The 264,327-nt window shown below is 45.8% G+C and overlaps 1 protein-coding gene across 4 annotated transcripts; it reads left to right on the top strand.

Annotated features, from left to right (window-relative positions):
• The first annotated feature begins 22,144 nt into the window (after window positions 1-22,144).
• Window positions 22,145-221,272, top strand: KCMF1 (potassium channel modulatory factor 1). Of its 4 annotated transcripts, none has more exons than XM_030194541.1 (7): window positions 22,145-22,214; window positions 150,678-150,845; window positions 179,645-179,784; window positions 188,009-188,110; window positions 196,668-196,845; window positions 210,239-210,521; window positions 218,538-221,272. In XM_030194541.1, the coding sequence occupies exons 1-7, from the start codon at window positions 22,199-22,201 to the stop codon at window positions 218,797-218,799; spliced, it is 1,149 nt and encodes a 382-aa protein (XP_030050401.1). In that variant the 5' UTR covers window positions 22,145-22,198; the 3' UTR covers window positions 218,800-221,272. The 4 variants fall into 4 exon arrangements, with proteins under 4 accessions (XP_030050401.1, XP_030050400.1, XP_030050398.1 ...); XM_030194540.1 differs by lacking the exon at window positions 22,145-22,214 and adding an exon at window positions 22,765-22,824; XM_030194538.1 differs by lacking the exon at window positions 22,145-22,214 and adding an exon at window positions 95,099-95,207.
• Window positions 221,273-264,327: the final 43,055 nt, after the last annotated feature.

Here is a 264,327-nt window from a genome sequence, read left to right as displayed (position 1 = left end):
CCCCCCCCCCCAAAACCCACTACCACAAATGTACAACACTACCATAGCTCTTAGGGGTGAAGGGGGCACCTACATGTGGGTACAGTGGGTTTTGGAGACCTCCCATTTACCAGCACAAGTGTTACAGGTGGGGGGGGGGGAGGGATGGGCCTGGGGCCACCTGGCTGAAGTGCACTGCGGTACCCACTAAAAGTGCTCCAGGGACCTGCATACACGCAGGCCTCTAGGACTGGTTGCTGCTATATAACATTGGCCCCCAGTTGACACCTGAAGACTAATCTCTCCGAAAACGTCCTTTATTGGAATAACCGCCTTTACTCACAGTTAACTGCAGATCAGAGGTTGTGCCCCACTGGCAACGAGTCTCCCTGGTACTGAGATGAGCAGTAGGTCAGAGCTGGCAGAATGCTGTACAATGCCCTCTTTCAGCCACATTCAAGGGAAGAACTAAGTTGTCAAACGTGGCTAACACAGGAAAGGGAACTAAAACAGGCTTACAAAAATGGCCACTACCGCATGGACTACAACAGGAAACACAACAGGGCACACTCTGACCCAGTAGGCAGGGGGAAAAGCACCATGGGAGAAGAGCCTACCAACTACCAACATCGTGAGACTGTAACACAAGCTAATGAAATCACGGAGCCCAATACCCTACACCCACCACAATGCAATGCTGATGTGACCCTGTAGTGCACCCGAGAGCCACATCTGACCCAGGGAAAGGCTGTGAGAGGATCGAACACATTCTGCTGTCATGGAGGTGGGTACGGCATTTGAGGCTGGCATAGAGGCTGGAAAAAAGTTTTTAAAGTGGGGTTTTTTTGGTGGGGGGGGTTAGTGACCACTGGGGGAGTCCGGAGAGGTCATCCCTGATTCCCTTCAGTGGTCATCTGGGCAGTTGGAGCACTTTTTTGGGACTTGTTCATGAAAAAAAAGGGTCCAAAAAAAGTGACCCAAAATCGCGGTAAAAACGCCTTTTTTTTTCCGATTATCAGCTAAAGACGCCCATCTCTCCCTGGCTGATAACCACGCCCCAGTTCTGCCTCCACCACGCCCCCGTCAACTTTATTCGTTTCCGCGACGGAGGGCAGTTGGAAACGCCCAAAATCGGCTTTCGATTATACCGATTTGGGCGCCTTTGCGAGACAAACGTCTATCTCCCGATTTAGGTCGCACTATAAGCGTTTTCTCTTTCGAAAATAAGCTGGATAGAATACTAGCGTAGACCTGGTATCAGAGCATTACATATAGGTGCCCCCATTTACACCTGCCATAGAACTGCCATAAATTAACCCTTCTACTCCGTGAAGAATATTGGTTACCCATTAACCATCGGAACCTTTAAGGTCCTTTGCATGGTTCACAAAGCGCATTATTTGGGAATGCCACTTTACCTTGCAAATGTTAATCACTCCCTATATCCCCTCTAGGTCCCTGCATTCATCTGAGAGTATCCGTTTGGTGGTACCCTCCTATTACATTTGATACGATTCGATCAAGGCTATTTAATGCTACTGGTCCCATATTATGGAATAGCCTGCCACTGTCACTTTGCAGGGAACGCTCCTAAGAGATGCTCAAGAAAAAACTGAAAACTTTTTTTATTTCAGCGTGCCTTTAGTTTATGATTCTTTTGGCCCTAGGAATACCCTCCTTTTATGGATCCAAACTGATCGTCAAAGAACTGCATGATTCCCAACCACTTTATTTTATTTTTTGTCCCCTCTTTCCTATTAATGAATGGAGTTCCTTTCATCTTTTAGCTTACGTTTTATATTATAGTTTTTATGTACACTGCCCAGAAAGCCGTCTCACTGGGCAGTATATCAAAGACTAAATAAAATGTGAAACTTGAAATAGAGATGCTTAATGTAGCAGGCACATGGGCACCTTACAGTATTCTGTATGTTACCTGCCTAAATGTCAGCCTTGCCTATGGCCTGCCCATGTGAATGTCCTCCTAATAAATACATGCTGTGCCATTTGAGTGTGTATTTGTAAAATACTGGTTAGGCACTCTACTGGCATGTTCATGGGTAAGAGTTCACTTAGATGTACAAATGTCAGTATTCTATATATTTAAGTGCGCAATTGACATAGAAATGTAAGCAACTTGTTATACAATTGCCCTTTAGAAGTGCAGATTTTTCTATGTAAAAGCCTTACTAAAATTCAAAAATACCAGGCCTTCATCCTATAGCTCCTTATTACCTAATCTATTTATTATTCCACTTGTTCCTCCTCATGAGCTGTGTTCCCCTGGTAAGTTGCCAAATCTCAGCTTTGTGCCTTCCATCTTGTTCTATCAAATGCCTGGAATAGCTTCTCTACTACTACTTAACATTTCTAGAGCGCTACTAGGGTTACGCAGCGCTGTACAATTTAACAAAGAGAGACAGTCCCCTTTGACATCACTTTCAGTTCCTAATTTGCCTCTCCCCATCACAGTTTATATGTGGCACAGTCAGGAAGAGGGCTTGCCAGAAGGAAGGGCCCCTTCTGTTTGTGCTAGTGCTACAATGGTATTTATCTTCAGTAATGGTAAGAAAAATATTCATTGCCTTCCCCAAGAGCAGCTCTGTTAATCCATTTCCTCTCTAACAAAAGTTTCTAATACAGATTTCACTGTAACCAGCTATTTGGCATTGGAGAAAGTGAATGAAAGGGAGAAAATGGCATGCTAGCCTAACATCCTGACTTTGGGGGCTAATTAGATTTGCCGTACCTCAGGTAGAGAGCGGTCAAAGAGGGAAGGTACAAAATGGTAAGTTAGCACTCTAGGATTAGATGGATCATAAGCTTCCCTCCTACAGATCCGAAATTCACACAAGCCCAAAATAAACATTGAAAGAATAGGGCACAAGGTTTAGATATTATAAGAAAATAGAAACGCTGTTTTATTAAATATATTGTACTGGCAGCAGTAATGCAAATCAGAGACAATGTACTTATGCAGAATTACTAAAAAATGATGGTAAAGTACTGATTTTAAGTACCTGCAAAGGCAGGGTAGAGAATACACACACAACCTAGTCCTGAATTATTAGGACACCAGACTCCCTAAGGCACTATGAAAAGAAAGAAAAGTTCAACCTGACAGATAGGGAAGGCTCTCCCACACTCATGAACTCTGGATCTGGAGACGGTCAGGAACTTGTTGAACCTCTTTGGATAGAGCAGGCAACATAGCTGGGATGGCAGATGGTCTCTCTCTGGTCAGGTAGCAAAAGGTGGTCAGCAGCAGTAAGAAATGCTAGGCTGAGGGGTGGGGGGGGGGGGGGGGGGGGGAGAAGCCTGACTATGGGAGTGGAGAGCAGAGTCCAAATGTATGTGTGACATACCTAATGTGTGTGATTTGGCATGTCTGAATTGAGCTCCAGGCTTTAGTGACTTATATGTCTCATACAATGTTTTACAGCAATAGGGCAGTTCTATGCACTCATCCAAGTTCCTTCCTAAGGATGTTCAGAGTTCCATATTAATTAATTGTTCCGCCAATGTTTTTCCCACAGCCTCATGCCTACAAAGCTGAAAATGCCTTTGGCCACTTTGTATTGAAAATGAACCTTAGCCTTCTATTTGGAGTGGACTAAAGTCCTTAGAAAGTCCAACCAACATTTTGTTTCCTTTGACTCTAACAAACCAGTGGCTGCTGTTACCAACACACTCTATCCAATTACCTGGCAGACTGCATGTCCTTTGTTTACCCCTCCTGCAGGTATTACTCTTGAGGGTCATAATGTCAGAGCTGTGGCTGCATCAATAAACTGTTTGAGGTTAAGCTCCATAGAAGAAATTTCCAAGGCTGCAGAATGGACTTCTCTCCATATATTCACATAAGAACATAATTGTTGTCCTACTGGGTCAGACCAAGGGTCCATCTAGCTCAGTATCCTGTTTCCAACAGTGGCCAGTCCAGGTCACAATTATCTGGCAGAGTCCCAAAATAGCAAGATTCCATGCTTCTTATAGTTCATAATTTTTATTAATTTTATATACTTATTACAGAAATTATCATACTGCAAAAGTGTAATACAGCCATTAAATAATATACAGGAAAATTATAATTGACCAAAACGGCCTAAATTAGACAAAGTTTGGCTTCCTTAGACCTCAATAATAGGGGGGTAGGAATTAGTGAAGATAACACAATCATCAAACATATAAATGGCAAGTGACCGACTCACCTGCAAATGCGCAGTAGAGACTTCCCTCTCTGTCCCGCCCCCACGTCAAGACGTGATGACGGAACAGAGAGGGAAACTCTGCGCTGAGGAGGAGTGCAGTCACTGCCACATGGACGTCGACGCTGCCGCTAATGGTACCGCTCCCCCCCCGGAGGCCGCCGCTGCCGCGCCCCCCCTGCAGGTCGCCGCTGCCGCCCCCCCCCCAAGGTCGCAGCCAACCCCCTCCACCAGGCCAGGCCCTCTCTTCTACATTTAACTTACAGCGCCGAAACCGCAGGCAGATCAGCTCCCGTCGGCCTTCCTTCCCAGCCTGTGTGCCCCGCCCTCGCTGACGTTACGTCACACGAGGGCGGGACACAGGCAGAGAAGGAAGGCCGACGGAGCTGATCTGCCTGCGGTTTCGGTGCTGCAAGTTAAATGTAGAACAGAGGGCCCGGGTGGAGGGGGCCGGTGGCGATCTCGGGGGGGGGGGGGGGGACGGTAGTGGCGACCTCGGGGGGGAGGGGCGACAGCAGCGACCTCGGGGGGGAGGGGAAGGCAGGAGAAATGCTCAGAAGAGGAGGGGGGCCTTGCAGCTGGCTGGGAGGGACGGAGGGGGGTGCCCTTGGAGCTGGGAGGGAATCGGGCCTTGGAGCTGGGAGGGAGGGCCCGGGTGGAGGGGGCCGGTGGCGACCTCGGGGGGGGGGGAGCGGTAGCGGCGACAACAGCGACCTCGGGGGGGGGGGGGAAGGCAGGAGAAATGCTCAGAAGGAGGAGGGGGGCCTTGGAGCTGCGAGGGAGGGGAGGGACGGAGGGGGCCTTGGAGCTGGCTTGGACGGGGGGCCTTGGAGCTGGGAGGGGAGGGAATGGGGCCTTGGAGCTAGGAGGGAGGGAGAGACTGGGGGCCTTGAAGCTGGCAGGGAAGGAGGGAGGATGCTGGACATGGGAGGTCAGAAGTAGGGGGGCCTTGGAGCTGGGAGGGATGTACAGAGGGGGGCCTTGCAGCTGGCTGGGAGGGATGGAGGGGGGCCCTTGGAGCTGAGAGGGAATCGGGCCTTGGAGCTGGGAGGGAGGGGCCGTGGCGACCTCGGGGGGGGGGAGCGGTAGCGGCGACAGCAGCGACCTCGGGGGGGGGGGGAAGGCAGGATAAATGCTCAGAAGGAGGAGGGGGGCCTTGGAGCTGGGAGGGGAGGGAATGGGGCCTTGGAGAGGAGGGAGGGAAGACTGGGGGCCTTGAAGCTGGCAGGGAAGGAGGGAGGATGCTGGACATGGGAGGTCAGAAGTAGGGGGGCCTTGGAGCTGGGAGGGATGTACAGAGGGGGGCCTTGCAGCTGGCTGGGAGGACGGAGGGGGGGCCCTTGGAGCTGGGAGGGAGGGAAGGAGAAGGGCGGGGAGCTGAGGGTAGGGAGGGAGGGAGTTATACATCAAAATACAGCATACCAATACTTGCCCGTTTTAACGGTTTAACGGCTAGTAATATATAAATAAAAATTAATATGGTTCCCATATATCTCTCAACTCTATCGTTGTTTATTGTCTAGGAAGGTCTGAAGCTGATCAGGCATATATATATATATTTAACTTGATTTAACCTGATGACACATTTACAAGGATAAGCCAGGAGGAAAGAACCTCCCAATTCCAAAACTTTTGACCTCATAGACAGAAACTGTTTACGTTTTTCTTGTGTAAACTTAGTCACATCCGGATAAAGCCAGATCTTCTGGCCGGCGAACACCGGTTAGTTGATTTAAAGTAAAACGCATTACTGCATTTAAATCCTGTTGAAATACAAAAGAAATTATCAACGTCCCCCTTTCAGATGGTTCTTCAATTGTTTGCTCCAAAATGGCTGTGACATTTTGTAGATCTATTGAATTCTCTGTCCCAACTTTTTTCATCGTGCTTGGTATGTAATAAATCTTGTTCAAAGGAGGAATACTTCTTGGGGAAAATTTAAGTTTTCTTTTAAATATCTCTGGAACATATCTTTTGGGGGTACTCCCAATATTCTAGGAAAATTCAATATTCGAAGATTTAATCTCCTATTAAAGTTCTCTACTTGTTCCAATTTTCTTCTAATTTCCATATTATCTTTTATCACTGCCATTTTAAAATCATCAGTTTGCTTTGTCTCTCTCTGTAAGGCATCAATCTTAGAAGAAAAATCTTGTTTTGCCATATCTAAGGAGTTTTTCACTTCCTGCACATTCAAACTCAGTCTTTACCTCGTCCGAAGATTGTCTAAGGGTTTTTTTCTATTTCCAGTAACTTCAGCCAGATCTTACCCAGGCTCACCTCCGTCTCTCCTGCAGCTGCTGATATCTGTACAGAGTTGGACTCCCCTCTGAGCTCCTCGGAATCACCCTTTCCGGGTTCCGAGAGAAACCCCGTCCCGCTCAAGGCAGTTGCAGGGCAAGGAGGCGTCGTAGAGAAGGCGGGAGAGAGATATTTCTGTTTCCTGCGGGGGGATCGCTTCACCGGTCCCTCCCGCTAAGGACTCCGCTCCGCTTCTTCGGGACAATGCGGGGAAGAAGCGCTCCAAACCTCCACTTGCCGGTGTGGACGTCGCGGGGTGAAGGGGAACCCCCGAATCGTCCCCTTACATTTAGTATGCGGCATATCTCAAAGCAGGTAATTAAATCAAATTTCAGCAGTTAGTAGGCAGGAGCTCGCTTCCAACACCACCGCTCAGGGCGCCATCTTCTCCATGCTTCTTAACCTCAAACCTTTTTAAACCCCGCTTTTACCACTTGCTCCAGCAATGAGATCCAGACTTGAACTACTTATTGAGTTAAAAAAATATTTTCTCTTACTTGTTTTAAATGTGCTATGTAACTTCATGAAATGTCCCCTAGTCTTTGAACTTTTGAAAACCCGTAAACAATTGATTTATGTTTACTCATTCCACTCCTTTCAGGATTTTATACCTCTATCACACCTCCCGTCAGCTGTCTCTTCTCCAAGCTGAAGAGCCCTAACCTCTTTAGCCTTTCCTCATAAGTCTGTTCTATCCTCTTAATCATTTTGGTCACCCTTCTCTGTACCTTTTTCAGTTCCGTGACAACTTTTTTGAGAGGCAGCAACCAAAACTTTAATTATAAAATCCAAACATCTTAAATGGCCATGTTTTGAAATTTCTTCACCATGGTTGTAACTAGCACCACTCAGGACACTCCAAATATAAAACTTGCTATTCCATGAACTGTGCTGCAAAAATCAGCACCAACTGCTGCCAGACAGGTCACAAGTGGAACTGGTGTTGATTTTTGCAGCACAGTTCACTGACAAATTTCATATTTGGAATGCCCTTCTAAGAGGTGGTAATTACACCCCTGATGAAGAATTGTCAAAACCAGTCATGTAGGTGTTTGGATTTTTTTTTTAATATCTTTATTCGGGTTTTCCATAGTACAAAACCAATTAACAGAACTAAACATACAGCAGAGGCTACAGAAATTTCATGTATACATCTACATATACAACTAACAGTACTCCTCAGTACTATAGCCTACTAACTGAGCAAAGTCATATCTTGTAGGCCCTGGAGTAAAAGGAATAATCCAACAACTTAAGAAAAGCCCCCATACATTTTTCCCATTTTTGTGGATGTATCCCCCCCAGACCATCTAAGGAACCCCTCTCCCCTCCACCACTTCTGGGGCTACCTGTCTCCTCTACTATGAAACCCACCTCCTTCCCACCACTGCTCAATCCCACCAAGCCACGCCACTCCCGCACCTCATGTTCTCACCCATTGAGTAACAAGCTTCGCTCCCTGTGAGGTAATACAGCCCAATATGACTCCCATATGCTCTGAAAAGGCTTCCATTTATTTTCCTCACAATTACCCACTACCTGGCGCTCAAAATGTGCCAAAATAAAGTTTGTAAACTATCCATCTGGTTAATCCTTTTGTAGGGGATCTGCTTTTAAGATGCACGGTTTGGTGTGGAACCTTTGCCTCTCTGCTGCTAGTAGGTTTGGTCAGTCCATTCTCCAGATACAACTCCATCCCCACTAGGCCCATTAATTTCCAGGATAAATAAATAAAAAATTTAAACATTTTGAAAAGGCTTGGTGCCACCAAAAAATATCCTAGTGTCTACAGGTTGCAGCACCTTTCATGTTTATTTTTCTGTTGAAGGCAGCCTGTAGCTAGGAAGTATCATGATGTGAGGACTTGTTATCCAAGGGGCCCTTTTACTAAGCTGCAAGTTCCTATGTGTGCCCAACGTGTGTCAATTTGGAATTACCGCGTGGCCTGGGCGGTAATTTCATTTTTTTAATGCACGTCCACTACGCACGCCAGAAAATAATTTTTATTTTCTGGTGCGTGGCGCTAACTGGGCAGTAAAAGGCATTCTACATGCGTAGACCATTACTGCTCAGTTAATGCATGAGACCTTGCTGCTAAGTCAATGGGTGGCGGTAATGTCTGAGACCCAAAACGGATGCGCGCCAATTTTCATTTTGCTGCATGTCCGTTTTCGGTCAAAATTTAAAAAGGGCATTTTTTTACAGGTGTGCTGAAAAATGGATCTGTGTGCATCAAAAAACACGCTCTTACACTAGCACAGGCCATTTTTCAGCACAACTTAGTAAAAGACCCCCGAGTGACTTACCTGTAGCAGATGTTCTCCATGGACTGCAGGATATAGGTCCTCAGATACCATTTTCCACCCCCAAGGAATTGTATTCTACTTTGAGGATTAATAAAGATTGAAGAAGTTCCCATTGGACAGCAGCAGGTGGGAAAAGATGTGCTTGCATAGTAGGCTTTTCAAAAGCTGAGTCAAAATTGAAGAAGCTTTCCTGTGCCAGACTCCACCAGTGATGTCACCCACGGTTTGAGAGCTTACATCCTGCTGTCCATGAAGAACACGTAGTACAGGCAAGTACGTTGGTTTTACACCAGTGGCGTAGCCAAGGGTGAGCTTGGGTGGGCCCATGCCCACCCACTTTGGGTTCAGGCCCACCCAGTAGCAGCATACCTATGATGTATGATGTGGCTGGCAGGGATCCCAAAGCTCCACCAGCCGAAAACTCCCAACAAGTGTCCCTCCTGCATACCTTGTAAGTAGCAGATCTTTGCCTGCAGTGAGCAGTGACATACATACTGCTCGCACTGGCCCCACAGCCTTCCCTCTGATGTATTTCTGCCTAGGCGGAAACAGGAAGTTGCATCAGAGGGAAGGAGGGTGTGGGGCCAACATGAGCAGTGTGTATTAGTTTGCTGCTGGTGAAAATCTGCTATTTAAAAGGTATACGGGAGAGGGGGGATATGGCATGCAGATGAGAGGAGACACCAAATCACCTGTGTATTAACCCCAGTCCCCCTGGAGAACGACCTATGCAATATGGTCATACATTGGCCAGTATGGGAGATGACCTCGCGTTTGTTTCAGAGGGACTTCGTTCCTTACGCAAGTCCCTGTCAACACAACCGCGCCCTGATATCCCGGACACTGTTGCATCTGTTGCACCAAAATCCGAATTACCCCAACAACATGATGTATTTTCTCATCATACCAGACAGCGCCACCCTCGAAGTTATCTTACTAATGAGGGATCCAGCCGCTGCCTTGCAGTCATTGGCAGTCCCCGTCACCCTACAGGTCTGAATATTAGTGCAGAACCTATCTTATCTAGTCCGCCTAGCACACCTGTCCAATATGTCGCCTTACATGAGAACTCATGGCATTATGTCCAGCCATGGATTGATAACCTTGCAGGATGGTCTGAGGCTCTCCAGCCCCAGTCTGCCCTCTTCCCACGTGAAGGATCCTTGCGGTCTGACAAGCTCTCGCTGGTGCGAGATCTTATTTATGACCACCCTGACCCCCATTGGGATCAGCAAACAACCCTTTACCTAATCCAGGGTCTTCAGGTTTGGAAAAAGTATGAGAATCAATTTCCTCCAACTGTCACTACCGGACTTGTCACTCAGCCCAATGTTAAACTTTTTCCCTTGTTAAATAAAATGTCAGGTGGTGTCCCTCATACAGAGTACACCCCACTTTCGGCTGTTGAATTAAATAGCCTAATACTACAACTCCCAGATATTGCAATGGGAGGCAACCGATGGTTAAAGAAATTACAGGACAGTACACTGGGTACCACCCTGTCAGTTGGTGACATGAAAGCGCTTTTGGGCAGAACCCCACACCCAGTGTCACTGACATATTTACTCAATCAGGCTATGCCAGGAAATCCGGACCATGTATCCGGCTCTTAAAGATTTTTCAGTTATCACTTCCCAAAGATGGGAAATGGATTCAGAGCCTATTGAGGCTTACTTGCTCAGACTCCAAGATCTCTTTAAAGAAGAGACGGAGGAAAAATTTGACTCTGATAATGCCCTTCCAGTGTTCTACCATTTACTTAAGGGAACCTTACCTGCAGAGATTAAAAATAAATTGGAGAACACAGTTGGCCTCCAATTGGAAAAATGGCCAAAGATTCGTGAACACATCCTTCATCATTGCAGACGGCTTATTAAAAGCAAACAAGATGAAGCTCAACATCGTAAGACAGTACGCACTAACTTAGAAGTGCTACAAACTGAAGATCTCAAAGAGAAAAGAGCCTCCAAGAGCCCTGACGCAGATCCCAATACCCCCGAGACCTCTCCCCCTGTTGTTGTTATGTATGCTGATCAACCCCATGACAATAACACCCGCAATCAGGGTCGACGTCCCTACCGCCCAGATCAGAGCATAGACTACCCTGAAGAGCGAGGCCGCCGCTCTCAACCTCGGAGAGGTCCCCTACGGGGCCCTCCAGATGATAACAGACGACCCAGAGACTACCGTTCCCGGCCTAGTCCTGATCGCTTTCCCGATGTCATGTGCTACCGCTGTCAGCAATACGGTCATTATGCACGCGATTGTGCACGACCACCACACTGTATACCCAGAAGTCAGCTCCGCCAAAACCCTCCAGAACGACAGTCATTCCCATTATGGAACCCGGATCAACGCCGCCCACAGTGACTAGGCATGGTCCACACTACAGCAGGATTGGACGATCCTATGATCACCTTGCTAATCTGTGATGTTCCCGTTCCCTTTTTAATTGACACAGGCGCTTCTCGCTCTGTGCTTGCCCATGTTCCGCACAAACTACAGAAGTTTCTCAAAGTTTCTCCAAACAACATCACCACCACAGGATTTGATGGTGTCCCAACGGACACACCACTGCTTGAACCCCTGCCCACTAAATATGCAGATCTACAACTTTCGGCTCCTTTTTTGTATGCTCCACTATGTCCTCTCAATTTACTTGGAAGAGATCTGTTAACATTGTTTCACTTTGAAATTCATTTTGATCCTTCCCCTAATGAAAGCACTTCACTCATGATGGCTGTCACTTCTATGGTTGAGAAACAAATAGAGGTAGCGCTGAATTATTTGCCGGGTTTCCTTTGGGCCACACCTGATAAGCCCTATGGTCAAGTTACAGGTCCTCCCCATCGTATCCAGCTCTTACCTGGCTGTAAAGGCCCCAAAATCGCCCAGTATCCGCTAAAACCTGAAGTTATTGCTGGAGCTCAGGAACAAATTGATTCCTTGTTACAGCAGGGTATTATTGAAAAGTGTAATTCACCATACAACACTCCATTGTTCCCTGTCCCAAAGAAGGATCCTGGAACCTTCCGTATAGTGCAGGACTTACGAGCACTAAATGACCTCACGTACGCTACTTTCCCAAATGTGGAGAACCCGACTACACTCCTCAATAGCATCTCCTTGCAGACCTACCATTCCACTATTGATTTATCCAACGCCTTCTTTTCCATCACTCTTGACCCTGTAAGCCGACCGCTTACAGCTTTCCAATTCAATAACACAACATATCAGTGGACTCGTCTTCCCCAGGGATTCACAGACAGTCCTACCATCTTTTCCCAAACTCTAGCAGAACACATACAGGAATTTAAACGTGATAGGTATGTTCTCCCACCACATACTTCTATTGTTCAGTATGTGGATGACATGCTTATCACATGCCCTGACTTTGACACTTGTGTTCAAGTCACCTGTGACTTTCTAGGCTTCCTTGCTACGAAAGGCTACAAAGTTAACAGAAAGAAATTAAAAGTTGCTCAGACACATGTTACCTTCCTTGGCCATCACATTGGCCCCCGTCAGAAGGGCCTGGGTCCCGATACCCTGCAACACGTTTCTTCTTTGCGTATGCCCACAACTGTTTCTGATCTCAGAGGTGTCCTTGGCATGCTAAACTTCTGTCGCCTTTGGATACCCAATTATTCCGCCCGGACTCAGCCATTTTACATGAAACTACAAGGTAAACAGAAAGTGAAACATGAACCCTTACACTTTACAGCTCAGGAAACAGCTGATCTTATGGCCCTTGTGAAAGATGTTATGCTTTCCTCACCGTTGGCAACTATTGATGTTTCTCAGGATGTGCACCTTTGGGTTGTACATACTGAGGATACTTGGTCTTGCCTAATCACACAAGAACGATGATCTTGCATGTGGTTACCTTTCAGGAACTTTTTCACCCGTTGAAAGAGCATTTGCAACTTGTGAGAACGGTCTTGTTGCCGCCAGTACTGCTGTTACCAAACTATACAGCTACATTCCTCACCTTCCGGTGATTCTCCACACGTCCCATGATGTTAAATATCTATTAGACAAACAGATTAGTCACATGACTGTCTGCCGTTTGCAAAAGTATCAAGTACTTTTGTTTAGTGTAGTGCACTCTATTCACCCATTAACCTTAACTGACCTTCAACGTCTGGATCCACTGCTCACTGTAACAGAGACAGCACAGAATGCTATCTTTCCCCATGAGTGCACTACCCAATTATCTGTACCCGAATCTCTCCATGTACATTCTGAAATCTTGCAGAGTGGCGAGGTTTGGTTTACAGATGGTTCTCAGCAAAACGGGGTAGCTGGTTTTGCCGCCCTACGCTACACACCCGAAGAACATATACTCGACCCTGTACAATTTAGACTGCCAGAGGCATTCACAGCCCAAACTGCAGAACTTGCTGCTGTTTTGTACGTTCTGCTATTCAAAGCACTACACTCAGATTTGAGCATTGTCACTGACTCAGACTATGTTTTTGCTTCCTTGCACTCCCATGTTCGCAAATGGAACCAGAGGGGTATGATTTCCTCAACTGGACAACCCCTAAGTCACTTACCATTGTGGACTGCTCTTTTTGACGCGCTGGAGCTGCGTCATCAAAAAGGCCTCCGCACCAGTATCTCCTGGATAAAGGCACATCAGGAGACAGTCTTTTCTTTCGCCATCAACGGCAACCATGCTGCTGATGAACTAGCCCGTGAGGTCACTTCCTTTTCCAGTCCTCCTTCCGGTACCGCTGCCGATGCGGCACTTCCGGTCATTGTGTCTGAGGCACCACTTCTTGACACGCCTCCTTCAACTCCTTCCGATTCCACACAATCTGATTCCTCCTCTCCAAGTACCCCTCCCCTTTTTCATACTCCTCCCATCATTACACCTCCCTTATCTCCTGTACCGCAGTGTCCTCGGAACGAGCCTACTCCTCCTGTAACCTCTGAATCCCTAACTTCTGACTTCTCTTCTACCCTCACGTCCTCACTTACACAAGCAGAAATCACCTTGTGGAAGCAAGCAGGCTGTTTTCTTAATCCTAATGGTATTTGGACCCATCCCAACGGTCAATTATGTGTTTCACAGCATGTTTTCTCTCTCCTCCTGCATGCCCTCCATTACCCTTTGCATTTGAATGCTAATACATTGTATGATCAACTGTCTTCCAAATTATGGGCTCCCCAAATGATGCCCATGTGTCACACTGTGGTTCATAATTGTTACAAATGTTTTCTGTATACACCTAAATGAGGACCTGTCATTCCTTCAGGTCATTTACCTGTTGTCCAGGGACCTGGCCAACATTGGTATATGATTTCACAGATATGCTGACACCTGTTCGTGGTAAACGGTATCTGCTTGTCTGCGTGGACGCTTTCTCTAGGTGGGTGGAAGCTTTCCCTTGCTCTAGAGAAACCGCACAAACTATGGCACAATCACTGTGCAATGAAATTATTCCTCGATTTGGTATTCCTGGCAAAATAACCACAGATAATGGTACACACTTTGTAAATGAACTGCTGCAGAATCTCCTTCCAGCACTTGGCATTACTCACAGAACTGTCTGTGTCTACAAACCCACCAGTAATGGTTTGTAGAAAGATACAATGGATTGCTGAAAACCAAAATGCGTCAGCTTATGGCAAATGGGATAAAGAATTGGCTTGATGCCCTCCCACTGGCACTCTTATCACTTCGTGCCACTCCATCCTCTTCCCTTAAACTGACGCCTTTCCAATTATGTACAGGTCGCCCAATGCGACTTCTACCTGGCAATCCAGACACTCAAGTGCCCGATCAATACTCAGTATATTGGGATATCTTGCAGACTATTGTAAGTTCTCTGTCCTCAATTCCACAGGCCATTTCGGACAGAAGAGGGGATTGTGATGCCAATAGACCCCCCCCTTACCAAGTGGGCGATCTAGTGCATCGGCGTTATTACACGCACAAAACCTGGCGAGATCACATCTACGTTGGCCCCTTCAAGATAGAAGCTCTGTCAGCTACAGCTGCTAAGCTTGAGGACCACACATCCTGGGTCCATCTGAAAGATATACGAGTCTACCCGAATACCGAATCAGGCCTCCTGGATGTTTCCATTGATGTTTCCAGCACAGCAGCCACTGGAGAGACCTGTCCCGCCACAAACTCCATCTCCACCGCCACTGAGCCCAAGACCACCGACCCCACATCCAACACTCTTAAACCATCTTGATCAACTCGACCAACGACTTAGCCACTTAATCAACTTAGACCATCCATCTCCTGAATCACACCTCCTTGATCTGGCTGACATCGTCATCCAAACCATCGCTGAATCTCCAGAGTCACCATCTGAACAACCACCTGTATTTGAACCAGCTTTTGAGTTGCCATCCTCACCTCCACCTCCCACTGTTCCAGCCTTCCCACTTCCCTACGTTGATCTTCACATCCGTCTCATCCGAATCCGTAACCTTGCAGAAGATCTCACCCAAATCCGCAACTTAGCAGGAGAGTTGAATCTGGAAGAACAAGAGTCTGTTGCGTTTTCAACAGTACAGAATTTGCACAGCAACATCAGTGAGCTGCTCGACATTCTACATTTGTACTTCCCGAATCAAGCCAGATAAATGCCACAGCAAGTTCCGCCGCTGTTCACTCCAGAAGAGCTCATTCCCTTGCAGACTATTTCTCTACATAAAGTTCCTATTCCAATACCACCTTTCCCAACCACTCCTGTGAAAGTTTTAATACCACCACCCTCCCCCACTGGTAAAGTTCTCCGCAGGGAACCAACTGCTGAGAACCTTGCTGCCCTTGACGATATCAAGGAACCAGATCCACCAGACCTACAGAACACTGGACTTTACCCTGTTGATAAGTGTGACTCTGAGCAGTTATCTGAAACCAATTCCCATTGGTCCAACGACTTTGACCGCACTTATTTGGAAGACGACACCATTCCTGACGACACGGACGGAACCAGCACCCGTCCAAGTGTTGTCTCAGCAGCAGTAACGGTGTTACATCAGTACACCCTCTTCTTCTGCTTCCCATCTGCTCGATTGTTTGCTGTTGGACTTGTGTGCATGATCCTACTTTGTATAGGTTTGGTTTTGTTTTTCACTACCCTGTTTACCTATACTGCTGACAGTAACCTCTTAGATCTTTGGATCTCACTCACTGCCTTTCCCACTGGCAACGTTACTTTGCCCGTTGGAAACGCCACGGTACTTGCAACTACCCCAGCGGTACTTGCGACTACTTCGGTACTTGCAACTACCCCAGCAGTACTTGCAACTACTTCTGTACTTGCAACTGCTCCTGCTTCTCCACCTACTACAGCAGCCTACACAGAACCCCAACAGTACACCACATTCACACGCTTGTTCGGACACACATCCCTCCAAACGATCAAAAAGATCAGTCCCCTTGCCACCAGTATTCCCACCCCCTGGGCAGACACATCTGCCACAACAGACTTTTCAACTGGCAATCCTACAGTGCCTATTGAAAACGCTGCGACTATTCCTGTCCTTACTGATTCTCCTGTTTTGCATTCTACAAGTGTTTCCGATACTAACAGTAGCTCGGACAATATTGTCCCCACTATTACAAATACTTTGAGGATAATATTACCTTGTTTGAATTGCGAACCTCCCTCCTCCTTATCCTGTGGTTCCTACTAGTGACGTTCCTCCTCCCACGAATACTACCTTAGCCACTTCGAGTACCAAAGTCCCCGCTACTCGTCCTCCCAGATAGCTCACCATCCCAAAGTAGCTATCAATATATGTCCCAGAATAGACCAGATAACCAGCCTTCTCCACCTGATTCTCCCCCACCGTCGCCTTTAAATTTAAGTGAACAGTTAATCCCTGAACCCCCAGAGTACCTTTTTGATCCAAGAGAATTAATACATCCCCATTGGGACCAGCTCCAGAGACGATCCCAATGGGACCCCTTCACCACGATATCAAACATTGTGTGAACCCTTATTTGAGAGTTGGACACTAGGTCCTAGTCGAACGGTCACACACACTCTGGTACTGTTTGGAGGAACCTTAGGTTTACAAGTTGAACAAACCGACGACCTCCTAATAAGACCAGAAACTGGTGACGTTGTAGATTTTTGGTTAATCACATACGCCGTACTGGGCACTGACTGGATACCCTTCCTGTTCATTAGAGAGGTTGGATTGGGACCTTTGGAAGTATATAGCCTTTTCGAAATCCCCGACCCTACTGAAAGAGGAGCTATTAGAATTTACCCACCCTACCCAAATTCTTCCTAATGATATATCAAGCATTGGTATACGTAGGAATATTAATTATAGCAATTGCAGTTCTGGTTAAGACCCTAGGATTAATTTTGTTACTCATTTTCATTAACCGCCAATTGTCTTTGGTACAGTCCAGATCTTACATTTAACCATGAAAACTACCAACATGAAGTGCCTAGCCCTTCTGTTGTGTGTGCTCACCATGCCTATGGTACAAGGAACAAAGCATCTAGAAAGTTTTCTGCAACAGTTTATTACCACCCCTGAAATAACATTACCCACAACTGAGAACACGACCACAATCACCCTTGATGTGTGTGCTTACACAATGTGTGGGGAACATCCTGTACAGCAATATTTGTCAGCCTTTGAGGTATACCTGTGTCCCTTCTCCAATTGCGGAAGTTGGGCACAAGTATGGTGGTACACAGGTTCATGGATTCCCTACTCAGGTAGCGAAATTCCAGATCTCAAAAAGAGCATTTCTATTATGAAATTGCGAGTGACTGGCCTCTGTTCAATGACCAAATGTAATCAAGTGGCTATCACTTTCAGAGGAGTAACGGCTGTTACATACAGAACTTATTCCTTAGGAATTGATGCCTCAGGTAGAGACCCTGTGGAAAATTTAAGATTGTTCCACCCCCAACCCAACCAGAAAATAATCCTTTGATGCCAACAAAAATCCCAGAAGTAAAGATTCCTTACCAGATTGTGCCAATTAATAATTCTAAAGATTAGTGGCACTAGAAACAGGATTGGAGAGACAAACCTGTGGCTCGAATGGGCGCATTATACTACAAAGAGTTTGAATGTCTCTAATTGTTATTTTTGTGCCCATGCAAGAGCAGAACCAACTGTAGTTCCCTTTCCTTTAGATCTGAACAATGATCCAGATGGTTTTTGGTGTATGTTAGAGTTATTACAAATGAAAGATGATATCAACCAGACTTGTCAACATCTTAACGAGCACCACCCCTACTACCCCCTCGGCTGAGGGTTCCACCCGCATTCAGGATTCCAGATCCTGCTACCAGATATCATACATGTCTGGAACGATATGGGGTGAAAAATACACGGTTTATAGGAAATTTGACCAATTGTAATACAACCCTAGAAAAAGGGACTCTACGAAATCTAAATCTCACAGACTTTTCACAAGCTAGAGCAGACATATGGTGGTACTGTGGAACCCACACTATCTACCATACACTCCACAGGAGTTGGACAGGCAGATGTGCCTTAGTCAAATTGGTAATTCCAATTATAATAGCATCTTTGCTCCCTCCTCATAGCAGCTCTTCCTCACGAGTGAAGAGAAATGCAATGCCTGGATCTTTTGATGATCGGGTATATATAGATGCAATTGGAGTTCCAAGAGGGGTTCCTGATGAGTTCAAAGCCAGAAACCAAATAGCTGCAGGATTCGAATCAGCTTTCTTTTGGTGGGCTACTATAAATAAGAATTTAGACTGGATCAACTATATATATTACAACCAACAGAGATTTGTGAATTATACCAGAGATGCAGTTCAAGGAATTGCAGCGCAATTAGACGCCACCAGCAGGATGACGTTAGAAAACAGATTAGTGCTTGACCAGATTCTGGCAGCAGAGGGCGGAGTGTGCCGGAAGATAGGTACACAGTGTTGCACCTTTATCCCCAACAATACTGCTCCAGATGGATCAATCACCAGAGCTTTGGAAGGCTTAACCTCACTGTCACAAGAGTTGGCAGAGAACTCTGGCGTTTGACACATCCTGGACTGGTTGGATGGATAGAGCTTTGGTAAATGGAAGACATTTATCATTTCAGCAGCCACTACTATAATTATAGTGGTAGCAATTTTTGTATTAGTAGGATGTTGCATAATCCCTTGTGCTAGAGGTTTAGTAGAACGCTTAATTGAAACTGCAATAATGAAAAAAGACAACAGCAGGACAATATGTCCTGTACGAAAATCTCCTTCCCAACACCACAGGAGATAACACATTGGACTATCTCCCTCTGAGAAGGACCAATCGCTATGCAAATGCTAGAGACACTAGAGAGATGTCTGCAACCGTATAATCAGGTAATAGCACACAGGGATACAATATAACCATATAAAGCTTTATAAGATGATGTGATACATGAGCAAAATGTCTACATAACCTATGCAAATCTATGCAAATGTATACTCAAGAAATAATCAGTATATAACCAAAGAATCATGATTGATAACAATATATACTCACATAGGTAAGAATAAGTTAGAACCTGCATATTAAAGGGTTGAATGAAAAATATTATTATAGTAATTATAAGTTTTTGTATAACTATAGACATAGAGAAGTAAGATTGAATAAATGAAGTGGTGCCAAGATGGTAATCTAAAACAAAAAAAAAAACAAATTTGACTGTACCAGTTAACCGTAAGACTCAGAAAATTTGATGGCCTGATAGGATACTTTCTGGAATGGATGGTACCATGGTGTATTAACCCTGGTGTCACCCTATGGGATAGGGTGAAGAGGGGAATGTTAATATGTGGCCAGGCTTCAGACCTACCACTGGAATAGTGGTGGGCTAAGCTACACAGCCTAAAGCAACTGAAAAGTACTGAGTAGGCCAAATAACAAGCTAATGATGTCATATTTGAGAATCTGCAAAAGCAGGTTTGAACAATGGGTCTTAACACAACCAGGTACAAACTTCTAATTGAATATAGCACCTATAATGAAAGAATAATGGATAAAAGGAATAAAATGAGGTTTTTTAAAGTGGGACTTATTTTCCATCAGATGGCACACAGATCATAAGATGTTATGAAAGGTATTACAAAAGGAAGATGTGAACTGATAAAGATATTTTGGTAAACGACAAAAACAAAATGTTCCAAAACCTGTTTACTTTGACGGATATGGGGCAATCTCTTGAAATAGCTAGAACGGAAAGACAGATGGTACAGATGCGCATCTGGCCGGATACGAAAGTATGACCTAAGAAATTGAGAAATATTAGAAAAAAAGGTACCTCACAATAGACTTGTATTGAGACTTGGGGCTATAAAAGAGATAAGATTTTGAGAGAGAATTGGAGTCCTCCCAACGCTTTCTCGGACAGCAGAGCCCTATGCGATTGAAACCAGAATCTGTTTGATGTCTGTACTTAATTGAACAACTTGGTAAGAATAAAGCCTTCTCTCTGAAATCTATCTCTGTCTTTATTTTCAAGCATTCTTCACCTTTCATTGATACTACAAACTAAGCCACACACACAACTAACACTCAATGTCTATATAAATTACTGTTGCATTTTAATAGAAAACATGTAGTTATATAGATGACCAAGGATTCACTTAGATCCTGATAGACAGAAGGCCATGGTCATGGACACTATCCTAGACTTACGCCTTCTGATATCTACACAATAGAGATATCACTGGGATGGAATATCAAAGGATTTAGCAGGCAGCACCACATATATTGGAGGCGCAGACCCTTCGTCCCTGGAGAAGGGAATTCCTGGGGCGCTAAGAGGGCCTTTAAAATTTACAGACAGGGCAAGTTCTTCTGGCCCACACCATCTTGGGCCCAGGCCCACCCAAAAATTGGTTGTCTGGCTACGCCCACACGTCCTCCCCATCAGGTTCCTTATGTAGTTGACGTATAAGGACTAGAAGCATGGGGTAGTTTTTAAAGTAGAAAAACAGGCAATAGGTAATTATTAATAATCGAAGAATTATACAGGATATGTGCCTCTTAGTTTCGCTTTTCTCATTAGATTCCTTGCAAATATAGACGCAGAAACCCTCACAAAATAATATTGCTGCAACACCTGTTAATTTAGAAAAATCCGGGGAGGGGGGAGTTCGGCCAATCAGATTCCTACCATTGGCTTTCACGCCCGTAACTCGGAAGCTAGTACCAGTCTGCCGCTGCGCCTGCCTGCGTCATCCACACTGTGCAAGCGGAACGGCAGTTGGACAGTTCCACATTAGGGTTGTGGGGGGCTCGTTTTATATTAACAAAATCCAACAACGGTATATTTATTATAAAACGTAACAAATTAAATAGTATTTGCTGCTGACTGTGGGTCTTCTCGTTTCACACCATCACTAAGCAGATCTGCGTTTGGGCATAACTGCTCTCACGCCTAAAGACACGTGGCGATGGCCTGGACAAACGAGGCACACTTCCCGCCTCATCTGTCTATCCATCGCCTTATTATACAGCTTATATTTAATCATTTGTTAGCATTATAAAAGTAAACATTTTTTTATTTTTAAGTTGTGTGAAAAAAAAAGGCTATACATTCCAAGTTTTAAAGAGCTACTGCAGGTGCTCTCTTTCATGTACAGCGTTTTGTCTTTGGAAAAGACAAATCTTTGGCTGATTCCAATTCCCAGCCCCTCGCTCTTATCTCCGTGAATATGAATGAAAGAAAAAAAAAAAAAAATATATTATATATAATACCACATATATAATGTAGACACAAACGTATTTTCTTATCTGTTTCCTAATGTGCAGGGAGTGTACAACGGTCAGGGTCGCTTTAGAGGGCAGCGCGTCGGCCCCCAGGGCTGCGGAGTGTGTGTTGTGGGCAGTGGGAGCGGCTCCCTCTCGGTTGCGGGGGCGGGCAGGGTTAAACTGCGCTTCCCTTTTCCTACGCTGCTGTCTGGGAGGGAGCGGTGGCGGCATCGGGGCGCTGCGTGCGCGCCTCTGCCACGCGGAGGGAGGGCGGGGGGACGACAGGGGGCAGGGCCTCGCTGGTGAAGCGCACGGAGCAGCAGCGGCGCTGCCGGGGCCTGACGGAGGTCTGGAGGTAGGAAATAGGAGTCAGAGAGGCGCGGGTTCGGCCCTGAGTGTTCTGAGGCCTCCGCCGCAGCAGTCGCTTCCTCTCCATTCCCTCGGTGTGTGCCACGGGAGAAAAAAAAAAAAGGAGAAGAGGAGGGCCGCCGCTACCCACCACCGCCTTCTGGATGAGCACGGAGGGCCGGCGTTGAGCCTGAGCCGCCGCCGCCGCTTCGCGCGCCCCCCACTGTCACCGGAGCTGGAGAACAGCGGCCTTTTTTCCACGGAGCTTTCGGGCTGTGTCCGCCCTGAGGAGGAGGAGAGCCGCCGCCGCCAGGGCCGAGTGCCAGCGCCTGACCGACTAGGATGTCCCGACATGAAGGTGAGCGAAGCTGCCGCCCTGCATGGTGGTATTGGGGGAGCCGGGGGATCGTTATTCTCCTGTCTTTACTCCCCCCCCCGGTTACGCGTAGCCGGGTCCTAGGAGGGAGGGAGGTCTTCCGTCGGCCTGGGGCGGGGTGTCGGCGGCCGAAGTGCTGTTTGCAGTGTCATGGAGTTTAAGGGGAGTCGTGGGACAGGGCCCGTCTGTACTGGTGTCGCCTTTTAATCCGTTCTGGCTGGCGCTTTCCTGCTCCCTGATGCCGACGGGGCTTGGTATGGACCGGCCGCGGCCTAGTGTTGCTGTCACAAGCCTGGGCGCCTGAGTCACTGCCGCCTGCCCGCTCTCCCGGCACCGGGGAGCTGGCTGAATTACTGTTTTTTTTTTTTTGTCTCTTCCCTCCCCAACCCTTTGCTTCTCATTCAACTCCCTGCGGCCATTAGGAGTGTCGCTGTCATTTCTGGCGCCCTGTTCCCCGGCTCCTGTCCGAACTCGGGCCTACTTTACATTCCGCCACCTTCACAGGGAACTCCTTATCCTGTATCGCTCGTCTTTCTCTCACATTCCCCAAGAGCCCGGTGGGTGTACATGGCAGAGAGCCGGGTTTGGAGAGGTGGCTGGCTGGTTGCTTCCTGTCAGGCCTGGTCGCCTACTTTTTCTAACTTCACCTTGTCCTGGAGAGGCCCTCAAGCAGTGCTGCCAGACCTGGCTCAGGGAGCCCGAGTTATTTCTATTTCGGACATGGGTTTCCCCGATTCAGCGTAGCTGTGTGTAGATATGCGTAGATGCATTGGATCTTAAGGGAGTATTCTAATATTTTCCAAAGTTTGTAGACAGTGATCACAAAGTATATATATATATATATATATATATATATATCATATATATATATATAGTTTTTGCATAAGTTAGTTCCATGATAAATATCGCAACTGTATTAATTACTTTTGTTAAAGGTGGTGTTCTGTTGGATTCTCTTCAGTTTTCGACTGTTGTATGGACCGGGTGAATGTATACCGTTTTTGCTTGCCGTTGTGTTCAGATTTTGGTTGCAGATATTGAAGTGTCATTGAGGCTATTTTCAAAGCACTTAGCCAACCTTACAAAGTTCATAGTAAGCTATGGAACTTTGTAAGTTGGCTAAGTGCGTTGAAAATGAGCCTCATTGTATTCTAGAGACTCAGTGGAAAAAAGTTGTCGCTTTTTAAAACAAGATCTGGAAGTAGTTTAGGTGTTTCCTATGCATATTTTCCGTGTTATTCTTGCCGGTCTTGTTGCTTTTTACTTTATTTTTTTTTTTTTAATATAACAGCAGTAAACATTCTGCTTGTATATGTAATATACTTGGGTTTCTGGCCTTGCTCTGATGACATTGTACCTAGGAGATAGATGCGTGGCTACAAACTGCAAACATTTAAGAGATTCATTGGTATCTAAAAAGGTTTATATGTATATATAACTGAAAAGGTTTACGTGTGTGTGTATATATAAGTATATATAAAACTTGCTAGTAATAGGATATGAACTGATTGAGCTTACTGCGGTTTTACTGAATCATAAGGAGTGAGCTGCACAGTGGTTAGTGCAAGCTGTTTAATTGTAAAAACGAGGATTCATATCCCTCTTTTGATAGATCCCCAGACCTTTGGCAATTCACTTACTTTCCATTGCTTATGGTACAGACTTACCACTACATTTGGAAGAGTGTTCTAAGGCGGTTGTATACACTACTGATAAATAGGTTTCACTGCATAAATATTATCTATGGTGAATAAACAGTATATTTTTAAAACTAGGCTTTTATGATATTTTTTTCTAAACAAAAATAATCCATAGGCACTGAATCTATAGGCTGCAGCATAAGCAGTGGCTTGACGTAGAGGGCTAATGCTGTTTTTGCACTCCCATCTATAAAAATTACTTCCGTCGCCCCATGCTAATATTATGGGTAGATATTCAAAGCAGTTTAGATCTATGGCCAAAACGGCCTCTGACGTTTATGTGCAGGGCTAACTAGGCATATTCAGCTGTATTTAACTGGACAGTGCCGCTGAAAATGCCTGGTTAGTGACTAAACTGGAACCAGCTATTTTGAGGGTATACTTGGGGTAGAGTTGACACTTTTAGCCAGTTTAAATGCTGATATTCTGTGCTGATATTCAGCACTTAAGTGGTTAGAATAACTGTATAAAACACAGTTTTTATGCAGTTAACAATAACCATTTTAAGTGGTGAATAATGCACTTGGCCGGCTATGTTTTTTGCCAACCTGTGAACACCTGAAAATTCAGTGCTTGAGCCTGGACATGACCTGTCATTGAATTTCCAGGGGCAATACTGACGGCAGTCAGCAAAATGCTGAGCTCCACTGGCTGAATATACTACCCTTACCCTTCTCCCTCTTTCTGGTTCTGATTTACAAAGTTAAAATAGTTGATGTTAAATTATGCCTGTTTTCATATTTTATTTCTTTGATATTTGTATTTACCTTACACCTTTTCACCACTCATTCCCTTGCTTTAAGGCCATTTCTATTGCAGCTGGAAAATGGCTGATTTTTCCATTTTCTGAATTAAAGGATTTATGTGCTAATGTTGCCATTAGCATGGGGCGATTAACAAAATTAGCATGTGAGCGCATGAGCCCTTACCGTCAGCGATTTTGTAGACGGTACGGATGGATGCGCTAATCCCTGTGGTCATTAGTGCACAGCAATGTTGAAATGCTAAGTGATTAGCACAGATATACACCTTGGCCAAAAAAAGGTTGTAAAAATATTTTTTTAGTGGGTGGGTAGAATATGCACATTGACACTTACGTGGAATACCTCAGTGTGCCTCATGGTACGCCTTTTAAGCTGCGGTATGTTGGTACTTACGCAGCTTAGTGATCAGGACCCCTAAGTTAGCAGTAATGAGATTAGTAGTTTCTGGGAATGTACATTTGTTAGTGGCACCTTAAATTTAGTGTATGCTGAATCGAACTAATATGTGCCCAATTTGGGGTCTGTTCATTAAGCTGTGCTAGTTGCTTTCTCACGGCATTGCCACCACAGCCCATTCAAAGTGAATGGGCAGTGTCGGTACTAGCGCACAGCCAGCTGCACTAGCGGCTTAGTAAACCCCAGCGTTGATTTGCAGGGCTTACATTTTTTTTAAAAAATTAAAATAAATGTGTGAAGTTAACAAAGTCTGAACATCAAGGAAAAGTCAAAAGGTCCAAAAATATATATAACAAAATTTGCCTGTGCACATTCCTAATGATTTCCTCCCTCATTAGTTTCCAAGCTCAACTGGAACTGGCCTCTGTGAGGCTACAGTGTTGTGGCTTAATTCACACCTACTTGGTTTTTCTCCTTTTTTTTTTAATATCCACTCTGTATCCCATTTAACCCAGTCATTGCAGTGAAAATTCTAAGATGGTGACAAGTACCAGGGCTTCTTCCAGAAACTTGTGTTTGTGGGCCCCAACTTCAGCCTCTAGGTCTTATTGTTGTAGAATGACTGGGATGCCTTCCTGGGTGAGTGTTGATTTGGGTGGTGGTGGTGGGGGGGTGGATTCTGTGTCTTATGTTTGGATTTTAGTGGGTGTTCAGCTTGGGGTTGTCCCATCAGTACAGTGACAGACTGGATTATTGTTTGGGGAGACAGAGAAACTGTCATTTGCTGAGAAAACCAATAGACCAATGAATTGACACAGCTGAAACATACAGGAAAAAAACTGGGTATCTACAAATTAGAGTAAAAACTTTTTTCCTTTTTGCACTCTCCCACAGATTACTAAACACTGTCCGGATTAACACTGTTTCCTGAGTGTAGGCACATTTTAATACTCATTAAATTGTCAAGGTATTAAACTTCTGGCTGGTTTCTCATCTTAGTTTTGATGGTATTCATTAAGCGGAATACTCTATGCAGTCACAATTTGAAGCTTGAAAAGTTCCACAAACATCCTATAGAGGATACAGCTCAGTAAACTATTCCTGTTGTCGTGTGAATGTTAGTATATCCTCAATCATTTTTACTAGCTCACTTTTCATTTTCTTAGATGTAACTTAACTTAAATTCTGAATACTGTTGAGAGAATTCCTGTCCCACAAGGTTAATCTTTGGCTAGCTGGTACTGCACTTTGATGATCAAAGGTATAGATATCTCTGTTGGATGGAGTAGTGAGTCTTTTATCAACCAGAGACCATTCTTGAAATTCATGGTCTAGAAATATTTTTCTATATGATTGCATGTCTGCTTAATAAACTGAAGAAATGAAGCTGTGTTAACAGAAGAACTGAAAGATGATAGCAATTCTAATACAGTTTCACTGAAATGAATCTTCTTTCCAAGATACTCTGACTTTAGCTTCCTGATTTTTGCTTTTGCAAACCAAAATTGATTCCACTGTTATCAAGGAACTTATTTGAAGAGTTTTGAAACATTTAGAACATAATTAAGGATAACCAATGTTACGATACTCTGCTTTATGTATTTGTCAAGGCAATATTTATGCTCTGGGTCATTGTCTTCATCAGCTTATTCTCTGCAGTAATCTATCAATATGTCATACTGAAGGACTTAAAGGACTAACAACAAAATGCCTAGATAACTGTCTGATTTCATTCAGAAGTTTAGCTTCACTTTTCTGCCGCCTTAGTAATTTAATTCAACTTCACCTCTCACACTAGATCTGTAAAAAAACTAAAAATAAAACAAAATGTGTAGAAAGCATTAAATAATTTCTATATCCCTCATAAATGTAATCTGTTTCCAAGCATCATCACCACACCTTGAGGGATGGATTGATGCAAAGTTGCTTCCACAGTTATTTCTTCCATGCATCACTGGTTTATTCATCTGATGTAAACATCACCATTCTCTTAATATCAAAATCATTTTGCAATGAAATTATTTATTTTCCAAAACTACTTCACCACTGTCACAAACTGCTAACTTAATTCCAGCAAACATACCCCCCCCCTCCTGTTACTAAGCTGCAGCAATTCTGACACAGCCCATTCAAAGTGGACTGGTTTTGTCGGCATTAATGCACGGCAACTGCTAGCGCGGCTTAGTAAATGGGGGATAGTGGCATGTGTAGGATCACAAGATCTCTTAAATTTAATGTACAAAATCAATGTTTTGGGAACAGACGTATCTGTACTTTTGTCAGCTATGAGTGTGTGGGAAACTTATTGCCAAATTGCATTGAATAATCACACTTAATAATATGCCTTCAATGAATTCAAATGTAGCTTGTTTACTTCTCCAACTGTATGGAATTTTTTTTTGTATCTTTAGTGATTATGGATTTTCTGTAGGGAGAACATGGATGAATTTAGCTTGATAATTAGAAGGGCATTATCAAATAAAATATTTACCTCATCATCAGTTAATTATTCTGTTGTATAAATTATTTCCTGGTCCAGTTGGTCAGCTGATACCTAGTCGAGCCTAATGGGTATCTGCATTTGAGGAGTGATATCTGGTGGTGCCAGATTCTGTGTGTGTTCCCATGGAGGTTTGCCCTACCACTGGTCTCCTGTCCACTCTTTTTTTTTTTCTTTCTTGGAACCTGTGCAGTAGCTTAAAAAATATATATCATTCAGTCAGATAAATAAAGAATGAAAAGAGAGCCGGTCAGCACTCAATAGAGAATCCAGTGCAGACCTCGATGAAGTGCCCCAGTGGTGGAAGAGGGGTGGTGTGTCCCTGCTCAGAAAGGAGAGAGGGGGCTAAGGGCAGATTGCATCAGTAAGTGTATCTCCTACCTCAGAACTGGGGTCCAGGCTGTGTGAGTTCAGCACAGGGGAGACAGTTGTTGGACCTTGGTGCTGGCAAAACCCAAAAACCGTTCAGTACATCTTTGTAGCTCTGGCGGAAGGGGTCAAGTGTTGCTCCTGTTGTGGAAGCCGTCGAACGTCCTTGTGCTGCTGCATGGTATGCAGGCCGGCGAACCTGAGAGTCGCAGTGGAGTCGGAAGCAGAAGCATCAGGAAAGAATGTTCAGCAGCATGTGGTGTTGGCTGCGTCAGGCTCCCATACAACAGCCGTGCAGTTCCCCTCAGGATGAGGTGGGAACAGCAGCCACATTGTCATGTTTGGCAGGCAGTGCAGCGCTGGGACAGGATATTCTTGCGCAGGGCATGGACTTTGTGTTTAGGCATCGGGATTCGAGACAGTTTCAGGGGATAGCATTTTCCTCAGAGTTTGTGTTGCTACTCCACCAGGCTTATTTGCTCAAGCAGGGGGCTCCGCAGCCAACTACTGGTTGGTGTCTGGCATCAACTTCAGCCCCTAAGAGGTCCCGTTTGGATTTACTGGAGGGGAATGAGGAGATTTTATCTAGTGCTTCTCCTTTATCGGAGGTAGCCTTGCTGTGTTCAGAGGGACCCTCACTGAGGGAGCCTTTGGAAGAGGGCAAGCTCCCTCCTGAAGAAGGGGATGACCCGAAAGTTCTTTGGTTGTTTCATAGAGAGGAACTGAGCTCGCTAACTTAGGCTCTGGTGGCTCTCCCGATTGAGGAGCCCCCACTGGTGCAATCTGGGAGTCAGTAATCGGCTATTATGGGGAGCTGTTTAAGGCATTTCCTATGCATCCGGACATTCAGGAGTTGATTACAGTGGAATGGGTCACTTCAGACATGAGCCTTAGGGTGGGGAGGGCCATGGCACGCCTGTATCCCCTAGTGCCTAAGGAAAAAGACAAATTGAACCTGCCTAAGGTGGATTACTTGGTGACGGCAGTGACCAAGAAGACTACCCTCCCAGTTAAAGGGGGCATTGCATTGAAGGATCTGCAGGAAGGAAACTTGAACATGTCTGGAAGTAGGGGTTTGAGGTAGCGTCCCTAGGGCTCCATGTGTCCATTTGTTTCTCCTTTGTGGCGAGAGCCTGTCTGCAGTGGCATCAACAGCTCGGGTTGCAGGAAACTGCCCATGCCACATAGCAGGAGGCTGGTCTGGCTTTTCTGCTGGATGCCACGTATGATGTTGCGGATGTTAGCCAAGGACATGTCTTTGGCGGTCACCCTGTGTCAACAACTGTGGTTGAGGAACTGGGCAGCTGAAACGGCTTCTAAGGCTTGCCTGATGAAGTTGCCTTTTTAGGGGCAAGTAGCTCTTTGGAGAGGATCTTGGCAATTTGGTTAAGGAAGTCGGTGAAACGCAGCTGCAGCGGTTGTCTGAGGATGAGCTTCAGCCTTTGGCTTACTCTGCATGGCTCATGTGGGCGAGGTTTTGGGACAGCAAGATATGCATACCTGGCTGACATATGGCCAGAGTCCACTTTCAGTCACATCAAGTCTTCCTTTCATGGTGACAGGAAGTCTGCCTCGCAGGCAGTGGGGACGCCTAACACCTCCAGACAGTCTCAATGATGCCAGGCCAGTCCTCTTTTCCTTTCCAGTTGAAGGGTATCTTCAGGTGTTTCAGAGGGAGTGGGTCAATATAACCACAGACCAGTGGGTACTGGATATTCTGCGGGACAGTTACAAATTGGAATTCTCCCGCTCGGTTGCTCCTCTCTTCTTACAGTCCCCGTGTCGAGGGCCAGAGCGGCCCAGGTTCTAGGTTCAGTGGTTTCCTTGTTGGAGCTTCGGGCTGTCATGCCCATCCTTCCCTCAGAACGAGGGCAGGGATGATACTCTTATCTACTTTGTAGTTCTGAAGAAGGAAGGCACTGTGTGACCGGTTTTGGACCGCCAAAAGCCTGAACTGTTATCTGTCTCACTTTTGCATAAACTCTCGATCAGTCATTGCCTTGGGTCAAGTGGGGGAGTTCATCATCCCTTTCGACCTCAAGGAAGCATATTTTCATATTTCCATTTGGCCCCCACATCACCAGTTTTGCACTTTGCAGTGTTGGGCCATTACTTCCAATTCTGGGCCATGCCCTTTGTGTTGGCCATGGTGTCAAGGATGTTTTCCAAAGTCGTGGTAGTGGCCTTTCTACAGCACCAGGGAATTGGAGTCCACCCTTACCTGGATGTCTGGCTGATTTGCACGTCATCCTATCAGGACAGCGTGGAGGCAACATCAAAGATCATTCAGCTTCTTCAGTCATTGGGCTGGGTGATCCAACTTTGAAAAGAGCAGGCTCATTCTGTGGCAAACGTTGGAGTGTCTCGGGTCCTATTCGACATACAGAAGGAGTGAGTTTTTCTCATGGAGCTCAGGCGCACAAAGGTCTGGGACTATGTGCAATTGCTGGGTTCCATGACAGCCATGGAAGTGGTGCTCTGGCAGTGGGCGCATACACGTCCACTGCAGGAATCCCTTTCTCAGTTGCTGGTCCCAGAATTCCTTCATTCACCTGCCGTGGACAGCCAGGCAGAGTATGTGGTGATGATGGTTGCCCCGAGGAATCTCTCCCTCTGAGTTCCGTCCCCTATCACTCAGTGGGAGGTAGTGACCATGGATGCCAGCCTCTCTGATGGGGGGGGGGGGGGGGGGGGTGCCCATTGCGGTATTCACCTGGCACTTGGAAACTTGGATGATGGAGACTCATTGGCCTATCACTCGGAGCTGCAGGCAGTTTGCAGAGCACTGATTGCTTTTGGTTCAGTGTTAAGTGGATCCCTGGTGTGGGTGTTCTTTGAAATTGCGACAACAGTGGCCTACATTAGTGATCAACGGGGGACGCGCAGCAAGCAGCTGACTTTGAAAGCTGTTTTTCTCATAGACCGGGCAGAGAAGAATCTTCTTTGCTTGTCAGCAGTTCACATTGTGGGGTCTCTGAATGTGGAAGCTGATTTCCTCACAATAACTTTCTTAACCCAGGGGAGTGGGAGTTGTCCAGTGAAGCCTTTCAGCTTGTGGTAGGTCTTTGGAGTGCCCCGTCTCGGGATTTGAAGGCAACGGGGGTGAATGCCAGAGTGCTGAGGTTTTTCAGTTGTTGAAAAGAGCTGGGCTCCCTATTCGTAGATGCATGTCTGGACACAGGACTGCTCTATCTTCCCTTTGTGGCCGATAGTCGGCAGGCTGTTAAGGAGGGTGGCGTAGCATTGGGGCCGGGTAATCTTGTTGACCTCCAGATTATATAAGTATTGCTATACTGGGACAGATTGAAGGTCCATCAAGCCCAGCATCCTGTTTCCAACAGTGGCCAATCGATGTCACAAGTACCTGGCAATATCCCAGAAAAGTACAATACATTGTATTCAGCTTATCCTAGAAATAAGCAGTGGATTTCCCCCAAGTCCATTTTAATAATGGTCTATGGACTTTTCCTTTAGGACGCCATCCAAACCTTTTTTTTTAAACCCCGCTAAGCAAACTGCTTTTACTACACTCTCTGGCAGTGAATTACAGAGTTTAATTAAATGTTGAGTGAGGAAAAAATTTCTCCGATTTGTTTAAAATTTACTACTTCGTAGCTTCATTGCATGCCCCCTATTCCTATTATTTTTGGAAAGAGTGAACAAGCGATTTGGTCTACCAGTTCTACTCCACCCAATATTTTATAAACCTCTATCATATTTCCCCTCAGCCGTCTTTTCTCCAAGCTGAAGAACCCTAGCCGCTTTAGCCTTTTCTCATAGGGAAGTCATTTCATCCCCTTTATCATTTTCGTCACCCTACTCTACTTTTTCTAATTCCGTTATATCTTTTTAGAGATGTGGTGGCTAGAATTGAACACAGTATTTGAGGGGCGGTCGTATCATGGAGTGATACAAAGGCATTATAACACCCTCATTTTTGTTTTCCATTCCTTTCCTAATAATACCTAACATTCTATTTGCTTTCTTGGCTGCCGCTGCACACTGTACAGAGGGTTTCAACCTATCATCAACAATGACACCTATATCCCTTTCCTGGTTGGTGACTCTTAATGTGGAACCTTGCATTACGTAGCTATAATTTGGGTTCCTCTTTCTCACATGCATCACTTTGTACTTGCTCACATTAAACGTCATCTGGCATTTAGATGCCCAGTCTCCCAATCTCTTGTAATTCTTCACAATCCTCTTGCTATTTAACAACTTTGAATAACGTTGTGTCGTCAGCAAATTTAATTACTTCACTAGTTACTCCCATCTCTAGATCATTTGTAAATATGTTAGAAAGTAGCGGTCCCAACACAGACCCCTGGGGAACCCCACTATCTACCCTTCTCCATTGAAAATACTGACCATTTAACCCTACTCTCTGTTTTCTATTTTTCAACCAGTTTTTAATCCATAATAGGACACTACCTCTGGAGTTTTTGATGAGGAAGGCCTTGGGACTCGGATCTGGTACAAAGGCTTGGTGTTGGGTTCCTTGAAGGTGTAGGTGGCAGCCTTGGCTTGTTTCAGAGGACGTCCTTAGAAGTAAATGGTGTCGCATCTGGACGTGGCCCATTTAAGAGGGGCTGGCCATCTTCACCCATCCTTCTGTTCACCTTGTCCAGATTGGAATCTCAACCTGGCACTGTGGGCTCTCCAAAAGCCTCTCTTTGAACTGCTCTGGAAGGCTACCTTGAAAGATCTGGTGGTGAAGACTGTGTTCCTAGTGGCAATAGCCTCGGCATGTTGGGTTTCAGAACTCTAGGCTCTATCATGTTGGGGTCTCTTCCTCCCCTTTACGGAGACTGGGGTCTCGATTAGGACAATTCCTTCCTTTCTACCTGAAGTGGTATCGGCATTATCAATCTGTGGAGCAGCTGGCATTTTGCAGAGAAAGGGGGGGAGGCTCAGTTCTCTAAAGCTCCTGGATGTTTGCAGGGTGAAGTGCAATGGGTAGATGTTTACTCTTTCCAAAATATGTAAGGACTAGGGGGCATGCAATGAAGGTACAAAAGTAGTAAATTTTAAACAAATCAGAGAAAATATTTCTTCACGCAACATGTAATTAAACTCTGGAATTTGTTGCCAGAGAATGTAGTAAAAGCAGTTAGCTTAGTAGGTTTTGAAATAGGTTTGGATAACTTCTTAAAAGAAAAGTCCATAAGCCATTATTAAGATAGACTTTGGAAAATCCACTGCTAATTTCTAGAATAAGCAGCTTAAAATCTGTTTTTGAGATCTTGCTAGGTACTTGTGGCCTGGATTGGCCACTGTTGGAAATGGGATACTGGGCCTTCAGTCTGTTCCGCTATGGCATTGCTTAGGTTCTTAAGGTCCTGTTGTGATATCTCGAGGTCACAAATGAGTTTCGGAAATCGGATAGGCTTTTTGTCCTTTTTGGCAAACCAAAATTGGGCCCGATGGCATCTGAGCTTACCATTGCCAGGTGACTGAAGGAGGCCATTGACTCGGCCTGTACAGTGGAGGGAAAGCAACCCCATAGGTGTTGAAGGCTCATTCTACGAGGTGTAATGTGACATCTTGGTTAGAGTCCACTTTATCCCCAGCAGAAATCTGCAGGGCAATGACATGGTCTACATTGCATATGTTTGCAAAGCACTGTTGGGTGGATATTGTGGCCTGTTTGAAGGCTATGTTTGAGATCTCCAGTTCTGTGGGCAGCAGCGCCGGGGTCCCACTCTGTTTAGGAATTGCTTTTGAATGTCCCACAGGGCCTGGAAGATTGGGAAGAAACGTAGTGGGTGGAGAAATTAGGTCTTAACTGATAAGTTTCTTTCTATTAGTTCACACTATTCTAGGAAATCCACCCGTGGCTCTGAGAGTCTGGTCAGACGGTGAGACATTAGTCAGTGCCTGTGGGTTTTTGATTGAGCGGCTTTGCAGGGTTTTGGAGGTCTGCACCATGGGTGTTTTGTTTGTTTGCATTGATTAAAGTTGTTGTAAAGGCACCATACCGTCTTCTAACTGCTTGTCTATGTAACTACTGAGAAACTGGGCTGGCTGGCTGGCAATGTATGGCACAGCTCAGTACTGGGTTCTCTATCTCCACCTGCTGGTTGATGGACATGACTATTCCCACAAATCCTAGAATAATGTGAAGAACTAATGGAAAGAAAATTATCAGATAAGACCTAATTTCTCCATATGTTGGCCTTCTGGATGTAAACCTGGTGGTGCCAAGTCCCTCTCCCCTTTCTTGTGGTGTGCTCCTGGCCTTTTCTTGGGGCTTCATTTGAACTTCTGGGGCAATTCCTTCTCCCTCCCCCTTTAGCACCTTTCCCCTCCATGGCTTCTTCTGAATTTTACTGTAGTGCTTTGTGCCTTGGAACCAGAAATCACCTGTTTCTTCACTGTGGTGAGTTATTCAGATTTTACTTATGGTTGCAGAGTTAGTTAAATGCTGTTCCTGGTGTGGGAGCTGGTGAGCAACTTCAGGGCAGTGCCCAATGTCTGTTCCTCTGAAAGTGCATATTTAGTGTTCCCATCTTCTCGCATACCTTTCATTTAGAGGGCTTGAGTCCCCTTAGTTTTTTTGATAGAGGGCAGTTACTTAAAAAAAAAAAACCCCCATAAAGTTTCCCTCATTTCATTTGTGGAAATTTCTTTTTGTTATTAGAACTCTATATTGGCAACACAGGTACTCCTTTTTTCAGCACCTTTACAAAGGAATTTAGTATAGTCAAGCTTAGTGTGCTGTTGGGTGTGTTTCTGTGAAAAGTTTTACAACTCGAGTTTTCAGAGGCTAGTGCACTGTTCCCATGTCTTTCCTGGTCTCCATGGTAACTATGGAAGAGTGGGAACCTTGGTGCTGCCATGGTGGGATTTTCTCCAGGTGCAGTGTTAAAGTGCGTTGAGAGGCAGAATAGGTTATTCTGGAAGGTGGCTGGCTTCCAGCCTGAAGGTCACAGGTTCAAGGCTGGTTTGGGCCTCAAAAGCCTTCAATGTCCCAAGGTCTAGGACTCTGTCCAGTTTCTGGGTATATGGCATCTACCTTGGATGTTCTTATATAAGCCAGATTCCACATTGGACCAGCGGTCCCTTCTTAGCTCTTAGTCTCCATCTTTCATGGACCCTCTGAGCCAAACTCATCCTCAACTGGTGGATTCATCCTTCACATCTTCAGTGCAGCCTTCCTCTGACAAATTAGAATTGATTTGTAGTTAATACAAATTGCAGCTTATTGGGCTATAGAGCCCTTGGGCTTCAGTCAGCCCAAGGCTCATGGTCTCCAATCGAAGCCTCTCTGTAAATCAACCGTCTATAGCTCAGCCATTTGAAAAGCCTTGCTTTCCTTTGCTCATCATCATGGGAAGCCAGTGAGGTTTTTCTCAAACAACACAACAGCAGTTTCTTATGAGGCAGTGTGGATCCAAGAGTATTCATCTAGCCAGAGAAGCAGAGATTCTTTTCTTCTGGGTCAAGGTCCACATTCCTCTAACTTAAACAGCTCATATTGCAGGAAGTCTGATTATGCAAACAGACTTTCTCTGAATCTGGAGAGTGACAGTTTTTGACAAAAGCATTCCATCTCATCACGCCATGCTGGGGAGTCCTGGGAATAGATCTAATGGCAACCAGGAGGAATTCTCAAGTCCATATTGGAAGGACCCCAAATGTGGAGGGTCTGGATGCTTTCTACAACAGTGGTAAACAGACCACCTATGCTTTTTTTCCCCCTCTGTGGCCAATGTTAAGCACAATTCTTCTTTGCATTGTTAGTCATCTAGGGAAAATGATCTTTGTAGCTGTGGATTGGTGAAGATGTATTTGGTATGCAGATCTGATGTGGTTGAAGATTGCTTGTCCACTTTTTCTACTGGTTATGGATTTCTGATTCGGGGTCTAATTGCAAAGGATGATCCCTTCCCGTTTGGTCTTATGACACAGCTCTTGAAAGGTCACGCCTAAGGAAGAAATGTTATTTAGAAGAAGTCATTACTATTTTGCATGCCCGAAAAAGATCTACTACATATGCTTGGCTATGTAGAACCTTTGAAACTTGGTGTTCAGAAAGAAGCCTTCTCACCTAAAGCATCGCTGCCACAAATTCTAGCACTGCTTCAAGAAGGGCTTAAATGTCTTTCCTTCAAGTCCCTCAAAATTCAGGTAGCGGCTCTGTCTTGTTTATGTGGTCATATTCAACAGTCTTCTTTAGCAGCACATCCAGTTATTCGTTGTTTTGAGGGTTGTCAATCATCTTAGGCCTCCATCTAGGCAGGTCTGTCCTGAATTGAACCTTTAATCTCATTCTTAACGCCCTTCAAAAAGCCCTCCCCTCTCGTTTTTTAACCCCTACATAAAGCTACTGTTAAGAATCTTACTTTAAATACAGTTTTCTTAGTAGCTATGTGTTCAGCCAGAAGTATCTCGGCGCTTCGAGCCTTACCTTGAAGAGACCCCTTTCTGTATTTTATTGAAGCTGGGGTGTCTATTTGTACAGTCCCTTCCTTTTTACCAAAGGTGGTTTCTGCTTTTCATGTTAAACTCTTTACTTACACTCCTTTTCTGAAGAGGATTCTGGATCAGAGTTTCCTTCCTTAAGTTTCCTTGATAAAGAGTTCTTTTGCACTTTCAGAAGTCAGTAATGATTTTAGGCACTCATCATCTTTTCTTTCTTCTCTTGGGACACAAAAAGGGTTTGTGTTCTTCTAAAGTGACTGTACCTCATTGGTTAAAGGATCTCTTCAGCCTATTTGTTAGCAGGGAAAAGAACTCCCTTGCATTTTAAAGCTCTTTCTACAAGGGCGCTGTATACTTTCTTTGCGGAAGCCTATACTGTTTCTGTAGGTGAAATTTTTAGGGCCGCCACATGGTCCACATTTCATAGATTTTCTAAGCATTATCATCTAGATGTAGCAGCTAGGGTGGAGGCTTCCTTTGGAGCTTCTTTTCTTGCAGGAGGGTTACTGTGTTCCCTCCCAACTTGAGAACTGCTTTTATACATCCCACAAGCATGGACTAATAATTTTGGAGACTGCAAAGGAAGGAAAATTACTTCCTATTTTCTTTCCTTTCGTCCCACCTTTCTCTTCTGCTTCTGTTTTGTTGAGTTATTGTTGATTTTCTTATTTATTAGGCACAAGGTTAGGTTCTTCAAAGTTTATAAAAAATGTATTAGATGGGCAGGAGTTCTACTTATTTCCATTAACTTCTTACTGCTTGGTTATCCAAATACTGAATAGAACCTAGTGCATAGGAGCCTTATATGGCAAGTTTCTAATGTACTCTCATATCTCTGACTGCTAGTAGATGGGCACAACCCACAAGTATGGTCTAATCCTTTGGGACTAAAGGAGAGAAAATTATCAAGTAAGATTCCTTTCTTCATGAACAATTTAGTGTTCTTACAAAGAGAAATACGTAACCTTCATTCTCCGAGGACAAGCAGGCTGCTTGTTCTCACTGATGGGTGACGTCCACGGCAGCCCCTCCAATCGGAAACTTCACTAGCAAAGTCCTTTGCTAGCCCTCGCGCGCCCGCGCGCACCGCGCATGCGCGGCCGTCTTCCCGCCCGAAACCGGCTCGAGCCGGCCAGTCTTCTTTTGTCCGCACTCGGTACGGTCGTGTTTTCGCCGTGTCGAGCCCCGGAAAGTCGACCTCGCGCGTCCAATTTGTTTTGAACGTGTTTTTTTCCTTCGGGAAAGCTTTGTCCTAGTCGGGAAGTGCTCCGGAAACCCCCCGCCGGGTTTCGTGTAAATCCTCCCCGTACTTCCAGCTTTTTTGCCCCGGTAAGTTTTCTTTCGTCGTCGGGGTAGGCCTCTTTTCGGCCTCGGTCGAGATTTTTTCTCCCTCTAAATTTGGTGCTTCAAATTTCGCCATTTCGGCTTTTGATTTCGCCGGCGTGATTTTTCCGCCCATGACATCGAAGCCTTCCAGCGGCTTCAAGAAGTGCACCCAGTGCGCCCGGGTTATCTCGCTCACTGATCGACACTCGTCGTGTCTTCAGTGTCTGGGGGCCGAGCACCGCCCTCAGAACTGCAGTCTGTGTTCCCTGCTTCAAAGGCGGACTCAGGTAGCGAGACTAGCCCAGTGGAACGTGTTGTTCTCGGGCTCTTCGTCGGCATCGGCACCGGGATCTTCGAGTGCATCGACGTCGTCAGCGTCCAGACCATCTTCCTCGGCCGCCCCTGCATCGAGTGCATCGAGGCATCGGGCCTCTGCATCGGCGCCGAGACATCGGATAGCTGCATCGACGTCGGTGGTACCAGGACCTCGTCTGCTGATGTCGTCGGACGGTGGTGCATCGGGTGGAGTGCAGGTGAGGGCTGTCCATTCCCCTGCTGGTGGCGGTGAGCCCTCGGGTGGGTCTCCGCCTACCCTGAGGGCTCCTGCGGTACAGCCCCCCCGAGATCGACCTTCTTCAGTCTCGGCCCCGAGGAAGCGACGGATGGATTCGACGTCCTCCTCGTCGGTGCCGGGGAGCTCCGGTGACATGCTTCGGAAGAAATCGAAGAAGCATCGACACCGGTCTCCTCCCCGTGTCGGCACCGAGAGCTCTGGGTCGCCGAGGGATTCGGCACCCAGCAGGCATCGGCACCGAGAGGACCGCTCACCCTCTGTTCAGGAGGTGTCGATGCGCTCCGCTCTGGACAGCCCGGAACAGCCTCCACGCCCGGAACAGGTACTGACGTCGACGCCTGCATCGACCTCTCAGCCTTTCTCTGCAGCCGCTCTAAACGAGAGCCTCCGGGCCGTTCTCCCAGAGATTCTGGGAGAGCTGTTGCGCCCTACCCCTCCGGTACCGGCGGTGCTTGCGCCACCGGTACCGTCGAGCGTGGCGCCGGCTGGCCCATCGCCCAGGTTGAGGTCCCCGACGTCGGTACCGCGTGCGGTACCGACCGCGGCCACCTCCCAGGAAGGCTCCCCGACTACGTCGGCGGAGGGAGCTTCGCCGATGCGGGCGAGGGAGTCTACCTCTCGACGCCCCCATCGTGGACGGGGTTCCACGGAGTCGAGCAGGGCGAGGTTGCAGACACAGGTCCGTGAACTTGTGTCTGACACCGAGGGTGAGGCCTCGTGGGAGGAAGAGGAAGATCCCAGATATTTCTCTGACGAGGAGTCTGAGGGTCTTCCGTCTGATCCCACTCCCTCTCCTGAGAGACAGCTTTCTCCTCCCGAGAGTCTGTCTTTTGCCTCCTTTGTCCGGGAGATGTCTACGGCCATCCCCTTCCCGGTGGTTGTGGAGGACGAGCCCAGGGCTGAAATGTTTGAGCTCCTGGACTATCCTTCTCCACCTAAGGAAGCGTCCACTGTTCCCTTGCACCATGTCCTGAAGAAGACATTGCTTGCGAACTGGACCAAGCCATTAACTAATCCCCACATTCCCAAGAAGATCGAGTCCCAGTACCGGATCCATGGGGACCCAGAGCTGATGCGCACTCAGTTGCCTCATGACTCTGGAGTTGTGGATTTGGCCCTAAAGAAGGCTAAGAGTTCTAGGGAACATGCTTCGGCGCCCCCGGGCAAGGACGCTAGAACCTTAGACTCCTTTGGGAGGAAGGCCTACCATTCCTCTATGCTCGTGTCCAAGATCCAGTCTTACCAGCTCTACACGAGCATACACATGCGGAATTATGTGCGGCAGTTGGCGGGCTTGGTTGATGCTCTTCCCCCTGAGCAAGCCAAGCCTTTTCAGGAGGTGGTCAGGCAGCTGAAGGCGTGCAGAAAATTCCTGGCCAGAGGAGTTTATGACACTTTTGATGTTGCGTCCAGGGCCGCTGCTCAAGGTGTGGTGATGCGCAGGCTCTCATGGCTGCGTGCCGCCGACCTGGAGAATAGAATCCAGCAGCGGATTGCGGACTTGCCTTGCCGTGCGGATAACATTTTTGGCGAAAAAGTCGAGCAGGTGGTAGAGTCTCTCCACCAGCGGGACACCGCATTCGACAAGTTCGCCCGCCGGCAGCCTTCAGCTTCTACCTCTACAGGTAGACGATTTTTCGGGGGAAGGAAGACTGTTCCCTATACTTCTGGCAAGCGTAGGTACAATCCTCCTTCCCGACAGCCTGCGGCCCAGGCTAAGCCCCAGCGCGCTCGCTCTCGTCAGCAGCGTGCGAATCAGCAAGGCCCCGCGGCTCCCCAGCAAAAGCAAGGGGCGAGCTTTTGACTGGCTCCAGCAGAGCATAGCCGACATCCAAGTGTCAGTGCCGGGCGACCTGCCTGTCGGAGGGAGGTTGAAAGCTTTTCACCAAAGGTGGCCTCTCATAACCTCCGATCAGTGGGTTCTCCAAATAGTCCGGCAAGGATACACCCTCAATTTGGCCTCTCAACCTCCAAATTGTCCACCGGGAGCTCAGTCCTACAGCTTCCAGCACAAGCAGGTACTTGCAGAGGAACTCTCCGCCCTTCTCAGCGCCAATGCGGTCGAGCCCGTGCCATCCGGGCAAGAAGGGCTGGGGTTCTATTCCAGGTACTTCCTTGTGGAAAAGAAAACAGGGGGGATGCGTCCCATCCTAGACCTAAGGGCCCTGAACAAATATCTCGTAAAAGAAAAGTTCAGGATGCTTTCCCTGGGCACCCTTCTCCCCATGATTCAGCAAAACGATTGGCTATGCTCTCTGGACTTGAAGGATGCCTACACACACATCCCGATACTGCCAGCTCACAGACAGTATCTGCGATTTCAGCTGGGCGCACGCCACTTCCAGTACTGTGTGCTACCCTTTGGGCTCGCCTCTGCGCCCAGGGTGTTCACAAAGTGCCTAGCTGTGGTAGCAGCGGCGCTTCGCAGGCTGGGAGTGCACGTGTTCCCATATCTCGACGATTGGCTGGTGAAGAACACATCCGAGGCAGGAGCCCTGCAGTCCATGCAGATGACTATTCGCCTCCTGGAGCTACTGGGGTTTGTGATAAATTACCCAAAGTCCCATCTTCTCCCAGTGCAGAAACTCGAATTCATCGGAGCCCTGCTGGATTCTCGGACGGCTCGCGCCTATCTCCCAGAGGCGAGGGCCAACAACTTGTTGTCCCTCGTCTCGCGGGTGCGAGCGTCCCAGCAGATCACAGCTCGGCAGATGTTGAGATTGCTGGGCCACATGGCTTCCACAGTTCATGTGACTCCCATGGCCCGCCTTCACATGAGATCTGCTCAATGGACCCTAGCCTCCCAGTGGTATCAGGCCGCCGGGGGTCTAGAGGACGTGATCCACCTGTCCACGAGTTTTCTCGAATCCCTGTATTGGTGGACGATTTGCTCCAATTTGACTCTGGGACGTCCCTTCCAAATTCCTCAGCCTCAAAAAGTGCTGACCACGGATGCGTCTCTCCTGGGATGGGGAGCTCATGTCGATGGGCTTCACACCCAAGGAAGGTGGTCCCTCCAAGAAAGCGATCTACAGATCAATCTTCTGGAGTTGCGAGCGATCTGGAACGCTCTGAAGGCTTTCAGAGATCGGCTGTCCCACCAAATTGTCCAAATTCAGACAGACAATCAGGTTGCCATGTACTATGTCAACAAGCAGGGGGGCACCGGATCTCGCCCCCTGTGTCAGGAAGCCGTCAGCATGTGGCTCTGGGCTCGCCGTCAAGGCATGGTGCTCCAAGCCACATATCTGGCAGGCGTAAACAACAGTCTGGCCGACAGGTTGAGCAGGATTATGCAACCTCACGAGTGGTCGCTCAATTCCCGTGTGGTGCGACAGATCTTCCAGGCGTGGGGCACCCCCCTGGTGGATCTCTTCGCATCTCAAGTGAACCACAAGGTCCCTCAGTTCTGTTCCAGGCTTCAGGCCCACGGCAGACTGGCGTCGGATGCCTTCCTCCTGGATTGGGGGGAAGGTCTGCTGTATGCTTATCCTCCCATTCCTCTGGTGGGGAAGACTTTGTTGAAACTCAAGCAAGACCGAGGCACCATGATTCTGATTGCTCCCTTTTGGCCGCGTCAGATCTGGTTCCCTCTTCTTCTGGAGTTATCCTCCGAAGAACCGTGGAGATTGGAGTGTTTTCCGACCCTCATCACGCAGGACGAAGGGGCTCTTCTGCATCCCAACCTCCAGTCCCTGGCTCTCACGGCCTGGATGTTGAGGGCGTAGACTTTGCCTCTTTGGGTCTGCCAGAGGGTGTCTCCCGCATCTTGCTTGCTTCCAGGAAAGACTCCACTAAGAGAAGTTACTTCTTTCATTGGAGGAGGTTTGCCGTCTGGTGTGACAGCAAGGCCCTAGATCCTCGCTCTTGTCCTACACAGACCCTGCTTGAATACCTTCTCCACTTGTCTGAGTCTGGTCTGAAGACCAACTCCGTAAGGGTTCACCTTAGTGCAATCAGTGCATACCATTACCAAGTGGAAGGTAAGCCGATCTCAGGACAGCCTTTAGTTGTTCGCTTCATGAGAGGTTTGCTTTTGTCAAAGCCCCCTGTCAAGCCTCCTACAGTGTCATGGGATCTCAATGTCGTTCTCACCCAGCTGATGAAACCTCCTTTCGAGCCACTGAATTCCTGCCATCCGAAGTACTTGACCTGGAAGGTCATTTTCTTGGTGGCAGTTACCTCGGCTCGTAGAGTCAGTGAGCTTCAGGCCCTGGTAGCCCAGGCCCCTTACACCAAATTTCATCACAACAGAGTAGTCCTCCGCACTCACCCTAAGTTTCTGCCAAAGGTTGTGTCGGAGTTCCATCTGAACCAGTCAATTGTCTTGCCAACATTCTTTCCCCGTCCTCATTCCTGCCCTGCTGAACGTCAGCTGCACACATTGGACTGCAAGAGAGCATTGGCCTTCTATCTGGAGCGGACACAGCCCCACAGACAGTCCGCCCAATTGTTTGTTTCTTTTGATCCCAACAAGAGGGGAGTGGCTGTAGGGAAACGCACCATATCCAATTGGCTAGCAGATTGCATTTCCTTCACTTACGCCCAGGCTGGGCTGGCTCTTGAGGGTCATGTCACGGCTCATAATGTTAGAGCCATGGCAGCGTCGGTAGCCCACTTGAAGTCAGCCACCATGGAGGAAATTTGCAAAGCTGCGACGTGGTCATCTGTCCACACATTCACATCTCATTACTGCCTGCAGCAGGATACCCGACGTGACAGTCGGTTCGGGCAGTCAGTTCTTCAGAACCTATTTGGGCTTTAGGATCCAACTCCACCCCCCGAGGGCCCTGTTTGTTCTGTTCCAGGCTACACTCTCAGTTAGTTGGTAAATTTTTTAGGTCAATCTCAGTTATGTCCTCGCCGTTGCGAGGCCCAATTGACCAATGTTGTTGTTTTGAGTGAGCCTGGGGGCTAGGGATACCCCATCAGTGAGAACAAGCAGCCTGCTTGTCCTCGGAGAAAGCGAATGCTACATACCTGTAGAAGGTATTCTCCGAGGACAGCAGGCTGATTGTTCTCACAAACCCGCCCGCCTCCCCTTTGGAGTTGTGTCTTCCCTTGAAGTGTATTGTCTTGCTACATACTGGACTGGCCGGCTCGAGCCGGTTTCGGGCGGGAAGACGGCCGCGCATGCGCGGTGCGCGCGGGCGCGCGAGGGCTAGCAAAGGACTTTGCTAGTGAAGTTTCCGATTGGAGGGGCTGCCGTGGACGTCACCCATCAGTGAGAACAATCAGCCTGCTGTCCTCGGAGAATACCTTCTACAGGTATGTAGCATTCGCTTCATCAAGTTTGTGTTTGAACGTTTTTAGTGGTAACCCCTTGCATTAAGTCAAATGGGAGCTTGTCAAATGATCTGGAAGTTTAAAATCAGTTGTGTGGGTTTTCTGATCTCCAAGTCCACACCCCCCCTGAGCCTTGCTGGAGCAGTGGTGGTGTCTGAACTGTTCTGTATGCTGCAGAAAAATGACATGCACTGTGCTATTTGGCAGCACGTGTGTAACTTAAAGGGAACTATGCTCAGAAATATGTTCATTGTGTAAAATGATTTCACACACAGATCAATGATGTGAGAGACAACTGCTTAATTTTATTATTATTTTTTTTTAACAGCTTCTGCTTCTCAGCTATTTGAATGAGTTACATTTCCCAATATTTGCAGAAATTGTCACAATGGATCTGTTGTGTGTAGAGATCTGCATAACTTTATAGCTTTTTTTGTGGCGGGCCACCCTTTTAAAGTCGCAATATTTAGACAAGTTGATTTCTGAGTAGTCTAGCTATATCTGAGCTTTTATTTCCTACGTGGCTGTTATTTTTAGATACCTATGTTGTCTAAACTTTTCTCTACTAATTTCTAGTGTATACCTGGATAGATAAAAATAAAAATGTACAAAATGTTTTATTTAGAAAATTGTTTATTTCGAAAACACGTTTAGGCAAAGTATGCATTTAATGCAAGGAGTACCCAGACTCAAATATATAATATGTTAAAACTTGATCAATATTCTTAATTTGTGAGTTTTGATCAAAAATGTTTGAATTGTTTTGACATGTGCAGCTTACAAGTGTGTGGGAGTTTTGGGTTAGGTTACTGAACTGCTTCTCCTTGGGTTAACAGTGCATCTTGGGAAGAATAGGCTCTTAGTGGATTCCTAAAAGAACTGTGGTTCATGCCACTCATGCCATCTCACCAACAAGTTGAAGGACTTGTTGATGAGATGGCTGGACTAGATTAACGGGGAAAAAGCTTTGCATTTTCTTTGAATATAGGTTCATGTTACCATATCGGTTCTTTTTTTTTAAATTTTTTTATTTATGCATTTATATTTATATAGTTACAAGTTAAATCACTTGATAAGAAAATAATGCTAATACAATTAGTATCTCATAGGAAATTTAACGCATATAAGTTTTAAAGTTCCTTATTAGCATCATAAAAGTCCACAACATAGGAGTCCAATGATCCAACTATGGAGAACAAAAAGAAAAAACAATCTATACACTTAAATCGAGACGTAAATGTTTACAAGCTTGTTATATTTATACCCTTAAGAGGCTTTTTTTGATGTTATAAATAGGGTCAGTTGCCAAGGATCAAAATATACATATTTTACAGATTGATATGAAACCAAACACTTGCAGGGATATTTTAAGTAGAAAGTTGCTCCAATCTGTAATGTTTCCTGTTTCAGTTGTAAAAATTCCTGTCTACATTTTTGCGTCTCTCGTGCCAGGTCTGGAAATACCCGAACAAATAATCCTTTAAACAATTTTTCTCTTACTTGAAAATATTTTTTTAGTATCCAGACCTACCATATCGGTTCTAGTGATTTAGATATTAATGAGCTGGAAGCTCACAGGGGCACAAAGAACTTGCTGTACCAAAAATACATTTCCCAAAACCTTTGGGTTCAAGGATAGTTTGCCATATGAAAAATGAGAAGAAAACACAATTCTTTTTTTTTTTTTTTTTTTTAATTTTGTGGGTGGCTTGTCAGTTGTGAGTGATGGACAGACATTAAAGGCAATGAGGGTTGACTTTGCATAAAATGCTCTCTTAGCACCTGCAGCAGATGAATCCAGAGATGTGTGGGTTGTGACCATCTACCAGCAGGTGGAGGTAGAGAGCACTGAACTCCTATAGGATCGTATGTTTCTTGGTTAGTCAGTATATCTCTATTTCCAGGAGGCGGTGGATGGTCTGTTGTGAGATCCTGGTTTCATCTGTGTGTGGCTCCTATTTTGGATTTCCCATTTCAGTAGAGACCGAGGGTGCTTAGGCTAAGCGGTGCCGGCTTTAGGGGGTACACCTGGTGGTGCCAGGTCCCTCCCCACTCCACTCCTATCCAGCTATTTTCTCCACCTTCCTTCCTCACAAGAGTTAAAAAAAAAAAAGTTTACAGTAGCTTTTCCTGCTTATGTCGCTACTTGGATGTTGGATGGGGTTGCCTCTGGGCCAGAGTGGTGAATCAGAACGTGTTCCTGGAGATTTGCCAAGTGTTCCTTTACATTTGTCTCCCTCTTTGGGCTTACTCGCGTTTTCACTTTTTCCTTACAATGGCTGCAGAGCCTTGTCAGTTCTTCTCTCGATAAGCTAAGCAGAGAGCAGTGTTGGGGAAATGGGATATTCTGATGGCATTTCAGTGCAACAGCCTTTTTTGGCGGGTGAACCATTGTCTTCCCATACTGTGCAATTGCTGCCTCTCTCTCCTCAGTTGAAGTTCTCCTATGTGGTTTTTCAGGCTCCCACGGTCATTTTAAATTGGCATAATTGACTCCTGCATCTGCAGGATCAATGCTGCCTCTTCAAGTTCGGCATATTTCTGGACCTTATACATGTGCTGGTTAAGTTTCTGACTGTATTGCAACTCCTGGGCCTTTGGTGCCATATTTGGTGCCTTATTTTCCCAATGTTTGTTCTTTCAGTGCATCAAGCCTATATTCTGCAAAGGTCTCCTCAGCATTCACAGACCACAGTCTTCTGCCTATGTAAGCTGCAGTTGAAGGTTTCTGGATACTTGCAGGCTTCTCAGCCTCTGCAATTGAATTCTGTGAGTGAAGGAAGATGTTTTGAACCTGTCTCTGAGGCAGATTCTTTCGCTCCTCCATCTTCCCCTCAGTGTGCATCAGGCTTGGTAACAGCTTCACTACCTTGTATTTTTCTGTGGGAGTCGAGAAGGGTAAGATTCTTGCTGATGAGGAGGCTGTTCTATATTATGTTAACATTTATTTTCCCCCAAGGTGGGCTTAATCTCCTTTCTGGCTATGGCTCTGAATGTTTATTTCTCAGTCACACAACCCCTCAGTCTCTACTCCTGAGATGGTTAACGCACTGGAAGCCTCCTAAAACATTCCTTTACATGAGGCTATGTGCATGCTCATTTTGACTCTGTGGACCACCTCAAGATTCCAGTCTCAGAGCGGACTGGGCCACAACTCGCCTATTGCATAGAAATTAGTAGCTAGGTGATATTTAATGATACAATATAAAACAATTTTTCTAATATCCACTGCCATTTTCTGCATTATCTGTCATTTTTTCAAATAGAATAAATGACAGATAATGCAGAAAATGGCAGTGATCTGTCATTTATTTTATTTGAAAAAAATGACAGTGCAGAAAATGGCAGTGGATATTACCATTTACCAAGCTGTGGTAAGCACTAACATGTGCTTACCATACCTTAAAACGGTGTACCGTGGTACTTTTGACGTGTGTGTGTGTGTTAAAAAAAATTAGAAATGCATTTTTTAGTGAGGGGGTGTGTCTGGAGTGGAGAGTGGGCATGTCTGCACTAAGTACAGCCAGATTGCTGCACACTAATTATTTATTAGGATTTACTTAGCGTGTGATTTAATGCAAGAGCCCTTACAGCTTACAAAATAGGTGGTGGTAAGGGCTCACACTCTAATTGTTAATGGCCGTGCCCAAATGACAAAGAGAAAGGGGATGGGATTTGATATACTGCCTTTCTGTGGTTACTTTCAAAGTGGTAACCACAGAAAGGTGGGTTATGTGACTTGCTCAGGGTCACAAGGAGCGGCAGGGGGAATGGAACCCAGGTTCTCAGGCCACTGCACTAACCCTTAAGCTTAGCACATGGCCATTAAATTGGAAAATGGAAAATTGGCCATTTTCCAGCTGCCTGAAAAAGTGGCCTTGGCATGGGGAAAAGACCTGCCTAAGGGCACACTAAGGCCACTTTTTGCTGCATCTTTGTAAGAGGGCCCCTTAGTCTTTTACTATGTACAGAAAAAAAGTGCAAAGAGATTTGTTTTGTGTTAAAATACAAATAAACACAAATGCTAATTATTCTACACCTGTGAGAAATTTCTACTGTGCAACTAGCTATTTGGCAAATATGTGAAAAGTATACTGAACATCTGATAGTAAACTTTCTTGTTTTTATTTTTACAGGTTAGTTGAACTCGTATGCGACAAATTCAACAGCATGCAAAAGAAAACATTTTTTTCATTGTTTAAATGTGTAGAGTTGGTCCATTCTAGGTAGAAAATAAATGTAATGAATCTAGTATACAGATTTCAGTTGTAAATAATGTTTTAATGGTTACTTCTACCAGTAAGTATGCATCATAAAAAAGAAAAAAAAGTACAAAGTAGAAAACTTTGGAGGGAATTCATTGAAGTGCAGTAAAAGGTGATCTTTTACTGCACCTCAATTCACTGCTTTATTCAGCAACCTGTGGGATCTCAGTTGCTATTTTAAAGAAAAAATGCTGATTGTGAGCCATCTTTCAAACAGCGTTATTTTCATGGCCCGGGAGCATGGAGCTGTAAAGCTGTGGCTCCGATTCTCCCAGGCTGTCAAAGTAGGGTCCCCCCACATGGACTGCCTTTGAAAGCATCGATGGTCTGGAAGATATGGGGGGGGGGGGGGGGGGGAGGTTCTTCAGGCAGGAGTGAGGCACAGTTGCTCCTGCCCAGTCTGGTGCTTTCAGTAAAATGGCACCCCCATGACTCCTAGTGTTAGTGCATGAGACTACTGCTAGAGGCGCCTTTTTACTGAAGGCACCGGATGGCAGGAACAACTGGGCCTCACTCCTGCTTAAAGGACCCCCCCCCCCCCCCCAACTTCCAGACCATCAGTGCTTTCAAAGGCAGCCCATGTGGGAAGAGCTTCAAAAGGGTGGCGGTTGGGGACCCTGCTTTGCTAGCCTGGGAACATCAGGCCATGGCTTTGTGGTCCAGTGCTCCAAGGCGGTGAAATAACCCCAGCAAAAAGCTGAAGTTGTTTTACTATGATTTTAGGATGAAACTTGTTGTGTTTCACCACAAGTCATGTTAGGGTATTATTACTATGTAATTACAACAACTTAAATATTGTGGCAGACGGGCCATTGTCATATTATTGGGTCCTTAACGTAACTTAAAGACCCTAACACAGCTGGATGAATTCCTCCCTTAGTTTCAAATATTGAATGAAATAGCGGAATTAAATCATTTTTTTATTTGAATTAGTCAACATTTTATATTTCTTTGTAGTGAAAACTTTTAAAAAAGGTGATGTATGTTTTTTTTTTTTTACTAGTTCAAGTTAGAATAACACCTCAACCAGTGTGTTGCAAGCATCTGGGAGGTGTCACAGGGCTGGCACATAGCAGCAGGGATTTGACATAACTGACAGTCTCTTCTCTCCCCTCTTCTTCCGCCCCCCCCCCCCCCCCCCCCCGTGAACCAGCACCGCTCTCTATTCTTTTCTCAAACTCGCCCCCCTCCCCGAGTCCAGCACTGTTTTCTCTTCTCCCTCCCCTTCCTCCCGGTTCATAAAACCTGCTTCTGTAGTGGCCCTTGCAGAAATAACAGGCTGCTTGAGCCGGTGCCAGATCCTTTTCTGTGCTGCGCAGCTCCCCCCCACCCCCCGACACAACTTCCTGTATATGTGAGGGTGGGACGCAGTAGAGGGAAGGATCCGGCGCTGGCTCAGGTAGCTTGTTATTGCTACAGGGGCCACTACAGAAGTAGGTTTGACAGACCTGGAGAAGGGGAGGGAGAAGAGAAAGTGGTGAAGGGAGGAGGGTTGAAGGAAAAAGAGGAAGCAGTGCTGGACTTAAGGGAGGGCTGGGAAAAAGAATGGTATTGGACTCATGGGACAAGGTCTGAGAGAAAAAGAGAAATTAGTGCTGGACTAACAGTGGGGGGCTAAGAGAAAAAGTGGGAGTGGTGCTAGATTCAGGAGGTGGCTGAGGGATAAGGAGAAAGTGGACTCATGGTGGGGCTGAGGGAAGAAAAAAGTTGCTGGACTTATATTGGGTGGGCTGAGGGAAGAAAAAAGTTGCTGGACTTATATTGGGTGGGCTGAGGGAACAAGAGGGAAGAGTTGCTGGATTCATGGTGGGGCTGAGGAAAGAAGAGTTGCTGGACTTAGATGGGGGCTGAGGGAACGAGAGGGAGAGTTGCTGGACTTTATATGGGACCTGAGGGAACGAGAGGGAGAGTTGCTGGACTCGGGGGGGGGGGATGAGGGAACGAGAGAGTTGTAGGACTCGGGGGGGGGGGGGCTGAGGAAACGAGAGAGAGAGAGAGTTGTTGGACTCACGGAGGACTGAGGGAGAGAGAAGGGGGAGGGGAGAGAGAAATACTGGACCATAATGGTAGAGGAGAGATGGGGTGGACAGGGAGGTGTTATGCTACAAGGGTATTAGAAGGGAGAGGGTGGGGAGATTCTTGGCCTGTTGGAACCAAGTGAGAGAGACCATGGGGGTTCTCAAGGAGATGAGTGAGAGGAGAATGGTAAATACAGAGGGTAGAATTGTACTGATGGGGAGTGGGTGAAAGAGAAATGAATAGGAGACCAGGGAAAGAGTGAGAAAGGAGATGTAGGAGTGAGGGGAGGAAATAAATAGTTGATAGGTACTGAAAGTGGAATATAGGTGGAGGACTGAAGAGTGAGAAGGTGAAATTTGAAGGAGAGACAGGAAAGAGAGAAAGATATAGCGAGGAAATAGCAGAAGATAAGAGGAAAGTGGAGAAAGGACAAATGGACCACACTTGCTGGAAAGAGTGCAGAAGGCGGGCAGGAAAACAGAAAAGAAGAAACTAGGGCCAACCTGCTTGGAATAATAAGTACTTGAACCACAAAGATAGAAAAACAGTGTCTTATTTTGAATTTATTTGGTGGAATGTTAGCTTTGGGAAATGTGTATCATGGATGTCTTTGTAAATTTTTTTCTTTTATTATAAGAGGAAATGCATTTCTGTTTTTATTCTATGTTGTCCACACCTAGTTTGACTTCTTGGGTTTTCTAGTTCAATTTATATCTTTATATTTCTAATTTGTGATCCCTTTTTCCGTATTTGGAGTGTGACCGAGGTGTAGTATTCTGTTGGCAACTAGTTTCTGTTAAGAACTCTGTAGCAGTTCCACTTGTTCTGTTTTATTAGTAGTAGGTGCATTCGTCTTCTAGGGCCCCAACTGTAGTGCTGCTTGCCCTTAAGTAAGGCTCTTGTTTAAATCATAGGAATTAGTGCTACTGTTCTATGGTAGATTTGCTACATGGGTGGTGGTAGGATTTTTTCAGGTTTTGTGTTATTTTCACAGTGTGCCTGGTGGTGGAGAGATGTATTTAGCCGTTACAGAGAGATCGTGAGAATCAGATTTTTTTTTTTTTTTTTTTAATGGTAACATCCATGGAGAAACTGGGGGTCATGTATACAGTGTTGCAAGCATTGTCCATCAAGTGTGTCCTGACTGAAAAATGGTTGAGAACCATTGGGTTAGAGCAGTGTTTCCCAAGTCAGTCCTGGAGTTACCCCCTTGCCATTAAGGTTTTCAGGACATCCACAATGAGTATGCATGAAATAGATTTGCATACAATGGAGGCAGTGTATGCAAATCAGTCTTCTATAGCGTCCCACAGATCAATCCAGAGACTTGTGGGTTGTGTCCCTCTACCAGCAGGTGCAGATAGAGAACCTCCGAGGTTTGCTATATGTGGACCTATGCAGCCAAGTAAACCTCAGCATTCTCTCTATCTAGCAGGTGGAGGTAAATCTCTGTGCAGCTCTGGTTTGATCTGGCTATTGGTGTCCTTTGGGCCTAGTTTAGCACAGTCAGGGGTTGAGTGGCTGTTTGTAGCTTCTGGTGTACACCTGGTGGTGCCAGGTCCCTCCCGGTCTCCCCCTTCCTTTCCTCTGTCGCCCGGGGCTGTGGGCCCGATCGGGTGTTGCCTTTCTCTCCTGAGTAAAAAGAAAAAAGGTAAGCGTCTCTTTAAGAGACTTTGTTTTTGTTTAATTATATGGAGGATCTAGACGGGCTGCCGAGTCTGTTTGAGGGGCAGGCATTTGTGGAGCATGTCAGTGCCTTCTGAGGCGGCTAAGTGCTGCTCCCGGTGTGGGGGCCGGGGTGCAGCGTCAGGGGAGTGTGAGTCATGCCGCCGTCAGCCCACAGCGGTTGTTCAGCGTGAGGGGGGGGGTCCCCTCAGGCATCCGGTGAGTCGGAAGCGCAGGGGATAGCTTTGGCGGTTTCCTCGGGGCAGTTAGTGCAGCGCGCGTCAGCGGGTGCCATTTTTTCCTCTCAGGCATGACCAGCTCTGCACCTGGCGGTTGACAGACAGGAGGCACAACGCGCTTTCTGTGGCACAGGCTCCGATGGAGGAAAGCAATTTAGAGGGAGCAGGGGAGTCCCTTTCAGTTCCTTTTTCCCCAGATTTTGTTTTATTAATGCACAATGTCTTTCTTCTGAAGAAGTCAGGAGCTTCTCTTCAGACAGCCCCGTCTCAGCAAACTTCGGTTGCTGCAGCCTCTCAATCTTTCCTACCAAAATGTCCCCGGGTGGAGATTTTGGATCCTGAGGAGCTATCTGACACAGATGGGCCCGGTTTTGTCTCTGGGCTCTCCCTGAGAATCATTGGATTTGGCAGATGAGGTCACCCTGCCTTCTGAGGAGGGGGATGACCGGACGGCTGCCCACCTTTTTCTCAGAGAAGAGCTTCCCTCCCTAATTATTAGGGCTTTTGAGGTTTTGGCCATATCACCCCCTGTATCGTCAGGGGGAACAGGTCTGGTACCCTCTATTATGTCTGGCACCAAATGCCCACCTTGTTCCTTCCACGTGCATGAGGCCATGAAAATCCTTATTTCGGCACATTGGGATACGCCGGACAGTGGGCTTAAGGTTGCTAGAGCTGCCTGCTGCTGACTTAGACTTGCTGAAGGTTCCTACGGTGGATTCATTAATCACAGCGGTCACTAAGAAAACCACTCTCCCTGTGGAGGGTGGCATGGTGCTTAAGGACCCTCAGGATCGTAAGTTGGAGACTTGCTTGAAGCTGTCCTTTGAAGTAGCAGCCCTTTCCCTGCAAGCTTCAGTTTGTGGCTCCTATGTGGCGCGGGCATGCTTATCATGGGTACAGAAAGCCTCCGGAGGACCTCGTGGCTGTTTTGCTGGCCTTAAGAATCCGGTTTAGCCGTCCTTGCGGATCTTTTTTGTGATCTTTTGAGGGCTTCGGTGAAAGAGGTTTCCCTAGCGGTCACCGTGCGTCGCTGGCTGTGGTTGCGACATTGGGCTGCAAATGTCGCCTCTAAGTCACGGCTGGCAAGGCTTCCTTTTAGGGGAACACTTTTGTTTGGGACAGACCTAGAACAAATTGTGAAGGACCTCAGTGACTCTAAGGGCCAGTGCCTCTCGGAGGACAGGTCCAAATTTGTGCGACCGGCGGAACCTAGACCTGCGTTTTGCGGTGATGGGAAAACATTTCCAGTTTTGGGCCTTGCCTTTTGGCCTCGCCACAGCTCCTCGAACCTTTTCCAAGGTAATGGTGGTAGTAGCTGCTTTTCTCAGGCGAGAGGGTATCCGGGTTCACCCGTACTCAGATTTCTCCGAGGACAAGCAGGCTGCTTGTTCTCACGACTGGGTTGACGTCCATGGCAGCCCCCACCAACCGGAACAAAACTTTGCGGGCGGTCCCGCACGCAGGGCACGCCCACCGCGCATGCGCGGCCGTCTTCCCGCCTGTGCGCGACCGTTCCCGCTCAGTCTTTTCTTTTCCGCGCTGGAGAGAGCCGCGTTCGTCTCTCTCTCTGTCAGCCCCGGAAACCGGATCGTGCTTTCGCCGCGAATTTTCTCTTTTTTCGTTGTTCTCCGTTTTATATTTGTTTCTTTAAAAAAAAAACCCGCTGAACTTTGTTTTCCCTCGTCTCTTAGCGGGGGCGTCACGTTGTGGCCTTGTGGCCGCGCGGTCGATTTATTTTCGAGGTGTGATTTTTACTGCCACCATCGACGACTTTGACTTCGCCGACGCGATTTTTCCGTCGATATCCTCGAAGGTCCCGAGTGGATTTAAAAAGTGTGGTCGGTGCGGCCGGCATATCTCGCAGACCGACACTCAAGCTTGGTGCCTCCAGTGCCTCGGGCCGGAGCACGATACCAAGACGTGTACCTTGTGTCTCGGTCTCCGGAAACGGACACAGGTAGCGAGGCAAGTTCTTCGGGACCGTCTTTTTGGAACTTGCGCCGGCCCCTTGACGTCGACTTCGACGGCATCGGTATCGACGGCCGGTTCTTCGGTACTGGTATCGATGTCCACGAAATCGGCACCGACGGCATCGACCCCAGGAGCACAGGTCCCGTTGGCCCGCCGGTCCTCCGGAGACGGCAGGGGTGAGAGGCCGCGTGGGCAATCGGCCCCGGTCACTCCCTCTACCCAGGGTCCTCGGGACCGAACCCTGTCGGACCCGATCCCTCGAGGCCGAGGGGGATCTACTTCCTCCTCGTCGGTTCCACCGAGCGCTGATGACGGGCACCGCAAAAAAGCGAAGAAGCACCGTCATCGGTCGCCCACGACGCATTCGGCTCCAGGAATGAGTCGACGCCGAGGAAGCGGCAGCGTCGAGAGGAGAGGTCCCCCTCTGTAGTAGAGGTACCGCCATGTCAGGGTGCCAGCACTTCGGTGCAGTCTCCTGGACCCGAACAGCTTCCGGCACCGACACATCTACCGGCCCCCTCGCCTTTCCCGACAGCGGGCCTGGACGAGTGCCTCCGAGCCATCCTCCCGGGGATCCTGGAAGGGCTGATGCGCCAGACTGTGCCGGTGCCGGGGGTGCTTGCGCCCTCGGCGCCGTTGACTGTGGCGCCGGCGTGCTCTAGCCCGGTGCCGAGGCCTTCAACGCCGCTTGCGGCGCCGGTCTCGACCGCCACGCAGGTGGAGTCCCCGTCGATGGAGGGAGCTTCATCCCCGCCGGCGCGGGAATCCACCGCTCGACGACGCCACCGAGGCCTCGGTGCCTCGACGTCGAGCCGGGCCCGGTTGAGGACTGAGCTGCAGGAGCTCATGTCCGACACCGAGGAAGAGGCCTCGTGGGGGGGAGGAGGTGGACCCCAGATATTTCTCCTCAGAGGAGTCTGTGGGCCTTCCCTCCGACCCCACTCCTTCACCAGAGAGAAAGCTCTCGCCACCTGAGAGCCTCTCCTTTGCCTCCTTCGTCATGGACATGTCTATTTCCATTCCCTTTCCTGTGGTTTCTGTGGATGAGCCGAGGGCTGAGATGCTTGAGGTCCTCGACTATCCATCACCACCTAGAGAGTCCTCCACGGTGCCGTTGCATAATGTCCTCAAAGAGACACTGCTTCGGAACTGGTTGAGACCATTATCTAATCCCACCATCCCCAAGAAAGCAGAGTCCCAATACAGAATCCACTCGGACCCAGAGTTAATGCGGCCCCAACTGCCTCATGACTCGGCGGTCGTGGACTCTGCTCTCAAGAGAGCACGGAGTTCGAGGGATACCGCTTCGGCGCCCCCGGGGTGGGAGTCTCGCACTCTGGACTCGTTTGGGAGGAAAGCCTACCAATCTTCCATGCTCGTGACCCGCATCCAGTCTTACCAGCTCTACACGAGCATCCACATGCGGAATAATGTCAAGCAACTGGCGGACCTGGTTGACAAGCTCCCGCCGGAGCAGTCCAGGCCTTTTCAGGAGGTGGTCAGGCAGCTGAAGGCGTGCAGAAAGTTCCTGTCCAGGGGTATATATGACACCTGTGACGTGGCATCTCGTGCTGCGGCCCAAGGTATAGTGATGCGCAGGCTCTCATGACTGCGTGCCTCTGACCTGGACAACCGCACCCAGCAGAGACGGCCGACGTCCCTTGCCGGGGGGATAATATTTTTGGTGAGAAGGTCGAGCAGCTGGTGGACCAACTGCATCAGCGGGAAACCGCCCTCAACAAGCTCTCCCACCGGGCGCCTTCAGCATCCACCTCAGCAGGTGGACGTTTTTCCCGGGCCAGGCAGGCTGCGCCCCACGCCTTTAACAATCGTAGGTACACCCAGCCGGCCCGAAGGCCTCATCAGGCACAGGGACAGTCCCAGCGCGCTCGTTCCCGTCAACAGCGTGCGCCTAAGCAGCCCCCTGCGCCTCCACAGGAAAAGCCGGGGACGGGCTTTTGACTGGATCCATGGGAACATAGCCGCCATCAAAGTGTCTGTACCGGACGATCTGCCAGTCGGGGGGAGGTTAAAATTTTTTCACCAAAGGTGGCCTCTCATAACCTCTGACCAGTGGGTTCTCCAAATAGTGCGGTGTGGATACGCCCTGAATTTGGCCTCCCTTCCACCAAATTGTCCTCCGGGAGCTCAATCCTTCAGCTCCCATCACAAGCAGGTACTTGCAGAGGAACTCTCCGCCCTTCTCAGCGCCAATGCGGTCGAGCCCGTACCACCCGGGCAGGAAGGGCAGGGATTCTATTCCAGGTACTTCCTTGTGGAAAAGAAAACAGGGGGGGGATGCGTCCCATCCTAGACCTGAGAGGCCTGAACAAATTCCTGGTCAAAGAAAAGTTCAGGATGCTTTCCTTGGGCACCCTTCTGCCAATGATTCAGAAAAACGATTGGCTATGTTCCCTGGATTTAAAGGACGCATACACTCACATCCCGATACTGCCAGCTCACAGACAGTATCTCAGATTCCGCCTGGGCACACGGCACTTTCAGTATTGTGTGCTGCTCTTTGGGCTCGCCTCTGCCCCACGGGTGTTCACGAAGTGCCTCGTGGTGGTCGCGGCGTATCTACGCAAGCTGGGAGTGCACGTGTTCCTATATCTCGACGATTGGCTGGTCAAGAACACCTCGGAGGCGGGAGCTCTCCGGTCCATGCAGTGCACTATTCGCCTACTGGAGCTGCTGGGGTTTGTGATAAATTACCCAAAGTCCCATCTCCAGTCTGCCCAATCTCTGGAATTCATAGGAGCTCTGCTGAATACTCAGACGGCTCAGGCCTTCCTTCCAGAAGCGAGGGCCAACAACCTCCTGTCCCTGGCTTACCAGACCAGAGCGTCTCAGCAGATCACAGCTCGGCAGATGTTGAGACTCCTGGGTCATATGGCCTCTACAGTTCATGTGACTCCCATGGCCCGTCTTCACATGAGATCTGCTTAATGGACCCTAGCTTCCCAGTGGTATCAAGCCTCCGGGAATCTAGAAGATGTCATCCGCCTTTCCACCAGCTGCCGCAATTCACTGCACTGGTGGACCATTCGGACCAATTTGACTTTGGGACGCACATTCCAAATTCCACAGCCCACGAAAGTGCTAACGACGGATGCGTCTCTCCTGGGCTGGGGGGCTCATGTCGATGGGCTTCACACCCAAGGACTGTGGTCCCTCCAGGAAAAGGATCTTCAGATCAACCTCCTGGAGCTCCGAGCGGTCTGGAACGCACTGAAGGCTTTCAGAGATCGGCTGTCCTGTCAAATTATCCAAATTCGGACAGACAATCAGGTTGCAATGTATTACATCAACAAGCAGGGGGGCACCGGATCTCGCCCCCTGTGTCAGGAAGCCGTCGGGATGTGGCGTTGGGCCTGCCAGTTCGGCATGCTCCTCCAAGCCACATACCTGGCAGGCGTAAACAACAGTCTGGCCGACAGATTGAGCAGAGTCATGCAACCGCACGAGTGGTCGCTCCATTCCAGAGTGGTATGCAAGATCTTCAGAGAGTGGGGCACCCCCTCGGTGGACCTTTTCGCCTCTCAGACCAACCACAAGCTGCCTCTGTTCTGTTCCAGACTACAGGCACACGGCAGACTAGCGTCGGATGCCTTTCTCCTCCATTGGGGGACCGGCCTCCTGTACGCTTATCCTCCCATACCTTTGGTGGGGAAGACCTTACTGAAGCTCAAGCAAGACCACGGCACCATGATTCTGATAGCGCCTTTTTGGGCCCGTCAGATCTGGTTCCCTCTTCTTCTGGAGTTGTCCTCCGAAGAACCGTGGAGATTGGAGTGTTTTCCGACTCTCATTTCGCAGAACGACGGAGCGTTGCTGCACCCCAACCTTCAGTCTCTGGCTCTCACAGCCTGGATGTTGAGGGCATAGACTTCGCTTCGTTGGGTCTGTCTGAGGGTGTCTTCCGTGTCTTGCTTGCCTCTAGGAAGGATTCCACTAAAAAGAGTTACTTTTTCAAGTGGAGGAGGTTTGTCGTTTGGTGTGAGAGCAAGGCCCTAGAACCTCGTTCTTGTCCTGCACAGAACCTGCTTGAATACCTTCTGCACTTATCAGAGTCTGGCCTCAAGACCAACTCAGTAAGGAATCACCTTAGTGCGATTAGTGCTTACCATTATCGTGTAGAAGGTAAAGCCATCTCTGGAGAGCCTTTAGTCGTTCGATTCATGAGAGGCTTGCTTTTGTCAAAGCCCCCTGTCAAGCCTCCTGCAGTGTCATGGGATCTCAACGTCGTCCTCACCCAGCTGATGAAACCTCCTTTTGAGCCACTGAATTCCTGCCATCTGAAGTACTTGACCTGGAAGGTCATTTTCTTGGTGGCAGTTACTTCAGCTCATAGGGTCAGTGAGCTTCAAGCCCTGGTAGCTCATGCTCCGTATACTAAATTTCATCATAACAGAGTAGTGCTCCGCACTCACCCTAAGTTCCTGCCGAAGGTGGTGTCGGAGTTCCATCTTAACCAGTCAATTGTCTTGCCAACATTCTTTCCCAGACCGCATACCCGCCCTGCTGAACGTCAGTTGCACACATTGGACTGCAAGAGAGCATTGGCCTTCTATTTGGAGCGGACACAGCCCCACAGACAGTCCGCCCAATTGTTTGTTTCTTTCGACCCTAACAGGATAGGGGTCGCTGTCGGGAAACGCACCATCTCCAATTGGCTAGCAGATTGCATTTCCTTCACTTATGCCCAGGCTGGGCTGACTCTTGAGGGTCATGTCACGGCTCATAGTGTCAGAGCCATGGCAGCGTCGGTGGCTCACTTGAAGTCAGCCACTATTGAAGAGATTTGCAAGGCTGCAACGTGGTCATCTGTCCACACATTCACATCACATTACTGCCTCCAGCAGGATACCCGACGCGACAGTCGGTTCGGGCAGTCGGTGCTGCAGAATCTGTTTGGGGTGTAAATCCAACTCCACCCTCCAGGACCCGAATTTGTTCTGGTCAGGCTGCACTCTCACTTGTTCTTCGTAGGTCAATTTCTGTTATACCCTCGCCGTTGCGAGGTTTAATTGACCTGGGTTTTTGTTTTGAGTGAGCCTGAGAGCTAGGGATACCCCAGTCGTGAGAACAAGGAGCCTGCTTGTCCTCGGAGAAAGCGAATGATACATACCTGTAGCAGGTGTTCTCCGAGGACAGCAGGCTGATTGTTCTCACCTACCCTCCCTCCTCCCCTTTGGAGTTGCGTTTCATAATTTTTGCTTGTCATTCAACTGAGCGGGAACGGTCGCGCACGGGCGGGAAGACGGCCGCGCATGCGCGGTGGGCGTGCCCTGCGTGCGGGACCGCCCGCTAAGTTTTGTTCCGGTTGGTGGGGGCTGCCGTGGACGTCAACCCAGTCGTGAGAACAATCAGCCTGCTGTCCTCGGAGAACACCTGCTACAGGTATGTATCATTCGCTGACTGGCTCATCAGAGCAGACTGTGCAGAAGAGAGTCATCAGGTTACAGCCAGAGTGGTCTCAGTACTGCAATCTCTGGGTTGGGTCGTCAATATAACCCAAAGTCACCTGACCCCCCTCAATCTCTAGAATATTTGGGGGTCCAGTTCGACACAGCCTTGGGGATTTTTTTGTTATTGTTACATTTGTACCCCGCGCTTTCCCACTCATGGCAGGCTCAATGCGGCTTACGTGGGGCAATGGAGGGTTAAGTGACTTGCCCAGAGTCACAAGGAGCTGCCTGTGCCTGAAGTGGGAATCGAACTCAGTTTCTCAGTTCCCCAGGACCAAAGTCCACCACCCTAACCACTAGGCCACTCATCCACTCCTACCCGAGCAAAGGCTGTACAAGCTTCAGAACCAGGTCCGTCTGCTCCTGAGGATGCCTCGCCCACGAGCTTGGGACATAGTCCAGCTGTTGGGGGTCGATGACGGCCACTTTGGAAGTGGTGCCTTGGGCGAGAGCGCACCTGAGACCTCTGCAGTGCTCCCTGCTTCAATGGTGGTCTCCAATATCTCAGGATTATCAATGCAGACTCACGTGGCTCCCTGTGGCCTGGCTCAATATGGAGTGGTGGCTCTCAGACAGCATGCTGCGGCGAGGAATGCAGCTAGCGCTCCCCGATTGGTGCCTGGTGGTAACAGATGCCAGCCTGAAGGGCTGGGGTGCACATTGCCAGGGAAGGCATGCCCAGGGTCTTTGGACACCCGAGGAGTCGGAGTGGTCCATCAATCGCTTGGAGTTGAAAGCGGTGTTCCAGGTGTTTCTGGCCTTTCAATTGACCCTGGAAGGATTGGCTGTCAGAGTGATGTCGGACAACACGACAGCAGTGGCCTACATAAATCGCCAAGGAGGCACTCAGTGCATAGCACTAGCAGCGCAGGCCGCGCAGATTTGCCACTGGGCCAAGCTTCATCTGTAGTTTCTGTCAGCAGCTCATATTGCAGGTCAGAGGAACGTGCAAGCTGTTTATCTGAGCAGGAATCAAATCGACCCAGCAGAATGGGAACTTGCAGACAAAGTATTCCTGCAGATTTGTGCCAAATGGGGAAAGCCCGTAATGGATCTTATGGCGTCAAGCACAAATGCCAAAGTCCCATGCTTCTACATCAGACAGAGAGATCCTTGCTCGGCAGGGTTGGATGCCTTGGCTCAACCCTGGCCTCAGGGCCTCCTGTATGTGTTCCCTCCGTGGCCCTTGATAGGGCGAGTACTCCTGTGGATTCGGCACCACAAAGGAGAGGTGGTTCTCATTGCCCCAGATTGGCCCAGGAGGCCGTGGTATGCGGACCTCCGGCGGATGCTGGTAGAGGATCCCCTGCCATTACCTCTGGTACCGAACCAGTCACAGGGCCCGGTGACCATGGAGGACGCCTGCCGCTTTGGTCTTACGGCATGGCTATTGAGAGGGCGCAATTGAGAGACAAGGGATATTCCAGTAAAGTCATTTCCACTCTCCTACAGGCCCACAAGCGTTCCACTTCCGTGGCTTATGCCAGAATTTGGCGCCAATTTGAGGCTTGGTGTGCTTCTAAAGTGTTCACACCCATGCGGGCTTCTGTCTCGCCGATACTTGACTTTTTGCAGGATGGTTTACAAAAAGGCTTGGCCTATAATTCCCTGCATGTTCAAGTGGCAGCCTTAGCATGTTTTCGAGGGAAGGTCGCTGGCCTCTCTCTGGCTTCTTGCCCGGATGTGACTCTGTTTCTTAGAGGGGTGCTTCGGCTCCGTCCTTCCATGCGGGCTCCATGTCTGGCTTGGAACCTGGGGTTAGTTTTAAAGGCCCTTCAGTGTTCGCCCTTCGAGCCGCTTAGGAGAAGGATGTGACCTTAAAGACGGTCTTTTTGGTGGCCGTGACATCGGCGAGACGGGTATCTGAGCTCCAGGCGCTGTCCTGTCGAGACCCATTTCTGCAATTCTCAGAGTCCGGAGTAATAGTACGTACGGTGGCTTCCTTCATGCTTAAGGTGGTTTCAGCGTTTCACCTAAACCAGCCTATTTTCCTGCCCTCCTTTTCTAAAGAGGAGTTTCCAGAAGCCTATGGGCAGTTGCACCTTCTGGATGTGCAAAGGGTTCTGTTGCAATATCTGCGCATGCCAAATGCCTTCAGGACCTCTGACCATCTTTTTGTTCTTTTGTCGGGTCTGCGCAGAGGGTCTCCAGCGTCTAAGGCCACTATAGCCTGTTGGCTCAAAGAAGCTATCTTTTCAGCATATCTACTGTCTGGCCGGCCTCCGCCTGAAGCCTTTAAGGCACATTCCACAAGAGCGATTTCCTCTTCTTGGGCTGAAACTAGAGCACTCTCTCTTCAAGAGATATGTAGTGCAGCTACTTGGGCTTCTAAGCTCTCGTTTGCCTGACATTACAGGCTGGATGTGGCTGCCAGGAGGGACGCGCATTTTGGAGCACAAGTGTTGGCGCGTGGTGTGGCTTGTTTCCACTCTATCTAGGGATTGCTTTGATACATCCCACTCATAATGGATTCATCTGCTTGATGACAAGGAAGGGAAAATTAGGTTCTTACCTTGGTAATTTTCTTTCCTTTAGTCATAGCAGATGAATCCATGAGCCCTCCCTCAGTGGTTCATTATGCGATTCATGTTACTTTTATGCTCAGTTTTTCCTGTAGATATGTTCCCTCATTGGGAGAAGTTGGAAAACAGTCTTCAGGATTTCTGTTCCGTTACAGGAGGATGAATTCATTCCCTCCAGGAGGATGAGTCCATTCCCTCCTTTGACTTATAGCTCCAGTTTTGGGGCGTTCATCCGCTGTGAGGAAAGTTCATGTTATTATGCTTTGCAGTGTAACACTGCTTTGGAAGCTTCAAATACTGAAGAGGCAGATGGAGCTAGCTGGCCATGAGGCACTATGGTTTTTCAGTGACCTCTATCTCCCCCTGCTGGTTGATGGACACAACCCACCCGTATTGGATTCATCTGCTATGACTAAAGGAAAGAAAATTACCAAGGTAAGAACCTAATTTTCCCCTAGTTACCACCATTGTAAAAGTTAGTGACTGGATTTAGAGCCTATAACTTTTGCATACCTTTTTTTTTTTTTTTTTTCCTTCGTAGTTTTCAAATTTTTTCTCATTTTATCTAGAGCTGTACTGAATAGAGCATTTTACTATTCGCCAAATACAAATAATGAGCATTGAGCTTTAACATAATAAATAATAAAAGAAACCATGTGAAATCGGAGATCACATGTTTATTTCAGTAGGATTTAGCACAGTAGAGCCCTGAATTATTATTTGAATTTAAATCACTTTGGCCAAATACGAATATTCGGTACCTCCCTAATTTTATCTGCCCTTTCTGTGGTATGTTTTCATATCTGCAAACAGGTACAGTTCGCCTTCTAAGCCTTTCGTAATGCCACTGACACTGAATATAACTGGATCTAGCACTAATCCTTGAAGCAGTTGGCTTGTAACTCTCCCGTCTTCTATCCTAGGGGCTGCTCCTACAACGTTCTCTTTTATGCATAATGAAAGAAATGTAGACCTGAGTGGGAAATCAAACCCTGGCACCTCTGTAATAATGCAGTCCTTTTTTTTTTTAGTCTTTTAAATTTATACAGTCCATTTAGCTGGCAAGTCCAAAGCGGCTCATGTCATAAACAAATAATAAAATATAAAGTTTCTGGCTGTTGCTTTTTGTTTCTAACTTATCATCCAGTCCCCTCAGCTAGACCATTAATAAAACAAAGTGGTCTTGCATATTAAGAAGAAAATGTTTTTAAACCCTTCCTAATAGAAACCAGTTTTGCCATTTCCTGTAACTCTACAGTCAATTCTAATAACTGGAACATATCACACTAATGGGCTGATGATCAGAAGCAAATGCAGGTGCTAGAGGCTGTTAGTGCCATATTAGTGCCCACCCCATGATCAGAGCCCGCGAGCATGTGAAACAGCATGCTTGTGGGCTCTGACTGCAAGTGGCATGCAAATGCATGCTAAACAGAGCATTAACTATTCCTCCCCAATGCTCAGCAGGCAATGCACCAAACGGTATGCCAGCTCAGAGCTGACGTTAGGGTTTGTGGAGTATTGGGGAGGAATGGGGAGCCCTGTCCAGTATGCATTGTATGCTTACAGGTCCATCCGTCCCCCCAGAATGCCCTCTGAGACGTTTCCTTAGTGGCCTAATTGCCTTCTCCCTCCCCATTCCCCACCCGTGGATAAGGGGCAGGAGGTCTGGTGAACCTGTAGCCCCCCAACACCAAAAAAGCTGTCCCTGGTGGCCCAGTGGGCAACCCCACCTGCCCTGGTGGTCTAGTGCCCCCAGATTTTCTACATGTCAACTGGCATCCCTGTATCCAGAGCCAAGCGAGATGGTTTACTTCCAACCAATCCACAACCAGTTCTTACCTTGGTAATTTTCTTTCCTTTAGTCATAGCAGATGAAGCCATGAGCCCTCCTTGTATGATTGTCTGTATGATGTGAATCTGTTTCAGGTTCTGTTCTTGTTTCCTGAAGTTCCTTCCTTGGGAGAAAGTTGGAAAACAGTCTTCAGGATTCATGTTCACTTATAGGAGGATGAGTTCATTCCCTCCAGTTCATGTGTAGGAGGTTGAGTTCATTCCCTCCAGGAGGATGTGTGTATTCCCTACATAAATACAAAGGAGTACGAGTTTATTCCCTCCAGGAGGATGTGTTCATTCCCTCCTTTTGAGTTCATGCCCTTGTTATGGGGCCATCGTTCACTGTGAGGAAAATCCATGTTATTCCCTTTGCGGTTTGTTATACTGCTTTGGAAGCTTCAAATACTGAAGAGGCAGTGGAGCTAGCTGACCATGTGGCACTGTGAAATTTGAGTGCTCTCTATCTCCCCCTGCTGGTTGATGGACACAACCCATACGTAATGGCTTCATCTGCTATGACTAAAGGAAAGAAAATTACCAAGGTAAGAACCTAATTTTCCCTTACCACCTTCAACACCAAATACTGGTCAGAGTCCACATAAACTATAAGCTGGATGTCTACAAACATGATATATAAGCCTATAATAGAATATGATCTGAATCAAAGGGCTCATATAGACATTAATAAAAGCGATTAAAGTTGAGCCCTGTGATAATCGGAGGAAAGCTTCAGAACACACATTTTTCCTATCTACACTTCAAATTCTTCCTAATAAAACAAACAAACGCATCCAGTTTAATGTCTGACCTTGGACTTCCACCTCTGTCGCACACTGCAGCAACAAGGAGTGATCTGTTGTATGAAAAGCTGTTGAAAGGTCTAAGAACACTAACAAGGTGCCCCTAGTCTCATTGGCTGCTGTACAAATATAAGTCAAGGGCAAAAAAAAAAAAAAAAAAGTTTCAGTAATGCAAGCTCTGTGAAATCTGGACTGAACTCCCATCTAGTCTCTGGAACACCACTTTTTCATTCAACTTGCCCACAAAGTGCAAGTTGGAAACTAAGTAAAAGAGCTGAGACAATTTTTATCCATATAAGTCTCCTGTGGCGATGGATACACTGTCAGTATGGAGAAACAGAGAACAGAAAAAGATTTATCCACCGTTCCCATTAGTACCTGCCTACTCTGCTGTCACACATCTGACTTGGGCCCAGATGCACTAAACGTTTTTCATCGTTAAATGAGCCCTTAAGGAAGAATTTCCTATCCTTTCCATGCACTAAAGCCTATTTTTCGACGACAGTAGCAGCTAACGAAACTGGAATGCAAATGAGAAACTACCATTGAAATGTAGACAATTCAGAATGCACTAACCATACCGACAATAGCAACGATTCACTTACCGCCAGAAATTTAACTTCAGCTCAGACCTGCCATTAAAGCCTGAGCTGCCATCTCCCCACTGCCCCCTGCACGATGAAAAACCAAATTGCTGGCATGTTTTAAAAGAAAAGTGGCTCCCTGCTTCCCTGTGCCTAAAATAAAAAAGGAAACTAAATTAAAAAAGGATCGGGAGGGGGCAAAGGCGCTCATCAGCAGCGTCCTGTATGGACGGCCTTGCCTTGCTTCCCCCCCACCCCCCCCCCCCCGAAGTCCTCACTGCTCCCCGCTGCTCCGTTTGTGAAATAAAAGCTTTTAAAAATGAAACCTTTGCAAATGCTGGGCTCCCCCTCCCTTCCTGTCTCTCTCTTCTTCAGTCGGCAATGCTCCGCCTCCTGCCCTACTCCACCTCCGTGCCCCGCCCCCCCGACCGGACCCCCCCTCCACCATAATGGCTGGTGCAGCGCCTCTCACCTATGTTTGAAGGCGCTGCACAGGATGGATCAGCTGTTTTTGAGCTCTTCTGTCTCCTCCGATGTCTCCTTCTTCTTCCTGGTTCCGCCCTCCTCTGACGTCAGTTATCTACGTAGATAGCTGACGTCAGAGGAGGGCGGACACAGGAAGAAGAAGGAGACATCGGAGGAGACAGAAGAGCTCAAGAACAGCTGATCCATCCTGTGCAGCGCCTTCAAACATAGGTGAGAGGCGCTGCACCGGCCATTATGGTGGAGGGGGGGTCCGGTCGGGGGGGCGGGGCACGGAGGTGGAGGAGGGCAGGAGGCGGAGCATTGCCGACTGAAGAAGAGAGAGACAGGAAGGGAGGGGGAGCCCAGCAACTGCAAAGGTTTCATTTTTAAAAGCTTTTATTTCACAAACGGAGCAGCGGGGATTTCGGGGGGGGGGGGGGCAAGGCAAGGCCGTCCATACAGGACGCTGCTGATGAGCGCCTTTGCCCCCTCCCGATCCTTTAATGTTTGTGGAGACATGCAGGGGAAAGTGGGGAGCCACGTGTTTGTGTTTTCTTTTTTTTCTTACGTTTCTGGCATGCGCAGAGCAGCCAGCATAACGCTTGGCTGCTCTGCGCATGCTTTATGAGCCGATTACCGACGGGGATTAGTGCATCGTTCTTTACAATACCGCACCGAACTTGTTCGACTTGTTTTTTTGGAGCATTGGTCGTTTTTAAAATTCGGTAATGGCTTTAACGATTTTGCTTTTTTTACGTTTGGTTGATGCATCTGGGCCTCGATCCATTATCATGTTTCCTCCCTTTGGCAGATTTCTTACATATGCTTGAGTTCTGCTACTATTTTGCCACTTTCAGTTTCTATAAATTCAGCTGGTTGTTGTTGCAGGTGTCCACCAAGTCCTCTGTGAAAATTTTCTCTTATTGATTTTGAGGCACCTTTCAAATTGATTCACAGGATAACCCCATGTCCCTTGAGCTAAGAATACGTCGACTAGATTACAAGTGCCACAAAAAAGGGATGTCTAGACGTGCAAAATACAAATATTGTAGCTCCTCTTTTCTTTTTAGAGAGTTAATCTTTAGTTCCTTCAGTCAGTATATGGCTTATTGTTAAGGGCCTCCTGGTCTCCCATGATGCAGGAAAGATAGTAAAATCTGACCCGTCCTGTAGCATTTTCTGGCTCCCATGGAATTGCTTAAGGAGACTGGAGGAACTGGGCTGGGTTGTGGTGGTGTCAGTCCATTTTGTGGTCCTTCCCATTTCTCATCTGCTATTTTGAAGATTTTGCAGTAGCAGGAGGAGGAGAGCAGCAGTTAGGCTGTATTTTCTTCCTTTGCTTCAAAATGTGCGGCAAATTGTAGCTACATATTTCAAAATAGGGGTGCTCTGGTCAAAACTTTGTTTCATGTAGTTTACTGTGTTTATATTACAAATTATTTTTGTTTGGGGGCAGTGTTGTAAATAGTTTGCGCTATCCACGGCAAAGGAAAAATACCTGAAATTTTGGGTTTCTTTCTGTTTGAGATTAAAAACTATGTGAAATGACATGGGAAGTATTATTTCAATCAAATGTATGTCCCCACGTCAAACTAAGTGTTCACCTGGGGCACCAGAGGAGGAGGACAACACGTCTCGGCATGCTTCGTTGTGCTTCTCCTGCCATAAAATCAGTATTTGGTGTGGAGTGTGAATTGGGTGCTGGATGCCTTGCACAAAAGATCATATTGGGTTGTGATAAAGAGGTTAGAGTTGTATGCGTAGAGGGGATGGGGTATGTGAAAGAGGAAATTTGGGGTTCAGGATGTATATGAAAGAGAGCTAGGGGAAGTTAGGTGGGTGGTGGCAGTGTATGTGTATCTGGTTACTTGTGATGGGGTCAGAAAGAGGACTAAGAATGAAGAGAAGAAAGAAGGAAGCTTGGAGTAGGAAAGGGGGAGGGCGATGATAGTGGTAAGAGGGTGACCAGGGCCACAGACAGGGGAGGGTCACCTCCCTTTCCTCTCCCTTGATCCAACCTCCTCAGTATTCCAGAACCTTGCACCCCTTTTGTGTGATCCTCAACTTCCCTCTTCCTCGTTAATTCTCCTTCCCTATCTCTTCTTTTCTACATTGGTTCCTGAAAATTTTCACCCATTAAATTCCCAGAAGAACAACATTAAAAGAAAATATATTCAGACACAAAACAAGTTAAAATACTACTATATTTTGAATATGCAATAACTTAAATTATGTATAATGTGCAGTGCAGCAAGCAAACAATACAAAAAAAAGCAAAGTGGCATACCTTCACTCTAATGTGCAGCATAGCAAATATGTGCAACGTTTGATTTTGTTGATCAGTGTCTGAGATTAATATCTCTGGGTACCATTCTGCAGTGGTTTGCATCCTTTCTACATGATTTATCTTTTTCTGTTTTTTTTTCTCCTCTTCAGTATCTCCTGGTCATCAGCTGTCCTGTGATGTCCCTTTGGTTTTGGTGCTGGCTCTGTTTTATTTAAGATCTTCACTCCCTTAAAACCCCTTACACTGGAATTTATCAGCACATTTTATTATATATACCCTAGAGGAAAGGAGGGATGGAATGATATGATACAGACATTTAAATATTTGAAAAGCATTAATATATAAACAAAACCTATTCCAGAGACAGGAAAGTGGTACAACTAGATGACATGAATTGAGGTTGCAGGAGTGTTGGCTTAAGAGTAACATCAAGAAGTTCTTTTTCACGGAGAATGTGGTAGATGCCTGGAATGACCTCCCTTTGGAGTTGGAGAAGATCAAAACAGTAACAGAATTCAAAAATACATAGGATAAACACAAAGGATTCCTATATGGCGAGAGAATGGAAGCAAAACAAACTTAGTGGTACTTAAACTGCAACACCAGGAATAGGGAAATAAGATCAAATTTCTATGGTTTGTGCCCTGATTATGGCTAGATAGATCTGGATGGACTGGAGTGGGCTTCGACGGCAGCTCCAGTAATCGGGGAGTAAGCCAGTGCCGGACAGACTTCTGTGCCCCAAAATTGACAAGGACAGATCAAAACCAAGTTATGCATATGTTATATTGCATCATATTATATGCTGGCTTTATCTTGTTGGGCAGACTGGATGAACTGTTCAGGTTGTCATCTGCCGTCGTGTACTATGTTATGCTGTTGACATTTTGTTGGTTATAATTCCTTGTCCCCAGGGCTAATTCACCTTCAGATTGTGGTGCACCTCCTCTCCCCCCCCCCCCCCCCCCGTGGTCAGGTTGTGAGGATTCGGAGAGTTCTGGCAGGCCTTCGTGGTCTGAGGGGCCAGAGTCAGGTGCAGAATTACCACAGGATCTGGATGATCCCTCCGGGGTGAGGATTTTCCACCGTGATGAGCTGCCAGCGCTTATTTCAGATGCCCTACAGGTCCTTTCTATTGATGAGCCTGACAGTGGCATGGCCTCCTCTGTGAATCCTAGGATGGCTAGTACCAAAAAGCCTGCTCGAGCCTTTCCTTTGCATGACTCCACCCAAGAGCTTATTTCTGCTCAGTGGGCTGACCCCGAGGGACCTTTGAAAGTTTCCAGGGCTATGGGACAATTATACCCTCTGCGTGAGGAGCATTTGGCTCGCTTTGCAGTGCCTAAAATAGATGCCCTAGTCACTGCGGTGACAAAGAGAACTACCCTCCCTGTGGAAGGAGGAGTTGCCCTGAAGGATATACAAGATCGTAGGCTGGAAGCAGCACTTAAACGGTCCTTTGAAATTGCAGGTCTTACTGTTTGGGCGTCTGCATGCAGTTGTTATGCTGATAGAGCCTGCCTGGCGTGGTTGCAACAGGCAGTGGAACAGCCCGGAGATGGAGCGGAGCCCTTCTCGGATGTGGCTCCGCGGCTGGAGTCGGCCTTGTCCTTTTTGGCTGATGCCCTTTATGATATTGTCAGAGCTTCGGCTAAACAAATGGCAGTAGCAGTGGCAGCTCGCCATCTTATTTGGCTACGACATTGGGCAGCGGACATGGCCTCTAAGCAAAGGTTGGTGAAGTTGCCCTTTCAAGGCCTTCTCCTATTTGGTGAGGAGTTGAAAAAAATTTTTTTTGTTAAAGGCCTGGGAGATCCTAAACCCCAGCGCTTGCCCGAAGATAGGCCGAGGCCTTCATCCAAGGGCCAGGCGGTCCACTCCTCTTATAGACCTCGCTTCCGTGAAGCTAGAAGGTACCGCCCGGGGCGTTCTGCTGGGTTCACTTCTCGTGCCCGTTTTTCAGCAGAGGAACTCCTTTCGCTCGGACAAACGTTCCGCAGCCACCGGCTCTAGGCCTGGAGTTCAGGGGCGACCCTCTCAATGATGGTGTGCCGGACTCCTCCTCGCTTCCTGTCATCGGAGGACATCTTTCCCTCTTTGCCGAGGAGTGGGCCAATATGGTTCTGGACCTGATCAGAGATGGCTACAGAATAGAATTCAACGCCCCAGTAAGAGACGTGTTTGTGGAGTCCCGATGCGGTTCTGCCGCCAAACGGGCGGCGGTAGAGGAGACTTTGCAAGGTCTGATTCAGTTAGGAGCCGTGTCCCCGGTACCTCCCGCCGAACACGGCTATGGCCGATACTCCATCTACTTTGTGGTGCTGCGAAAAGGTGGGTCTTTTCGCCCTATTCTGGACTTAAAAGAATTAAACAAGTCCCTGAGAGTGCGGCATTTCCACGTGGAAACCCTGCGCTCCGTCATTGCTGCGGTACAGCCAGGAGAGTTTCTCACGTCTCTAGACCTGAAAGAAGCTTATTTGCACATACCAATTTGGCCCCCGCACCAGAAGTTTCTGAGGTTTGCGGTGTTGGGAAAACATTTCCAGTTCCGGGCCTTGCCTTTTGGCCTCGCCACAGCTCCCCGAACCTTTTCGAACGTAATGGTGGTAGTAGCTGCTTTGCTCCGGCGAGAAGGAATCAGGGTTCACCCGTACCTAGACGACTAGCTCATCAGAGCAGACTCTGTAACAGAGAGCTATCAAGCTACAGCCAGAGTGGTCTCAGTACTTCAATCTTTAGGCTGGGTCGTCAATATGGCCAAAAGTCACCTGACCCCCTCGCAATCTCTAGAATATTTGGGGGCCAGGTTCGACACAGACTCGGGCTATGTATACCTACCCGAGCTAAGGCAGTGCAAGCTTCAGAATCAGGCCCGTCTGCTCCTGAGGATGCCCCGCCCGCGAGCTTGGGACATTGTCCAGCTGCTGGGATCGATGACAGCCACGATGGAAGTGGTGCCCTGGGCGAGAGCGCACCTGAGACCTCTACAGTATTCCCTACTTCAAAGATGGTCTCCAGTTTCTCAGGATTATCAATACAGACTTTCTTGGCTCCCTGCGGCCCGACTCAGCATGGAGTGGTGGCTCTCAGACAGCATGCTGCGGCGAGGAATGCCGCTGGCACTCCCCGATTGGTGCCTAGTAGTGCCAGCCTGAAGGGCTGGGGCGCACATTGCCAGGGAAAGCATGCCCAGGGTCTATGGACACCCGAGGAGTCGGAGTGGTCTATAAACCGCCTGGAGTTGAAAGCGGTGTTTCAGGCGCTTCTGGCCTTTCAAGTGACCCTGGAAGGATTGGCTGTCAGAGTGATGTTGGACAACACGACAACGGTGGCCTACATAAATCGACAAGGTGGCACTCAGTGCAGAGCACTGGCCGCGCAGGCCAAACAGATTTGCCACTGGGCCGAGCTGTATCTTCAGTTTCTGTTGGCAGCTCACATTGCAGGTCAGAGCAACGTGCAAGCCGATTATCTAAGCAGGCATCAGATCGATCCAGCAGAATGGGAACTAGCAGACGAAGTATTCCTGCAGATATGTGCCAAATGGGGCAAGCCCGTGATGGATCTTATGGCGACAAGTTCAAATGCCAAAGTCCCGTGCTTCTTCAGCAGACGGAGAGATCCTCGCTCGGCAGGGTTGGATGCCTTGACTCAGCCCTGGCTTCCGGGCCTACTATATGTGTTCCCTCCATGGCCCTTGATAGGGCGCGTGCTCCTGCGGATTCGGCTGCACCCAGGAGAAGTGGTCCTCATCGCCCTGGATTGGCCCAGGAGGCCTTGGTTTGCGGACCTCCGACAGATGCTAGTGGAGGCTCCCCTTCCTTTACCTCTGGTACCGAACCTGTTGTCACAGGGCCTGTTAGCCATGGAGGATGCCTGCCGCTTTGGTCATATGGCATGGCGATTGAGAGGGCGCAATTGAGGGACAAAGGCTATTCAAGCACAGTCATTTCCACTCTCCTGCAGGCCCGCAAGCGTTCCACTTTCATGGCTTATGCCAGGATTTGGTGCCAGTTTGAGTCTTGGTGTGCTTCAAAAGCGATCACACCCATGCGGGCTCCTGTCTAGCCGATTCTGGACTTTTTGCAGGATGGTGTACAAACAGGCTTGGCCTATAATTCCCTGCGGGTGCAAGTGGCAGTGTTGGCCTCCCTTCGTGGTAAGGTTGAAGGCGTGTCTTTAGCTGCTCATCCAGATGTGGCATGGTTTCTTAGTGGGGTGCTTCGGCTCTGGCCTTCCGTGCGAGCACCTTGTCCAGCTTGGAACCTGGGGCTAGTTTTGAAGGCCCTGCAGGCTTCTCCTTTTGAGCCGCTTTGGTGAGCATCGGAGAAAGATTTGACACTAAAGGCCGTTTTTCTGGTGGCCATTACTTCGGCGAGACGGGTGTCAGAGTTCCAGGCGCTGTCCTGTAGAGACCCATTTCTGCAATTCTCAGAGTCCGGGGTCACGGTTCGTACCGTGCCTTCCTTCATGCCTAAGGTGGTTTCAGCGTTTCACCTAAACTAGCCTACTTTCTTGCCCTCCTTTGATAAGGAGTTTCCAGAATCTTTTGGGCAGTTGCACCTGTTGGATGTGCGCAGGACTCTGCTGCAGTATCTGCGAGTTACTATCTCTTTCAGGATCTATGATCATCTGTTTGTTTTGCTATCAGGTCCTCGCAGAGGGTCTCCAGCGTCTAAAGCCACTATTGCCCACTGGCTCAAAGAAGCTATCTTTTCAGCTTATCTGCTTGCCGGCCGGTCTCCACCTGTAGCCTTTAAGGCGCATTCTACCAGAGCGATTTCTTCCTCTTGGGCTGAAACTAGAGCACTCTCTCGTCAAGAGATATGCAGTGCAGCAACATGGGCTTCTAAGCTCTCTCTTGCCCGACATTACAGGCTGGATGTGGCTGCTAGGAGGGATGCGCGTTTTGGAGCACAAGTGCTGGCGCGTGGTGTGACCTGTTCTAACCCTATATAGGAATTGCTTTGTTACATCCCATACGTAATGGCTTCATCTGCTTGATGACAAGGAAGGGAAAATTAGGTTCTTACCTTGGTAATTTTCTTTCCTTTACTCATAGCAGATGAAGCCATGAGCCCTCCCTGTATGATTGTCTGTATGCTGTGAATCTGTTTCAGGTTCTGTTCTTGTTTCCTGAAGTTACTTCCTTGGGAGAAAGTTGGAAAACAGTCTTCAGGATTCATGTTCACTTATAGGAGGATGAGTCCATTTCCTCCAGTTTATGTTTTGGAGGATGAGTTTATTCCCTCCAAGAGGTTGCGTGTATCCCCTCCAGTTATACAATAAGGAGGATGAGTTTATTCCCTCCAGGAGGATGTGTTCATTCCCTCCTTTTAAGGGGCCATCGTTCGCTGTGAGGAAAGTTCATGTTATTCCCATTGCGGTTTGCCATACTGCTTTGGAAGCTTCAAATACTGAAGAGGCAGCGGAGCTAGCTGGCCATGAGGCACTGTGAAAGTTTGAGTGCTCTCTATTTCCCCCTGCTGGTTGATGGACACAACCCATACGTAATGGCTTCATCTGCTATGATTAAAGGAAAGAAAATTACCAAGGTAAGAACCTAATTTTCCCATTTATTCAAAACATTATTAGGCTCGTCACCGAATCCAAAAAATTCTATCAGATAACTCCTCTTCTAAGGCGTGCTTTCTGGCTTCCTATTTCCCATAGAATTACTTTCAAGATATTATTTCTTCATAAAATTCACTATATTGGACAGCCATTGTTCCTGTTGTGACTACTTATTCCATATCAACCTAACTGTTGTCTTAGATCATCTCATTCAAACAAATTAGTTGTTTCTACATATCATGTTATTGGTTCATAGCATATAAGGAATACCATCTTTAATGTGGTCATCCCGATGCTCTGGAATGCCCTTCCACCATTCTTGTGCTGAGAGCAATCCTTGCAAAAGTTCAAGGAAGGTCTCAAACCCTACCTTTTTGACTGATGCCTTTGATTAAACATATTGACCTCCTTCTGTCATCAGATATTCATGAAAGAAGTGATGTCCTAGTCTGTAAGAACATGTTTATTTTTTTCTTTAAGAATATTGTAAACATTTGTTCTTTTTCTCTGTTCTTGTTCCTATCTTTTATCTCAGATAAATTTTTGTTAGATTGTAAGCTCCTTAGAATCATTTTGTAATGAGCATGATATCAAGAAATCTGTAAACCTGGAAGTCTGATCTTGCTGTGATCCATATCATCTCTTTGGAAGATTCTGCCTCCTCCTCCAGACAGTTCTTTCGTTTCTGTTGTAGGTGAATCAGGAGGCATCTTTGCCTCCCTTTCTTGAACAAGGTTTATGGGTGCAGTTAAAAAAAAAAACCAACTCCACAGATTGGTCTCCTGGAGTATTATGTTTTGTTACCTGCAGAAAACAAATTCCCCTACCTCTCAAATCATTTGTTGTGCTTTTCCATAGCCCATGGAATGGCCTTCCAGCCTCCAAATCTTCCATTGCTCGTTGGATCAATGTGGCTGTTGAGGCAGCTTATGTTTGTCAGAACAACCAGGTGCTGAGAGGATTGCAGGCTCACGATTCGGGTACAAGCGATCTCTTGGGTGGAAGAAGGGGTGGTCTAGCCTGAGAATATCTGCAGGGTTGCAACTTGGTATTCACTACATTCTTTTGTGAAACATTACAGATTTGATGTCCTTGCCAGAAGACTGCTGGCCTTTTTGGCAGATCAGTTATTTAGAAGGCCTGGTTTTCCCCCTCCCATACAATTGTGCTTGTGTATATTCCTCTTGTTCAGTGAAATTGTCATACCTGTTAATTTCCTTTCTTAAGTGCCGCTTTACAAATCTGGGACCTGCCTCAAAAGACTTTGGTTTTAAAAGACTCATTCTGCTCTTTGCTTTCTCTGTCTAGTGGTGTATGTAGATATGTATTAAAATTCTCCACAGACAAGACATGGAAATGTAGGCACAGTGCATTTGACATAAGTTGATGGAGCCTGTGTATTGGTATTCTCTTAGCTCAGAGAGATCTGAAGTAGACCTGAGGGCTCCCATGTTGCTCTGAAGTTGCCCCTTCTCCTTCAATCTTAGGACACACCTCTTCTAAGCAGCACAAGTCCAATGACAGTACTATGCCCATACTTACTCCAGCGGCTATCACCATGTCTTCTCTCCCCATTACAGACCCTGAAAGCTTTGCTCTTTTACAACTTCTGAAAAAGTTTGTTCAAGATAATCCTTTAATAGTGAAAACAACTAAGCTTTTGTCAGTTCCCTAGCAGCTCCCTGCCAGTAGAGTCCATAAAAATCCAGGCACAACTCCTCTAGTTCTTCACAACTTGCTTGGTTTCCTGGAATCTCCACTGGCTCCTGAACAAGTTGATTCTTCCTGTAGTTCATCTCATTCACACCAATAGAACCTTATTCCGGTAGATGTGGTCACTCTTGTACCACACTGAACTCCGCCTTCAGAAAAACAGGGTGACTATTCTCTGAAGAATTTCCATATCCCATGTTTATCTAAAAACTTTCAAAAATCTTCCTGGTGACTATGCCTCAAACACTGGGCATCCATTATTTTGTTCTTCAGTCTTGTTCTGCTGCAAAGGAGCTGATAGCTCTACCCATTCATAAACTCCTTCAAGAGCTCCAATTATGTATATGGGAAAACTCCCCTCCTCTATACCTCCTTGTTCTAGACATCTGGAGCTCCGCTATAGGGTCCTACCAATATCAGGACATGACCACAACCAATGTTCTTGTTAGTCGGTTGTCTTAAAAGCATTCTTAAGAATAAAATTTCTAAGGCACAGATTTAAGGACTCTTTTAAAAAAAAAAAAAAAACTTCAGATGCTGTAGGGGGAAAGCATATCAAAGTGCTATGCTGACCCTAAATTTTGTAACTCACTAGCTGCAGGTACTCCATTACCAACACACTATTTAGTGGAACTTGAAGATTATTATGCTGCTTCTTTCTCTCTCCCCCCCCCCCCCCCCGCAATACCGAGTTACTAATGGTCATATGCGTCTTCAGGAATTCACATTAGAGAATGACATGGGGGCAAAGTTTGTCCCCATCCCCACAGGCTCTAATCCTCATCTGCCCAAGCTTTGGACTCTTATGATTTTATGTGTAAATCTTTTTATTAAAGTATAAAAAAAGAACAATATTCTGTACAACTGTTTAGAAATCACAAATAGAAAACAAGAATAACAACAAGCATTGAAATACCCCCCCCCCCCAACACTCTTCCAACCCCAAGAATAGTTTACTTCTGCTACCCCAAGGAACCCTTATTCACACTGTTAAAATGTCTAGGAGTACAAAATACAACTTGCTCTGTATTCTCTAGCAGGGGAGAAATATGCCCTATGAAGCACTGTTATGATTTTTTAATCTGTGGATGAATAATAAGTCATCAACAATCTCAGGATTCAATCTAGCTCTCCTTTCTTCCACAGTCATAGGCGCCCCGTATAAGAGGCTTGGGGAGGCTAAGCCTCCCTAGCCCAACCGTGACCTTCCCCTGCGCCCTCCTTCCCCCCCGACTCAGCGCCCCGACCGGCAGCGCCCTCCCAGTACATCTACCCGACCGGCAGCTCGGCTCCCCGACCGACCCCCCCCCCCCCCCCCCCCCCCCCCCCCCCCCGTGCGCACGTGTGTTTTACTTTCCGTTGCAGCAACATCAATGAGGAAGAAGGAAGGCTCTGTGGGCTCGCCTCCGGCTTCTCCCTTCCCTCTTCACACAGTGTTCCGCCTTCTGCGATGATGCATTTCCTGTTTCCGCGAGAAGCTGGAGGCGAGCCTGCATTGACGACTTCTTTACTGACGGAAGAGAACATACCTGGAAACGGTAAGGGAAGTGACATGAGAACGCTGGAGGAGAGAGAGAGAAAGTGGAAAAGTGCAGGAGAGAGCCAGGGACATGCAAAAGAGCAGGGGAGAGCCAGAGAGAGATGGGGAGAGAAAGAGGGAACATAGAAAAGAGCAGGGGAGAGCCAGGGATATGGAAAAGAGCAAGGGCGAGTCAGAGAGAGATGGGGAGAGAAAGAGGGGACATGGAAAAGAGCAGGGGAAAGCCAGGGACATGGAAAAGAGCAAGGGAGAGCCAGGGATGTGGAAAAGAGCAGGGGAGAGTCAGAGAGAGATGGGGAGAGAAAGAGGGGATATGGAAAAGAGCAGGGAAGAGCCAGAGAGAGATGGGGAGAGAAAGAGGGGCCATGGAAGAGAGCAGGGGAGAGCCAGGGACATGGAAAAGAACCAGAGAGAGATGGGGAGAGAGAGGGGCCATGGGAGAGCCAGGAACATGGAAAAGAGCAGGGGAGAACCAGAAAGAAGATTCTGGATGGAAGAGGGGTACAGAGAGAGAAAGATGAGTGGAAAGATGGGGAGAGAAAGGGGGGACATGGGCAGGAGAGAGAGAAGCAGCTGGGGAGAAACTGGGGGAGACCCTAGCTGTCAGACGGAGAAATGCTGAATGAAAGGAGGGAGAAAGAGGGAAATGCTGGAAGGAGGGGGCAGAAAGAGGGAAGACACTGGACGGAAGGGTAGGGAGGGGAAGAGGAAAGACACTGGAAGGATGGGGAGAGAGAGGACATGCCATTGCTGAATGGAAAAGGGTCGAGAGAGAGAACTCTCTAGAAGGAAGGGGAGATAGAGGGAGACAGTAGATGGAAGGAGAGGGAGATGGAAAGATTGGTAGACGGTAATGGGTTGAAGGATGGAGAGACAAAGAAAGATGACTGGATGGAAGGGTAGGAGAGAAAGAGGGAAGGTGCTGGACATGAATGGATGGAGGGGAGGGAAGACTGGAAGGAGATGCACATGGATGGAGGGGAGGGAAGAGGAGAAATCTGGACATGGATGGAGTGGAGGGCAGGGAAGAGAGGAGAAATATTGGACAAGGATGGAGGGAAGGAAAGACAAAGGAAGGAGATGCACACGGATGGAGTGGAAGGGAGAGAGGAGAAATGCTGGACATGGATGGAGAGGAGGGAAGACAGAGGAAGTACATGCACATGGATGGAAGGGAGGGGCGTGAGGAGAAATGCTGGATATGGATGGAGGGCAAATTGCTGAATTTAAGGGCTGGATCAGAACACTTTGAGGGCAGATGTTGAAACTGGAGAAAGGATAGGGACAGGGCTACAGATGGTAGACAGGACGCATAAGGACATATCAAATGGAAAGAAGACACTGCATAAAACAGAAGACACTGGGACCAAAGCGAATAGAAAACTAAATGATCAGACAACAAAGGTAGAAAAAGTATTTTATTCAGAATTTATTAACTGGAATATGTCCGCTTTCGGACATGTAACGCTGAGCTTCAGATATGCCTTTGGAAGATCCGCTAAAAAGATATAGGAGACAACCGTGATACAGCACTTGTCACGAAACATGGAACCATGTCAGCTAAATTATAAGCTGAATTGTTATGTTGTTGAAAAATTTAGAAAAATAGAAAAATAGGATTAGAAGATCGATGAGGATTACGTCACTACCTCCAAGACATGCTTGGCTCATTCTAGCCATAATAGAGGTAGATGCGCGGATCTGATGATCTAATTAAAAGTTTCTTATCTACCAGACCAATGAGATGAACTTTAAAAGGCATATCTGAAGCTGAGCATTATATGTTACTAGTAAAAGAGGCCCGTTTCAGAGCAAATGAAACGGGCGCTAGCAAGGTTTTCGTCGTCACCCCTCCCTCCCTGGCCAACCCCTTCGTTGTTCTGCCATTGCTCCGCCCCCAACATCATGACGTTTGACGCGAGGGCGGGGCCCGGAGTGATTTCCACCCCGCCTCCCTGCCAACCCTTTTCGTTGTTCTGCCATTGCTCTGCCCTCGAGGGCGGGGCCCGGAGCGATTTTGGTGGCTTCACCACCACGAACCTACGAACCTTTTTGAAGGAAGTCAGGGCTTGGCTTCACTGACGTCAGTGCCCTCAGAACGTTGAGGGTGAGTTTTATTATAGTAGATTAATTTCTTGCTCCCTTCATCTATAAAAGAAACTTTGCCAAAGGAATAAGCTTTTGGAAATGTGCATCTGTGATATTTTGCATGTAAGTTTCAATCTTTCTAGTATTGCTGCATGCTGAGCCACACTTCTTGAGGTAACTTTCCAGTTCAGTATTTTGCCTTCATATCTGTTGTCATGTGTTTTTCATGTGTGATCAAGATGCAGTATTCTGCTAGCATGTAGTATTTGCAGCCTTTTTTTTTTTTTTGTTTCACTAGGTTGTGTACTGGTGTTTTAGAGCCCGGTGTAATTATAGGGCTGCCTTTCCACGCATAAGGTTGTAGCTTGTCCTGTCCTTGGAATTAGTGCTGTTATGGTTTGGTAAGGTTATGAGTGTGTTTTTGCACAAGTTTGTGTATAGTGTTTTGCAGTGGAGAGATTGTGTATTGGCCTTACTGAGGTGGCACCAAAACACCAGAAAGGGTTTTTGAGCCTAAATCATGACACACTACCTCTTGAAGGATCTACATATAGTCGTTCATAAAAGGAGCTCATTGTGAACACTTTCCACCCTAAAAGGGTGTTTTGTGGCTCTACATGAGAATTGTGATATTATGATCCCTTGTTTCATATTGTTGACGGTCTGCATTTTCTGTATGGGTGGTATATTGGTGTATTAGAGTCTGCCCAGTGTTATGGTACAGTAAGGTTCTGAGTGTGTTTTTGCACAAATTTGTGCATAGTGTTTTGCGGTTGAGCAGTTGTGGTTAGTATATGCTTTGAGCAACCACTTTATTCTTTGACATATGATACATATCTAATATCTAAATTTATTAAAAGGTATTAATTGTGACTTTTATTTTTACTTATTTTTTTTCTGTGTGTTGTCAGACAATTATGGATATAAGCTCCATCCCTGGCTCCACCCTAACCCCGCCCCCTTTAGCCTCCCCAAACAGTTGGGCCACCGACCGCCTATGTTCACAGTCCTTCCTGCAATAGAAAATGGCCTCTCAGAAGACGTGCTGATAGGAATGCATAGGATCTCCCTTGCAAGTTTGTCCCCGTGGTTAACCGCTTGTCCCCCGTGTCATTCTCTAGTCCACAACATTTGATCTACTTACAACACTTATGATGTGGCATCCAGAATGGCTGCAGCGGCATTCTTAGTTCATTATATGCTTTAGAGAATACTTTCATGACAAATTAATGGATGTGCCTTGCTTGGGAGATGGCCTTTTTGGTGAAAGGATGCTCGGTCTTAAGTAAAAGACAATTCTTTGACTATTAGATACACAGTTCCAACTGCAGCATTCACCTTCCATTTTAAGCACATATAAGCCACCTGAAAGTGTGTGGCAAATAGTTCCCTTTAAGCAGTAGGCTATCAGCACATACCAGGATTCAATACAGGCTCACAGTCAGCTCTAGTCTGGGCTCTTTATCCAGTGCACAATAAACAGTAATTCAATTCCAAATAGAAGCAGTTCTTTTAGTTCACCATCACAGTTAAATCACAAAGCAGCAGTTTCTACCTTCTACTCTCTTTACCTTCAGTAGAGTTCAATACTTTAGGGACTCCTTATACCCAAGGGATTTCACCCTGCATCAGCTTCACTTGTAAATTCAATACTTTAGGACCTCCCTTACCCAAGGATTTTCAGCCTGCAAATACTTTTGGGACTTCCTCACACCGAAGGGATTTCAGCCTGCTTCAGTACTTTAGGGACCTCTCTTACCCAAGGGTTTTCAGCCTGCAACTGCTTCTCTCTTCCCTGGGACTCCTTCCCACCTGCCTAATCAATCCCTGGCTTCTGCTCTCACAACCAATCATTCTCCTTCCACTAGCTTCCCCCACACCCATACCAGCTGAGTTAAGCATTAGACTAATGAGGAGCTCCTGCACACAGGGTTTCCTATCTCTCTTTCCCCCTAGTGGCTGCCACTCTACACATCCAGCCAACTTACACCCATGTCTTCCCCAATTGCAGCTAGGAGTTCAGTCCGGCCTCTTCATCTCACCCTCTGGCTCCTTGCCTGCAATGCCTTCTGGGACTTGTATTTCAAACTGAAACTGCCTTAACCCAACTATCCTGGATGTGACTTTATCACAGTATTTCTAAATATAAGTGAGATAAAACAACGTACAATGGCAGCGTGAATGCAGCAGCTGATAGTTTGCTTTGGACATACTAAGGTGGCAGCTGCTGGGGGAATGGACTTCAGCTTTTTGATGTCATGCTGTCTTCTGACATTAAACCTCTGTGGGATTTAAGGCTGATGGCCGAATAAGTGCTGTCCAGAAGTCTCCTCTGGGTAGGGGAGACAGGCAGGCCAAGGGTGGGCTCTTGAGGTCCAAGAAAACCCAGTGATCAGGGTTCCTCCAGGGTGACAGATGTTACTAGAGGAGCACAATCAGGATATGTTGGGCCCTTTGTTGGTCTGTCCCTGTTTCAGCATGATTGTGCCAGTGCCACTCTGGCCAGTGGGCATTAAAAGTGATCAGGCAAGGCTACACCTTAGATTTGTTATGACTGGTTCCAGATGCTTTTATGATCTCTCCCTGGAGCTCACTTGCAAAACACGACAGTGGTTGACACAGTGCTACATCTGCTTCACCTGGGGATGGTGGAGTCTGTGCACGTCACAGAATAGGGCCAGGGCTGCTAATCTGTTTTGTGGTGCTAAAGAAGGAAGGTTCTTAGACCCATCCTGGACCTCAACATGTTGCTCTAGGTGCTGTGGTTCAGGATGGAGACACTGTGTTCGGTCATCACCTTTCTGTGCTTGGGTGAGTTCTTAGGCCTCCGTCAAATCCAAGGAGGTATCTCCACATTCCTATTAGCAACACAGTTACATAGTAAATGTTGTCAGATAAAGGACCTGTATGGTAGTACATCCAATCTGCCCAACAAGGTGACCAGAGTTGAATCTAGCACTCTGCACAGGTTCCACTTCTTTACTAGGGTGGATCACAAGTGCTATTTATGCTTCCGTATTCTGGGGAATCATTTTCAGTTCTGTGCTCTTCCGTTCAAAAATGTGTGTGGAACTGTTGTCAGACTGAAGGTGATGGTGGCAGCAGCCCAGCTATGTCCCTGGCATATTTGGCTTGATTGGTCAGACCCAATTCAGAAGAGGGTGTGCAGTGTGATCACCTTTTGGGCAATTTGGATCCTGGATAGCTTGGGCTGGGTGGTGAATTGGGCCAAAAGTTACTTGGGTCACTCTCTGCGCTTGGAGTACCTGGGGGTCTTGTTTGATGTGACACGGGATTGTTCCTCACCAAGGAATGGGTGCTCAAGCTACAGTCTCAGCTGTGCAGTTTGTATGCACAGCAGACCCACCATGTCCTGAGCTTCATGGCAGCAATTCTGAAGGTAGTCCTGTGGGGGAGCACACACATGAGGCCTCTTCAGGCAGCTCTCTTGTTGCGCTGGTTTGAAAAAATCTTATTCTGTGTTATTTCAGAAATTCCAAGCAGATTTCTTTAGCCAGTCCACCCTGGATCCCGTGGAGTGAGAGCCAGGTCTGATGGCCTTTCAGCTCTTGAAGAACAGGTGGGGTTGGCCATTATTTTTGATCTGATGGCCTCAAGCTACTGTGTTAAGGCAACTAAATTCCCTGGCAGATGCTGGCGTGGCCTCATCCACTTTTTGTGTTTCCTCTGTAGCCCTTAATTGGGAGAGTGCTGTGCAAGGCAGCTTGGCACCCTCCCCTCCCGATTGTTCTAGTGTCCCTGGATTGGCCCAGGAGACCCTGGTGCACAGACTTGGTACACCTTCTAGTAGACCTCCTTGCCCCTGCCCAGGTGCCGGGGCTGGTGGAGCTGGAGGATCTGGATGCCTTATGGTTTACAGTATGACCCTTGAAAGGTAGCGCCTTGCAAAGCTTCCCTTAGTAGGAGCCTCAGGAAAAATTAATTTCATTACCTGTGAGTATTGCAGCATATTGTCTGGTTTATGCTGATTAAGCTGGATGGGCAGATTTTGAACAGTGAGGCTTAGTGAGACCTTAGATTTATTGAGAATAGTGGTCTCTATGCCAAGCTCTGGCTTGGATGTGGAACCCAGAGCTGGGACACCAAACTTGGGGAAACTGCAGTAGAGGCCAACCAAAACTGGGATTTCAGTTTGTCAAAACCAAGCCTGCAGCTGAAACTCATTGCCTGGTTTCTGCTAAAGCTGAAAGCAGAAACTCGAGTGATTGTGTGAATGTGAACTAATGAGACCGATTGGGGACTGTCAGTTGGCAGCCCTCTGCTAAACCTACTGGAGATTACCACCCTCCAGTCCCAGGAACTGCAAGCACAGACTGACCACTGGGAGAGCCATTTTAAGAAGTCTGGCATGTTTGTGTTCCCAGGTCAATGCAGATGTAGTTAAATATCCTCTGAGACAGGAACTTTGAGAATGTATTAAAAAAAAAAAATCATGATTACAAGGTTTTTATGCTTACCCATACAGTGCTCAAGTAACGAGAGAAAGTAGCACTGACATGTTTCATATTTCGTATTCAGTTATAAAACTGATTAAGGTCAAGCATGATATAGATTCTGACTAAAATGGAGTAAAGGAGTCTAGACACTGATCTACACTATAGACATTATACCAGCCTGATGCACAATTCAGAATAAAAAAAAAACGCATTGATGTTACTGAATGCGAGGATAATATGCTCTGAAAAATTACAATAGAGTAGTACACTTCTCAATTATTTTCTAATATATAAACTTCATTTCACTGTAATAGCATTTCCCTACTAACCCTATAAGCTGACCAGCATTTGTGCTTGAAAACAATCACTGCAGTTTCCTTTCTCATAGAATCTAACTTCTGCATGCCACAAGTTTGATTAAAATACTGCATCTTCATCATACCCAACAGAGCCTTTAGAATTATCCAAATAATATCCAAGCCAGAATATATATAATAATTTAAATAATGAAAGACCATATTTTACTGTCAAGCAAAATAGTCTCTGCTAATGAAAGCTGAAACTAAATGCCACAATGCTTTTACAGTGGCTGACTTAGCACCACTTTTGGAGTGGCAGCTGATGTCATTTCCACAGAGAAGCTAATTTCTAAGGAACTTATCCCAAATTTACAGACTTAAATTCCTGCTTAACTTTTGTATCAAAAGCATCTATTTGGAGCACTCCATTTACCGATAAACTCCTATGCAAGATCATAACTGCATTACTTGCAAAGAGTAGCTCCCTCTCTCCCTCCCCCCATCAACTACCTAACAATCCCTTGTGGTCTAGTGGTATGGTCAGGAAAGGAGTGATGCACAGTCGCTCTTGTCCATGTCAGCTCTGCCCTCAAAATGACTGCTGTGTGACCTCTTACAGCAGTCTTGGCAAGATTGCCATTAGAGGTAATGGCAGCTATTTTGAGAGCAGAACCAGCATGGGCAGGAGTGCCTAGGAATTACTCTTGCCTTGATTATACCTCTAGACTGTCGGGGATTGTATGATAGGCCTGAGGGAGGCACCTACAGGTGGGCAGGGCAGAAAGATAACTCCTGTTTGGAGGTGAGGGGGAGGGAGGGAGACAAATAGGATAAAGCACAAATTTTCTGCTTCCACTGAAAAGATACGATCAGTTTTAGCCAAAGCTGAACCTATGGCTGTAGCCTTTTGGCCGAAATCAAAACTGGACAGAAAACGGATTTTGGGCCAGTTTAGGCACCGAAACTGAATTTGGTCGGCATCTGAACTGCAGCATTTTGGTCTACATTGAGCATGAACCTTGCAAGGTAGCACAGGGGTAGGTCTTAATAGGTCCCTTCTGCTGCCCCATGGCCACAGGGAGCCTTAAACTACCTGCACTGTGCTGAAGCTCAGCAATCTCATACCTGTTTGGTGGCAATCTTGGATCCTTACCTCGGTGTTTTACATTTATGAAGTTCAGGTTTCTGAATATTGGTGATATTACTTTGTAGTTGCTGCCCAGATATTGACAAACAATTTTGAAACCCTTTGATAACAAACAGTGTTTATAACATATTTTGGTGCAAAAATGGTATGTATACAAAACTGCTTGCCACTGTTACTTCTAAATAAAAAAAATGGTGTAGCTGGCTGAACTAAAAAAAAAAATGTTGACATATAAGTGTTGGAGGTTCAGGGCTAAATGAAAAACAGCTTTGCATAAAAACATGTTATTATAGGCTGCAGTCTTTGTATTCTGGTATTTTTAACTTGAAGAGTGGAGGAGTGGCCTAGTGGTTAGGGTGTTGGACTCTGGTCCTGGGGAACTGAGGAACTGAGTTTGATTCCCACTTCAGGCACAGCTCCTTGTGACTCTGGGCAAGTCACTTAACCCTCCACTGCCCCAGGTACAAATAAGTACCTGTATATGTAAGCCGCATTGGGCCTGCCATGAGTGGGAAAGTGCGGGGTACAAATGTAACAAAAAAAACCCAAAAACCTCTCCATCCAGAAATGTCTTCTGGGGCAGTGTTTTCAGATTTTCTTTTTGAAATATGTACGGTCCTAATGGGTTATTCCCACTTACTTTACTGATCACCCAAAAGAGTCATCGAAAATGTTTTTCAACTGTTCATATATATTAACCACATGCATATTATTACTAATAAAAATGTAAAAGCTGATGATCCTGTTCTAAAATATGTACTCCTCATACAAAAAAAACTACACATCATCATCATCATTTTTGCCATACAAATAATAAATAAAAAAGACCTTGTGAAAATGGCAAAGTTCATTTAAAACAGCCTGCTCACTGCTCATGGCCACTTAATTTATCTAAGGCAGTTTGTTCATCCTCGCTTCACTCTAAAGTATTGAATATCAAAGTGAAATTACCCACAAACAAAAAAAAGTGTTAATATGCTCTTATTTAAAAATGCCCATACACTTATTATCTTGCATGCATGAGTTAATTTAACTATAATGGATCATATCATTGATCTATTGTTTACAACTTGTTTAGAACACAGCTATTAAACTGATTCACTGTGCTCCATATTTTGACCACACAACAACCCTTCTGAAGTCCTCACATTGGTTGCCACTCTCTCTTCGTATTCTTTACAAAATCTTGCTCTTGGTGTTTAAAATTAGGTCCACTGGGGATCCTGCCTTTCTTGCCTGCTTGTTGTCTCCTTATATCCCTACTCATCTCCTCCATTTGTTGAGACAGCAATGTTTGACCACAATCAGAGATGTCACTCATGCTAGAATTTGGCACTGTATTTTTTCAGTACAAGGCCCTGTACTCTGGAACCAGCTCTCAGAACATCTCAGATCTCAGTTATCTCTTGACCATTTTACGGTGCGAGGGCCGCTTGATAACAGTGATCATAATATGATCAGTTTTGATATTGGCATTGAAGTAAGTGAACTTAGGAAATCAAATACACTAGCGTTTAACTTTAGAAAAGGTGATTATGACAAAATTAGAAAAACGGTGAAAAAAAGACTAAAAGGTGCAGCTCGCAGGGTAAAAAAACTTGCATCAGGCATGGATGCTGTTTAAAAACGCCATCCTGGAGGTACAGGACAAATATATTCCACGTATTAGCAAAAAGGGAAAAAAGACCAAACGTCAGCCGGCGTGGCTAAACAGTAAGGTAAAGGAAGTCATTAGAACCAAAAAACAAGCATTCAGAAAGTGGAGAAGAGAACTGACTGAAAGTAACAACATAAAACATAAGGAATGCCAAGCCAAATGCAAAGCGGAGATAAGGAGGGCAAAAAAGGACTTTGAAAAAAAGTTAGCGTTAGAAGCAAAAATACTAGTAAAAATTTTACTAGATACATTAAAAGCAGGAAGCCAGCTAAAGAATCGGTTGGGCCGCTGGACGAAAATGGTGTTAAAGGGGTGATCAGGGATGACTGAGCCGTAGCGAAGAAATTAAATGAATTCTTTGCTTCGGTCTTCACCGGGGAGGATTTGGGAGGGACACCGGTGCCGGAAAGTGTATTTGAAGCAGGCGAGTCGGAGAAACTAAACGAATTCTCTGTAAACTTGGAGGATGTAATGGGCCAGTTCTGCAAACTGAAGAGTAGTAAATCACCAGGACCTGATGGTATTCATCCCAGAGTATTAATAGAACTGAAAAATGAACTTGTAGAGTTACTGTTAGTAATATGCAATCTATCCCTCAAATCGAGTGTGGTACCGGAAGACTGGAGGGTAGCCAATGTTACGCTGATTTTTAAAAAGGTTCCAGAGGAGATCCGGGAAATTATAGACCGGTGAGTCTGACTTCGGTACCGGGCAAAATGGTAGAGGCTATTATCAAGAATAAAATTACAGAGCACATACAAAACATGGGCTGATGAGACAAAGTCAGCACGGATTTAGTGAAGGGAAGGCAAATCTACTGCATTTTTTTGAGGGGGTGAACAAACATGTGGACAGTGGGGAGCCGGTGGATATTGTGTATCTGGATTTTCAAAAGGCGTTTGACAAAGTGCCTCATGAAAGACTCCTGAGGAAACTGGAGAGTCATGGAATCGGAGGTAGGGTATTACTATGGATTAAGAGCTGGTTGAAAGATAGGAAGTGAAGAGTAGGGTTGAATGGTCAGTATTCTCAGTGGAGAAGGGTAGTTAGTGGGGTCCTGCAGGAGTCTCTGTTGGTACCGCTGCTTTTTAACATATTTATAAATGACCTAGAGATGGGAGTAACTAGTGAGGTAATTAAATTTGCAGATGACACAAAATTATTCAGGGTCGTCAAGTCGCAGGAGGAGTGTGAAAGATTACAGGAGGACCTCGCGATTCTGGGGGATTGGGCGTGCAAGTGGCAGATGAAGTTCAATGTTGACAAGTGCAAAGTGATGCATGTGGGTACGAGGAACCCGAATTACAGCTGTCATGCAAGGTTCCGCGTTAGGAGTTACGGACTTAGAAAGGGATCTGGGAGTAATCGTTGATAAGACGTTAAAAACATCTGCCTAGTGTGCCACAGTGGCTAAGAAAGTGCACAGAATGTTGAGTATTATTAGGAAAGGGATGGAAAACAAACACGAGGATGTTATAATGCCGTTGTATCGCTCCATGGTGCGACCACACCTCGAGTATTGTGTCCAATTCTGGTCGCTGCATCTCAAAAAATATATAAAGGAATTAGAAAAGGTGCAGAGAAGGGCGACGAAAATGATAAAGGGAATGGAACGACTTCCCTATGAGGAAAGGCTGAGAAGGTTAGGGCTCTTCAGCTTGGAGAAAAGGCGGCTGAGGAGTGATATGATAATGAGCCGAGTAGAGCGGACAGATGTGAAGCAATTGTTTACACTTCCAAACAACAACAAAACCAGCTAGAAAATGGTAGATTTAAAACAAATAGAAGATTTTCTTTACTCAGCGTGTAGTTACTCTGGAACTCGTTGCGGGAGAATGTAGTGACAGCAGCTGGCCTTATGGAATTTAAAGGGGGTTTGGACAGATTCCTGAGGGAAAAGTCCATTGAACATTATAAATTTTTTTTTTTTTGGGGGGGGGGGGGGGGGTTGCCGGGTTTTTGAAGCCTGGATTGGCCGCTGTCGGAGAAGGGATGCTGGGCTTGATGGACCCTTCATCTTTCCCAGTATGGCGGTGCTTATCTACTTATGTAACTTACCTTTTTCTGGAGTAATTTCACCGACACTAGACACAGGTGCCACAGAGCTCTGGGCATGTTCCCCTTCCTGATGTGCATTCCTTGCCCCCTGCTTTCCTATCATGATTATTGTAGTTCTCCTCCCTTACCCATCTATGCTGTTTGTCTTTTTTCTGCTGCCTCCTTCTTCTCTATTATTGTATAGTCTGTAAGCCACCTACTGGCATTGCTGATAGGCAGGATAGTAAGTTCTTAATAAACTTGAAACTTGACAATCAAAGCAGTTATAATTTATCTCTAGTGGGCTCACAATCTAAGTAACTCCATATCCAAAGTTTCACTTCTCTCCGATTGTGTCTGAAAGACGTTTTACTCTGTTTGGCAATTAAAATTCAATGCAAAGTGATGCACTTAGGGAGTAGAAATCCACGGGAGACGTATGTGTTAGGCGGTGAGAATCTGATAGGTACGGACAGGGAGAGGGATCTTGGGGTGATAGTATCTGAGGACCTAAAGGCGATGAAACAGTGTGACAAGGCGGTGGCCGTAGCTAGAAGATTGCTAGGCTGTATAGAGAGAGGTGTGACCAGCAGAAGAAAAGAGGTTTTAATACCCCTGTATAAGATGTTGGTGAGGTCCCACCTGGAGTATTGTGTTCAATTTTGGAGGCCTATCTTGCGAAGGATGTTAAAAAAAATGGAAGCGGTGCAAAGAAAAGCTACGAGAATGGTCTGGGATTTGCGCTGCAAGACGTATGAGGATAGACTTGTTGACCTGAACATGTATACCCTGGAGGAAAGGAGAAACAGGGGTGATGTGATACAGACGTTCAAATATTTGAAAGGTATTAATCCGCAAACGAACCTTTTCCGGAGATGGGAAGGCGGTAGAACTAGAGGACATGAAATGAGATTGAAGGGGAGCAGACTCAAGAAAAATGTCAGGAAGTATTTTTTCACGGAGAGAGTGGTGGATGCTTGGAATGCCCTCCCACGGGAGGTGGTGGAGAGGAAAACGGTAACGGAGTTCAAACATGCATGGGATAAACATAAAAGAATCCTCCTCAGAAGGAAGGGATCCCCAGAAGCTTAGCCGGTGGTGGGAGGCAGGGCTGGTGGTTGGGAGGTGGGGATAGTGCTGGACAGACTTATACGGTCTGTGCCAGAGCTGGTGGTGGGAGGCGGGGCTGGTGGTTGGGAGGCGGGGATAGTGCTGGGCAGACTTATATGGTGTGTGCCAGAGCCGGTGGTTGGGGGGGCGGGGATAGTGCTGGGCAGACTTATACAGTCTGTGCCCTGAAAAAGACAGGTAGAAATCAAGGTAAGGTATACACAAAAAATGGAACATGTGAGTTTATCTTGTTGGGCAGACTGGATGGACCGTGCAGGTCTTTTTCTGCCATCATCTACTATGTTACTATGTTACTCTTACTCCTCTCCAAATCTCTATATCCCACCCTGGCCATTGGTTTCTCCCATTTAATGGGCTTCTATAGGGAAACTAATAACTTCTAGTGCTGACCTCCAGCAAAACTCAATCAAAACAACAGTCAAATTGTACTTTTTTGTTTGTAGGTGACTTCACTTTGATATTCGTAAATAATTAGAGTAAAGAGAAGTTGATAAAAGCCACCTTAGTTCATTTAAGTGGCCATAAGCAGTGGCTCAAGAATAGCAGGCTGTTTTAAAATGAGCTTCACTCTTTTCAAAAGTCTATCTATCTATTTATTTATTTGTTGATTGATTAATTTTATTGATGGTATAAGGAGTACATATTTTTGACCAAAGGGTAATCAGTTTTACAAGTTTGTTGGTAATAATATGCAACACGTATAATACATATAAATGAGTAGTTGAACAAATTTAACTTGTGTTTTAATAAAATAAGTGGAAGTAAAAGAGTATTGGTTTAAACCTCTTTGTAGTTTTTTGTATTGTTTTTGTATTATTGAGATTGTAGTTTAGTGTATATGTTTTTGTTGGTTACTGGACTAATGGAACTGATCTTGATCCTTTGTTTGCATGTTGATATTTGAAAAGGACCTACAATGTAAAGTTATTAGGCAGTGAACTTTTGTGTTACCCCAGAAATGCCTTATGAATTCCCTAGCATCATCTCCACTATTGTGCACAAGTGGGTGTTTACCTGTCCTATCAGCAGATGGAGGTAGAGAAGAAAAAAATGAGTTTTACCAGTGACTTCACTGGTATTAGCTGGTGCTCCCTGGATAGACCAGTATTTTCTCTACTTCAGTAAGATGGTAGGTTGTGCTGTCTGGTGCCCTTGTCCCTGGCCTAGTTTCCCTCTGTGTGCTGGCCGCAGCTACACAGCTTGGTTGAGCCTAAGAGCCACTCTCAGATTATTCTGTCCTTGGACCAGACCTGATCGAGTACGGAGTTTGGCTCTGCTGCCCCCAGTCACATTTCTTAGTGTCCACTGGGTGAGGCTTCTGGCTTGGTCCTGTGGGACCCTGCCTAAGGGTGCTGGTCCCCATCCCCCCACCCTTCCTTGCCCTGTTTGGGTGTAATTCCCCCCCCCCCCCCCCCCCCCGGGATTCCCTCAGCTCCCAAGCATTTTTAAAATATTGTAATTGGTTTTCCTGTCTTAGCTTTATTCCTGAGTGTAGGGAATAAATATTTTGTTGACAAAGCAAACAAACAAAAGAGTGCACCTGAGAGCAGTGTTTGCAAGAGCCGGCAGATCAGCCAACAGATCAGAAATGGCCACAGGAGATGGGTCGCTGGAGTCACCTTTTTTTTCCTCCTTGTTCCAAGGCATTGTGACCTGTGGTCCTGATGACCTCAGTGGGAACGGAACGGCAGTCATCTTGTCCCAGATTCTGTTTTCTTGACTCAAATGGTCAAGACAAGCCTTGCAGGAGGAGGCTGGCCCCTTGGACAGCAGTGGGGTCCCTAGGTGCTTGGATGCTCCCAACTGGTGCCCCCTTATGGGAGATCAGGTGGCTATGGCTATGGATATCCTATCAGCTTTGAGGCATCGAGGGAGGACCTGAGGTTCTTTCTGACCCCCAATCTCATTCAGATGTAAACAACATTTCCCCCATGGAAGGAAGAGGAGCGGTTTTATGTGATTGGCTTTTCCATCATGAGGAACGTTCGTGCCTCTGAGGTTACAGAGACTCTCGAGATGCTCATTGCCCGCTGTGGGCCTTATGGGGCCTTAGAAGCACTTTCCACTTTATAAGGTGCTTACTCATGTGATGCTGGATTTGACAGGTGGCCAGTCAGAATCAAGGATCTGCCCAAGCGATGCTCACTCTTCACTGTCCTCTTTGATGTCACCAGATGTGACATATCCTTAGGTGGATGCTTTCGTTACAGCAAGGCAACCACTGTCCCTGTTCCAGTGTATTCAACTTATATTGCCAATCTATAGAACATTTTTAGATGGACATATGGAGGTGGCACATGCTACTATGTTTAGATTATAAAATCATCTTTAGGCAAACACGCAGTGTTGGACATTATTACAGCTGTTGTAAGGTTGATTTCTGGTAAAAAAAAACTTTAGTGAGGACTTTACCTGGTTTGTATGTATGATAAGAGTTAATGTTCAATAAATACAACAAAGATTATTGTTGATATTTTTGAATGTACTAATGTAGAATTTGTATTGAAGTTAACATTAGTCAAATAATATGGAAAGGAAATATGGATAGCCTTTTTGGTAGGCGCATCCAAGCTGCCATATTTGATGGCTATATGACTTTTGTCATGCTGTGCTGGCTGCAGCAGATCCTGGAGTCTGTGGATGCTTCCCACCTAGAGTCTGAAGCAGCGCCTCTTGGTGGATGTCCTGTATGATCTGATCCTTCTAGCCACTTGGTCAATGTGCTTAGCTGTGGTGGGCTGTTTCTAGTTGTCTTTGCCACTGGGTGCCAGATGTGGCTTTCAAGAAGCTGCTTAGCTGCCCTTTTGAGAGCATTTGCTATTTGGGGAGGACCTAGAGAAGCTGGTAAAGGATATTGGGAAGCTATATCCCTTTGTCTCCCTGAGCTGAAGCCAAAGGGTTTTCATCTGTCGTTCGTTTCCAGAGGTCACTCCGGGGAGGGGGGGTGGCACTGTTTCTGGCCAGACTGACATGCTTCGACCCAGGTCTCCACTTCAGGGAGGCCCTTTTGGTTGACCTTTTTTGGGGGGGCCCTTGGAAAGCCAGTCCTTCAGCCCCTACATAATATAGCTCCCTTGCTGTGTTATTGATATATGGAGTTGGCTAATACTACCCTGAAAAGCCAAAACACAGTAACAGTTGAGAATGTAAATATGAGAAGTCTAAAAAAACTGATTTCTTTGAATAAATCTCCATGATGTAATTCTTGACAAACTAATACATTACTGTGTTCTGGCTTTACATATCTCAGAGATACTGTGTTTTGGACTTCTGCTAGAGGTTCATCCAAATGTTAAATGGCTTTCATATTAAGAAATGCACAGTAACTACAGGACATCTGGTGAGTTAGCTTAGTTTTGACAAAACTTTGTGTGTTCTGGCTTTTCAGGGCAGTATACTGAGGTGCTAATGGGGTTGTACTATATTACCCTATAATTTTGTTCTGTACTATTGATTTTAGGCTTGCTTTTTTGAAGTAGGCTGTGAAAATGGTAAGCCTGTTTATAGGTATTCTGCATGCTGTTCTAGATTCTTTAATTTGCAATTTTTCAATTTGTATTTCTTACCTTTTCATTACTTTTTATTCAAATTTTGTAGGGCACCATTCCAATTAAAATTTGTAATTGCAATTAATTTCACAATTAAAGGTTAAGTTGTGTCTCCCTGCCCCCCCCCCCCCCCCCCCCCCCACTACAGCTCCTTGTGTGACTCTGGGCAATAGAGGGTTATGTGACATGCCAGAGTCAGAAGGAGCTGGGGGGGGGCAGGGAATTTTTAATTGCACAATTTATTGCGATTGAAATTTTAATCGAAATGCAGCCCTTGTTGATTTGTAATGTACTATAAGTTTGGCTCATACAGTTGTTTAAATTTTGCAGATCTGCTTTGGCAATTAGTATACTGTCAAATTTCAAAGCTGCATAACATCTTAAACTGGTGATGACATCACTGATTGGTCAGTGTTGAATTCCTCCATCTACTGGTTTGGGGACATAGACCAGTCCAGATGAGTAGGCTATCAGGATTCGAGGAAAGGAAGGTGCCAGTGATCGGGCATCCACTCCATCACACATATGAAATCAGTTATTTGTTTTCTCTGCCTCAGCTGCTTTGAATTTGTATATGGTCAATGAAATTAGAAAAGCATCTTTCCAATTGAGAAATATAATTTTCAGCAATATTGCTAGCAAAATGTTCACTGGTTCCTTTTGCTTGTTTGGCAACTGGCGTAACATTTTGGCAAACTGTACTGGAAAGTGCATACATTTCTGTACTCCCTTAAAATTTGTCCTGGGGTAAAGGGCATATTAGAATTGAAGAGGGTTGCTTGATGTCCATTGATTGACACTGAAGAGGCAGTGAAAGAAACAGTCAAAAGAAATACCACCTGGAGTGGTATGTAGACATTTAGGTCTGTGATCTTCTTATGAAGCAGGTATATTTAGTTTTCATAGGGCCAGATGTGTGAACCATTTTTTTTCCATAATCAACAAATGAGGGGAAACTAGTACATCTCACCCATGGTGAGAGGCAGTTTATTCTGCTTTAATTCATTCATTTATTCATTCTTTCCATTTGATTTCATCCTTTAATGTGAATTTTTATCCTGCCAGACTAGTCCAGACAAGTTGGTTGTATTCCCCAGCCATCAGATGGAGGCAGAGGAAACTGATTTCCAGTGTTGTCATCACCAGTATAAGGAGTGGTGTAGCCCTGGAATTCGCCAGTATTTTCTGCCTGCAGCTGCTTGGGCTAGTGTTGCAGAATTTTATAGTTGGGCCTAGCTTCTTGGGACACGATTTATGGCCCCTTGAGGTTGAGTTCCAGTGCCTTGGTTTTGGTTTTTAGGAATTGGTGTGCAGATCTTTACCGTAATGGAGATAAGAGGGAGTTCTTTTTCCAAGACTGACCTGTAGGTCCCAGTATTGATGGGCAGTTTTTCTTCACAGTGGATCAGACCCACTTAACTTGGCCCTACTCTTTCCCTCCACACTTGGTCGTTTAGTCCCCATTTTCCTTTTAACTCCCAACACCTGCTCAGTCAGTCTCTACTCTTCCTTTACCTAAGCCAGTGGTTCCCAAACCAGATCCTGGAGACACCCCAGCCAGAAGTTTTCAGGATATCTACAATGAATATTCATATAAGAGATTTGCATGAACTGTCTCCACTGCATACAAATCTCTCACGAGTATTTATTGTGGCTATTCTGAAAACTTGACTGGCTGGGGTGCCTCCAGGATGAGGTTTGGAAGCCACTGTCCTAAGTCCTCTGCTTGCTATATTGGGATATTCCCACCACCTGCTTTTTCTGCCTATTCCTTAACATCCATCCATCCTCTCTGTCTTGTTCTTTTTTTTTTTTTTTTTCCTTACAACTGTCAACCTGGCTATTTTCCCAGAATCTGCTCTCTCACCTCACCCCAGCATTTATCCCTCTTTCTATTTCTCCGTCTTCTTTCTCTTCCTTCCCCAGCTTTTGCTCTCTACTTCTCTCTTTCCTTCTACCAGTACTACCCATTCCCTGCCTTTTTCTCCCTCCCCCATCTCCCAATCTGCTTTCTTCCCCACTAACCCCTGGTGGTAGTGAGAAGTCGTTTTTTCTGCTCTTCATTTCATTATTTCTTACTGTGGTACCTGAAACGGCATGTGTGTCAATTTTATAGGTGAGACAACCGAAGATGTAAAAGGTTCTCTTCTCAGAATAATTTTAAATCTTTTTGCTTCTCATATTAACAGGTGAACCTTTGTTGTTCCACAGTTTTTAATGTCAAAAGGCTCCTGATAACCACTATCTGATATACTTCTATAGAATGATCTGGTCACCCTCAAGTTCCACTTTCTTCCAAGAACAGCCTGATTTAGGTATGCTGTTTTTTTTAAAAACTCTTAGGCATAAGTGAGTCTTGCAGCATCCTTCCTCCTTTTGTAAATATTATTTTGAAATTACTTTTTGCAAGACTTTTAAAGGCCTTAAAGGTAGCATTAATATTTGGTTAGTAGTTGTGTGTGTGTGTCGGTGTTTTGCAAAGCTATAATATAATCATTTCCTTGTCATCAAGCAGATGAAGCCATTACGTATGGGTTATGTCCATCAACCAGCAGGGGAGATAGAGAGCACTCAAACTTTCACAGTGCCCTCTTGGCCAGCTAGCTCCACTGCCTCTTCAGTATTCTCTATCTCCCCTAGCAGGGTGGCTGCAGCTTGTTCGAGCTCCAGAAAAATCTGCCGGGAGGTGATTCCTGGCTTGCCAGTTGTTAACCGGGGTGTTGGAGGCTATAGCAGCCTCCCTTTAAAGGCACATAGGTTAGCCCTTTCCCTGCCTTACCCATACCTCTGTCAATGTGGACATATTGCCTTGCTTTCCCTGTCCTTACCCACCAACAGTGGATGCAAGCATATAGGTTCGCCCTTTCCCTGCCTTTCCCACTCATCTGAGCATCCGGAGTCTTCAATACCTCTGCTTTCCTCACAGCTTAAAAAAAAAAAAAAAAAAAAAAAAAAAAAAAGTCGCGTCGCGTTTTTAAACGCAGAGACGCTGGAACAGAGGTTTTTGACCTGATTTTCAGCAGGATCGTAGTTGTACACTAGATCCTTTGAGGTAAGAGTGTTTTCCAACTCCTCCAGGGTGGGCCCGCGATTGGGGCGATTTTGGCGCGAAACCGCCATTTTGGATTTTACCGCCGTTTTTTGGCGATGGCTGCGGACAATGTAAAGCGCTGTTCCACTTGTGGCAAGCGCAAATCAGCAGCAGGGCTCTGTAAATCGTGCTGTTCTGGCGTAGGAGCCGGCCCGAGCATGGCGAGCGATGTTTCTTCACGCTCTGAGCTGGCAGCGGGCGCCATTTTGCTTACACCGCATGGCACGGCCTCCATGGATACGGAGAGACCTGAGCCGGGTGGGGCTTCACCCAACGTGTAATTAGATTCTGGAATTCGTTGCCGGAGAACGTGGTACGGGCGGTTAGCTTGACGGAGTTTAAAAAGGGGTTAGATAGATTCCTAAAGGACAAGTCCATAGACCGCTATTAAATGGACTTGGAAAAATTCCGCATTTTTAGGTATAACTTGTCTGGAATGTTTTTACGTTTGGGGAGTGTGCCAGGTGCCCTTGACCTGGATTGGCCACTGTCGGTGACAGGATGCTGGGCTAGATGGACCTTTGGTCTTTCCCAGTATGGCACTACTTATGTACTTATGAGATGAGGTTATTTCAGGAGTGGCTAGCACCGGACAGGATTTGGGTGCCCAGGGTGAGATTTTCTCCCCGGATTTTGTGCTTTTGCTGCATAAAGCATACATGATGAAAAGAGCCCTTCCTCAAGGGTCGCCTGAGGCTTCTCTGATTGCCCCCCCCCCCCGATGGATTCTGGCCTGGGACTGCCCAGTGAGGCCTTTTTCCCGGATGCTTGGCCTAAAGATAAGCGCAGAAGGGTTAATCCCCCTTCAGATTGTGGTGCACCTTTTTTCCCCCCGTGGTCGGGGTGTGAGGATTCGGAGAACTCTGACAGACGTTCTTGGTCTGAGGAACCAGAGTCAGGTGCGGATTTACCACAGGATCTGGATGATCCCTCCGCGGTGAGGATTTTCCACCGTGATGAGCTGCCAGCGCTTATTTCAGATACCCTGCAGGCCCTCTCGATTGAAGATCCTGACAGTGGCATGGCCTCCTCTGGTAATCCCAGGATGGCTAGTACCAAGAAAGCTGCTCGGGCCTTCCCTTTGCATGACTCCATCCTAGAGCTTATTTTGGCTCAATGGGCTGACCCCGAGGGACCTTTGAGAGTTTCCAGGGCTATGGGGCAGTTATACCCTCTGCGTGAGGGACATATGGCTCGTTTTCAAATGCCTACAGTGGATGCCCTAGTCACTGCGGTGACAAAGAGAACTACCCTCCCTGTTGAAGGAGGTGTTGCCCTGAAGGATGTTCAAGACCGTAGGCTGGAAACAGCATTGAAACGGTCCTTTGAAATTGCAGGTCTCACTGTTCGGGCGTCTGCATGCAGCTGTTATGCTGTTAGAGCCTGCCTAGCTTGGCTGCAACAGGCGGTGGCTCAGCCCGGTGATGGAGCGGAGCCCTTCTTGGATGTGGCTCCGCGGATGGAGGTGGCCTTGTCCTTTCTGGCTGATGCCCTTTCTGACCTTGTCAGAGCTTCGGCTAAACAAATGGCAGTAGCAGTGGCGGCTCGCCGTCGTCTGTGGCTACGACACTGGGCAGCGGACATGGCCTCTAAGCAAAGGTTGGTGAAGTTGCCTTTTCAAGGACTTCTCCTATTTGGTGAGGAGTTGGAGAAAATTGTGAAAGGCCTGGGTGATCCAAAACCCCAGCGCTTGCCCGAAGATAGGCAGAGGCCTTCCTCTAAGGGCCAGGCGGTCCACTCCTTGTACAGACCTCGCTTCCGTGAAGCTAGAAGGTACTGCCCGGGGCGTTCTGCTGGGTTCACTTCACGTGCCCGTGGTCAGCAGAGGAACTCCTTTCGCTCGGACAAGCGTTCCGCAGCCAGTGGCTCAAGACCAGGAGTTCAGGGGCGACCCTCTCAATGATGGTGCGCCGGCCCTCTCCTCGATACCTGTCATCGGAGGACGGCTTTCCCTCTTTGTCGAGGAGTGGGCCAAGATTTCCTCAGATCAGTGGGTTCTGGACCTGATCAGAGATGGATACAGAATAGAATTCAACGCCCCAGTAAGAGACGTGTTTGTGGAGTCCCGATGCAGTTCTGCTGTCAAGCGGGCGGCGGTGGAGGAGACTTTACAAGGTCTGTTCAGTTAGGGGCAGTGACCCCGGTGCCTCCCGCCGAGCAAGGCTGCGGCCGATACTCCATCTACTTTGTGGTGCCGCGAAAAGGTGGGTCCTTTCGCCCTATTCTGGACTTAAAAGAAGTGAACAAGTCCCTGAGAGTGCGGCATTTTCACATGGAATCCCTGCGCTCCGTCATTGCGGCGGTACAGCCAGGAGAGTTTCTCACGTCTCTAGACCTGAAAGAAGCTTACTTGCACATACCGATTTGGCCCCCGCACCAGAAGTTTCTGAGGTTTGCGGTGTTGGGAAAACATTTCCAATTCAGGGCCTTGCCTTTTGGCCTCGCCACAGCTCCCCGAACCTTTTCGAAGGTAATGATGGTAGTAGCTGCTTTTCTCAGGCGAGAAGGTATCAGGGTTCACCCGTACCTAGACGACTGGCTCATCAGAGCAGACTCTGCAACAGAGAGCTTACAAGCTACAGCCAGAGTGGTCTCAGTACTGCAATCTCTAGGCTGGGTCGTCAATATGGCCAAAAGTCACCTGACCCCTTCACAATCTCTAGAATGTTTTTGGGCCAGGTTCGACACAGTCTCGGGCTATGTGTTCCTACCCGAGCTAAGGCGGTGCAAGCTTCAGAATCAGGTCCGTCTGCTCCTGAGGATGCCCCGCCCGCGAGCTTGGGACATTGTCCAGCTGCTAGGATCGATGACAGCCACGATGGAAGTGGTGCCCTGGGCGAGAGCGCACCTGAGACCTCTACAGTATTCCCTACTCCGGAGATGGTCTCCTATTTCTCAGGTTTACCAATGCAGACTTACTTGGCTCCCTGCGGCCCGACTCAGCATGGAGTGGTGGCTCTTGGACAGCATGCTGCGGCGAGGAATGCCGCTGACGCTTCCCGTTTGGTGCCTAGTGGTAACGGATGCCAGCCTGAAGGGCTGGGGCGCACTTTGCAAGGGGAAGCATGCCCAGGGTCTATGGACACCTGAGGAGTCGGAGTGGTCCATCAGCCGCCTAGAGTTGAAAGCGGTGTTTCAGGCGCTTCTGGCCTTTCAAGTGACCCTGGAAGGATTGGCTGTCAGAGTGATGTCGGACAACACGACAATGGTGGCCTATATAAATGGACAAGGCGGAACAAGGTGCAGAGCACTAGCCGCGCAGGCCGAACTGATTTGCCACTGGGCCGAGCTGCATCTTCAGTGTCTGTCGGCAGCTCATATTGCAGGTCAGAGCAATGTGCAGGCCGATTATCTGAGCAGGCATCAGATCGATCCAGCAGAATGGAATTTGGCAGACGAAGTATTCCTGCAGATCTGTGCCAAATGGGGCAAGCCCGTGATGGATCTAATGGCGACAAGTGCCAATACCAAAGTCCTGTGCTTCTTCAGCAGACGGAGAGATCCTCGCTCGGTGGGGTTGGATGCCTTGGCTCAACCCTGGCCTTCAGGTCTTCTTTATGTGTTTCCCCCATGGCCCTTGATAGGGCGCCTGCTCTTGCGGATTCGGCTGCACCCAGGAGAAGTGGTCCTCATCGCCCCGGATTGGCCAAGGAGACCTTGGTATGCAGACCTCCGACAGATGCTCCTGGAGGCTCCTCTGCCGTTACCTCTGGTACCGAACCTGTTGACTCAGGGACTGGTAGCCATTGAGGACGCCGGCCACTTTGGTCTTACGGCATGGCTATTGAGAGGGCGCAATTGAGGGATAAAGGTTATTCCAATAAAGTTATTTCCACTCTCCTGCAAGCCCACAAGCGGTCCACTTCCGTGGCTTATACCAGGATTTGGTGCCTGTTTGAGTCTTGGTGTGCTTCCAGAGCCATTGCTCCAATGCGGGCTCCTGTCTCGCCGATTCTGGACTTTTTGCAGGAAGGTGTACAAAAAGGCTTGGCCTATAATTCCCTGCGGGTGCAGGTGGCAGCGTTGACCTCCCTTCGTGGTAAGGTGGAAGGCGTGTCTTTGGCTGCTCACCCAGATGTGGCACGGTTTCTTAGAGGGGTGCTTTGGCTCCGACCTCCAGTGCGAGCACCCTGTCCAGCTTGGAACCTGGGGCTAGTTTTGAAAACCCTGCAGGCATCTCCTTTTGAGCCGCTTCGGCGAGCATCAGAGAAAGATTTGACACTGAAGGCCGTTTTTCTGGTGGCCATTACCTCGGCGAGACGGGTGTCAGAGCTCCAGGCGCTGTCCTGTAGAGACCCATTTCTGCAATTTTCAGAGTCCGGAGTCACGGTTCGGACCGTGCCTTCCTTTATGCCTAAGGTGGTTTCAGCCTTTCACCTAAACCAGCCTATTTTCCTGCCCTCTTTTTCAGAGGAAGAGTTTCCAGAATCTTTTGGGCAGCTGCACCTTTTGGATGTGTGCAGGACTCTGCTGCAGTATCTACGAGTTACTAACTCTTTCAGGACTTCTGATCATCTGTTTGTTTTTCTATCCGGTTCTCGCAGATGGTCTCCAGCGTCTAAAGCCACTATTGCCCGCTGGCTCAAAGAAACTATCTTTTCAGCTTATCTGCTGGCCGGCAGGGTTCCGCCTGTAGCCTTTAAGGCGCATTCTACTAGAGCGATTTCTTCCTCTTGGGCTGAAACTGGAGCACTCTCTCTTCAAGAGATATGCAGTGCAGCAACATGGGCTTCTAAGCTCTCCTTTGCCAGATATTACAGGCTGGATGTGGCTGCCAGGAGGGATGCGCATTTTGGTGCACAAGTGCTAGCGCGTGGTGTGGCTTGTTACCATCCTATCTAGTACATAAGTACATAAGTACATAAGTAGTGCCATACTGGGAAAGACCAAAGGTCCATCTAGCCCAGCATCCTGTCACCGACAGTGGCCAATCCAGGTCAAGGGCACCTGGCACGCTCCCCAAACGTAAAAACATTCCAGACAAGTTATACCTAAAAATGCGGAATTTTTCCAAGTCCATTTAATAGCGGTCTATGGACTTGTCCTTTAGGAATCTATCTAACCCCTTTTTAAACTCCGTCAAGCTAACCGCCCGTACCACGTTCTCCGGCAACGAATTCCAGAGTCTAATTACACGTTGGGTGAAGAAAAATTTTCTCCGATTCGTTTTAAATTTACCACACTGTAGCTTCAACTCATGCCCTCTAGTCCTATTATTTTTGGATAGCGTGAACAGTCGCTTCACATCCACCCGATCCATTCCACTCATTATTTTATACACTTCTATCATATCTCCCCTCAGCCGTCTCTTCTCCAAGCTGAAAAGCCCTAGCCTTCTCAGCCTCTCTTCATAGGAAAGTCGTCCCATCCCCACTATCATTTTCGTCGCCCTTCGCTGTACCTTTTCCAATTCTACTATATCTTTTTTGAGATACGGAGACCAGTACTGAACACAATACTCCAGGTGCGGTCGCACCATGGAGCGATACAACGGCATTATAACATCCGCACACCTGAACTCCATACCCTTCCTAATAACACCCAACATTCTATTTGCTTTCCTAGCCGCAGCAGCACACTGAGCAGAAGGTTTCAGCGTATCATCGACGACGACACCCAGATCCCTTTCTTGATCCGTAACTCCTAACGCGGAACCTTGCAAGACGTAGCTATAATTCGGGTTCCTCTTACCCACATGCATCACTTTGCACTTGTCAACATTGAACTTCATCTGCCACTTGCACGCCCATTCTCCCAGTCTCGCAAGGTCCTCCTGTAATCGTTCACATTCCTCCTGCGACTTGACGACCCTGAATAATTTTGTGTCATCTAGGGATTGCTTTGTTACATCCCATACGTAATGGCTTCATCTGCTCGATGACAAGGAAGGGAAAATTAGGTTCTTACCTTGGTAATTTTCTTTCCTTTGGTCATAGCAGATGAAGCCATGAGCCCCCCCTGTATGATTGTCTGTATGCTGTGAATCTGTTTTTTCAGGTTCTGTTCTAATTTCCTGAAGTTCCTTCCTTGGGAGAAAGTTGGAAAACAATCTTCAGGATTCATGTTAAGTTTAAATTTAGGAGGATGTGTTCATTCCCTCCAGCATGTTTTTTTTTGGAGGATGTGTTGATTCTCTCCAGGAGGCGCGTGTGTTCCCCTCCAGTTCTATAAATAGGAGGATGAGTTCATTCCCTCCAGTGTGTTGGGAGGATGTGTGATTTCCTCCAGGAGGCGCATGTGTTCCCCTCCACTTATACAATAAGGAGGATGAGTTTATTCCCTCCAGGAGGATGTGCATTCCCTCCTTTATGAGTTCATGCCCTTGTGATGGGCCATCGTTCGCTGTGAGGAAAGCTCTTGTGATTCCCATTGCGGTTTGCCATACTGCTTTGGAAGCTTCAAATACTGAAGAGGCAGTGGAGCTAGCTGGCCAAGAGGGCACTGTGAAAGTTTGAGTGCTCTCTCTCCCCTGCTGGTTGATGGAAATAACCCATACATAATGGCTTCATCTGCTATGACTAAAGGAAAGAAAATTACCAAGGTAAGAACCTAATTTTCCCTTATTTGATGATCTCAGGATATGTCCTTTTGGCAATTTCTGACAGTGCTGCTTTTTCCATTGGTGGATTATTGATCAAGATTACGCTGTCTCCATATATCTTTTATATAGAGCCATGGTGAGTGTTAGCAGTACATTTGAGAGATTGAGATCATATTCCACATACCCATTACTGTCATGGTATGTGCAAAACTCATTTGGAGACATTGCCCCTGAGAGAAATGTGTCGTCATATCAGACTACTACTACTACTACTATTTAGCATTTCTATAGCGCTACTAGGATATTATGTCTGAATGCTCAGATGGATTCTATGAGATTTCTAAGTAAGATCCAGGAAATGGAAGCCTGACCTAGCCAATATTGTCAATGAACTGGCTCCAACTAGGACACTCAAAATATGGAATAAAATTTCTCCCCATGATACAATGAGGAATTAAAGGAATTGAAACTTTTGGACCAAAGATGGAAAGAGGTAGAGACTTTTTAGAGAGAAAAAGAGTTGATTCAAATATCTATCAGAGATTTAGGGTAGTGTGTTTAGAAGCAATTCTTTATTTCAAAATGAGTTCTTATTCAAAAAGATTATGCTAGCTAAAAACTATTAGTCCAAAGATAAGAGAAAACTAAAAAAAAACTTCCATATAAAAATGTAAGCAAACCAAACCAAGAGTGGAAAATGACAAAAGTCAAAATGACCAAATGTTGCAAAAACAATTCCTTTAATGGATAAAGAGCATGTAGATACAAGTCCCAGACAGAGAAACTCAACACAAAATATGTTTCAGCTGGACAACCTTCATCAGAAGAATCTGTTGAGACTCCACAAAACAGAATTTAATCTGACCAAAAATATCAAACACTGCATTAATTAAACTGTAAGGGTGCATATGATCTGCATAAAATGTCTAATCTGCAGTGGAATAAACCTGCATTTACATGAACCTACTGCATACCAGCAGTTCAAACTGGAATATCCACATCGGTACACCAACTGACAAAAAGATTATGCTAGCTGAGAACTATTATCCATTATTTGCAATTGTTAAGCATCTTCCAGAATGCCTTACAGTACACAGATCATACCCCTTTTCTGTTATTGCCTATTTCTTTAGAGAAAAGGTAGAAACCTCTTTTTTATTGCCTTTGGTAACTCGCTGGTCTCCCAGGAACTTGAGATATTATACTTTTTCGGTTTTAACTTGGAAATCATTTCTAGCAGATGGTTCTAGCGGAGTGGGAAGCCCCGGATATGGTGCTCAAGGATTCCAAGGTTATGTGTAAGGTTTCCTCAGGAAAATATGAACAAGATCTTGGTATTTTTCTGAGGTGGACACTTTAATGTTAATGGTAACCAGACCACATCATTAAAAAGGGGGAGGGGGTGGCATTAAAGGAGTCTCATGACAGAAAGGTGGAACAGCTGCTTTAGCAGGCCTTTGGTGGTTCTGTGTTAGAAGTGGCAGTGTGTGGAAATTAGGTGATGATAGCTCTTCTGCGTTGGGTTCAGCAGCTGCCAGCTTCTTCTGAAGTTATAAGGCTCGACTCTGGTGTGGCCTTTTTAGCAGACATTCTCTGACCTCTGACTTGATGACAGGTTGGGGCTGTAGAATTGGTCTGCAGATGTAATGTTTGTCTGATCTCAGGAAACTCCCCTTTAGGGGCTGCTCTTGTTTTAAGAGGACTTTGAGAAGAGTGGAGGAGTGGCCTAGTGGTTAGGGTGGTGGACTTTGGTCCTGGGGAACTGAGGACCTGAGTTCGATTCCCACTTCAGGCACAGGCAGCTCCTTGTGACTCTGGGCAAGTCACTTCCATTGCCCCATGTAAGCCGCATTGAGCCTGCCATGAGTGGGAAAAAAGCGGGGTACAAATGTAACAAAAAAAAAGATGGTCAAGGATTTGGGAGAATCCAAACTTCAGTGTCTCTCTGGGACAAGGCTTGGCTATCTTAAGTCATTGGATTATAGATTGCATTCCAGAATTGGATCATGTACCATGGATGTTGGGGCCAATCTGAAGGAGTGGAGGAGTGGCCTAGTGGTTAGGGTGGTGGACTTTGGTCCTGGGGAACTGAGGAACTGAGTTCAATTCCCACTTAGGCACAGGCAGCTCCTTGTGACTCTGGGCAAGTCACTTAACCCTCCATTGCCCCATGTAAGCCACATTGAGCCTGCCATGAGTGGGAAAGCGCGGGGTAAAAATATAACAAAAATAAGCCACCAGAATTACAATGGGTGTTTTTCCACCTTTCAGAGAACCTGATCGATCAGGAACCATGGAGGAAACACAGGGGTTCTTGTAATGGCTGGAGAAGGACAGTGATCCCTGCCAAGTCACTGCTTCTTCCTGTGACTGAAGAAATGCGGATGTTTTGTGTTTCAGCACAGTGTCATAAGATTAGTCCACCAGAAGCCAAAAGGCTGAGGGTCTTGATGGCCACTGTTCTGGATCCAGAGCATGTCTGTTGAGAGAGTCTGCTTACATATTATCTGCTTCTGCAATGTGGGCCACAGAGACTACCTCTAGATGACGCTCTGCCCAACTAAAAAATTGAGCCGACTTCTGTGCCATGGCTGTATTTCTGGTCCAACCTTGTTTGTTGAGGTACGCCACCACCGTTGCATTGTTTGACAGTACCTTTACTGCCTTCCCCTGCAGAAGTGGTCAGAAATGCTGACGAGCTAAGGAAATGACCCTCCTCTTCAGGAGATAGATATTTCAGGATGCTTCTTTCTAAAGGGACCAATGCCCTTGTACAACCTGTCCCAGACAGTGGGCTCCCCAGCCCCCCAGGCTCTCATCTGTGGTGAGCACCACCCATCCAGGAGGATCTTCTCGATGGGATGGAGAATTTCACCATGACAGATGGTTGTCAACTTTGCTGAGTAGGGTACTGACCTCGAATTCCTGAGATCGGGGGGAAGGGTGGGAGGATATTCTCGATGGGATGGAGAATTCCACCATGACAGATGGTTCAGTCAGCTTTGCTGAGTTAGGGTACTGACCTCGAATTCCTGAGATCGGGGGGAAGGGTGGGAGGGATACTCATGGAACAGTAATGCCCACTGCAGCAGTCTCATATGGGTTTTTGGCCACAGAACCACCTCCTGCATTGTTGCCATAGACCTGAGGAGCTGTAGGTAATACCAAGCTTGGGGAACGAACCTTCATCACACAGATGATCTTCCTCTGGGCCTGCAGCATGTTCATCCATTATTGGATTAAGAACAGCATACCACATTCGATATTGAAAAGACCTCCTAGGTAATCCAATTGTTATGAAGGACCAGATAACTCTTGGTATTCACCACCCATCTTAGCTGTTCTAATAGATAAACTACCCCTTTTATTGTTTCAATAATTTTTTATTAAAGTTATCTGAATTACATGGTGACCCACAGCAAAACATTTTCCAACTTCCATACCAGATATTTCCTTGTCATCAAGCAGATGAAGCCATTACGTATGGGTTGTGTCCATCAACCAGCAGGGGGAGATAGAGAGCACTCAAATTTCACAGTGCCTCATGGCCAGCTAGCTCCACTGCCTCTTCAGTATTCTCTATCTCCCCAAGCAGGGTGGTTGCAGCTTGATCAAGCTCCTTAAAAAATCTTCCTGGGGGTGGCTCCTGGCTTGCCAGTTGTTAGCTGGGGTGTTAGAGGCTATAGCAGCTTCACTTTAAAGGCACATAGGTTAGCCCTTTCCCTGCCTTACCCATCCCCCCAGTGGATGTGAGCACATTAGTTTCACTTTTCCCTGCTCTTTCCCACTCTATACTTGGTGGATGCAGGCACATTGGTTCACCTTTCCCTGCCTTTCCCACTGTTCTGTACCTCCGGAGTTCATTTGATTGCCTCTTTTGCTGTTTTCTCTACTTTCCTCACAGCATTAAAAAAAAAAAAAAAAAAGCAAGAGGTTTTCTTCAGTTTCTACAGCGTGACCGGAGCTTGTATACTCGGTCCAGTGAGGTAAGAGTGTTTTCTGCCTCCTCCGGGGAGGGCCCGCGATCGGGACGTTTTTGGTGCGAAGCCGCCATTTTGAATTTTCCGCCGTTTTTCCAGCGATGGCTGCAGAGAGTGTTAAGCGCTGTTCCAAGTGTGGCAAGCGCAGATAAGCAGCGGGGCTCTGTAAAACGTGCTGTTCAGGCGTAAGAGCCGGCCCGAGCATGGCGAGCGATGATTCTTCCTGCTCGGTGGAGCTGGCAGCGGGCACCATTTTGAAAGCACCACATGGCGCAACCCCCGCTGAGGCGGAGGGTCTGGAGACCGGAGGGGGCCCTCGAATTGAGGCTGGCCAAAGAGCTACTAGCCCCGGACTGGAACCGGGTGCCCAGGGCGAGTTTTTCTCCCCTGACTTTGTATTATTGCTTCACTAGTAAAAAAAAGCCCCGTTTCTGATGCAAATGAAACGGGGCTAGCAATGTTTTCTTCTGTGTGCATGTGGGAGTGTGTGTGTCCCTGCCCTCTCTCCCCTCCCCCCCTCTGAGTCCTACACTGTTACAGAGCCAGCGATTTGATTTCGTGCTCTGCTGTTTTTCTTCACTGTCTGTTTGTGTTACAGAGAGGGCGGGGCAGACACTCATGGGGAAACTGGATATCTCTCCCCCTTCACACTTCCGTCTGGAGGCTTCATAGAACGTTGGTGTTGCCTTTTATATAGAGAGATAATGCATATATGCTTAAAAGAGCTCAGCCACAGGGGTTTTCTACGGCCCCCCTTACTGCCCCTCTGGTGGATGCAGGCTTGGGATTGCCTTCTGAGGCGTTCTTCCCTGATAGCTGGCCGCAAGAGAAGCGCAGAAGGGTAAATTCCCCTTCAGAGAGTGGCGCAACCCCCCCCCCCCCCCCCCCCCCTGGTTGGGATGTGGTGACTCTGAGGGGTCTGGCAGGCCCTCGTGGCCAGAGGAACCAGAGGAAGGTGCAGAAGGGCCACTGGATCCAGATGATCCGTCCGCGGTGAGGATTTTCCACCGCGAGGAGCTGCCAGGGCTTATTTCAGATTGTCTTACAGGTCCTCTCTATTGAAGATCCTGGGAGTGGTATGGCCTCCTCTGGAAATCCGAGGATGGCAAGTACCAAAATGCCTGCTCGAGCCTTTCCTTTGCATGACTCCATCCAAGAGCTTATTTCAGCTCAATGGGCTGACCCCGAAGGACCTTTGAAAGTTTCCAGGGCTATGGGGCAATTATTCCCTCTGAGTGAGGAGCATTTGGCTCACTTTGCAATGCCTAAGGTGGATGCCCTAGTCACAGCTGTGACAAAGAGAACTACCCTCCCGGTTGAAGGAGGTGTTGCCCTGAAGGACATGCAAGACCGTAGACTGGAATCAGCACTTAAAACAGTCCTTGGAAATTGCTGGTCTTACTATTCGGGCGTCTGCATGCAGGTGTTATGCTGCTGGAGCCTACCTGGCATGGTTGCAACAGGCAGTGGAACAGCCCGGTGATGGAGCGGAGCCCTTGTACGAAGTGGCTCCGCGAATGGAGTCGGCCTTGTCCTTTTTGGCTGACGCCCTTTCTGATATTGTCAGAGCTTCGGCTAAACAGATGGCTGTAGCAGTGGCGGCTCGCCGTCTTCTGTGGCTACGGCATTGGGTGGTGGACATGGCTCTAAGCAAAGGTTGGTGAAGGTGCCCTTTCAAGGCCTTCTCCTGTTGGGTGAGGAGTTGGAGAAAATTGTGAAGGGCCTAGGAGATGCTAAACCCCAGCGCTTTCCGAAGGATAGGCCGCGGCCTCCCTCCAAGGGTCAGGCGGTTCACTCCTCTCATAGACCTCGCTTCCGTGAAGCTAGAAAGTACCGCCCGGGGCATTCTGCTGGGTCCGCTTCTTGTGGCCGGTTTTCAGCAGAGAAACTCCTTTCGCTCGGATAAATGTTCTGCAGCAGCAGGCTCAAGACCTGGAGTTCAAGGGTGACCCTCTCAATGAGGGTGCGCCGGCCCCCTCCTCGATTCCTGTTATAGGAGGACGTCTTTCCTTCTTTCTCGAGGAGTTGGCCAAGATTAATTCAGATCAGTGGGTCTTGGACCTGATCAGAGAAGGATACCGAATAGAATTCGATGCCCCGATAAGAGACGTGTTTGTGGAGTCCCGATGCGGTTCTGCCACCAAACGGGCGGCGGTAGAGGAGACCTTACAAGGCTTGATTCACATTGGGGCGGTTTCCCCCGGTTCTTCTGCTGATTTCGGCTGCGGCCGCTACTCCATTTACTTTGTGGTGCCGCGAAAAGGTGGGTTTTTTCGCCCTATTCTGGACTTAAAAGAATTAAACAAGTCCTTAAGAGTGCGGCATTTTCACATGGAAACCCTGCACTCCGTCAGTGTGGCGGTACAGCCAGGAGAGTTTCTCATGTCTCTGGACTTGAAAGAAGCTTACTTGCACATTCCAATTTGGCCCCCGCACCAGAAGTTTCTGAGGTTTGCGGTGATGGGAAAACATTTCCAGTTCAGGGCCTTGCCTTTTGGCCTCGCCACAGCTCCCTGAACCTTTTCCAAGGTAATGGTGGTAGTAGCTGCTTTTCTCAGGCGAGAAGGTATCTGGGTTCACCCGTACCTAGACGACTGGCTCATCAGAGCGGACTCCGCAACAGAGAGCCATCAAGCTACAGCCAGAGTGGTCTCAGTACTGCAATCTCTGGGCTGGGTCGTCAATGTAGCCAAAGTCACCTAACCCCCTCGCAATCTCTACAATATTTGGGGGCACGGTTCGACACAGACTCGGGATATGTATTCCTACTCGAGCAAAGGCGGTGCAAGCTTCAGAATCAGGTCCGTCTGCTCCTGAGGATGGCCCTCCCGCGAGCTTGGGATATTGTCCAGCTGTTGGGATTGATGACGGCCACCTTGGATTTGGTGCCCTGGGCGAGAGCGTACCTGAGACCTCTGCAGTATTCCCTGCTTCAACGATGGTCTCCAGTATCTCAGGATTATCAATGCAGACTCTCTTGGCTCCCTGCGGCCCGACTCAACATGGAGTGGTGGTTCTCAGACAGCATGCTGCGGCGAGGAATGCCGCTGGTGCTCCCCGATTGGTGCCTAGTGGTGACAGATGCCAGCCTGAAGGGCTGGGGCGCACATTGCAAGGGGAAGCATGCCCAGGGTCTTTGGACACCCGACAAGTCGGAGTGGTCCATCAGTCGCCTAGAGTTGAAAGCGGTGTTTCAGGCGCTTCTGGCCTTTCAAGTGACCCTGGAAGGATTGGCTGTCAGAGTGATGTCGGACAACACGACAACAGTGGCCTACGTAAACCGACAAGGCGGCACTCAGGGCAGAGCGCTGGCCGCGCAGGCCGAACGGATTTGCCACTGGGCCGAGCTGCATCTACAGTTTCTGTCGGCAGCTCACATTGCAGGTCAGAGCAACGTGCAAGCCAATTATCTAAGCAGGCATCAAATCGATCCAGCGGAATGGGAACTGGCAGACGAAGTATTCCTGCAGATATGTGCCAAATGGGGCAAGCCCGTAATGGATCTTATGGCGACAAGCTCAACTGCCAAAGTCCCGTGCTTTTCTGCAGACGGAGAGATCCTCGCTCAGCCGGATTGTGTATGCCTTGGCTCAACCCTGGCCTTTGGTATGTGTTCCTTCCGTGGCCCTTGATAGGGCGAGTGCTCCTGCGGATTCGGCTTCATCCAGTAGAAGTGGTTCTCATCGCCCCGGATTGGCTTAGGGGGCCTTGGTATGCGGACTTCCGACATATGCTAGTGGAGGCTTCCCTTCCTTTACCTCTGGTACCAAACCTGTTGTCACAGGGACCGGTGGCCTTGGAGGACGCCTGCCATTTTGGTCTTACGGCATGACTATTGAGAGGGCGCAATTGAGAGGCAAAGGCTATTCCAATAATGTTATTTCCACTTTCCTGCAGGCCCGCAAGCGGTCCACTTCCGTGGCTTATGCCAGGATCTGGCGCCAGTTTGAGGCTTGGTGTGTTTCAAAAGCGATCACACCCATGCGGGCTCCTGTCTCGCCGATTCTGGACTTTTTGCAGGATGGTGTACAAAAAGGCTTGGCCTATAATTCCCTGTGGGTGCAAGTGGCAGCATTGGCCTCCCTTCACGGTAAGGTTGCAGGCGTGTCTTTAGCTGCTCATCCAGATGTGGCACGGTTTCTTAGAGGGGGTTCTTCGGCTCCGTCCTCCCGTGCGGGCACCTTGTTCAGCTTGGAACCTGGGGCTAGTTTTGAAGGCTTTGCAGGGTTCTCCTTTTGAGCCGCTACGGCGAGCTTCCAAGAAAGATTTGACACTAAAGGCCGTTTTTCTGGTGGCCATTACTGCGGCGAGACGGGTGTCAGAACTCCAGGCGCTGTCCTGTTGAGACCCATTTCTGCAATTTTCAGAGTCCGGGGTCACGGTTTGTACCGTGCCTTCCTTCATGCCTAAGGTGGTTTAGCGTTTCACCTAAAGCAGCCTATTTTTCTACCCTTTTTTGTTAAGGAGGAGTTTCCAGAATCCTTTGGGCAGTTGCACCTGTTGGATGTGTGCAGGAGTCTGTTGCAGTATCTGCGAGTTACTAATTCTTTCAGGACCTCTGATCATTTGTTTGTTTTTACTATCAGGTTCTCGCAGAGGGTCTCCAGCGTCTAAAGCCACTATTGCCCGCTGGCTCAAAGAAGCTATCTTTTCAGCTTATCTGCTTGCTGGCTGGCCTCCGCCTGTAGCCTTTAAGGCACATTCTACAAGAGCGATTTCTTCCTCTTGGGCTGAAACTGGAGCACACTCTCTTCATGAGATTTGCAGTGCAGCAACATGGGCTTCGAAGCTCTCATTTGCCCGACATTACAGGCTGGATGTGGCTGCTAGGAGGGATGCGCGTTTTGGAGCACAAGTGCTAGCCTGTGGTGTGACTTGTTCCCACCCTATATAGGCAATGCTTTGATACATCCCATACGTAATGGCTTCATCTGCTTGATGACAAGGAAGGGAAAATTAGGTTCTTACCTTGGTAATTTTCTTTCCTTTAGTCATAGCAGATGAAGCCATGAGCCCTCCCTGTATGATTGTCTGTATGCTGTGAATCTGTTTCAGGTTCTGTTCTTGTTTTCTGAAGTTCTAATCCTTCCTTGGGAGAAAGTTGGAAAACAGTCTTCAGGATTCTTGTTCACTTATAGGAGGATGAGTTCATTCCCTCCAGTTCATGTGTAGGAGGTTGAGTTCTTTCCCTCCAGGAGGATGTGTGTATTCCCTCCATAAATTCAAAGAGGAGGACAAGTTTATTCCCTCCAGGAGGATGTGTTCATTCCCTCCTTTTGAGTTCATGCCCTTGTTATGAGGCCATCGTTCGCTATGAGGAAAGTTCATGTTATTCCCATTGTGGTTTGTTATACTGCTTTGGAAGCTTCAAATACTGAAGAGGCAGTGGAGCTAGCTGACCATGTGGCACTGTGAAATTTGAGTGCTCTCTATCTTCCCCTGCTGGTTGACGGACACAACCCATACGTAATGGCTTCATCTGCTATGACTAAAGGAAAGAAAATTACCAAGGTAAGAACCTAATTTTCCCTTCTCACCATATAAGCATCCCATAACAACAAGTCATCTAGTTACCCATATGTAATCCCCAACCCCCCGTTATCCATTATTTCCCCATTCCAAACATCAAGCCCATAACCCCAACAAGAATACATGTAAACCCCAACAACTGGACCCCATCACCCTGGCAAGGTACATACCCCTATACCCTACCCCACAAAAATTCTCCTCTACCTATTACCCTCTCCCATTACTCCACTCCCCCCCATTCCCCCCCTTCCCCCTTGTTTTACCCCCCCAACCCCCCTTTATCATCTAAACCAGAGTTGATAGCTTTCCCTTCAACATTTCCCACCCTCTCCGATGATGCCAATAACAATCCCGTCTCACAGCTGTGTGTCGCTCCATTTGAAATAAATAATTCACCCTCTTCCGCCACATTTCAATAGAAGGTGGGATAGGAGACTTCCACGAGGCCGCAATCAAACACTTCATTGCCGCTAGGCCCCACTGGAACAACTTCTCCTGCCACCATTGTAACAGAACCTGGCAAAGCCCCAATAAACTTGAGGAGACAGAGGTAACGTTTCCTGAATCATTTCTGAAATCACCCCACCCACAGACTCCCACACAGACAATAACTCCGCACACTCCCACCACACATGCAACAATGTTCCTCATACCTTCCCACATCTCCAACACATATCAGACACCAAAGGAAACATTTTATGAAGCCTTTCCGGCGTATAATACCACCTAGTGAGTATTTTATAAGCATTCTCCTGAACAAGCACACACACTGAACTCGCTCACACTCCCCCACAAATCCTGTCCCATTCCTCATCCGTGAAAGTTATCTGCAAATCTCTTTCCCAAGCCTGTATATACTTATGTTTCACCTACTTCCAACCCCTCATAAACTTATATAAGAGTGATAGGGGTCTTGGATTTTTCTGCACCAACAACCAGAGATTTTCCAAACACTTCCCTTTATAATAGGATCTCCCTTTAGCCAACCCTGCTGCATGGCAAAATGCCGAATTTGCATATAAGCAAAAAAATCTCCTTCCGGAAGACCATATCGCTCCCGAAGACAATCAAAAGAAGCCCATTTCCCCCCCTGAAAGCCATCCCTAAATCTAGTTAAGCCCATTCGAGCCCACCGAAAAAAAAACGTTCTATCCAGTTGTCCCACTCTAAAAGTAGACTCCCCATTGATAGCTGCCAAAGTAGACACCCGAACCCCCCTCCCCACCACTTCCTAGCCACCTTCCAAATTTTTTGCAAATGACTCAAGAAAGGATTATCCTTCCCTCCCACCCCCTCCCTCCCCCCTGCGAATCCCAAGGGCTGCGACCCAGAAAGTTCCTGCTCCATTAGTACCCTCGCCTTATCTTTTGCCACATCCCAATCTAAATTTATCCTCAATTGCGCAGCCAGATAGTACCACTCTAAATTAGGCACCGCCCTACCTCCCTGCTCCGGAGCTCCCCATAAGACCTCTCGACTTATATGGGGCCTTCTTCCCCCCCCATATAAAACTATAAATCATACCTTGAATTCTACTCAACATATTCTTTGGAATAGTCACTGGCAAAGTCTGAAACAAAAACAAAAGCCTCGGTAAAATGTTCATTTTCACCACTGCAAAACTACCCCTTTTAATCTGCTTCAGAGAGAGCCTGAATGAGTCAGTGGTCCTAGTATGGATGAATCCAAATGCCTGCTTGTGCAGGAATGCTGGTACGTCCTTTATAACCTTATAAATGGTTGTTGGGGCTGTTGCTAGTGTGACAGGTAAATCCCCAAACTAAAAATGTTGACCTAGCACACAGAAGCGCTGGAAGCACTTGTGCTTAGCTCTGATGGTGATGTGAAGTAAGCTTCCGAGAGATCCAGAGATGTAAGAATAACCCTAGCCTAACAATTGAAATCATCAACCTTAAGTTCTCTCTGAAAAATTGGTCTAGAGGATGGAAAGAGCTCATTTATTACCACACTAGTAAAAAAGGCCCGTTTCTGGATGAAATGAAACGGGCACTAGCATGGTTTCCCCCCTTCCCCGGTCTCTCCCTGTGTCCCCTCCGAGTTGCATGCGGTCCTCCATGCCCTCTGTTTGTTGTACACAGGAGTGGACGTAAGGCTAGGTAGTGTAGGAAAGGAAGGGAATCGCGTTAATCTCAGTTTCCCCAGCCCTGTGTAGCCGTCATTTCCATACACTCAAAGAAAAGCAAACCTCAGAGGTGCTGCATCGACGACGTCCCTCCGACGTTCACTGTATCTGGCTGGCTGGCTCCCCCCAGAAGCGGTTTTGTCGCGTAGTTGTACGGGCGTTTGGGGGGCCTTGTTGGTGTCGTCGGCACTGTGGGAGCGGATTGTGAGGCACAGCGTGTTTCCGTGTTAATCTCAATTTTCCCTGCCCCGTGTAGCCGTCATCTCCATACACTCAAAGAAAATCAAACCTCAGAGGTACTGCATCGACGTTGTCCCTCCGACGTTCACTGTGTGTAGCCAGCTGCCTCCCCCCCCCCCCCCCCAGAAGCGGTTTTGTCGCATAGTTGAACGGGCGTTTGGGGGGCCTTGTTGGTGTCGTCGGCGCCGTGGGATCTAATTGGGAGGCACAGCGTATTTCCCTCCTCCCTTCGCATTGCGTGACGTGCATCCCTTTCGTTCACTCCTCCCTTCCCGTCGCGTCCGTTTTGTTCATGGTGTCGACGTCATCGCGAGGGCGTGTCAGAGAGAGATGGACAGATGGTCAGTCGGGAGGCTTCACCACCACGAATTTATGAACCCTTCACGGAAGTGGGTGGAGCTTGAGTGGCTTCATTCGAACGTTGGGGTTGCGAATTATGTCCGGAAGGGGCATGGATGAGGGTGGGTGTATGAGTGAGAGTGAATGGTGCTGACAGGCTACAACACTACAGGGCTTCACTGTTTCCCTGCCACACTGTGAGCTTCAGTGAGCTTCAGAATCGGAGGTGAGAATTATTTATATTAGATTCTGCCATCTGCCTCAACCAGTTTCTAATGCAGTCCACCACATTTGGTTTCCCTCTCTGGAATGCTGAATTTGTTTATAGTTAGGGTCTCTATTCTTAGGTGTTTATAAGTTTTATAAATTTAGATGTTCATTTTCTAACCGATTAGGGAATCTTTGAGGGTGCAAAATAATTTATGGTAATCTGTGTTTTTGCACCACAAGTACTTTTGCAGGGTACATTTCCCAGAAGACGTAAATATGCAATGTTTGTATCACTTGGGAGGAGGCACAAAAATTGAGTGGAGGATATGAGACAATCCAGGAGAAGTGTTATTAGTGTTTATTGATTAAATCTAAAATCAGGGCATTCTATTAGTGTTTATTGATTAAACCTAAAATCAGAAGCCCTGGCATCAAAAGCTCTTCTTAAATCCAGCTACAATACTTTGATGGTGTTAGAAGGACCTGACAAAGATTACATTTGTTCTTTATAGTGCGGATTAGAGAGTTGCATGGGGACAAAAATCCAACCCATCACCCGCCTGTCCCTGCCAGAATCTAACCAGTCCCTGTCCATCCCTACTGCAAGTAATCTCTATCCCAGCTCACAGCCCGCCAAGCCCTTGCCGTGCCGCAGACACCTTGACCTCCCCCCCCCCCCCCAAGAAAGCCAGATTATATAAGCAGTTAAAATACTAGTAAAAATAACAAATCATTTTATTACGTACTCTGCTAAGACAGCAGATGTACAGATCAGCACAGGACCCAAAGCAGTCCAAATTCTAAAACAAGTAAGTTCAGAAACAACAGTTTATACCTAATTGTTCATCCATCCTTAGGATTCACCTTTGGGATTAAAAAGCAAAACCATATGCATGTAAGGACTAGATAAATGAATTAAAACAAAAGTTTAACACAGATGCTCTTAATATGTAATACTTGGTAGCAATAATGAAACTGTGATGGAATATTCATGTAGCAAGCAGCCTGAGGCAACAGATTTATTTTCTACTGAACATAACTTTGTATGAACTTGGTGGCTAGTGTGCTGAACTAGACAATAATGGCACATTCGTTGTCATCTATACCAGACCAGTTCAGACTAATGGGTTGTGTCCATCTACCAGTGGAAGGAGACAGAGAAAATAGTTCCAAGTAAACCGCCCCTTAAGGGCATCGTGCAGCCTGGGATCAGTGTTGCCAGGTGGGCGGTTTTACCGCCCAATTGGGCGGTTTTCCGCTACCCGCCGCAGGAAATTCTTGCCCGCAGCGGGTTGCGGTCTTTTGGGCTGTTTTTTGGGCTTTTTTTTTCGGCCGCGGGGGGTGGGGTTAGTGACGTTTTGGGCGGGGTTAGTGACATTTTGGGCGGGGCCGATGACGGGGGAGGCGGGGCCGATGACGGCGGGGGTGATGACGCGAGGGTGGGGTGTCAGGGGCGGGGTTTGGGCTGGATTTAGGCTGGTTTGGGTGGGAAAAAAATTTTCCACCTGGCAACCCTGCCTGGAATGTTCAGTATTTTCTGTCTCTCCTAGTGGATGGTGGACGGATCGTGCAGCTGCTCTGGATTGCTGGCTGGTAGCTCCTGTCCCAGATTCCTCTGGTGACAGTAGAGCCAGGGGTGTGCTGGTAGCCGTGTTGGGGCTAGTTTTAGATGATACTCAGTGGTCCTGAGTTCCTCATCTGCCAGCTAGGGTGATATCCAGTGACCCTGGTTCCCTAATCTCCCCTCTCCTACCTCCCCTGGCTGTCTTTCTAGTGGGGTAAGGTTGATTGTGGCATGGAGTACCTTGTCTCCCCTGTGGAGTTCTTCTCTTCTGTGGTGGTAGGTATATCTGAATTTCTGCCTCTGAGGTAAACCTTTCTTAATTCCTGTCACTAGCGAAGAAGGTTGTTTAAAAAAAAAAAAGAAGAAACTTTGTTTTTCCTTCTTTCTCTTGCCTGCTACCTGATTTATTTTCCTGCCTTTGGCAATGTATTCTAGGGGGCCACTTACGAAATTTCGCTGCCAGCGTCTGATTCTGATCTTGGATCCTTCTGAGCTGGTACCAGTTGCTTTGAGATTTTTTGTGAGGCATGGCTCGTGTCTGAATCAAGAAACTCAGTTGTTTTTCTCCTCTTCATGGTCTTAGACGGCGGCTGGTTCAGAGGGCGGCCCCGTTGCTGGAACTTGTACCTTTGCGGTTCGGAGGTCTTAGTCTTCCATTTCCAAAGTGGGAGAAGTCTTTCGCTGGCTCCGTTTGGCTGCAGGCTCAGCCTTTTTAGTCAGGGCTATTTTTTCATTCCTGTCAGCCTTACGCGGCTGTTGGTCAGTTATTTTTCAGACCGTCTGGTCTCTGCTGCTTCTGGCATCTTGCTTGAGACGCCCCTGCTATTTGATTCTTGTTTTGGCAGCAGTTTTTCCTCCCTTCCTTAGGGAGGTTATGGTTCTCTCATCCCCGTGGATCCCTCCTGTATGCTCTGGTTTGTCTGCAGGGTACTTTCCTTCTGGTGGGGGTCCAAGTTGCCCTTGGTGTTCGATTGCTAGCTCAAATCCCTCTTCTGAGTACCCTCGGGAGCGCCATTCTTGCCAGTCTTTTGCTTGGACTCAGTTCAGTGTCTCTTTATGGGAATGTGCCTTTTTAGGACTAGTTTGCCACAGCTTTTCCTTGCTTTGGGGAGGGATTTTTAGCCTGGCACAGGCGGATTTTGCGTTTTCTAATTTCAGGCGCCTCTCTCCTGGCACATTTGGCACTCTTTCCTTTTTCTGTAAGGGACGCAGTTCTTTCCTGCTGAGCAGATCTATTGCTGTGCATCTGGATTATTGCCTCTTAGCTCTGCGCTTTTCTCTACTTTTCTGCAGGGAAGTGGCTCTGTTCTAGGTCTGTAGTTTGACTCTCCCTTAGCTGGTTTTTCCTCAGTTTGATGTTAGTGGCCAGCTTCCTCTTTGTTCCTGGCCTGGTGAGAGTTGTTTCTTCCTCACTACCTTACGGCTGCATTTTGCTCCCTATGGTCTGAGGATTCCTGCTCCGTGATGCTTACCTCCCTCTTGGCGGGAGTTCTTTCTCGACGTTGACTGCTGCTCCGTATCGGTTGCCTAGGAGGGCAGTCATTGTGGCTCAGAGACCACTTGAGGGCCGAGAGTGTCTTTTGGGGCACGGGGATTTCTCTTCTTGTAGTTTTAGTACCTCTGAGTCAGGGGAGTGCAGCACCAGGTCTGCATTTCCACAAGTTGTGCTCCTTTCTTGTTGGCCTCCTGGCAGCACCTTCTTCTCTGGCTGTTCCCTGGGACTCCATCTATGCATTTTGCTTGTTGAGCACAGCTCCATCGCTGCATGTTGAGCGCAGCTTCATTATTCCATGCAGTTCCACCGTTCCATGGCTCCATCTCTGCATACTGGGCACGGTTCCACAGTTCCAGGTTGGCTTTAGCTCCATCGCTGTATGTTGAGGACAGCTCTGTCATGGCATGTTGAGTGAAGTTCCTTGGCTGCTTTTTCTGCAACCTTTCATCTCTACATGTTGAACACAGCTCCATTGTCACATGTTGAGTGTAGTTCTTTTTCTGCAGGTCTCAGCGTGGGGCACAGTCCTGTGTCTGCGTGTAGAACACAGCTCTGTGTCTGCCTGTGGAACGCATCTCCTTGTCTGTCTGTGGCATGCAGCTCTCTTTGTGTATGAAACGTAGCTCTCTGTCTGCGTGCAGCGCGCAGCTCCATCGCCTGTTGAGTGTAGCTGCATCTCTATATGTTTAGCACAACTCTTCTTTGCAAATTGAGTGAAGTGGAGCACAACTTTGTGACTGCAGGTGCTACACAGCTTCATGTCTGCGTAGGAAGCACAGCTCCTTGCCGGCGTCTGGCGCGCTGCTCCTTGCTTGTGTTTTATACACAGTTCCATTGCTACCGCAGCTTCAGTTCTGCAGGTACCTCTAATATCCAGCTCTTTCAGTGGGGCACTGCTTATCCTCTGCCTGTTACTCTCAGCTTCTTCTCTGCTTGTTCAGTGCATTTCTATCTTTGCCAGAGGTGTGCAACTCTTTCTCTGCCCGTGGTGTGTGGCTCAGTTTGTGTGCTTTGAGTGCAAATCCATTTGTTCTCGTTGAGTACGGATCCTATTCTGCCTGATGAGCGTAGCTTCTTTTCTGTCCCTTGAGCACAGTTCAGTCTCTGACTGTGGATCATATTTTCACCTTTGCCTGTTGGGCACTGTTTCACCTTGTCAGTCAACCCCAGCATTTTTCTGCAGGTCGGATACAGTAACTTCTTGGCAGCTGTGGCATACCGCAGTTTAGACTGCTAGATAAGGCTGTCTTGTTGCCTGTTAGCTACCATTCCTGTGGCACCTTTTCTTGCTGTAGCCTCTTGGTGGCTGGCGAGAAGCTTCTCCATTGCTAGAGTTTGAATTAGTCTCTGCTCCTTTTGTGGCTACTTAGCACCTTGGGGGTCTTTTCTCCACAGTGTGGCTCTCGACTCCCTTTCTTTTTGTCTCCTTTTGTTCTCTTGGCTCTGTTCTTTCATCCCTAAGTCCAGAGCGAGCTGGTTGAGGAGTACTCTTTCTACGGTTGTACCCTGGTGTGCTGCTGCCCTTTTCTTCATGGTTCTCCTGGAGAGACTAGCGCACCAGATAGTTGGTTCTCTCTACTCTGCAGTCTCTTCTTGTTCTGTGGAGTTTGATTCTCTCACTAGGCGCGGGTCTGGGTGGTTCCTGGGCCTTGCTTCCTTTCTTGTATGAAGTGTGGTGCACTGTTTGGGGTTGCGTACTCCTAGGACTTGTTAGGATCGCGTCATCAAACCATCTTGAACTCAAGGTAGACCGGCAGGGTTGGGAGCTAGTCTTTGTCCTGCCAGGGTTCGGAGAAGTGGATCCTGGTCTAGGAGAGACAGTTCTTCTCCTTGTTGCTTGGATACGACTGTTGCCTTCCTTCCAAGGGGGGTCCTTTGGCATGAGTATCTGTTGCTGCTGCTTTTACTACTCTCGGGACAGGGGTACGTAATTTTTCTTTTGCTCAGGACGTTTGTTTTACGTCCTACGGCTTCAGTTCCTTTTCTAGTGTCTAACTCTGTTCCATTTTGGTAGCCTGGTGGTTCGGATATTCGAATCCTTTTCTGCTGATCAGTTTTTTGCTGTGTGTATAGCTTTGTTGATTTTTCAACTTTCTGCATTCTTCTTTTCTCCCCCCCCTCTCGCCCCCCTCCTTTTTGGGAAACTGCTTTGCTACATCCCATTAGTGTGGACTGGTCTGGTATAGATGACAAGGAAGGAAAAATTACGTTCTTACCTGATAATTTTCTTTCCTTTAATTATACCAGACCAGTCCAGATGCCCTCCCTGGCTAAAGTCTGTCAGAGTGTTGTTTCCTTTAGGTATCCCTGGCTGTTCCACGATGCTTCAATACGGTGGGATGTCCTACAGCACTGCCTACTTCATCTTCTCTATTCAATCTCCTGCCACTTGTTGTTGTGCCAGCTCTGTATGACTCCTGTTACTTGGCATCACAGAGTTCTTTCTTCAGATTCAGGGGTAGATCTCTATGTGCTTGAGCAAGCTCAGAATGGACCATTCCCTCCCGCTTACTTTACTGTGAGGGGAGGTTGCAGTTGCCTTTGGCCAAGCAGGAACAGTGAGGTTCTGCATATTGGCTCCAAGAGTTTGCCTGTTTGGTATTAACTGTATTTTCTTCTAGACTTCAGAGCACCATTGCTTGGCTATTCAAAATACTGAACATTCCAGGTTGCACGATACCCTTAAGGGGCGGTTTACTTGGAACTATTTTCTCTGTCTCCTTCCGCTGGTAGATGGACACAACCCATTAGTCTGGACTGGTCTGGTATGATTAAAGGAAAGAAAATGATCAGTTAAGAACATAATTTTTCCTTTAGACTGATGCTGGACAAAACGTCTGCATGAAGGAAGCCCTTCCCTAATTATTCAATACCTTTCTGTGAAAAAGTAGTAATAGAAAAGGCAAGTGCATTTTTATAATATACAACTGCAATTCACAAAACAAAAGGAGGAAGTTCCCATGCCATCTTTTCCTTTTGATGTAGGCATAGGGGGGAAAAAAAGATTTTAAATGCTCCCAAGTTTCAACCTAATTCATGTTTAATGTGGGATATAAATGTCATAAATGAGTAAATAGAAACTCTGACTGTTGAACGTCTGATTCTCATAACTTGTCTGTTTTAGTGTTCCTTTACCAGGAGAAAATACTCTGCATGAATATCAGTGCTAGGTGTCTCTTTAACCAGACCCTCCAAATAACAGACTGATTAAGATTTATAACAATTTACTACTCTACCTATGAAAAGTTATTCCGTCATTATACTGCCTCTGTGTACATCCGTATGCTGCACAAGCCGGCATGTTTGAAAATATAAGGGAAATCAAATGAAAATGCCACCAACAATAAAGAAAGACAACATGGATGCAGCAGCTCATAGGTTTGCTCAGTTTGTTTTGAGTGTACAGCGATGACGGCGGCGTGAGGAAGTGGAAACAGATTCACCCTTTTTACCACCTCGATTCCCGAATCTCAACTCCATCCATCCACCTTCCCTCTGACCCTGGGTGCCCTCCCGGCACATAACTTGAAGCACCCTGGTGGTCTAGTGGCCTCTTCAGAGCATGAAAGATCCTCACTCTTTCCTGATCCTCTGCCGTGGTGCTGATCCTCGCCTCTGTGCTTTTTTTAAATGGCCGCTGCTGGACGTCTTGGCAGCCAATTTAAAAGAGCAGAGAGGAGAGGATCAGCGCCACTGCAGAGGACAGGAAAGAATGGGGATCTTTCCTGCCCTGAAGAAGCCACTAGGGTACCTCAAGGTATGTACCAGAAGGGCACCCTGTGCTTGGGGAAGTGAAGGCATTTCCGTAGGGATCCTGCAGGACCTGGGTCCATCCTCATGGGATCCCCGCAGACATCGAGGGGATGCCTGCAGGAACCCTGCTATCCCTGCTCCCGTGCAGCTCTCTAATGCGGATGTACAGTGGGGTGACCATTCTCTGCTATTGGTCCTCAATCATTAGCCCATGGACATCCTCAGCAAACAGCAAAGAACATAACTATGGATCAATAGAACTAAAACATTAGTTTTAACTTGTGTGTCACTTGGACATCTGCAGAGTTCCCTTTGTAGAATTTTTATAGTGAAAATATAAAGTGTGGTAATAACCAGAAAATTGGTTCTGTGTTGCAGGGCCAACACAAACACAGCAGTGGTATGGAGCCAAGAAATCAAGCCCAGCTGCATTAGTTACCAGTGGATGCTAGAGTCCAGTTTAAAGTTTGACTTTTGATTTTTAAAATTGTATGTGGTATATCACCAGCACATATGTTGCTTTGCACGACTGTTTTGTCCCACTAGTTGGATTTGCCTTTGAAATTCAATGTATTCACAATTTTCTTCTGTTAGTGTGAAATCCCATAGTCATCTATACATTACATTATAAGATTTATAGTCCTCAATTATCTATTGAGTTCTATGCGGATTACAAGAATTTCCTAACCATCTAGGACAATACTTAAACATATGATCCAGCTTTAGCTACATATATGATCAAAAATCATTTAACACAAATTAACGTAAAAGGCTTTTGCAGTAATAAATTGTTGAAATAGAAACATTTTCAGATTTTTCCTGAATAGTGTCTGGCTTCCTTTTCTATCAGGACTTTTGAATGCTATACATTGGCAGTAAGGATGCAGAAGAATTATTTTATTTTCAGAAACAGTTAGGCCTCCTTTGAGGTCCACTTGTCTGGAATGGAATCTAAATTTGGTACTTAAAGCCCTTATGTCAATCACTCTTTGATCCTTTAAGAAACACTAATGTCAATGATCTCAATTTAAAGTGGACTTCTTGCTTTCTCTTTGACTTGCAGAGTTTTGGGGTTGCATGCTTTGTGTAAGGATCCATTTCTTTGCTTTTCTAAGGCAAAGGTTATGATTCTTGTGGATTTGTCTTTTCTAAGGTAGTCTCGCCATTTCATTTAAATCATAATCTCAATATTCTTTCGTTTTTTCTAGGGAAGAATTTGGGTCAGACTATAAAATTTTGCATCCCATCCTCATGAGTTATCTAGAGGTTTCAAATGATTTTTAAGAATCTGACAGATTTTGTCCTGTTTGCAGTCCTAGAAAGGACTGAGCCCTGCAAATAGTGATTTTAGAAGCTGCACAAGAATATTTTGTTTTGCTTTATATTTTGGCAAGCAAGCAGATTCCTCAAGGGTTAAGGCACATTCATTTCTTGACTAGAAATCTACAGTGTTTCTAGAGGAGATTTGCAAAGTGGCCACTTGATCCATGTTGCATACTTTTAAAAAACATTACAAAACTGATGTGACTGCACAATCTGATTCAACATTTAGAGCTGAAGTACTCTGAGGGGGGTCTGACAGAGCCCACCCATCTTGAATATTTCTTTGTTACATCCCACTGGTTCTGAACTGATCTTGTGAAAATAAGGAAGGAGAAATAAGTCTTACCTGCTAATTTCCTTATTTTGAGACTCACCAGACCAGTTCAGTTTCCTTGCTTTGTCTAGTCTGTTAGGCTTTTGACTTCACAGTGCACAGTCATTTCTTAATTCATGAAAGGGCTGCTTATGTAAGACATAATTTCACCTTCCTTAGCATCTGCCACACCGTTCTGAACAAGTGGGATGTACCCAGGCAGATTTCTGTTTCAGCTGGATCACTTGGGACTTTGTCTATTCATATTCCACCTTGCCGATGTGTTTGATTTTGTTTTAGGGCAAAATTATATCTTCAGTGATTAAGTACTATTTTTCTGAAATGTTTGTATGTTTTTAATATACAGTTGCCTTTTATATACTAAGGGCAAAGAAAAAAAAATGTTTACAGTATATACTGCTGTCAACTTTTATGTGCTGCTTTAATCTGCATTTCTGTTGCAGCATCAAAACATCAGGATTGGATTGTGCTGAGCCAGTTTGCTGATGAGCAGACTAGAGTCAGCTTTCTAAAACAGTAGCACAGCAAACCATTCTTTTTCCATTTTTTTTTTTTACGGTCCCAACAATGTTGCTTAACCTGCAGTATTCATAGTTATTTATTTATTGTTCATATTTGGGCAGATTGAATGGACCATACAGGTCTTTTTCTGCCGTCACCTACTACGTTACTATGTTATGTTACTATAGTAACATAGTATAATGATTATTTTGGGGGAAAACTTGTGGCCTGAGGATATTTTGTAAGTACAAGTAAATTCTGAAGAAATGAAAAGAAGTCAAAAGTTGGTGGCAGAGCAGATTGGGGAGTCATGCTTGAAAACCTTTTTCAGTAGAATCACTGAGGCAGCAGCACATATGGGCTTGGTTGCAATCATATAGTCCTGTGTAATGGAAATCAAAGTTGGAATCAGACTGGATTTTAGATGTAAGTAATTACTTGCCTTTTCCAACTTCAGCACAGATCAAGTTAACAATCCGTGGCATTTATTTCCCTGTCATAAGTAGGCTTACAATATAAGTTGTTCCTGAGGCAATAGAAGGTTAAGGAGCCCTTTAACTAAGGTGCGCTAAAACCCTTACGCAGGCTTAAGGAACCTTTTACTAAAGCGCAGTAGGCCTACAGTTTGCTAAAAGAGAAATACTGTGGGGTGTGCTGAGGTGTCCCAGTGGTACTGTTCTGCTTAGCATGTACTAATCCTGGTCTGGAAAATTTTCTATTTTCCAGCATGGGAGGCGTGTCCGGGGACAGAGAGTAGTAGGCATGCCTGTTCTAATTGGGTAACGTGGGCACATTACTGCACACTACATGATTAGCATAAGAGTAGTGTGGGAGCCATTACTGCCTCCTAAATCAGTGGTAGTAAGGGCTTCCACGGCAGTGGTCACATACTAATTTTCCCATTGGTGCATGGCCATTACAAAAAAAACCCCCCAAAACCCTCCAAACGCGGCAATTTTATTGCTGTGCTAAAAGTGACTACAGCACATGGGAAAACTCACGTGCTGACAGCAACACCGGCCACTGTTTAGTGTGGCTTAGGAGAAGGACCCCTTAGTGCGCCAAAAAAGACTTACCACTGGATGCTTTTGCGGCAATTTCCTTGTTTGTGCATGCTAATCATGTGTTGGGTTTTTTTTATTATTATTTTTTGTGGTTGTGTGGCATGGGTGGGAAATGGGTGTGGAAGTGCTAACCAGCCACATGCACATTAACTGGTAAGTATGGGATTAACTTGGGAGCACTTATTGTCTCCTAAACAGGAGGCTGTATGTGCTCCTGTGTTATTTGAGGTTGCTGTGTACTTATGATAGTGCATGACGAGCAAATAATAAAATAGAAAAATGTCTGTTTTACTCCTGCAGTAAAAATGGGCTTATCATACAGGAAAGTCCCATGTTAGGACATACAAAGCCCAGATTTTGCTGCAGTTTAGTAAAAGGGCCCCTGAGTGACTGACTTAATCAAGGTCACTGGGTTTATCAGTGGGTGAAACGCAAGATTTCAACCCCATCTTCCTTGATTGTTAGTCTCGAGGCCTGCAGACACACCTGACCATCTGTGATCTCGGTTATGTAACTGTCCTGGAGAGGAATACTCCCTATAATGATACCACTCACTAAAAGTTTTTATGATATGAACACAGGCAGAGTGGGCCATATTTTGACAATTGCCTTTTGGGATCCATGCAGTAAGCATACATGGTATAATCTCAGAGAAGAATAATGTAAAATTGTACTTCCATTTCTTTAAAGAGATAATAGTGAGGGCCCTTAGTCTCCTGTGATGACTCAAAAATCACCTCAGATAACCAAAATTCTTGTAAGCATACTCAAAAAGTGACACTGTTCTTAGGGTCCCTTTACCATTTAACTCACCTTTAGAGACAACCTAGATTGTGTACAACTGCAGGGAATGATAAGCTAGTTCTAAATGTTATCAGTGCTAGATGTCAATTTGTGTTCTTTGAGTATAGTAGTATGTAAACTTTGTGTTGTGAAATCACACTTATCAACCTCACTTTCCTCTTATTCCTTGTACCTATATAGTCCATTTGAATGGCCTTTTCCACAGTTATTTCCACAGCTTACACAGCTTTCCAAAGCTTACACAGCTCTGTGTTTGTTTTTATTTTTTTTGTGTGTGTCTCTTGCCTGTCTTGCCATTAAATGATATGTATATTGGGTATACAGATGATTGTTTAAAAGTGAAAGTGCATGGTTTTGTGCATTTTATTTATTTGCAGTTTTGGATAATATATGGGGATGAGAACTATTTTCCAGTCAAAATTGGAGGGGGCGGCATTTGGAGAGAGATTTGAGTTGGAGGGGTACACCCCAGATATTTGCAGTTGACCTCTAGGAGAGCATGTAGTAGTTGTGAAGTATTGAGGCAGCTAATATATTTACATGCTAGTGTTAATTTTTTTTTCCATATCATCATGCTGATCAATCCATAGACTGGTGGGTTGTGTCCATCTACCAGCAGGTGGAGATAGAGAGCAAACTTTTGCCTCCCTATATGTGGTCATGTGCTGCCGGAAACTCCTTAGTATGTTCTCTATCTCAGCAGGTGGTGGTCACACAAAGCAGCAGCTCTGGCTAGGCCTCCAAGCCTAATTTTTAGGTTTTGTTGAGTGCCTGGGGTTGAGGGCTCTTCTTGAGCAAGTGCAAACCTGGTGGCGCCAGGTCCCTCCTTTTCTCCCCCCTCCCGCTGGCTCCGTTAAAAAAAAAAAAAAAACATTTTGGACGTCCTTAAAGGCGTTTATTTCGACGTTTATTTAAAAGTTTATTGCAGCTACTCACTGGGACACCAGGTCGTTACAGCTCGGAGCGGAAAGCAGGTAATTTTTACCTTTTTATAGCGGGCAGGGGGTTCCCCGATTGATCTCCACGTGGCCTATGGCGTCGGAGGGCGAGGGCGCAAAGAGTCGCTCCCCGGATCGCTTGGGCGCTTCTAGAGGGGATGCGGGGGTCTTAAAGTCTGATTCGCCCTTGTTGGGTGACAGTTTCGTGACCGATGAGTGTCCCGGTCCTTCCTCCGGTGTGGCGGTTTTTCCCGCCATAAACGCCCATCCCCCGCTGCTCGCCTCCGCCATCTTGGCCGGCCACGCGGCTCGGACGGCTTCTTCTTGGGCCGCCCTTGAGGTAGGAGACATTAATGCCATGAACGCCCTTAATTTGGGCAACGGCACAAAAGCGGCTAAAGTTAAGCGCCATTCTTCCCGCGCGGCTCCTTCGCGGAGTGTCGCGCCGGACGCCATCTTGGATGCGCAGCATGTCTCTCCCCCGCTCTTGCGAGCGCCGGTTGAGGGATGCGTCTAGGGCTGTAGCCCAGGCTGCGGAAGTGCACAGTCTGGGGAGTTTCTCCCCCGAGTTTGTTTTGCTGCTGCATCAGGCCTTCCTTATGCAAAACGCTGCCCCTGCCCCCTCGTCTGGTAAAGAGGTTGAGGCCCCCGGAGGTAAACGCCCTCGGGTTGATTCCCAGGCCTTGGAGGAATTTGTCTCCTCCGATGTAGATGAGGGCAGCGTGTCTGAGATCTCCCAACGGTCCTTTGCGGATTCCATGGAGGAGACGGATCCCCGCTCGGATGGAGCGGATGACCCCTCTGCAGCGCGGCTCTTTAGCTCAGAGGATTTGCCCAACCTGTTAGTGCAGGCCATGGGCATTTTGAAGATTTCCTCTCCGGATGACGTCTCTCCCTCAGCCCCTGTTGGCTCTGCCATTATGCTGGGGACGAAGCGCCCGCCTAGAACATTCCACGTGCATGATGCCATGCACACCGTAATTTCGGCTCAATGGGATGTCCCGGAAGCGAGCCATAAAGTGGCTAGGGCTATGTCCCGCCTCTATCCTTTGCCTGAAAGTGAACGTGAGGCCTATCTGTGGCCTACCGTGGATTCTTTAATCACTGCGGTGACTAAGAAAACGGCGTTGCCGGTGGAAGGTGGCACGGCCCTAAAGGACGCCCAAGACAGAAGATTGGAGGCGGCCTTAAGGTCGTCCTTTGAGGCGGCTGCCTTAAGTTTGCAGGCCTCAGTTTGCGGCTCCTATGTGGCCAGGGCGTGCCTGACTATGGTGCAGCGGGCTTCCCCCTCGGATCATTCCTTGAGGGCTGATTGGCCGGCCCTGGAATCGGGCTTAGCCTATTTGGCAGACTTGCTGTATGATGTCTTGAGGGCCTCAGCTAAAGGCATGGCTCAGACAATCTCTGCGCGGCGGTGGCTTTGGCTGAAGCATTGGTCTGCTGACCACGCCTCTAAGTCCCGCCTGGCTAGATTGCCTTTTAAAGGCAAGCTGCTCTTTGGGGTCGAGCTGGACAAAATCGTGACCGATCTCGGCACGTCTAAGGGCAAGAAGTTACCAGAGGTCAGGGCTCGGGCTAGTACTCGCCCCGGTACTTCCAGAGGACGGTTTCAGGAAGCCCGTCGGTACCGCCCGGGCAGGTCGGGCTCCTCTGCCCCCTCTTCCTTCAAGAGGAACTTCTCCCCCAAGCAGCATTCCTTTCGCAGAGACCGCCGTCCCGGAGGTGCTCCCTCCGGTCCTCCCCCAGGGTCTCGTACCCAATGACGGGGCCTTGGTCCACGCCCCAGTGCAGATTGGAGGACGGCTGTCCTCGTTTCTGGGCGAGTGGACCACAATAACTTCAGACGCTTGGGTGCTGGAAGTCATCAGAGACGGCTACAAGCTAGAGTTCTGCCGACCCTTAAGAGACGGGTTTGTACTCCCTCCCTGCAAGTCTCCGGTCAAAGCTGTGGCAGTGCAGCAGACTTTGGACAATCTGATCCGCCTGGGTGCGGTCGTTCCGGTGCCAGAAAATCAGCTTGGCAAGGGGCGTTACTCCATTTACTTTGTGGTACCAAAGAAAGGAGGTTCTGTATGGCCTGTCCTCGACCTCAAAGGGGTCAATCGGGCCTTGAAAGTTCGGCACTTTCGCATGGAGACTCTCCGCTCTGTTATAGCGGCAGTGAAGGCAGGGGAGTACCTGGCATCCTTGGACATCAAGGAAGCGTACTTGCATATTCCCATCTGGCCTCCTCATCAACGCTTTCTGCGTTTTGCAGTCCTGGGCCGACACTTCCAGTTCAGAGCCCTCCCATTCGGGTTGGCTACTGCTCCGCGGACCTTCTCCAAAGTAATGGTCATCGCGGCCTTCCTGAGGAAGGAAGGAGTACAAGTCCATCCTTATCTGGACGACTGGTTGATCCGAGCCCCCTCTTATGCAGAGTGCGGCAAAGCTGTGAACCGGGTGGTTGCTCTTTTGAGCTCCCTGGGGTGGATCATCAACTGGGAGAAAAACCAGCTGCGCCCAACTCAGTCCCTGGAGTATCTGGGAGTTCGATTCGACACCCAAGTGGGCAGAGTGTTCCTGCCAGACAATCGGATTGTCAAGCTTCAGGCTCAGGTGGACCAGTTCCTACTAGCCTCTCCTCTTCGGGCTTGGGACTATGTGCAGCTGTTGGGCTCTATGACGGCCACGATGGAAGTAGTGCCCTGGGCCAGGGCTCATATGAGACCACTACAACACTCTCTGCTGCAGCGCTGGACTCCGATGTCGGAGGATTATGCTGTGCGCCTTCCCTTGGACCCAGCAGTGCGCAAGACGCTGAGCTGGTGGACGCAGACAGACAAGTTGTCTGCAGGAATGCCTCTGGTGACCCCGGAGTGGATTGTCGTCACGACGGACGCCTCTTTGTCGGGCTGGGGAGCCCACTGCTTGGGAAGGACAGCGCAGGGGCTCTGGTCTCCTGCAGAGGCAGAGTGGTCTATCAACCTCCTGGAACTCAGAGCCATTCGGTTGGCGCTTTTGGAGTTCATCCCGGTACTGGCGTTGAAGCCAGTACGGGTCCTGTCGGACAATGCCACGGCTGTGGCCTATGTCAACCGCCAGGGAGGTACCAAGAGCGCCCCTCTAGCCAAGGAGGCCATGAATCTATGCCAGTGGGCGGAAGCGAACCTGGAACAGCTGTCAGCGGCCCACATTGCCGGAGTCATGAATGTCAAGGCGGACTTTCTCAGTCGCCATACCTTGGAGCCCGGAGAGTGGCAGCTATCTGCTCAGGCGTTCTTGGACATCACGAAGCGCTGGGGCCAGCCGAGCCTAGATCTGATGGCGTCATCGGCCAAGTGCCGCGCTTTTTCAGCAGAGGACGGGACCCTCGATCCCTGGGAGTAGATGCTCTTCTCCAACAGTGGCCGACACAAGAGCTTCTCTATGTGTTCCCGCCCTGGCCCATGTTGGGCAGGGTGCTAGACCGGGTGGCAAAGCATCCAGGCCGGATAGTCCTGGTGGGTCCGGATTGGCCCAGACGTCCCTGGTATGCGGACTTGATCAGGCTCTCAGTCGACGATCCTCTGCGGCTGCCAGTGGAGCAGGGCCTGTTACATCAGGGTCCCGTGGTGATGGAGGATCCCTCCCCCTTTGGTCTTACGGCCTGGCTATTGAGCGGCAGCGTCTGAGAAAGAAGGGCTTCTCAGACAAGGTCATCGCCACTATGCTGAGAGCGAGGAAGCGCTCTACTTCTACGGCTTACGCCAGGGTTTGGCGTACCTTTGCAGCGTGGTGTGAAGCGGGCGCACTTTCTCCCTTCACTGCTCCAATTTCTTCAGTGTTGGCGTTCCTGCAAGAAGGTCTGGAGAAAGGCCTGTCGCTCAGTTCCCTTAGAGTCCAGGTAGCGGCTCTGGCTTGCTTCAGGGGCCGCCTGAAGGGTGCTTCCCTGGCTTCGCAGCCAGATGTGGTGCGCTTTCTCAAGGGAGTTAATCACCTGCGCCCTCCTCTGCACTCGGTGGTGCCTGCGTGGAATCTCAACCTGGTACTAAGAGCCTTGCAGAAGCCGCCTTTTGAACCCTTGTCGAGGGCATCTCTGAAAGACCTGACGTTGAAAGCAGTCTTTTTGGTGGCTATCACTTCAGCCAGAAGAGTTTCCGAGCTCCAGGCACTCTCATGTCAAGAGCCTTTTCTGCAGTTCACTGAGGCAGGAGTGACTATTCGCACAGTGCCTTCCTTCCTGCCCAAGATTGTTTCTCGCTTCCATGTGAATCAGCAGCTCTGTCTCCCTTCCTTTCGTAGGGAGGACTACCCAGAGGAATTCTCTGCTCTCAAATATCTGGATGTGAGACGAGTTATCATCAGATACTTGGAAGTGACCAATGATTTCCGGAAATCGGATCATCTGTTTGTCCTGTTTGCAGGTCCTCGTAAGGGTCTGCAGGCTGCTAAGCCTACAGTAGCAAGATGGGTCAAGGAAGCCATTGCAGCGGCTTATGTGGCCGCGGGGAAGGTGCCGCCTATCCAGCTGAAGGCTCACTCCACTAGAGCTCAGGCAGCCTCGATGGCAGAGGCCGGGTCCGTCTCCTTGGCAGAGATATGCAAGGCGGCAACTTGGGCATCGGCCCATACATTCTCCAAGCATTACCGCTTGACTGTGGCTGCTCGGGCGGAGGCCCGGTTTGGAGCTTCAGTGTTGAGGTCAGGGATTTCAATGTCCCGCCCTGGGTGAGTACTGCTTCGGTACATCCCACCAGTCTATGGATTGATCTGCATGATGATATGGAAGGTAAAATTATGTGTCTTACCTGATAATTTTCTTTCCATTAATCATAGCTGATCAATCCATAGCCCCTCCCAGATATCTGTACTGTTTATATTCTGGTTGAATTTTAGGTTCAAGTTTAGTCTTCAGTTACTTCAGGAGGACTTCGTGTTCAAGTTTTTTCACTTGGATTCTTCAAGAGTTGAGACGAGTTTGTGTTACAGTGAGCTGCTGCATTCCTCTCCCCTCCGTTTTACGGGGCTGGATTGAGACTTAAATTCTGCCGGCACTCCCTCCCGCTTCATGCGGCTGTAGGGCAGCTTTGTACCCCTCCCGCTTCGGCGGTGTTAGGGTCAGTCAGCTCCTCCCGCGGTTGCAGGATAAGCCAGATCCCCCCGCATCGGCGGGGTGGTGTCCCTCCCCCGCTCCGCGGGGATGAGCTGGACGGATTCCCCTCCCCCACTTGTGTGGGGATGAGCTGGGTTAATTCCCCTCCCCCGTTTCGGCGGTGGTGAGCTGGGCAGAGTGTCCCTTTGTGGGTGTAATTCTCTAAGTGCTGAGTCCTGCGGACGGAGCTTTGATATCGACATACTGAGGAGTTTCCGGCAGCACATGACCACATATAGGGAGGCAAAAGTTTGCTCTCTATCTCCACCTGCTGGTAGATGGACACAACCCACCAGTCTATGGATTGATCAGCTATGATTAATGGAAAGAAAATTATCAGGTATGATACATAATTTTACCTTCCAGCTCATTCTTTTGGTTTCTAAGTGGAGCAGTTGGCCCCATTTCATGTATATGCAATAAATTAGCCTTTTCAGGAGGGAGCCCAGGCAGCTGAAGTGTGCGGTTATTACACAGCCTTAATAGAAAGGGAATAGAATTGATACTGCTTACAGATAAGCAGTCTTGACTTCATCTTTCTGTGCCAGAGCAAAGACCCCAGTGCTGGCAGAAGGCTACCTGTCTGGATCACAGCTAGTACAAGAGGTAAGGAGGAAGGACTGCAAGGATGGGAGAGGGAGAGACGCATGACTAGTGCGGAGAGATGAGAAAGGGAGAGAGAAACCATATTCGGGCAAAATGTAAAAATAAAACTGGTATAGCATACTTGCACATATAACGTGCAGGGGAATCACTCAGATTATAAAAATGCATATAACGAGTGTGTTATATGTGTGAAAATGCGGTAGTTTTTCCTAACCCACATACCCATAAAGGGGAAAGCATACTATACACTTTGGACTGCAAGAGAACCTTGGCCTTCCTTCTATCTGGAGTGCAGACTCTATAGAAAGTCTACGTGGTTTTTTTGTTTGTTTTGCCCCCCAAAAAGGATCAGGGTTGCCATAGGTAAACGCACACTTTCCAGTTGGGTAGCAAATTGCATTTCCTTTACTTATGCCCAGGCTAGGCGGATTCTAGATGGTCATGTCATGGCTAAGAATGTTAGAAATATGGCTGCTTCTGTAGCCCACAAGATCATCCTTTATAGAGGAAATTTTGCAGAGCTGTGTTACGTCCATGCACACATCCCACTGAACAGGATTTCCAACACGGCAGTAGGTTTGTTCAGAGCAGAGAGTCCCCCCAAATCTGTTTGGGGTGTAGGTTCCAACAGCCCTTCTCTCTCCTCGCTCTTTTTTTTTTTTTTTTTGGGGGGGGGGGGGGGACAGCAGCCTGTAACTGAAAGAGAACTGACAAAAAGTTTGTTGCCACCAAAATATTGACATCTACCTGTTGCAGCACCACTTGTATTAATTCCCCTTTTGAAGTATTAGGTGGTGTGTAGACATGTATCTTTGAGGGCGATAGCGCAGCTTCTCTGTTTTCAGATCTTTCTAAGGACATTTTGGAATGATTTATGTTTTCATACCTACAATATTTGTGTGACAGTAAAGTGGATTTCTGAGAATTTATCAGATCTGCTTTAATGTTTACCCCTGTATATAAGCAGGAATGGTTAACTAGAAATAATATAAAAATATTGCTTTTAATATTATGTTTAGATGAAATTAGAACCTGTAATGGCAACATGAAGGTGTTCTTGGATTTAGCTCATGCTTTTTTTTTTCTCATTAATAGCTCAAGCTGAGTTGGGTAGTTTCATGTCTCCAGAGGGCTTACAATTGAAGTTTTGTAACTCAAGCAACAGAGGGTTCGTTTTGATTGGCTATTGAATTAAAGCCCTGCTCAGTATTTTCTGCTGTGTCACAAACTTGACTGGATCTGGTGCTGGGATAACTGTTTTAGAATAGCTTTTGGCACCCTCTGCTGGCTACTGGGGCTTGCTATTCTGCTGGGGAGAAGCCTGTTACACCTATTCTCCTTTAGAACATGTCAGTGGTTTTGTTTTTTTTAATATTGCCATCCTGGAGCTGTGGTTACTGGCCCATTTTAATACCATGCTTTGCTAGAGAATAAGCTTTGCAGATTGTTGATCTTTAGCAAATAAATTCTTGTTGAGTCATGTTTCAATGGAGTGTGCCTAAGAATGTAGTGCCAGTTTGGTCACATGATTTAGCTCACATTATAGGCTCTCTGGCTTTTCAGGATCTGGGTTCTCCAGGGCCCTGTGGCACTGTACTTAAAATACATTGTAATACTTCTTTACCAGGACAATAAGGGGATACTGGAATCCTCCAGGCAGACAGAACACATTTCTTGGTATCACTGCAAAGAGGAGACAAAACAATTTTCTAAACATAATATTCAGCAACCCTAGTGATTTCATCACCCCCCTCCCCTTACTGATTTAGATGAAGGAAGGGCAGGGCCTTTCATACAACAGAGGGTGCTGTTAACAGAACTACTGCAACTTATTCAGGGTTCCCTAGCAGGATAGTTGACAGGAGAACCTGTATGCTCAAGTTAGATGCATAGGTCTATCTTCAGAATACAGGGGCAAACCACATTTCATTCTCTAGGAAAAGACAGAACACTCATCCCTGTACACCCTATGTATAGACAGGGTTTGAAAGAAGTCTAGACAATGTTGTTTTTAAAAGCCATTGCAAATGTTGTTCTTTTTGCTTTTATTTGAAAGTTAAAGAGGTTGGTGTTTGGGTATTTTTTTTTCCCCTTGCTATATCTGTTTTTTATATTCTTTTTTTTTTTTTTTTTTGCTATGTGACATTTTTTGAATATTTGTCCTTTGCATTTTTAAATTTATTTCTTTTTAATCTTTTTTTGTCCCCCTTTCTAAAGCTGTTTTCTGTACAATCAGAGAAGCTCCATGCTGCAATTGTAAAGTGCTGCGTACGACTGGTAGCACTATAGAAGTGATTTATAGTAGTAGTGGATCTGCCTGGGCTAGCCATAGTGCCTTTCTTCAGGCCTGGTCAAGTGACAGGTGCCAGGCAACCAGATCCTGGAAAGTTTCCACTAGTGGTATGCAGACAAAAAAAATGTTTAGTTTCTTTTTATTTACAGGGTTTGTCACTTTTATTTGGGTTAAAAGTTTTGTTTCCAGTTTATGGGCAATGTTAGTGCATGCTACAAATGCACTTCCCTATTTTCCACCCCTAATGCTGAAGATTGTAAGGAAGAGCTCAGGTTGTACCAGATAGGAGGGGTTCCTTCTCTAACTTGCCTTCAAAGCTCATCAGTCTTCCTAAGTTGGACTATGGAGCACAGCCTCTGTGGTAAACAGTTCTGTTTCAGATTTAAGTATACGGCTGTTCTGGTCAAGGACTAAGCCTCGTTGAGGGATGTTCTGGACAGGAAGATGGATAGTTCTTAAACTACTACTACTACTATTTAGCATTTCTATAGCGCTACAAGGCGTACGCAGCGCTGCACAAACATAGAAGAAAGACAGTCCCTGCTCAAAGAGCTTACAATCTAATAGACAAAAAATAAATAAAGTAAGCAAATCAAATCAATTAATGTGAACGGGAAGGAAGAGAGGAGGGTAGGTGGAGGCGAGTGGTTACGAGTCAAAAGCAATGTTAAAGTGGTGGGCTTTTAGTCTAGATTTAAAGGTGGGCAAGGATGGGGCAAGACGTAGGGGCTCAGGAAGTTTATTCCAGGCGTAGGGTGCAGCGAGACAGAAGGCGCGAAGTCTGGAGTTGGCAGTAGTGGAGAAGGGAACAGATAAGAAGGATTTATCCATGGAGCGGAGTGCTTACAGCCTGGATGTTGCTTTTAGATGACTGTATTCCTAGCCTCTCTATCCAGAGTTAAGTTAAAGTGAATCTAGCAGGTGGAAGTGAAAGTGCAGTTTCTGTATAAGAGCTCCAAGCCCTTTCTAGTCTGGTGTAATCTAGCTACAAAATTCCATAAGACTGTAGTAGCAGAGTCTTAGGCAATGGGAAGTTGATTTTAATTCCAGTGCTGGTCTCTTTGGGCTCTCATTTGAGTGTGTTGAGCTCTTTGGGTAAAACTGGACAAACCAATGACAGTAGGTGCTGAACACCCCCAATATTGAGCAAGCCTCCTTCATTTTATTCAGAAGTGGGTCATTTGTGTTTAGCACTCCCAGTCATTTTGAAATACTGGTTCCTATGCAATGACAAATTATACAGAATTAGAAAAAGACATTTTCATCCTTGACAAAATAGGACCCAGCTCATAGGGAGTTCATAAAGCTATAATATAAGTTTTGGAGAGCATTCAGAAACCAAGGTTTTTCTTACTTCCCATAAGTAAGCAGGGACGAAACGTCAACAACAGCAGGCCAAAACTTTGCAGAGCTCCTGATTCAAAGAGGTGTTTTTGTGTGTTTCTTGATTTAGACTTTGTGCTACCTACTAGTTTGGCTATAGTTTGGTTTAGTATTTGTGGATCCTGGGTGTCATTTGGAATGAATACAGCACAGAATTGCATTTCCAGGGCCAGGTTCTTTGGGATATGACATGCAAAGGACTTGGTAATGAGAATCAAGTTGCTTGAGATGGGCCAGTATTTGAGGCACATTAGTGCAGTTCTTTAGATGGAGCAATATGGATTGTTCACTACAACTGTATTATGAAGAAATCTGTTTCTTTTGCCCTGTCCTGGAAGCTCAACAGATTTTCATGTAGAAAGCCTTCCAGATGGATCTCTTGCTCCACAGTCTTGAGTAGATGAATGTATGAGTTTCTGTAAACAGCTGAAGCTCTCTTAGAATTTGGCCTCTCCTGCGGTAGACCTATGGAAGTATTTTTGTATACTTACTGCAGGCAGAGATGTTGTAGGTAGGCCCCAGGCAGCAAATGTACACGTTGAGAATGTGAAAAAACAGTTTTTAGAGAACTGGGGGCACATTTTAAAGCCCGGTTTCATGGATTTATCCTTATGTTTATCAGCCATAATGAAGATTAGCCTAGCAAGATCAAATTTTGAGAGTTGAAGTAACAGGATTTCCTGTTAATTCTTTGCATCTAGACTTCCTTTGTGCTTGTAACTCCTTTGTCGGTGTATACCTAAGCAGTTGCCTAAGTAAGCCCAGTGAAATAAGGGCCACAGGCACAAAATCTGGATTTGTTGGTTTAGAGACCAGAGCTGGGGCTAGGATACACTAGGAAGGCCAAATAAGCAGTCCAGCCTTTTTATGGAAACCTTCACTCAAATAACTCGGTCAACTCCCATATCTTTATCTATCCAGAACTTTACTGAAACTCTCAAAGTTCACAGCAACAATTGATGCAACATTTATCACAACAAGATTTCTTATAACTGGGGTTTAACTTTATACACGGTCTCTTTTTCTTTCCTTTAGGTCAAAGATAATACACTTTATTCCTTCAGTCCTTCTTATGCTTTTTCTATTCAGTGCAAGTAACAGTACACTTATAAGATGATTATCAGTGCTGTTATCACTTTTTCATCAGGCAGCACTGGTAGACATGAGGGCAGCAATTCCTAGGCTGTTCAACAAATCTCTTTAGATGTGCCTAAGAGACTTCTGGTTGTTAACTGCAAAAGTCCTTCAGCCTTAGTGTTTCTTCTCTTGTATGCAGGACGGCAGCCAGGATGTCTGAGATGTTTGCAAACCAAAACCAGAGTAGTTTTCCCGTATATATCTCCTTATCTTCTCCAGAAGTAGAAGAGATTTGGAGGCCGATGCACAAAGGTTCATGGTAGTGTCTTCTCTCTACTGCAAATTTAGGCCTCAATGCTCAAAAGTCGCCAATAACTACCGAGTGCATCTGTAACCACAGTTGAAATTACCGAATTTGAAACAGTGATTAATGTTCAAAGAAAATCACATGCAAATGAGATGCATGGAAATTCTGCAAGCGGCTCAGTAGGGAGAGTGCCTAGCACATGCGTAGAACAGTTTCGGGAAAGCACTGATGTTCTACGCATGCCCAGGATAAAAAGATGACAACCACTCCATAGGCGTGTGTCCAGTGATGTCACATGGAGTTTCCTTTTTTTTTTTTCCTCCTACACCACAACAACGTTTTAGCACTACTGTTATATGAGGGACACACACATATACATGCACATGGTACACATATTATACGTGCAGATACTATTAAAAAAATGTTGCACAACTTTGACATTACTGCTACATGTGAGACACACATGCATATAATACACGCACATGGCACATTTTATACACACATGCCGATACATCTAATTGTATTTGTTCCCTACCGGACTTGGCGATTGCCTTTACGGTACTATGTAAGCCACATTGAGCCTGCAAATAGGTGGGAAAATGTGGGATACAAAAGTAACAAATAATAATAATTTTGAAATGGTTGTGTGTGTGTGTGTGTGTGTGAGTGAGAGAGAGAGCAGAGAATCTGTCTGGATGCTGTCAGACTTGTGAATTCTTGTACCAAGTAGAGCGCTGCTGAGCCCTGTACTCGGACCAGGTTCTGCTTGGCGGCCGGACAACCCCAGGTTTCATCTGCGCTGACCGCCGTTCCCCAGAGGTTGAGCCCCTAGGTGCGGGCGGCCTGCAGGACTTACGAGACGGAGCAGTGAGCGGGGTGGTGAACGTAACGGCCAGACAAGCAGCAGGCAAGAGAGTGATCCAGGTAAGGCAAAGTCAGGCAGCAGGCAAGGGAATAATCCAGGAACAGGCAATGTCAACAGGCAGGCAGCAGGCAGGGGAGTGATCAAGGTATAGGCAATGTCAATAGGCAAACAGGCAAGAGAGTAATCCAGGCACAGTTAAGGTCAGTAGGCAGGCAGCAGGTCAGGAGAGTAATCCAGGTACAGGCAAAGTTAGTAGGCAGGCAGCAGGCAGGAGAGTAATCCAGGTACAGGCAAAGTCAGTAAGCAGGCAGCAGGTCAAAAGAGTAATCCAGGTACAGGCAAAGTCAGCAACGAGGGACAAAGTAGAGAAGGAGCACACTACTGAGCAAGTAACACCTACCAAAGTAGAAGCCGAAGCATGGAGTCTAGGAAGAGCTCAGCTGATAAAGTGCTGACGTCTGACATCAGCAGCGACCAGCAGTGAAAGGGAGCACAGCCATAGGACAAGAGCAGGGGAAGGAGGAACCGGAAGACCAATAGGAGAGAAGCAAGGGAAGCCAGGCAGAGAGAGAGAGCAGATTCAGGTGCGTGGAACCAAAGCAATCAAGGAGCCTGCAGCCAGAAAAGAACTACACACACATGGCTCAGGGCTGTGTCAGTCAAGTGTGCGTGTCGACGGGACCCCACGCAGCCCGATGACGCCGCTTGCGTTAAGGTAGGGGACATGACAGATGCTGAGGTAAATGAAAGACTGGCGATCAGGTTGGCTAAAGAGAAGCAATTGCCACCTGCGTTCTTGTAGAGCAAATCCGAACACACTCTGTCAGTGTGACATCAACTGTGTGTGACTGCATTATCTGGCATGAGAGAGTTAGGGATTTGTTTTCCTAATGATACTTTTGGAAGAACTATAAGGAGATTCACACTATGTAGCTCTCATATTTCTACCAGAAGTCTCATCTGTTTTACATTTCTCAGTTTTTTTGTTTTGGCAGAAAATGTTTGTTGTATCTCACTCTCTTAACGTTCCCCTTTTGCCAGCTGTCATTCTAAAATCACTAAATTACTTTCTGCTTTTGCTTCAAACGTTGATTATCATGCAACACAATTCTAATTTGGTATTCTGCTAGGGAATTTATAAATTTTGAATTGGACATAACTTAATACATTTCTTGATTAGCTTTCGAAGGTTGCCCTTCTTCGTCAGATCGGAAATAAGCAAATGTGCTAGCTGACAGTATATATAAGTGAAAACATTCAAGCATTACTATGACAGTCTGACAGGATGGGGGTGGAGGTATGCATGGGGACATCAAAGCATATCATTAATATTCTAACAGGATGGGTGTGGATAGGTGAGGGGTGGGGTGATCAACAGAGAAGTACAGCTTTATGGTTTATAATGGGCTATGAACCCCAGATCCTTGTTAAGTCCTTTCTGTTGGGTGTTAAAATATTCAGTCATTCTGACTTCAAAGGCCTTACGTTCTTGTATGGTTTTAAAGTTACCTTTGAGGATTCTCACTGTGAAGTCACTGGTACAGTGTCCTGGTCCTGTAAAATGCTGACCAACAGGAGTGGGAGCCCTACTGGCACCAGTATTGTTCATGTGATGTCTATGTAAATTGAATCTTGTCTTAAGCATCTGGTCTGTTTCTCCAATATAGCATCCTTCGTTACATTTTTTACACTGAATGATATATACCACATTGGAAGATGAGCAAGTGAAAGATTCCTTTATGTTGAATATCTTTCCTTTGTGGATGACTGAGGGGGCCTGTGAAATATTTTGGCATAGTTTGCAACTGGATAAATTACAGGGAAGTGTGCCCTTCTGTTCCTTTTCAGTCTGTGATGGAAGTTTACTTCTGATTAGCTTGTTACTACAGTCAGGCCTTTTTTTCAGCCCATTTGGGAGGGGGCTAGGGGAGACAGATGGTCTCTGCATAGCGGCCCAGGGGCTATTGGGATGTTGGCGAAGATCTGATGGCAGAGCCAGATCAGGAGATGCCCTCTTTGGAGGGGTGAGGGCAATTTTTTAGGACCAGGTCTCTCTTCTGAGGATTGTGATCTGGTAGTACCAGGTGCAGAGATTTTTGCTCCCAGGTGAGGACTCTGCAGTAGTTAGAACTTTTGAAATGGAACAGGTGGCCACTGCTTTACATTTAAAGAAGAAGAGTCCATAGCTGTGGAGTGCCGTGAGGCAGATCTTCTGGTGTACGACATAGGAAGTCCAGGTAAGACCTTCCCTTTGTACCAGGATATCAGGATATCTTTCAGGTGCAGGGGGATGTACCGGATTCCTTCTTTGGTCCTGCCAAGTCTATAGTTCGGCTCTATCTGGTTCCGAATTCAGACAGATTTCTTCTTCAACTTCCTGTAGTGGTTGTGATCTTCGCGTTTTTTTTTTGTTACATTTGTACCCCGCGCTTTCCCACTCATGGCAGGCTCAATGCGGTGGGCAATGGAGAGTTAAGTGACTTGCCCAGAGTCACAAGGAGCTGCCTGTGCCGGGAGTCGAACTCAGTTCCTCAGTTCCCCAGGACCAAAGTCCACCACCCTAACCACTAGGCCAGGTTTTGAGGTGTATAGTTCCTGTGGATGGGGGACCAGCTCTTAAGGATGTTCAGGATTGCTGGCTAGAGGCTTTGCTGAAGAGTGGTTTTGATGTCTCTGCTTTGGCAGTCCAGGCAGCTATCTCTGGTTCCTTAGTAGCTAGGCTTTGTTTCTGTTGGTCAAGAGGGTCCTAGATGGAGCTTCGGATAACCTCACCTTGATAGACACTGAAGGGGTGAAGCTTGAGATAGGCTCAGCCTTTTTGGTGGATGCTTTGTACAGTTTGCTGAGGGCCTCATCTTATTCTATGGCCTTAGATGTGTCTGTAAGGCGTTCTCTTTGGTTGCAAGGTTGGCCAGCGGATTTGCGGCTTTTAGTCTAAACTGAGTAGACTCTCTTGGTTTAGAGAGGAATTAGATAAGCTAGTCTGCAGTCTAGGAGATGCTACGGTGCCTAGTCTTCCTGAAGACTGGCCTAGGGTGTCGAACCGCAGCCTCTTTTCGGGTTGCTGTTTGGGATACGATTTTCGCCGGTATAGACCTGGTGCAATACCTCTGGTACAGCGGTCCCGGTTCATTCAGAGAAATTGGTCCTTTCGAGGAGTTTGAAGAGGAGGCAGGGTCGCAGGAGCTTTTTTTCAGGTAACTGTCCATCCTGCTGAATTAAGGTTTCAAGGTCAAGCCCTCTGATTCCATGGGAACACGTTTAGCACAATTCTATTGGAAGTGAGCCCAGATTGCCTCTGTTCACTGGGTGCTAGAGGTTATTCGAGACAGATATGCCTTAGATTTTGCATGCCATCTTTCAGACACCTTCCTGGAGTCTCCTTGTCAGTCTAGCCTCAAGGTGGGCGCTATCAGGGATGCTCTGGAAAGGGCTGTCAACCTGCAGGCTGTACAGTTCCCTCTTCAGTGCTCAGTCAGTGGCACTATTCCATTTATTTTGTTGTTCTCCAAAAAGAAGGATTTTTTTGACCAATACAGGACTTCAAAGTGGTTAAGCAGAGTAACCAGTTTTTCATATGGAGACTCATTGCTTGGTCATAGTAGCTGTTCGGGGATTTTTTGACCGCGTTGGTTTTAACATAGGCCTATCTGCATTTTCCAAGTTGGCCCATTCATCGATGTTTTCTTCACTTTGCAGTGTTGGGCAAGCATTTTCAGTTTTGGGCTTTGCCCTTCAATCGGGCTACAGTTCCTCGCATGTTTACAAAGGTCATGGTGGTAGTTGCTACGGCTCTCGGAATGGATATTGTTCTAGTTCATCCTTACCTGGACGATTGCCGTTTTAGGACAATCTTGTATCAGGAGACTCTACAAGTCACAACTCGTGGTCCAGTTCCTACAGTCCCTTGGTTGAGTGGTCAACTCTCGAAAGAGTCACCTAATGCGGTCTCCTTGGCTCTTGGGGCTTCTGTATGCATTTCCTCTTTGGCTCCTTCTGGGACACCTAAGTTAAAGGATTGAAGCGAACAGGAGTCTTGTAATCTTAGTAGCACTGGATTGGCCTCGCAGGCCTTTGTCTGCTGATCTCATGCACCTTCTCGTCGGCCTTTCACTCAAATATGCTGGAATTTCATGGTCTCCCTTCCCAATGGTTTTTCACAACCTTTGTCTTACGGCTTATCTATTGAACGGGCTCGGTTGACCAAGAGGGGTTACTCCGCCAATGTGATTACCACAATGTTTTAGTTGTTTTGTCCAACTTCTCTGAGTTATATCAGGACTTGTTGGGTTTTTGAGGCTTTGTGTTCAGATTGGGACATTCTCTGTTTCACGCTTCAGTGGCGGAGGTTTTGGATTTTTTACAATGAGGTTTTGATGAAGGACTAGTGATAAGTCCAAATTGTGGTGCTGTCTTGTTTTCAGAGGTGCATGCAGGAAAAGACCTTAGCTAGTCATCCGGATATATCTCGGTCCCTTTTGTGGAGCAGGTTTCATTATTTCTCCTTCTGAGGCCATCTTACGGATTGGGTCCTTACTTTCATTCTCTTGATTTTTACTAGGTCTCTCGTTGGGTCCATAGTGTCCTGTTCACTATAGGATTTGCATTCAAGCTGGTGTTTTTGGTATCCATTGCTTTGGCAAGGAGAGTTATAGGAGTTGTAGGCGTTTTCCTGTCGGTCTTCATGTTTTGGAATTTCTAAGGAGAGGGTGGTTTTATACCCAGTCCCTTCCTTTCACTCTATGGTCTTGCCGCAGTTTCATAGTTTTGCTTGTATTAGGTTCTGCCTTTGGTTTGGAGGAGTGGCAACATTTGTGGAAGCTAGACGTCTGGACAGTTCTGAAGTACTATTGGAAAGTTATAGGAGACTTTAGACGGATGGATCATCTGTTCTTGCTGATTGGAGGTTCCCGTAAAGGTTTAGTGGCATCTAAACCCAGTATTAATAGGTGGCGTATAGAGATGATGGCTTCTGCTTACCTTCTATCCAGGAAACCTCTTCCAGAAGGAGTGAAAGCCCATTGTACCAGAGGGTAAGGTGCGTCATGAGCTGAACGCTTCTTGGTACCGCTTTTTACAATTTTGTAAGGCAGCAATATGGTCATCCTTGCATTCATTTTCTAGATATTACAGCTTGGATGTGCAGTGTCATCAGGAGCCAGTTTTTAGAGAAAATGTTCTCATGGCAGGGTTTCTAGGGTCCCTTTCATAAAGATACTGCTTTGTTACTTCCCATCAGTCACATTCTGGGCTGGGCCGAAGGGACGCTAAGGAAGGAGAAATTAGTTCTTACCTGCTAATTTGCTTTCCTTTAGTCCCTCCGGACCGACCCATATCCCTCCCTGTAATTTTTGAGGAGAAGTGATGAAATTCGGTTTGTATTTGGTTAGTGGTGTTTTGATGGAGCTGCTTTGTGCGTTTGCACTTCCTTTGTTGTTACCAAAAAAAAAAAAAGAGCAGCAAGTATATTTGCTTTTCTAACAGGTGCATTACGCAAGAGGCACATGCTCATTGATAGCATGTTGTTGGTGGCTGCTCAGGTTTCCCGGTTGCAGGGAATAGGGTTTCCTCTTTTCTTTTCTTCTGCTTTGTTATGATAATACTGAATCTATCTCTAGTTAGCCAGGGCTCTTATTGGCTCTAGAGTCAGAGTTCTCAGTCTCCACCTTCTGGAAGACATGCACAACCCATCAGTCACATTCTGGGCTGGTCCGGAGGGACTAAAGGAAAGCAAATTAGAAGGTAAGAATGAATTTCTCTTGTTTTACCAGTTGGTAGAATTGATCTGTGGGGTGGTTTAATGTCTTAATGGCAGTGCTGTGCATGGCTGTGCAGAGAACCTCAGACATTTTTGACTCGTATTTTTCCCCAACATTCATTGAATTAGACCAGTGATTTTCTACCGTTGTGCCACAGCACATTGGTGTTCCACAGGAGTTTGGGGAGGGTCATTTAAAAGCTGCAGCGGGTCGCAACAGAGACAGCACTGAAAGCTGTGCCTCTGGCTGGTGGGCTCTTTCCTCTGCTGCTTTTCACTGCTCTAATGCATCTGTCTGTGGGTGTGATGCAGCAGAAGAAAGGCCCTGCCAGCCAGAGAGTCAGCTTTCAGTGCTGTCTCTGCTGTGATCCGCTGCAGCCTTTGGAAGACCCAGCAGGCATATGCGGAGCTTGGGGGGGGGGGGGGGGGGGGGGGGGGGGGGGGGGGGGGGGGAATGCTAGACCTAGATGCAGTCGTGTAAGGGGGGGGGGGGGGGGGGGGACAGGGGCTGCCACCTCAGTTTTCCTGGCCTGTTAAGCTGTAAACATGTGTTGTTCGAGCTATGAACTGCAAAGCTAAGTGCTCGTTCAGCTATAAAGTCATAAATCTAAGTGCTGTTCATAATTTGTTAAGCCAGGTGTTATTCTATAAGAATGTTATATGCTGTTGGCTGCAGAGTTAAGTTTTACATAGCGCTATAGAGCTCAGTGGTATTTATGAATCCTGAAAACAAGCGTTACCATACAAACTGCAGTACCAAGTATTTTTGGGAATAAGTTCCATAGCTACACGTGCTCCACTTGCTGAATTTTCAATTTCAGAGCTGAGCTATACATTTTAAATACATTACAAATAATTTTAAAATGGATAAGACTTAATTATTAGAATGGAATTTAATTTAAAGTAGCATTAGGTTTTTCTGATCTACGAAAGAGAAATTGATCCATACAGGAGCAGTCTGTGGAGATTTAGCTCTGGACCTCTGAGGTCTTTTTCTCCTGAGCAATGTTATTAGGGATCACCACTGAAATGTATTACCTTTCTATTTAGATACTTTTGGTGTGAGCTCATTTATCAGTAGGGCGATTGGGGGAGTTTAAAGGAGGGCAGAACCAGTGTCATTCTTCAGTCAGCAGCTGTACGGGTCAAATGTGTTATTCTGCGTAAACTTGTGCTAATGCAAAAACTGATGGTGTGCCTTGACAATTTTAGCACCTTGTCAGTGTGCCATGAGATGAAGAAGGTTGCAAATCACTGACTTGGACTAATAAAATAGACAAGTTCTAGTTATTTCTATTCTGTCCTACAGTTGTGGCTCCATTTGACTTCTGCTGTATGTCTTTCAGTGGTCTGGGTTGTATTGCTCTATCCTCTTTATGGTTTCTCTCCACAGTTCCTGGTCCTGCCTGTCATTCTGTCATGTCTTCCCTTGCATATTGCAGGGCCTCCTGAGGGGGAAGGTGTTCAAATTTAGAGAATATGTGTTTTAAATTAACTATCCATTTAATTTTCATAGATTTGACTTGTTTCCTGATTAAATTTAATTGTGTGACAGGCTAAGCAGTAACGAAACCCAAATTAAATTAATGGAAGTGTGTTTCCAGTGTAGGTATGTGATTAGCTCATTGTTTTCCATATCATTTTAAAATAGTAGTTAGCTGAAAGGTTTGAAAGTTAAATATTTCCTTAAGCCAGCCTCTGTCCTCTCACAAGAATCACCATTTAGAAAAGCTATTATAAAAAAAAAAAAACAACAACTAAGATTCCATTATGTATTTTCCCACTACTCCAGTACGTGTGGGAATAGTCATATCCATCAACCAGCAGGTGGAGATAGCGAACTCAGAGCTGAGCAATAGCCTATATACCCAGATTCCTAGACGTGACTTTTCTGTCTCTAGTCCTGAGGCCTTGTCCCCTGGGTCTGAGCAGAGGTTGGTTCCCAGTTTGGTGTGGGTGGTGCTGGGTCTCATGGGTCTCCGATTTTGAAGCTGGCCTCTGTTTTATGAGGGGTCTTCCCTGCGGGAACCAGAGGGTAAGCTTCCCTAAGGGGAGGGGGATGACCCATGGATCCTATGTTTGTTTCATTGGGAGGAGTTGGGTTCCCTCATTTTGGAGTGACAGGCGGTTCTCTCTAGGAGCCATCGGTGACGCCAGCTGGCAGGCAATTGTCGGCAGTCATGCGCAGCCTTCGGGCCCCTCCCAAGGCCTTCCTGATATACCTGGACATTCAGGACCTTATCTTTGCCAAATGGAACATGCCTGACACACAAATTATTGTCCTTTTGTACCCACTAGTGGTGGAGGAGAAGGATAATCTCTGCCTTTCGAAAGTGGATTCCTTGGTTGCGGCAGTAACCAAGAAGACTACCTTACTTGTGTGTGTGTAGAGGGGGAGGGGGTATTGCCCTGAAGGATCTCCAGGATAGGAAGTTCGAGCGGGCCTTGAAGCAGGTCTTTGAGGTGGCGATGCTAGGGCTCCAGGCCTCTGTGTGGGCCTGTCTGCAATAGCATCTGCAGGCTGGCGTGGGTGAGTCATCCCAGTACACCCGTCTGGAAGCGGGGTTGGCTTATTTGGTAGATGGGATCTATGACATACTGAAGGCATCTGATGAGGGCATGTCATTGATGTTGGCTGCGAATTGTCAACTGTGGTGGTGCAACTGGGTGGCGGACACGGCTTCAATGCGCGTCTGGTTAAGTTGCCCTTTTAGGACAAATGGCTGTTCAGTGAGGACCTCAGCAATTTGGTTAAGGAGCTGGGAGAAGTAAAGCTTCAGCAGTTTCCGGAAGACAAGCCTTAACTGGAGACTCGCGTTCTGGGCTAGACCTGTCAGAAGTTCCAGGACAGCTGAAAGTATAGACCTCAGAGGTTGCATTTTGGATAGAGGGTGCGCTTTTCAGCTCATCAACCTTACTTTCGGGGTGACAAGAATTCAGGTGGCAAGGTGGGGGGTGGTGGTCATCAGCCGCATCCAGGCTGGCCCTCTGTCCTGTTCCAAATGGAGGATGTCTCTTGGTATTTCGGAGAGAGTAGGCCCAGAATACGTCAGATCAGTGGGTCCTCAACATCCTGCAAGTCAGCTACATGTTGGAGTTTTCCCGCTCTGTCGCTCCTCTCTTCTTACAGGTTTAGGGCACCATAGGCACATTGTTGGCCCTCTGGGTCATTGTGCCCGTGCTTCCTGCCAATAGAGAACTGGGTCGCTATTCCATCTACTTCATGGTGCCAAAAAAGTAGGGCTCGGTGCACCTGCTGTTGGACTACAAAGGGCTCAATCACTGCTTAAAACTATCTCATTTTCAGATGTTGACCCTTTGGTTTGACATTGCCTCCGTTTGGGCGAGAGAGTTTCTCAGCATTCTTGATCTCAAGGAAGCGTACCTTCATATTCCCTTCTGGCCCCTGCATCAGCAGTTCCTGCGATTTGTGTTGTTGGTCTGTCACTTTCAATTCATGGCCATGCTTTTCGACCTGGCCACAGCGCCAGAAACGTTTTCCAAAGTTCTGGTCCTGGTGGTGGCTTTTCTGTGATGGCAGGATGTGCGGGTTCATCTGTATCTGGACGACTGGCTAATCATAGCATTGTCCTACCACGAGAGTGTGTCGCCCTTTTTCAGTTGTTGGGCTGGGTAATCAATTTAGACAAGAGTCGGCTAGTCCTGTCACAGCGGTTGGAGTACCTTGGGGTGCTGTTCAATTCCCAGCAGGAGCGAGTGTTTCTGACAGACACCAGGCAGCAGAATCTGGTGCACCAGTTTCGGTCACTACTCACATGTGGTCAGCCGCGTGCCTGGGACTATGTTCAGGTGCTGGGATCCATGATGGCAGCCATTGAGGTGGTGCCCTGGATGTGAGCTTGGTTGCGCCTGCTGCAACAGTCATTGCTTGATCAGTGGTCCCCAGTGTCCCAGGATGGCAGCAGCTAGGAGGAGCATGGCCTGGTGGTTGGTACCACAAGATCTTACTTGGGGGAGTTCAATTTCTGATCTCCCACTTGGAAGTGGTGATGACAGATGCCAGCCTTTCGGGCTGGGGGGTGCATTTCAGCCCACGATTGGCCCAAGGGACCTGGTCCTCGGAGGAGCCTAGGTGGCTGATCAATCGTTTGGAGCTTCGTGCGGTACACAAGGTACTGGTCAAGTTTGCACCTCTGTTGACAGGGTTGCTATTGTGAGTGTTCTCTGACAATGCCACAGCTGTGGCATACATCAAGAAGAAAGAGGGCGCACTCAGGAAGCAGCTGGCTTTAGAGTCCAGTTGGTTGATGGCTGGGCAGAAAGCCATCTCCTCTGCTTGTTGACGGCGAACATGGTGAGGTCACTGAATGTGGAAGATGATTTTCTCAGCTGGTATGTGCCCGTTCTGGGGGAGTGAGAATTGTCCAATAAGGTGTTTCTTCTGGTCCGGTGGCATTGGGGAACGTTGGTTCCGGACCTTATGACTACGAGGGCAAACTCCAGGTTCCCATGGTTTTTCAGCCATCTGCAGGAGCCAGGATCTCTGGGCCTGGATACTCTGCTTCAGCTTTTGCCTGAGGGCTTGGTATGTCTTTCCACCGTGGCCAGTGATAGGCAGGCTTTTAAGATGGGTAGCGAGCACTGGGGCCGGGTGGTCTTGATGGCTCTGGACTGGCCATGGTATGTCGACCCTGCTAGACGAGGAACTGCTGTGATTTCAGCAGGAGAGGGGGGCTCCATCAGGGGCAGGTCCTCAGGGAAGATCCCTCCCCCTTTGGTCTTATGGCTTGGCCATTGAAAGGGTTAGCATGAGGAGGAAGGGATACTCGGATTCTGGCATTGAGGTTCTGCTGCAGGCTCTGAAGTGGTCAACATGTGCGGCGTATATGTGGGGGTGTGCATGTTTAAAAGTTGGTGTGTGGAGCAGGGTGTGTACCCTTTTTTTTTTTTGCTTCGGTTGGGCACATTTTAGCCTTCAGGCGAGAGTGCACAAGGGGTTGGCCTTGAACTCTTTGAAAGTGCAGGTGGCGGCGCTGGCCTGTTTTCGTGGTGGTTGTGGCATTCATATTTGGTGCATCCAGATGTGGTGTGCTTCCTGAAAAGGAGGGGGGGGGGGGGGGGGTAGGTCGGCTTTGTCCTCACTTTCTGGCCACCTGCCCAAAATGGAATCTTAACCTCAGGGCATTGCAGAACCCAATGTTTGAGCTGCTTTGTAAGACATCGTTAAAGGATCTCACATTGAAGACTGTGTTTCTGGTGGCAATTGCTTTGGCGCGGCGGAAATTCAGGCTGTCATGCCAGGACCTGTTTCTCTGCTTTACGGAATCGGGAGCGTCAGTCAGAATGGTGCCTTTGTTCTTACTGAAGATAGTGTCTGTTTTCCACATTAATCAGTCTGTGGAGCCTTCTGGAAGGAGGATGAGGGAGTGCAGTTTGCTGCCTTGTGGCTTTTGGACATTCACAGCGTTCTCCTGTGGTATCTGGAGGTCACAAATGACTTCAGGAGGTCGGACAGATTGTTCTGTTTGGCAAGCAGAAATAGGGGCTTATAGTGTCTAAGGCCTCGGTAGTGCATTGGCTTAAGGAAACAGCGGAAGTGGCATATTTGCTGGTGGGCAAGCAGCCTCCGCGGGTGTTGCAGCTCATTTGCAGAGTGGCGACGTGTCTGTGTTGCCTACTTTCACAAAACACTATTGGGTGGATGTGGCTGTGTGGGAGGAAGCCGCCTTTGGTGCTGCGGTTCTGAGAGCGGCAGGGTTGGAGTCCCACCCGGGTTAGGGATTGCTTTAGGACATCTCACAAATCCTGGAATAGTGGGAAGATATGTAATGGAAGGAGAAATTAGATATTACCTGATAATTTTCTTTCCATTACCTCTTCATACTGTTCCAGGAGCCCGTGCTGCGAGTCTGGTGTGCCATGAGGGAGGTATGGTTGCTGAGCAGCGTTGTCTGTTTGCAGCATCCTCGTTTCTGGTCTACTTTCCGGAGGGCAGTGTTTTCAGCAGGCTTTCTTGTTGTTTGGCTTGTGATCTGGACTGCCTGTGGAGAATTAATATGAAGCTTCGGTTGTTCAGTAGGCTTCATGTCTGGGGTTCTACTGCTTGGGTAGTAATTAGTGAGGAGCTGAGCTAGGGGTCTGGGTATATAGGCTATAGCTCAGCTCTGAGTTCTCTATCTTCACCTGCTGGTTGATGGACATGACTATTCCAATACGCCCTAGAATAATGTGAAGAACTAATGGAAAGAAAATTATCAGGTAAGACCTAATTTCTTTAACTTGCTTTCTTGTGACTGGGCTGCGTGTTTTAAATTAGCAAGTAAACTAGTGACACACAGCTGACAACTTGAGTTTTTTTCATGGCATACTTGTGGTGGAAAATTAAAAACTTTGGGAATACTTACAGTTTGACTTTATACTAGTTGTCCTCTTTAAGTAAGTAGATCTTGTTTTTTGGTTAAATTAAATGTTCAATTTGTGCTTATTTTAAGCATGTGCCTCTGTGATTAGGGATCCTGCAGTTAGGCAAATAGTATCTGCTGTTCATCAACCAAACCATTTTCTCTGTTGCAGGTGTTAGCTGTGATGCATGTTTAAAAGGAAATTTCCGAGGTCGCAGATACAAGTGTTTAATTTGCTACGATTACGATCTGTGTGCATCATGTTATGAGAGTGGTACAACGACAACAAGGCACACAACTGACCATCCAATGCAGTGCATATTAACCAGAGTAGATTTTGGTAAGTGCTGTGTACTCTCTTAGCAGGAACGTGGCTGATGTAGTTTTCAGGAATATGCACTAGAATCAGTTAAAATTGCTATATAGGATTTCTTTTTTTTTTTTTTTTTTTTTTTTTTTTTGCTCAGATAAGAAACTTGATAACCATGAAAAAATGCAATTGACTCATTTTGTTGAGCTCCTTAGTTGCGTTTTTCTTTTGCTGTCTTGCTTAGTTTCTTTGGTTACAATAATTAAGTCATTTGCAAAAAGCCATTGCCTTTGACCTGCCTTGCTTGTTTATTCCTTGTATTGAATCATAATTAACTACCTAAGTGCTGAAATGCCCAGTAGGTGTTTTGTGTGTGTTTTTCCTCCCCTATTTTAACTGGATATGTAGCGGTTGCAGCTGCTTAGATTTTTTTTTCTCTATTTTTAGAGCAACTATAGTAGCTTGAGCTGGAAAACTAAGTGTTTCTCCATGCAGATTTGGTTATTTCATACAGCTTATAGATTTAATGTTTAAAATGATCAGTTCAGTGAATTACTGTAATAATAGACATCAGGACTTTTTTTTTATTTAGCTGACACAGGTCCAAAAGGTGCATATGAACAAAATTTTTTTTTTTTTTTTTTTTTTGTGTTGTTCTACCAGTAGAAGGAGACACAATCTGAAATGTTTCCGTGGTATCAACAATATAGGAGTGGTGCATTCTGGAATTTGTCAGTATTTTTCTGCCTGCAGCAGATGGTGCAGGTGGAATGGTGCTGCAGGTATGTATTTATTTGGTGTAGGTCTTCCTCCCCAGGGTGCAGGCCACAGTCGGCAGCCCTTAATGTTGAGCCTTGACTTGGGTCTCGCTTCCAGAGATTGATCCATAGAATTTTCCTGGCCCCAAGCTCCAGCCCACAGGCTCAGCTTGTGAGGCTAGCTGGCAGGGGTGAGTTCCCCCCTCCCCTCGAAGACTGTCAGGGGAAAAGAAAACAAAAGGACATTCCAAAATGGTGGACTCCTGTTAGGATGCTGCAGAGCATTTCCTCTTTTGACATGATATTGCAGTTTTTTCTTTTTCAATATGGGAAAGCCTATAGGTTGGGCAAAGTTTAGCCAGAGGGCTAAACTCCCTCCAAGCCCCTGTTAAGCCCCCAGCAGGTCCCATTAACGCCTTTGTAGCCTGTGGTGAAGAGCACTTTCAGATCGGTCCGCAGCAGAGTCTGCAGGGACTGAGCCTCATAGGAGAAGGGCTGGAGCGATCTGATGGGCTGGCTGTTTCATTGAGTCTGGACCCAAGAGCACCTCCCTTGCAACCTTGTGCAGCAAGTTCCCCAAACCTCAGGGAACAAAGCCAACGGGAGGAGAATTTTGGTGGCTGTTGTGGAGGATGGGAGGGAGTTGGGGGAAGAATTACTGCAAACAGTAGAGGTTGTAGAACAACTTTGAAGAGCTGGGCAGCCCCTCTCCCCACCCCCCCACCCCAAATCCAGAGTGGTGTGCTCTTGGTGCCAAAGAAGAGGTCGAGGTAGGAACTAAGAAATTTGTCAACCTATGATTTGCCATGCTTACTTACAAAAAGACCTTCTGATATATGATTAGACACTATTTGGCTTGTGATATCTGATTTGGGAAAAATGCTTCTACCAATTGTTTATCAATTTCATCTCAAGATTTCACTCATGGATTCAAAGTCAGGCATCAGAAAGGAGAGTTTGCTGAATTTAAATCTTTGTTTGAAGGGTTGAAAAATCTGGAACGGACTATCTAAAATGCAAATAGTCCAAACAACTTTAGCAACAGATGTGATTATGATTACATTTAAATCAGAAAATATGGATAATCATAGGAGTACAAATTTGAGACTATTGCATTTTCCTAGGGAAGTACATGTTTCAGCTACAGTTATCATGAGAATTATTTTATGGAAACATTTCTGTTGTCTGAGGATATGCTACCAGTTATTACCTGTGCTGCTTATTTCCCTGGGAGAAAATGTGAACTAAGTGTACCAGATGGAGATATTTCAGTGGACTCGTTGAACATATCAAGAGATATACCTGGATCTAGTGATAGGTCTTATTTCGACCTTGTTGGTTTCTTTGGTTAACAGCTCTGAGGGAGGCAGTTTCCCAAGTCTTTTAAGAACAGATAATTTATGAGAAGAAAGGTTTTGATTTTTCCTGATATATTCCATAAGACCCAAAAGAGGAGGAGAGATTTTTTTTTGCTACTCTGCTCTGGTGTTCAGTTGCCTTGTATTTGACGTTTCTCTGTTCATTCTGAGAAATATATTTTTTGGGATCCCCCTTCTTTTGACTACTTTTTGGACTACTAAGGTTGTAGTTGGACAGTCCTCTTTGGAGGGTGTACCTGGCAGGGCATGTGGAGGCAGATGCCTTAGTAATGCTGCACCCATCTTTTGCTGCCTTGATTGGACTGGAGGGGAGGGGATGGGGACTTATTATTAGAATTTGAGTGCCTTGGCAGTGTTACCAGAGCTGGGGGGGGGGGGGGGTGTTAATGGGTCTAACTCTCCCCCCCCCCCCCCCCACAGCCTCCCAACAGTTTTTCCATCTGCCTTGGTAGATCTGGATTGGTGGAAGCGGCAGCTATTTTGTTGACATTACCAAAACTCTATGTAGCCCAAGGAACTTAAGGGGCTGGCTAGTCTGGGGACTTCTGTGCTGCTTTCTCCCCCAGCAGAGAAGGGAGAACCTGGGGAGGGGTTGTAGTGTATTCCTCCGGGGACCTGGGACCCCAGGTGGTGATAGCTCTTTATGGACTTTTCAGGAGGACATGGGAAGATTTCTCGTGTTGAGTTCCATCGGAACTGCACAGTGGTTGTGGGGCCCACTGTCTGGCCCGAGTCCCAGCCCATGTATCTAAGAGAGCCAGAGTACTCAGTGGTGGCTCAGATCCTAAGCGGGCCCTAATCCTGCTCTGCCCTCAGAAGATGTTTGTGGCGAGGAGAATATGGACAAAGGGGGCTTCCTCCTTGGGGCTCCATTCCAGGAAGGAGGATACCTCTCTCTGGAGGAAGAGGAAAATTTGCCAGCAGTTGCACTGTTTTGCAGGGAGGAGCTTTCTTTGTTGATCACTTCTTCTTTCCTCACTCTGGAAATACATAGAGCTGAAAAGTGCCCATAGATGGAGATCCCATATTGGAGCTTCTGCATAGACCCTCCAAGGCCTTGCTGTTTCATTGGGCCCTCTCATAGATAGTGCTAGCTGAATGGGAGGTGCTGGATGATGCCCTATGGGAATCAAGCTCACAGGCAGGTTCTGCCCCCCACTCCGTCAAGAGGACTTGGAAAGGTTTTTGCACCATCTCAGGGTGGATGCTTTAGTAGCTGAAGTCACTGAGAAGACTTTACCCTTAAGGATGTGTGTGACTAGAAGGTGGAGTTTTTCCTCAAGTGCTTCAGCCCTTGGTGTCCAGGTGTCTGTTTGCAATGGTATGTTATGAGGGCCCTCCTGTGGTGAATGTAGCAGATGCCCACATCGCTGGTAGTGTAGTTAGTCTGGAGCCTCCTGGCCAGGGCACTGTATGTTCTTGTGAGTATGTGTTCCCGCATAGTGGGCAACATAATGGTGGTTTGTAGGTGGCTGTGGCTCCAGCATCGGTCAGCAGACTCAACTTCCAAGTCTTTTAGTAGGCTTCACTTTCACTGATGGCGGTGATTCATAAATCCTGTTTAAGGGGGAGGCAAGATCACAGCATGTCTGCAGGTTCAGGTGCCAGGTCTGGAGCTAAAATGTGGACCCAGTATGGACAGAAGAAGAGGTCTGTAGCTGGATTTTTAGCATCTCGTGGACAGAAGGGGCAGCCCTTTCGTGGAACCAGGAGATTGAAAAATGCCCTATCCTCGGCCATCACTACTGCCAGTGAGTATTTTGCAGGCCCTTCTGGGATGGTTCCAGTTGGGAGGGGGGGGGGGTCACTTCTTCCTGTTCCACTAGCAGTTGGCCCTTATCACCTCAGACCAGTGGGTCCTGGAGGTTGTTCAGCAGGGGGTACACCTTGGAGTTTGGTAAACCCATCTTGGATGTCTTTAGAAGAGACCTGCAGATGACACCATGAAGGCGACAGCGGTAAAAGCCACTTGCAGCAGTTGTTGCTATTGGGAGCAGAGGAGTCTGTGCCATATCAGGAGACAGGAAGGTTATCTATTCATTCCCAAGAAAGGGGTCTCCTTTTGACCAACCCTGGACCTGAAGGGAGTCAGTGGCTCTTCCGAATTGAGACCTTGCGATTGATCATTTCGGCAGTCAGGCCAGGGGGTTCCTTACATCTGTAGGTTTCTCCAAGGCCTATTTCCATATAGAAATTGGAGCCAAGCACATACAGTAGTCACAAGGGCTCTAGGGGGCGTGTCGCACAGGGCAGGAATCTTGCTTGTGACATTCCTGCTTAGATGACAGGCTGATTCAGAGGAGGGTTTGGACAGGAAGCTTCCAGGTGACTCTCTATCGTTGGATTGCCTGGGTTGGGTAGTAAACTATGCCAAGAGTCATCTGATGCCTTGGAGAAGTTGGAGTAACATGGAATTCTTTTCACCAGCTGTGGGATGATCTATTCAACCAGGAACAGATGACCAAGCTTGTAGCCCAAAGGAAGATGTTCTGTGTGCAGAAGGCTCCCTTGGTGGAGCCACCTAGAGCTTCTTGGATCTATGGCAACAATGCTAGAGGTGGTTCTATGAGCAAGAGCCTGCGTGAGACCTCTACAATGGGCGTTGCTGTCCTGGTCTCCCTATCTCAAGAATTTGAGATCAGAATTCTGCTAGCTGTGTTAGGATTTTTTTTTTCTCAAAGTTCTCTTGGATCCCATACCAGTGCAAGTTTTCTTTTTTTTTTTGGGGGGGGGGGGGGGGGGGGGCTCGCTGTCTGTCACAGCTCATAAAGTGGCATTAGTCCCCGTGGGAAGCGGCTTGGAGCACCAATTTCTGAACGCAAGGACCATCTGTTTAGTTGTTCAGCATTTCCATCTGCTTCTGCAGGGGAAAGCTGTGTGAGTGCTGTTTGACAATTCCACAATGGTGGGTACTTCCAGAAGCCCAAGGCCACCTGCTTTCGCAGTTAGGCGGAATGTTGTTTGGTGATGATCTTGGCAGCACATGATGAGGGAGCTGACAATGTGCAGGTGTGCTATCTGATTGGGCAGACATTGGATCCAGGAGAGGAAAGTTAAGCTCCGCAGCCTTTTAAATTCTAGTGGATTGGTGGGGGGCCCCTGCTTTTTGACCTGATGATATCGAGCTGAAATGTGAAGTAAACACATCTTTTCAGTTGCAAGACGGACTTCACATGGATCAATACCCTGCCCATCCATGACCAGATCAGCCCTAGGGCATGTTTTCCAGAAGTACATAACATAAGTACATAAGTAATGCCACACTGGGAAAAGACCAAGGGTCCATCGAGCCCAGCATCCTGTCCACGACAGCGGCCAATCCAGGCCAAGGGCACCTGGCAAGCTTCCCAAACATACAAACATTCTATACATGTTATTCCTGGAATTGTGGATTTTTCCCCAGTCCATTTAGTAGCGGTTTATGGACTTGTCCTTTAGGAAACCGTCCAACCCCTTTTTAAACTCTGCTAAGCTAACCGCCTTCACCACTTTCTCTGGCAACGAATTCCAGATTTAATTATATGTTGGGTGAAGAAAAATTTTCTACGATTTGTTTTAAATTTATTACACTGTAGTTTCATCGCATGCCCCCTAGTCCTAGTATTTTTGGAAAGCGCGAACAGACGCTTCACATCCACCTGTTCCACTCCACTCATTATTTTATATACCTCTATCATGTCTCCCCTCAGCCGTCTCTTCTCCAAGCTGAATAGCCCTAGCCTCCTTAATCTTTCTTCATAGGGAAGTCGTCCCATCCCCGCTGTCATTTTAGTTGCCCTTCGCTGCACCTTTTCCAATTCTACTATATCTTTCTTGAGATGCGGCGACCAGAATTGAACACAATACTCAAGGTGCGCTCGCACCATGGAGCGATACAACAGCAGGTGGTGAAACATCTCTTTCTGATGATCCTGACCTTGATACTTAGATTGTAAGTTTTTTTGAGCAGGGACTGTCTCTTTGTATCAGGTGTTCAGCGCTGCGTGCATCTGGTAGCGCTATACAAATGCTAATAATAATAATAATAATAATAATATTGGAGGTACAAGGATTTGATTCACCAGTTGCTGAGAGGGCCTGGATTCCTGAGGCAGGAGACAGTCCTAATAGAAGATTTGGATCCCTTCTGGTTTGGCTCTTGAGAGGTGGCATTTGATTTGGCCTCTGTTATTGCAGCGTTGCTCTGAACCTCCAGAGCATATATTTGGCATATATTTGCATTCAGAGAAATACCCTGCTGCTCATACCAGTGTTCAAAGACCCACATCTTTGAGCTGTGGTATGAGGAGCAGGCTATCTCTTAGTGGCATGCTGACCTTTCCTCAATTTATGGTATTCTTGTAACGAGATCTCGATCAAGGCTAAGCCCTAAATTCCATTAAGGTGCTGGTAGCAGCTATCTTGTGCTTCTGAGTCTGGATTAATGAACTTGCCCGCAATGGCGGGCAGATCTGTTTTATCCACCTGAGCCGCTAGGGAATGATTCCTCCATGGGACTGAACTTGGTCCTGTGGGTCTTTCAGAGGGTGTCTCCCGAGTCTTGCTTGCTGCCAGAAAAGATTCCACGAAGAGGTGTTACTCTTTCAAATGGAGGAAGTTTGCCGTCTGGTGTGACAGCAAGGCTCTAGATACTCCTTTTTGTCCTACACAGACCCTGCTTGAATACCTTCTACACTTGTCAGAGTCTGGTCTCAAGACCGTAAGAGTTCACCTTGGTGCAATTAGTGCTTATCATCGCCATGTAGAGGGTAAGCCTTATCTCTGGACAGCCTTTAGTTGTTCGCTTCATGAGGTTTGCTTTTGTCAAAGCCCCCAGTCAAACCTCCACCAGTGTCATGGGATCTCAACGTTGTTCTCACTCAGCTGATGAAAGCTCCTTTTGAGCCACTGAATTCCTGCCATCTGAAATACTTGACCTGGAAGGTCGTTTTTTTGGTGGCTGTTACTTCAGCTCGTCGGGTCAGTGAGCTTCAGGGCTTGGTAGTGTATGCACCTTAAATCAAGTTTCATCACAATAGAGTAGGCCTCCGCACGCACCGTAAGTTCCTGCCAAAGGTGGTGTCTTGAGTTCCATCTGAACCAGTCAATTGTCTTGCCAACATTTTTTCCCTGTCCTCATACCCGCCCTGGTGAAAGCAGTTTGCATACCTTGGACTGCAAGAGAGCATTGGCCAAGTAAAAGGCAAAGCCCTTCAGACAGCCTGCCCAATTGTTTGTTTCTTTCAACCCCAACAGGAGGGGAGTCACCATCAGAAAACGCACAATCTCTAATTGGCTAGCAGATTGCATTTCCTTCACTAACGCCCAAACTGGGCTGACTCACAATGTTAGAGCCATGGCTGCGTCAGTGGCTCAGAAGTCAGCCTCCATTGATGAGGAGATTTGCAAGGCTGCAACGTGGTCATCAGTCCACACATTCACATCTCACTACTGCCTTCAGCAGGATACCCGACGCGATAGTCGATTAGGGCAGTCAGTCCTGCAGAATCTGTTCGGGGTTTAGAATCCAACTCCACCCCCCCTAGACCCATTTTTGTTCTGTTCCAGGCTGCACTGTCAGTTAGTTCTTTATGTTTTCAGGTCAATCTATGTTATGTCCTCGCTGTTGCGAGGCCCAATTGACCAATGTTCATTGTTTTGAGTGAGCTTGGATGCTAGGGATACCCTACTTGTGAGAACAAGCAGCCTGCTTGTCCTCGGAGAAGGCGAAGATACTAACCTGTAGCTGGTATTCTCTGAAGACAGCAGGCTGATTGTTCTCACAATCCCGCCCACCTTCCCTTTGGAGTTGTTTTCTTATTTATATGCTTTATGATTTAACTGAGGAGGCACACTCGCGACGGGCGGGAAGTCGTCCGCACATGTGCAGTGCGCGCTGCTCGCGCACCAGAAGACTCTGGCAAAGTTTTATATTTTTGCTGGAAAACTTTTGCCGCTTCCTGGGCCGACGCGGACATCGACCCACTTGTGAGAAGAATCAGCCTGCTGTCCTTGGAGAATACCAGCTACAGGTTAGTATCTTCGCTTTATCAACATTACATGTTATTATCCCAGATTCCAGCTGACAAGGGTGTACCATGTTGTTCAGTCTTAGATTCCCAAATCATTTTGTCTCCTAGTTCACATAGCATCTTGATACTTTTGAGAAGATTGCATGAAAACTGAGCAAGTCTGCATCTTATGACTGATTATCCCTTATGACTGATTATGCAGCTTACTTGCTGTATTTCCTGCTTGATAGGCCCAATCTTTCAAAGTGATTTGGTCCACTGCATAGCCAACTTGTTTTCCCATCTGCTGAACAGTATTCTTTCATTGCCTCAGACTTACCTACGTGCTGCAGATTTGGTTGGACTTCTCTGCAGTTGTTTGTTGCATTAACACTGTCAGCCTGTAGTTCTCAGTTGCAAGTCAATGAGTTTTGAAGTGTGACAATGACTATATTCAACTATGGCTTCCTAGTTTGTCTCCTAAATTTACTTAAGCTCTATATAGCGTTTCACGTGCTTTCCTTTTCTATCATAACTTCATTGTAAACTAGTAAGCTCCCTCGTTTGCCAGATTTTCTCCCAACAGTGGCCAATCCAGGTCACAAGTACCTGTCAGAAACGCAAATAGTGGCAACATTCCAGGCTACCAATTCCCAGGGCAAGCAATAGCTTCCCCATGTCTGTCTCAATGGCAGACTAGGGACTTTTCCTCCAGGAACTTGTCCAAACCTTTTTAAAACCTATATACGCTAACCGCTGTTACATTCTCCGGCAAAGAGTTCCAGAGCTTAACTATCGTTGAGTGAAAAAATATTACTTCCTATTTGTTTTAAAAGTATTTCCATGTAGGCAAGATGGCGTTTTGAGCGGTCATGCATCTCTGAGCTCCTGATCCTCTACCACTCTGCCTGCCGTATTGGAGCTTCTCCCCATGTTACACATGGGGAAAAGAAAAGGTAAAACCAGGGGTCAGCCCTCCAAACCTGGAAAACACCAGACTCTGGAGAGGTTTGGCGTCCAGACGCTGGAAATGCCGGCACCCACCTCAGTTGGATCCGCGATGCTGTCGGCAGATCACAGCATAGAGGGAGCTTCGTTAAGCCCTCCTCCAGCGCAGCTCCCCCACTACCTGGAAGCAGTTTGGTGTCTGCTGAGGAACAGCGTTGTGAGACACCTGGTGAGGAGTTGATCTCCCAAGCTGCTGGAGGAGGTCCCGCCGCTACCTCGACCCCAGAAGTTTTAACAACAAGGGGTATGCGGGCAAGTAAGCCTTCTTTCTCCTGTGATCTGGGAGCTGCCTCCATTGGTGTCGGGGGATATAGAAAACCAGCTGTGGTGACTATGGAAGCCCTGTGGGATGCCATACAGGGATTGAACTCTTCCCTTCTTCAGATAACACCTTTAGGGGAGAAGTTTCTGATTTAAAACAATAACATCAAATTTTGTTTGGGAAAATAAATCTACAAGAAGAAAAAACTGATTTGCAGAGCTTTGCAACGACAGTCATTAAGGAGAGAGATATTCTAGCTAGGAAGCTTGAATATTTAGGTAATCATGGGAGGAGGAATAACCTGATATTTCTAAACTTCCCTAAATCACCATTAATCCCTGCTATAGAAATGTTGAAAAGATATTTTGGAGAAATATTGGGAATTCCCGCTGAGGGTTTTCCACCCATAGTCAGAGCCCAATATATAAGTGGAATCAGAACTCCAACCGTGAATCCTCAACCTGGGTTAAATATGACTGAATTTTGGAGAGTTCTCTGGAAGTAGTTACTGAACGAACAACTCTTCTAATAAATAACATATTTCAATTATATTTCAGACACATGGATACATTGTTCTTTGGGGCCAAGGTTCAGCTTTTTCCTGACTTAGCTAAAGACACGCAAAAAAGAAAGCGAGAATTCTTGGGTTTAAAACAAAGAATACTTGCTTTAGGTGGAACATTTGTACTAAAATTTGCTTGTAGATGCTTGGTGTCTTTTAATTTGATAAATTATGTGTTTTTTGACCCAAAGAAATTACAGGAATAATATCCAAGGAAGGTGTAATAGGTGCTTCCCTGAATGCTCCCACATGTTAATTATATGCTGGGTAAATTGGCTGCGAGTGTTGGTATTCCCCTGCCCTAATTGATTTGATCTATAAGTTCCTCATCTTTCATTTTCAATTTTTCCTTGTATCTTGTCTAACTTTTGTGGACTAAGTTTGAAGGCAATTTTTTGTTTACCTTAATTAAGGGTTAAAAAATTATTTCCTATTTTTGTTATATTGCTGATATTTCAAATGCATTTATGTTATATGAATGTAATATTAAAACTTATTATATATATATATATATATATATATATTTTTTTTTTTTTTTCCATGTAACTTCCCTGAGTGCCCCCTAGTCTTTGTATTTTTGGAAGTAGTAAAAAAAATAGATTCACTTCTTTTCGTTTTACACCACTCATGATTTTGTAAACCTCAATCATGTCTCCCCTCATCCATGTCTTTTCCAAGCTGAAGAGCCCTAACCTCTTTAACCGTTCCTCATTTGAGAGGAATTCTATCCCCTTTATCATTTTGGACGCTGTTCTTTGAACCTTTTCTAATTCTACTATATCTTTATTTGAGGTACGGCGATCAGAACTGAATGCAATACTTAAGGTGCGGTCGCATCATGGAGCGATAGAGGCATTATAGTATTTTCGGTCTTATTTACCTTCCCTTTCTTAATTACTAGTTTCCTGTTTGTGTTTGTAGCCGCCACTGCACACTGAGCAGAAGATTTCAGTATTTTAAATGGTCAAGTGCTAACAGCAACATTAGTACATGGCCATTAATACAAAAAATAGTGTGACCTTACATGGGTCTTTCCCACATGTTAACACCATATTTACCACAGTAATAAAATGGCTGCTTTTCTAAGATCACTTTTTTCCACAGCTTTAGTATAAAAGGACCCCAAAGTTAGTTATCCTGAAGTCTAGGAACCTTGCCTTTGAATGATCCATAACCACCTTTGCTCTACAGATGCATATCATCCAGTGATTACTATATATCCCAGATGATCACGCACTTCACATCAGAAATAGTCTCTCCATTTATAAACACCAGGGCCAGTTTCACTCTCTCGTGGGCTCATTCTGATACCAATTGGTGGAACACAACTCTCCTTGTAGAGAATCCGCGATCTCTCTGCCTTCTAGCTGACATTGCAGCCAGGATGTCCCAAATAACATCCATACCAAACAAACAAAAAAGTCCAAAAATGAAAAAAATCACCAGAAGTATAAATACACAAAAATAATTCAAAACAATTGTGATCCAGAATTCAAAATTGTTTCAATAAAGTTCTATTAATAAAAATTATACTAAGTTTTTATCATGTTTATAAACAGAAGAATATATTCTAAGAAATGAAAAAAGAAAAAGTTTGGAAAACATTTGTTTTTTTCAAATGCAGGCAACTAACAAAAAGAATTAAACATTTGAATCTTTTAGTGATCAGTATTTAAAGGCACTGGTCTGGTTAGCAGGTACTGCTGAATGGATACGTGCCAGTGACAGGGATTTTCAGTGCCACTAACTGGATATTGCCACTTCAGGAATATTCTGCAAGGCTTTCCCATCTCTGGGAAACTTCTTTCACTTCAAACCTCTTTGACTAGAATCTCTGTATGAATCCCGAACCTCATGCTGGGTTGTATCACTGTTAATATTCTGGAAGGAGAGTACCAGAGCAGAGTGGTTCAGTCCATTCTATTATGATAATTCTCAACATGCCCTCTACTGTGTGTGTGTGGGTGGGAGGGAGGGGGGGGGGGGGGTAGACTGGCTACTCGGGTACTTGAGCCTTCTCTCTCTCGTTGCTGCGAGATCCTCAGTCAGGGCTGCTTCCTAGAAACTTTTTGACTTGGCCTCTTGCTACTCCATCAGGGCCCCATTTCTATTGGGCATTTAACCATCTCCCTGCCTTAGCCCTGCCTCTCTAACTCAGCAGGTATAACTCCACTTACCTTGAGGTGGCTCACTCAGTCTCGGTCAGGGAGTGATCTATGGGAACTCAGCCATGTACCACCCTCTCCCTTACATTCTCTATGGTCCAGTCTTCAGAATATGTCCCCGCTAATAAAAGAACTGAGAGAAGATGTCCCCTATGATCACAATGCCCAGTTTGCTCTATAAATCTGTAAAACTATAAAGAAAAGCTGTATTGAACATTATGAACACTATATGACTTCCCTCTTTATGATTCCCTAATGTGTCTGTACTTATTTATCTCATTGTATTTGTTTTCCATCGGAGGTGGCTATCACCTCACGGTACTATGTAAGCCACATTGAGCCTACAAATAGGTGGGGAAATGTGGGATACAAATGTAACAAATAAATATATCAGGAGAATAATTTTAAAATTAACTCTCTCCTGAACAGGGAGCCAATGCAGTTGTTTAGGAAATTGTGAGATACACTGAAATTGATGGCAACTTGTAATATGTCGAGCAGTGCTATTTTGAATAGTTTGCAAAGACTTGATACAGGTAAACCAACATATAATAAATTGCAATAATCTAAACCATGGAGAACCAAACCAGGAATACTGTTCTGTGTAATCCCCAAATGGTAAATTAGAATATAAAACTATCCTTAGAAAGCTACTTTTGGCATGAAGATTTTAATAAACAAATTAAAGGGGTGGCCATGGGTGCCACCCTAGCTCTGCCAGTAGCTACCCTTTATATGGCTTGATTTGAACAACAAAATCTGTATGCAAAGGATCAATTTAAATAAGTTTTAGTATGGAAAAGAGTTTTGGATGATGTTTTCTTTCTTTGGAAAGGAACAGAAGAATCCTTGAAATCATTTGAACAATGGATTAATACCATCAATCCAAATTTACGGTTTACTTTGCAATATAGCCCTGTTGAGATTGAATTTTTGGATGTAAGGGTTAAAAGGTATGAAGATAAACTACAGACCACTGTATATCAAAAGCCAGTGGAAAGGAACAATTTATTACGTTTTTTCCAAGTTACCATTCTTACAAGTTGAAATACAACCTGCAAGTAGGTCAATATTTACTCCTCAGAAGAATTTGTACATCGTTGGATGAGTTTAAACGAGAGGCCCGAATCTAGAGAACACGATTTGCAGAAAGGGGATATCCAAGTAGAGCTTTAAGGAAAGCATATCCAAGAGCACGTTTTGCTCAGAGATCTTTGTTACTACAAGATAAAACACAAGTAGAACAAGATCGCCTAATGTGTACTTCCTTTTCTCATGTACGTTGCATTATTCAATCTATGAGAATACATTGGCATTTATTACAACTATGTCCTGGTTTTGAAGAATTTCCACTTATTGCCTATAGAAAGGGAAGATGATTGGGGAATTGTTGACCCCACAGAGATATTTTCAATCCTCCAGTCGTGAAGTCTTGGGGTCTCATGAGGTATGTGGGCGTTGCCAGTAGTGCGCCCATACTTACACTGGACTCTGTGAATGGTGCCTAATACTGGGTATAATTTAACATCTAGACAATACACAACTTGCAATAGTAGTAACGTAGTATATATCATTGAATGTCCCTGCAAGTTAATTTATGTTGGCAGGAGTACTCGTTCTATTAAATTGAGACTAAATGAACATAAATCCAGGATCATTGCAGAGACATTGCAAGCTCTGTTGGTTGCCCATTGGCAGCAAGTGAACCATCATTGGGAAGATTTACATTGGCGAATAATAGACACTGTCGTGATGGGTTGGGAGGGTGGCCATTTGGAAAGACTGTTAAATTATCGTGAGCAATTTTGGATTTATACTTTGCGAACTGTTAGCCCTATGGGATTGAATGCAGAATTAGAATGGTCCACCATAGTTTAGGTCCAAGCTTCTGATAGGTGGATCTCAGTGTCAGCTGCACTTTAAAATCTTGATTCAAACGCTCAGCCTCTATTTCCATATCATCATGCTGATCAATCCATAGACTGGTGGGTTGTGTCCATCTACCAGCAGGTGGAGATAGAGAGCAATCCTTTTGCCTCCCTATGTGTGGTCATGTGCTGCTGGAAACTCCTCGGTATGTTCTCTATCTCAGCAGGTGGTGGTCACACACAGCAGCAGCTCTGGCTAGGTCTCCAAGCCTAATTCTTAGGTTTTGTTGAGTACCTGGGGTTGAGGGCTCTTCTTGAGCAAGTGCAAACCTGGTGGTGCCAGGTCCCTCCTTTTCTCCCCCCTCCCGCTGGCTCCGTTAAAAAAAAATAAATTTTTGAACGTCCTTTAAGGGCGTTTATTTCAACGTTTATATCAGCGATTATTGCAGCTGCTCACTGGGGCACCAGTTCGTTACAGCTCGGAGCGAGAAGCAGGTAATTTTTACCTTTTGTAGCGGACAGGGGGTTCCCCGATTGGTCTCCACGTGGCTTATGGCGTCGGAGGGCGAGGGCGCGAAGAATCGCTCCCCGGACCGCAGGTGCGGGGATGCGGGGGGTTTCAAAGCCTGAATCGCCTTTTTTGGGCGTCAGTTTGGAGTCCGGTCAGTGTCCCGGTTCTTCCTCCGGTGCGGCAGTTTTTCTCCGAGGACAAGCAGGCTGCTTGTTCTCACTGATGGGTGACGTCCACGGCAGCCCCTCCAATCGGAACACTTTCTAGCAAAGTCCTTTGCTAGTCCTCGCGTGCCGATGCGCACCGCGCATGCGCGGCCGTCTTCCCGCCCGAGCTGGCTCGTGCCGGCCAGTCTTCTTTTGTCCGCGCTCGGTACGGTCGTGTTTCGCCGTTCGCGCCCCGAAAGTTGACCGCGCGTCGTTTTTGGACTTCGCTTTAAAAAAAAAAAAGTGTCGGAAGGAGACCTTTTCGGTCTGTTCCCCTTCCTGTATTTCTAGTTTTGCCCCGGTAAGTTTTCTTTCGTCGTCGGGGTAGGCCCTATTTAGGCCTCGGTTCGAAGTTTTCTTCTCCCTTTTTTTGTGGTGCCATTTTCGCCATTTCGAGTTTTGATCTCGCCGGCACGATTTTTCCGCCCATGACATTGAAGTCTTCCAGCGGCTTCAAGAAGTGCACCCAGTGCGCCCGGGTAATCTCGCTCACTGACAGGCACGCGTCGTGTCTTCAGTGTCTCGTGGCTGGGCACCGCCCGCAGGCCTGTAGTCTGTGTTCTCTTTTGCAAAAGCGGACTCAGGTAGCGAGATTGACCCAGTGGAACGTTTTGTTCTCGGGCTCTTCGTCGGCATCTGCACCGGGAGTATCGACTGCTTTGACGTCGTCGGCGCCCGGACCTTCATCCTTGCCCCCGATTGCATCGAGTGCATCGGGGCCGAGACATCGGAGGGCTGCGTCTGCGTCGGTGGTACCGAGACCTCCTCGTCTGCTGATGTCGTCGGACGGTGGTGCTTCGTCTGGAGTGCAGGTGAGGGCTGTCCATTCCCCTGCTGGTGGCGGTGAGCCTTCGGGTGGGTCTCCCCCTACCCTGAGGGCTCCTGCGGTACAGCCCCCCCCCCGAGACCGACCTCCTTCGGCCTCGGCCCCGAGGAAGCGACGGCTGGATTCTACGTCCTCCTCGTCGGTGCCGGGAAGCTCCGGTGACATACTTCGTCCCAAAAAGTCGAAGAAGCATCGTCACCGGTCCCCTTCCCGTGTCGGCACCGAGAGCTCTGGGTCGCCGAGGGAGTCAGCACCCAGTAGGCATCGGCACCGAGAGGACCGCTCGCCCTCTGTTCAAGAAGTGTGGGTGCGCTCCCCTTTGGACAGCCCGGAACAGCCTCCACGCCCGGAACAGATTCTGACATCGACACCTGCATCGGCTTCCATGTCTTTTTCCACAGCCGCTCTGCACTAGAGTCTCCGGGCCGTTCTCCCAGAGATCCTTGGAGAGCTGTTGTGCCCTACCCCTCCGGTACCGGGGGTGCTTGCGCCACCGGTACCGTCGAGCGAGGCGTCGGCTGGCCCATTGCCCGGGGTGAGGTCTTCGACATCGGTGCCGCTTGCGGTACCGACTGCGGTAGCCTCCCAGGAAGGCTCCCCGACTACGTCGGCGGAGGGAGCTTCGCCGGTGCGGGCGAGGGAGTCTACCTCTCGACGCTCCCACCGTGGTTCCACGGAGTCGAGCCGGGCACGGTTGCAGACACAGGTCCATGAACTTGTGTCTGACACCGATGGTGAGGCCTCGTGGGAAGAGGAAGAGGACATCAGATATTTCTCTGACGAGGAGTCTGAGGGACTTCCTTCTGATCCCACTCCCTCTCCTGAAAGGCAGCTTTCTCCTCCCGAGAGTCTGTCTTTCGCTTCCTTTGTCCGGGAGATGTCTACGGCCATCCCCTTCCCGGTGGTTGTGGAGGACGAGCCCAGGGCTGAAATGTTTGAGCTCCTGGACTATCCTTCTCCACCTAAGGAAGCGTCCACAGTACCCATGCATCATGTCCTAAAAAAGACATTGCTGGCGAACTGGACCAAGCCTCTAACTAATCCCCACATTCCCAAGAAGATCGAGTCCCAGTACTGGATCCATGGGGACCCAGAGCTGATGCGCACTCAGTTGCCTCACGACTCTGGAGTTGTGGATTTGGCCCTAAAGAAGGCCAAGAGTTCTAGGGAGCATGCTTCGGCGCCCCCGGGCAAGGACTCTAGAACCTTGGACTCCTTTGGGAGGAAGGCCTACCATTCTTCTATGCTCGTGGCCAAAATTCAGTCCTACCAGCTCTACACGAGCATACACATGCGGAACAATGTGCGGCAGTTGGCGGGCTTGGTGGACAAGCTCCCCCCTGAGCAAGCCAAGCCATTTCAGGAGGTGGTCAGGCAGCTGAAGGCGTGCAGAAAATTCCTGGCCAGAGGGGTGTATGACACCTTTGATGTTGCGTCCAGGGCCGCTGCTCAAGGTGTGGTGATGCGCAGACTCTCATGGCTGCGTGCCTCCGACCTGGAGAATAGAATCCAGCAGCGGATTGCGGACTCGCCTTGCCGTGCGGATAATATTTTTGGAGAGAAAGTCGAGCAGGTGGTAGAGCAGCTCCACCAGCGGGACACTGCTTTCGACAAGTTCTCCCGCCGGCAGCCTTCAGCCTCTACCTCTACAGGTAGAAGATTTTTTGGGGGAAGGAAGACTGTTCCCTACTCTTCTGGCAAGTGTAGGTACAATCCTCCTCCTCGACAGCCTGCGGCCCAGGCTAAGCCCCAGCGCGCTCGCTCTCGTCAGCAGCGTGCGACTCAGCAAGGCCCCTCGGCTCCCCAGCAAAAGCAAGGGACGAGCTTTTGACTAGCTCCAGCAGAGCATAGCCGACATCCAAGTGTCAGTGCCGGATGACCTGCCAGTCGGAGGGAGGTTGAAAGCTTTTCACCAAAGGTGGCCTCTCATAACCTCCGATCAGTGGGTTCTCCAAATAGTCCGGCAAGGATACACCCTCAATTTGGCCTCAAAACCTCCAAATTGTCCACCGGGAGCTCAGTCTTACAGCTTCCAACACAAGCAGGTACTTGCAGAAGAACTCTCCGCCCTTCTCAGCGCCAATGCGGTCGAGTCCGTGCCATCCGGGCAAGAAGGGCTGGGATTCTATTCCAGGTACTTCCTTGTGGAAAAGAAAACGGGGGATGCGTCCCATCCTAGACCTAAGGGCCCTGAACAAATATCTGGTCAAAGAAAAGTTCAGGATGCTTTCCCTTTGCACCCTTCTCCCCATGATTCAGGAAAACGATTGGCTATGCTCTCTGGACTTGAAGGACGCCTACACGCACATCCCGATACTGCCAGCTCACAGACAGTATCTGCGATTTCAGCTGGGCACACGTCACTTCCAGTACTGTGTGCTATCCTTTGGGCTCGCCTCTGCGCCCAGAGTGTTCACGAAGTGCTTGGCTGTAGTAGCAGCGGCCTGGGGGTACACGTGTTCCCATATCTCGATGATTGGCTGGTGAAGAACACATCCGAGGCAGGAGCCCTGCAGTCCATGCAGATGACTATTCGCCTCCTGCAGCTATTGGGGTTTGTGATAAATTATCCAAAGTCATATTTTCTCCCAGTGCAGAAACTCGAATTCATAGGAGCTCTGCTGGATTCCCGGACGGCTCGCGCCTATCTCCCAGAGACGAGAGCCAACAACTTGTTGTCCCTCGTCTCGCGGGTGCGAGCGTCCCAGCAGATCACAGTTCGGCAGATGTTGAGATTGCTGGGCCACATGGCCTCCACAGTTCATGTGACTCCCATGGCCCGCCTTCACATGAGATCTGCCCAATGGACCCTAGCTTCCCAGTGGTTTCAGGCTGCTGGGGATCTAGAAGACGTGATCCACCTGTCCACGAGTTTTCTCAAATCCCTGTATTGGTGGACGATTTGGTCCAATTTGACTCTGGGACGTCCTTTCCAAATTCCTCAGCCACAAAAAGTGCTGACTACGGATGCGTCTCTCCTGGGGTGGGGAGCTCATGTCGATGGGCTTCACACCCAAGGAAGCTGGTCCCTCCAGGAACGCGATCTGCAGATCAATCTCCTGGAGTTACGAGCGGTCTGGAACGCTCTGAAGGCTTTCAGAGATCGGCTGTCCCACCAAATTATCCAAATTCAGACAGACAACCAGGTTGCCGTGTATTACATCAACAAGCAGGGGGGCACCGGATCTCGCCCCCTGTGTCAGGAAGCCGTCAGCATGTGGCTCTGGGCTCGCCGTCATGGCATGGTGCTCCAAGCCACATATCTGGCAGGCGTAAACAACAGTCTGGCCGACAGGTTGAGCAGGATTATGCAACCTCACGAGTGGTCGCTCAATTCCCGTGTTGTGCGACAGATCTTCCAGGTGTGGGGCACCCCCTTGGTAGACCTCTTCGCATCTCGAGCCAACCACAAAGACCCTCAGTTCTGTTCCAGGCTTCAGGCCCACGGCAGACTGGCATCGGATGCCTTCCTCCTGGACTGGGGGGAGGGTCTGCTGTATGCTTATCCTCCCATTCCTCTGGTGGGGAAGACTTTGTTGAAACTCAAGCAAGACCGAGGCACCATGATTCTGATTGCTCCTTTTTGGCCGCGTCAGATCTGGTTCCCTCTTCTTCTGGAGTTGTCCTCCGAAGAACCGTGGAGATTGGAGTGTTTTCCGACCCTCATCACACAGGACGAAGGGGTGCTTCTGCATCCCAACCTCCGGTCCCTGGCTCTCACGGCCTGGATGTTGAGAGCGTAGACTTTGCCTCTTTGGGTCTGTCAGAGGGTGTCTCCCGCATCTTGCTTCCAGGAAAGATTCCACTAAGAGGAGTTACTTCTTTCTTTGGAGGAGGTTTGCCGTCTGGTGTGACAGCAAGGCCCTAGATCCTCGCTCTTGTCCTACACAGACCCTGCTTGAATACCTTCTGCACTTGTCTGAGTCTGGTCTCAAGACCAACTCTGTAAGGGTTCACCTTAGTGCAATCAGTGCATACCATTACCGTGTGGAAGGTAAGCCGATCTCAGGACAGCCTTTAGTTGTTCGCTTCATGAGAGGTTTGCTTTTGTCAAAGCCCCCTGTCAAACCCCCTACAGTGTCATGGGATCTCAATGTCGTTCTCACCCAGCTGATGAAACCTCCTTTTGAGCCACTGAACTCCTGCCATCTGAAGTACTTGACCTGGAAGGTCATTTTCTTGGTGGCAGTTACTTCAGCTCGTAGAGTCAGTGAGCTTCAGGCCCTGGTAGCCCAGGCCCCTTACACCAAATTTCATCACAACAGAGTAGTCCTCCGCACTCACCCTAAGTTCTTGCTAAAGGCTGTGTCGGAGTTCCATCTGAACCAGTCAATTGTCTTGCCAACATTCTTTCCCCGTCCTCATTCCTGCCCTGCTGAACGTCAGCTGCACACATTGGACTGCAAGAGAGCATTGGCCTTCTATCTGGAGCGGACACAGCCCAACAGACAGTCCGCCCAATGGTTTGTTTCTTTTGATCCCAACAGGAGGGGAGTGGCTGTGGGGAAACGCACCATATCCAATTGGCTAGCAGATTGCATTTCCTTCACTTACGCCCAGGCTGGGCTGGCTCTTGAGGGTCATGTCACGGCTCATAATGTTAGAGCCATGGCGGCGTCGGTAGCCCACTTGAAGTCAGCCACTATTGAAGAGATTTGCAAAGCTGCGACGTGGTCATCTGTCCACACATTCACATCTCATTACTGCCTGCAGCAGGATAACCGACGCGACAGTCGGTTCGGGCAGTCAGTGCTTCAGAATCTGTTTGGGGTTTAGAATCCAACTCCACCCCCCTAGGCCCGTGTTTGTTCTGTTCCAGGCTGCACTCTGTTAGTTGGTAAATTTTTTAGGTCAATCTCAGTTATGTCCTCGCCGTTGCGAGGCCCAATTGACCATGGTTGTTGTTTTGAGTGAGCCTGGGGGCTAGGGATACCCCATCAGTGAGAACAAGCAGCCTGCTTGTCCTCGGAGAAAGCGAATGCTACATACCTGTAGAAGGTATTCTCCGAGGACAGCAGGCTGATTGTTCTCACAAACCCGCCCGCCTCCCCTTTGGAGTTGTGTCTTCCCTTCTCTTTGTCTTGCTACATATGAGACTGGCCGGCACGAGCCGGTTCGGGCGGGAAGACGGTGCGCATTGGCGCGTGAGGACTAGCAAAGGACTTTGCTAGAAAGTGTTCCGATTGGAGGGGCTGCCGTGGACGTCACCCATCAGTGAGAACAATCAGCCTGCTGTCCTCGGAGAATACCTTCTACAGGTATGTAGCATTCGCTTTCCTGCCATAAGCGCCCATCCCCCGCTGCTCCCCCCTCCCCCCCCCCCCCCATTTTGACCGGCCACTCTGCTCGGGCGGCTTCTTCTTGGGCCGCCCTCAAGGTGGGAGACATTAATGCTATGGTCGCCCTTGATTCGGGCGACGGCAAGAAAGCGGCAAAGTTAAGCGCCGTTCTTCCCGCGTGGCTCCTTCTCAGAGTTTCGCGCCGGACACCATTTTGGATGCGCAGCATGTTTTTCCCCCGCTCTTGCGAGCGCCGGTTGAGGGTGCGTCTAGGGCCGTGGCCAGGCTGCAGAAGTGCACAGTTTGGGGGGTTTCTCCCCTGAGTTAATTTTGCTGCTGCATCAGGCTTTTCTTATGCAAAACGCTGCCCCTGCTCCCCTGTCTGATATAAAGGGGTTGAGACCTCCGGAAGTAAATGCCCTCGGGTGGATTTCCAGGCCCTAGAGGACTCTGTCTCCTCTGATGTAGGTGAGGGCAGCGTATCTGAGTTCTCCCAACGGTTGTTTGGGGATTCCTTGGAGGAGACGGATTCCTGCTCGGATGGAGCGGATGACCCCTCTGCAGCGCGGATCTTTCGCTCAGAGGATTTGCCCAACCTGTTAGTGCAGGCCATGAGCATTTTGAAGATTTCCTCTCTGGAGGACGTCTCTCCCTCAGCCTCTGCTGGCTCTGCCATTATGCTGGGGACGAGGCGCCCGCCTAGAACCTTCCACGTGCATGAAGCCATGCACACCTTGATTTCGGCTCAATGGGATTTCCCAGATGCGAGCCTTAAAGTGGCTAGGGCTACGTCCCACCTCTATCCTCTGCCTGAAGGTGAACGGGAGGCCTTTCTTTGGCCTACCGTGGATTCTTTAATCACTGCGGTGACTAAGAAAACGGCGTTGCCGGTGGAAGGTGGCACAGCCCTAAAGAACGCCCAAGACAGAAGATTGGAGGCGGCTTTAAAGTCGTCCTTCGAGGCAGCTGCTTTAAGTTTGCAGGCCTCAGTTTGCGGCTCCTATGTTGCCAGGGCGTGCCTGACGATTGTGCAGCGGGCTTCCCCCTCGGATCCTTCCTTGGGGGCTGATTGGCCGGCCCTGGAATCGGGCTTGGCCTACTTGGCAGACTTGCTGTATGATGTCTTGAGAGCCTCGGCTAATGGTATGGCTCAGACAGTCTCTGCACGGCGCTGGCTTTGGCTGAAGCATTGGTCTGCTGACCACGCCTCTAAGTCTCGCCTGGCTAAGTTGCCTTTTAAAGGCAAGCTGCTCTTTGGGGTCGAGCTGGACAAGATTGTGACCGATCTCGGCACGTCTAAGGGCAAGAGGTTACCGGAGGTCAGGGCTCGGGCCAGTGGTGCCCACCCCGGTTCCTCCAAAGGACGGTTTCAGGAAGCCTGTCGGTATCGCCCGGACAAGTCGGGCTCCTCTGCCCCCTCTTCCTTCAAAAGGAACTTCTCCCCCAAGCAGCATTCCTTTCGCAGAGACCGCTGTCCTGGAGGTGCGTCCTCCATTCCTCCCCAGGGTCTCGTACTCTGGGCCATGGACCAGGGTAACTTCAGACGCTTGGGTGCTGGAAGTCATCAGAGACGGCTACAAGCTAGAGTTCTGCCGACCCTTAAGAGACGGGTTTGTGCACTCTCCCTGCAAGTCTCCGGTCAAAGCTGTGGCAGTGCAGCAGACTTGACAATCTGATCCGCCTGGGTGCGGTCGTTCCGGTGCCAGAAGATCAGCTTGGCAAGGGACGTTACTCCATTTACTTTGTGGTACCAAAGAAAGGCGGTTCTGTACGGCCTATCCTCGACCTCAAAGGGGTCAATCGGGCCTTGAAAGTTCGACACTTCCGAGTGGAGACTCTCCGCTCTGTTATAGCGGCAGTGAAGGCAGGGGAGTTCCTGGCATCCTTGGACATCAAGGAAGCTTACTTGCATATTCCCATCTGGCCGCCTCCTCAACGCTTTCTGCGTTTTGCAGTCCTGGGCCGACACTTCCAGTTCAGAGCCCTCCCGTTCGGGTTGGCTACTGCTCCGCGGACCTTCTCCAAAGTAATGGTGGTCATCGCGGCCTTCCTACGCAAGGAAGGAGTACAAGTCCATCCTTATCTGGACGACTGGTTGATCCGAGCCCCCTCTTATGCAGAGTGCGGCAGAGCTTCAGACCGGGTGATTGCTCTTTTGAGCTCCCTGGGGTGGATCATCAACTGGGAGAAAAGCCAGCTGCGCCCGACTTAGTCCCTGGAGTATCTGGGAGTTCGTTTCGACACCCAAGTGGGCAGAGTGTTCCTGCCAGATAATCGGATTGTCAAGCTTCAGGCTCAGGTGGACCAGTTCCTAGTAGCCTCTCCTCTTCGAGCTTGGGACTATGTGCAGCTGTTGGGCTCTATGACGGCCACGATGGAAGTAGTGCCCTGGACCAGGGCCTGTATGAGACCTCTACAGCACTCTCTGCTGCAGCGATGGACTCCAGTGTCGGAGGATTACGCTGTGCGCCTTCTCTTGGATCCAGCGGTGCGCTAGGCGCTGAGCTGGTGGCTGGGTGCTTCCCTGGCCTCACAGCCAGATGTGGTGCGCTTTCTCAAGGGAGTTAATCACCTACGCCCTCCTCTGCACTCTGTGGTGCCTACGTGGAATCTCAATCTAGTGCTAAGAGCCTTGCAGAAGCCGCCTTTTGAATCCTTGTCGAGGGCATCTCTGAAAGACCTGACGTTGAAAGCAGTCTTTTTGGTGGCTCTCACTTCAGCCAGACGAGTTTCCGAGCTCCAGGCGCTATCATGTCGAGAGCCCTTCCTGCAGTTCACTGAGCAGGAGTGTCTATTCGCATGGTGCCTTCCATCCTGCCCAAGATTGTTTCTCGTTTCTATGTGAATCAGCAGCTCTGTCTACCCTCCTTTCGTAGGGAGGACTACCCAGAGGAGTACTCTGCTCTCAAATATCTAGATGTGAGACGAGTCATCATCAGATACTTGGAAGTGACCAATGCTTTCCTGAAGTCGGATCATCTGTTTGTGCTGTTCGCAGGTCCTCGTAAGGGTCTGCAGGCATCCAAGCCTACAGTGGCACGATGGGTCAAGGAAGCTATTGCAGCGGCTTATGTGGCCGCGGGGAAGGTGCCGCCTATCCAGCTGAAGGCTCACTCCACTAGAGCACAGGCGGCCTCGATGGCAGAGGCCGGGTCCATCTCCTTGGAGGAGATTTGTAAGGCAGCAACTTGGGCATCGGCTCATACCTTCTCCAGTCATTACCGCTAGACTGGCTGCTCGGGCGGAGGCCCGGTTTGGAGCTTCAGTGTTGCGGTCAGGGATTTCTATGTCCTGCCCTGGGTGAGTACTGCTTCGGTACATCCCACCAGTCTATGGATTGATCAGCATGATGATATGGAAGGTAAAATTATGTATCATACCTGATAATTTTCTTTCCATTAATCATAGCTGATCAATCCATAGCCCCTCCCAGATATCTGTACTATTTATATTCTGGTTGCATTTCAGGTTCAAGTTTAGTCTTCAGTTCCTGTTCAGGAGGTCTTCGTGTTCAAGTTTTTTCGATTGAATTCTTCTGGAGTTGAGACGATTTTGTGTTACAGTGAGCTGCTGCATTCCTCTCCCCTCCGTTTTACGGGGCTGGATTGAGACCTAAATTCTGCCGGCGCTCCCTCCCGCTTCGTGCGGCAGTAGGGCAGCCTTATATCCCTCCCGCTTCGGCGGTGTTAGGGTCAGCCAGCTCTTCCCGCGGTTGCGGTCGCAGGATAAGCCAGATCCCCCCGCATCGGCGGGTGTGGTGTCCCTCCCCCGCTCCGCGGGGATGAGCTGGGTTGATTCCCCTCCCCTGTTTCGGCGGTGGTGAGCTGGGCAGAGTGTCCCTTTGTGGATGTAATTCTCTAAGTGCTGAGTCCTGCGGATGGAGCTTTGATATCGACATACTGAGGAGTTTCCGGCAGCACATGACCACATATAGGGAGGCAAAAGGATTGCTCTCTATCTCCACCTGCTGGTAGATGGACACAACCCACCAGTCTATGGATTGATCAGCTATGATTAATGGAAAGAAAATTATCAGGTATAATACATAATTTTACCTTTGATGACATTAGAGTATTGCAGTCGGCATGAATAGCAGGCGTTTAAATCTGATGAGAGACAAATAAGTTTTAAATAAGCTACTTTTACTTTCAATGCTTGGTGAATTCTAATATAAATGTATGTATTTTCACCTAGGGGGGTTGTCCTTGAAAAAGCCGCTTGTCGGCAAAACATGTGACATGTCGGATTGAAGAACCCTCCATAGTCAACACTATTCACTAAAAGCTAAGTGGCTTACCACAATATAAAGATTTGAGATAGTTGACTCTCATTATTGAGTATTAAGATTAAGAAGACTAAGAATTAAGAATTAATCATTAGGGACTGGGTGACTAGCTTGGGATGGTCAAATGCAGAATTGAAGTCTATTGACCGCTTCATCCCCATGCTGAGGTCCTTTAAATCTTTAAAATCATACTTTGAATTACCTATACACAAGCTTGAATTGTTTATTGGTAAAATTAAATCATGCATAAGTACAGCCTTATTTATTACTGACTATGCATTTAAGAAAGAAACATTTAAAACTTTACTATCAACTTGTTGCTACTTAGAATAAATAGAGACGGATATAAAATCCTCTGTCAATCAAAATTACGATGATGTCTATTTACCCGATTCCTAGCTGGAATGGCACCATAGTGTCCCTGCTCATATATAACCAGAATAAGACACATTGCTCTACTTTAATTTCTAATAATATGAAACTCTTACGTCCTGGTCCACAAATATCATGTGTCTACCCCAAGTCCGCCCTTAGGAACTCCTTAGTTGTACTCCTTCGTTGCAGCACTTCCTTCAGTATCAGGTTCCTGCACATGTAGCCATGCACCCCAGTGATATCACCAGGAGCAGAGCAAGCTGTGGTCCACGTAGGGGGTCCAAGTTGGTATTGTGAAAAGCCCCAGTGGTTTGGGTTGGCTCTAAACAGCACAGATGTACAGGTACAGATTTTTTTTTCTGTCTTTCTTTTTTGAGGAACACTTCAAGTGAACTATTCAAGTGTGCAGTATCCAGAAAACAGCTGTCCCCATAAAGCCTGTTGTGGTCTTTATGTTTGTAAGTCAGCTGCCAGAAAAATTGGGATACGCTGTAATGATTTTAATAGTGCAATTTTTTTCAAATGGCCTTATTTGTGCATCTTTGGCACCTTCTTTGCTTTTCAAGTAGAATTGTAAGCACTATAGGAATGATTCAGACTTTCTGAGAGCACAGCAACTTCCATATATGTAGTCCATTAAAGGTTGGAGAGTGGCAGTGGAGGAACAGTAGAACATCATTCTAACATTTAATTTATAGAGAATGACCTCTATTCGATAAGGGTGGTGCCCTTTTCATTAGGATTAAAGTTGATAATGTAGAAAGTACATAAATTTTGAGAAAATAAAATTCATTGTACCACACAGGATCCAGTAAGATTGGTCTTTTTATTAGAGCTGCATAATATATCTTATTGGGATAAGAAGGGAAGACTAGGAGAGAGGTCGCTCTCCTTCCAAGTCTCCCCTGATTACATTTATACCCTTAAACATACCCTTAAACACATATGAGGTAATTGATTCATCTACATAGAATTCCATAGCATCAGAAAGACATACTTTTTTAGAAGGCTGAACTTAATCTAAGCAAATATGAAGTATAAGAGCATAGTACATTGTAAAAACCTGTTACATAGCATTTCTCAACTACTATTGATAATAGACTAACATTTATAACTGGTTCTCTTTAGTTAAACATGTATAATTTACTTTTCCAAAAGAAGATAGCTATCACAAATTCAGACCTTCTGTAACCTCTCTTATCTGAAGGCTTTTCTTTGTCAATATAAATAAGAAGGTCTGTAGTAAACATTTCTATTTGTACCTACTGGCCTTCTGAGGTGAGCTAAGCCAGCATTTGTCAATAACTCACTTAAGACAATTTTTTGCATTTATTTTTTGTTAACTCTATCTTTCCTAGTTCTACAATAACCATTCAAAATCTATGCATATGCTTTCGCTGAAATTTTGGTTTTGCCAAAATTTGATGATAAATCTAATTTTAAATAAACATATTTCTTAAACAGAGCTTGACAAACCCCAGGCACCAACCAGGTCGCCATGGCAGCTACAAATTTCCATCTGGCACTTGAGATTTTTGTGCCCTGGTTTGAGGTTGCTGCCAGAACAAGATTATCATCCTTCCCACACTGTACAGCTCTATTTGAGTCTGAGCTGTGCAATATATTTCTGCCAATAGACATAGTAACATAGTAGATGACGGCAGAGAAAGACCTGTACGGTCCATCCAGTCTGCCCAACAAGATAAACTCAAATGTGCTACTTCATGTGTATACCTGACCTTGATTTGCATCTGCCATTTTCATGGCACAGACCGTAGAAGTCTGCCCATCATTAGCCCCACCTCCCAACCACTTGCCCCGCCTCCCACCACCGGCTCTGCCTCCCAATCTCCGCTAAGCTTCTGAGGATCCATTCCTTTTGAACAGGATTCCTTTATGTTTATTCCACGCATTTTTGAACTCCGTTACCTTTTTCATCTCCACCACCTCCCGTGGGAGGGCATTCCAAGTATCCACCACTCTATCTGAAAAAATAGTTCCTGACATTTTTCTTGAGTCTGCCCCCCTTCAATCTCATTTCATGTCCTCCTAGTTCTACCGCCTTCCCATCTACGGAAAAGGTTCATTTGCGAATTAATACCTTTCAGATATTTGAACGTCTGTATCATATCTCCCCTGTTTCGCCTTTCCTCCAGGGTATACATGTTCAGGTCAGCAAGTCTCTCCTCATATGTCTTGTAACGCAAATCCCATACCATTTTTGTAGCTTTTCTTTGCACCGTTTCAATTCTTTTTACATCCTTAGCAAGATATGGCCTCCAAAACTGAACACAGTACTTCAGGTGGGGCCTCACCAATGACTTATACAGGGGCATCAACACCTCCTTTCTTCTGCTGGTCACACCTCTCTCTATACAGCCTAGCAACCTTCTAGCTACGGCCACTGCCTTGTCACACTGTTTCGTCGCCTTCAGATCCTCAGATACTATCACCCCCAAGATCCCTCTGTCTGTACATATCAGACTCTCACCACCTAACATATACGTCTCCTGTGGATTTCTACTCCCTAAGTGCATCCCTTTGCATTTCTTCGCATTGAATTTTAATTGCCAAACCTTAGTCCATTCTTCTAGCTTCTGCAGATCCTTTTTCATGTTTTCCATTCCCTCCCGGGTGTCCACTCTGTTAATGTTCTGCTTGTGTGCATTATGGGCCTGATATACTAAGCTCTGTTTTCTTGGACATGGAATTGGAAAACAGTTTTAGTAAATTGGGTCCTAATGTAGACCACAGAAGAGACTGCCCTCTGCCGACCTCATCTTCAACTTCAGTGGAGATAACTGGGGTGAAGGTGATGGGGAGGATCTCAGCTGCTGGCTCCTAAATTCAAAGAAAGTTTGTCAAGGTCTGTTAGATGGGGATAGGGAACAATGGTTTGAGGTGCTGTGTGGCTGAGGAAATTGTTTAATGCCAGCAAGTAGCCCATTCCCATCAATTATTATATATGTTAGTCATTATTATTATTATTATTATTATTATTATTATTTCATGAGATGCTATGGCCTAAATGTGATATGGAGTTTAAGATACACATAAGAGTACACACTCACTTTGAAATTACATTGAGGAATTTAGAATGTGCTGGATCTTGTCTAACTATAAAGTACATTAGTTAACATAGCTCAATAAGTAACATAATTATAGTTGAAAGGGAGTTAATTTATTTGTACTATTTTAAATTCTATCTAAAGTTGAAGTCCTGATTTTGTAACACTACCTGCATGGAGTCAGGGACAAGAAATTAATCAGTGAGTTGCTTCTCCTCCCACATATTGTAAAGTAATGTTTGGCTGAGTGAAAAACAGTTCAACTTAATTCTGGTTTCTCCTTCCAGATTTGTACTATGGTGGAGAAGCTTTCTCTGTAGAGCAGCCTCAGTCTTTTACTTGTCCTTACTGTGGGAAAATGGGATATACTGAAACATCTCTACAAGAGCATGTAACTTCAGAGCATGCAGAAACATCGACAGAAGTGGTAAGCTGAAGTAGCATTCATTCTGAACAGAGAACACTGTTTGAGATTGGATGAAATCACCTTATAAGAATTGTCATTATTATCCACAGTAAATTGATTTTTTTCTCTAGCTTTATTTAATTTATTTCTCCTTGAAAACAGGGGTGTGAGGCCATTTTATTTTGTATATGTATTTCTCCGAGAAGAAGCAGGCCGATTATATTCTCACATCTGGGTGCAGACACTGACTAGCGATATGATTGTAGACATTTCTAGCAACATCCCACTGCACATGCGCTGATGTCTTCCTCTCCTATGTGAGTGCGGGTCCCTCAGTCTTCATTTTTCTGTGGAGCAAGTAGGACACGTCTTTGTTTTCCTCACAGTGCATTTTTTTCCTCTCATATTGCAGTGCTTTCCAGTGTGGATATTTTTCTCCCTTTTCCAGTTCTTTTCTCCTTAAATTTTTATTTTGTTTCCTTTTAGTCTTTTAGTATTTTTGGCTTTTCAAGTTTCCTTTCATTTTCATGAGTTGCTAGGCCTGCTTAGGCTGGAGCACCAACCTTAGTTCGAATGCTGTCCTTTTTACAGTTCATATTTGAGGAATTTAATTTGGCTACAGTTTTTTTAAATATCTAAGACGACCCCCCCCCCCCCACCCCCAGTGGCTTCCAAAGGTTCACCCAATATAATCAGATGATTTCTGTGACAGACCACACTCTTGTGCATTGGGTGACTTGGGGCCTGACCATGAAACTTAACCCTTGTTCTTTCTATTTGCAAATACAGTTGAAGACACAGAGGGTGTGGCAGGTCCAGCAGGAGAGACTTCTTGGCCCCTTGAAGGCCGACCCATCGGCATTTGGCACCGGAAGCATTGACCTTGATGGCTGCTCAGGTTTTGGCTACCACTGGGAGTGCACTGACATTGATGAGATCTCCAACTTTCTCTATATCGGGCGCTGAAAGTAGGCCTCAGAACCGGTCGGCATGGGACCCGACACGGGTGTGTGTACAGGTTCGACGTCATCCTTATCTGGACCAGACTGTGATGCTGACTGTCGGGGGAAGCCCAAAAAGCATAAGCACTGGCCCTCTTTGATGCACAGTGCTGGGCATCAGCATCGCTGGTACCCGAGAAGTACTGGGACGAGCACTTGCCCTTTTTGGTACAGTTGCCAGTGTGCAAGTCTCTGAGCAGCCAGGTTCCCGCTTCCAGTTTAGCACCGACTCCTCCTCATGCTTCTTCTGTCCTGGCTCCCCTGCCTTTGTCAATGCCTTCCTTCAATGAGTGGTATCGAGCCATGCTGGTGCAGATATTGTGGTTGCACTCTGCTCAGGCCCGACTTGTGCCCACTGCAGCTCAGTCCCAGGTTCTTCTGAGACTCCTACCATGCCTGTGGAGGGATCCTCGGTGCTGGCACCTCAAAGGGTGTCAACATCAACCCATGCATTACTGCTCTCGACATTGGGGGGGGGATGGAAGCTTCCCTGGAGTCTGAGAGTAGGGCTGTACCTTGGCACCCTTCGGGACGTGGATGTGGTTCTACTGAGCCAGGGCATGTACAGACTCACTCGGTCCAGTCTGAGTACAAAGAGGAGTCTGATTGGGACTGCTCATTGGACTCAGAAGACCCTCATTACTTCTCAGAGGGAGGAGTCTTATGGGGTCCCTTCTGATCCTCCCTGCCTCAAGAGAAACGTAAATCTCCATCTGAAGGTCTCTTTTTCTGGTTTTGTCAAAGAGATGGCTTTGGCCATCCCATTTAATTTGGAGATGGAGTAGGAGCACAGGGCAGAGAGGTTGTCTGTTCTGGATTGAGTCGCCCCCTAAGAAAGGGGTAACAGTGTTGTTGCACCCTATCCTTAAAGATGCACTGACAAAGAATTGGGAATTTCTGTTCTTTGTGCAGGTCACACCTAAGAAGGTGGATACACAGTATTGTATCTAGAAGGCTCCTAGATTCAAGAAGACATAACTACCTCACCACTATCTGGTTGTTGAATCTGCCCTCAAATGAGCTAGGAGCTCCATGATCCATGCCTGGACTCCTCCAGGTAGAGAGGCTCGGACTCTAGACTCGTTTGGGAGGAAGGTTTATTGGGCCTTGATGCTTATTGCCTGCATCCAGTCCTACCATCTCTACAAGAGCCTTCACTTAAAATCTTTGCTATGCAGAATGCTTAGTCTTGCGGATTTTCCCTCTCCCTTAGGAGCAGGCTGCAGAGCTTCGCCAGCTGGCCAGTAAACTGCTGGAGTGTAGAAAGTATCTGGCCAGGGGCATTTGCGATTCTTTTGTTATTGCATCCAAATTCTCTACTTAATGGTTGTATGGGTGCACAGACTCTCATGGTTGTCTGTCTCTGACCTAGAACCAGCAGTTCAGGAGAGGCTGGCAGATGTAACTTGCTGAGGAGACAATCTTTTTTGGTGACAAGGTGGAGGATACTGTCTAGTCCATGTCTTGGCAACCTCCAGCTGGAACCTCCTCTTCTAAGAGGTTTTTGTGTGGACCTAGGCAGCGACCCTACTACTATAAGGTGTAGATTTCTGCTGCTTTCTCGCGCTGCTCAGCACTCCCAGGCCTAGCACTCTCAGCCTCGCCAATCCCATCTTCAGAGGTCCTAGCCAGTTCCCTAATGAAAGCAAAGAACAAGCTTTTGACTGGCTCCAGGACAGCATAGCCGCAGTCCAAGTAACCATGACGTACAGTCTACCGGTAGGGAGGAGACTACATTTCTTCCATCAAAAATGGCCCCTTGTAACCTCCAGCTGGTAGGTTCTTCAAATAGTCCATCTTGGTTACGCCCTGCAATGTCATCAGAGACCACCAAATTGCCCACTGAGAGCACCAACATCAGCTCTCGGCACAAGCAGGTACTTGTAGAGGAAATCTCTGCCCTTCTGCAGGCCAATGAGGTCGAACCAGTGCCACCAGGGGAAGGGATTCTATTCCAGGTACTTCCTTGTGCCCAAAAAGACGGGGATTTTGTCCCATCCTAGACCCATCCTAGAACCCTGAAAAATTCCTTGTCTCTGAAAAGTCCAGGATAGATTTCCCTTGACACCCTTCTTCCCATGATTCAGGAAAAAGATTGGCTATGCTCTTTGGACTTAAAGGATGCCTTTTACCCACATTTTGATACTTCCCAGTCACAGGAAATAGCTCAGGTTCTGAATAGGGAAACACCACTACCAGTATTGTGTTCTGCCATTTGGCCTCGCATCAGCTCCCACGGTATTCACTGAGTGTCTAGCGGTAGTTTCAGCATGTTTGCACAGACTTGGAGCATGTGTTTTTCTATCTGGACGATTGGCTGGTCAAGAGCACATCATAGGAGGGAGCGACAGAGTCAATACGCCCAACCATTGGGATGTTGGAGCTACTAGGGTTCATGCTAAACTACCCCAAGTCCCACCTTATCAGCGATCGGCGTACATAGGAGCCTCGCTCAATACATTGCACACTCTGGCTTTACTTTTCCAAATGAGAGCAGAGACCTTGATAACACTTGCCTCGCAAATCTGAAGCAGCGAGTTGGGCACAGAAAGTCATTTGTTACCATGCTTATCCCAGTGATAAAAAAGCATGTTACCTTCATTATCCCCTTATCCATTATTTGTCCTGTTTGTCTGTCTTGATTAAATTGTAAGTGCTGTTGAGCAGGGACTGTCTCCTACATGTTCAGTATACAGTGCTACACTGGGCTAGTAGCACTGTAAAAGTGATTAAGTAGTAGTAGTGGGCTACAGCTTGGCAAATGTTGAGATTAATGGGCCACTTGACCTCAACAGTGCATGTCACTCCCGTGGCATGTCTCCATTTGAGAGAGGCCCAGTGGACCCTAGGGCCTCTCTCAAATGGAGACATGCCAGAATCTAGCGAATGTAATCCAGATTCCTCCAGAGTTGACTGGTGGATAGTTCGGTGAAATGTGACTGTGGGGCTACCATTCCAAATTCCACCTTCTCAGAAGGTGTTAACGGATTTATCATGTGGATGGGCTTCATACCCAGGGTATTTGGTCTGCTCAGAAAACAGCTTGCCATATCAAGTTCCTCGAGCTCAGGGCCATTTGGAACTCTCATAAGGCTTTCGGAGATCGGCTACAGAACCCAATTATTGTCATTCAAACAGACAGCCAGTTTGCAGTGTTCTATGTGAACAAGCTGGGGGAGGGGGATACAGGATCCTTCACCTTGTGTCAGGAGGCAGTGGGGATGTGGCAGTGGACCCTCTGTTACAGAATGGCCCTCTGAGCCATGTACATAGCAGGAAAAGACAATTAGCGCACGAGTGATCTCTCAATATGGGCGAGATCTCCTGAGAGTGGAACACCCTCTTGGTGGATCTTTTTGCCACTTATCTCAACAACGGGGTCCTCCAGTTGTGTTCCAGGCTCATATCACATGGCAGACTAGCGTCAGATGCCTTTCTCCTCCATTGAGGGAAATGTCTTCTGTATACGTGTCCTCTGATATCTCTCATAGAGAAGGCTTTGCTGAAACTCAAGCAGGAACAGGGAACTGTGATCCTAATTGCCCCTTACTGGCTGAGGCAGATCTGGTTTCCTCCTCTTCTGGAGTTGTCCTCTGAAGATCCGTTGAGATCAGACTGTTTTCTGACTCTCCTTATGTAGAACAAGGGATCCTTTCTGCATCTCAACCTCCAATCCCTGGCCCTCATGTTTTGGATGTTGATAGCATAGAATTTCAATGGTTAGACTTAACGGGGGGGGGGGGGGGGGGGTGCCTCGCATCGCATCGCATCGCATCTTGCTGGCTTCCAGGAAAGACTCCACTAAGAGGTGTTACTCATTTAAGTGGAAAAAGTTTGCTGTCTGGTGTGAAGGCAAGACCTTAGATCCCTTCACTTGTTACACAAAAACTGCTTGAATACCTCCTGAACCTCTCTGAGTCTGGTTTGAAAATCATCTCTGTAAGGGTTCATCTCAGTGCAATTAGTGCTTATCTCCATGTAGGAGGTAAGCTCATCTCTGCACAACCTCTAGTTCGCTTCATGAGAGGTTAGCTGCTGTTAAAGCCTCCCTGTCAAACCTCCAGCTGTGTCATGGGATCGCAACGTTGTCCTTGCCCAGCTGATAAAAACTCCTTTTGAACCACTTGATTCCTGTCATCTGAAGCATTTTTCCTAGAAAGTTGTGTTTTTGGTGGCGGTCACTTCACCTCACAGAGTTATTGAGCTTCAGGTCCTAGTAGCTGATCCACCTTGCATTAAGTTTCACAACAATAGATTAGTTCTCTGCATGCACCCTAGGTTCTTTCCTAAGGTAGTGTTGGAGTTCTGTCTTAATCAGTCGTTCTGCCAACATTTTCCCCCAAACCACATGCCCATCCTGGTGAAAGTGTACTTACTTATACCTTAAATTGCAAGTGAGCCTTAGCCTTCTGTCTGGAAGCCAGCTTAAAGCCCATAGATGGTCCACCCAGCTTTTTGTTTCTTTTTGCCCAAACCAGATAGGGGTTTGGGCAAACGCACGATTTCTAATTGGCTAGCAGATTTTATTTCCTTCACTTATGCCCAGGCTGGGCTGATTCTAGAGGGTCATTTCAAGGCTCATAATGTCAGAGCCATGGTAATGTTGATAGCCTACTTGAGGTCAGCCTCGGTAGAGAAGATTTACAAAGCTGAACCTTAATACTAATACTTCAAATTAGGTTCGACTTTAACATACAGGATATGATGTCAGGATACGCCTGGTCACCATTTTTTCTCCCAGTCCCAGCGAGTGTTCCTCCAGGGCCGGTCAGCATGTATAATTAAAATACAGAAATAAGCAAGTTAAAGGTAAGAACATTAAAGGGTAATACATTTTACAAAAAATAGATAAAACGTTATCAGGATTGTAAGCCCTGGCATTGTCATTGTTGTTATAGTCACTACCCCTGAAGACGCATTACGGCGAAACACATTTGTGTAGGGTGTGGCAGGAGTTTGGATTTATACCTCAAGCGGGAGGAAAGAAGTAAAAATGAAGGAGAGGTGACTCGAGGAGTACAACTGGAAGAACAGAAGATATAAGAATAAATGAATTTTAATGGAAGAGGAATTCAAAATTAAGTTGGAAAAGTTGTGACTCATATTGAATGCTCATTTCAACAAATGAGAACTGAGGAAATATTTTGATGGTGTACGGTCAATCACAATAACAACAGATATCGTTGCTATTGAACCTTGTTATTGAAGGCATTTAAGGGGAAGAACAGAATTGCAAAGATGTTGTTATAAGTTGATATGTTAAAATATTATCAGATAATAGATGATGATGATGTAAATTGGAGTTACAAGAGTCATTGAGGCAAGAGTATCAAGTGAGACAACCGAGTACAACGTAGTTGGTAGGAAGGAATGCGAGCATTGAATGAATGAGGTGTGAGGTTAGGATCAGAGAGTTTTAGAGAAATGTTAACAATGTATAAAACTTATTTTTTCTAAATTATATGTTTAATAAAGCAGTTGGATATTATATATATTGACAAGAGTGATTACTTTAGTAAGTATATAAATATTTGTAATCAGATTGAAATCTGGGAACTCAGTAAGGATTTAGAGCAGTGAATATGCATGAGAGAGATCTGCATACAGTGGATGTAGTGGGCATGCAAATCCTTTCTCATGCATATTCATTTGGGATGTCCTGAAAATCTGTCTTGTTTGCAGCTGAAACCTGGCCTTGCAGTTTTCTAATAGCTAAGCACTTTGGCGTTTGGAGGTGAAGTCACACAGACTCCCATAGTACCTGTGAAATATGTTGACTTTCCAAAGTGCAAACAAAAAAACAGCACCACGGGCCTTTAAAATGGAACAAAGTTCTTTAATGAATGAGCCTTGACCCGACACGGGCCGTGTTTCGGTGACTAGCACCTGCGTCAGGGGTCACAGTGATGACGTGGAAAACTTGGGGAATAACTCGAATATTTTCATCTACAATATTCCTTACCCCACGTCTCACGTAGCAAAAGTTATAAAGCACCAAGGCACCTTCACTTTCTGTATCCGAAGGTGCCTTGGTGCTTTATAACTTTTGCTACGTGAGACGTGGGGTAAGGAATATTGTAGATGAAAATATTCGAGTTATTCCCCAAGTTTTCCACGTCATCACTGTGACCCCTGACGCAGGTGCTAGTCACCGAAACACGGCCCGTGTCGGGTCAAGGCTCATTCATTAAAGAACTTTGTTCCATTTTAAAGGCCCGTGGTGCTGTTTTTTTGTTTGGACTTTAGTTTGTACTTTGTTCCCTCTCTTTTGTTATAACGACTTTCCAAAGTGACAATTGTTACCTAAAATATTACTACTACTACTTAACATTTCTAAAGTGCTACCAGGGTTGCGCAGCGCTGTACAATTAACAAAGAAGGACAGTCCCTGCTCAAAGGAGCTTACAATCTAAAGGACAAAATGCAGTCAATCAAGATTGAGGCAGTCTAGATTTCCTGGATAGAGGTACAATGGTTAGGTGCTCAAAGCGATATTGAAGAGGTGGGCTTTGAGCAAGGATTTGAAGATGGGTAGGGAGGGGGCTTGGCAATAGGGGCTCAGGGAGTTTATTCCAAGCATAGGGTGAGGCGAGGCAGAAAGGGCGGAGTCTGGAGTTGGCGGTGGTGGAGAAGGGTACTGAGAGGAGGGATTTGTCCTGTTAGCGGATGTTACAGGTAGGAGCATAATGGTAGAGAGGTAGTCAGGGCCTGCAGATTGAGTGCATTTGTCGGTTAGTAGGAGAAGCTTGAACTGTATGCAGTTCCTGATCGGAAGCCAGTGAAGTGACTTGAGGAGAGGGGTGATATGAGCATAGCGGTCTAGGCGAAAGATAAGACACGCAGCAGATTTCTGAACGGATTGAAGGGGGGATAGATGGTTAAGTGGGAGGCCAGTGAGGAGTAGGTTGCAGTAGTCAAGGCGAGAGGTAATGAGAGAGTAGATGAGAGTTCGGATGGTGTGCTCAGAGAGGAAAGGGTGAATTTTGCTGATGTTATAGAGAAAGAAGCGACAGGTCTGTAAAATTGTGTAGTGAGGATAAATGGTACTGGCTATCCAGTGGCCATATTTGATTTTCTTCTCCCATTTTCTCAATTTGATACTATAATACTAGCATGAATGCTATGGAAAGGGAGGATTTGGGAATACGGGTGATGTGGCATAGTGTCTGTTATCAGATGTGTATGTAGACGTTGATCTAGATTTATGGTAATATATTTAATTTCTCTAACTTTTTTCTTTTCAGATTTGTCCAATATGTGCAGCATTACCTGGAGGAGATCCAAATCATGTCACAGATGACTTTGCAGCTCATCTTACGCTTGAACACAGAGCTCCTAGAGATTTAATATCCTTTTACAAGGGCTGTGTTTTGTTTTAAAGAATAGCTTCCTCTTTGGGATTAACAAGAAGGTCATCTTTTTCCTGCTAACATTTTCATAGTGAGGCACCTCCAGACCGGACTGACACTGGGCTAAATAACAGTGTGTGGGAGGGAGGGTGGTATGCCACATTACCAGTGTTGCCTGGTGTTTGCAGGGGGTGGTTTTACCATCCAGTTTGTCCCCTGCTGATAGCATTACCACGTAAGAGTGGATGCACAGGAACTAGGGGATTAGAAATAAGAGACAAAGCATCCCAGGGTGTGTAGCCAAAAAATCTATGTATTTGTTACTTGAGGAAGTTGAGACATATTAGGTAATCTTTCTAATTCCAAATATTTGCATAGTTGACCATTTGATAGCCTTATAAAGGTGTTATCTTTAATTACTTTTTTTTTGTTTACTTAAGATAATATCTCTAACAGTATATTCCTTGTCATCAAGCAGATGTAGCCATTACAGATGGGTTGTATCCATCAACCAGCAGAGGGAGATAGAGAGCACACTTTTTTCAGTGCCTCATACCAGCTTGCTCCACTGTCTCTCTTCAGTATTCTCTATCTCCCCTAGCAGAGTGGCTGCAGCTTCTTTGAGCTCCATCTAAAATCTGCCTGGAGGTTGCTCCTGTGCTTTTGCCAGTTGTTAGCAGGGGTGTTGGAGGCTATAGCAGCTTCACCTTAAAGGCACATAGGTTCGCCCTTTCCCTGCCTTACCCATACCTCCGTGGATGTGGACACATTGCTTAGCTTTCCCTGTCCTTCCCCACCAACAGTGGATGCAGGCACATAGGTTCGCCCTTTCCTTGCCTTTCCCACTCACCTGAGCCTCCGGAGTTCTATTTACCTCTGCTTTCCTCACAGCGTTAAAAAAAAAAAAAAAAAAAAAAGCGCTTAGACACTGGAACAGAGGTTTTTCCTTGCCTTTTTCTGTGGGACCGGAGCTGTGATACTCTGTCCAGTGAGGTAAAAGTGTTTTCTGACTCCTCCGGGGTGGGCCCGCGATCGGGGCGATTTTGGCGCGAACTGCCATTTTGAATTTTACCGCCGTTTTCGGTGATGGCTGCGGAGACAGTAAAGTGCTGTTCCAAGTGTGGCAAGCGCAGATCAGCAGCAGGGCTCTGTAAATCATGCTGTACAGACGTTAGAGCCGGCCCGAGCATGACGAGCGACGATTCTTCGCGCTCTGAGCTGGCAGCGGTCGCCATTTTGAATTTACCACATGGCGCGACCTCCGCTGAGATGGAGAGTCCTGAGCCCGAGGGGAGGCCTCGGAGTGAGGCTGATATGGGAGCTACTAGCCCCAGCAGAGATCCGGGTGCCCAGGGTGAGTTTTTCTCCCTTGATTTTGTCTTATTAATGCATAAAGCATACATGCTTAAAAGAGCTCTCCCACAAAGCCCGGCATGGGCCTCTTCTAATGCCCCCCCCACCCCCCGGTGGATTCTAGCCTGGGTATGCCCTCTGAGGCGTTATTCCCTGATAATTGGCAGAATATGAAGCGCAGAAGGGCTCATTCCCCTTCAGAGAGTGCTGCACCTCCATTTCCCCCCCCCCCCCCCTGGTCGGGCTGCGAGGATTCGGAGGACTCTGGCAGGCCTTTATGGTCTGAGGAGCTAGAGTCTGGTGCAGAAGTGACTCAGGATATGGACGATCCCTCCGCGGTGAGGATTTTCCACCGTGATGAGCTGCCAGCGCTTATTTCTGATGCCTTGCAGGCTCTCTCTATTGAGGACCCTGCCAGTGGCACAGCCTCCTCGGTTAATCCAAGGATGGCTAGTACCAGAAAGCCTGCTCGAGCCTTTCCTTTGCATGACTCTATCCAAGAGCTTATTTCAGCTCAGTGGGCTGACCCCGAGGGACCTTTGAAGGTTGCCAGGGCTATGGGGCAATTATGCCCTCAGAGTGAGGAACATTTGGCTCGCTTTGCAGTGCCTAAAGTGGATGCCCTGGTCACGGCTGTGACAAAGAGAACTACCCTCCCTGATGAAGGAGGTGTTGCCCTGAAGGATATTCAAGACCACAGGCTTGATTCAGCTCTGAAGCGGTCCTTTGATTTGGCAGGTCTCACTGTTCGGGCGTCTGCATGCAGTTGTTATGCTGCTAGAGCCTGCCTGGCTTGGTTACAGCAGGCAGTGGAACAGCCCGGTGATGGAGCAGAGACCTTATCTGAAGTGGCTCCGCGGATGGAGTCGGCCTTGTCCTTTTTGGCTGACGCCCTTAATGATATGGTCAGAACTTCGGCTAAGCAAATGGCTGTAGCAGTGGCAGCTCCGCCGCACTCTTTGGCTATGACATTGGGCGGCGGACATGGCCTCTAAGCAAAGGTTGGTGAAGTTGCCCTTTCAAGGCCTTCTCCTGTTTGGTGAGGAGCTGGAAAACATTGTTAAAGGCCTGGGGGATTCCAAACCTCAGGGCTTGCCCGAAGATAGGCCGAAGCCTTCCTCTAAGGGTCAGGCGGTCCGCTCCTCTTACAGACCTCGCTTCCGTGAAGCTAGAAGGTACCGTCCGGGGTGTGCTGCTGGGTTCACTTTGCGTGCCCGCTTTCAGCAGAGAAACTCCTTTCGCTTGGACAAACGTTCCGCAGCTGCCCGGTTCTAGGCCTTGAGTTCAAGGGCGACCCTCTCAATGATGGTGCGCCGTCCCTCTCCTCATTTCCTGTCATCGGAGGAAGACTTTCCCTCTTTTTCGAGAAGTGGGCCAAAATCTCCGCAGATCAGTGGGTTTTGGACCTGATCAGAGACTGATACCAAATAGAATTCGATGTCCCGGTGAGAGACGTGTTTGTAGAGTCCCGATGCGGTTCTGCCACCAAACGGGCGGCGGTAGAGGAGACTCTGCACAGTCTGTGCCAGATAGGGGCTGTGACCCCGGTGCCTCCCGCCAAACAAGGTCTAGGCCACTACTCCATTTACTTTGTGGTGCCACGAAAAGGCGGGTCTTTTCGCCCGATCCTGGACTTAAAAGAGCTAAACAAGTCCTTAAGAGTGCGGCATTTTCACATGGAAACCCTGCGCTCCGTCATTGCGGCGGTACAGCCTGGAGAGTTTCTCACGTCTCTGTACCTGAAAGAAGCTTACTTACACATACCAATTTGGCCCCCGCACCAGAAGTTTCTGCGGTTTGCGGTGTTGGGAAACCATTTCCAGTTTCGGGCCTTGCCTTTTGGCCTCGCCACAGCTCCCCAAACCTTCTCCAAGGTAATGGTGGTAGTAGCTGCCTTTCTCAGGCGAGAGGGTATCTGGGTTCTCCCGTTCCTAGACGACTGGCTTATCAGAGCAGACTCAGGAAAAGAGTCATCTAGCTACAGCCCGAGTGGTTTCAGTCCTTCAATCTCTGGGCTGGGTCGTCAATATGGCCAAAAGTTACCTGACCCCCTCGCAATCTCTAGAATATCTGGGGGCCAGGTTCGACACAGCCTCGGGCTATGTGTTTCTTCCCGAATAAAGGCGGTGCAAGCTTCAGAATCAGGTTCGTCTGCTCCTGAGGATGCCCCGCCCGCGAGCTTGGGACATTGTCCAGCTGTTGGGATCGATGACGGCCACCTTGGAAGTGGTGCCATGGGCGAGACCGCACCTGAGACCTCTACAGTATTCTCTACTTCAACGATGGTCTCCAGTATCTCAGGATTATCAGTGCAGACTTTCTTGGCTCCCTGCGGCCCGCCTCAGTATGGAGTGGTGGCTCTCGGACAGCATGTTGCGGCGGGGAATGCCGCTGGCGCTCCCCGATTGATGTCTAGTGGTGACATATGCCAGCCTGAAGGGCTGGGGCGCACATTGCCAGGGGAAGCATGCCCAGGGTCTATGGACGCCCGACGAGTCGGAGTGGTCTATCAACCGCATGTAGTTGAAAGCGGTGTTTCTGGCTCTTCTGGCCTTTCAAGTGACCCTGGAAGGATTGGCTGTCCGAGTGATGTCTGACAACACGACAGCAGTGGCCTACATAAATCGAGAAGGTGGCACTCAGTGCAGAGCTCTAGCCGCACAGGCCGAACAAATTTGCCACTGGGCCGAGCTGCATCTACAGTCCCTGTCAGCAGCTCACATTGCAGGTCAGAGCAACGTGCAAGCCGACTATCTAAGCAGGCATCAGATCGATCCAGCGGAGTGGGAACTAGCAGATGATGTATTCCGGCAGATACAGTGGGGGAAATAAGTATTTGATCCCTTGCTGATTTTGTAAGTTTGCCCACTGACAAAGACATGAGCAGCCCATAATTGAAGGGTAGGTTATTGGTAACAGTGAGAGATAGCACATCACAAATTAAATCCGGAAAATCACATTGTGGAAAGTATATGAATTTATTTGCATTCTGCAGAGGGAAATAAGTATTTAATCCCTCTGGCAAACAAGACCTAATACTTGGTGGCAAAACCCTTGTTGGCAAGCACAGCGGTCAGACGTCTTCTGTAGTTGATGATGAGGTTTGCACACATGTCAGGAGGAATTTTGGTCCACTCCTCTTTGCAGATCATCTCTAAATCATTAAGAGTTCTGGGCTGTCGCTTGGCAACTCGCAGCTTCAGCTCCCTCCATAAGTTTTCAATGGGATTAAGGTCTGGTGACTGGCTAGGCCACTCCATGACCCTAATGTGCTTCTTCCTGAGCCACTCCTTTGTTGCCTTGGCTGTATGTTTTGGGTCATTGTCGTGCTGGAAGACCCAGCCACGACCCATTTTTAAGGCCCTGGCGGAGGGAAGGAGGTTGTCACTCAGAATTGTACAGTACATGGCCCCATCCATTCTCCCATTGATGCGGTGAAGTAGTCCTGTGCCCTTAGCAGAGAAACACCCCCAAAACATAACATTTCCACCTCCATGCTTGACAGTGGGGACGGTGTTCTTTGGGTCATAGGCAGCATTTCTCTTCCTCCAAACACGGCGAGTTGAGTTCATGCCAAAGAGCTCAATTTTTGTCTCATCTGACCACAGCACCTTCTCCCAATCACTCTCGGCATCATCCAGGTGTTCACTGGCAAACTTCAGACGGGCCGTCACATGTGCCTTCCGGAGCAGGGGGACCTTGCGGGCACTGCAGGATTGCAATCCGTTATGTCGTAATGTGTTACCAATGGTTTTCGTGGTGACAGTGGTCCCAGCTGCCTTGAGATCATTGACAAGTTCCCCCCTTGTAGTTGTAGGCTGATTTCTAACCTTCCTCATGATCAAGGATACCCCACGAGGTGAGATTTTGCGTGGAGCCCCAGATCTTTGTCGATTGACAGTCATTTTGTACTTCTTCTATTTTCTTACTATGGCACCAACAGTTGTCTCCTTCTCGCCCAGCGTCTTACTGATGGTTTTGTAGCCCATTCCAGCCTTGTGCAGGTGTATGATCTTGTCCCTGACATCCTTAGACAGCTCCTTGCTCTTGGCCATTTTGTAGAGATTAGAGTCTGACTGATTCACTGAGTCTGTGGACAGGTGTCTTTCATACAGGTGACCATTGCCGACAGCTGTCTGTCATGCAGGTAATGAGTTGATTTGGAGCATCTACCTGGTCTGTAGGGGCCAGATCTCTTACTGGTTGGTGGGGGATCAAATACTTATTTCCCTCTGCAGAATGCAAATAAATTCATATACTTTCCACAATGTGATTTTCCGGATTTAATTTGTGATGTGCTATCTCTCACTGTTACCAATAACCTACCCTTCAATTATGGGCTGCTCATGTCTTTGTCAGTGGGCAAACTTACAAAATCAGCAAGGGATCAAATACTTATTTCCCCCACTGTATGTGCCAAATGGGGCAAGCCAGTGATGGATCTTATGGCGACCATTTCCAATGCCAAAGTCTCGTGCTTCTTCAGCAGACGGAGGGAATTCTCGCGCTGCCGGGTTGGATGCCTTGGCTCAACCCTGGCCCCTGGGCTTGCTGTATGTCTTCCCTCCGTGGCCCTTGATAGGGCGAGTGCTCCTGCGGATTCGGCTGCATCTAGGAGAAGTGGTGCTCATCGCCCCGGATTGGCCCAGGAGGCCTTGGTATGCGGAAATGACGTCAGAAGAAGGCGGAACACAGCGAAGGGAAGGCTAGAGACGTCGGGAGCGCCGCCTCCTTCACTGATGCTGCGCTGCTGGACCGCCACAGAGGTAAATTTAAAAAGAAAAAAAAAGAGAAGGGATGTTTGGGGGGGGGGGGGGGAGAAGAGGGCAGGCAGTTGAACAATGGGAGCGGGAGGGCGAGCGAGGTGAGCATGGTGCGGCGGCGCCCCCCAGAAGGAGGCGCCCCCCTGCCATGCTTACCCCGCTTACCGTGTTGGCACGGCCCTGGTTTTGGGAGGATGCAAGTATTCCCTCCTTTTATACAAAGTGGAGGACGAGTTTATTCCCTCCAGGAGGATGAGTTCATTCCCTCCTTTTCTGAGTTCATGCCCTTGTTAAGGGGCCATCGTTCGCTGTGAGGAAAGTTCATGTTATTCCCATTGCGGTTTGCCATACTGCTTTGGAAGCTTCAAATACTGAAGAGGCAGTGGAGCTAGCTGGCCATGAGGCACTGAGAAAAGTTGAGTGCTCTTTATCTCCCCCTGCTGGTTGATGGACACAACCCATACGTAATGGCTTCATCTGCTATGACTAAAGGAAAGAAAATTATCATGGTAAGAACCTAATTTTCCCCTTCCAATCCTAGCTCTCCTACCCCACAACATGAGCTTGACCGTCATCACCACCTTCAAATCTTAGCCTCTCCCCAGCATCAGCAGCCACTATTATCAACAGCCTTCCAGCCATAGACCCCCATAGCCTAGTGGTTAGTGCAGTAAACTTTGATCCTGGGGAACTGAGTTCGGTTCCCACTGCAGCTGCTTGTGACTCTGGGCAAGTCACTTAACCGTCCATTGTCCCTGGTACAAAAATAAAGTACCTGAATATGTAAACTGCTTTGAATGTAGTTGCAGAAAACCCCACAGAAAGGCGGTATATCAAGTCCCAATTCCCTTTCCCTCCCCTCCCAAATCCTTCACACAGTATTCCCACCACTGTGCTCTTCTGCATTGTATTGGCGCAGTTGCTAGCACTGCTGTTAACTTTAAAAATGGCAAAAATCCAAACTGTATTCTTGTGAGAATGCAGTAAGTGCCGCTTTTTGTTTTTTAAAAATCAGCAGAAACCTGATGGGAGATAAAGACCATATTGCATACCCAGTCTGCCCATCCATGCCATGTACTTTTTCTTCCTCTCCTTTAGAGATCCTATAATCCCTAATTTTTTTGAATTCAGATACAGTCTTTGTCTCCACCACCTCCACTGGGAAGCTGTTCCACAAATTCACCTCCCTTTTTGTGAAGTATTTCCTTAGGTTAGTCCTGAGCCTGTCCCCTTTCACCTTCATCCTATGCTCCCTCATTCCAGAGCTTCTTTTCAATTGTTAGAGATTTGCCTCTTGTGCATTTTACGCCTTGGAAGTATTCAGACATCTCTTTCATAACTCCCCTTTTCCACTTTTCTTCTAAAGTATACATATTGGGATCTTTAAATCTCCAAATGCTTTATGTGTAAGGCTGTTGAGTATTGTAATAGCTGCTCTCTGGATTGACTCCATACTGTTTATATATTTTTGAAATGTGGTCTCCAGAATTGTACACGATTCTAAATGAGATCTCACCAGAGACTTATACAGTGATGTGATATCTCATTTTTCCTGTTGGCTGTTTCTCTCCCTATGCACCCATGCATCCTTCTGGCTTTTGTTGGTGCCTTTTCTATGTGTTTGGTCACCTTAATATCATCACATAGGATTACACCGAAGTCTTCTTTTGCATTCAAAACTTCTTTCATCCCTTATACTGTACTATTGCCTCAGGTTTTTGTAGCCCAAATGCATGGCCCTACATTTTTTAGCATTAAACCTTAGCTGCCAAATTCTGGATCATTCTTCATGTTATATACATCATCAGGGGTGTCTACCCTATTGTAGATTTTGGTATTATCTACTAAGAAGCAAACCTTACAAGACAGCAGGAGTGCCAGCAACAATGCTGGCACAATGCAGAACAGCACAGCAACGAGAGTGAAGGAATCCACTTCTGTTACTGTGAAAGGTCTGCCAGCAAGGCAGTCTTTTGGGGCTGTTGAGCCTTCGGCACTTGAGCCAGTGCCTCACTGGTTCATCCCTTAAGTTGTTCCTGGATGAGTTAAAACTAGGTTTGCAGTCTTACAGATATATTTATGTGGCTAGGGAATACTGTACTATACTTATTTTTGCTTATTTTATAATGTTCTTTTCTGTTACATAGCCTAGCAATCAAGACCTGCTGCTGTCTGCATCAGGTGCCTTGCTATATTTGTGAAAGCTACACACCAACAGATGACCTTGTGATATTTCTGAAGACTGCAAATCGTAAGCATACGTGCAATATGTGTTGACAACTGTTTATACACACTGCGCTTGTATAAAGCATATATAGATCATACATATACTGTTTTTTGTTTTTTAATTGTTGGATTATGGTTTAAAAATCTATTTACAGTTTCTAGGAAAAAAAAATGTATTTGTCATATATGGGTCTTTTTCTTAACTCTGGAACCACGATGAATCCAGTGGTGTTCGGCATGTACGTAGGATGTTTCATCCTGGCCGGGGTTTGGGAGGTCCTCGTGCTCGCAGATCAAACATGCACTTTACTAGCAGCTCCAGTGGTGGGCTGTCATCTTCACAGAGCTCGTATTCTCCAAGTAATAGGGAAGCCATGGATCCTATAGCTGGTAAGAGACCAAATTATGTAATTTCATTTTGTTCACTAATGTTGATTTTACTGTTTGAGTTGCTTATTCTCCAAGGACAAGCAGGCCTTACTTTCATATAACTATGTGTCCTCTATGGGTAATGGCAAGAAGTAGAAAATGAACAATATTTAGCGATTAGTACTGGTAAACTGTGCAGCACTAAACTCCTAATCCTTAATCTTCCTGGCAACCATTCCGAAATCCAAAAAATTCCAAAATCCAAAATGTCTGGTCACAAAGATTTTGGATAAACGATTCTGTACCGAATTATGACTCATCTGTTTGCAGTACAAGCTGTATTCTGCAGTGAATTGCGATGATGTTGGTAGTCTGTAAGTCAAGCAGAATTCATCATCTCTGTTTAGCTGAGAATATATTTAATGCCATGATGTTTAACTGGGAAATAACAGTAGGCTTCACTCTGCAGGCCATAGGTGTCATCTATCTGGATGGGTTTATGAGAAGGGTTTATCTGTGCTAAATCACAGAGAAGTCTAGTATAATGGCAAAATAGATTCAAATGCAAACATTTTATTATTTTTGACAGTTTACCAATAAAGTGGCTCGAGAACCTTTGATAGTTCAGTGAAATATGCAAGTTTTGCTTGACAGCAGATATTTTCTTTTTAATTAGAGGTCTGAACTTACTGATATGTCACATAGGAACATTTTACATCTGTGTAAAGCAACATTAGAATGTCTAAATTGCCAATTTATTCTGAAAGAAACTATTTAAAAAAATAACAATTTGTAAACAGTTTTCCCTCTACTGAGTTTATCCCCTGACCTTAGATGTGGGACTACTTGTCTTATTTTTATTATTGGGTGATGTGTGTTGTGTCTACCTTCGCCTCAAACTCAACTAGAGCGCCCAATGCCTCCTCAGATTTGCAGAGATGTGAGGCTGGTCCACTCTTCTCTTCCTTCAGAGGGAGGACATCTTCAGGAGTTTCGGAAGGAGCGGGCCAAAATCATGTCAGACCTCCGGGTTCTGGATATTATTACAGAAGGTTACAAGTTGGAATTCTCCTACTTGGTCACTCCTCTGTTCTTGCAGTCTCCTTGTCGAAAGAGAGCCAAGGTGGTTGAGGTTCAGGCCACCATAGATTCCTTGCTGGTGCTCCAAGCCATTGTTCCAGCTCCCCAGGCCAAACACGGTCAAGGCAGATAGTCTACTTAATTTTTCCAAAGAAGGAAGGCACCTTTCATCTGGTCTTAGGTCTCAAAGGTCTAAACATCTGCCTCAGAGTTTCCCGCTTTTATATGGAGACACTAAGAGCAGTCATAGCTTCATTTCAAGTGGGAGAATTTCGCACTGCCCTCAGTCTCAAGGAGGCGTACTTGCATTTACCCATATGGCTGCCATATCAGAGGTTTCTACTTTTTGTGATGCTAACTCGTCTGTTTCAGTTCAGGGCTTTGCCCTCAATGCTCATCATGGCTCAAAGAACATATACCAAGTTTATTTATTTATTTATTTGCATTTGTATCCCACATTTTACCACCTATTTGCGGGCTCAGTGTGGCTTACAATACTTTGAGAATGATGGAAGTACAATTGGTTACAGTACGATTATGGATTACATTATGATGAGTTATAGAAGACAGAGTAAATACAGGATATCATTTGGGAATAGAACATCAGAAGATAACAGTGGTGAGTTGAGAGGGGGACAAACAATATCGAGGGAACATAAAGGTCTAACATTCTTATTTGTGGGTAGGGTTTTAAGGGTGGTGAGGATACGGGGGAAGAGACTTCAGGATAGAGTGTTTTGGTGCGTATCTATTGGTTTGTATGGACTTTGTGTGTTTTGATCCTTGCCGTAGATTTTCTCAGAGAGGTTTTTAGTAGTTTGCGGAAGTCGGTTAGTTTATAGATCGTTTTCAGATTGCGTGGTAGTGTATTCCAGACTTGTGTGCTCATGTATGCGAAGGTCGATCCGTGCAATGCTTTGTATTTTATTCCTTTGCACTTAGGGAAATGGAGATTGAGGAAGGTTCGGGAAGATCTTTTAGCGTTTCTGGGTGGTAGGTCTATTAAATCAGACATGTATGCAGGGGCTTCCCCGTGAATGATTTTATGGACTAAAGTGCATACTTTGAAAGTGATGCGTTCCTTGAGTGGTAGCCAGTGTAGTTTCTCCCGTAAGGGTTTTGCACTTTCGTATTTTGGTTTTCCGAAGATGAGTCTGGCTGCTGTATTCTGGGTTGTTTGAAGTTTCCTCAGTATTTGTTCCTTGCATCCTGCGTATAATGAGTTGCAATAATCCAAGTGACTGAGTACGATTGAGTGAGTGATTGCACTAGACTGCGGAAGACAGATCTTGGAAAGAATGGTCTAATTCTTTTCAGTTTCCACATGGAGTAGAACATTTTTTTTGTTGTGTTGTTCGCATGAGTCTCGAGTGTTAGGTGGCGGTCAATAGTGACTCCAAGGATTTTTAATGTTTCTGAGATTGGCAGATTTAGTTTAGGTGTGTTAATGGCGGTAAACTTATTTGTGTTGTTTTGGGAGGTCAGTATGAGGCATTGAGTTTTTTCTGCGTTCAGTTTCAGTCGGAATGCATCTACCCAGGTGTTCATGATGTGTAGACTTTGGTTGATTTCGTTAGACATTTCATTAATGTCTTTTTTGAATGGAATGTATATTGTTACATCATCGGCATATATGTATGGGTTAAGGTTCTGGTTTGTTAGAAGTTTTGCCGGGGGGGGGGGGGGGGGTCATCATTAGATTGAAAATAGTTGGAGAGAGGGGGATCCTTGCGGTACTCCACAATCAGGTGTCCATGCAGCTGACGTAGTTGAGTTTGATGTGACTTGATATGAGCGTAAGGTTAAGAACCCCTTGAACCAGTTTAGGACATTGCCTCCGATACCAAAATATTCGAGAATGTGTAATAGGATTCCGTGATCTATCATATCAAAGGCACTTGACATGTCAAATTGTAGGAGGAGTATATTGGTGCCGGTTGCAATCATTTGTTTAAATTTGGTCATTAGGGTAATTAATACTGTTTCTGTGCTGTGATTTGACCGGAATCCTGATTGAGAGTCGTAGTATGGAGAACTTGTTGAGGTAGTTTGTGAGTTGTTTGGTGACCATTCCTTCGGTTATTTTGGTTATTAGTGGTATAGATGCTACTGGTCTGTAGTTAGTTATTTCGTTTGTGTTTTTCTTAGTGTCCTTGGGTATTGGTGTGAGTAAAATGTTTCCTTTTTCTTTTGGGAAAAGTCCGTTTTGTAGCATGAAATTCATGTGGTTAGTTAGGTCAATTGTGAATTGTTGAATTATGGTGGTGGCGGCCTTTCTTTGACTCCCGGGAATCGGAGTTCACCCGTATCTCAAAAATTGGTTCATTCATGCGTCCTATTCAGACAGTTAGTTGGGTTGGGTGATCAATTTCGAGAAGAGCAGACTAACTCCATCGCAGACGCTGGAGTATCTAGACATTCTTTCGACACAGCACAGAGCACAGAAGATTGAAGTTGGTTCTTTTTCGCAGTCAAGGCAGGCCCAGGGTCTGGGACTGCATCCAGGTTCTGGGGTCAGTGATGGCACTGATGGAAGTGGTGTCATGGGCAAGGGCTCATATGTGGCCATTACAGGAATCTCTTCTCAGCCATTGGTCTCCGGTGTCACAGAAGTATGTCCTTCATATTCCTTGGATGTGGTTGCTAGATGGAGTATGTAGTGAAGGTTGTTTTCCAGGAATTTGACCTTCAGAGCTCCCTGGTACAAAATAAGTACCTGAATATATGTAAACCACTTTGAATGTAGTTGCAAAAACCTCAGAAAGGCGGTATATCAAGTCCCATTTCCCTTTCCGATAATACAATGAGAAGAGGTGATAACAGATGCCAGCAAGTCAGGGAGCTCACAAGTTCCATCTGGCACATGACACTTGGATGGAACCAGTTTGATAATTACTTGGAGCTCAGGACAGTGTGAAATGCCTTACACGACCTTGCTCCCTTTCTGGTAGTGGCTTTGGTCTGAGTTTTCTCCAACAATATAACAGCGGTGGCCTATATCAACAAGCAAGGTGGAACCTGCAGTCATCCGATGGTGGTGAGGCGGCCTCCCTCATGAGTTGGGCAGAGAAAAAAAAATCTTCTTTGCTTGTCGGTAGCTCACATCGCAGGGTCCTTGAACATGGAGGTGGACTTTCTCAGCAGGCACTCACTTGGTCCCAGAGGAATGGGAACTATCCAGCCAGGGGTTTCAGCTGATGGAGGACTGATGGGGGTTCTCTGTTTTTGGACTTGTTGGTGATTAAAATGAATGCCAAAGTGCCCAAATTAGCCATTGGAAAGAACGGGGCTTGATGTGGATCGATGCCCTACTGCAGCCCTGGCTAGAGATATATCTATTGTATGGCTTCCCTCCTTAGCCCATGGTAGGCTGTGTGTTGAACAGGATTGCATTATACCAGGATTGAATAATTCGTGTAGCCCCGGATTGGTTGCGGACCTGATTCGACTGCTGAACTGGGGACCTCTCTCTCTTTCCCACAGGCACACGGCTTACTGAAGCAAGGTCCAGTGCTTATGGAGAATCTGTGCACCTTTGGTCTTATGGCATGGCCATTGAAAGGGCTCGGTTAAGTCAAAAAGGTTATTCTGATTTGGTCATTGTTACCGTGCTTCAGGCTCAGAAATGCTCTACATCCATGGAGCATGCAAAGGTTTTGAGGACATTCGAGGGCTTATGTTCTGAACACACATTCTCCCTTCTCTGCTCTTCAGAAAGGATTGGTGTTTGGTTCTCTAAATGTTCAGGTTGCAGCTTTGGCCTGTTTCAGGGGCTGACTGTAGAAGACATCTTTTGTGGTTCTCCCGGATATTGTTTGATACTTGCAGGGAGTGGGCCACTTGTGGCCTCCCTTTTTTTTTTTTTTTGTTGTTACATTTGTAGCCCGCGCTTTCCCACTCATGGCAGGCTCAATGCGGCTTACATGGGGCAATGGAGGGTTAAGTGACTTGCCCAGAGTCACAAGGAGCTGCCTGTGCCTGAAGTGGGAATCGAACTCAGTTCCTCAGTTTCCCAGGACCAATGTCCACCACCCTAACCACTAGGCCAGTCCTCCACTCCATGCTCTGTGTCGAGTGGAACCTCAACTTAGTCCTTCAGACTCTTCAGAAGCTTCCTTTTGAGCCACTCCAGAAGGTCGCCTTGAAACATATTACGCTAAAGACAGTGTTCATGGTAGCTATTGCGTCTGCACGTAGGGTTTTGACATTTCAGGCACTCTTGGAATCCCTTTGCTTTTCAGAAGCATGGATCTCCCTGTGCACGGTTTCTTTCTTCTTGAGTAGAGTTTTGTGGGAGCTTTTAAAGGTAATAAATATAAATAAATAAAAACAGAGAAAAGAGAATAACCAAACTACAAAATAACCAAAACATTTTCATCAAACTTGCAGATAAAGGAGGCTCTGTAGTGATTATGGACACACACAGATACATTGAAGAAGGAAACAGACAGCTGTCAGAAAACACATACTATAGGAAACTGACTGAAGAACCCACACAGGATTATACAAAACAGCTGAAAAACCTTATGAAAATGCTTCCAAAGCAAGTACAGCCACATCTTAAAAAAAAAAAACAACAACCCTTATTCCAAACCATCCTTCTGTGGGCACATTCTACGTGCTACCTAAAATCATAAACCTGGAAACCCTGACAGATCAATCATATCTGGTATTGGCACACTTACAGAGGAAATATCTGGACTTATAGAGGTGATTCTTAAACCCTTTGTGCACAAGACAAACAGCTTCATACAAGACACCACAGACTTTCTGAATAATTAAAAACATTAAGCAGCTACCACCGGATACTCTTCTGATCACAGTGGATGTAGAATCAGTACACAGCAACATTCCCCCATGCAGGTGGCATAGCTGCATGTGATAAATTCCTAAAAACAACCACCCTGAACCACCAGTACTTGCTGGAAACCATTATAAAATTATTCAAATTTATTCTAACTCACAACTATTTCTGTTTGAACAATGATAATTATCTGCAAATCATGGGCACTGCTGTGGGGACCAGGATGGCACCACAATATGCTAACCTCTTCATGGCAGAACTGGAAGAGACATTTTTGAATACATATCAGACTTAAACCCTTAAAATACTATCAGTACATTGATGACATTTTCATGGTTTGGACTGAGGGAGAAAAGACTCTCAAGTTTTACAGTTCCTTCAATACATACCATCCTACAATCAAATTCAAAATTGACAACTCCCCATAAAAAGTCAACTTTCTAGACACCACAGTTTCCATCAGCAATGGCTATATACAAATATTGATATACAGGAAACCTATGGACAGATGCAGCTATCTCTGCATTTCCAGCTTCCACCCTTCCATTATACACAGCCAAGGCACACGATACCACCGTTTCTGCTCTGACCCAAGAGACAGAGATAAAACACCTCAAAATCCTGACTGAATCCTTCAAATGAAAAGGCTATAACCCCAAAATAATCTCCAAGAATATTGCTTCTTCCCTTAAAATACCTAGAGAAAACCTACTTCAGTACAAAGAAAAGAAAGCCACAAAGAATCCCCCTTGTAGTGACATATAACCCAGAGCTAGAAAAATTGAGAAGAATCATAGAAGATCTACAGCCACTACTCCAGGAGGATGAATTACTGAAAGAGATATTCACAGCCCCACCAGTGCTGGCCTTCCGACAGCCACCTAATTTGACACAGAAATTAGTGAAAAGCAAACTCCCAGTAAAAGCTCAAAGAGAGTGGCACACGTCCCTGCAATATACCTACCTGCAAACTGTGCCAACACATCTCGCAGGATCCCACAGTCACTCACATGGGAAAACATTCAGCGTAAGGGGATCCTTCACATGCTCATCCTGAAATGTGGTATATATAATTCAATGCAAAAAGTATGAAGAAGCGTGCTGTATTGTAGAAACAAGCCAGATGCTAAAGACGAGTCTCAATTTACACAGGCACAATATTAAACATTCCAGTGCCAACCAGGTTCCACCTCCGTGGGAGAGCACTTTACAAAACCAGAGCACTTCATCAATGATCTTATGGTAAGAATACTATAAGGACATTTTAAGACAATCCAGGAACGCCTTTGAAGTCAAAATGATGAAATATTTTGACACCCAGCAGACAGGACTTAACAAAGATCTGGGCTTTCTATCCCACTGTAAACCATAAAATCATACTGCTCTGTCACTCTATCAGCCATCCATCTCTCCTTGTCTCTCACCCACCCAGCTCTACCCCATTTCTCACCTAACCCACCCCACCCTCTTCCTGTGAGACTGTTGTTGGAATGCTTTTGTGTTTCACTTATATATTCTGGTATTTGTTAACATTTGCTTATTTCCGATCTGAAGAAGGGTTACCTTCGAAAGCTATAAACCTACCTATCTCGGACACCTTGAAAATCCTTGGTGTCACCATTGATCGACACCTAACACTTGAGAATCACGTGAAAAACACAACCAAAAAGATGTTCCAATCAATGTGGAAATTAAAAAGAGTAAGACCATTCTTCCCGAGGACCGTCTTCCATAATCTGGTTCAATCTTTAGTCCTCAGTCATCTAGACTACTGCAACTCACTCTATGCTGGCTGCAAGGAGCAAATACTCAAAAAAACTCCAAACAGCCCAGAACACGGCAGCCAGACTCATATTTGGCAAACCAAAATATGAGAGTGCTAAACCCCTACGAGAGAAGTTACACTGGCTCCCACTCAAAGAGCGCATCATGTTCAAAGTATGCACCCTAGTACACAAAATCATCCATGGTGATGCCCCAGCATACATGTCAGACTTGATAGACCTACCATCCAGGAATGCTAAAAAATCTTCTCGCACATTCCTCAATCTTCATTTCCCCAACTGCAAAGGTCTAAAGTACAAACTAATGCACGCATCAACCTTCTCTTACATGAGCGCACAGCTCTGGAACGCATTACCACGTAACCTGAAAGCGGTCCATAAACCAACCAACTTTCGGAAGCTACTAAAGACCCATCTCTTCGACAAGACCTATCACAAAGACCAAGTCATGTGAAACTCACACTTATACCATGAATGTAAATCAAGGCCTCCTGTCTCTTACTTTTATGCTTTCCATTACCATCCAACACAAACCCTGCTGTAACTCCAAATGCCTAACCTCTTCTCATTTCCACTATCCATGATGTATTGTAAGCCACATTGAGCCTGCAAAGAGGTGGGATAATGTGGGATACAAATGCAATAAATAAATATAAAAAAGATATCTTATTTTTTTTCTATGTTTTGATTTATTTCTATTTATGTCAGGAATGCGTTTTGCAAATTGGATGGACTGTGTGCACTTTTTGGTAAACAGAGGCTGCTTAGCCTCATGGCTTCCAAGTTCACAATTGCTAGATGGCTGAAGGGGACTATTGCATCAGCTTATTTGCTTGTGGGAAGCAGGCTCCTCAGGCCTTGTGGGCTCATTCTACATGGCATACAGAGACATCTTGGGTGGAGACTAACTTACTGTCTCCGGTGGATATTTGCAAGGTGGAAATGTGGTCAATGCTATAAACCTTTGCCAAGCACTACAGGGTGGACGTTGTGGTGCACTCAGAAGCTAGTTTTGGGGTTTCGGCCCTCCAGTTGGCAGCACCAATATCCCTCCCACTCTAGGAACTGCTTTAGAGCACCCCATTGGTTCTGGAATAGTGGTAAGCTATGTAATGGATGAAGAAATTAGGTCTTACCTGATAATTTTCTTTGCATTAGTCCTTTTCACTATTTGAGAGGCCCGCCCAAGGTTTCTGAGATATTTAGTCGGTGTGAAGTAATGGGTCAAATAATGATCATAACCTTGCATGGTGCTTTCTGCATATTTCTTGTTCACTACAGGTTGTCCAGAGATGAGAGAGGTCCACATATGTTTGCTCATCCGGTTAGTTAGGTTAGTGAGTTGTATAAACTTGTGTTTATTCTGAGTTTCTCCTTACTGATTGCCCATGTAAATACTGAGGAACTGGACTGGATGCTGAGAGAGAGATGTCTCAGCTCAGTTTTCAGTTCTCTGTCTCCACCTGCTGATTGACAGGCAGAACTATCCCACAGGTTCTGGAATAGTGGTAATGACTAATGGAAAGAAAATTATCAGTTAGGACCTAATTTCTCCATACTACTACTACTGCTTATCACTACCTGGACCTTGCCTTTTTATCATTCAGGATTGCAGAGGTACCAGTGGTGCCTAGTGTTATCACTGTGCTCATGCCGTGGTCTGACCACTGAGGCTTCTGGTCAGATCTAGCAGGGTCTGCTGGTGTCATGGATGACTTGCTTCTGTGCCAGACTCAAGGGAAATATTGGGGGGGGGGGGTCCCCTGCTATATGTGAGGACAGCGGCTTTGTCTTCATTTGGTTCTATCTTCTGTAGCTAGAAAACACTACATCTTCTAAATCATCATGAAATGTTTTCAGAAGAATTTCCAAACTGATGTTGGAAAGGTGGACTCCATATGTTAAATAAAGAGCTCGGCATTCCACAATAGTGGGTCCTGAAATAACTTAGAGAATATCTAGAAAGGACATATGTAAGAATTCTCCATACCAGTGGGGCAGCTGATCAGCAATAACATGGAGTTTAAACTCCTACAAAACAAATTGATTTATATTTAATGAAGCACTTACATACTAGTCAAATAAAGACAACAAAGAGTCAGTCTGAGGTGATGGCAGTCACATCACCCCAATAATGAAAATATTAAACAAGCAGTCTCATGCCAAGATTTAGGGGAAAGGGGGATAGAGATACATGTTTGATGATAAACACTATAGATGGAGACAGTTCTGTAAGTAGTTTTTGCAAATAATTTTTCATAATAAGCTGGCTATTTAGAAATTCTAATGCTGTGCACATATTCAAATTGTAACTACATCAGCAAGTTCAGACACTTAATTAAAAAGAGTCCGCAGTCAAGCAAAACTTGCCTCTTTTTTTTTTTTTTTTTTTTTACAAAGTATCAAAGGTTCTTAGGCCACTTTATTGGCTAACAATACAAAATAATAAAACTTCATTTGAATCCATCTGCTACTATACTAGACGTGTGTGATATTTGGCAGCCTTGGGATTGGCAGCTCCTTTCCATATTCACTGTGCAATTATGTTATACCAAATCAGTATAACTTGAAGACAGCCTGACTCTGCAGTACATCTGCCTTATTTGCTAACTATGCATAGGCCATTATCACAAAGATGAATCTGAATCACAGACGGCAAACAATGAGAATTTTTGGCATCAAGGAGACTGAGATTGTGTACTCTGTCTCCTTGATCCCAATCAGTGACTTTAATTCCTCTGGAGGCAAGGTAAAGCTCACCCCATGGGCTGGTTCCTATACAATAAAATGAAAAAATGGCTGCAGAGTCACTGTTTTTATATAATCTAGGAAGAAAAGAGTATCTGTGAAGTGAGGGAAGAGGGGGGATGATTACTGCACAGACCCTTTGCCACATATTGACTGATCTTTATTTTCTACTAAACCTTTGTAAGATGTGGCTCCTCATAGCAGTTAGATTGCCAGGGCTGTATGATTACTTCAGGTGGCAGTCTTTGCGATGCTGTGAGGTGACCACATTGAAGCTGAACAAATGGGAACTGAAATGCTGTGAGTTAAGCCCAGTTGTGGTCACATGTTTTTTTGAGAACGGCTGTGAACTAGAAGGATGCTAGTGGACTTAAGTCTTCATGCATTAGCTAACATACTTCTCTTTGGTTGTACCTTGAGAATGTTCACATTGGACAAGTCAGCTTAGGTGTATGCTGTAGCTAGATTTGTTTGCTTCTGCTGAACTTCACTGAGCCACCTCTATTTTATTTAGTCACAGAGCCCTTCAAACTTTGTTTGCATCACAGAGATTTTTTTCATGAGCATCACATTACTTCAGGTTTTTCTATTTCTTGTCCCCTTAGATAAGTTTTTCTGTGTTTGCTTTCTTAGATTTTCATTGCAGTTATGATCTGGGATCAAGAGACATTGATCTGTTTTTGATCATTGAGCCATTTAATTTCTCTTTGGCTGTTTTTTTCCATTGGCATTCCATAAAAAAAGGAACCCCCTACAGCTACAAAATTGCGGATGGTGTGCCAGGCCTGTGTCAGTTGCTGATACTCATAACTGGTGCCTGGCATACCTTGGGCCTGATCATGGCTTCGCTAAGTATTACCAGCATCAGCTTATGGCAGCTAGCAGCATTTATGGCTGGGAAAGAGCAAAGAAACATGCACTTTGAATCCCAGTATGTCCTACATGAGGCTAGGAACTGCATCTGATGCAAGGAATGCATAGACCTTGAGAGGATATCAGTTACCCTCAAGATCAAACATTGACTGTGACCATCAGAACCATTTGTTGATGAAATCTTGACCAAAGAATTTGAGGTATTCTGACTTCAGCCTCAGTATTAAGGGACTTTGATAATACACATCGAGTAAAAGGCATGTTGGTATCGATCCTCTGTGCATAGTCCCAGGAACAGAGAGATATTGCCAGCAGTGTCGGTGTACAAATGAGTACTCATTCACTTCAGTGGCTCAGGAATAGTGGCAAACTTCAAGGGCCTATATTCAAGCTCCAAGAAGATGACACCACTCGTACTGCAGGCTACAGTGCCTTAACTTTAGAGGAAACCCTGGAGAGACGAATCAAGAATATGCTGTGCCTACGCCTCCTTCAATTTTCTTGCATCAGCACTGATGGCACTGACACCAATGCAGGCACATTTTGGCTTGAAGGTGCAACATAAATACTGGTGTATGGGAGTTGGTGCCAGCTACTTAAATGTTAAGTTTGAATGAATTGTAGCAGGAAGCTGCCGAGATATAAATTTTCCTCAAAATCTAGATTCCAACAGACAAGAGATGTCCTTATGGAGGCCTTGGCTACTAGTCAAATGCATTCTTTTCTGATGTGCAGTCTGAGCCTTCCTGGGGTTCTCACTTTGGATCAGGGGATTTTTCTGAAAAGAGAGAATCAGCTGGTCTTTGCTTGGATCCCTTTTATTCCCCAGGAGAGAAGAAAGCCCCACCAAATTTTGAAAGGGAACGATTCCATTTCCAAAGATGAGCCCAGCTCAGAAAAATGTTAAACATTTTTGATCTTCTCAAGCTGTTCCCAGCCCCCCCCCCCCCCACCTCCTACTCCTACATGGCAGTGACTGTGTACAAAATCCTTAAGGAAGTGCAGCTAAGAATGTAGGAAACTCCCTTCTGTATAACTAGTGACTAAGAAGGCAGTCAAGGCGCCCAATTTGAGAAACAGTTGGTTATTGGACAGAAAACAGAGGGTAGGGTTAAATGGCCATTTTTCTCAATGGAGGAGGGTAACCAGTAGAGTGCCGCAGGGATCTGTACTGAGACTGGTGCTATTTATCATATTTATAAATGATCTGGAAATCAGGATAAGTGAGGTGATTAAGTTTGCAGATGACACAAAACTATTCAAAGTTGTCAAAACACATGCAGACTGAAAAATTGCAGGAAGACCTTAGTGAACTGGAAGACTGGGCATCCAAATGGCAGGTGAAATTTAATGTGGACAAATGCAAAGCAATATCCATTGGACAGAATAATGCAAATCATAGTTAATGATACTAGGGTTCACCTTAAGAATCAGTACCCAGAAAAAAGATGTGGGCATCATTGTAGACAAAACGCTGAAGTGTAGTGTGAGGTGGCAGCCAAAAAAGCAAACAGAATGTTAGGAATTATTAGGAAAGGGATGCAAAATAAGACAAAGAATATTATAATGTTTCTGTACTGCGTCATGGTGTGACTTCACCTTTAGTATTGCATTCAGTTCTGGTCGCTGTATCTCAAAAACATTATATACAGGTACTTATTTTGTACCTGGGGCAATGGAGGGTTAAGTGACTTGCCCAGAGTCACAAGGAGCTGCAGTGGGAATCAAACTCAGTTAATCAGGATGAAAGCCTGCTGCACTAACCATTAGGCTATTCCTCTACTCCATTAGCTTGTTAGATTTATTACATCTGAAGACTCAGAGGGGAAAAATGGTCAGGGTCCATATTTTTTGAAAATGTAGTTAATGCTGGCACCTAGCGAATGCCTGTGTTACAAATATTACAGTTCTGACAACTTAAAGTGGTTCATTTTATATCAAGCAACCTTTAAAAATACCTCTTAATATACATAATAGAGTCTTTAAAACTTTTGAAAGTTATTTTTCTCTGAATATCAATTTGGATATTGATTTTCCTTCCTTCATAGTCTTCATCTGTATTTGTTTTAAGATTGACCTAAATTTGTTGCTTTTTTTTTGTGTGTGTGTGTCTCATCACTGGCAGAGCTTTTATCTCAGCTATCGGGAGTGAGACGGTCCGCAGGAGGACAGCTAAACTCCTCTGGCCCTTCTGCTTCTCAGCTGCAGCAGCTGCAAATGCAACTTCAGTTAGAACGACAGCAGGCACAGGCAGCACGGCAGCAGCTGGAGACAGCCCGCAATGCAACCAGACGCACTAATGCAAGCAATGTCACCACCACAGTCGCACAGTCCACAGCAGCAACTAATACATCTAACACAGAAAACAGTCAGCAGACGATCCAGAATTCCCAGTTTCTTCTTACAAGGTAGGTAGGGCTTTTTTGCATTCTTTATTGTTTATTTTGTTTAATTTTTAATTGGTACTAAGTCTTTGCTCTCATTTTCTATAAATGATTGTTAGGATATTCTTATTTGAAAGCACTAGTGTATAAAATCATGTTCATTGCAGTTGAGGTAAAGAATAAATATATAGTTACGCAAGAGCCCTCAAGAATAGTGAACAGCAGGTCCCAGCACACAAAGAGCTTCTACTTCAATGGACAAACGATAGCAATGTGCAAGATACACAGAGACAGGGATGCAGTGTACAGAGTTTCCTGTGCAAATATTGGGTTACAAAGGGAGTTGTGAGGTATGGGTCTGTTGTATTAGATCCCAAAGTGTGGTCACAAAAATTCTGAAGGTCTTTCAAGGGTTAAGTGTTTGTGTGTGTGTGTTTGTGTGGCGGGGGGGGGGGGGGGGGGTACTTCCTTTAAAATGGTGCAGCCTTATTCCCTAAATAAGAGAAGAAATATTCAGAGAAGCGAGGAGGATAAAGAGAAAAGAGACTGTTGCTATGTGTTTTCTGGTATGTATTGTGCTAACTGTGGTGTAGCTATTGATGTTTTTTTACTGTCAGGTAGGTGCTAACAATAAGGAAAGTTGAAGAGATCAGTAACTAGTACAGGTCCAAGGCCATTCTGAATCCCTTTACCTTGTTGTGGTATCTACCCATAGAGAGCCTATGAGACAGTTTTTACTGTTATAGAGAGAAGAGTAGCTGTGATTAGATTTTGTTAGGTTAGCAGGCTGTGAATAAGAAAAGTCAGGGTTCAAACCCATCTGACGCTGGTTATGACATTGGGCTAGTCACCTAACCCTCCATTGCCTGAAGTGCAAGCTTAAATTGTAAACCCTCTGGGGACAAGGAAAAAACTACTGTACCACCTTGAGCTACCACTGAAAAGGTATGAGCTAAATTATATATAAATATGTGCCAGAAATTACTGAGTAAATTTTCTTCTCTCTTCCTTCACTAGTTGGAAGGAGAATAAAATTCAAAAATTGACAGGTGCAGAAGAGAGAGCCCTCCATTAGTAAGTTTATGATCCAGGAAAAATAGTAGAGATTTGGAAAAGTTAGAAAAAAGCCAAAGGGGAATCCTTGATAGAACAAGTATAAGAATCAGTGGTCTATTACAAAGCTGGACAATAATGTATTTCAATTGGAAGAAAGGAGTAGGTACAAATTCTAATTTGTAAGGAAGAATGCTATAATATTTATGAAGAAAAAAAAATCTGCTCAGAGCCAAGGAGTACATTTAGCAGTTTGACGATTAAAATGTTACAAGATCTGAGGCAACATGTTTTCACCAAAGCAAAATGGTGCCAAACAAATCTGATTGATTTTCTTTGGCTGGGTGACCAGAGAATTGGGTAATGGACATGCGCTAGACGTAGTCTGCTTGGATTTTTGTAAGGCCTTTGACACAGTCCCTCTTAGGAGTCTCATAAATAAACTCAGCAGGCTAAGGTTAGGACAGAAAGCGGTGAACTGAATTGTGAACTGGTTTACTGACAGGCGGCAGAGCATGGTGGTAAATGCAGAGGACAGAAATGCAAGTAGTGGAATGCCTCAGGGATCAGTACTGGGGCTGATTCTGTTTAACATATTTGAGCGACATTGCTGAAGGGTTAAAAAGAAAATTCTCAGAGGACAAGCAGGCTGAATGATTCTCACATGGGCCTGGGAACTGGCATAAAAAATAGCAAAAACTTTTCTAGAGCCTTCTAGGAGGTACGTGCCATGTCCCACAGTGCATATGTGCGGCGTACCTTCCCACCAGCAGCGTGACCATGTTCTTCAGTTATCTTCAGTTTTTTTCTGTGGCTCCATATTCACCTGGGAACGATCCTTTCAGCGGTATTCCATCTCTCTTTTTTTTTTTTTTAAATTTATTTCTTATTTTTAAAAATGTTCCCTTGATTTCTTAGTTTTTTGTGACCCGCGTTGCTTCCTACTACTACTACTACTACTATTTAGCATTTCTATAGCGCTACAAGGCATACGCAGCGCTGCACAAACATAGAAGAAAGACAGTCCCTGCTCAAAGAGCTTACAATCTAATAGACAAAAATAAATAAAGTAAGCAAATCAAATCAATTAATGTGAACAGGAAGGAAGAGAGGAAGGTAGGTGGAGGCGAGTGGTTACAAGTGGTTACGAGTCAAAAGCAATGTTAAAGAGGTGGGCTTTCAGTCTAGATTTAAAGGTGGCCAAGGATGGGGCAAGACTTAGGGGCTCAGGAAGTTTATTCCAGGCGTAGGGTGCAGCGAGACAGAAGGCGCGAAGTCTGGAGTTGGCAGTAGTGGAGAAGGGAACAGATAAGAAGGATTTATCCATGGAGCGGAGTGCACGGGAAGGGGTGTAGGGAAGGACAAGTGTGGAGAGATACTGGGGAGCAGCAGAGTGAATACATTTATAGGTTAGTAGAAGAAGTTTGAACAGGATGCGAAAACGGATAGGGAGCCAGTGAAGGGTCTTGAGGAGAGGGGTAGTATGAGTAAAGCGACCCTGGCGGAAGATGAGACGGGCAGCAGAGTTTTGAACCGACTGGAGAGGGGAGAGGTGACTAAGTGGGAGGCCAGCAAGAAGCAGATTGTAGTAGTCTAAACGAGAGGTGACAAGGGTGTGGATGAGGGTTTTGGTAGAGTGCTCGGAAAGAAAGGGGCGCAGCTTTACTTAGGCCTGCTCGGCCGGGTCTCTTCTCCTTCTGTGCCTCTTTCCTTTGGCACAATCGCATTTTTTTGATTTAGCCGGAGCTGTGTTCCCTTCCATGTCATCAAAGACTCCCAGTGGCTTCAAACGCTTTACTCGGTGCAATCACACCATCTCAGGTACAGATAACCAATCTTGGTGTATCCAGCGCCTTGTGCCTGACTATAGCCCAGCGAATTGTGCCCTTTGTCTTTGTATGAAGAAAAGGACACAAATTGCCCGAGAGGCTTAAAGAGAGAAACTTTTTGTAGCTCGGTCTGGTCCTTTGGCATAGGCATTGAGGGAAGCATCGACATTGGCTGTAGAGGTAGGGATGACTGCTCAGAGACCCCAACACACAGGGAGCAGTGAGGCTTCAAGTGGGTCTCCACCTACCTCGAGGCCTTCTGCTATACAGGCTCCCCCAGGATCGACCTTTGTCGGACCCAACCCCTTCGTTGGCACTGAGGAGTCTTGGTGAGATTCATCAGGCAAAGGCTAAGAAGCATCGACACCGTTCTCCTTTGATACAGGGTGCCGGGACTACCGTGGCACTGAAGGATTCTGCACCCGAGAAGTGTCGACACCGGGTGGACCGCTCCCCCTCCATTCAGGAAGTGCCGACACATCTGTCTCCTAGCAGCCAAGATCCTGCTCCCGTGCCACAAGCGCTTCTACAACCTGATCTCCAGCCGGCCTTACAGCCTTTGCTGATGGCGGCTTTCGACGAGCGGATCCAGGCCTTGCTTCCAGAGCTGGAAGGCTTGCTGTGTCGAAGTGCGTCAGCGTCTGAGATGCTGTCGCCTACCATGCCCCTTGCTGCAGCTTTGGTTGGCCCTCAACTTGCAGTGAGGCATCCGACACCAGCACCACTTGTGGTGCCAGTGTCGACTGCAACCCAGGCCGGTTCTTCTTCGACGTCGGTGAAGGAAGCTTTGCCACTGTCACGCCGATGTTGAGTCCATGGGTCTTTGACATCGAGCCAGGTTAGGTCTCAGAAGTCACTGAGGGAAGTGGGAATCAGAGGAGGATCCCAGGTACATCTCCGATGAGTCCTATGGGATTCCCTCTGAACCTTCCCCTCCACCTCAGAGGAGACTGTCTCTACCCAAGAGCCTCTCCTATACATCTTTTGTACGGGAAATGGTGGATGCCATTCCATTCACCGTAGAAGTGGAGGATGAGCCCAGGGCCAAGATGCTCAAGGTCCTGGACTACACCTCTCCACCTAAAGAGGCTGTGACAGCTCCTCTACATGAGGTACTCAAGGAAGTCCTCATGCGGAACTGGGCATCCCCTCTCTCCCTATGATCCCTTAGAAGATCGATTCTCAGTATCAGATCGACGGGTAGCCTGGGTTGGTGAGGTCTCAGTTACCCCACAACTCCATGGTGGTGGATGCCGCTCCCAAGAGTACAGGACTATGCCTCGGCTCCCCCAGGCAGAGAAGCTAGGACCTTGGACTCTTTTGGAAGGAAAATGTATCAGGCTGCTCTGCTCATCGCCCGTATTCAATCATACCAGCTCTTTGTGAGTGTCTACTTGCGGAACTTGGTGAGGCAGCTGTCTGACTTGGTTGATGTGCTCCCTCAGGAGCATGCCGAGCCTTTTTGCCAGCTGATCAAACGGCAGCAGGCATGTGTGGGTTTTTGGCCATGGGCACTTACGACACTTTCGACGTGGCATCCAGAATCTCTGCCCAGGTTATAGCAATGTGCAGACTCAAATGGCGGTTTGTTTCTGACCTGGATCATTCAGTCCAGCAGGGAATGGCAGATGCCCCTTACCGGGAATTAACCTTTTCGGAGAGAAGGTCAAAGAACTGGTTGACCAGATCAAAAAGCATACAGATGCTATGTCTTCTCTGTCCCGCTGGGCGCCTTCTGCCTCAACTAGGAGGTATTTTGGTGGGTCCCAGAGTGCTTCCTATTCTAGATGTAGGTACACTCCTACAACTCGCCAGCCTTCTCAGGCTCAACCCCTGCGTGCTCGTTCTCATCAACAGCTTGCGCCTAAGGCCCCTGCTGCTCCCCAGCAAAAGCAAGGGGCAAGCTTTTGACTGACTCCAGCAGAGCATAGCCGCCACCATAAAAGTGTCCATGCCGGATGACATGCTGGTTGTGGGGAGGTTAAAATTTTTTCACCAAAGGTGACCTCTCAGAACCTCTGACTGGTGGGTTCTTCAAATAGTCCAGTTAGGATACACCCTCAATTTGTTGTCCAAACCTCCAATTTGCTCACTGAGAGCTCATTCATTCAGCTCTCAGCACAAGCTGGTATTTGCAGAGGAACCTTCTGCCCTTCTAAAGGCCTTTCGGTTGGACCCGTTCCACCAAGCAAAGAAGGGCTGGGATTCTATTCCAGGTACTTTCTTGTGCAGAAAAAAACTGGGGGGATGCATCCCATCCTAGACCTAAGGGCCCTGAACAAAGTTCTAGTCTGAAAAAAGTTCAGGATAGTTTCGCTGGGCACCCTTCTTCCCATGATTCAGAAAAATGATTGGCTATGCTCTCTGGACTTGAAGGATTCATATACACACATCCCGGTACTTCCAGCTCACAGGAAGAATCCTTGGTTTTGGTTGGGGACCCAGCCCTTTCAGTACTATGTACTTCCATTTGGACTTGCATCAGCTCCCAGGGTGTTTACCAAATGTCTAGCGGTAGTTGCAGCGTCGCTAAGCAGACTGGGAGTGCATGTGTTCCCTTATCTCTATGATTGGCTGGTAAAGAGCACCTCGGAGCACGGTGCTCGGGAGTCCATGCGGCAAACTATTCGGGTGCTGGAACTACTAGTGTTCGTGATAAATTACCACAAGTCCCATCTCAATCCTGGTGAACAATTAGAGTACATAGGAGCCTTGCTGAACACAAGGACCGTTCGAGCCTATCTTCCGGAAACACGTGCGGACAACCTTCTGTCCCTCGTGTCCAAGGTTCGAGCATCTCAGCAACTCACAGCTCGGCAGATGTTGAGGTTGTTGGGCCACATGGCTTCCACAGTGTATGTTACCCCCATGGCACATCTTCACATGAGATATTCTCAGTGGACCCTGGCTTCTAAGTGGTATCAAGCCACAGGAGGTCTGGAAGATGTCATCCAAGTGTCCCCCAAGCTTCTACGCTCTCTTCAGTGGTGGACAATTTGGTCCAATCTGACCTTGGGACTTCCATTTCAAATTCCTCAGCCACAAAAAGTGCTGACGACGGATGCATCACTCCTGGAGTGGGGGGACTCATGTAGATGGGCTTCACACTCAAGGAGCCTGGTCCCCCTAGGAAAAAGATCTTCAGATCAACCTCCTGGAGCTCCAAGCGATCTGGAACGCTCTAATGGCTTTCAGAGATTGGCTGTCCAACCAAATTATCTTAATTCAAATAGACAATCAGGTTGCGATGTATTACACCAACAAGCAGGGGGCACACGTCGTCATTGCATGTTTCTTCAGGCCACTTATCTGGCAGGCGTAAACAACGGCCTGACAGGCTGAGCAGGATTATGGAACCTCACGAGTGGTCTCAATCACAAGGACCCTCAGTTCTGATCCAGGCTTCAGGCCCACGACAGGCTAGTGTCAGATGCCTTTCTCCTTCATGGGGGGACAGGTCTTCTGTATGCTCAGAACAGCATGTGCTATGGACGCACCTCCTATAACCAGACCTCTGCTTCCACCGTCAAGAAGAACTGCAGGGATGCCTGCCTGTTCATCCGCACTCACCGAAAGAACTGCCAGATCATTACTCTGTCCAACCACTGCATCCTGACACCAGCACAGGATACCTGCAGAGGCACCTCTTACTCTCTGAACACCAGAACAAACTAACACGGTAACACGACTTCACTCCATTGCGCCCGCTCACAGTGTTTTACTACACAGGTTTTCATACATGCATACAAGCCTATATGTGTGTGTATGAAAGCAATGTGTAGCTTTTTTTTTTCATAACCGTGCTTTTTTTTTTTTTGTTCCGGGACAACTTTAGTGGGAGAGAATATGAATCATGGCTGGTTTACCCTTGCTTCATTTTTCGCTCTGGCTATTCACTTTCAAGAATGGGGGGTCATCCACAATAATTTGTGTTCTCTCTTCATAAGAAACTTGTGTTTAGATGAGTTCAGGAAGATCACAATCTGCATTTCTGAAATACCAATGGAGATATCAAAGCAGACTGCTCTGCTGAGAGGCAATCATCATACTATGACAGCTCCTAGCGTCCCATAAAAATTTCCCAGTAAAAGGTAGGGCTCCATTCTGTGCATCACTTGGAAATGGCTGTTCATCACTCAGAATGCACATATAAATAGTAATCATCTCATTTAAATTTATTTGCATATGATTCTCGCCGTCTGCTACCGCAAACAGGAAAAGGCACTCAGAGCCTTTTTGTGCATTTCTCACTGAATACCATGCTCACTAAACTGGCAGGAGCTAATCAAAATCGCACTTCACTGGCACAGAAACATTTGCGCATTCGAGCCTCAGTGTGAAAGGGAAAGTAGAAATATAAACTCTGCCAAAAGTTTGCATGAGTGTTTTAATTGGGAGCAATTTCTGATCCTGCTGGTATGCATGCATTTGCATGCTGACTGCACTACCCCTTAGCATAGTAGTTTTATTACAGATATTTCTGTGCTAACCCTTACTACATTGGGTAATAAGCTTTGCATTGGGTAGTAAGTTTAGTATGGGAAAATCATAGAATAGCATAGCTTATTATATCAGGCCCTAAGTGTATACCTGAAGCCATGGAGGGTGAAACAACTTGCCAAATGTCACAATCATTGGTGTGAAAAGCAGGATTTGACTCTGCCTTCCCTGTTCATTGCTCTGAGCACTAGGTTATTTCTGTGCTTCTCAATTATGTGGAAATATATGTTAATTGATTTTCTCTTTTGATGGAGTTCTAATGATCGTAACTCTAGTCATATGTAGTTTATGTAATAAGTTAAACATTCAATATCTGTATGAAATATTCCTTTCTTGAATTTTTAATGTTTTCCTCCAGATATAGAACAGTTAAGTATGTAATTCCTTTGTAAAGATAGTAAAACATCCAGCTCTGTCTGAATCTTGCAAAATGCTTTCTTCTGGTCAGATGTTCTTGCGTGTAAACCAACAATGCACTGTTTCTACTTACAGGTTGCTTACTTGCTGTTTCTAATAGTGCTTATTTAGTTTGGCCAGTTAAGATTTGGCTTCTGGCTCTTGGCTTGAATATAACTAGGCCCTTCCTGATCCCCACTGAGACAGTTTTGTGAGATTTCACAAATTGCTTTTTACTTTTGTTTTTCTCTTCTCTGCATAGGTTAAATGATCCTAAGATGTCAGAGGCAGAGCGTCAGTCAATGGAAAGCGAGCGGGCGGATCGTAGTCTGTTTGTCCAGGAGCTTCTGCTGTCCACATTGATGCGGGAAGAAAGCTCATCCTCTGATGAGGATGATCGGGGGGAAATTGCAGATTTTGGTGCTATGGGCTGTGTAGATATTATGCCTTTAGATGTTGCATTAGAAAACCTAAATTTAAAAGAGAGTAATAAAGGAAATGAGCCTCCGCCACCTCCTCTTTGATGACGTCCCACTTTGCAGACAATGTCCTCTGTGCTGTAACTGCCAATGAAAGTGGACAACAGCTATCTTTGGGTTTGTTTTGGTGATTGTAATTTCAGGTCTGTCACTCTTGTTACATTGTGTACATTCAAAAGAGAGAGAGAGAAAAATATGATAATCAATTCCACTTAACTCATTTTTACTTCTAGCAGGTAAATGTAGGTAGCAGTGCCAGAGGCAGCCTCTGCTTCCTGTTTCTTGACATACAAACGGCTCTCCTAATATTCCACATTCAAACTGAAGAGGAAAAGCAATGGAAAAATCCTAATGAAGCTGCTGTGTGTATTTATGAATATTAATGAATAAAAACTGCTTGGATGGTTTACCTTAACTACTGCATGAGGTTTTTTGCAGCGTGCATGAGTTTTAATGACCTTGTCATTAAAAACAATAAAATATTAAATACAAGGAATATAGTACTATAAATCCCAAGGCTTTCCTAGACATTATTCAAAGGTTACACAAAAGCAGCAACAATCTTTACTGTCAGCTCACAGCCATGAAGTAGCTTTTGAATAATGTTCAACTAAAACACTTCTGTGCTCAGAGCACATATTACAAGCTCTGCAGTGGTCATAACTGTATTACTTGCAGGGGGGTACCATTTCGCTATCTGTGACTTATAGCATTGTCCTGTTAGTTCGGCCACATTCATGTGGTGTTCAGACTTGCTTTTTTAATACTGTATAATGACAGGACAGTGACTCCTCTGTCAGAAACTCCTAGAAATGGGCGGTTGGTGTGCCCAGAAATCAATCCTGTTCATCTTTGTTTAAAGTTTTGTTTTTTTTTTTTCTTATGGATGTTTAAAATTCTTCAGACTGTTAAGCGTGTTTTATTCGGGTGTAAATTGATTCCTTTATTCATTGTTTAAAAAAAAAAAAGCAACAAAAAAAACCCTGGATTATGTTGTCTTAGTTTTAAAAGCCTTCACTCTCAATCATATTTTTGAGTCCTTATTTATGTTTTTGTTTCATAGTTTGCAGAGTCTTGTCCACACTAGGAGAGCTTGAGGATTTTGAATTCCCAGACTTTGCCAGTCTATTACAATTGAATTCTTAATGCTAACTCTAGCAACAGTTGTTTGTTTCTGAATGATTATTCATTTTGGCTTAAAAAAGTAAAGCCTTTTGATTGAATCATGCCACCTACATGCCTATACTATTAATCTGTGTATAAAAAATGAGATGTACAGTGGGGTATTTTGTGCATAGACTTTCATAATTGCCCTGAGGTAGGAGCAGCAGGATTTTTTGGAATGTAAAGTTAGAATATAAATATAATTAATAAAAGTACACACGAGCTTATGATTAATTTACAATTAGGCTTGCCATAATCATGTCTTTCACTTTTTTTTCACCTCACTCCCGTTTATAGCTCTGTATGCTTCCATTTCAACAATGTTATGAACATCTTAGAATTTAAATTACAGATTTCTGCATCAACTGGTGATGTCTCAAAAGAACTGTGACAATGTAAATTAATCTTATAACCAAAAAAAAAAAAATCTCTCACACAAAAAAAAAAAATACCTGGCCCATTACAGTGTTGTAGTTTCATTCCATCATTTCCCTGATCTACATATCCATATACTACTAGCTTTGTTTTATTTAGTCTCTGCAACAGATATGTTTTAAAGGAAATTTTATGCCAGTCTTCTGGGTATCCTAGCAGTTACCTAGTAATTTTTTTGTTTTGTTTTTTTAATTTGGTTGTTGAGGATTTTGAGAAACTATTTTCAAGCTGTAGTCTTTTCAAAACACATCTGCACATTAATTACAATACGACACACAGTTCAATAAAGCATTTTAAAGACTGTTGTTCAGTTGAATTTATTTAGTGTCAGTGAATTGTCCAGACATAATTGCATTGTATACTCATTTTAATCCAGGATTGGCTGCCAGTTTTGGAGTTTTAAATCTTCATGACAATGCATTATTTAAAAATAATATTTTAAGGCTATAGATTGTGCAAAGGCCATAAAACATCAGTCTATTTATATTGTATCTTACATTACACACCTTTTAGAAGCAACTGCGTATTACATAGGTTCGGAGGAAACTTCATCACAAAATGCTGAGCCCCTTTATTGGTGTATATTGAATATCATGTTTCCATTATGTCCCAAGGATCCTTGTGACCATCCGCCAGCAGGTGGAGATAGAGAACTCTGAGTTGTGCCTCATAAGCTCCTGTGCTCAGCAACCAAGCCAGTATTCACTGTCTTCAGCAGGCAGGATAGCAGCTCCTGTGCACTGTGGTGACTTCTGTGTGGCCTCCTGTCTTGCCTGCAGGTTCATTTGAGTTAGGTGAAGAATGTTTTGTGCTTCAAGTGTAAACCTAATGGTCTAGGTACCTCCGTGCACCCCCTTGTCACTTTCTACCTCTTTATCTCAGTCTTCACTTCTCTTTTTCTCCTGTATCTTTAAAAAAACAAAACCAAACAGTCACTATTTTTTTCTGAGAGTGCTTGTGCTGTGGGAAGACTGTGGGGCTTCAGTGCCTTGGAGATCATGAAACTGGCTGATTTCTGTGAGTATATTTATTATTCTTTGTCTAAGCCTATTAAATCTTGTGCGCGCTGTGGGGGTAAGCTGTCTGCTACCGGTTCCTGCATACTTTGCTTTATATGGACATGCCACTTTTGCCATCAGTACTCCATCGCTGGAAGTTTAATCCGGCCCTGCTTCGATTGCAATTTTAGCGGGCTCAGCACCAAGACTTCAGTGGCCATTTTGTCAGCAGGTTCCTCACCCGCTACTGTACATAAGTACAGGATTTAGAGAATGTTCCTCCTTAGAGGAAGTTTTATCTGTGTATTCTGTCCTAGTTCTGATGATAGCCCTGACTTGGACATTTCAGAGGTAGATGGGGGGTGATGAACCTACTGTAGCTAGGCTGTTTTTGAGAGTGGAGTTGCCTCTGTTGATCACAAAATCTGTGGAAGCTTTAAACATTTCTTCCCCTGCTTCTTTGTCCTCTGGTCCTATTCCATCTATTATGTCAGGTACTAAGAGACCTGTATCTTTCCATATTCAAGAGGCTATGCAGGAGCTTATTGCAGCTCAGTGGGAGACCCCTTATTCTAATCTCCGAGCGGCTCGCACTATGTTCAAATTATATCCCCTTCTGCCGTCTGATTCAGATCAGTTTGCTCTGCCTAAGATGGATGCATTTATTACAGCGGTTAGTAAACACACCACTATCCCTGTTGAAGGCAGCACTGCATTAAAGGATATGCATGAACACAAGCTTAAGACTTCCTTGAAGCTTGCCGTTCAACTAGCTATGTTAGATTCTCAGGCAGCAAATTTTTTATTCTTTTGTAGCCAGGGCTTCTTTATCATGGATTCAACTATGTTGGACCCACCTCCAGACTTTCTCCCTACTCTAGAGGTGGGGTTGTCCTTTTTGTCAGATGCTCTTTATGACATTCGCCAAGCATCAGCTAAGGGTATGGCCTTGGCCATTTTGGCACGATGCAGGCTATGATTGAGACATTGGGCTGCTGATGTGGCATCCAAATCTCGTGTGGCAAAGTTGCTATTTTGGGAGAAACTACTCCTTGGTGTGGATTTGGAGAAGATTGTTAAAGACCTGGGAGATTCCAAGGTCCAGCGGTTACCTGAAGATAAGGACAAGCCTAAGCCTCATCTCTGGGCAGCTGAGTCTTGCTTTTGAGAGGCGTGGAGGTATAGACCAGGGAAGGCTAGTTCTTCCACTCAAATACCTCGCTTTCCTCAGACTCTGTCTTCCTTTCGAAGAACCTCTCCCTCATCGCAGCCCTCGCAATGATGGGGTCAAAGTTCACTCCTACATTGACATAGGTGGGCGTCTTTTCCACTTTCACAAAGAGTGGACCACCATTACTGCAGACCAATGGGTCCTCAGTGATATTCTCTATGGCTACAAGCTAGAATTTTCAAAGCCACTCGCAGATCTTTTCATGCTGTCCCCTTGCAGCAGTTCTGCAAAGAGTTGGGCAGTGCTAACTACCTTAGCCTCTTTAAGGCGACGGGGGATCATTCAGCAAAAGACATAAGCATATATTAACCAATGTATAATATTCAAAAATGTTATCAATTATTAAACACTGCTATTTCCATCCATGGAAAATCCCTAAATGAAATGGTCACATTAGTGAAGTAACAATTGGATAGGCAGTGCCTTAAAAGATAGAGGACAAAATTTTTTTTGTTCTTATTTGACAGCTTTTCATTTATTTGAAAGCGTCCCGTATATAGGTATAAGTATCATGAAATAAAAATTGAATATCACTAAAATAGCTTAAAAATATTGTAGCTGGTTTGTTACATGATGATATTATCTGTGGTGCATGGTTAAAGGAGACAGTGGACCTTTTCCCTACCTGTGGGATGAAGGGGAGGGTGCATGGGGGGGGGGGGGGGGGTTTGGGGTTTAGAATGGGAGGGATGAGATCACAAGACAGCATATAAACTCTGTATTTTGTGCTCAATTTTCTACACTGTTGTATAAAATAGAGATTGCCAAATTCAGTGAGGATATCCTTTTTCCTGATGGGTTCATCTTAATAACTGTTGTAATCGGTCTTAGGAAGCCTGGTGTTATAAATATGGACTATATTGAAATTAAATTGAAGTAAAATTAAACTCACCTTTCATTAGGGCACATGAAATCACAGCTTCACACAGGTGTCCTGTTCTCAATCTAACCTCCTTAGGCTCCCCTACCTCCTGTGGCCTGCCCCTGCTTCAAAACTGCAGCCAGCTGCCCCCCACCCCTGCAGTTCAAAGCTGCAACTCCTCGCAGCGGTTCTGAGCACTTTAAAAAAAAAAAAAAAAGCTGCCAGTATAGAGCCGTTTGCTGCAACACTCACAAGCTCACAGGCGGAGGTTCCAGCAGAGCCTGGCTGTGAGCCTGTGAGTGAGTGTTTGGAGAGGACTGACAAAGGCAGCTGTGCTGTGAACAGTTCTATAGCCCCGCCCCCACAGATTGTTTCTCTTTAAGGTCACTGAGTCAGGGAGGTGGTGAGACAGGGGTAAGCAAAGAAGTGAGTGGGGGTAGGTGCCAGCGAGAAGAGGAAGATACAATTTTTCTTGCTCCTGCCCCGAATTCGAGGAGGGCAGGAGGCAGTGACCTGGCATGGATGGCATTAAGCAAGCCAGTACTGACAGGAGGCAGGGGAAGGTCATGGTTGGGCTGTGGAGGCTTAGCCTCCCCAAGCATCTTTCAAGAGGCGCCTATGCGTACAGTCATCCCTGTTTAACCAGTCTTAGGGACTTATGACTAGCTGGTGCTGTGGATGCCTCAAGCCAGACAGAATCTGACTTGGTAGCTTCTCCCTGTGCTCAATCAAGCAGGGTTGTCTTTACAGACTCCCAGTTGGTGTGTTCTAATCTCTGATGCCAACCTCTTCAGATGGGGAGCCTATTATCCACCACTCTGCACAGGGCTGCTGGTCGAGAGTTGAGGTTTCATACTCCATTTACAGATTAGAACTTCGAGCTGTCTGGAAATCTCTACTAGCCTTTGTTGTTCTTCGCAGGAGGCCAGTTTGCGTGCTCTCAAATGATATCACAGCTGTGTCTTACATCAATAGACAAGGAGGAACAACGAGTGTATCTCTAGCCCAGGAGGTACATTTTCTTTTTAAGTGGGCGGAATTGAACATTCCGATAATTTCAGCATCTCACATAGCGGGTTCACTGAACTCACAAGCAGAATTCCTCAACAGAGTGTCTTTGGATCTGGGGGAATGGCAACTGTCAGACTGCATTTCATCTCATTTCCACACAGTAGGGCCTTCTGTTTCTGGACCTCATGTCATCAAGACTCAATGCGCAAGTGACAGTGGCTCTGGTTTAAGGAGGCTATTTCTTCGGCTTACATTCTGAGGGGTAGGTATGCTCCCATGCACGTCAAGACTCATTCTATCAGGTCTTTGGCAATTTCGTTGGCCGAGATCTGTCGTTCAGTGACGTGGTTGTCTTCTCATTCCTTTGTTAAGCATTACCATTTGGATGTGTCTGCTCCAGCAGATGCTTCCTTCAGGGCCATGGTTCTCGCTGCAGGGATATAACAGTCCCTCCCTGCTTAAGGATTGCTTTTATACATCGCATTTGTCTGGACTGATCCTTGTTATGTAATGGAAGGAAAAATTAATTAACCTGATAATTGTTTTTCCTTTAACTCCCAAAGGATCAGTTCAGAGCCTGCCCTTCTGTGATGTTTTCTGTTTTTCTGGGTTCTATGTAATTTCGGGTGTTTGTATTGTTCTGGTTGTTATTTCTAAGGCACAAGTTTTGCCCTTTATTTCATAGTTCTTTTTCTATCTAGAGGCTGGAGTTTTCTCTCTGAAAGTCATTCTTTCACTGCTTTGTTATCAAATACTGGCTTGGTCTAATCACAGGAGCTTATGAGGCACAACTCATTCGAGTTCATTCTCTCCACCTGCTAGCGGATGGTCCCATTTGTCTGGACTGATCCTTTGGGACTAAAGGAAAGAAAAGTATTGGGTAATGAATTTTTCCATCTACAATTTCAAGATGCTCACTTATAGGTAGTTTCATTTTTCAAACCTATTTTTCTAAAACAGTCTTTCTCCTTGTAAACAGAGTGCATACTGAATATGTTACTATTGGTGACTGTGGATGGACAAAATGAATGAAATTTTATTCTCATTCCCCAGTTTTGGTTTTCATTTATTAAAAAAAGTTGCTTATGATGAAATATGCACCTTAGTCGCTATTCATTAAAGTTGTGTTTTACTGATAAGACTAAGTCAGGATACCAAACTGTGGGTAGTGACCCCAAATTGGGGGTTGTGATCTGGGTGAGTGCTCCATAGGATGCCAATATCCTGCATCACCCAGTGGGTCATATGCTTTCTGTGGCCATTTGAATTGAGGTCAAGGCTGTAGAAAGATTGAGTGCTGGACTAAGTATTGTATAATCTGTCAGGAGTGATGATCACATAAACTTACTGCATTTCAGTTCAAGTAGGAATTAATAAGACTTCTTTTGCTTGAATACAACCATTAAAATTAATTTTTAAAGGTTTGATTCATTTGACCAAACTTCTGATTTAATTTGTAATGAAAAGGTAATATAGTTGATTTCATAGTATATTGCTAGCTAGATATGTAAATTAAAAACAAATGAAATATTTACTTTAGGCTCAAGGATTTGATTTTCATGAGCTGTAGATTACTATTATAAATACCAGATGCCTGTAGAATTAGAATAAAGGTTTTATCTGGTTTTTGTCAAATTGTCCAGTTGACCTACTATATATCTAGATGTGACAGGTGTTCTACCTTTAAACTATTAGGAATCTTAGAGAAACTTATATGAGCAGTAGTTTGATACAAGTTGTTAGTTTTCAGTCCCTAAACTTATGTACTGTGCCTTGTAAAAAGTCTTTCACACCCTTGTGTGTTTTTCATTTTGCTGTCTAAAAAATACATTCAAATTGCATTAATATAAGAATTTGTTTCACTGATCTATATAACAAATTATTTTAAGACAAAAAAATCTGAAAGTCTTGATTGCATAAGCCTTCAAATCCTTCTTTTTTTTTTTAAATGGCAACCCTAATTAGCACAGGTTTCCAAAAGTTGCCTAAGTAGGTAGGATCCATTATAAATTAATACAGCTCACCTGTGTCTCAGTAAAACTAGATGAGCTGAGTCAAACATTCTGGATGATGAATCAAGCTATTTCTATGTAAAGTGAATTTGAAATAGAGATTTAATCATGCCATATAGGGAACTAGTGAAAATTCCAGGATAATATTGCCAGTGGTTAAGCCATTCTCTTTGGGAAAGACAAGATAGTTTTGGGAAGAGGTCCAGGAGCTGAACTTGTTGGCATCAGATGTGAGATGGTTATCGTCTTTTTGTTGGGCTTTAAAAACTGGTGTTTCAAAAAAACAAGAAAAACAAAACCTCTTAGTGTGAATTTATCCTGGACTGTACTGTTTTAGTTGTGTTCTATTTGATATGCACCTGATTCACTTCTTTAGTTTTAATCTACCTTGACCAATTCCAGTGAAGTGAACTTAGTTAGTTAGTCAGTCAAATGTACAGAATAATGGAAGACTGCAAGATAATTTTAGTGTGTGTTATATGCCTTGGGGTTCTTTTAGGTTCATCATTGTAAAGGGGAAATAGTTTGGCACCACCAAGATACTGCCTTGAACAGGCCATCTCTTCAAAGTCTGTAACTGTGACTTAAGGAAACTACCAAGTACAGTCACTATGAGGCCTAAGATTACTTTAAAGGAATCCCAGACGCATCTGGCTGAGGCTAGGGAAAATGTTGACTATTCAGTTTCAAGACTACTCCTCATTATGACTTGTAGGGGTGGTTGGCAAAAAATAAATTATTGCTTGAGAACAGCCATATGCTGTGCCACATGCCACTTGCAAACAGAGTGAAGACTTTGTACCCATGCTGGAGGTTTTGTGGTCTGATGAGGCCAAAGTGGAACTTTTTGGTGTTGGTGCTAAGCAGTATGGCTACCATAAAAAACACAGCATATTATTATTAAATTTTTTTAAAAATATTGCCAATAGTCTTACACTAAAACATGATATTGGCAACATTATATTGTGGGGATGCTTTTCAGCCACAGTGGTACTGATTTTTAGGAATATTGAGAGAAGGAGGAATGGTACAAAGTATGGGGTTGGGAAGAAGATTCACAATCCTGGAAGACAGTGATCCTATGCAAAAGTAGCAACGGTGCTTGGTGTGAATATTTAGCCTTCTGTGGTCTGGTGAAGTAGTCTCAGCTTTTCAATGCCAGGCCATGTCCAGGCATTGACAGTGAATATCCGGGGCTAATTCAACATGTGCTTGCTGGTATTCAGCTGAGAGTTGTAGGAGTAGAAGTGGGTTCTCTCAGCCTCTCCAGTTTGCACCCCAACACCACCTAAAAACAATGAGAGTCCCAGTCCTGAACTCTACCCTGATGACAATAGGAGTCTAGGTCCCCTAACCTGAAGATCCCCCCCCCCCCCCCCCCCCACCACCGGGAAAAAAAAAGCTTACTTTGATCATACATGGCAGTTTAGGATGCTCTTTCCCTCTTGCCTATTGCAAGTCCTTTCTTAAAATGGCCACTGACCTCTAGTGGCAGCCTCATGATTCTTGGGTAGTGGTGGCCATTTTGACAAAGGAGCTACAACAAGAGTGCCTGAACATTGCTCTGCTCATAGGACTCCCTACACAATTAAGGATGAGTGAGGGGCTTGTGCTGGGACTCTCATGGTCTCTGAGGAGGATCAGGGGAGGAACACCAGAAACCCTGATGTTGATAATCTGGCACCAGCCAATATTCATACTAGTGCCCAGTTAGCTCAGTGGCTGAAGTTAGTAACTGCTTAAGTACAGGTTCTGCCCAAGCACCACCCTCAGTCCATCCCAACACTAACCAGATAATGTGTTAGTGCTGATATTCAGCAGCACTGGTTAATTGCTGCTTAATGTCGGTTGTTAGGCAGGACTCAACTACCCGATTAAATCACTTTGAAAATTGACCAGTAAATGTGCTTAAGTGGCCCAGTCAAAGCCTAGACCTGAATCTAACACTTAAGACTTCAGCTCACAAATGAGCTCCAGTGAACTTCACAGCTATTCTGACTGGAAATAGGGGCAATTTCTGTAGTATCCCTGCTATGCAAAGTTGGTAGACACTTACTATTCCTGGCAGAGTTCTATGCAATGCAGAATTTATGCAGAAGTCTACATTTGCTACACAGAATTCTGTGCAAAGGCTAAGAGGCAGAAGGAGCGTACAGCAGTTCACATGAATTCCCCTCTTTTGCCCTTCCCTGTCTGCTGATCACAAAGAGAAAGAGGAAAGTGACTACAGTGAATTGTCTCCTTGTCTTTTTTCCATCCTGGACCAGAATGCTGATTTGAACTGCATGAGACATAAGGGATGCAGTCCTACATGAGACACCTTATAAGGGATGCAGTTCAAATCAACAATTAGAAGGACAACAGGATTGGGGGGGGGGGGTGCAGCTCAGCAAATGAGAGTTGAGGGGGTCTTGATGGGAATTAGGGACATAGAATGGGGAGAGGCAAAGGAGCTGTGGGATAGGGAAGTGAGCTGAAGGATTCACTTGGTATTAGAGCATGGGGGAGCAAGGAGAGAATGAGCTTAGAGGTTAGAGAGTGTGGAGGGGAAAAGTAGGGTACAAAGTTGAGAGGTGTCTATCCTGGAGAAGGGCAGAAAAAGCTGGGGGTTCATGTTGGGGCAGGGAAGGGATATCTAACCTAGAGAAGGAGGCCAAACTAGGTTCAGGAGAGGGAAAGAGATCTGGAGAGGTTTGAATTTGAAAAGTGAGATTGCTGGGAAGAGAAGGTTTCAGCATCCAGGGGGGGGGGGGGGGGGGGGGGGGGGGGGGGGGGGGGGGAGGGGGGGGGGGGGGGTGGGGGGGGGGAACTGGCTTTATGTCAGGGGAATTTTTTTCACAAAATAGTTACAACTAAAGTATGCATAATTTTAAACTATGCACAAGAGAGATAAACCCTAAACATCATAGCTATTATTGAGGGTGTGAAGACTTAACATCATGATGCTTTGATTTCTTAATTTTTTAAAACTATTTCTATATAATTACTCTTTTTTCATGTTGAAAGTTTGTTGAGTGGATTATTGAAATTTCTATTTTAATGCATTTTGGACTTTTTTTTTTTAAGACCGCTAAAACTGAAAAACCTACAAAGATGTGACTATCTTTTTACAAGGCACTATCTGCTGGATTCTATATCTCATGTCTTAATTTCCGTGCGGTAATCGAAGCGTATTCTATAACCATGTGTGTAACTTAATTGGTTAACTAGCTAATCAGCACTCTCAGTTGGATGTTAAGCAATTAGCACTAATTGGCATTAAGATTTACATGCAGAACGTGGTAAGCGTATTCTTTAACATGGTGCGCATAAATTCTAAGTTGCATAGTTGAAAAAGGGGGCAGGTGTGGGCATTTCTAAAATTTATGCACATTATAGAATACATGTGCTCTGTGCCTAATTTAGGCATCGACATTTACACCAGTTAAAAGGTGGTGTAAATGGCTTCAACTAAATTTGGTAGCTTGGAGCAGCACTTGGTGTAATTATGTACCCCATGTGGAAATTTAAGCCTGTTCTATAAAATTTAAGCACATTTCTTTTCCACATGGAATTTTCAGGTGATCTAGAATTTAGCCCTGTATGTATAGAGGAGGGTGAAGGTGACTAAAAACAATTGGTATGACATTATATTCCATGGCAAGCTAAATGGAATGTGAAAGCTCATTTTATTTAATATTTAGAGCACCTAAATTCAATAGGTTTGTGGTGGTGTCTTTCTTTGCAAGTCAGTTAGTGAATTTTGAGCCTTGTTCCTTGTCTCAAAGCATATCTACTTCAAACGTTCTTAGTAGCTGGTCTTTAGATAATCACCATTGTATGTGATGTGAGGTTACATTAAAATTTCCCCTTTGTTTTTATATTTTATATGAAATAAAATCATCAGATTAAAAGCTTAGTAAGAAATGTAAAAAAAAGGAAAATATGCCATGCCTGATTGCAATGGCAGATATTAAGATATACCAGCTGTTTCTTGAGAAGAAAAAGGTTAAGGGGCTCATTTTCAATAATAAAAAAAAAGTCCAAAGAAGCCATAAAATGGTAGATACATGTTTTTCTCTCGGAAACATCCAAGTTGCAATATTCATCACTCCAATTTTAGACATTTTTCTCCACTTGTCCAAATTTCAAGGGAGTGTGTTTTAGGTGGGACAGGGGTGGCACCAACCGGTAGGTGTTTATAGCAAAACATCTAAAATCAGACTTAGATGTTTTATTGAACCCCCCCCCCCCCCCCCCAATTATATAAAATGTGATACCAAAGAAAGTTGTACATGTATTGATTACAATGTCTGTATTGGCTGGTTTTAGTAGTTCTTATTTTGCATGTTCCTATTAATTAACTGTATAAGTTCTTCATGATGGAATGATATTGGGCAACATGATGGATATGTGTGTGTGTGTGTAATATATATATATATATATATATATATATATAAATAATATACACTAGCCATTGAGCCCGTAAAAACGGGCTGGTATTGGGGTTTTCGGAGGTCGACGCTGCCCTTCCCCCCCCCCCGCGAGGTCGCTGCTACTGTTCCCCCCACCCCCACCCCCGGAGTCGCCGCCGCCACCCCTCCACCCGGTCCAGGCCCTCTCTTCGCTACTGAACTTACATCCATTCGCCGGAACGCAGCACGCACATCAGCTGAGCTGCCGTCGGCCTTCCTTCTCTGCCTGTGTCCCGCCCTCTTGTGACATAACGTCAGCGAGGGCGGGACCCAGGCAGGGAAGGAAGGCCGACGGCAGCTCAGCTGATGTGCGTGCTGCGTTCTGGCGAATGGATGTAAGTTCAGTAGCGAAGAGAGGGCCTGGGCTGGGTGGAGGGGTGGCGGCGGCGACTCCGGGTGGGGGAAGCGGTAGCGGCGACCTCGGGGGGGGGGGGGGGGGAGTGGTAGCGACCTCGGCGGCTTCGCGCAGTTTCCCTCTCTGTCCCACCCCCGTCATCACGTATTGACGCGGGGGCGGGACAGAGAGGGAAGTCTGTACTGCGCATTTGCGAGTGAGTATGGTCACTCGCCGTTTATATGTTTGATATATACATTCACACACGCACTTTAGAATAATTATCCATTATCATTCTATATACACTCACACATACATATAGACAGATTGGTTGGTATATAATATATACACAACCTTATGTACCCCCTTTTTTTTAACATTTGGTGTGTAAATAGAAAAATCCTCAATAACTACTTATAAAAGCAGATATTTTGTACTAGAAGGAAGTATTTGCCCCACTGTGACTAAGAGAGATAGTATGAGTTACTATATATGCAACCCAACTGCTAATACAGACTCCACTGCACATATTGTATGCATATTCCTTCACAGAGTGCTCTTATATATATAGTATTGTACACACAACACAGTGCCTGCTTTATGGAGCTTTTGTACCATTTACAGAGCAGTTCAGTGTAAGTTCGCTCCCACCCAAAACAGTTCATCTACTGTTGCATGCTTGAAATATAGCAAAATAATATTTGTCAACACTGAACAATCAAGTCCTACTCCCCCAAACAGGGATGGGTACACCTTCAGTTAGCAGAGTAAATGCTTCATTCCTCCTACAGAAAAACAAAGCCGTTTATACATGTTTTACATACAGAAAATTACACAATTGTGCAGGTATTTTTCTACATACAAGTTCCTGTACCACTGAGAGCATATGTTTCTATGTGTTGTGCATGTAAGTGTTTATGGGGGCATAGTTGTGATGTACATGTATATTTTATAGAGTACAAGAACTTATTTAAGTTGAGTTTATTTGATATACCGCAAAGTCATTATAAAATATCTAGGCAGCTGTAAATTTATGTGAAAAGCATTTGTAAGTGATTGGGAATTTTCATAAGGTATTTTAAAATACTACTCAACTAGCCGCCTACCGTCTAACTAAAACTTTCTATTATGGACCATCAAAAAAATCTGCACTGACTGATAGCAAGTTTATTTAAAGTACTGTTGCTTCCTCATTGCTCCAATTTTTTTCAACTTTATTTATTTACAAAAATATAAATAAACTTATTGCTAGTAGAATGTTTTTCTTGTCATAATCATGAGAGTACTGAGCTGCTATGAACTCATGTTTTGATAAACTGCTTCATGGATATCTGAGAGAAAAAAAAGAATCTGCCAGTCATCTGGAGGGTGAAGTTGGGCCTACTGACCCAACGAGGGCTTAGGGGTTCACTCTTTCATACCAGCCTTATCCTTTTCATTAACAGCATGGATCTTGATAGGTAAGTAGCTGATGATTTTCTGCTACCACTGGGCAACACTATCCCAGGAATTCATACTAGCTGAAATGGGCCAACTTCACACATTGGTGCATGCCTAACTACCAGGATGCAGTGCACTATCCATTGGCATAAATAGATGAGTGGCTAAATTGAAAGCAATTTATGTGTATATGTACAGAACAGTTGAATAGGGTATGTGGAACTGATCTTAGTTACATGGTGTAGATGGCAAGCAAGTGAGTGAATAGTTGCCACATATATTAAAAGCTTGGGGGGAAAAAAAGCCAGGCTTCCACCTGCTTCCTAAAGTAGGGGTAGTCTTGAGTTAGGCTCCTCTGGACATGAGTTCCAGACTGTGGGGGCTACTCAGAAAAGATTCATTGGTTGGTGTCACATTGTGCAGTTTCCTACGTTGAGGGTACAACTAGTGATGCTCCATGGGGCTTCAGTGGCATGTATTGGTACTAACCTCTACTTTAGATACTCTGTCCCATTTTGGCTGAGGACCTTGAAAAACAAAGGTAGGGAGTTTTAAAATTTGGCCCTGTATGGTAGTGATAGCTAGCACATTAAAAAAAAAAATTCCAAATTGCATTATACAAAAAAAAGACAAACTACTACAGCACATAAAATTCCCTAAGAAACAAAGTGAATAGACAATGGAGATAAAGTGCACATCAAGGAAAGAATGCATGAATTATAACACTTCACTGCATATTAATAAAGAAGAAAATTGAGGCCACAAATTTGACCTCAAAAAGTGTCTTCTGTATTAAAACCCTAATTTATTTCCCTGATCTTGATTCTGATTTAACAAAAAATCTTTCCAGATGGGACAGATCAAAAAATGTTGTTTTCTCTGATATTGTATAACACACTGACAGAAAAGATTTTTAAAAAATGTGGTCCCCAAGGCTAAAACTTTGGGTTTCAAAACAAGAAAAACCTTCCTCTGCTGCTGAGTAGCAAAGAGTTGAATAGCCTGCCCACAAAATTTAACCAATTTTTACCTTAAAGTACAGCTTCAAAATGTTTATTATTTTCTGAATGAAAGGTCATCAATAAAGTAGCACAGGAACTAATTACATCCTGAGATCCTCCAGAAAGGTGATAAGCTGACCAGCCTCAGTAGAAGGCTGCCCAACCAATCCTCCCTCTTGGAAGGAAACTGTCCCTTTAGTAATATAGTAACATTTAGAAATTGGAAGTGTCTCCTCTTGTTCCAGGTAGAAAACCTCCACAAAATATTTTCTGAGTATATTTCTGGTGAAAGCAAATATGGATAATAAAATTCAGAAATTTTATTAATCTGTGAATGATTCTCAAGAGCTTCTAACCTATGATGAAGGCTCAGGTTCCCCTTGACCAATGAGGCATTAACTGCCTGCAAGGTTTGAACTGAAACTGCATACCATTGAGTAAAGATTCCATTTTGGTAGCCTTACTCTAAAACTGAAATTGAATGCACTACTTGTACAGAAGAATCACATATTTGTGCAACATTCCTGTGCAGCAAATCTTCAGTCATGGAAACTACACGCTAAATATTTATCATGGAAACCTCCCCCTCTACAACTGTTCCAGACAATGTTCTTAACAGGATCAAACTTAACTGCTTGTAGCTTCACTGGCTGCTGAATCATCTCTGACTAGGGAAGAATTAGTCCAGATTCCCTCTCTGCCGCTTTGGTAGCGGGTTCACGCCGAGCTCCATTAGTGGGTGGCAGGGGTGCAGTTCTGCTGCCAGAGCTCAAAGAGGCCCCTCAGAAGACAAAATTAGATATACTTACAGTTTGAGGAGCAGGTAGCGCATGCTTGTGTGGCCCACCGACCTTAGGAGTAGAAGTGGTAACAGTTCTTTGAGTTTTCAGCTTAGGTTTATTCTTCCTGTTCATTAATCCACACTACCAAAAGTATTCAAAAAAAGAAGTAAAAAAAAAAAAAAAAACACCTCGCCTCAAGTTCAAACACCCCAAGCCACAAACACTTCAAAGAGCTTCAAAGGAGCATGCCTTTTTGGTCACGTGCCAAGCACCGCATGCCTTCGTGCACCTGGCGGTTGTACCAGCAAGAAGCAAATCATGTCACGCTGTCTGGAAATCCCCTCTGCCCTGCCTGTCATGGAGTCGGGGGGCCTTTGCAAACTGTTGTGGACTCGGAAGCATGAGCTCTTGGGCCACTGTTGATGAATGGCAGCAGCAGGTGAACCTTTCAACCAGGACTGGACTAAATAGGCAGGACTGGAACAGACTAGAAGTGCAATAAGCACACAGGAACAGGGTACACAGGAACTGAGCTTGACTAGGCAGGAACAGGGTACATAGGAGCAGAGCTTGGCTAGGCAGGAACAGGGTACATAGGAGCAGAGCTTGGCTAGGCTGGAACAGGTTACACAGGAGCAGAGCTTGGCTAGGCTGGAACAGGGTACACAGGAGCAGAGCCAAGTAAAGCTAGAAGAAAGGCACTCAAATGGGCTGCAAGGCTGAACTGGAACCTGTGCACACCAGAACCTTCTCGTACGGGCAGCAAGGCCAAACTGGAACCCAAGCACAGCGGCAGAAGGCAAAAGAGAAGGCACATACACACAGGCAGTGGCAAACAAGCAGCAAAGCTGCACTGGAGCCCACAGAAACATAAGGGCTAAAGGCAAGCCCAAGCTCACACAGGCAAGGCAGACTAGGCAGAACACAAGGCAAGGCAGAAGAGCTAAACCAACACACCAGCAAACAAGCAAGGGACACAACAGAAGTGCCAACCATGCACACAGACAACAAGCAAAAATCAAGACAGAAGTGCTAACCCTAGCACACAGGTAAACAAGAAACCAGGCAGAAGTGCCACACTAGCAAACAAAAGAAACAAGGCAGAAGTGCCCATACAGTACTACTACTACTACTTGACATTTCTAAAGTGCTACTAGGGTTACGCAGCGCTGTACAATTTAACATAGAATACAAGCTCAAAGGAGCTTACAATCTAAAGGTAAGGAAACAAGGCAGAAATGCTACACAAGCACACCAGCAAACTGACAAGGAACAAGTGCTACACGCACACAGGAAAACCTGGAGACCTTTGGCATTGCAAAGGCCCAGAATGAATGTCTTCACCTTCCTTATGAGGGCCTTCACTGATGATGTCGTGACCAAAGGAAAGAGGCTTGAAGCACCCAGAATACCAGTGAGTCTTGAAGCACATAGAAGACATGGTAGCAGAGGCAACAATGCAAGGAAAAGACAGTCTGGAGCCACCTCTGAGGCTGACCACTAGAAGACAAGCTGAGTCTGAAAGGGGGATCTCAACCACAGTTGTGACACCTTGTCTTGCCTATCCACACAGAGATCTAAAACACTTTTTCTTTTGGCCTAATTAGGCATATACAAACTGTGTTTTGGAGTGCAGTGATGCCATAGTTCCCATTACCAGTTGGAGGTTTGTCCTGGGTGTGTGACTGAGAAGATACTTTAGAATTATAAGTTAAAATCCCTGAAGACGCATACAGTGAAACACAGACTTGTGTAGGGTTTGATGATACCAAAAATGAAGAGTACAAAAGTGAGGAATTAGGTGATGGATGGAACCGAAGGGAATAGCACTGTTGTATGATTGAGCAGTTTGAATATTCAACTTATGAAGGAGATCGCATCAGCGAGATAAGGCATAGTTTGCGATACTACAATCATTGGAAAGGAAGTAATGGCGATAAGTGAACATTGAGGCTATAATACACAGGACAAGGTGGAAAATCATTGGGGAATTAAGCAATGAATGGTTTCATTCTGTGAGGAAAAGAACATACTGTAATTAAGGGGATATATACGTCACCTGTGGTGAAGCTTTGTGAAATCAGAAGTTTAAATAGTCCAATGTTTGTATTCATATGATTAGCGGTATTTAAAGTGGAAGTGTGGTATGAATAGTGAAAATGAGTTAGAGTGCAAGGTTAATATTATTTAGATGAATATGTTTTAAAATAATTTTATAATTAAGAGTTTTCAATAAAGGATATGTTATTAAAATTTAACAAGGTGTAAGGTAGTTACGTGATAGATGGATATTCATTGTGGATATCCAGAACACCTGACTGGCTGAGTGCCTTAAGGACCAGAGTTGGGAACCAATATTTTGTGTGTTTTAAAGATGTATGAACCCTGGCTTACATTCAATACCTGGGGGAGTGAAGACTGCATTGATGCATAATGACCACACTGTAGATCCTACAGTGTAGATCCAGAGCAGTGGCAGAGCCGGTGGGCGGAGGCAGGGCTAGTGGTTGGGAGTCGGGGCTAGTGCTGGGCAGACTTCTACAGTCTGTGCCCTGAAAATGGCAGATACAAATCAAAGTCAGGTATACACATAAAGTAGCACACAAGAGTTTATCTTGGGCAGACTGGATGGACCGTACATGTCTTTCTCTGCCGTCATCTACTATGTTACTTGCTCATCCCCTATACATCTCACCTGTGTCAGATGCTGCAGTGGTGACACAAAGTACTACTGCAACTGCTGGGCACCATCCTGTAGCATCCATTTCCAGCCACCAATGCGTACTACTGGAGGCCTAGCCTAATGGTTTGAGCACTGGTCTGGGAATCTGAGGGTGATGGGTTCAATTTCCACTGAAGTTCCGTGTGAAATTAGCCATGTATCCTCACCCTCCGTTGGCCTGGATTCTGAATGAGCACCTGCTGAGAAACCAGTATAATTGGGGCCACTGGGAACTCCTAACCTAGCATCTGCAGTTTCCCTTCCCCAGGGATGTGCTATTACTGTTGTAATTACAGCTGTAGTCATCATTGCATGCCATATCATAACCACATAACGGTAATGGGGTCACAGAGCAGTATATGAAACATTTAAATATCTGTCAAACAAACTGTTGGTAAAACTATGTACAATTCAGTCTCTCACAGTTCCTGCTCACAGTAGTGCCCCTCTGTGTCCTTAGATGCCTCATTGAGGCCTTTGTTGCTGCTGCTCCCACAGCATCCACACCTCACTGATCAGGGTAACCAATGTCCAGTGCTTTTTTTGTAGGAAAAAAGGTACCGGTACTCATACAGTGCAACCTTAGGGGCGGGGTCACTATGGCTTTGACCCTACAGTAGCCACATCCATAGTAGATACACCCATTTTACCAGCCATGGAACATATAAAAAGGCATCAGGCATCATTGAAAATATTACACCAGTATAGGAGATGAAAAATGTGATTTTTTCATTATAAATATTTTCTGTAAACTGTTACAGCTCCAGTACAACCAAAATGACACAAACCAAATTAGCATACAGATCAGGAATTAGGAGAACAGTCCTGTCAAATCTGCAACACAATATGTTATCAAAATCTCAGATCTTAACAAAAAGATCCCTATTCATACACTTTTGCAGTCACACATGCAGAACAGAGATAGCCCCTCTTCAAATACAAGCAAAACGTAATCTGAAATCCCAAGAAACCAGACTCTGCATGCAGCACAATACCAGGAAAACAGAAAGAAACAAGTTTCCTCCTGTACGATGTAAAATAAGACAGCAGATGTAAATTTTCAAATTGGACATATTCTAAACACTAAAATGAAAATAAATATATATTTTTTTAAACTTTTGTTGTCTGGTGACTTTGTTTTTCTGATCATGTTGGTCTCAGTATCTGGTTCTGCTGCTCTCTCTCTGTTCACTTAACACTCTTTTCAGGGCCTCCTTTCTATTTATTTCTTTACTCTCCTCCTTTCTTCACTTCCTTCCCTACCTCCACAAGTAAAAACTGGGTCCTCCGTGTACTTGACTGGAGGAGGTATAGAGTGGATCCAGCTTTTGCCTATTTTCTCCATGTGCAGTTTTTCTCCTCTCTTCCCTTTACCTCCTCTCCATCCATATGCATCTCCTCACCCTCTTTCCTTCCATTCCCCCTCCATCCATGTGTATCTCATTTCTCTCTCTCTCTTCCCTCTCCTCCATCTGTCTCCAGCATTTCTCCTATCTACCCTCCCCTCTATCCATTTGCATTTCCTTCCTCTCTTTTCTCTCCTCTCCATCAATTTCCAGCATTTCTCCTCTCTCCCCTCCTCTCCATCCATGTCCAACATTTCTTCTCTTCCCCTCCCCACTGTCCATGTGCATCTCCTTCTTCTCTCTTCCCTCCCCTCCATCCATATCCAGCACTTCTCCTCTCTCCCCTCACCTCCATCCATGTCCAGAATTTCTCCTCCATCCATGTGCATCTCCTTCCTTTCCCTCCCCTCCATCCATGCCCAGCATTTCTCCTCTCTCTCCCTTCCATCCATGTCCAGCTCCTTCCTTTCTCTTCCCTCTCTTCCATGTCAGCATTTCTCCTCTCTCCCCTCCTCTTCCCTCCATCTGTGTCCAGCATTTCTCCTCTCTCCCCTCCCCTTCTCTCTCCCCTCCCCTTCTCTCTTCCCTCCCACACATCCATCCATTAACCCATCCAGCCTCACCCACTCTATTTTCTCACCTCCCTTAGTCCAACATCACCCCCTTTCTCTCTCTACCCCCCCAGTCCACTATTTCTCCTCAAACCTTCCTCTCCCACTGCCTACCTCTGAGAGTCTGAACCCTGACAGTAATCAGACAGTACAAGACTGGGCACCCACGCTAACTTGAGCATTCAGCCTTCTTGTCCATTTGCTCACACACTCAGGAAAGCCCTGTTGGTTCTGCCCTTTCTGGCAACAGGACTTCCATTAGCAGATAGGCTTGAAGGCTCCTCAGTGCTGAAGTTAGCACTGGTGCTGTGCCTTGTACTATCTGATTACTGCCAGGGCCCAGACTCTCAGAGGCAGGCAGCGGAAAGGAAACATGATCAGCCCCTTATCAATGCCTATAAAAGGGAGCAGGTAAAAAAGGTGCCGGTATGCTGTACTGGTGCGTACCAGAACAAAAAAAGCCCTGCCAATATCCCCACCACTCTGGTGAGCTCCTATTGCATGTCATGGGGAATTTCCATGCCATGCAGCAGGATCTCTCTCAGAGTGTTTGCCATGGGTGCCTCCACTGTAGGCATCACTGGGCTGTGATGTAGTGGCCCACCTGGTGTTGCCACTGGCTCATGCTGGGATGCAGGGCCTTGGAGGTCAGGTGTGGCCGAGGGTGGCATGTTGATACTACAGTAGAATCCTCTCAAACGTGTTTCCCCACCTCCAATCCAGTACTGTGACCGTATCATGGAGTGGCCTGCAGAGGTGGCTAGAATGCATGGAAGGCCAAACAATGTCTGTTGACCCCTCCCAGTCAGCTATAGACCTCAAATACATGGGTCCCCACCACACTACGATCCCAGTCAGCACCTGTAACTGTGTCACCATTGCTGGTACTTCTTATCCCAATGCTTGAATTATTTTACACATAGGCACCAACCAACGTGTTCATTATTATTGAAGTCCTCAGTAGCCACTCTTTTCACATGAGGTACACAGCCTCGTGATTTGCTTCATTTGTCATCGGTCTACAAATCGCCTAACCTTTATTACTTAACTTTTTAATTCTTGTCCATGAAACATTTAATTCTTATGTGCAAAAATAAATAATTTTTTAAAAACTCATGCACTTACCTTTTTAGCAGGACTATGCCTGTGACAGTTAACGGCTGTGTGTTGGTAGATGGGGGACATCATTGATGTGTATGACCAATGATATGTCATAGCAGGGGACACTAGAGGCACAGATGTGCATGTTTATCTCATGTGGAGGAGTAGCCTAGTGGTTAGTGCAGTGGACTTTGATCCTGGGGAACTGGGTTCAGTTCCCACTGCAGCTCCTTTTGACTCTGGGTAAGTCACTTAACCCTCCGTTGCCCCAGGTATAAAATAAGTACCTGTATATAATATGTAAACCACTTTGAATGTAACCACAGAAAGGCAATATATCAAGTCCCATTCCTTTTCCCCTTTCCCTTTCATGCGAGGTAAGCCTGAAGGCTTTGGGCTGGAGGTGCTGGGGTGATTAGGCACTGGCATGGATGTGAGGTGCACATGTACTGTACCAGTGATGGCAAATCAAAAGCTTAACAAGTCACAAGTGATAACATAACTGTGAATTGTTCATATCACAACACAAATTATTTTACAAATAGGCGCTAACCAACACGTTCATTCTTATTGAAGACAGGGTTCATGTGGCTCTTCTTAATTGTACAGACCAGGTTCCCATTTAAAATGTTTTGCTATGCTCCTCAGATGGGCTGTGAGAGCTGAGAGCAGCCAGTTTGGGGTTTGCTAGGGAATGTGCAGTCACTGCATGGCTAGATTTCCTGGATGGCCCTAGGTGGGCATGGTGATTGTGGATGGCTTGGAGCACTTCACTGTTGACATCTGCACTTTGGCAAAGAGGTGGTGATACACAGTCGGGCATGACGTGGGACTTGGTTGCAGTGTCTTCATTTGTGGGCTGCTGCTACTATTCATATGTCTATGTAGGCATGGAGCAGCAGACCTGACCAAAGATGTGCAGCCCCTCATTTCAGCCTTGCATATTGTGGGTTCCAGGACATGCCCTGGAATTTTCTGCACATGTGGGCCAGGAGGACAAGGGAGAGGCCTGATGGCAATTCCACTAACTCAATCTGTATGTGACCCTGGGAATGTATGGTGATTGCGCATGGCTGATGCTGGGCTCATTGCAGCATTGCATGACAATTGCAAGGGTCCTCCTGATGTTCCTCCAGACCTACATGGCTACATTAAGGGGTAGCAGCCTTCTGTGCCACCTGAACAGCTGCCGCCGTTGACTGAGGCAGAGCAGTGCTAGGAGGTAGCTCTCATTAAAGTTTGGCTTCCTCCTAGTCATCATTCTTTGCTCTAGAGAGGGTGCTGTTCCACATACACAGGAATTGGACATCCTGCTTCATCACGGCCCACACAGGCGATCCAGTAGATGTCCACTTCTGCATTTGGCTGGTCTCAATATGTTTATTTAAGAACTTAATATACTGCCTTTCATGGAAAAAGCAAAGCGGTGTACAATACTAAAAAAGGGAAATGGAAAGGAACTCCATCAGCAGATAGGACAGAGAAACAAAAAAAAGAAAATGCAAGGGGTAGAAGACTAAGGGCAGGGTAACTAAATGATGACTCGCCAACTGCAAAACCCAGGTTGGGCACCGAGCAGACAAAAATAGGTACTAAGGAGGAAAAGCAAATGCTGAAGAAAACAGATGAGCTTTTATAACAGTGTGAATAACTATCTTGTGAAGTCCATGTCTGTGTTGGAAACATCCAAATTAAGAATGTCTCTGTGATGATTTTGAAACACATGAAAGCGTCCATCGATCTGTTTCCATTATTGGGTGATTTTTTTGGAACATCGATCAATGGGCAACCATTTTTGGACTTGGACATCCTTTTGAAAATGCCCTTCCACATCTCCTTAAAGTGAGTATAGTTTATCATAGCAACTAAACTTGGCTGATGGAGTGTCCACTTCTGGCCACTAAACCTGGCTTTTCATTTCTTATAGTAACAAGTTTATACCCTTTCTCTTGTCTGCCATATTATCTCCCTGTTTTTATTTTATTTTATTTATTTATTTATTTGGATGAGCTACTACTGAAAACGGTGAATTATATTCAGGTACACTAGGTATTTCTCCTCAGAGGGCTGATGAAAAGGGATCTGAGGAAGCTAGAAGAATAGTCTAAGGCAGTGATGGGCAACCTTTTGAGCTTGGTGTGTCAAAATTCGCCAAAAAACCGAGCATAACTCGGGTGGTGTGTCACTTCGAGAAAAAAACCATAATTTCGCGATATTTATAGTTTAAATAAAAAAAATGTATAATTGTAATATATAACTGTATTTAATAAACCAAAAACTAATTATTTAACTTGTCGGTTTCTTTTGTTGGTCTTGATATTATTTAACTTGTGTGGGGTGCCGTGAACTAAGATAAGTGAGGGGGAGGGGGAATTCTTTAACTAATCTGCCTATTAGTGACTTTTTTGTTGCTGAATTTCATTGGCTAAATCTTCAATTGATATTTCTACTGAGTGGTAACTCAGATATTCTCTTAATAATTGCATCTTTATTCTGCATATCGTGAAATAGAACTGGTGCACATCTTAGGAGAGTTTCTTTAATAAATTCTCCCTCACTGAGTGCTTTTCCATGCTGAGCTATGGAGTGAGCAATGCTCAAACTTGCAGATGTTAAATTTGTAGAACCTTTTACAAATTTAAGGATGGACTTAGATTGGCTCTTATAAAAGTGTAGCTGCCTGGAACTGTATTCCTTCCTTTCATCCTCACTTTTTTTCAAGAGCTGGGAATGATTAGTTTCAAAATGTCTATTTATATTCCACGTTCTGCTTACTACCGTTTCAGTACATAGAACGCAAAATGATCTGCCATTTTTTTCTATAATGCCATACATCTCGGTCCATGTCTCTTGAAAGGGTCGGCTACTGCTACTACCACTTCCTTTACTTAACCTTGGTTTTTTATTTTTTGGGTTCTCCATCAGGGGGGCAGTGACAGAAGATAGAATTATAGATAGCCTGTTAGCCCTGCAGGCAATTAGGGGTTAACTAGCCTAACTGACCATCTTATGTAAATTAAGATGGCTGCCGCTATTTCTAATGGCGGGAAACGGCACCCATAGCACATGCCCTTGCCTCTCCCAGCCTCCCCCTCACCTATCTCAGTAATGATGGTCAATTAGAACTCCACGACACCCCAGAACAGTAGATTGGATGATGGTTGCTGTGGTTATGTGGTAATGGCGATCACAGGGCCCCCAGAGATGCGTCCCCCACGGCATTCCGCTGCTCTCTGCTCCGCCGGCCGGAAGTGAGGTCAAAGATCCCCTAACAGCCGTGTAGGAGCCGGGGCAGAGGGAGCAGCAGGGAGGGAACAAGCGGAGGACTCGGAGCCAATAGGAGCGCACACGGCACCCCCCCCCAGCGGGTAAACATGCACCGGAGGGGGGGTGATTTCGCCGGGGGGGGGGAGGTCGCGCTGCACCTGGGGGGGGGGCGCATCGGCGATCCGCCCCGGGGAACGCCGCTGCTTCTCTGTATGCGGCCGCGTGTCACCGAAAATGGCTACGCGTGTCAGTACTGACACGCGTGTCATAGGTTCGCCATCAGGGGTCTAAGGTTTGGCAATTAAAATTCAATGCGAAGAAATGCAAAGTGATGCATTTAGGGAGTAGAAACCCACGAGAGACTTATGTGTTAGGCGGGGAGAGTCTAATAGGTACTGAGGGGGAGAGGGATCTTGGGGTGATAATATCAGAGGATCTGAAGGCGACGAAACAGTGTGACAAGGCGGTGGCCGTAGCGAGAAGGTTGCTAGGCTGTATAGAGAGAGGTGTGATCAGCAGAAGAAAGGAAGTGTTGATGCCCCTGTACAAGTCGTTGGTGAGGCCCCACCTGGAGTATTTTGTTCAGTTTTGGAGGCCGTACCTTGCGAAGGATGTTAAAAAAATGGAAGCGGTGCAAAGAAAAGCTACGAGAATGATATGGGATTTGCTTTCCAAGACGTATGAGCAAAGACTTGCTGACCTGAACATGTATACCCTGGAGGAAAGGAGGAAGAGGGGTGATATGATACAGACGTTCAAATACTTGAAAGGTATTAATCCGCAAAAAAATCTTTTCCGAAGATGGGAAGGCGGTAGAATGAGAGGACATGAAATGAGATTGAAGGGGGGCAGACTCAAAAAAGATGTCAGGAAGTATTTTTTCACGGAGAGGGTGGTGGATGCTTGGAATGCCCTCCCGTGGGAGGTGGTGGAGATGAAAACGGTTATGGAATTCAAACATGCGTGGGATATGCATAAAGGAATCCTGTGCAGTAGGAATGGATTCTCAGAAGCTTAGCTGAAATTGGGTGGCGGAGCAGGTGGGGGAAGAGAGGTTGGTGGTTGGGAGGCGAGGATAGTGGAGGGCAGACTTATACGGTCTGTGCCAGAGCCGGTGATGGGAGGCGGGACTGGTGGTTGGGAGGCGGGAAATACTGCTGGGCAGACTTGTACGGTCTGTGCCCTGAAAAAGGCAGGTACAAATCAAGGTAAGGTATACACATATGAGTTTATCTTGTTGGGCAGACTGGATGGACCATGCAGGTCTTTTTCTGCCGTCATCTACTATGATCTAATTTTGTACCTAAGGCAATGGAGGGTTTAGTGACCTGCCTAAGGTCACAAGGAACACCAGCAGCATCTGAACCTGCTGCTCTACATATTAGGCTACTCCTTCACTTCACTCATTTCGTATTTTCCTCCACATGCCTTGTGGTGCTCTCAGAACAACCTCCTTCATATCCCTTCATCCTCGAAGATTCATCTTGAGGGCATTCGCTGAGCAGACTTTGTATGTTTGGCACCAGGTCTGCAGAGCGTTCTGCCCTCTCACCTCAGTTTAGGGTCTGGAAACAACAAATTTAAGAAGGGGATAAAATCTTGGGCCCTGATATTCAAAGGGAATTATCTCGATAAGGACACCCTTTATCAGATTAATACCCCATGCCAGCACTATCCATTGATGTACACTTTTATACTACCAATTAGCAGAAGAAGATGATAAATGAGTTAAAAACATAAAACAACATAAAACCAACAGCAGTACATACACGCCACATGAGAATTAAGTGGGGGTGCCTTGAAACAGCTTTGGGCAAAATATGGGTCGGCACATTTACCCCTATTCTACAGCTCAGATAAGTAATGCTTATCAGCTTATAAGCCTGAACTATGTTTGTTAAAAAGTTTATAAAAGTAAATATTGATCATTTCACATATTTTGATTGAGAAAAAGAAAAAAGATTTCAAAATATTTCAGATTTTTCTTTTTCTGTTGTCAGTTTCCAGTATTTTTCCTATATTTTGGATTCCGATTTATGGACTTGAGTGTCAATTTCTTATGAAGAGTGAAATTATTTTACTTTTTGTGATTAAGTTTTCTTTGAGAAAGATTTATGTATATGTATGACACTTTCTAAACAAGATGTTTCTTGGACTAATTTGAATAATTGAATAAATAAAAAAAAAGAAAAAAAAATATTTCAGATTGATGAAGAAATAAGGTGAAATCATATTTCCATTATTTCCAAAACTGAAGGCTTAAGCGGAAGGCTGTCTCTGAGGATCCGTTTTATATATTGTTTGGTAATTGTTAGTTACAAGAGCAAGTATTACATAGGATTTCAACCTTGATATATATATAGCTGTTGTTGGTGCTTTTTCTACATATTTAGAGACAGAGAAATTTACTTTTTGATGTCCACAAGGTGGCATTAGAGCACTACAATTTGACAGGGCATATGCTAATCAAAACATTTCTGTTTCTATTTTGTGTACATACAAAGGAGCAGTGCAGACCAAGGAGAGAACTAAAGACTATGTTCTGTAAATGTGAGCAGAGGGAGGTATTTTGCAAGCATGTAGTTTCTCTGCAGAGATTTGTAGTATTCTGGGTCATTTTCTTTTCTTAATAAGGACTGGTGTAATATTTGCAAAGCTGCCTTTTCATGGAGTCTATGGCTGGTTGTAGGGAGCATGACTATTATGAGCATGGGTCCCACAGTGGTCATCCCACACCTTAAGGGCCGTCCTGCATGTGAGTATCTACACCTTTTTTTTTCCTAGTAAAAAAAAACAACTCTGGTCATAAGCACATAAGTATTGCCATACTGGGAAAGACCAAAGATCCATCAAGCCCAGCATCCTGTTTCCAACAGTGGCCAATCCAGGTCACAAATACCTGGCAAGATCCCCCAAAAGTACAAAATATTTTATACTGCTTATCCCAGAAATAGTGGATTTTCCCCAAGTCCATTTAATAATGATCTATGGACTTTTCCTTTAGAAAGCTGTCCAAGCCTTTTTTAAACTCCTCTAAGCTCTTTACCACATTCTCTGGCAATGAATTCCAGAGTTTAATTACACATTGAGTGAAGAAATATTTTCTCTGATTTGTTTTAAATTTACCACATTGTAGATTCATCGCATGCCCCCTAGTCATAGTATTTTTGGAAAGCGTAAACAGACGCTTCACATATACACGTTCAACTCCACTCATTATTTCATAGATCTCTATCATATCTCCCCTCAGCTGCCTTTTCTCCAAGCTGAAGAGCCCTAGCCGCTTTAGCCTTTCATCATAGGAAAGGCATTCAAATCCCTTTATCATTTTCGTCGCCCTTCTCTGCAACTTTTCGAATTCCACTATATCTTTTTTTGAGATAGGCCAAACAGAATTGAACACAATATTCGAGGTGCGGTCGCACCATGGAGCGATACAAAGGCATTATAACAGCCCCATTTTTGTTTTCCATTCCTTTCCTAATAATACCTAACATTCTATTTGCTTTCTTAGCCGCAGCAGCACACTGAGCAGAAGGTTTCAACGTATCATCAACGACGACACCTAGATCCCTTTCTTGGTAACGTAGCTATAATTCGGGTTCCTCTTTCCCACATGCATCACTTTGCACTTGCTCACATTAAATGTCATCTGCCATTTAGACGCCCAGTCTCCCAGTCTCGTAAGGTCCTCTTGTAATTTTTCACAGTCCTCCCGTGATTTAATGACTTTGAATAACTTTGTGTCATCAGCAAATTTAATTACCTCACTAGTTACTCCCATCTCTATGTCATTTATAAATATGTTAAAAAGCAGCGGTCCCAGCACAGACCCCTGGGGAACCCCACTAACAACCCTTCTCCATTGAGAATACTGACCATTTAACCCTACTCTCTGTTTTCTATCTTTTAACCAGTTTTTAATCCACAATAGAACACTAACTCCTATCCCATGACTCTCCAATTTCCTCTGGAGTCTTTCATGAGGTACTTTGTCAAACGTCTTCTGAAAATCCAGATACACAATATCAACCGGCTCACCTTTATCCACATGTTTATCCAGACTCATATTCGGAAAATCGAAATACGAAAGCACCAAACCACTAAGAGAAACACTACTTTGGCTTCCCATTAAAAGAACATATCACATTCAAAGTTTGCACCTTGGTCCACAAAATCATTCACGGTGAAGCCCCAATCTACATGTCAGACCTCATAGATCTGACAATCAGGAATACAAAAAGTTCAGCACGCACATAACTGAACCTCCATTACCTCAGTTGCAAAGGACTCAAATATAAATCAATCTATGCATCCAGCTTCTCCTACTTAAGCGCGCAACTTTGGAATGCACTGCCTAATGTCATGAAAACAATGCACGACCTAACAATCTTCTGAAAACCAACCTGTTCAAAAAGGCATACCACAATGACTCATCCTAAATACCAGACTACGAAATATTATTAAAACTAAAGAAAGCTGAACTCCTTACACCAGACTACCTCACTTATTCGGACACGTGCAACGCGTGATGCACCACCACTTCATTTCCCATACCGGAAATGAACTTTCTATACTTGATTATTTAATTACCCTATAATTTATGCTATCATCCATGAACATTAATGCATCACCACTTTGTAAGATATCCTATCTTGTATATGCTATACCACTTCGTATTTCTCAGATCCGGAAGTGGCGACTGTCACTGTGGCATTATGTAAGCCACATTGAGCCTGCAAATAGGTGGGAAAATGTGGGATACAAGTGCAACAAACAAACAAATACATAGTTTGTTCACCCCTTCAAAGAAATGTAGTAGATTGGTGAAGCAAGATTTCCCTTCACTAAATCCATGTTGACTTTGTCTCATTAATCCATGCTTTTGAATATGCTCTGTAATTTTGTTCTTAATAATAGTCTCTACCATTTTGCCTGGCACTGATGTCAGACTCACCAGTCTATAATTTCCTGGATCTCCTCTGGAACCTTTTAAAAAAATTGGCGTTATATTGGCCACCCTCCAATCTTTCAGGTATCCAATGCTCGATTTTAAGGATAAATTACATATTACTAAGAATAGCTCCGCAAGCTATTCCATCTTCTTCACAGATGCCAAAACTTCACAGACTTCTCCATGGCAGGCAAAATAGCACTGGCCACCTTATTTATTTATTAGGATTTATTTACCGCCTTTTTGAAGGAATTCACTCAAGGCGGTGTACAGTAAGAATAGATCAAACATGAGCAGTAAAAATATTCAAGTAACAATACAAAATATGGCATGGTATACTACTTGCAATGACAACACAATACGTAATAGAACATTATAATTGGTAGTGAAGGGTAAGGCAAAGTTGTAACATATAGATGAGTAAGAAAGTAGGAAGAATTTAAGGTGACTGATTTGAAGAAAGTTGCACATGAGGTCAGAGAGATGGTTAAATATTATCTCAGTTAGGCTAGGAGTGGATAAACATGGGCTGTGTTTCGGCAGATGCCTGCGTGAGGGGTCTATCTAAAGACATATAAAATAAAAAATATACAAAAATATAAAAATCAAATAAATATACATTTAAAAGATATGTTACTAGTGGCAAGGGCAGTGTGGCGCTGGCTTTGTCGGCATCATAGATTTGTAGCAACAACAACCCCGTACCTGCCAATATGCGGAAATTCGGAGTTTTTGCCAGGAAAGACACATGAAGCCTTTATCCGCTGAAGGGGTTGCAGTATGCACTGAATGCGATAGACACAGATGGGAAGAATTACAGACCCAGTTCTCCTTGAGGTCATCGGACTGGCTCCATTACTATCAGCTAAAACACTATACAAATGATGAGAACTGAAAGGTTGAGTTTGAACTCTCAAAGGCCGCTGAGAACAAAACATTTCTGGAACTGCTGGACCCCATTTTGGCTAACTTTGATGCCGAGAGCCAGGGGACACTTAATGAATATGTAAAACCAAAAACTGATCTGAAACAGAAAGACCATGAAGACTGTGAACCTGGGGCGGGATAGGGAGGGAGGGGAGTTTAAGGGGAAGGGGGACAGAGGGGTGGGGGGAAGGGGAGGGGATGAAAATGTAAAAAGTGCATGAAGAGGAAAGGTTGTTTTCTTACATGTTTAGTTGCAAAAGGAAAGTTGTCTCTTCAATAAAATATATTTAAACATAAGTTTAAAAGATAATGACTACATAATAAAATGAATAGATTACTGTATATATATATATATATATATATATATATATATATATATATATATAGTATATGTACATATAGTATATATAGTAATTGATATGTATAAATACAAATCAATGCATGCATCTACCTTTTCCTGCACAAGCACGCAACTCAGGAACGCGCTGCCACGTAACCTGAAAACGGTCTATGAATTGACCAATTTCCGCAAATTATTGAAAACCTATCTCTTCGACAAGATATATCACAAAGATCAACATGTGTAACTGTATAATTTAACTTGTATAACTGTATCGTCTTAAAACTTCCAGACTGTCTTATAATGTTTTATAATGTCTTTCTGCTCTAACGCCCTCATGTATTTCACCACCATGTAACACAAAACCCTCTGTAAACCAAATGTATATTCACTGCTATTTTCAGTATCCATGACGAAATGTAAGCCACATTGAGCCTGTAAAGAGGTGGGATAATGTGGGATACAAATGCCATAAAATAAACAAATACATAAATAAATATAGCAAGAAAAGACTCACTGCCCATTTCCTTATTTCTTCAAAGACAAACAGAAGTTGCACACTTTCAAATCAAATGCAGAATAAGTTAGCAAGCAAAAAAAATAAAAGATGTAGATATGAATCATAAATAACCAAATGAATAAATAAATAATTTCATCAGATGTTGTATATTTTCCAAATAGAAAAAGGCAACTTACAAAAAGGTTCAAAGCAAGAGAGTGCCATTAATCACTCACACATAATCCAGAACAATTGCTACTGAATTCTGCATGAATATAGCCTGCATAGACTTGTTTGTTTTACTCTGCTGTGGCTGATAGAACATGGGGCGTGTTGGGAAGAGTTTGGTATGTAGTAGTGACATCATTCTGAAGGGTATAAGAGAACACCAGTACCTGAGGTGTCGTGCCTCAGGCATCGTACTGAAAGAGCATGTCAAAGGGGCAGGTCACGCCACTTCATATGACTATTGTAGGACATTTATATCACTGTGAGCTGTTTAGAAGATTTGTGCAATTTAGAGGTTGTTTTTATCTGCATATGGGAAGTGGGGGATGGAGTAGAATAATTCCTGAGAATTGTAGCCCAGAATAACTCCTACTTCCTGCAAATCCAGAGCTCACACTGGTTGCTACAGGGACTTTTCTAATTTCATAGATTGTTTCACATCTGCACAACACAGTAATTGAAGTGATTATTAGAAATAAACCTAAAAGGAAGCAAAGTTTAACTCCGGTAATTTAAGGACAAAATCATTTAGGGGCCCTTTACAAAGGCTTGTAAGGGCCTATGTGCATCCAACACATGCAAAATTGGCATTACTGCCTGGCTACCGCATGCCCCAGGCAGTAATTCTGAATTTGGGACATGTCAAAAACACGTGGTAGAAAATATTTTCTATTTTCTACCATGGTCGCCTACCCGGCGGTAAACGACAGTTGGAATGCACTGCATGCTTACCACCTGGGTCAATGGGTGGCGGTAAGGTCTCAGGCCAAAAATAGACATGCGCTGGTTTCAATTTTAGCGCGCGTCCATTTTGCAGCCCCTTAAGAAAAGGCCCTTTTTCCTAGTCACGCACGCCCAAAAGACATGCTCACACTACTGCAGGCCACTTTTTACTCCGGCTTAGTAAAAGGGCCCCTCAGGGATTGGACTGATCAATCTAATAATTATGTGCCTATTCCATGTTTTTATTTTAATGTGAGGTCAATTTGTAACAAAACTACTTTATTTTATTAAGGGGCCCTTTTACTAAGCTGTGTTAGGTGCTAATGTGTAACGTAATGCAGCAAAAATGGCCTAACTCGGAATGCATTAAAGCGGGGGGGGGGGGGGGGGGGGGGGGGGGGTCAGGGGTGGAGAATGAGTGTGGATTTGCTATTCAGTTATTGTGCTGACAGTGCACACTCACTGAATAATCCTGTGTAACAGTTTTTTTATAATGGCCACATGCTATTGCTAACAGCACATGCCACCCCACCCCAAAATAGAAAAAAACTGATTTTACAGCCACACTAGAAATAGGCTTAGTGCAAAGAAAAGACCCATGTAAGGGCATGCTACGCCCATTTAGCACAGCTTAGTAAAAGGGGCCCCTAAGAGATTTAGGGGGTCTTTTACTAAAGCTTAGCACGAGTTACCTGCAACATGGCTCATAGGAATAAAATAGGCCCTGCTGCAGATAACTCGAGCTAAGCTTTAGTAAAATACCCCCTTAATTGGGGATACTCAGGTGGGATTTGCTTTTATAGTTGAAACCTGGTTTCCTGACTTCAATAGTCCTTTGGTCTTAGAACTCTGTCCTCCCGGGTATAGCATTATCCATTGTCTTAGACCCAATAAAAGAGAGGGCCTGGTTAGTTCTTGTGTATAAAGATGTTTTTGTTTTAAAATTGATAGGAGGAGTGTTGATGACTGGACTTGAACTTATGATTTGTCAACTTATGGATGCTTCCCTTCATGGTTCATTTGGGATAATATTATAGATCTCCAGGTAACTGGTCTACAGTGCAATCAAAGTTATATGAAAAAAAATTGCTCAATATACAGGTTTTTTTTACACATTTAAGGCCCTGTTTACAAAGGTGCGTTAGTGTTTTTAGCGCGCCTACACTTAGCGTGCACGCTAACCATGTAGGCGCCTATAAAGATATTGTAGATGCGTACATGGATAACGCACGCACATGGTTAATACACGTTAAAAATTTTAACGCGCCTATAACACTGCTTAGTAAACAGGGCCCTTAGTAATTTAAAATTATCTTAATCTCCATTTGGATGAGATTTCAAATAATGGTACCTCTCATTTGTTAAAGTACTTAGATTCTTCTCACCTAATTGTTGAAAATGTTATATCTACTCATGAAAAAGGCCATGTACTTGATTTTTTAGCTTTTCATCTCGGTTTTAAATGTCATTTCTTATTGTATATGGTCTGACTATTTTTGTTAGACTTTGCGTTAAAACTTCTGGAATTGACAAAATGATTACCTAGGCATAAAATATAATACATAGGCAGAGGTAAAATGGATTTCGATAAATTTTGGAACCTGGTACTATCTTCCCTTTCATTTATGGAGAATCAAATGTCCACTATGTTATTAGAATGGAATAATTCAATATTCTGTGTGATGGAAGTGCTAGATTCATTACAAGGCGAAAAGACGAGCGAGAGGTGGACCTTCCCTTCTTCTCTCACAATCTACACTAAATGAACCACAACCATACAGGTAAAAAAGAGAGATTGTCACCGGTTGGAACAAATTTGAAGGAAATCTGTTTCACTCTGGTCTTGGAAAACTCACTTTCAGCAGTACAAAAAAGTAATAACTGAGGTAAGTAGACCTTATTTTGATAAGTTGATTGGCCCTATTAATTCTGATTTGAAGAAAATCTTCAGATTATTTCAAGGTCTGGCCACTTCCTCAACTGTTTCCTCTTTTCCTATTGTCCTGCAATCAACTGCCGTTGACATAGCACATTATTTTGTGGATAAAGTGAAAATATTAGACCAGTGTTTCCCTAGTTGATCCTAGAGTACCTCTTTTCCAGTCAGGTTTTCAGGATATCCACAATAAATATGCATGAAAGAGATTTGCAGGTAATGGGGGTAGTATATGCAAATCAATGTCATGCATATTAATTATGGATACCCTGAAAACCTGACTTGCAAAGGGGGAATCTAGGACCAACTTGAAAAACATTGGATTAGACAATCCCTCTTGGTTAAGGGTTCTTTTCTGAGCCATATAGAACTTGGTTCAGTTAACCCAGATGAGGGAAATACCAGCAGATAGAATCTGGAATAATGTTTCTCAGGTTACAGCATTTAAAGTCTCTTCAATCACAGGCAGACTCCCACAATTTGCTTGCCTTTTGGATGTTTGTCCTTCTTTTCTGTTTAAGGATTTGTCACAGAAATGTTGTGTTATGATTAACTCTTTTTGTTAATGCAGTTTTACAAACAGGCGTCTGCCTGCATTTATTAGGTGGCATAGTATTGACCCCTACACCAGTGACAGAGGGTGCTGATTTAACTAGGGTGGACAACTTTAGACCGTTAGCCAGTATCCTTGGCTTGCTAAACTTCTTGAGCCATTGGTAACTTAATTATGGTGAAACTTTAGAATGTTTGCATTCAACACAGTTTGAGTTTAGAGCTATACAAGATCCACAAGTGGTTTTATTGCAATTTGACATTTTGGTGGCGTTTGATACCATTTCAATTGCTTGTTGCTGGGGAGATTAGGTGAATTGGGTTTACTATTTGTAAAAGGAATTATTGTGTACAGAAATTGGGTTTAAAATCTTTCACCTGGAAGAGGAGAATGTTGTGACCAGCGGTACAACCAGTTTCCTGCCATCTTTCATGTTGCCAAGAGATGGCGCAGTGCTCATTGTGATATTTGTTTATGGGCGCTTTTTGTCTTCGGAGTTTGACAACAGTTTTCTTAACCTACAGGTACAGCATGAATGAACGCTGCAGAGTCAATAAGGTTCTGCCATTCTGTTCTAGCCCCCAGCAAAGCCTGTGAGCCAAACCCTGTTTCACTGTACTGTTTTCTCAAGGAAAGGCAAACTTATCTGCTTGGAACTGCCATGCCAACTGCTCCCGAATCAAAAGATACATTTTGTTTTGACTCTCCCTTTTCCAAAGTGCTCTGGAATAATTCAAATTCTTGTCAACAAAAGAACAGTGAAATAGACATATACAGGCTGATATTCAAAAGATTTATGTGGTGAAAATGGACTTTTAATCACATACATCTAACTAGTTAAATCCTCCTTAAGTCACACAAAAACGTTGAGTGCACAGAGTTAGCCAGACAAAATAAGGAGTTGCATGAATTTTTCAAATTTATAAAGATAGTTACTAATGTGCACTAACGTCATTACCACACATTGTTTTACCGCCAATCCTATTTTTTTCACCAGGAGCTAGTTACTAAAAATGCACATTAATGACATTAACATACAACAGTACTGCACGTTAGTCACTATCCCCATCAGTGTATTAGTACTACATTCAGCGTGTAGGAGAAAATTCTATAAGGAGCCACATAAACCTAGATAGCATGTGGGTGTATAAATGCCAGTATCCTAGTCATTTATAGCTTGTGATTGTTTAAATGTCAGTATTTTATTCATTTATTGTATTTGGGTGTGCAAATGCCAGTGATTTAGTCATTTATTGTATTTGGGTGTGTAAATGTCAGTATTTTAGTCATTTATTGCTTGTGGGTGTGTAAATGTCAATAATTTAGTCTAAATCAAATTGAATTAGTTTTATCACTTTGATTGACATTACTATAGATATGAATTGGACTGGGATATTTTCTCAATAACAATACAAAATTTGCTGGATGGCAGATGAGTAGCCTGAGGGTTAGATCAGGGAAGTGAGGGTGAAAATCCCTTCAATCTATTGGGCTGAATGGCTTAGTCCTTAATTGGTTTAAATCTTGTTTAGTAGGCAGGAAATACCTTGTTTCTATCAATTCTGAATAATCAAACAATCTAGATTGCTTTTCAGATGTACTGCAAGGTTTAGCACTTTCTGCTATGCTGTTTAACATCTTTCTGTTACCTCTGTGTAGACTCCTGAACCGTTTTCAGCTTACTTATAAACTATATGCAGATGACATTCAATTTATGGTAGAGCTCGGCAGCTCTATTGATGATACTTTTACTTACTCTTTATTTGAATGCTGTTAATCAGTGGTTGTGGGGTAATCATCTTCAACTGATAATGGGAAAAGATCTTAATTCGGTCTGGTTCTTTGTTTGATAGTATTCCTTCTGACTTTGTCATTGGCAATGTGTCTATCCCAATTGTTAACTCTATTAGAAATCTGGGTGTCATTTTAGATTCTAAGCTAACAATGAAGATGCATGTTCAGACAGTACTTAAGCTATTTTACAGGCTAAGGTTGACTAGGCATCTGCGAGATCTTCTTACCTTCTTAAATTTCCATTTAATTATTCAGAGTACTGTTATTCCATGCTAGATGAATATTGCAGGTCTTCTTTTCATTTATTTATTTGTTACATTTGTACCCCACATTTTCCCACCTATTTGCAGGCTCAATGTGGCTTACATAGTACCGTAAAGGCGTTCGCCAAGTCGGTTAATAACAAATATAAGGTTATACTGTGGTTGAATGAGATAGGTGTGTATCAGGCACCATGAAGGTCGAAGGGAATGAAGATTGTATATTGTCCTGTTCGATCATTGGTTATGCGGTGTTGCGGGGTGTGGGGGATTATGGTGGATCGGTGGGGTAAGCCTTTTTGAAGAGATTGATTTTTAGTGATTTCCTGAAGTTTAGGTGGTCATGGATTGATTTCACAGCTTTTGGGTGTCCATTCCATAGTTATGCGCTTATGTAGGAGAAGCAGGATGCGTAAGTTGTTTTGTATTTAAGTCCTTTGCAATTTGGGTAATGTAGGTTTAGGTATGATCGAGGGGCCAAAATTGTGGAATATGTTGCCTATCTACATAAGGTCTTTGAAGGTCTTAGATCAATTTAGGAGGGAGCTTAAAACATTGTTATTCTTAGAAGCATTTGGTGACCAGCAAGCCACTGTTTAGGGTATGAATCATATCTGCTTTGGTAAACTAGTGAGTAATACGTAGTTGATATCACTTTGCTTACTGTGTGTGGAGTCCTTTATGGTTATATTTTTGAAATGATTTGTCATTTCATCACTATAAATGTACTTATTATAAACCACCAAGAGCTCTAGGGATTGTGTGGGGTATAAATATTTTAAATAAATAAATAATATAATGCGATCTTAGATTTTGTCACTAAGCAGATGAATATCCTAGTGCAGTGATGGCGAACCTTTCAGAGACCGAGTGCCCAAACAGCAACCCAAAATCTAATTATTTATTGCAAAGTGCCAACAGGGCAATTTAACCTGAATAACAGCAATGTGGGTTTTAAACTGGTTCTAGCCAGTTTAGAACGCAAGTAGTAAACCAGGGACATGCACAAAAGGGCATTTTCCTGTCACAGTAGCAGCCAACGAAAATGGTATGCAAATGAGCAAATTAGTATTAAAATACTAATCTGATGCGATGCACTACCGTTTTCCGAGGAAGTCACTGTGGAAATCCTAACGGGAGGTCTGCACCTCCCATTAGGTTTTTCTCGTTGGGGCTGCTGCCCTCCCGCTCGCCCTCCCTCCCAGCACCGGGCCTCCCTCCCTCCCAGCACCAGGCATGCCTCCCTCCCTCCCAGCATCAGGCATCAGGCCTCCCTCCCTCCCAGCACCAGGCATCCCTGCATCCCAGCACAGGCATCCCTGCATCCCTCCCTCCCTCCCAGCACCAGGCATCCCTGCATCCCTCCCTCCCAGCACCAGGTATCACTCCCTCCCAGCACCAGGTATCCCTCCCTCCCTCCGAGGACCAGGCAGGCCCTCTGAGCACCAGGCAGGCCGCCCGCCCGCCCGCCCTCCCTCCCTCCGAGCACAGGGCCGCCTGCCTGCCCACCCTCCCTCCCAGCACAAGGCCGCTCGCCCTCCCTCCCTCCCTCCGAGCACCAGGGCCCCCCTCCGAAATTTAAAAGTCATACCTGGTCGGGGTTAAGGTGGCATCAGCGGCAGTGAAAATTGTGCTGGCTCGGCACGCTTTCAGCCTTCCCTTCTGTCTCTCAAGCTCTGGTCCTGCTCTTGCGGAAACAGGAAATGAGAGCGGGACCAGAGCTTGAGAGACAGAAGGGAAGGCTTAAGGCACGCTGAGCCAGCGCTTTTTGCTGCCGACGCCGCCTTAACCCGAGCAGGTATGACTTTTATTCGGAGGGGGGCTGGAACTGGCTGAGGCGACGGCACGCGTGCCAACAGAGAGGGCTCTGCGTGCCCTCTCTGGCACGCGTGCCATAGGCTCGCCATCACTGTCCTAGTGGTTAGTGAGGTGGATTGTTTGTTAACCAAAGGACACAGGTTCAAACTCCATTATAATTCTTTATTTTTTTCAGTAATCTGTTGTGTATGATGCTGTGATAATATTTATCTTACATTTTTAATGTATTTTTTCATGTAAACTGCCTAGGGATAGACAGGGTATCATTTTTTTTTTAATAAAAGATAAATAACTTTTAGCACCCTTCATAGAATTTCCCCTTGTATGTGGAATTTTTTAGACTTCAGTGATAATGTAAAACACAGGAAATGACAAAGTTTAAAAAAAATGTTAAAATCCAAATGGGGACATCCATTTCTTGTTGCTCACTCTCAGAGGTAAGAAGTACCCATGTCTACTTGACTAATAATTAACAGACTTGTCCATTGTTTCAATATGATCTCAATGCAAGAACAAAGAATGTAGGAAATAATATCGATATGGGCATATTTGTCATACTTGGAGATTTCATCTCCATGTTTTTCTGCTTTCTTGGTACTGGATTTTAGCATCACACGTTGGGACTTTATTATAATTCTTCTGGTTCCTGACAGACTTACCGTATTTAAACCTTTTGAAATCCTTTGCAAAGCTTATTCACGTCATAATTTTAGTTGAGATGTTCTCAAAATTAGTACTGTTTCACTGTGACCTGACTAAATTAATAATTGTCTCTATTTCTACTTCCAGTTTGGCAAGTTGTCTTTCTACATTTAAGAACAAAAGCTCTACTGAGCATTCATTAACAGAGATCATGGGATCAACATTTGCAGTTTCTGAGTGTGTTTTTGCAAAAGCTACAATCCACAGCAGCAGCACCATAATTTGATATTAGTGTAGACTAGGCAAAAAATAGTAACACCTTAAAGTTTTGGGTTGTTTTTTTTGCTGTTTTCTCAGCAACTGTTTGAAATTTCAACATGAAATTGAACAACTTTATTTGCACTGAGTGGAATGAGATTATCTTTAAACATGGCAAAGTTACAGACTCTATAGTGTGAACACCCAGCAATTTTTGAGTGTTCAAAAATGTTTGCACTGTAAAACTACCATTATTTGAAAAAAGGGGGTACTAGCTTACTGTTAATAACATCACAATGATGTAGACTTTTGTCTGAGGAGTAAGGGCGGACTGACCATTCAGGCAACCAGGCAGTGCCCGAGGGCCCAGAGGCTTCCCCCCCGCCACCACCATCGCACACTGCAGCCCCCCCCGAGCCTCAGTGGGCCCTCCCCGGTCCCACCTTGAAGGGCCCTGGTGGTCTAGTGGCTTCTGAGGGGGCAGGAAAGAACAACACTCTTTCCTGCCCACTGCTGCATTTCTGTGTCTTAAAAATGGCTGCTGAGGCTCCCTGTGGCAGTCTCGCAAGAATGTCAAGACCTGTGAGACTACGGCGGGAAGTCTTGGCACCCATTTTGAAAACATGATGGTGCCGGGCAGAATAGCAGTAGTGGGCAGGAAAGATGGGGTTCTTTCCTGCCCCTGAAGAAGCCACTAGACCACCAAAGCAACCTTCTTGGTAGGACCAGGAAGGGCCCACTAAGGCTTGGAAGACTGTAGTGTGCAGGAGGGGGCAGCAGTAGAGGGGGTGGGGCTGTAGTGTGTGGGAGGGGTGGCGGCAGCACGGCGGCAGGGTGGGGAGGGCCCAATGACTTTTACTGCTTGAGGGCCCAGATCACTGTCAGTCCGCCCCTGCTGAGAAGCAATGTTGGAGGCCTATCAGAAGCTCCACCCAAAGCTGCAAACAATTGTTGAACTCAAGAAGTACTGCAGATGATCTGGGACAGCCTCCCACAGGGACTGATTGACAAGGTTAATAAGAAATTCCCAAAGCAACTGAAGGCTTGTGTTAAAGCTGGGGGTGAACACTTTGAGCATTCACAGTGACTTCAACATTCTGCCATGGGGGAAGCCACTGCTTGCCTCGGGATCGGTAGCATGGAATGTTGCCACTGTTTGGGTTTCTGCCAGGCAATTGTGATCTGGATTGGCCACTGATTGAAGCAGGATACTGGACTAGATGGACCATTGGTCTTATCCAGTATGGCTATTCTTACATTCTTTTTGTTAATTGTATCGTTTGATTGGTGTTATTTTACTGTGTTTTAGCGCAAACATTTATTAACGCACAAAAATCGCTAGTTAGTAATGCTAAACTGTCAGTAACATCAACATAGCTTATGATAATTAAATGTTTAATGGTAATGCGTAAGTATGATGACTAAACAAGTACATAAAATTTCTCATTGCTGAGAAAGCAGCAAAAAACTATAGCGGGGTTACTTTTTTTTGCCTTACCCTTTATATGTTTGTCAGAAAAGCTCTGGGGGCTTGTTTTAGCAGTATCTCAACATATAAATAGCAGCATTTATACATGTAGATTGCTTGCACATATAAACGGCAATTTCAGAAAGCCACACCATGCAACAATTTCTAGGGGACGTGGTTTGCATATGAGTACCCCTGGATTCTATATAGCGCGGCTAGAGATCTGCACCGAAATCCAAGTGTATTTTATAACAATACGCATTAACTTAATTTGCTTAACAAGCTAATCAGTGTTGATAACAGCTCTTAACAAACAATAATGAGCACTAATTGGCAATAATTAGAATTTATGCGCACAACTTGCTAAGCATATTCTGTAATGCAGTGCGCCTAAGTTCTAATGTGCACAGGCCAAAAGGAGTGTGGTTATGCATTTTGTGAGCATTCTGAAATTTACATGTATAATTATAGAATATGGCCCAGTGCGCCTAAATCTACACGCCGGGATTTACGCCATGTTTTCGAAGGTGTAAATGGAGGCATGTTGATTTAGGTGCTGATATATCAACTACGCATATTCTATATACCGCACCTTAATCTAGGCGTCACTTATAGAATACGCTTAGTTGACATTGATTTCTGTGACAATTTTTTAGACACCACATATAGAATCTCCCCTGTAATCCCCATTTTACAAAGGGAATACACATTTTTAGGAAAAAGAAAATCCCTCTCAGCTTTACACTGGCTCAAAGGATTTTTAAAAAGTGCTAATGTCAGCCAGGACTTACATGAGGGGCTAGGAGTGTAATTCTCCTTAAACCCCTGTTGATTATTTCTGCCTCTGAAATGAAGACAGATAAAAATTGTGGTCACATTAATTGATTGGTGGTGATTACATGTATAGGTTTGTAGCATGACACAGCGATATGTGGAAACGGCACCACTTACTACTGGAAATTCGGAAACCACTGTTTCCACATGGAAATGCCGACACTTCTAAATATAAGTTTGTCAGATTTGTACCACTCATTTTCTTTCATGTGTATTTTAATAAAATAGATCAATGTTCTATATAAAATGAGCTTCTAAGTACATTATTTAATTCTATAGAGGAACAGTTCTGTACAAAATGGTGTGAATATCGAATAACTCAGTCTTGTTTGCTTATTGTCAACCCCGGACCTCAGGATATACCCAGTCAATCTGTTTTTCAGATACTTTAGTATCCACAAACTTTACATGCCCCTGGTGATTGTTCCTCTCACCTTCTACTTTGATCCATGGCAGATCTATCATCCCTCATGATCCCCTAACATAAACCATCAGGATAAATTATATGGAGTAGAAGTTACAACCCTTAACACTTTATACCAGGTAGATTGGCTGGTGTATTTCAGTCTTTACGTTCCCTAATGACAATGTATTATTCCTGTGCTCTTCTTGGCTGCCTTTTCTCCTGCCTCCCTACCATTGCTTCTTTTTGTGTTCCTTCCTTCTGCTCAGTCCCCCTCCCCCCCTTGGTTCCTTCCCAAGAGACCTCAGGGATTCCTGTGGTGTGCAGAAATAAAAATCATAATCCCTACCACCAACCAAAGAGAAGGCAAAAGTGCAAGAGATCAAACACCTACCTAACAGTACCTACATGTAGGTTTTAAGTCATGATTTTCCAAACAGCAATACTCACAAGTAGTACTGGCTCATGGGTTGTGGTGCCCTGAGCCAGCTATTGCTCTAGCATCACTACATCTTCACTGGCACCTCCTCATCCCCCCTGCCCTGCCTCTGCATCAGTGCCCTTTCCTATCTCCTTGCTGGCATTGGTTCTCTCTCCCGCTCTCCCATTGTCTAACATCTCTCTCCCCTTCCTCACTCTGGGTCTGGCATTTCTCCCTCTCACTCAACCTCCTGTCCTGCTCATGGTCCAGCATCTTCCACTTTCTCTCAACCCTCTGGGTGTGCCTTAAAATGTGTTTTTCAGAGATTGCTAGCAGTGCCGTGATTTACATATACAGCCTGCAGCTGGCCCTAGAGTCTTCCATCTCTGCATCCCATCCATGTGGAAACAGGAAGTTACATCAGTGAACTGCTATGAATTTACAGTCTGTCTCACTGACACAGACTACTCTGGTCTCTACATCTAAGCAATGCCAAGAGTTCTTAGACCAGGAAAGGAAGCAATAATACATACATCACTGGTCCTTACATCATCCAGGCTTTTAACATCAGCTGGGGGGGGGGGGGGGGTCCGGTTCACAGTGAGAGCCAGGAGCTTCTTGGACCAGGAACAGATCCTCTGCGCAGTATGTCTACTCACAGATGAGCCCCCACTCTGCTGCGACAAGCCCTCCCTTTTTATTAGGCTCTGAGCTCATGTTCAGAGCTAGGGAAAGTTACAGAATACTTCTAAGGAAAATTACAGAATACTCTGTTTAGGACTGTGGGAACATGATCATGTGTTTTCCAAGCTCAGGTGGCCAAGCTGAACTTCCGAAAACAAGCCATCTTCCTCTTCACATACTAAATTAATTAGAGCTGTGTCTTATCTTCTGCATTCCAACTTGTTTTCACACAATTAAGGTTTAACAACCATTTTTAAACAGAATTACTTCTAATCAACAATACAGACCCCAGGTGCACTGGTTGGACCAGACAGGGTTGAAAAACAATCTTTAAATTCACTTCCATTACAATCAGAGACGATAGAATGCAGCAGAGGGAAGACTCTCGGGCTGGCCACAGGCAGCAAATGTAGATTATTGCCTGCGATTTCTGAAAGATATGATTTAAGGTAGATCGGGGTTTGGGAGTCTTATGAGAGAGAGGGAGGTGGTAGACCTGGGGGCAGAGGAGATGGGGAAGAGAGATATTGGACATATGGGATAGGGTTGGCAACTAGATCCAGATTTGCTTGAAAGTGTTGATCCAGTCCTGGGTTTACCCCAATGCATGCAGGGACTTGTAGCCTTGCTTTTCTTCCAGGGTTGCTTTACTCATACTACCCCTCTCCTCAAGTTGCTTCACTGGCTCCCTATCCGTTTTCGCATCCTGTTCAAACTTCTTCTACTAACCTATAAATGTACTCACTCTGCTGCTCCCCAGTATCTCTCCACACTCGTCCTTCCCTACACCCCTTCCCGTGCACTCCGCTCATGGATAAATCCTTCTTATCTGTTCCCTTCACTACTGCCAACTCCAGACTTCGCGCCTTCTGTCTCGCTGCACCCTACACCTGGAATAAACTTCCTGAGCCCCTACGTCTTGCCCCATCCTTGGCCACCTTTAAATCTAGACTGAAAGCCCACCTCTTTAACATTGCTTTTGACTTGTAACCACTTGTAACCACTCGCCTCCACCTACCCTCCTCTCCTCCTACCTGTACACATTAATTGATTTGATTTGCTTACTTTATTTTTTGTCTATTAGATTGTAAGCTGTTTGAGCAGGGACTGTCTTTCTTTTATGTTTGTGCAGCGCTGCGTACGCCTTTTAGTGCTATAGAAATGCTAAATAGTAGTAATAGTAGTAGTAGTTTTCTTAGGGAATCCAATGGGGAAATCAGAACCAAAAGTCCCTGCATGCAATGGAGTAAGCCCAGGACTGGATCAATCCTGTCAGGCAAATCTGGATTTGGTTGGCAACCCTAATGTGGGGGGAAGGCACTGTGATGCAGGAAGAGGGAGGGACTTGGGGGCTCTTGAAGTGGTGACATGAATGACAGGGCGTTTTTTAAATTATTATTATTTGTTACATTTGTACCCCACCTATTTGCAGGCTCAATGTGGCTTACATAGTACCGTAATGGCGTTTGCCGGTTCCGGTTTGAACAAATACAAGGTGATATTGTGGTAGAGTAAGGTTCATGTATGGTAGATTCACGGGGGAACTTAGAGAGAAGAGGGGGAGTTAGGATATGTCCATTATGGCCTTTAGTTATTTTGATACTGTTTATGTAGTGGACCCCAAGCCAGTGCCTGTTAAGCAAGGTGAGCTCACATTTGTGTTTGCCCAGCAGCAAGGCCACGTCTGCTCTCTGTAGATAGTCAGAAGTTTGGAGAGTTTTGAAGTTTTGTCTTTTTTGGTGTCTGTGTCCTATAACCTCTTGGTGCTCAGTTAACCTAAGGAGAAAAAAAATGAGATTTTAACCTAGATGAAGTAGAGAGTTGAAAGAGTTTGGGGCTAAATAATTCTTTTGCAGGTCCCAGAGGTGAGTTTACAGAATAAAACAGAATGGGGATCCATTTGCCAGAACAGGAGTGTATACTGTGTCAGAGAAGGGACAAGCTAAATTGTCATAGAATAAGTGACAGAATCTACTGCTTCTGAGATCAAAGTTTCATATGAGTGTGCTGAAGAGTTTCAACATGTATTGACATTATCCTTGTAACATAGTAACATAGTA

This window comes from Microcaecilia unicolor, chromosome 2, assembly GCF_901765095.1.
Source record: "Microcaecilia unicolor chromosome 2, aMicUni1.1, whole genome shotgun sequence".
Lineage (NCBI taxonomy): Eukaryota > Metazoa > Chordata > Amphibia > Gymnophiona > Siphonopidae > Microcaecilia > Microcaecilia unicolor.
The sequence above is the reverse complement of the archived record's forward strand: the minus strand, read 5'-3'. Positions and strand labels throughout refer to the sequence as shown.

Coding starts and splice junctions, on each gene's coding strand:
- KCMF1 (XM_030194538.1), top strand. CDS start 95,156: ATGATCTGGTCACCCTCAAGTTCCACTTTCTTCCAAGAACAGCCTGAT. Junction 95,208..150,677: donor CCAAGAACAGCCTGATTTAG/GTATGCTGTTTT, acceptor TCTCTGTTGCAG/GTGTTAGCTGTGATGCATGT. Junction 179,785..188,008: donor CAGAAACATCGACAGAAGTG/GTAAGCTGAAGT, acceptor TTTTCTTTTCAG/ATTTGTCCAATATGTGCAGC.